This window comes from Lepidochelys kempii, chromosome 26 (assembly GCF_965140285.1).
Source record: "Lepidochelys kempii isolate rLepKem1 chromosome 26, rLepKem1.hap1, whole genome shotgun sequence".
Classification (NCBI taxonomy): Eukaryota; Metazoa; Chordata; order Testudines; family Cheloniidae; genus Lepidochelys; species Lepidochelys kempii.
Window position 1 is genome coordinate 11,243,995 of NC_136405.1, and position 240,946 is coordinate 11,484,940.

The 240,946-nt window shown below is 44.1% G+C and overlaps 4 protein-coding genes and 1 pseudogene across 8 annotated transcripts; 3 read left to right on the forward strand and 2 right to left on the reverse strand.

Annotated features, from left to right (window-relative positions):
• The first annotated feature begins 230 nt into the window (after positions 1 to 230).
• ANXA4 (annexin A4) lies at positions 231 to 25,462 on the forward strand. The gene is made up of 13 exons (XM_073324977.1): positions 231 to 307; positions 7,256 to 7,313; positions 9,249 to 9,336; positions 10,549 to 10,643; positions 14,262 to 14,375; positions 15,750 to 15,840; positions 18,319 to 18,398; positions 19,377 to 19,433; positions 19,759 to 19,852; positions 20,619 to 20,714; positions 21,598 to 21,656; positions 21,994 to 22,116; positions 23,245 to 25,462. Exons 2-13 carry the CDS (start codon positions 7,305 to 7,307, stop codon positions 23,302 to 23,304), a joined length of 966 nt encoding a protein of 321 aa, XP_073181078.1. The 5' UTR covers positions 231 to 307; positions 7,256 to 7,304; the 3' UTR covers positions 23,305 to 25,462.
• Positions 25,463 to 27,197: 1,735 nt separating this feature from the next.
• Positions 27,198 to 59,414, forward strand: GMCL1 (germ cell-less 1, spermatogenesis associated). 4 transcript variants are annotated; one of them, XM_073325218.2, is made up of 16 exons: positions 30,048 to 30,131; positions 32,788 to 32,911; positions 33,324 to 33,405; positions 34,406 to 34,556; positions 35,099 to 35,195; positions 36,311 to 36,408; positions 36,942 to 37,054; positions 37,863 to 37,928; positions 39,220 to 39,304; positions 41,307 to 41,397; positions 41,968 to 42,108; positions 48,224 to 48,293; positions 54,152 to 54,227; positions 55,793 to 55,938; positions 56,869 to 56,956; positions 57,923 to 59,414. In XM_073325218.2, exons 4-16 carry the CDS (start codon positions 34,533 to 34,535, stop codon positions 58,049 to 58,051), a joined length of 1,224 nt encoding a protein of 407 aa, XP_073181319.1. In that variant the 5' UTR covers positions 30,048 to 30,131; positions 32,788 to 32,911; positions 33,324 to 33,405; positions 34,406 to 34,532; the 3' UTR covers positions 58,052 to 59,414. The 4 variants fall into 4 exon arrangements, with proteins under 4 accessions (XP_073181317.1, XP_073181320.1, XP_073181319.1 ...); XM_073325219.2 differs by lacking the exon at positions 32,788 to 32,911 and having other exon boundaries at positions 30,043 to 30,131; XM_073325216.2 differs by lacking the exons at positions 32,788 to 32,911; positions 33,324 to 33,405; positions 34,406 to 34,556 and adding an exon at positions 27,198 to 27,503 and having other exon boundaries at positions 30,008 to 30,131.
• Positions 59,415 to 70,465: 11,051 nt separating this feature from the next.
• On the forward strand, positions 70,466 to 70,551 carry LOC140903727 (U5 spliceosomal RNA; annotated as a pseudogene).
• Positions 70,552 to 81,278: 10,727 nt separating this feature from the next.
• Positions 81,279 to 103,971, reverse strand: LOC140903504 (pyroglutamylated RF-amide peptide receptor). 2 transcript variants are annotated; one of them, XM_078850638.1, is made up of 6 exons: positions 103,781 to 103,971; positions 96,433 to 96,591; positions 92,608 to 92,669; positions 88,982 to 89,217; positions 87,362 to 87,459; positions 81,279 to 82,496 (listed from the first exon to the last, which is right to left on the reverse strand). In XM_078850638.1, exons 2-6 carry the CDS (start codon positions 96,572 to 96,574, stop codon positions 82,090 to 82,092), a joined length of 945 nt encoding a protein of 314 aa, XP_078706764.1. In that variant the 5' UTR covers positions 96,575 to 96,591; positions 103,781 to 103,971; the 3' UTR covers positions 81,279 to 82,089. The 2 variants fall into 2 exon arrangements, with proteins under 2 accessions (XP_078706764.1, XP_073180962.2); XM_073324861.2 differs by lacking the exon at positions 103,781 to 103,971 and having other exon boundaries at positions 96,433 to 96,895.
• A 37,015-nt stretch (positions 103,972 to 140,986) lies between these two features.
• LOC144929898 (pyroglutamylated RF-amide peptide receptor-like) lies at positions 140,987 to 167,947 on the reverse strand. The gene is made up of 2 exons (XM_078850639.1): positions 167,179 to 167,947; positions 140,987 to 141,070 (listed from the first exon to the last, which is right to left on the reverse strand). The coding sequence occupies exons 1-2, from the start codon at positions 167,519 to 167,521 to the stop codon at positions 141,051 to 141,053; spliced, it is 363 nt and encodes a 120-aa protein (XP_078706765.1). The 5' UTR covers positions 167,522 to 167,947; the 3' UTR covers positions 140,987 to 141,050.
• Between the last annotated feature and the right edge of the window lie 72,999 nt (positions 167,948 to 240,946).

Genomic DNA, 240,946 nt, shown 5'->3' on the forward strand with positions numbered 1-240,946 from the left:
GGGGCGTCCTTTAGTGCTCCCCTTGAGTGATACTGATAACCCAACCCCAGAGCTAGGGAAAGGAGAAATGGATCCCCCTGCCCTGCGCGGAAATGCCTGGCTCCAGAGAGCGGGAGGGGATGCCCTGGCCGCTCCCGCTCCCCCGAGTGAAAGCGGAGCTAGTGAGTTCTTTCCAGATCTGCATCCAATGAGCCCCACCCCTGAGTCAGGGCGTGTCCTGCCCTTGTGTGTCCAGCCCCGGAGCGCTCGTGATTAGTCTCCCCGCCACACTCGAGAGCAGCAAACGCCACGGCCTCTGGAGCAGCGGGTGAGTGGCCCGTTTTCCAGGCAGAGCCCCCCGCAGGCTCGCCGGGGGTTGGGACCCGCGTCTCCCGGTGCTGCGGCTGGCGGCGCCTGGGCTCCCCAGCGCGCCACGGGGAGCTCCGCTTTCCAAACGCCGCAGCGCAGCCAGGGCGGCTCCCCAGCCCCTCTCCTCGCAGCGTTGGGGGCTTGGGGGGGGGACCCCGATCCTGCATCACAGGGGGCTTGGGCGTGGCATCGCACCCAGGTCCCTTCCCCCTGCAATAAGCGCTTGGAGAGGCGCGCACAGCCTGGCCCAGGGGCGCAGGGCCCAGGGCGCACGGCCCGAAGCGCTCCGCCAGCCCAGAGCGGGCTCGGGACCTGGGTGTTCTCCCCCCTTCTCCGCAGGCCAGGCAGAGGCCAGGGCCCTAACGCGTGGGAAAGAGGAACCTGACTCAGAGACGCCCTCCACGCCTGTCCTGCTGGGGGGTGGTGAAAAGTTTGCTTCACCCCGCTGCTGCCGCGCCGCCCCGGGAATGGCCCAGCCCGCCTGGGCTGCGGGGTAGCAGCGCGCATTTGGCTAGGCCGGCGGTGTGGAGTGGAGGTGGATGGGGAGAAGGAAGGAGTCTCAGCCGCCAGGTAGGGCAGCAGCCGCGGTTTCTAGTGAGCTGAGTGGGTGGGGAGGGGCTGGAAGGTGTCAGCTCTGGGAAGGAAAGGGGAGCTTGGGGGCCAGATTCTGCTCTTGCTTACGCCAGTGTGACTCTGGCATCGTCCCATGGAAGGCAATGAAATCATCCCGGAATGACCCCATCCGAACTGAGAGGGGACTGGCCCATTGCATAGGAAGCAGTTAGGGGTGGCAGAGCCAATTTGGTGGGGTTTGGAGGGTCTGTCTGAGGCGGTGGATATGGCAGGCGGGAAGCAGTCAAGGAAATCCTGCACCTGCTCGTCCAGGTAGCTGATCCCTGAGACTTTCGGTGTTTCCATTACAAACCCTAGGCTAAGCCCTAACCATGCCATGGAAAGGGCACACCCGGTTCCTGCTCTCATTCATTGATTTACACGTTCAGCAAAAGCCAATTATAGGCGTAAAATGCAGGTTTCAGTGTGTACTTTTCCCCTTTAAAAGGGCTTGTCTATAGGGAGAAGTTATTCCGGAATCAGGCTGGGTGTGAATTTAAAGCACAATAGCTATTCCAGAATAACTGCCTGTGTGGAGACACTCTTATTCTGGAATGAGCAGCTGAAGGAGAGCTCTGTGTGGCTCCAGAGCTTGTCTCTTGCACCAACAGAAGTTGATCCAATAAAAGATATTACCTCACCCTCACCTTGCCTGGAATAGAACAGCCAGTCCCAGGGTAGCTATTCTGGTCAATTTCACTGTGCAGAGGAGCTGGTAAGTGTGTGTAGGCATAGGCCCCTGTGTGCTTCTGTATCAGTCAGAGATCTGAAACATGCACCCTACAGCCACTTCCCCTTCCAATTCTATATGCTAATCCTGCCGCTGGATCTGCTAGCGTGGACTCCTGCACGCACGTTAAGTGGGGCTGTGCTGGCAGGCATATAGGGATTGCTGCTAGTGGATCCGATTGCAGGTTCAGGGGTTCGGCTCACTAGGACCCCAATCCTGCAACCACCGAAGCCAATAGTCACTTTGACTTCAGTGGGACTGCTCATGCTAGTATAGCATTAAGCAGGGACAAAAGCATTTTACAGGATCAGGCTTAGGGCTCTCACTGAGCTGCAAAGGTTGCCTTTGGTGATGAAAAGATTATGGCATTCCTGATTATCTGTTGGGTGGGATAGTGAGGGTGGAATCTAAACATTCAGGCTGAACACCAAAACGTTGGTGTTTGGTGGGAGGAGCTATCACTCAAGCGTTCCGCTGGATTTTCTGCTTTATTTACCAGGCACTAAATCCTACTATTGTTTTTCAGACAAATTTTCCATTGGTGCTGGTTCTCCTCTCATCTCTATTCAAGCCATTAACTTTGTTCAAGACACTGATGTGAAATCAGGAGTGAAAGTGAGAGGAGAACTGGTTCCATTAAGTTCCATAGGACAGAAGTTCAGTGGGAACTTTGACTGAATACAGGGCCTGAATCACCAATGACCTACCCCTTGTGGTTTCAATTACACCAGTACAGAATGGATGGACTGTACTTCCATTCTGATTTGGTAGCATTTTACACCCACTTTTCATGGATGGAAATGGTGAAGCAGGTCCAAAATCAGCAAGATTTGCCCTCTAGTTTGTATTTGCTGCAGGCCTGATTCTGGATCATTTCAGATGGAATTAAAAATCATTCTGAAGGGACTCTAGCAACCTGTTACAGACCAAGTTAGATTCCAGGCAGTGTCTCTGAAGGTTCCAAAAGTGCATAAGTTTCAGTGGGAGCTGTCAGGAGCACTTGCCCTACATCTTGTGGGGATGTCTCTGCCTTGTGTTCTTTGTTTGTTTGGTTTTTTTTGTCACCTCATTTATTTTTAGGCTGTCTTCCCCCGTCTTTGTTTATCTAAGAAAAATTCTGCTTTTGTTATTTCCTCTAGTCAATTTGAACACAGACATCTGTGTTACTCCTGCTTCTGGATAGAAACAACCTGAGCAGTGTTTTCCAGTGCAGGCGGAAAACCTCTGTGGAACTTCGAAGTTGTGGGTTTTTTTAATTAATGTCTTGCTAAAAGGGATGAAAGCAACTCAAATCAGGCTCTTCATTTGGATTTTTAGTCTTGCAAAACCCCATACCAATTGAAAATTCCCCTCAATTTACTTTTAAAAATTCACAGAAATTTTCACTTAAAACAAAAATCAACGTTTCCTCCCTGAAACATTTGCAGCCCAGGGACACTTAGCCAAAGTGAAACTGACTCCATTGCATTCTCTCCACTTGCACAATGAAAAATAAATCAGTGTGGTCAGAACAGCGAGAAGGACATTATGGGCTTGACTCTCCACTGCTTCGCACTTTGTGTAGTCACATGCGCCAATTCAAAGGGGGTGTGAGTGTTACCAAATCAATGGTAGCGGTCTACACCTGCTTTGTACCAATATAAATTACTTGCACAAGGTACAAGTCAGTGAGGAATCAGTCTTCAGGTTACTAAGAGCACGTCTTCACTGGCAATGTTAAAGCGCTGCCGTGGCTTGTGCAGTTGCAGCACGAGGGGCATAGCTCCCAGCGCTGGTGCGCTGTCTACACTGGCATTTTACAGCACTGAAACTTGCCGCGCTCGGGGGGTGTTCTTTCACACCCCTGAGCGAGAAAGTTGCAGCGTTTCAAAGTGCCGGTGTAGACAAGCCCTCAGAATAGAAGGTGAAGTCCGTGGCACTTCTAACTTCTTGAGTGGGCGGTCTATGTGCATTTAATCAATAGGACTTGGAGATGGGCTTTTTTTAATTCTGGAGACTGTGGATAAATTAATTCTCTTCTGTCATGGGTTTCATTCATCCATTTTCCAACTCATTCAAAAATCTCTGAATGTTTTTGTCCTGCATGATCATCAGTCCAGCCCAGCTCCTCCTCTGCGATTGTCCATAGGCTCCCAAGTCCCATTTTCAAAAGTGACTTGGTCACTTAGGGTCCTGACTCCCAGGGTCTTTCAATGCAGTGAATGCATTACATTGAAACTTGATTGGACTCAGGCTCCTAAGTGTCCATGTCACTTTTGAAAATAGCACTTAAGAGCCTAAAATGGTTTTGTTCGCTACAAAAAAATAAAATCTCACAACAGCAAGTCTCAGAGCCTGGGTCAGCTGACTAAAATAACAGCATAGACGTCCCTGCTCAGGTGGGAGTCCAAGTCTGAAACCCTGCGAGGTATGTGGGTCTCTGAACCTGGGATCCAGACCGAGCGAGAACATCTCACCGTTGTTTTTAGCCCCATAGCAGGAGCCCGAGTCAGTTGACCCAGGCGCTGAGGCTCACTCCTGCGGGTTTTTATTTATTTATTTTTTTTGCAGTGCAGACGTATTCTAAGTCACTCCAGCGCTTTGGAAAATTGTTCTTAACGTACCTGAATGCAGCATGACCTTCCTTCTGTTACCTTTGTCCTGTCTCCTCCTAGGCTCTTCAGAGCTGTCTTTTTTTTGGGGGGGGGGGGGGGTAGGGAGGGGCCTAGCACTTTCCTAGATGCAGTATAAATGATTCATTTATCAATGCAGCCAAGTAAGAACATAAAACTCTTGCAGTAACGTCTCACGTTCATCTGGCAAGACATCTCTCCACAGAAGTGGGTCCAATAAAAGGTATCACCACACCCACCTTTCTCTCTTCCACGGTAACTTCACGTGTAGTTCGAATTGTGCCAGAAAACCCGTTACAAAGATGCCGTCGGCAACTCTGCCCCCACCGAAGTGAGATGTTGTCTGCCCAGCTTTGCTCAGCTAACTATCGTAGACTGAGTCTCCAGCTGGAACAAGGGTTTTGCAACAGGTAGTATGCTATGGCTGGCCTGCGTTTTCAAGTGTCTGCTCTTTTTTTTGGGGGGGGAGGGGGGGGTTCTGAGTGTCCAAATTAAGGCTCTATTTGGTGCCTAATTTTCAGAGCTGCTGAGCACCCTTGCCTCTCATTGAAATTAACTGGAGATATGGGTGTTCAGCACCTTTCAAATCAGGCCTTGAGAGAAGTTGTCTCAATTGGAGTACCCAGAAGCTGAGACCCCCAAAGTAAGTGGACACTCTGGGAAAACTGAGGCCAAAAATATTGATCTCTCAACTTGTCATTGTCCAGGGACACCTTTCTGGGTCTCTGGTCCATCTAGAAAAAGCCAAAAGGGGAGAATTTTTTAAATGATGTGGAATTAATTTTTTAACTTCCCCAGCTTTTGATAAACTGAGTGTCATGATCATACATGGGTGCAAGAATAGATAGCTTACACTAATAAATATGGGCATGTCAAGATTGTCTGGAACGGAAGTAAGGTCTAGAATGAGGGAAATGGAGAACGTCACAACATAGAATCCTAGAAGCGTAGGACTGGAAGGGACCTCAATAGGTCACCTAGTCCGATCCCCTGCACTCAAGGCAGGACTACATAATAACTAGACTATTCTGGACAAGTGTTTGTCTAACCTCTTCTTAAAAACCTCTAATAATGGAGATTTCACAACCTCCCTAGGCAATTTGTTGCAATGCTTCGCTTCCAATGCCACCCAGACAGTTAGACATTAGAAAAAACTTCCTAACCAAAATCTCCCTTGCTGCAATTTAAGCCCATTGCTTCTTGCTCTATCTTCAGAGGTGCAGGAGAACAATTTTTCACCCTCCTTCTTGTAACAATGTTTTACATACCTGAAAACTGTTATCATAAGTCCACCAAGTCTTCTCTTCTGCAGACTAAACAAACCCAGTTTTGTCAATCTTTCCTCATCGGTCATGTTTTCCTGACCTGTAATCAATTCTGTTGCCGTCCTTGGACTTTCTCCAGCTTGTCCACATCTTTCTCAAAATGTGGAGCCCAGAACTAGACGCAGTACTCCAGTTAAGGCCTTATCATCACGGTTAACTTTTCCTTTCAAGCTGCCGTGGTCAATATTGTATATGTCTGCAATAACTATGGAACCTAAGATGACAGAGAACATTCAGCTAGCGTTATATGGGCCAGATCCTCCACTGGGGTAAATCAGCCTGGCTGCATTGACTTTAACGGAGCTGCCACCAGCTGAGGTTCTGGGTTCTTGAGTCTCAACTTCTCGTCTTTCCTCCTTGTAATTCTTGTGTTTCTTAATCCGGCACGTGGGGCCTCCTTACTCCTCACAAACACCAACAGAAGTCGCAGCTGAATCAACATTGCTGAAACAGCATAATCCCACAGCACTGCTGGGTTTGTAACAGTCGCTTGAAATGGCTCCGGGGGATAATTCTGCTACCTCTGCAGTAGCTCCATTGAACTCCAAGGGCTATCCCCCGTCAGAGTAGTAGCTCTTGACATTGACAAGATGTGAGTTCTTGTTTCAGATGTGTGGGCCAAATTCTGACTTTTTGCCTTTTCCCCTCCCCTTAGCTGGAATAAGTGAGCTTGGGAAAGGCTCTTTCTAGCTTTTGATTATGTTCATTTATGGTTTTTAGGCTTCCTTAATTAAAACAGAAATAACTATGTGCATAAAAACTGGGCTCTGTGAAATAGCTAATAAACGGTCTATGGAATCTTCAGAGCTTTAAAGACAAGTTCCAGCTGTGGGTTTTCATGGAATTATATATTCTAACTGCAACTACTCAGACAAAGTGTGCAGAACACTGAGCCTTTTCAAGGAGATGCTAATTAAAACCAGAAGAGTAAATCCTATACCTAACTATCTGAATCCTAAATTAGAATTTCTTTCCCAGATCTCTGGGTAATTTAGTTAAAACTGAGCAAAACTTTTCAACTGAAACTCTTTTGGGCGAAAAATTTCAGCTTCGCTGACACCAAAACATTTTGCAAATTTGTGTAGATTCTGCTGAATTGTTGGGTTGCTCCCTCTGTCCCCTCCCCCCAATCAAACAGTTTGTTTTATCACTTTTGAAATGAACTTCAATCTTTTTGATTTGAAACTACTTTGTTTCTCAACTTTAATTTTATTTTATAAAAATTAAAAAATGTTTTCAAATGGTTGAAATTGAAATTGAATGGCTAAGCAGCAGTTCTGCAGAAAAGGACCTGGGGATTACAGTGGATGAGAAGCTGGATATGAGTCAGCAGTGTGCCCTTGTTGCCAAGAAGGCTAACGGCATATTAGTAGGAGCATTGCCAGCAGATGGAGGGAAGTGATAGTAGTTATCTCAAAGGTGAATGTAACCCATTGGAAGAAGAATGTTGGTGAACAGTTATTGACTTTTACCTTGAAGAATGAAGCAGTTATTTCTTTACAGTGTCAGGAAGAACCAGCCCCATTGATTTAAGTCCCCTTGGGATAGAGGCAGAGAGAGTGAATTCTGTCAATTATTTTCTAGGACACTTCCTTTTTATCAACACTCCCTCTTTTTTTTTATTGCAGATAACCATCTGTTTGGGGACCTTGACGTTTAAAATATTAACTGAATACTATGGCAAAGGTGAGTGTGTTTGCTTCCAGGTACCAGGCAGAGCTAGGTAGAGTCAGTCCCTGCATTGACTACATTTATCTGATCAGTGCAATTATATTTACTTAGCAAAATGATGTAGCAAGAAGAGGGCTCGCGCTGCCTGACACAGTGGGAAGGACTCATTGCTGCCTATTTCCTCATACTAGAATGTGGATTATCTTCAGTAATCTATATATTTACTAAGGGCCAGGTCTTGCACCAAAATCAATGAGCTTTGTTATCGGCTCATGGAAATTTAGAGCTGGAAGAGACGTCAAGAGGTCGCTTAGTCCTATGACAGTAAGCCCAACAAGTTCCTAAGAACTCTACAGTGCCCATCCAAGTGCCCAGCTATTCATGGAAAATACAAAGATCCTCCTGCCAAATAGCCCCTGTTTAGGCATTAAGGCCCACATCCTGAGAGGTATTTAGGCACCTCGCTCACACTGAAATATATGGGAATAGGTGCCTAAATACCTTTCAGGATGTGGGCCTAATGGCCTTATGCATTGAGCATTGAAGTGAATGGAAAGACTCTCATTGTTCAGTGGGAACAGAAGCAGGCAGTGTGAGTCAGTGGATCTGGCCCTGGATTGGGTGTCAAGATCCAGGTTCTAATCTCTCTGACATGATCAAGTCACTCCACCATCTCCCTGTGACTCCGTTTCCCCATCTGTAAAATGGAAATGATGGTATTTGCCCACCATTGTAAAAATGCCATGTAGGAGCCTTATAGGGAATTGATTCTTTCATGATGATACGGATAACGATTGATACTAAAGGGAGATGACACAATGGGGTTTAACAAAGGCGCCAGATTGGCAGGCCAGGAGAATGGAGTCCTTTATTGAATTGCAGAACAAGTACAGTGCAGGCAGCAGCCAGGGGTTTCCTATGCCAATGTGGCTTAATCCTCAATTGAAAGAGAAGCCCCCTGTCAGAGTGTGTCTCCTGCAGGGGGAGGTGACGGCTTAGGGCAGAATGGAAGCTTGTCTCTGCAGTCAAAAAAGCTAACAGAATGTTAGGACCCATGAGGAAAAGGATCGATAAGACCGAAAATATCATCGTGCCACTATATAAACCTATGGTACGCCCACAACTTGAAAACTGCATGCAGTACTTGTTGCCTCGTCTCAAAAAAGATACATTAGAATTGGAAAAAGTACAGAGAAGGGCAACAAATCATCATGGGGATGGAACAGCTTCCATATGAGGAGCGAGTAAAAAGACTAGGACAGTTGGGCTTGGAAAACAGATGACTGGGGGGAAGGGGGTAGAGTATGACAGAGGTCTACAAAATCATGAATGGTGTAGAGAAAGTGAATCGGGAAGTGTTATTTACTCCTTCACGTAACAGGGGTCACACAATGAAATTAATAGGCAGCAGGCTTAAAACAAAGATACGCGCGTGTTTCTTCACGCAACAGCCAGTCAACCTGTGGAACTCCTTGCTAAGGGATGTTGTGAAGGCCAAACATATAACTGGATTCAGAAAAGAATTAGGTAACTTCATTGAGGATAGGTCCATCCATGGGTGTTAGCCAAAGATGGTCAGGGATGCAACCCCACGCTCTGGGTGTCTCTAGCCTCTGTTCCCCAGAAAATGGGACTGGATGATAGGCAATGGATCACTCGATAATAGCTCTGTTCTGTTCATTCCTTCTGAAGCATGTGGCATTGGCCACTGTCACAAGACCGGTTAGTGGGCTAGATGGACCATTGTGACACTCCCAAAGTGTCACTCCCAGTCTGGCCATTCTTATGTAACCTGCTGTACGGCTAAATGGACTCTCACCTTATCGAAACACAAACCAACTCCTCTGTTTTGTAACTGGTCTCCCCTCCAGGAGAATCTGTATATAACTGGGATTTTTCATGTGTTCTTCTCTGCTTCTGTCTTTAACAATTGACATTCTGTATCTTTAGGCTGGAAACCGGGGTACAATCAAGGCGGCCTTGGGCTTCAGTGCTGAGGAAGATGCACAGAAACTAAGGAAAGCCATGAAGGGGCTTGGTGAGCTTATCTTTATTTTTAAGACTCTAACCCCCTCTCCTCAGAGTGCCAGCATCCTGCAGGTCATACAGCTCACTAGAGCAAAAGTTTGGTAACTTGTGTTTCTCTACTGACTCCTGCCCCCAAGCTCTCTACAAACCGGAGATGGGGGTCACCTCACCCAGTTATGAAATGCAGCCACTTCTGGGGTGGAACAGGGCAGCTGTTGTGCAGTATAGAACACTACAAGGCAGCTTTGGCACAAATAAAGAACATTATCCAAATGGAAGGAATTTCAATTTAACACTATCTATCTGAGCGGAGGGAATTTAACGGGGCAGAATGGGAAAGGACAGCACTGCCTCAAACCCTACAGGAAGGGGGTGGAGTTTGATCATGGAGAGCAGCAGAAGCCTACCTGTCTATCACTATAGCATCTCAGTGGCTCATTCACACATTGATAATAAATCTATCCCTACTACACTCCTGCAAAGTAAGATAGCATCATTATCTCCACTCTCCAGATGGGGGAACTGAGACACAGAGAGGGATGCAGGGATTCCATCCAAGGTCACCCAGGAAATTTGTGGCACAGCTGGGAATAAAACTCAGCTCTAAGCTCTGGCTTTAACCACAAGACTGTCTAATCAGCCTGTGATTTGTCTCTCCTGGAATCGGGTGATCCCAACACCCTGTTGAGGTACTATGTCAGGATTGCCTCTGTGGGAAGAGGGCTCTCTTGTAAACTGTCAGTGCCCACTTCTGTTTTCTTGGAGGTCTCCCATCCAACTGATGGCCAGGCTTATGAGGTCAGACTGACTCTCAGCCCAAGGTCATGATAAAATGCATTCCTAACAAGGGGATGCTAAAGAACTTCTGAAGTGTGTAACCCACTGACAAGCGAAAGTTATAGGGCACCCTCCGTGCCCAATTCCCAGAGGATGGGAGCCTCTTACAGCCCCACCTAGAGAACCCTGTCTCTTTAGAGAAAGCTATAGCACTGTATGCTCTTTACTTTGGAGGTTCCCTGTTCAATCCCTGATATGTTGGCCAAGATGGTAGCCAACACATGTGATCTAGTGCTAGTTCTCTAGTGCCATAGAAAAATCAGGTTTTAGAAGGAATAAAACCAGTTTGCGTCACACCTGACAAGTCAGCTGAGTTGCCTGCTTCAAAATTAATACTTATTTATAACAATAACAACCTGGCTGGCTTTCCTGTGTCTTCCCCCAGGTACAGATGAAGATGCCATCATCGATATCGTGGCCAAGAGGAGTATATACCAACGTCAGCAAATTCTAATCACCTATAAATCCACTATTGGCAGGGTAGGTAGCCTCTGAATTTGATGATTATGATCTAGACAATTCCTGGACTACATGATTTGTCTGGAAAATTACTGACTTCCCTCATTCAGTTGTGGAGAGGCAAGACAAAACTTTTGCTGGCCTTAGCATAAAGCTCACTGCAATCTCCGTTCACTTCAGTGCGTTTACTCGTCCAAAGAAAATTGTCAGGCATCTGTTAAGATTATCCACCAATATGTAGCAGAAATTTGGTCAAGCAATCTATCTACACGCTTGCCTTTATGTTATCTAGTGGATGATCCTTAATATTACATGGCCTTAAAGCCCAAATCATCAAGTCTCCACTAATTTTCAGGGTTTTGGGTTGTTGTTTTTTTGATATTTAAGTTCGATTTTTTTCAGAGGTGCTGAGTACTAACACCCCCAAAACTGAAGTCAAGGCGAGCTGCTGGTGTCTGGATGCCCAACAAGCTCTAGATCTCAAGCTGAGCACTCCAATTTAGTGAATCCTCTGGCCTATGCCCATGGTGAGAAGGGCTGCTGAATGTCTCGATCCCCTGGCACCAAGGGGTTAATGGCTGAATCAGTTAAATTTGCTTAACCTGACATTAAAGCATTGCCTTTTATCTTGTGTAAACATTCTGAGCACTGTGACAAAGCTCTGTCCTTGCCTCCGTGGGTCCCGGCGTTTCCTGGTGCATTCTGCTAGCCTCAGAGGCTCACTGTGACCCTCCAGTAACCCTTCTTTCTCTAGAGACAAGGGTCACAGTCTACTTAGCCATTTTCATCATAAGCCAGCAAGGGAGGTGAGGAGCAGTTATCCTTCCTTGCAGTCTCTGTTGTCTCCCAGTCTCAGTGATTGATCAGGGGGCAAAGGTGGGGGGGAGCCCGGGCCCACCCTCTACTCCGGGCTCCAGCTCAGGGACCCTAATAGTATCAGCTGTGGTAGCTGACCTTTTAGAAACATGACATGTACAATTCCCTGGGCTACTTCCCCTACAGCAGCCCTCACTTCCTCAAGCTCCACTTCACCCTTACCTCAGGGCTTCCTTCCTTGTGCCTGATATGGTGTGTACTACTCAGCCTCTCCAACAGCACAACTTCCTCCCACAGCTCCTAACACACCCACCCACCTGACTGACTGGGAGGCTTTTAACTAGTTTCAGCCAGCCCCTGATTGGCTTCAGGTGTCCCAATCAACCTAGCCTTCTCCCTGCCTTCTGGAAAGTTCTTAATTGACCTGGAGCAGCTTCCATTTCACTTAACCTGGTACCAGGGATTTGTTTAGCCTGGAGCTTATATATCTATCTCCCACTACTTTTCTATAGCCATCTGGCCTTGCCCCGTCACAGCACATGCTGGTTATTTGTTGAGCAGGCTCTTCTGTGCCTGTAAAGGAAGTGGTTCCAGGGAAACACATCTGTTCACTGGAGGCCACTGCTAATAAAACTAATGGCGGTGTGAACTACTGACCCATCTTAATAGTCACTTTTGCCCACCTGGTAATTCACCCCACTGTGCCCTACCCCTCATTACTCCATCCACGAACAAGCACGTAAATGCTGCTTTTCAAGGATTTAGTGCTAACTGCCATTTAGTCTACTTTACTAGTTTACTTTAAGGCTACCATACCTACAAGATTGTTCATAAGTACAGCAACAGTCTGATTCACAGGCTTCAAAGAGTGTGACAAGCATTAAGAAAACTAGCCCAGTTTCCAAATAAGGGTCACTTTGCAGTGATCTGCTTAAAGGTGTGTTTTTGTGTTGGTTGGTCTTTTTTTTCTTTTTTAATTCTTCCTGCTTTTTATGGTGCCTTTCATTAATGGGTTTTTAAAAGGCTTTCGGATCCTCAGATGAATCTGTCCTTGTCACACCCCGGTAAGGCTGGTGTATGTTACTGTGTTCCGTTTAGAACAGTGGTTCTTAACCTTTACTGCAGCCTGCACCCCTTTGGTTCTCAAAATACGTTCTCGCACCCCTTCTCAAAAATCGTTGAAGTAGGTCAGTTCTTTAAACCTAGATATATTTGTTTGTTTGTATATTACAGTAATGTTAATAAATACATAGGTTTGATGAAACAAAGTAGTTGTACTTACGTACCTGTGCTTAATTTGTGTGTTTGATGATTTACCTTCTAAAAAAATCTGGCATGTCTCGCACCCCCAGAAAGGGCATCTCGCACCCCCAGGGGGTGCGTGCAACCCAGGTTAAGAACCACTGGTTTAGATGGCTAAAAGGAGGCACCAAGAAGTGAAGCCTCTTGGGGAGGCTTCCAAAATGATGATCGGCCTTACAAAGCCGACCAAGATATTATTCTAAGGCCTGGTCCACACTAGAAGAGTTATACGGGTATACCTTCTGTCCTTTAGAAATGTATTGTTTGTTGAGAGTTATACCAGTGTATGCAGTAGTGCGGACTCAGTTATACCAGTACTATTATTAATTTGTATTATTGTAGTCTTCGGAGCCTCAGTCATGGACCATGATCCCATTGTGCTAGGTGCTGTACAAACACAATAAAAAGATGCCCCAAAGAGCTTACAGTATAAAGGTAACCTTTGCTTACTGAACCAGGAACAGCTATACCAGACTAAGCACCTTTATACTGGTCTAATTACGTCCCCACTGGGAGGTGGGGAAGGGTTGTACAAGCTATCCTGGCACAGATGAAGTGGTACATCTTTGCTGCCCACGTTCTCCCCTGCCTTACGCCCACAACAATTAAAAGCAAAACATGGAACAAAAATGGCTTTAGACAGAAACGTTAAACGCCCACATGAACAAGTGAATGGCGAAGCTGCTAATATCGGGCATGGATGATGTTGGGAGAAGACGTGAAAAATAGCCTCTCTGGTATCATCCTCATCCTTCCCAAACCAATCTCTCACGTCGTGTCGTTCATCAGTAGAAATCAAAGTGCTTCACAATCTTTCATGTGTTGATTCCCACAACACCCCTAGGAGGCAGGGCAGTGCTATGATCCCTGTTTTACAGCTGGGGAACTGAGCCCAGATAGACTGAGGCCTTGTCTACACTACAAATGCTAGGGCACTGCAGCTGTGCCCCTCTAGCCCTGTAGCGTAGGCACTTGCTGCAGCCACGGAAGGGGGTTTCCCACTGCTGTAGTTAATCTACCCCCTTGAGAGGCAGTAGCTTGGTCAAGGAAAAATTCTTCCGTTAGCCCTAGTGGAGACCCCACTAGGTTTAGGTTGGCTTCACTACATCTCTCAGAGGGTGTGAATTTTTCACACCCGTGAGCGACGTAGCTAGGTCAACCTATATTTTAGGTGTAGATCTAAGCCACTTGCCCAAGAGGATGCAATCTGTGGTGGAGCAAGGGATTGAACCTGGTCTCCCAAGTCATAAACTAGTGCCCTAACCACTGGACTATCTGAATGCAGAGCAGGAGTTAGATAGGATGCACTGGAATTACCAGACTTGGAGTTCAGCTAGGAGTTTTGTATAGAATAGCAGGGGTGCTGAAAGCCATTGAATCAAACTGTAAACCATGTATAGGATGGGAACCATTGCAAGCCGGGGATGTGGCAGGGTGCCAGCACTCCTGGTTCCAGCACCTATGTAGAGGAGTGGGGCTTTCTGTTCTCATGGCTATTTATCACCTTCCCTGGTTTTCTAGGATTTGATTGGCGATTTGAAGTCTGAGCTGAGTGGGAATTTTGAGAAGGTGATAATAGGATTGATGACTTCCATCACACTGTACGATGTGCAGGAACTGAAGAGGGCCATGAAGGTTGGTAAATATTCACTGATGTTACCAAAACACCAGTGAGTTCAATATGTGGCATGAATTAAACATTCCCCACGCAACTTCTCCCGAAGGAGGAAGAAAGAATGTGTGACAGGGTGCTAGTTTACGTCACTTAACACAATTCTGGAAGGTGCTCTCTGCTACTAAGCTAATGAGGGTTGTATAAGAACCTGAATAGAACGTGTGCATTAAATCTGCAAACGCTTTCTGGACTGTGTGTTCTTCCATTTTGTTCTACTGGTCAATAAGAAAATGAACACGGTGATGTGTTCGGTATAAGACAGCTAGATTGTTAAAAGTTGCAATATGAATTACTTTCACACTAAGGGCCGTGCATAGTCCTTTATCCTGCTACCCACTTGCAAAATCAGGCTTGACACTGAAAGAGGTACACGGTCTATGCACTAATAAGAACATAAGAATGGCCACACTGAGTCAGATCAGTGGTCCGTCTAGCCTAGTAACCTGTCTAGTGACAGCAGCTGATGCAAGATGCTTCAGAGGGAATGAACAGAACAGGGTAATTTCAAGTGATCCATCTCCTGTTGTTCAGGCCCAGCTTCCGGCAGCCAGCGGTGTAGGGATGCCCAGAGTATGGCCATCCTGACCATCTTGGCTAATAGCCATTGATGGACCTTTCCTCCAGGAATTTCTCGAATTCTTTTTTTAACCCAATTATACTTTTGGTCTTCAATAACCTAGCGTTTATATAGCACTCTGCATCTTCAAAGCACTGTGCAAACATCTAAAGCTGGTCAGGAGCTTTTTAACAACACCTTGTTGTTGTTGGAAAATGCAGACTTGTCCAAACCAAGTATTTTTGTGGGGATGGGTCTACTTGGATGAAAAGGTTTCTTGGGTCCAGAATGGAATGTCTGGTGAGAAAACTAGTCAATAACCTGGGATGTGAGAGACTCAGGTTGACGTTTCTGGTCTGAATCATACATAGCAGGGAGTTGAATGTGGGTCTCCCACTTCAAAGGTGAGTGCCTTAACCCCCTGGCTGTTCTGGGGAGAGCCTGTGCCTCTCTGCTTCTTTGTAAAAACTCTCAAAAGGTTTCCGTTTCCTCCTGTTGCGTAATGGGACTTTTTTTAAATCTCAGAATCTTTCATGAGCCACCCAACTCTACAAACAAATATCACTTCTTCGCATGAAGTCTGTAATGTATCCACATTGAACAAGTGGTGAAACAGAGGCAGAGAAATTAAGTGACTTACCCAGATGGGGGTGTGCCCATCGGATCCTGGACTATTACTCAAGAGAGTTGATTCTCCATCTTGTGTTGCTATCATGGTGCCTCTGTTTGCTGGTAGATTGAAAGCCGCTTTCATCCTGATTCTCTGTTCTGCGTTTAGGGTGCCGGGACAGATGAGGGCTGCCTGATCGAAATTCTGGCTTCTCGTTCCTGTGAAGAAATCCAGCGCATTAACGAGACCTACCATCGTCGTAAGTAGTATAAATTATGAGATCCTATGACGTTAGTGCATTGAGAGTAACCTGTACTGGGAGAGCAAGTGGAGAAGCTTGCAAGAGATCCCAACTATGGCCCAGATCCAGGAAAGCACTTTGCCATGTGCTTAAGTTCCCCTGATTGCCATATCTATTACACATGTGCTTAGTGTCCTGTAATATCTTTGGGAGATCTCACTGTATTAAGTTTATGTATCATTGTGGGCCAGGGATTGTATGCAATTCCATGGGGGATGATGACCACCGCCTTCCTGGAACTAACGGTGGGAGGTAAGTTCACTAGGGTTGTAACACCTCCAGAGAGGTACCACAACCTGGAGACGCTTGCATATCCTGCATCAAACTGGATTCTCCAGAGACCAACAGACAAAGAAAGGACTTTTGGTTTAAACTCACTCACGACCAGGGGCGTGCGCAGAAATTTAACTTTGACCCCTTTTGGGGCCAGGAGGAGCTTGCTCTCCATGCGACTCTGGCCCCGGGGCTGGAGGAGTTCTTTGCCCCTGACGATTATTGGGAGTGGGGGAGGGCTGTGTCCCTCCTTGCCCCCGCTTGTGCATGCCCCGGCTCACGACCTAGTTTCTGATCCAGCAAATGGACAGGACTTTCTAAGGGTGGCCCCAATCTTTCCTAGGAAGGATTGGAACTTGGAAGGAATTCGGCCTACTGAGGCCCCATAAGACTGATGGGTGACCTGGTAAGATTATGAGTGTGTGCAGAGGAACTCTTACTCTCTTTAATGCTTTCACCTTAAGAATAAATGTGCTTGCTTAGGAAAAACTGCATGGTAACTTACGAACTGTGGTAATTGCCCACAGTTCTAGCCTTTGGGGAGAAAGCAAAGTGCAGATGCAGGCCTGTTCAGGGAGTCTGGTTTACTGGGGAACTCACAGCGTAGGCAGGGAGCTGTGCAGCCTGGAAAAATCCCTGTCAGGAGGGAGAGATGCATCTCTGCACTAGAGAGGTGAAGACTGGGGAGCCTAGAGTTGGTGCCTTTGGTGGACATGGAGGGGGAACACAGGTGCAGTTGCCTTGCACTGTGACAACATACTTAAAGCTAAATATGTGTTTGGGGTCCTTTACTGAACTAAGGCTTAAATCACCATTTCCTAAGGCTGCCTCGTGATTTACTGGCAGAAGAAGCTAGAGAAATTCCTTCCACTTCTTGACCCCGTAAACATTTAAATTTCCCAGCCAGCAAATGTGTTTTCCCCAGTTTGTATCATTTTTGGTGAAATGGTTAAATACCAATAGAACTGTATGCACTACTTATGTCGATCTAGAGGTAGAAGATATTTTGTGAAATCTCTCTCTCTCTCAAACACACACACAGCTGTAAAGATTTTAAACACTGTATTCTTTGAATGGCATCTTACCCACACCCCATGATTTCTCCAATCGCTCTAGCTGCTAGCAGTTCAACCAAACAATAACTGAGCCATCAGCAAGACATCTTGTGAAACTAAGAAGCATCACAGTCGGAGCAAGAGACTGTTGCGATACCTTCTTTCTGTCTGTCTTTCACTTGATTGTGACCTACTGTGCCTGCATAATTATGCTCAGTGGACAGAGACTTAAGCCTTGTCTAAACACAGAGAGGGTGAAATCCTGGCAACACTGAAGTCAATGGCTAAACTCTCACGGACATCAAAAGAGTCAGGATTTCACTCAGAAGCTGTACTGGGATCCTGGTCTGTCACTAGGGCCCGTAGGTGCTGCAATAATACAAATAATAATTGTTAAAACTGTTTTTTAAAAATAGACTTAAACTGGTTCAAATCCCTGTATGGACAAAAGTTTTAAACTAGTTTGTCTCCTTTTTCAGCTTGTGTCTATATATTTATAGATGGTAGCTTGTAGTGGTCCCTCCATTTCAGGCTCGGAGGGAGGCTACTCTGCCTCACTACATAGCTAACCCAGGGTTCAAGTGATTTAAGTGTCTCCATACAGAGGTTTGCACCAGATTAACAAAACACCTTTAGTTAAATCAGTGCAACTTCGTGTGTGGAACAGACCTCAGATTTATTTTAGAGAGAATGATCCAGATTGGCTTCTCCTCCCTTACAACTGTGTAACTCTGATTAATTTCACATACACTGGCCTAAATCCAGAGCAACTCCACTGAAGTCAGTTACACTGATGCAAAGGGAGAGAAGAATAAGATCCAGGGTCAACGTGGCAATTCCTAGGCAGGAAGGTTCAGAAATTGAGGGACAGACACATAATCCGGACACCTAGGTCACAACCAGACATGTAGAAGACTTCTCTAAGATGAACAGTGTTTAGGTGTCAGAGTAACAGCCGTGTTAGTCTGTATTCGCAAAAAGAAAAGGAGTACTTGTGGCACCTTAGAGACTAACCAATTTATTAGAGCATAAGCTTTCGTGAGTGTTTAGGTGCTGAACTTTCTCTGTTAAAAGCAAGTATTCGTGTATGTCTGTGCTCTCTTGCTAGAATACGGAACTACCCTTGAGAAGGACATTATCTCAGATACATCTTCCACGTTCCGGCACGTGCTGGTGTCTCTCGCTACAGTAAGTGCAGTTTAAGAAAAACCGTCTGATTCTTGTTGCTGCTGAACAAATCCTCTAAGGGCAGGTCTACACAAGAAACTGACAGCTGTATAACCACATTGCTCATCTTGAAAAATCACACCCTTGAACGACGCCGTTGTACCAACCTAACCCCCGCAGCGTAGACAGTGTTATGTTGAACCGGGGAGCGAGGGGGCTTTACCCATCAACGTAGCTACTGCCTCTTGCGGAGCTGGATTAATTACGGCAATGGGAGAAGCTCTCTTGTCGGCGTAGTAGCGTCTTCCCTAAAGCAGCACAGCACCTTGTTTTTGTGACAAGGTCTCTCTATACTAAGTACCACGAATGCCTGATTCTCCTCTCTCTTACACTGACGTAGGTCAGGAGTAGCACAATGGAAGTCAGTGGAGTTACACCAGTGTAAAAGATCAGACCGATTTGTATTAAATACTAGTGCTAATCCTCCCTCTCATCTGGTTCCTTCTCCTGCTCTCTGCTTTGCAGCTTGCTCTTTTCATCCCCTTCCTAGACATCCTTCCCCTTCTCCTACTGCACAGCCTTCCCCTGCTGATCTCCTTCAGGACTGTCTCCATGCCACCTTGCATTTCAGCTGGTATCCTGTGTATCACATTGGTTTGACCTGAAGGGCAGGCTGCTCAGGGGGTGGGACAGGAATCGGGGTGTGTGTGTGTGTTAACACCATGTGCTTTCTTAGGCCCCATGGCTCCCGCTGACATCAGATGGAGTTGAGTCCTCAGCCTCTCTTAAAAATAAATAAAATCAGACCCTCAAATAATACTTCAGAGCTTTCTCCACCACCCCTCTTGCAACAATCTGTTGCACAATTGCAGCTGCCTTCTCAATCGATCCTCGTTATATATGCTCGGTAACTTGTTTCAAACAGCAAGCTTGCTCAATTCTGTTCCATGAGTCCCTCTGAAAGGCTGAATTTAACACAGCCCTCTTGTGTTTCTGCAGGGAAACAGGGACCAGGGAAGCTATGTGGATGAAGGCCTTGCTCAGCAAGATGCCCAGGTCTGTAGCTCTTCGTACTCTTTAAGAAACATCTGCCCCACCGCGGTGGGTGTTTGCTGATCCCCGGTCCTTCCACCCATTGTTTTTTAAAGGCCAGTAAAAGTCATCAACCATTTAGCTGGCATGTTTGTAGTGCACTGGACTCAGTCCCAGAAGATCTGGGTTTTAGTGTGGGCTCTGCTGCTGGATGACCTTGGACCAGTTTCTGCACCTCCAGTTTCCCCATGTGTAAAATGGGATAATGATCTTTTTGGAAGACCCAAGCTCTCTGGCTTGACTTGAGCTTTTGGGCTAACCCTTATTTCATGTGCTTGATTCCTTCTAGTGCTTGTATGAAGCCGGGGAGAAGAAATGGGGGACAAATGAGGGACAATTCCTGACTATCCTCTGTTCAAGAAACAGAAATCACTTATTAAAGGGTAAAAGTCTCAGCAATTTTCTACATACTTTTCTCTTTTTAAAAAAAAAAGAAGCCTTTTTTTTTAGGTACATCTCTTGGCAAACAGGAAGGGACCCTTCTCAAAGGCACACGCCTACTCTGGAGTCTGGTCTTATGTATCTACTTCAGAGTATTTTAATACAGGAACCTATTCTTGTGAGCCTAAAAGGAACCCTAGAGACACAAGAATAAACTTGTATGGATCACCTATGCTCCAGTCTTTATACCAGAAGTAGTAAACTGGGACTTTGGCGACAGTTACCAAGGATAGGAGTTCAGGAGCAAGCTTCTTGCTAACGTTCCCCCTACAGGAAGAAAGACAGGCGCCATTCTACTGGATCAGAGGTTCTCAAACCACAGTCTCTAGTGATCTTGTTAGTGGCTCTTGCAGAGCTGGCTGGTTGCAAATACTGATGGCGAAATGGCAAACCTTCCCTTGTGGCAGAATGTTGAACCAAATGGGAAGGCAAAGCTACTCAGCTGGACCCCATTAAGTAATAATTCATCACACTGTTACCAGCAGTTAACTGACCAATTAGAGAACTGATGATAGTTAAAATGAAGATAAACTGAATGGTTTCCAGGACAACTGCAATTGTCTACCACTTAAAAAAAGAGAGGCCAAATGTGCATACAAAGCACTCAGCTGCTTGACCTGGCAAACTGGTCCTTGATGGTTAAGCCTTTGTAGATGGCACGAACAAATCTTGCTTGATGACTTTTCACTAGTGTGTGTTCTTTTCCAGTCTTTGATGAATACAGAAGGATCACTAAGAAGGACATTACAGAAAGCATTAAATCTGAGATGTCAGGAGACCTTGAAGATGCCTTATTAGCTGTGGGTGAGTATTCCGGTTTTAAATTTAGGGTTGTTTAGTTACACAACACACTATCGGGGTGTAGAATGGAAAGGATCGCTTCTGTCAGCCTTGAGCACAGAAGCCATGGAGTCGAAGCTTGGTTAACTTTAAAATCCCTAGGTAGTCCCTGAAATAGAGGGGGATGGGAGGGTGGACGGGGATGAAACGCAAGGAGCCTGTGATGTGTGCAAAGTGCCTTGCTTTTCAAAGCAACAAAGTGTGTGACCCTGGAGTTAAAATCACTTTCTCCATTGAAGGAGACACGGGCATTTTATCTAAAGTATTAGGCTTGCTTCACCTTGGCATAGTGAGATCTCCATCTTTAGCCGCGCTGTGTCTCTTGCCCACTGTCTTAACAGAGCAACGTGCAGGGGACACGCTTTGTTGATGGCCAGTAACTGTCTCCATTCTTGGCACAGGTCACACTGTTTTACCCCTTGCAAATACAGCAAGTGCCTGTGAACAAGATGGCAAAAGTTTCATTGCTTCCACTGTCTCATTGTTTACCTTTGCCATCAGGTGCTGAGGGTGCTGACGCTTATCAAAGAGCATTGCAAACTTTAAACAAATGGCTGTACTGTAATGGACAGGACTTCAGGTTAATTTGAAGGGGCTCGTTCTTTTGCATTTACCCTTGCTGTATTTATCAGCTTGTCCAGTGGCCTCTAAGTCCATACCTTGGAGCTTCTTGGACTAATAGTCAGGGATGTGCACGTTTTGGCCCCGATTCTGCAAATGGATCTGCAGAAAGACCTCTGCATCCGCCACTGGCCTCCCATACAGATCTGATGAGAGCTTTAAGCAGTAACTGCAGCCTTGAGATGTAAAGATTTGGAAAATCTCCCTTGTTCTTTTCTCTTCACAGTAAAATGCATAAGGAATAAGCATGCATACTTTGCTGAAAGATTATACGGTTCCATGAAGGTAAATAGCTTTTCTGTGTATGTGGTTCCCCCCCACCCCCAATTAAATATAGAGGCATGCTAAAATAAATAGCAGCTGAATTTAATACAGTAGCGGGAGAGGAGAGAGGGCAGCAACCCAAGTGGTTCATAATCTTCATGAATCTCCTGTCCTCCTCTGCTAAGGGACAAAACTGGCATTGCCCCATTATATGCTGAAAATAGGGAACTCTGTCACACTCAATGCAAAATGCTTTGGGCTAATTTCCCACCCAGAAACGAAGGATGAAACCTTAACCATTAACAATGATTTACCCACAATGCACAATATTTGTACAAGGGTTGCTTTTTTTCTTTAGGGTTTAGGGACAGATGACGATACCCTCATTCGAGTGATGGTGTCGCGCTGTGAAATTGACATGTTGGATATCAGGCATGAATTCAAGAGGATGTACGGGAAATCTCTCTACTCCTTCATCCAGGTAAGCTTTCCTTACCTAGAAACCATGGTCTTGCTGCACACAGCACGAGCCACTTTGCCCTGTAGTCTGATTAGTGACTGGTCCACACTTTTCAAACAAGAAGCTATTATTCTTGAACAGCTTTTTGGGGGGCGGGGGCGGGGGGGTGTATGAAATTGTCCATTCTTGATATCTATATTTTTGTTTTTTCACTAGGCATTCAAAAAAATCCTTGTTTTTTTGTTGTGGATTTTTTTTTTTAAATGACAAGGGAAAAGGAAGGAGGAGAAAACGGAAAGAGGGAAATACACAATAAGGGAAAAATCAGAAAAGAAATTCAGAAAACTTCTGAAAAGATTGAAAAATTGCATGCATCTCAAACCCCACAAAATTCAAACTTTAAAACATTTTTGCTTTGTATTTTAAATTTTGACCCACCTCTCATCCTGACTTGCATTGCCCTTACAAATTTTGGTGTTAGGATTGTTTAACAGTTTTCCAGTAATGCCAGATTGACTGGTCCGGTAATGAATACTAAGATAACACCATCCAGCCCCTTTGTACTGGCTATCCAAGCAAGATTTCTGCCCTCACCCTCTGTGAGTTGGATATGAAGCACAGCTTAATGTCTTGTGGTCAGAGGACGCTTATTTGCCAACCTTTTATAACTATAAACTGTGCGTCTTAGAAACATTGGCTTGGATTCCTCAAAGGGTTAATGGGCAGGTGTGGGTTTTTTATTTTGTTTTGTTTTTTTAAATCTCCAAGAACTCCTGTAGTTGGATTTCATATTTTAATACTGTAGTGGTTTCTCATTTGATCCTTGTTGCTTGATTTTTTGTTAAAGTATTAACTTTGTCTTACAATGGTTGTGGGATGTTGTCGCACATGGTAATAGTTCCTGCATTCCACGTCGCTGCATTTTAGTGGTGGGTCGTGTGCCCTTATACATGATCAGTGTGTGTCAAGTACTCTGGGATGAAGGGTGCACCTTAAATGTGATCAAACTTTAAGTTGGCAAAGAAATTCAAAATCTCATGGGGACAACTCCTACAATCAGCTCAAACTAGTGTAAATGGTACTTTACGGTCTTTTTTCTGAGAACGCGTATTGCACATCTAATCACGTGTTTGTCTGTCTTTCTTTCAGGGAGACACTTCAGGAGACTATAGGAAAGTCCTACTCTTGCTCTGTGGTGGTGAAGACTAAACCATGTACAACTTGTTGTCAGGGGAAAGGAGAAATAGATCCCAAGATTTCCCCCCCCCCTTAAAATAGGTTTAGATAGTGCTATTAGAATTGACTTAGGCTAATCAATGCCAATTGCCTCTTATGATATGCTTTTATTGCTTAGAATATGCAATGGTGCACTAATTGTGTTACCAGAGCCAGTCATGCCTTTAACTAGCGTCCAGTGCAGAATCTCCTGGCTGAATTACTTCTCCCAGCAGGCTTTGGAAAGACATGTTTGGAGAAACAGGAGCACTAGATGATTTGTAGAGTCTCAGACTCCATTCTACAGTTGGATTATCTGCGCTAGAGAACGGCATCTTGCTGCAAAAAGGGAAGCAATAGCTAACATCCGTCTTAGACTCTGACCAAGGTTCTGTTAAGTGAGCCTGCAATGAGCTTCATATTACCAAGCTCACATCTGTGTTGCCATACAGTGCAATTGCAAGGGTGTAATAGAGGGCTGGATTCTGCCCACTCCTACAATCCATACAAAATAGGTGGAAATGAGGGGAGAGTTTAACTAAAGCCTTTACTGCTACTGTAACTTGATCTATCTGCATCTACTACATGAATAATTCTTGAAGACTTGTGACATCCTACTGCCATTGAACTTACCGACCAACTGAGGCGGGCTTAGGCACAGACTGTAGAAGACTCTTCACAGGAAAATATTAACACCGTCCATGTGGGAAAAGTACAGAAAACAAGCTTTATTTCTCTGACTATATTCCAGCACAAAGAAAACCATTAGTCTAAAATGCAAGGCGTGTCTATATCGAAACAGTCTATCAACATTCCACATCACTATGGCTATTTGTTTATGTATATCAGAAGATAGGAACAGGATATAATTCACAAGCAGCAAATTAGAAACTCCAGTAGCCTTAGGCTTAGTCTACACACACACATTTTGTATTACTATAACTGTTGGTTAAGGGTGTGACTTCACTAATATTGTTACACTCGCACATCCTCTACTGTGGATGCAGTTTATAATCGTAGAGAGGAGCTTGGTGCTGGAATACCTTATTCCCCTTTCCATACAGTAACTGCATCCACCAGTTATGCGCCTTTACCTTCACCATACAGTAAAAGCAGTACATCTTTTGTGCATAGACAAGGCCTTCCACTAAATGCCTTTTCTGCAGCGAGCTGGTTGAAAGAAGCCATTCTGTTCAGAAACCTAATCCACATTCTGTTTGGTCTGAGGTTATATCTTCACTGCAAAAAGTATGTGTGTTTTACAGCAGAATAACTAATGCACCTTAGCTTTCCCTGTCCTACGGTAAATTCCTCATGGAGATCAGGCACTGTGCTCTTAGGCCGTGTCTATATGCACAGCACGGCGGTACTCTGCAGCACATCTGGTGAAGACACTCTGCTGATGGGAGAGAGCTCTCCCATTGGCATAAAGAACCCACCTCTGTGAGTCGCAGAAGCTATGTTGGTGGGAAACGCTTATGTTGATGTAACTTATGTCACTCAGGGGTGGTTTATTCACACCCTTGAGCAACATGAGTTATGCCGACACAGCTGTAGTGTAGACCATAGCCTTAGTGGGAGTTAAATAAGGGGAGGCCACGCGTGGGCAGAGGTATAGTGCTAATCTCATCTACCTCATGGTCAAAAGTAGTGTCTACAGTTTTACAGTAGGAGAGGGCTAACTAATTAGCATTAGTTGTCCCATCGTTTGGATTTTTTTTTTTTTTAAAACAACCACCCAAACCACATTTTGTAGCGCAGTCATAGCCTGAGTGGTGCAGTAATTGTTTTTGGAAGGGAGCAGTGTAGGCTGAGCATGGAAATAGAAGGCAGGATCTACTGTGTTGTAAACCCAACTTTGCCACTCGCTTTGCTCCCATTGACTTGGCCAGGTGCAAAACTGGACCCTCTCTCTGGCCTCGGACAAGTCACTTTCCCACTTTGTTCTGCTGTCTTTATGCTCCCTTCTTCAGAGGAGGGTTGTTGGCAGTAAGTCTAAGCACTGCAACAATTTGCTGCTCAGTAAGAAGAAACCACTCAGCCTTATCACTACTGCAGGTTCACAAGTGCCCTCTGGCTTTACCATAAAAATGGCTTGCTGGCCAGTGCTCACTTTTTCAATGTAATAAACCAATCATTTCTTTACTTTCAATTCTAAAAGGTGTCTTTTCTGAATGAGATGAAATCGTATAGGTGCATCGCCATGTTTTAGTTAGGCTTGTGTTTTCTCGCCCGTCCCACAACTTCACATCAGCTGCCTCTCCAAAGTGCAGCCTGGACTGCCCCCGCCACAGTAAAACCCAGCCGAGGGTCCTTGGGAAGAGGAAGTCTCCAATGATCCTCTGGGACATTTCCTCACATTACCAGGAAAGGGGAGAAATGGGGTTAATCCTTCTTGCAAAATAAGGGTGGGAGGGAGACCTGCCTACAAGTCGCCTCAGATCAGCTAAAGTCAAGGCTCCCACAGGAAGATCCTGTGTTTCGGCAATAGTTTTGGCCCTTGCTCCCCCCATATGTGAAAATGGGATCCCCACTGTAGGGGAAGCAGCAGACCAGACAATCCAGCTCCAACGCATCGTTCCTTCTAAGCTACAGCAAGTTCAAGCTCTTTGTCCTTGTTTTTAAGACTTTGCCTGAATGGTAGTTTGCCAAAGGCTATGTCTCCACTTAAAATACTACAATACTATGGCTGCTGTGCACTTGTAGCGCTTCAGTGGAGACGCCCACTACAGCGACAGCAGGCGTTCTCCCATTGCTGGGAGCCTGAGAGGTGGGAGCTCGGCTGCTGGAAGAATTCTTCTGTCACCTTACTGCTGTCTACACCAGGGGTTAGTGCGGCATAGTTACATTTCTGAGCGGTGTGGATTTTTCACACCCCTGGCATATGTAGTTCTGCTGATGGAAGTTTTGAGTGTAGATCAGTCCTAAGACTGCTGCCTGCCGGTGATCCCACCGGCACAGCCCCCTTTTGTCGCATCCAACTATCTTCCCACTTTCTTCCATGCCACTCCTTACAACTATTTTTATTTTGTGTTATCACAGCACAGAGGAGCCTGCCACAGACCAGGACCCCGCTGTGCAAGGCACCGTACAAACACAGACCAAAAAGACAGTCCCTGCCTCCAAAGAGCTTACACTTTAAGTATAAAACAAGAACAACAGATAGGCATGAACAAATGGGGATGGGGTGTACAAGGATACTGAGACAATGCTGGTATGTTCTCAGCCTAGCTGTAGTCTATTATTTTGTAGGCCTCCTTACACCAAAGGATTTTATGGAGGACTTTGAAGGATGAGTTACTTTTGCAGATGTCTATGGGTAAATACCCACCTTTTCTGATCTGGTGCACAAACTCCCTGCTTTCATCACAGCCCAATCCTTCGGAAGACCTTTTTGAGAATGATACTCACAAGAAGTTAGCTAACGAATAGTTAAAAGTATGACTAGAAAGAGGGTTAGTCAAACTGTCTCAAGTGACCACTGGGCCACTTCACATTTATGTTCTCCTTCTATGAAAAGGCTGAAGGGTGGGGGGGAAGATGAGGGCTGGAAGAGACCTCAGGAGGTCATCTAGTCCAACCCCCTGCCTTCTGCAACAGGTGCAAAACTGCAAACCAGGAGCCACTGCGGTCAACGGGAGCAGCCCTGCGGCACGAGCCCCCTACTGCAGCCGCGCTCGCGCTCCTCCCCGCAAGGGGAGCACAGCGCGCATGCGCTAATTCCCTCCCCTTCCGGGGGCGTGTCGCAGGTGCATGCGACTTTCCCTGGCGCACGCTCCAATTCCCTCCTCTTCCCCCCTCCCGTAGTTTCGTAGGTGCATGCGCCGTAGGGTGACCTTCCTAGCGCATGCGCCGCCTGTCCCGTTCCGCGCATGCGCCGCGGCCTCGGCCTGTGTGGCGGCGACAATGGACGCGGCTGGGCGTCGCTAAGTCCCCGCCCCCCCCCAACCGCCCGTTTTGCTGGGCGCTCCGCGCCGGGCGGCCCCATGAGGAGGCGGCGGCCCAGCCGCCATGGGCTCGCTGAGCAGCCGGGTGCTGAGGCGGCGGGTGGCGCCCCCGCGCGGGGAGGGGGCGGACGGGGACCGGGGCAGCCGCGGCGGGAAGCGGAAGCGGGGCGGGCCCGAGGGCCCCGGCGAGAGCGACAGCGACGGGGACGGCGAGCGCGAGGAGCAGCTGCTCAACACCCCCCGCAGGTAGCGGAGTGGGGGGGCTTGGCTGGGGGGGTCCTGGCTAGCGGGGGGGGGCTTGGCTGAGGGGGTTTGGGGGGGTCCTGGCTAGCGGGGGGTGGGGCTTGGCTGAGGGGGACTTGGGGGGGTCCTGGCTAGCGGGGGGGGGCTTGGCTGAGGGGGTTTGGGGGGGTCCTGGCTAGCGGGGGGGGGCTTGGCTGAGGGGGTTTGGGGGGGTCCTGGCTAGCGGGGGGTGGGGCTTGGCTGAGGGGGACTTGGGGGAGTCCTGGCTAGCGGGGGGGGGCTTGGCTGAGGGGGGCTTGGGGGGGTCCTGGCTAGCGGGGGGTGGGGCTTGGCTGAGGGGGACTTGGGGGGGTCCTGGCTAGCGGGGGGGGGCTTGGCTGAGGGGGGCTTGGGGGAGTCCTGGCTAGCGGGGGGGGGCTTGGCTGAGGGGGGCTTGGGGGGGTCCTGGCTAGCGGGGGGTCGGGGGGGGGGCTTGGCTGAGGGGGGCTTGGGGGGTCCTGGCTAGCGGGGGGTCGGGGGGGGGGCTTGGCTGAGGGGGGCTTGGGGGGGTCCTGGCTAGCGGGGGGGGGGCTTGGCTGAGGGGGGCTTGGGGGGGTCCTGGCTAGCGGGGGGGGGCTTGGCTGAGGGGGGCTTGGGGGGGTCCTGGCTAGCGGGGGGGGGCTTGGCTGAGGGGGGCTTGGGGGAGTCCTGGCTAGCGGGGGGGGGCTTGGCTGAGGGGGGCTTGGGGGAGTCCTGGCTAGCGGGGGGGGGGCTTGGCTGAGGGGGTTTGGGGGGGTCCTGGCTAGCGGGGGGGGCTTGGCTGAGGGGGGCTTGGGGGGGTCCTGGCTAGCGGGGGGGGGGGCTTGGCTGAGGAGGGCTTGGGGGAGTCCTGGCTAGCGGGGGGGGCTTGGCTGAGGAGGGCTTGGGGGGGTCCTGGCTAGCGGGGGGGGGCTTGGCTGAGGGGGGCTTGGGGGGGTCCTGGCTAGCGGGGGGGGGGCTTGGCTGAGGGGGGCTTGGGGGGGTCCTGGCTAGCGGGGGGGGGGCTTGGCTGAGGGGGGCTTGGGGGGGTCCTGGCTAGCGGGGGGTCGGGGGGGGGGCTTGGCTGAGGGGGGCTTGGGGGAGTCCTGGCTAGCGGGGGGTCGGGGGGGGGGGGCTTGGCTGAGGGGGGCTTGGGGGGGTCCTGGCTAGCGGGGGGGGGGGGGGCTTGGCTGAGGGGGGCTTGGGGGGGTCCTAGCTAGCGGGGGGGGGGCTTGGCTGAGGGGGGCTTGGGGGGGTCCTGGCTAGCGGGGGGGGGCTTGGCTGAGGAGGGCTTGGGGGAGTCCTGGCTAGCGGGGGGGGGGGGGGGCTTGGCTGAGGAGGGCTTGGGGGAGTCCTGGCTAGCGGGGGGGGGCTTGGCTGAGGGGGGCTTGGGGGGGTCCTGGCTAGCGGGGGGGGGGGCTTGGCTGAGGGGGGCTTGGGGGGGTCCTGGCTAGCGGGGGGGGGGGGCTTGGCTGAGGAGGGCTTGGGGGAGTCCTGGCTAGCGGGGGGGGGCTTGGCTGAGGGGGGCTTGGGGGGGTCCTGGCTAGCGGGGGGGGGGCTTGGCTGAGGGGGGCTTGGGGGGGTCCTGCCTAGCGGGGGGGGGGGGGCTTGGCTGAGGGGGGCTTGGGGGGGTCCTGCCTAGCGGGGGGGGGGCTTGGCTGAGGGGGGCTTGGGGGAGTCCTGGCTAGCGGGGGGGGGGGGCTTGGCTGAGGGGGGCTTGGGGGAGTCCTGGCTAGCGGGGGGGGGGGCTTGTCTGAGGGGGGCTTGGGGGAGTCCTGGCTAGCGGGGGGGGGGGCTTGGCTGAGGGGGGCTTGGGGGAGTCCTGGCTAGCGGGGGGGGCTTGGCTGAGGGGGGGTCCTGGCTCATGGGGGGTTTCGGCTGCAGGGGTCCTGGCAGGCATGGGTGGAGGGATGTCAGGGAGGCATAGTTATGGGCCCGTAAGGGTGGAGGGAGGGATTTGGAGGATGATTGAGGAGGGCAGAAGGGAAGGGTTGGTGGCGATGAAATGTGTGGAGTTGGGGGAAGTCTGATGGGAATCCAGCTGGATGCGGTGGCCAAGAAGGATTGGGGATGTAGGGAGGGCTGAGTTCCCTCTGCTCTTTGGAGGCTTGTCACATAGAAAGCGTGGGGGGGGGGGAGAGAGAAAACTAATCCTAGAGAAAGGGATTCCAGACCCATGAAAATTGGCAGGGTATGTTTGTGTGCAGGGGCAGGTGTGGGCTTTGGGGCTTCTGTTAGCTCTCCTATTCACTCTGGGAATGTCCTGATAACTACTTAGCTGTAGTAAACAAAAAGAAAGTAAACTTATGTCAAATGACCTCTGTCCAGCAGCACATGGGGGGAAATGGTCTATAACTGTCTAATGACTAAGGGAAGAGAAGAAAATCTTGCTAGCCAACTTCTGATATGGTGCTGTAAACAATCAAGTGCTTGACAAATATTTTCATTTTCTTTGTGGCAGAATTCCACAGTTTGTGTATGTCTTTGAGTTGTTGTTTTTTTTTATCCAGGAAAAAACTAAAAAGTACATCCAAGTATATTTATCAGACTCTGTTTTTGAATGGTGAAAATAGTGATATTAAGATCTGTGCTCTGGGAGAGGAGTGGAACTTGCACAAGATATATTTGTGTCAGGTAGGTGGTTTTTCTTTTTTGCAGTAGAAACTCATTTTGGAAAAATAAACACTATTCTGTAAATTTCAAGTATAGATCTGTTTTTTCTTCATCTCTTTCCTTCCCTCACCCCCCCTCCCCCAGTTTCTAATTTTATTTTGTTTTTGTTTCTGTGCAAAAATGTAAAGCACCTTATGTTGTGCTTCAGATGCTCTTGACAACAGCTCAGTTACCAATCTCTGATCCAGCCCTCTCATCCTCGTGTAGACTTTCTAAAGATTTGTAGACTTGTATGGGAGGTGTCCAGATAACGAATGAAATATTGTAATATACCTGCTAATTCTTTCAGCTAGAAAGAACAGTTAATGGCCAGTCCTCTGCAGTGATAGTAAATTACTTGCATGCATAAAACTTAGAGCATTATGAGTGAAGGCAAAAGGTGAACATTTTTTTCCATCCCTCAACTTGGATGAACTTGCAGAGAGTCAGTAGTACGTTGTTTACAGCACTGTGTGAAAAATTCATATAGGAAAGCCTTTGCTACAAAGGAACAGGACTTGTGAAGAATGGTGGACTTCAAAAATTTATGTCTCTTTCCTTTCTGTACTAGTCTAAAGACATCTGGTTTCAAAAAGATGAATGTGAAAACTGTTAACTTCATTCACTATCTACTTACGCAAAGGATGCTGATGCTCTAGGTTTCTGATTCTAAAGTAGAGGTTATGCTTATCACCAGTGGTCCTTCTGCTTTGAGATTATGTTGGTTTTTAAGCTTTCCTTCTCAAGATCTCAAGCAAGCAAGGAAACTGCTCTAAACAAGCCAAAAAAATGTTGTTTATGAGTAAGGCTACGTTTTAGTCGTGGGTGTTTTTAATAAAGGTCGCGGGCAGTAAACAAAAATTCACAGCTCTTGACCTGTCCATGACTTTTACTAAATACTCTGGACTAAAACTTGGGGGGGCTGCCTGGGGATACCATGGATGCTAGGGGCGGGCAGCCCAGGGGCGGCACATGGCCTGAGACCCCCGTTGGTGCTGGGGCACGGGTTGTGGCAGGCTCCCTACCTGGCTCCGCACCTCCTCCTCCAGCAGCAGCAGAGTTTGGATGTGGGAGGGGTTGGGGCACAGGACAGGGTGAAGTGGGCTCTGAGTGGTGCTTACCTGGGGAGCTCCCCGCAAGTGGCTACATCCCACTCGCTCAGCTCCTAGGCAGAGGCATAGCCAGGCAGCTATGTGCACTGCCTCTGCCCAGACGGCTGGCTTTGCAGCTCCCATTGGCCGGGAACTGCTGCTGGCCCAGGGGCTGCCCAAGTGCTTGGGTAGTCCCAGAGCCAGCCACACTGGCCGCTGCAGAAGTCACGGAAATTCACAGAATCTGTGACTTCCATAACCTCTGTGACAGACGTGCAGCCTTATGTATGAGTAGTGGTTAGGCTGTGAAAGAGGTTCTTTCATGCTAATAGCACACTTTTTGCTTTTAAACAACAACTTTTTTTTACACAACTGCATAACACCAGCCCCAGGTATTTATAAAACAAGCATATTTAAAAGTAATAAATTAGGAAGTTCTGTGAATAAGAACTCTGTCTTCTGTGAGTCGCTTAATTGTAAATATAAGGTGTATGTCCAAAAGAGCTCACTAGTGAACTTGGATGCCAGTTTACTTAGAATGGAATTGTCTTTCAGTCCATGTGCATCAGCAACTAACCTGGTTCTCAGACAAATACTTAGGTGGCGAGTCTGGGTAGGATTTCTTTGGCTGACAGTAGCAGATGTCTTTTGTGCTCAAGCCCCATCTCCAACTTAATTTGAAGCTCAGACTTCAGTGAGCTGAAAGCAACTTCAGCCTCTGTACTGAGGTAACATTCAGCCTTGTGTTGCATTCAAACCCCCAGCTGCATCAGATGAAATCGGGCCAAACTTCAGCCCACTATTGCTTCATTCTGGAACCACCAATTACCAAATAACTCTCCCAGAGACTACTGTTGGGTTGACACTGTTATACCTGATGCTTTCCTCTGGTGCTTTTACAAAAGACAACACTGCAGGCTGTTGTTGACTGATAGATTTGTATAACAGGGTAACATCCAGATCTTTGCCAAACAGATCTTGATCACATGGAGTCCTGGATAGGGTTTGATGTAATCAGATGACTGCTTTTCGTGTGATGCACTGTTGGTGTGAGCTGTGACTATGTTCTGTTCCGGTTTCTTAGATTTAAAATTAAGGCTGTTGAGCATTTAAAACAAGAAAAAACACACACCCAGATCTACAGCAGCTCTGATTAAAAGCTACTGCCATTTCCATTATTTTGTTTTCAGATTAACTATGCATGACCCATAGTGTAAACCAGTGGCTCTCAAACTTGACAGACTACTGTACCGTTTTCAGGAGTCTGATTTGTCCTGCGTTTCCCCAAGTTTCACCTCCTCTAAAAACTACTTGCTTACAAAATCAGACACAAAAATACAGAAGTGTCACAGGACACTGTTACTGAAAAAATGCTTACTCTCTCATTTTTCCATATAATTAAAAAATAAATCAATTGGAATATACATATTGTATTTCTATTTCAGTGTATAGTATAGCGAGCAGTATAAACCAGTCCATCGTCCGTATGAAATTTTAGTTTGTCCTGATTTAATTTGTGCATTTTATGTAACTTCTTGTAAAACCAGGCAATTATCTAGATGAGTTGATGTACCCCCCGGAAGACATCTGTGTACCCCCCAGGGTACATGTACCTCTGGTTGAGAAACACTGGTGTAAATAATGAGGACATGAGAGGTTAAGGAGAATAAGGTACTGTACACTTCAATGGGAATTCTACTATCAAGGGATAGTATTCATACAAGTAGTGATTTGCATTGATAAGAACAACTTTTTGCCCTGAGGAAAAAATAGGAGAAACTATGGCTGCTTCATGGCAAAAACTGTGAAAGACAAAATTCTAGTTTGAAGTCATAATATGGAATATTTTAATTAGTATTAAAATGACAGTCCCTTGAAATCTAGTTAGCCTGTAAAGAATTGAAAGTAATTCCATATGCTACATCTGAAAATCCCCCTACCAATTTTCTGTGGTACTATTGTACAAAATCAGCAGACAAACTTTAATCAGAGGAACTGTAGTGCCTCAGTGGTTGAAATAAATTAGGACAAACATTAATTTAAGGTTCTTTTTCTTTATATCTGTGTGCTGTGATGTAAACAGGTCTATAGAAGTCAAATTTTGGATAAAATATATGGATAATAGGAAGCAGAAAGAATAAACTCACTGCAGTTCCCAGTAAGAGGTGAAAAATTTACCTAATCTTTTTCATGTACTTCCTAAAATAATCCCAAACAGAACAGTTTATTTTTCCCTGTAGTTCTGTTGTTTACTTTCTAGAAAGGAAGAATGGTTTTGTGGTTAAAGTATTGGCCAGAGTTAGACTTGTGTTCTCGTCTTGGCTCTGCCACAGACTTCCTGTGCTACGCTGGGCAAATCACTTTGTCTGTCTGTCCTTTTTCCAGTACAGCTTTGTCATTGTCTTGTAAAAGGTTCTAAAATTTCTCTTAAAATCTTGATGTGGCTTAATGTGAAAGCATTTAATGTTTAATTTAAAATATTCAATGCATGTTAAATTCCAAAGTTTTTTGAGAAGGTGGTGGATTTTGTACCATATTGACCTTGTCTCTTAAGTTAAGAGACATCATGTAAGGGGAAATTTTGTTGAATTGAATCTTAAAATTGGTTCTTGGAAGTGACTACCACCTTTAATTGGAACTAAATCAGTAGGGTTAAACTGTTCTCTCAATGTTATACCATATATCTGTAATCTTACTGTTGGTGAAGCTATCACTCCACCCTTACATATTGGACAGATTACTTCTGTGTCTTGATGACCATCTGTCAGCTTTAGCTCTCCTAGCTTGTGCATTAGTTCGTGACTTTTTCCCAGTAGATGGCACTGAGGTACTGAATGAGAGATGTACATTAAGCTTTTGGTGCTGCTTATTAAAACACACTATTCTCCATGAAATCTAGGCGTTAGCCCAGTATATTTGGATATAGCCCATGAGTGTACTAAGCTCTCCACCAGTAGGGAGCAAACGATCCGGGTTCTTGATTACAAAGCAATAAGCAACAGTGGTGTATTTCTTTGCTCATAAATAGAGTGTGTGGTGGGGGAATACGGTTTGATACTTTTGATTTTACACGTGCTGTAATTTGCTGCCACCAGTGGAAATATTGGGTAACAGTGCAGAAGGTATGCTATTGTACAAATAGACTTTATTTTTTTAATCTCTCAGGTAAACATCACTGAGTGATAGCATCTCATAATGGGCTCTCCTTCTGCTGAGATGGAAAATCATGAATCCTAGTAAAGCAGTATTTTTCACTTCATTTGGATGGAAATCTAGCAAATTCTAGTTTTATATGCCTTACACTTTGTTAAAAAAGGTATACTAATGTAAATGGTGTATGTGTATGTGTTTGTATGAATTTACCTACACATAATATTTAAAATGTATGTGTGTCCTTAGTCTGAGACCACAATCTTGTCAATTAATCTGCATGTCTTGCATACTTTTTTAATTGGCTTAAAAAAAAATCAATGTCTGCAGGATTTTTTGTCTACAAATAGCTATAAGGACTTAAATTTTGGACATGAGTACATGCTGTGGATACCATGATTTATCATGGATTTTTTTTTTTTTACAGTTTTTCTGCCTATTTAAAATTGAATTGATTGGGGAAAAATAACTTGAAAAACAAATGTCTCTACTTCTGTAAACAGAATTGAAATGTGGATCGATGTTTGTAAATATTTCCACATAATTGGAAGAAATATTGTTAGTTCTTCTTGATATGGAAATACGTCACAATTATTTCAGCTTACTTACCCTATAATTTACTTGATTTTATAGCTAAAGATGATTAACAATTTTGGCTTCAGGTTTTCATTATTTGAATGAAATGATTCCTTGTGTTTTTTTTAATAGTCTGGCTACTTTTCCAGTATGTTCAGTGGTTCTTGGAGGGAGTCTAGCATGGACATCATAGAACTGGAGATTCCGGACCAGAATATTGATATAGAAGGTAAGCAAGCACCTTTTTCCTGAATATTGTTAGTTCACTTAATTTCAACCTTTGAATTTTTTACTGTTACGCTAAATCGCTGACATCTCTGTTTGAAAAGAGGGTTTATTTTCAAATAAGTGAAAATGAGAACTGACAGATCAGTAAATAACCACAACTACCCCAAGAGAAAACATGAGTTGTTTATGGCTTAGTTTAGTCTTGGATCATGAGAGGAACTGTGGTGAAGGTCCAGGAACTGACTGAAGAACCACAGTCTAAAGCAGTGATTTGAACAACGTATAGCTCTTGTGGAGATCCAAGTGTTCGAATGAAGCACCTCTTTCTCTGTGTTGTTTTGGAAAGACAGCCAGTCAGAGGAGTGCTCTTCATGGTTCTCCACTTGGGACAGATTTGAGGATATGCATTGGAGCTATTGGCATCCTTTCCTGGCCTCCAAGCAGCCAGGAGTAAAGAAGAGCGAGAAGAGAGATTCTGTTAGAGGACTTGCAGAGAGAAAGACACAGTAATTCCAGTTTGATGTCCTGACGTGTTACAGTGATGGCATGGTGGGATTATAATTCATAGGCATCACCCTCTGCGGTGTTATGGTTCCCTGGAACTATTTGATGGTGTATGTGTTTTTTCAGCTGTTAGGATGAATACCAGTTGTTTAAACAGCAAAGTAAGTAATTGTACTGTTCAGGTATTACTTCTGCTTTTAAAAAATATGAACAGAAGGGAACTGTTTAGAAAGCTCTTAAATTCTTGTGAATCAAAATATGGAACTCTCTCTCTCTCTCCTGGGTGCAGATTCTGTGTGTAGTTAGAACTACAGTGCTTATAGAAGTGATACATTTGACACAAATATTTCCTAATGACCCAGTTGAAAATAATCACCACATTTGTGGGTATGGGTTATGTTTCAGTAGTTACAATGTTCTGTGATCAGTCCATTGGCTTTCTTTTGATTTAACTTTTTTCAATTTAGCTTTTTTCAAGATTAAAGAATTTAAAATTTTAGCAACAGCGTAAGTTGAAAGGAATCCCTAGTGTTTAAACATTGTGTACTTTAAATTACTAACTGTGAGATTATAGCTATTTTTCTTTAGATTTGACAATTTGTGTTTTTTTAGCTCTGCAGGTAGCATTTGGCTCACTATATAGAGATGATGTTTTAATAAAGCCCAGTCGTGTTGTTGCCCTTCTAGCAGCAGCCTGTATGCTGCAGCTGGTAAGTTCTATATAAAGTAATGGATGTATTTAGATAGTATAGTGGTCTTATCAGTTATTTAGATTAAAATAAAAACTCAGAGTGTAGTTAAAAGGCACACATTAGAACAAACATTAAATATGTTCACTCTTTCTCCTAATAGATTATAAAAATCATTTTCAGAACAATCATTGGAAAAAGAGTGGGCTGCTTAGTACTTATTTAGCACATATATCAGTGAAGCAGTTTTATATAAACATGCTAAGACTCACTTTTAGTTGAAATATAAAATTGTTTATTGAGGCTTACTCGAGGATGTAAGTAGGATTAAATTACCTGTTATAACAGCACTGTGCATGTTGCTGTTAAATATTTTTAGCTATATTAGCTTCCTTACTCTGGAAGAGTTTGGTCGTATTGTTCTGGCACATAACTTTGAAAACTTAATGTATTGATAAATGGTCTTCACTAAATTGTCAGTAATGTCCATAAAAATATAAGGTTATGCTTTTTAAAAAAACCCAAACTTTGAATGTTTGTGGATTTATTCACAGGATGGTTTAATACAGCAATGTGGCGAGACTATGAAGGAAACAATTAATGTGAAAACTGTGTGTGGCTATTATAATTCAGCAGGGACCTATGGATTAGACTCTGTGAAGAAAAAGTAAGAATGAACTTTTTTCTCCAGACTATTTTTCATGTTTAAAAGAAAATTTACATTTTAATTAAGATGGAACATTTTTCAAAATATAAATTTGACCAGTGACTGAGTTAGTCCACTGTAATTTTTTAAGTGTATAACATGGATCATATGTGTTTTAGTTCTCCTGTTTCTACTATTTCGAAAACAGTGGGCCGCCTTAAAAAACTGTAGCTTAGAGGATATAAGGAATTAATTGTAAATTTGAAAAGAAGACAGATTAACTTTGTAGAAGGAGAGTAAAATATTAATGTAACTGGCTGTTCTAATTTCGTTGGATATCGGTGCTCCTGGAATGTTCAACATGAAATAAATGTAAATTCTGAACAGTATAGGTCTTGGAAGAATTGGTGAGCAGGGTGCTCCAGCCAGATCCTTCTTCCCCAACAACAAATGGTCCCGCAACCCCTTCTGTGACACGTAGCTACTTTACTTCACCTTCTCAATTCAGACTTCCCACCTTCCCTTTGCTATTACAGAAGATAATGTTTGAAACGTTTTCTGTTAGTGTCATGCTTATCTAAGTAAACCTCATACTTTGAAAATGTTTTAAGTTTCTTTAATCCTTCCTAAAGTTTACGATCATTCAAATTAAAGTAGTATTAAATAATAAGATGTATCAGAGTTTTTAGATCCAGAGAGTTTTGTAATCAGATCAGACATTCTTCAATCCACTAGAATTGCGAAATCTATTTTAGTTTGATCAGTTGTTTAATAGTCCAACTTGGATATCTGAAAATCGTGAATAACCAACTGATTTTTTTAAATCTAGGTGCCTTGAATGGCTTTTGAATAACCTGATGACTCACCAGAGTGTTGAACTCTTCAAAGAACTCAGGTATTCAGATTTCAATTAACTTAGGTAATTGAGCGGTTAAAATAGTCTACGTATTTTGAGGTAACTAAAACATGTTGCAAGTGGCATATTAGAATATTGATGACCATTACAAGAAACTAGACGATAAACTTTTTTTTTAATGTTATGGGACACTTACAGGGTTGGCTGTGTGTATGTGTGTTACATAACTTAGCTTTAAAATTTTCTCAGTTGATGTTTGAAAAGTTTTTCTTCAGATATTCCTGGTTTTTACTTAACACTGTTGGTATTGCATCTATTTTCATAATTTAAAAAAAATAAGCTTTTTTCATATTTGACAGTGTATTGTTAGTGAGGATCCTTAGTCCCTCCATTGTTAAGGTTGAAATTAACTTCAAAATATAATTTATAGTTTTTGGCTGAGAAAGTGTTTTTTTCTGAATGCTTGCCTAGTGACTAGTCAATTCCTTTCTTCTTCAACTCCCACTTAAATATTTTCTTTTCTTTTCATATTACCAAGATCTTGTGCTCTGAATCAGAATATTGTGTGTACCCCGGTGAACTTAGACTGAATCCTTTAATCTTTCGCTTATCTATGGTCATAAGGAAGGAACCTTCTTCCCTCTTAAATTGTCTTCCTTTTCCACACTGGGTCAAAACTGAAACCTTTCAAAAAAATTTTGAAAAAAAAACAGAGAAATCCTCCCCAGAATAGCTGGTTAGGGCACTCACCTGGAATACGGGTGTGGGGAGGTAAAGATTCAAGTCCACACTAAGCTTGATTTGGAGCAGGGATTTGAACATGGGTCTCCCATATGCCACGTGAGTGCCCTTCTAGTCCACTCTCTCCCTGGCCCAATGAATATTTAGTTTATTTATGCAAAGGGGAGCAGTTTTAATAGGAGAGATTGTAGAGACCCATTCCAGATTTGCCAGTAGCCTGGTAATTAGTGAAACTCACCTCATCCAAATCAGGCAAAGCAGGGACTTCCGTATCCCAGGTGAGTGTCCTAACCACTGAGCTAATGGTAATTCTGTGCGCTCTCTGTAACCAGAAATTCCATCCGAGGCTGGAAAAGCCTTCCAGCTAGAGTTTCATCAAAAGCAGCCCTTTTAACAAGTTTCAGTTTTGACAGAGCTGCATTTTCCAGTGGAAAAATTGCTTTGTTTGAAAATAGCCAACTAGCTCTACCTTTCACTTAGCTGTGGCAAGAGTGAATTAACTTTCTTCACTCTTTCCTCTTTGATATTACTAATTACTTGATCGACTTACAGGTTTATACGTACCATCTCATAGTATTTTCTTTCCCAGCATAAACCTCATGAAACAGCTGATCAGCTCTTCTAACCTATTTGTAATGCAAGTGGAGATGGATGTGTATACTGCTCTCAAGAAGGTACTTGCAAAGGGCCCAGGTTGTCCATGGGATAAGACTATTGAAGCCATGAAGTTAGCCCAATTTGTTTAAAATGTTTGATACTTCAGTGTTGTAGTGTAAAGTAGTATTCAGATTCTGAAATGATTATATTATTTTGACTTTTTGGTTTTAACATTAAAATGTGTGTAGAGACAGAATTTTAAACTGTTTATGGATAATTGTACTGTGAAAATAATAGGGCAGTCGATCGCACTTAACTCATGCGATTAATTTTTTTTAGTTAATCACGATTAATCGCAGTTTTAATTGCACTGTTAATAGAATACCAAGTGAAATTTATTAAATATTTTTTGATGTTTTTTCTGTATTTTCAAATATATTGATTTCAATTACAACACAGAATACAAAGTGGACAGTGCTCACTTGATGTTATTTTTAGTACAAATATTTGCACTGTAAAAATGATGAAATAAATAGTATTTTTCAATTCACCTCATACAAGTACCATAGTGCAATCTCTTTATCATGAAAGTGCAACTTACAAATGTAGATTTTTGTTTGTTACATAACTGCACTCAAAAACAAAACAATGTAAAACTTTAGAGCCTACAAGTCCACTCTGTCCTACTTCTTGTTCAGCCAGTCGCTAAGACAAACACGTATTTTTGCATTTATGGGAGATAATGCTGCTCACGTCTTATTTACAATGTCACCTGAAAGAGAGAACAGGCATTCGCATGGCACTTTTGTAGCCGACATTGCAAGGTATTTACGTGCCAGATATGCTAAACATTCGTATGCCCTTCATGCTTCGACCACCACTCCAAAGGACATGCTTCCATGGTGATGGCGCTTATTTTAAAAAAAATGCATTAATTAAGTTTGTGTCTGAATTTCTTGGGGGAGAATTATATGTCTCCTGCTCTGTTTTACCCACTTTCTGCCATATATTTCATGTTATAGCAGTCTCGGATGATGACCCAGCACGTTTTTTCTTTTTAAGAACACTTTCACTGCAGATTTGACAAAATGCAAAGAAGATACCAATGTGAGATTTCTAAAAATAGCTGCAACACTTGACACAAGGTTTAAAAATCTGAAATGCCTTCCAAAATGTGAGAGGGACGAGGTGTGGAGCATGCTTCCAGAAGTCTTAAAAGAGCAACACTCCAATGTGGTAAATGCAGAACGTGAACCATCAAAAAAGAAAATCAACCTTCTGCTGGTGGCATCTGACTCAAATGATGAAAACGAACATGCATTGGTCCTCGCTGCTTTGGATCATTATCGAGCAGAATGTGTCATCGGCATGGACGCCCTCTGGAATGGTGGTTGAAGCATGAAGGGACATATCTATCTTTAGCTCATCTGGCACATAAATATCTTGTGACGCTGGCTACAACAGTGCCATAAGAAAGCCTGTTTTCACTTTCAGGTAATATTGTAAGCAAGAAGTGGGCAGCATTATCTCCTGCAAATGTAAACAGACTTGTTTGTCTGAGTGATTGGCCGAACAAGAAGTAAGATTGAGTGGACTTTGTTTTCTTTTTGAATGCAGTCATTTTTTGTACATAATTCTACATTTGTAAGTTCAACTTTCATTATAAAGAGATTGCACGACAGCACTTGTATTAGGTGAACTGAAAAATACTATTTCTTTTGTTTTTATGATGTAAATATTTGTAATAAAAAAAATAAAGTGAGCACTGTACACTTTTTGTATTCTGTGTTGTAATTGAAATCAATATATATGAAAATGGTATTCTGTTGTTTAACAATGCAATTAATTGCGCGATTAATTTTTTTAATCGCTTGACAGCCCTAGAAAATACCCTTTTAACCATAAATCTATTTAATTATACCAGTGTTACGATTAAAAATTAATAATTAGAAGAAGAATTAATTACTTGTTTTTATCAGGAGCTTCATAGTGGCTGTAACATTAAATATATTAGTCTTGGATGTTTACATAATATTTTATGAATCTTAAATAAGCTTACAAAAATTTGTTTTTCTTTAGTGGATGTTCCTTCAACTAGTGCCTTCTTGGAATGGACCACTAAAACAACTTTTAGCTGAAGCTGATGCCTGGTTTTCCAAGCGTAGAAAAGGTGAGCCTCTTTGTAGGGATGTAGTGTTTGTGAAAAAGGTGCTGGATTTAGAACTTCAGTGCTCAGTACATACAGCAGCAAGTACAGTGCAGTTGTCTTTCAGCTCCCTCCAAAAACACTGCCCCATGTATACCAAAGAGATGTATTCATTTACTTCACCTCACCTCTTATTCTCATTATACTGTTAAGGTCTTACCTTGAACTGTTTTGGCCATGCATGTTGAATCTAAATAATTTCAGGGTACACTGCTTTATTTTTGTGATTGACTTGTCTAGTGAAATCTTTGTTTGATCGTCTGAAAATTCTGGCCAAACTCTCTCTTATTTCAGTGGATAAAATAATTTGGTCTAATAGTTTTACCTTTACAATTATTTGAATGTTGTTAACTTCCTTGGATTTGAGAAATCTATTCTGTTCCACACTGGTAATTTTGCTTGCAAAATGTAATTTGCCTTTCTCTATTTGGAGAGCTTAGGACCTTCTGTTCAATTTGTATATATTTTAGAAGACGATCAAAATGAGCAAGTTCTAGGAAACCCATAATGGTGTGTGTCTTTTGTAATATGCAGATTTTGAGGATGACATTGCATTCTTAGAATCTGAACAAGGAAGAGCATTCTTGACAGTATTCAAACACTTGAGATTGCAATACATCATCAGCGATTTGGCATCAGCAAGCATTATTGAGCGAGATTCTCTAGTACCTTCAGGTAAGAAAATACTTTGATTGGACATTTTGTGTATTTTCTGATTAGTAGCTGAAACAAATTGTGAATGAAACTTTTGGGATTATGCCCTTGTTCCCATCCATCTGTTTTTTTATTCACTTACATACTTTTCTAAAATATTCATTGGGCTGTCAGTTATGTCAGCAAGGTCAGCAGAGCTGTAAAACTGCCTTGTATATCTGAATTATTAGAGTAATGTAAATATTGATAATGAAACATGTAATAGAATGTAAATATTGATTGATATACTTCATGAAAGTCATCTATTTCCTAGAAAGAGAATTGGCTAAAGCATTAAACTAAAAGTTAGTGATATAATAGGTAGGTTTTATATGTAGATCAGTGTTTGAAACTGAAGGAGTTGCAACAGCTTGTCCCTTTGTTCTCTAGCATCTCAGAAGACATCTGTTACTTTACTAATAGATAAAGTTTGGAAAGGAGAAAGCTCTTGTGTTGTCCTCAGCAAGGCCATTGGGTGGCTGGCTGTTCAGTTATTCTGTTTGCATTTTCCAGGGTGTAAAATGTGCCCAACTTCTTTTGATTTGGGGTGCACATGTGAATATTAAGAGAAAATAATCAATGTTGATGAAAGAAAATCAAGTTGAACCAAGAACTAAAATGTTAACATAAATTGCATTATAAATAGGCCCCATCCTCACTCTGTTGGCACAATCCTGAGTAAGCAAATGGTCTTTGCTCCTTGTTCTGAAGCTTAACAAACTTGGGCACTGCTAGATGAACAGAAATATATTAATTCTCAAAGTCGGGGGCCTAAACTGAAAATGCGCTGCCACCAGACATTCAGATCTTCCAGTAGGTGGAGCACTTGCCTTTCTAACTTCAGCTCCACTTTCCTCTTCCTTTCACTGCTCAATTAATTGGTCATGCCTGTTACAAAAGTTGCCTTGATTGCCTCTTCTCCAGCTCTGTATTGGATCCTCTTGGATCTGTTTTCCACCATCTTTACTCCACATAAACTGTTTTCACAAAGCTTTCTGATGATCTCAGGGTCTCTATTTTATCTTCATTGACCTCTGAGAATATGACAGGTTTCCGAGTAGCAGCCGTGTTAGTCTGTATCCACAAAAAGAAAAGGAGTACTTGTGGCACCTTATTTTCTTTGAGAATATGACAGTGTCTAAATCTTCTGAAATCTTATCCACCCTCGGTTTTTATGATACTGTCCTTTCTGGTTCTCATGCTACATCGTTGTCTGTCCTTTCCATGTCTCCTTTGGCATGGCGTCCTTTGTCTATGGGCTTGCATGTTGCTCTGTCCTTGAATCCCTCTTCTTTTTGTGTTACTCTCTTTGGGTGTCATCCTGTACTTTCACAGCTTCATTTACGGTGCCTGTGGTGATGCACAAATCCATCTGTCCAATCCTTATTCATCTCTGTCCACCCAATTCTGGATCTCAGCCTCTCTGACATCTTCTCCTGGATGTTACTGAAAAGTTAGACTTACGCAGTTCAGTTTCAGCTTTTTTTCATCTTTCCTCTTAAACCCTCTTCACTCTCTCCATCCTCTCCCTTTTGACATGACCTTCATCCCTCTTGTCACTCAGCCCTGTATACTAAGTGTCACCTTTGATTCATGCCTCCTCGTCGCCCATGCGTTCAAGCCATGTCCAAATCCTGCTAGGTCTTCCTCCAAAACATCTTGAGGAGCGAATGTTTTTTTCTATCCCTACAACTAACATGCTCTTTCAAGTCCTCACGTCCCATCTTGATTACTGTAATCTCACTAATATCCGTGCTCAGCCGCATCCACTGCATACAATATGAAGTTTCCAGCATCATTTTGACCAAGTAATTTGCTCCTTTTTTAATCCTTTCCTTCATCTCCTGCACTGCACCAGGTTGAAGCAATGAACTTGGCCCTACTTTCATGGCACTAACTGTGCCCCTTGTTTGTTCGTTCTTCTTATTGTGTTGCCCTGACCCTTTTACCTTGTTCGTGGTGTCAGCTTCTTCAGTCATCTCCTCGCCTTTGACTCCACACCCTGAACACAGAAAGGACACTTTGAGCAGGATCGTTCCTGAAAACTTGATTCTGCTGTGACACCTGCAAGAAACTAAAAGGTTAATTGTGGCTAGATTTTGGGTACTTAGGAGTAAAGTACCTCTCCAAAAAAAAATTATTATAAATACGGTCAGTTACCACCGTAACCACTTCACTTAAATCTTGTACTACTTTCCCTTACTGCTTGTTATAAAACCAGTCTCCAGTTTGTTCCATCTTCATCACGCCAGCACAACCCGAGAACTGAATGTTTATCTGAATGGTCAGAAGGTGAAGCATGAAGTAGAACCGGTCTATCTAGGTGTGACCTTAGACCGCACACTGAGTTACCATGCCCACCTGAAGAAGACAGCAGCTAAAGTTAAGACGCATAACAATCTTCTTAGCAAAGTGGAAGGTTCGTCGTGCTCCAACTTCGCGGAGGTCAGCTCTTGCCACCTTGTATTCGGTGGGTGGAGTACTGCACGCCAGTCTGGAGTCGATCGTCACACACCAAACTGGTGGATGTGCAGTTACATGTCACAATGAGTATCGTCTCCGGCACCCTGCTTCTGACTCCACTCCCCTGGCTTCCAGTTCTGAGCAATATTGTCCTTCCTCATATCAGATGAGAGATTGCGACTGGCAAGTTACTGGAGAAAGTACGTGCCAACCCAAGCCTGCCACTGCACAATGACCTTTTTAAGCCACCAGCTGCACGTTTGCTGTCACGTTGCCCCTTATGGTCTCATCCGCCATGCCAAGATGTTAGGGCGGAAACCCTCTGGCGAGAGGAATAGATATGTTAGAATCCCCAACCAGTCCCTCGTCACCGACCCCACAATTTGCCTGCCTGGTTTTGACCTGCCCTGTCGCCAAAGGTACCTGTTGAACAGGTTCCAGACTGGGCAAGGTCTCTGAGCAGCCAACCAGTATCACTGGGGCCTTCGTGACGGCTCTTTGTGCAGCTGCGGTGCAACACAGACGATGACACACATTGTTGATGAATGTCTGCTGACTTGGTTCAGCGGTGGCCTAGAAGGACTGCATCACGCCACTGAAGATGATATCGCTTGGCTAGACGACTGCACACGCTAAGTAAATAAATACTGCTTGTTTGTTTGTTTGAAATTTATTTGAAAGAACTTTCAGAACCCCTATCGCCTTAATGACCCTCCTCTTCCCTCCATTACTTTGTCAGGATTAGTGCAGAGGAAGTTGGAGAAATCCAGTTATGCTGTGGTCCTGTAAGTCGTCGTCTTTTCACAATACACCAAATTATAAATGTAGACTTCAAGGTATCTTGATTCCTGGATGTATAATATATGGCGAGGATCCTTTCACTTTATTTTATTTGGGAAAATTTAAAATTAACTTCATTTTAAAATCTTTTTATTTTAATGAGATCGATTTCAGATACTGTAACAGAATTCCAGCAACTGGATCTGAGTAAAATAAGTGTTATAAATACATGAACAAGATTTCAGCAAAACATAGTGGTGCTCAAGCATGGACCACACCAGTCCACATCAATATTTCTTACCTATCATGGAGTAAGATATGTGTACTAGAAAAACCTTTTCAGCATTTTCTTGTTCATTCTAGAAAAAGGGTGGTCTGAACACAGAACTAGAAGTCACTTCTGTGTATCTATTTGCTACAAGAAGGAAATCGGTTTCCTGAAGTCATTACAAGATATGCTGCTTGAGGGGTGGTTTTTTGACATATTGTGTGTGTTGATCTTCTCACTGAGAGCAAAATAGAAGGAAAACAGTTTGTGTAAGAAGATTATCCTGCTTTCCTTTATCAGTCTGGTAAGAAAGGTGATAGGCAAATGATTAATGCTGAGGTTTGGTTGTGCAGGATGTCAAATGGATGAGAACTTCTAGAATAAGCTGTTTATGATTTGACTAACGTGACTTGACTGAGCAGTTCCTAAACTGTGGCCAGCAATTGCTGAAGTTGATGTACGAATGTGTATATGACTGCAGATGGGAGGGGAATTAGTCTTTGAGAGAACTTCTTAGGATGTGGTCCACAGTGAGAATAAGTGTGAATCGTTTACTCTCTAGTTTCGTTACGTGAAGACAATTGTTTTATGTGAAGTCTGTTTCAAAAAACCAAATGAAAAAAGTTTTTTTTTTCTTAACCATGTTCCAAGTCTATAAATTTTATCTTAAATGCTGAATGAAGATACATTTGTGGACTTGAACATTTCTTACATTTGTAAGCCATTAATACTTTTTACTCAACAACTATCTGACTAGGTTGTTTTTCTTCTCATTTTGAGAAGAGGTTTGATAAATACATGTGATGTGTGTTTGAACAAGTTTGGTGATTGGATGTCATCACTAAATTTTGAAGTTATTGTGTGGTACCTGAGGAGTACTTCTCCGAGTTCAGAAAATATATTTTGTAATGTAAATCTTTTTAGATAGTGCCAGATTAAATTCTGGTTAATGTAAACAATCTTTTGTTGAGTGGTTGAAAGATATGCTACAAATTTTGTTTTGTGTACTGCAGGTGTCCGGGCACAATGAGAGAAAAAGGCAGTGATGCATTTGCCACTGAAGTTCTAGAATAAAATCTTTTCTTTGCTGTAATACAAATGCAAATCTGTTTTAAGCATTTTGCTATTGTAGTTCGTCTGGTAACTTTGCTCAAGAGTTCCAGAACAATATTTTTAACTTACAAAGTTCCCCTTGTTCACGCCTTTCATGTGCTAAGCAAGTCATTAAAATAAAGTGAAATATAAAAATGAATAAAATATTTAAAAGCAAATCCTCTTGTTTCCAAATTACCCTTGACACCAAATTGCCTTTTTTCCCTCCTCCTCTCTTTCTCCAGAACTCTTCCAGAGTTTTTCTTCATTTTGATTGTGGTTTTGCTGAAATCATTTTTATAGCTTTCAGTTTCCATTGATTATTTTTATTCTTTTTGGGTCCAGGCTTGCTTCCTTTTGAAGACTGAGTTTTGTCATTGAAGTTAGTAGAGTCGGTATCGGTCCCTTATCAGTCCTAAATCCTTTGTGTCTAAAATTTTGGGGATCCTGAGTGCTTTTTTCATTCTTCCCTTCCTTTTGCCACCTTTGTTGACTCCCTATTTAAATAATTGAATTGTCCCCCAACTCCCCTTAGACTTTCTTTACCTTACACCTGACTTCACCCACCTGCCTCTTTGCCCCTTCTCTCATCTCTTCACAGTGGAACTGGTTCCGCTCTACATTGAACTGGGTTCCTCTCTTCTAGGCCATTGAGCTTTTAACTGTCTCTTTAATGTTTGCCTTAGAACTGTCCTGTTTTTCTTGTAAAACTGATAGCTGTAAAACCTTCCTCTTGCTCTTACAACAAAATCCCACATATCAGTTTTCTCTAATTTTCCCCAATAGTTGCATCCTTGGTCCTGTGGTTAGGGCATTGGCTTAGGGTATGGGGAATTCCCTGCTCAGCCATGGACTTGTTGTGTTATCTTGGGCAAGTCACTTAGCCTCTCTGTGCCTCAGATCATCTGTAAAATGGGGATGATCATGCTTTCCTACCACACAGGGGTGTTATATAGATAAATACATTGAACATTGTGAAGGGCTGTGAGATGTACAGATGAAAAACTTTATATAAGAAATAGGCATTATTCTTCCATTTCCTTTTGAGTGTAGCTATATTTGACTCATTTGATGCATTGTGTGAAGAATGCTATATACCAGTAAGGTATAGTTTAACTGCATTTCAACCCCTTTGTAACCGTTCTTTTTCGCATAGGGGGCGAAAAAAATCTGTTCAGTCATATGGTTATTTCAGAGGGAATGGTGCTGATTTGATAACAAAAGATGCATTTAGTGTTACAAGTTACTTCGTCATTTTGAGCAGGGTTATTTTATTGGTATTTGCAACTTAAAATAGGTTAAGTCTTAAAGATGTGTATATCAGTGAAATAATCAATTGACTGACTGGATTTGAATTGGCTATTTAATTAATGAATACAAAACTTTTTCATCTCAGTGTAATTTTATTTCCTTATTTTAAATGTTCTATAAATACCCCCTTTCCCACCTCCAAAGAAATCTCCACATTTATTTATATATTTTTTTAAATTTTAGAATGGCTGTCCTCTGTTTACAAACAGCAGTGGTTTGCCATGCTCAGAGCAGAACAAGACAATGATATTGGGTAGGTATATTAAAGGTTTTCTTTTATTTCTTATTTTAAGTAGAATCTTTCTCTGGTATAGACTCCGATATGTATAAATGTTTAGCGTTTACATCAAAATGAGAAAATTAGACCTAAATCACATCCAATTCTTCGTGGAACAATCTATTTTGTTCACTTTCATCTGGTCAATTTTTTGTCATCTGCAAAATAAGACTGTAAGAACTTGTTTTCTCTAATATGCCTTTATAGGTGGACATTATTTTCCAAGTTTTTTTATACTGGTCAGTATTTGTCACCACTAGTATTGCATATGTGCTTTGAGGATGTGAAAGAGTGATATAGTAATCAATTTTGAACATGGATTAAGAAAAAATGAAAACTATGCAGAATCTAAATTTATCCTTCCTGTTTATTTTCCCCCTTCCATGTGGCTGGATGGACAAGGGAAGGTGTATAGGCTGAACAAGTTTGTAGAACTATCTTTAATTAGGTAAATAGTGGAGGGATAACTCTCACCCTTCAAATGTGTATAATGAGAAGCATTTTTTTCTGTCAACTGTTGTGACTACAGTCCTTCCTTTGTATTCTGTTCCAATTTTTCTTATTTTCAAAAATAAATCTTTAGATTCTTATTTAGAAAATAGTATGTTGCTTCTTTGCAAGTCACTAGTGGTAGCTGTTTTAGTTGGGAATCGTAAAGAACTTGCATAGCATCGAAGCCAGATATCTTTTTTTCTGAATTGGCTCCCAAGTTGTTTGTTTTGTGATAGTGTCGCCACATATTGGAGTTTTGAACTGTGTCCCTAGCCTTTTCCTGTGCAGTCGCTTTCCTAGCCATATTATAGTGCTGTTTGCAATGCTGGACTTCGTTTCCCTGTCCCCATTGGCATTACAGACCCAGTTTTATGTTGGCTCCCCAGGGATAATACATTTTATTCAGGTGCTTTCAGTTACATGGAGTTGATGGCCCTTCCACCTCAAAAATAAATTGGTTAATCCAGGATGTAATCTGAGTGATCGAAGTGTCCCTGTTCTGGCTAACCATCTAACAAAATGGTAATTACTTTACTTTTCCCTGTAGTTCAGAGTGGGAGAGTTCTTTGATATGGAGTACGTTTATCAGAATAACAGATATAAAATTGCTTGTTTAGCAAAACACTGATCATTAGAAGCTAAAAAGTGTTAATGCGCTGTCCCTTATAATGTTATAACTGCCATTGGAACAGTCATTTCAGTATCTGAGCATATTATATGGTAATGTTCACTGAGGTCTAGGGTGTGGAGTTATAGGGCTGGAGGCCAGGAGAACTGTGTTTTATTCCTTTTATTCACTGACTTGCTGTCTGACCTTGAACAGGTCATTTCATTTCTTTATAGATATGATAACTGAGGCAAAACAGGGGGAGAAGGGAGAGGATAATGTTGCTTTGTAGCCTCTTCAGTATTAGAGGGCTTTCTAAAACTGTTCTTATTTATAAAGGAAAGGAGTACTTGTGGCACCTTAGAGACTAACCAATTTATTTGAGCATAAGCTTTCGTGAGCTACAGCTCACTTCATCAGATGCATCTGCTGAAGTGAGCTGTAGCTCACGAAAGCTCATGCTCAAATAAATTGGTTAGCCTCTAAGGTGCCACAAGTCCTCCTTTTCTTTTTGCGAATACAGACTAACACGGCTGTTACTCTGAAACCTTATTTATAAAGGTAACTAACACTCTTAGTTTTGTGGCCTGCCGTTTGTCTCCCTTTTTACTTCGGTTTTCTTGCATCAGTTCTGCCAACCCAGCATCTGTCATTTTAGAAAATATGTGCATGTACTAGCTAGGCTAGGGAATGCTGCTTGTTGTTGTTGTTTTTTTAAACTTGCTTGTCAGATGCCTCTTCATGGCAACAGCATTATCTTAGAAGGGCAAATGAAGTATGCAGTTATGAGGTTTTTTTACTACTCTTTAATCTTACATTAAATAAAGTGTATTACGAGAACTGAACATTTTTCCAGGTAGAAAATGCCAGAGTTGTAGTGTATCTGGCATTTAGTAAAACATTGCACAGTGAGTGTTACAGCTGTGTTATTAGGCTTGAGACATCAAGAAAGAGGAGGAGCAGAGCCAGAGCTTAGTATGAAGTCAAATATTAGACAGTGAAAACGAGGCAGATAAAGCTAATCTCACTTAAGGGTATTTCAGTGCTGCTGTTGCTGTTGAAGAATTTACTTTATTAATATTAATGTCTATCTGATATGTACTGCTAAACAAAGGCTTTTTGATACCTTTCTTGATCACATCCAAAACTAAAGTGAAAAGAGAAGCTGTTAGCTTAACATTTTGAAACAATTAAGCAGTTTAATGTAACAGAAAAAATTGTGTTCAACAAGCCTTTAGTACTACTGTCTATGAATCCAGACGTCTCAGAACAAATGTAGATTTTAGTTTTTTCTGCTTCATTTATTCTGTTGATAGCTTTCTTATATTGTATTTGTTTAATGTTGGGTAGAGCTGGAGAGTGATTTGGCAAATATAATTTCTTCGCTTTATCAGTGAAAATTGTGTAGGTTTGTATAAGGAAATCAGATGTCTCAGGGATTTTTCAGTGATTCTCTAGCTAATTTTATTGAACAGCGTTTTGTCCAGGTTTTAGTAAAACTAGCTAATCTCTTCTTCCTATCCCTTTCTGCTCTGGGATTGTGTAGGAGGGAGATACTGCCCTCGGTGCTATGTTTTAGTACTTCCTCATTTCGGGATTTGGTCTGTGACATTACAAATCCCAGAGAGAACCAGATTTTGATTTGCAACTCGAGAGGCTCCACTGCTTGTCAGCAGAACACATCCACCTGGGACCCAGGACAGAGGCAGCTGGGGTCCTTAATTAACATTTCAAATAAGAAAAGAGATGCCAGGTATTGCTATGTAGGAAGGAAGGTATCTGGAAGTTAGAAGGCAAATGGGTGAGTAAAAGAATAACTTGATGATCAGAAATTTCCCCATATTTCATCCAGGCCAGTTGCCCTGCTCCCAGCTCAACTTTCTCTCTGTCTCTTTCTTTCTTTGATAGGTGCAGCTATAAGACACTATAGTATTTGACATTTCCTGAATAGTTAACCAAAACCACAAACCCAGTAATTGAACAATATGTGAAAACTGTTTGTCACCTACAGAGCTTCATGAAGTGATGTAGTTTTATTTTCATATCCCATCTGGTGCATGTATTAATGGGGCACATGCTATTTTGAGACTACAGAAATGAAAATGATTTTGTATTAAAAGTGTATTTTACTCTTCATACACATTACTGCCCTTGTGGGATGTTAGAGCAGTGCTGCATAATTCAACATTTTGCTATACTTGAGAGGCCAGAAGTAACAACCCTTCCCACTTCAGTAAAGTAGTTTGCAACTAAAGGGGTGTGAACTTTCTTCACTCTTCTTGAAACGTTTGAGCTGTTATCACATAGTACTGGATCCAGTCATCAAAACATGTCTTACCTACAGTAAACCTGAAGTAGGCTTACTTTTTATGTTAGCATTAATGTAGTTTTGTGTGCTGAAATAGATCTTTGTGCCTACAGTAGTTCAAGGGAAATGACAGAAGCTGCAGATTAGTCTACTTTAATTTTCCACTTTAGTTTTTTATCTGGGTAAATATTCAGAATTAAATTCTGTTATACTTTTTGGTACATAAGAACAGCCATACTGGGTCAGACTAGTGATCCTTCTTGCCTGGTATACTGTCTTCTGACAGTGGCCAATTGCAGGAGTTTCAGAGGGAATGAACAGGGCAGTTACTGAATGATCCATCCCCTGTTGTCCACTCCCAGATTCTGCCAGTCAAAGGCTAGGGACTCCCAGAGCATGGGGTTGCATCCCCAGTGATCTTGCCTAATAGTCAGTGGAGCTATCCTCCAGGAACTTATCTAATTCTTTTTTTGAATCCAGTTATTGTTTTGGCCTTCACAACATCCCCTGGCAATGAGTTCCACAGGTAGTGTGAAGAAGTGCTTCCTTTTGTTTGTTTTAAACCTGCTGCCTATTAATTTCACTGGGTGACCCCTGGTCCTTCAGTTATGTGAAGGAGTAAATAAGGAGTAATGCTGTCTAAGTGGTTAGTTTAAACTGTTGAATGGTTAAGCTTTTTGAATTTTTGTAGCTACTTGGAGGGACTAGTAAAAAGAGCTTAATGTATAACTAGAAACTTAATTTGTTAATGATTTTGAAAACTAACCACTATTCTGCCAGAAAGAATGAAATTCTGTATCCACAGTGCACGTCTTCATTGCCAGTAATTGGTAACATATTTGACCGACTATCACAGGGGTGGGCAAACTTTTTGGCCTGAGGGCCACATCTGGGTGTGGAAATTGTATGGCGGCCCATGACTGCTCACAAAGTTGGGAGTTGAGGAGCGGGTGAGGGCCCTAGCTGGGTGTGCAGGCTCTGGGGTGGGGCCAGAAATGAAGAATTCAGGGTACAGGAGGGTACTCCGGTCAGGGACTGAGGGGTTTGGAGGGCGGGAGGGGGATGAAGGCTGGGGCGGGGGGTTGGAACATAGGAGGGGGTCAGGGGTGCAGGCTTCAGGTGGCACTTAGCTCAAGCAGCGGAGATGCGGCCAGGCAGCTCTGCATGCTGCCCTGTCCACTGGCGCCGCCCCTGCAGCTCCCATTGGCTGCGGTTCCCAGCCAATGGGAGCTGCAGGGGCAGCGCTTGGGGTGGGGGCAGCGTGCGGAGCCCCCTGGCTGCCCCTGTGTGTAGGAACTGGAGGGGGCACATGTCGCTGCTTCTGGGAGCTCTGTGGAGTGGGGCAGGTCCCAGACCCCGGTCCCCTGCAGGAGCTCGAGGGCCAATTCTATGGCCAGTTTTGTAGACTTTTATTATGTTTATATCCCACTTAATTGTCCCAATTAACAATCTCTTTATAAAGTATTTAATCTTCTATGACTAGTGTTCTTTATAAAATCTAGAAAAAGGCCACAGATTACTTAGTTGATATTTTCAGTGCTGTAGCTACAAGCGTGTGTTTATAATGGCAAGAAATGCAGTAAGTGGCCTGTTACTATTTTGATTGCTGTTTCAGACTGCTTTTGAATTTTTAAGAGTAATTTAGCATGCTTAGGTGCTCTTGATTACACTGCTTTTCTGCGAAGTCCCATAGTCAGATGGCAACAGTAATTTATACGACCTGTTAGTTTGGAGGGTCCAATTATTATTCTGGTAGATGATCTGTCTGTATGTAGTCCTTCTGAATTGCAGGTAAATACTGTCAGAGTGTGTCTACATTACAAAAATAACAAAATCAGAGAACCCATTTGCATCCCATTTGTCCCACTTGTCCTCCTTACAGTACAGGTAAAAAGTCGTGTGAATAGATCATGTCATTTAGCCCCGTTAGGCAGCAACATGGTTAGACTCCCATCAATGCTATAAATTTCAGCTGAATTGTAACAGGGTTCCTTGATCTGAATGTGCCCTCAGGGCACTTACCTTGTTTTATGAATCTATGTATGTTACTAAAAACATTCAATATTTGAGGCAGAAGCTTTCAATGTCTTATTTTTCATTTGGCTGGAGAAATGCAAGAAACTGTTATTTTTTTAAATTGGGTGGTTTTCAGTCAGGTTTTGTCTCACTGACATGTATTGGCTCAATTCAGAAGCAAAACTGAGCTAGAAGCCAGAGCCAGACAAAAAACTGAACTGGAAGGCTTATATTTAGTAAAAGCATATCCGATAAAAATACAATAAGAATCTGACTTGTTTTCTGATTTAGGAGCTGACTTATGCTAAAATTCCACGGAGCATTTTCTTGCTGCTGCTGTGATCTTTTTCTTACAAGTGAACAATAAATTGTCAAATCATTCTCAAAATGGTGTACTTCATACATTCATAGGCCTCAAGAAATTAATAAAGAAGAACTTGAAGGAAACAGCATGAGGTGTGGTAGGAAGCTTGCAAAGGATGGTGATGTATGTATAAACTATATCTTAATTTGTACAAAACTAAGCTATCTCGAAAGTGTTACATATTTTCAGAAACTTTGTCTTCAGTGGCTTTTTTCAGAAACTGCACCAAAAAGGAAGATTTTAATGGAAATGATATTTTCACAAATAAACAAAGCTCCTTCTTCTTTAAATGCTTGTCAGCTTTTCTAGTTTCTAGCAAAATACTACTAAAGTCATCATGATAGTACTATAAAACAAAGTCTGAATGTGTAGCGTTTTTAGAGGGGGGGGAAATGAAGTTGTTGTTTGAAACTCCTGAGATGCTTAATTATGACTTTTGCAAAATAATAGAAATCATTAATTTTTTTAAAATACAATTTTAAATATAGTGTGCATAACATCATCTGTAAAATATTAGTTCTGCTCTGAAAAGTGACACTGTTCTGGAGAAGCAACGCACCTGCAAAGATGTATGTAATTTCTTCCTATACAGAATTGTTTGTTTAATTCTGATTATTTACACCTGAGCAAAGCTTTTGAAGAGATTGAGGCTGTCCAGGTGCGCCTGAGAGGATCGTTTGAAGATAATACAGTTGACTAGGTGTCTGGCCTAATTTGGCTTTAGAAAACTTCATTGGTGACGGGGCGTGACAAGGAAATAACTTTGCTTGCCTCTCAGGTTGCAGATTGACTTTTCAGGGCTGGCAATTGGACAAAGATATATTTACTTCCATAAACTGAGCATATTATGCAAATCACTGACATTAAACGTGGAACCCCACAGTGCCAATTTTGGTCACCTTCTGCAATAGAACTCATTAATGCTCAAGATTACATCACAATTTGGTAGTAAACATCTAAAGATTAGTTCTTAATACAGGAATATCGTGTTTATATCCTTATATAGCAGGCCTTATGGAAGAGCATTAGAAAGGTGAAGGACGTGTTTCCCAACTGCACGCTAAAATCATTTAACCGAAGGATCTGTTGTTTGAAGTAATCACTTCATGCATATATTTAACCCATGGTCCAGAGGGCTCTGGAGTTACGTTGCCTAGAGATCCTCTGGCAATTGGTGCATTATAAAATCTTTTACGGACAGATGGTTTTAAATTGAAACCTGATTGTGTATAATTCCATGGCTCTATGTAAGGGTTAGGTGGCTGCTAAAGCTTGTGGCCTAACCAAATTCCAATGTAGGCAATTGCGTAACTATCCTATCTAAACACCTCTTCTGTTTCCAGTTGGCAGTGCTCCTATGAGGTGTACAGAAACTGGTCTGTAAGTTTGTTATGTGAGGTAAGATAGGTGTGTCGCACCCCAGAAGTGGCTGCATTTCAGTGGCAGGTGAAGTAATCCCTGATTCTTCAATCACATCTGTCTGAGCGGACACTTGCGCCCATGCAGAGTTCACTGTTTCAGTAGGACTTCATGCAAATATTGGGATATGTGGATCAGATGCAGATTTTGGGCCTTTGTATGTAAGGCTATGAAGTGCTTTGGGATCCTTCAGAGTGAAATGTGCTATATTTTTACTCGTATAGCCCATTGAAATAAAATAGGTCTTACATGTTTTCTCTGTTCTTTAGTACTGCTGGCGATGGACTGGATTCAACTTTGGCTTTGATCTGCTTGTCACGTATACAAATCGCTACATCATTTTCAAAAGAAACACACTGAATCAGCCATGCAGTGGATCAGTCAGTCTGCAACCACGGAGAAACATTGCGTTCAGGTGAAAAATGGCTAACCATTCATTTCACTGAAAAATATGTTTAAAGTCAGTATTTCAACTGATTTCGTACTGGAATTGGTTCATTAACAGATGACAACTTCATTGGCACAAAATATGCTTTATGACAATGTGTGTGCTCCTGTCTCCCTGTGAGAAGCTTCTGCGGAAAAGGACCTAGGGGTGACAGTGGACGAGAAGCTGGATATGAGTCAGCAGTGTGCCCTTGTTGCCAAGAAGGCCAATGGCATTTTGGGATGTATAAGTAGGGGCATAGCGAGCAGATCGAGGGACGTGATCGTTCCCCTCTATTCGACATTGGTGAGGCCTCATCTGGAGTACTGTGTCCAGTTTTGGGCCCCACACTTCAAGAAGGATGTGGATAAATTGGAGAGAGTCCAGCGAAGGGCAACAAAAATGATTAGGGGACTGGAACACATGAGTTATGAGGAGAGGCTGGGGGAGCTGGGATTGTTTAGCCTGCAGAAGAGAAGAATGAGGGGGGATTTGATAGCTGCTTTCAACTACCTGAAAGGGGGTTCCAAAGAGGATGGCTCGAGACTGTTCTCAATGGTAGCAGATGACAGAACGAGGAGTAATGGTCTCAAGTTGCAGTGTGGGAGGTTTAGATTGGATATTAGGAAAAACTTTTTCACTAAGAGGGTGGTGAAACACTGGAATGCGTTACCTAGGGAGGTGGTAGAATCTCCTTCCTTAGAGGTTTTTAAGGTCAGGCTTGACAAAGCCCTGGCTGGGATGATTTAACTGGGAATTGGTCCTGCTTCGAGCAGGGGGTTGGACTAGATGACCTTCTGGGGTCCCTTCCAACCCTGATATTCTATGATTCTATGAAGCTGACTTCTTCCTTTAGCCTCAGAAAAAAAAAGTTACAGGAGGCTTAATCAAGTAATTTAACTTTCATTATACCCCTAGGCTACGTCTAGCCTCTTTTGATAACAATGGAAAACTTATTTGCAGTAGAACCACAGGATATCAGATCCTGACCCTTGAGAAAGATCAGGTATGTTTGTGTGTCTTTTTTTAAAATCTAGTAATAGTCTAAATCATCAAGAATATTGAGAAAATCATCAGTGACCTTTAAAAAATAATTCAATTACATTTTGTAGTTGCAGACATGAAATTTTAAAATGCTTCTGCCACACATAATGGAAGTTAATATTTCTAGTTTAAATGGGAGAACTAAATCAGAATATTTAGTTGGATTTCGTTCGTGGCTGTAATGAAATTCTCAGGGTGCTGCTGAAGATACACACCATTTATCTTAATGTCTTTAAGAATGATAGTTAACCAGAATTCTAACACTTGAGAAATTAACCAGGTTTGATTTAACAAGCTAGTGAGAGGGAACCTTTTCATAGCTAGCCAAAAATAACATTAGACTGTTAACAAAATTTGTAGATACAATTGGCGCAGTTTTTCCAATTTTAGTAGCAAGTAGCTTAATATTAAATATTAAAATCTATGCAGATCTTGTGTTTTATCCAGTCTGCTGAAACCTCTAAATGGTAGGCGATTGCCTGGGGAGACTCTCTGATGGTTTGGCCACCGCCTGCGCTGACTGATCCTTGTCGCTGATTTAAGGGGATTGAGAGAGTGAGATAGGGAGAGGCTTGGCAGGGGAGAGAATGTTTTGGCAAAGTTGAGGTATGATAAAACTATTCATTTTCGGGTGGCTAGTCATGTGTAGTGAAGGAGAGGGAATGAATTATATAACCTTGGATTCATTATTGGTTTTTTTTTTTCTTCATACCCAGTGCTATGAATTTATAAAATGTTTTAAGTTCTGTGATGTTTTCATCTTCTTTTTGGTGGTAACATACAATTAAATGGAATCTCCAGTCGTTTGCTGTTTCACTCAAATCTGTTCTAGCACTTCTAAATTATGTACCACGCTTTATTTTTGTTCAGCAGTATGAATTATTGTTCTAAACTTCTTTAAAAATGTTCCTTCATATTTGCTTTACAGGAACAAGTAGTAATGAACTTGGACAGCAGACTTCTGATCTTCCCTCTGTATATCTGCTGTAACTTCCTATATACATCACCAGAGAAGAGAACTGAGAGTGACGGGCTGCTAGATAGCCCAGAAAACTGAGAGACCTGTTTAGTGGAACACAATAGCACTTTTATAACTGTATGCCTGCTTTAAGTTAATGCCCTGCTTACACACAGAGCTATGAGAAATAAACAAAGGCCTTATACTGTAGCAGATAAATATATACAGCTACTTTTTTATCCTCAGTATATTCCTATGCATATCTGAAAAAAAGATCTGAAACCACATAGGCTAAAACTAGTTATACCATACATTTTTTCACGTGTATTTTCTGTTCTACATTAGCAGAGAACAGCCATTCCAAGTTTGTATGAAATCTGTTACAGATTTGTTTGTTTCTGTTTTTTTGTTGTTGTTGTTGGGGGGCGGTGGGGCAAAATCTGAGCCTAACTGATAAAAGTGAATCTGTGTGAATGAAATGTTACTAACCTCTTTGTAAAATTCCAGATTACTTGTTAGATTTGGGTAAAAAAAGCCTTTCCATTGCTAACCACTGGGTTGCGCTCTTTTTGTAACAGAACTGTAAATAGCAAGCTCCAAATTCCACTGACTCCAGTGGCCCTTATATCAGGACTACGTTTTTCTTTTATTTTCCTTATAGTTATTTAACTGTTGTACAGTTTTTCTGACCCATTTTAGTTTTTAAGCCTTCCACATGTCATATGTATATTTGTTTTTCTTGGTCTTAGGCCATTTTTTTAAACTTTGTGGAAAATATTTTTTATCTTCTGTTCCTCATTTTTTAGTAACAGTAAGAAAGACAAGTCTGAAATTTTTGGACAAGTTCATTCGGAAATGCATTTTTTGGATGTACCGAGAAGTCTACAAAGGTGTATTGTCCACCCCTTATGAGTCTTTCTGTTGACATAACCACAGTTTTCAGCAAGGGTTCAGTTGACTCCTAACATATTTGTGTATACCAAATATCAGGGTTTTTTTTAACTTTTTGGCTTTCTGTAACATCTTGTTTTAACTTTTCATTGGGAATCTGTATCCCACTTAAGCTCAGGAACTTGTGACCTTTGAGTGCCTTTTGAGTTATACATGCTAACACAAACTTCACATCGGTTAAGCCAGGTCACAGGATCCAGAATAGGAGCTGAGAGCAAGGGATTCATTTCCAAGTTGGTGTTTAACTGATCCAAATCAAGGACAAGATGCACACTGTTAGTTTTGTACGTATTGGTTTGTTTTTTATGTTTGTCTATTGATACCTTGAATTCCTACTTACAGATTTATGGAGGCAAAGCAAGAAACTTTGCCTCCTTAGGAACCCTATTTTTTTAATGTTAATATTGTCAGAAAAGGATTGAACCTTTGTACACGGTAACAAGGATACAAATACAAGTTTAGCAAAATGACAACAACAGTGACAACTTGTGAATAAATTGTTAAAAGTGGATTTAATAGTGCAGTGCTCGTTAATCTTTCTTTTCTGCCAGAAATATATTCTGAGTCACCCTGAAAATGTTGGATATTAGCTATATGACAATGTCAAAAGTATTTTTGGACAATACCAGAGAGGAAATCAGTCAGGACTTTATCCTGCTGGAGCCTGAAGAAAAAAAGTCAAGCTTGGTGCTTAGTTGGGAACCTAATTCCTGTTTAGGCACCTAAATAAGTGGCTAGATTTTTCAAATAGTTGAGAACCCTCAACTCCCATTAATTTCTGTGGGAAGTGGGAATGTTCAGTATCTTGGGGTGGGGGAATCGCATCACTTATTTGTGTCTGACTTTAAAAGACTTCTTTGTTTGAAAATCTAGGCCTGATTGATAGGTGTCCTTTCCAACATTGTGGCACCTTAGAGACTAACACATTTATTTGAGCATAAGCTTTCGTGGGCTACAGCCCACTTCATCAGATGCATAGAATGGAGCATATAGTAAGAAGATATATATACATACAGAGAACATGAAAAGGTGGAAGTTGCCATACCAACTCGAAGAGGCTAATTCATTAAGATCAGCTATTATCAGCAGGAGAAAAAAAAAAGCTCTTGTAGTGATGATCAAGATGGCCCATTTCAGACAGTTGACAAGGTGTGAGGATACTTTACACAAATTGAATCTATTTCCCCATGTTATGACCCAGCCACAAATTGAATCTCTTTCCCCATGTTAAGTATCCTCACATGTATATATCTTCTCACTATATGTTCCATTCTATCTGTTCTTTTTGCAGATACAGACTAACACGGCTGCTACTCTGAAACCTTTCCAACATTGATTTATGGTCCAACTGTTTATGTTGTACTTTGATTTTGTTCTTGAGCCTCTGTGGGCCTTTCAAACCACAGCAGCTACAATAATTTTTACATCCATCATTTTTTCTTACATGCCTTCTTGAGAGAGAGAAATTAGCTGTATTTATTGGAACTGTGTGTTCAAAGAAATTGTGTGTAGTCTGAAAAAGGGAACATGAATTAACCACTTAATGATATCTGGAAAATGTCTAATACCTTGTGGTTACTTCCTGAAACTAATAAATAGCAGGAGGAGGTAAAGAATAAGATGAATCTTCTGAACATTAAATGCTTTTACTTATAATTGCTTTTATAGTAAAAGCATAGTAAAGGTTTAGCTTCTATTAGCAATAATTGAAGAAATTCCTGTAAGAAACTCTTGGGAAGGGAAGGAGAAGACATGAAGTGCCAAAACCTATTATCTCTATTTTAATGTTTGGGAATTAGCGCTCATTTATAAGAGGGCACAGCAACATATACTTTGAATATTACCGCTGCAAGTAGGGAAAAGAAAATAAATTTGAGTCCAAACATAAAAGTGAAAGAAATCACGTTACATACTGCCCTAATTTTTTTTTTAAGTATTCTTGTTGTGAAAACTTGACAAAATGAGGGAACTGTAAGAAGAAAAGAGAAAACTAAGAACTGAAGCTTGAATTCCAGTCACAGGTAGTTATTTCGAATAGCCTACATTTTACTGAATGTGATGAAAATTAGTGTAAGGCCAACATTGCAAAACAGAACAAGAAAGTAAGGAGGGATGCTTGTATGCAAGAAGCAACAGCAATCCTTTTCCTGAAGCCTGAGGATTGGTGGTGCTATGCCGCTGGTATAACGTAGTTGTTATGCAGACACCTAATCTTTTTATGAACCTTACTAAATTATGATTGTATAATGCCATGCTGCAGTGATATTACTGAAGATATTCCCTGTATACCCTACATTTCTTACCAGTTTTAAATATATTGTCTTTCAACTCAGAGTTTCTCTTTGTTCTTGCTCAAATTGGGAAAAATTTCCTATTATTAATCTCTTTTCTCTCATTTAACCAAGAATTCAGTGGGATTGTAATAAGAAAAAGCTTCATAAAATACAAAAGTGATCTGCACCATGGATTTAAATTTCAAAGTCAGACCTTTAGCAATAATCCTATAAACGTTGCTTCTATGAATCTGACATTCCATAGACCTAATTACAACTAATTTTGGTATTCAAATGCAGTACCCAAAGTACTTGGCAGCATCTTCCAGTCCTAGCTAAATATTACACTTTTAAGGTGAATTATTCTTTCTGATTAGCTAATGTCTTGGGCTTTGACTTTTTATTAATGTCCACTACCTACAAAGTCTAACATGCAAAGAAAGTGACTCTCACCCAAGGCGTGGATTCATTTTTTGTTTTGTACTAAAATGGAGTGTTATCCTTCAATGCTAGGTAGAAGGCTGTCAGGAGCTGAAGTCTAATGAAAACAGAGAATATCTTCTGTAGGGATGCTGAGGATTAATATTTGTGAAGCACTTTGTAGGTAAATGCTGAGTATTACCAGATAATTACTTGTTTGCAGGAGTGAGCCTAATTCAGTTAAATGTAACCTCCAAGAAATGAAACTTCAAGTCTTTTATGAAAGGCAATAAAATATATTTTAAAAACTCAGTGTTTATTGTGGCGGTAGGTAACTATTCCCCCATTGAAAAAAGGAAAATCTGACACTATTAATCTTAATACATAAATATATTCCTGTAAATGAAAAGCAGATTTTTTTAGTGGTACAGCTAGTTCAACATCTCTAGCTTTACAAGTTACGAAGCAATTAATGTTCTCATTAGTTACAGTAATAAATATCTGTGGTGGAAAATATTCCTGAATATCGAATCAGGAATATTTAACAAAAGGACACAAAACTTGAGAGCATAAGAACCCTTAGGGCGCTTGTGTACTTGTTGCATAGCGCCTGTCTATGTGAAACAAAGGGGACTAAGTGTACTGTGAGGTATTACTTTATGTGGGGAAGGGGAGCACAGTCTGGCCCTTAGTTGATGGACAGCCTTTTAGTCTCAATTCCTGACCCTGTCCGTTTAAAGTATTTCTCAAATACTGATGTTCTGAATGGTCAATGCTTAAAGGCATGACAGAGTCAGGCTGGACGGCGGTAAGAGAGTGGCCCTGTTGGGTTCTGGGAAGTGGGCGGAGTAGCCTGAGGGGAGGAGCTACTGCCCCCCCCGGACTCATAAATATGGGGGATGACAGAAGAAAACACAAGTGCAGGTGTGAGGGTCAAAGGGTCAAAAGTAGGAAGGCAGGTATGTTAGCCCTAGAGTGATAAAGGTATTTTTTCCTACAAGCTGAGAAGGGGTTACCTCAGATCAATTAGGGACACCTGAGTCCAGTTAAGGGCTGCCCGAGACCTTTTAAAACTCCTTTTGTGTGTGTATGTGGGGGGGGGGGGAATTGAAGGAGAGAGACAAGCGGCTGCCAGGCTTCTCCCGGGTGAGAGGCTGCTCTTCGCTCCACACGGGAAACAACTGGAACTGAGTGCCTGCTTAGGGGACACCCGGGGCCAACAACAGGACGACGTCCCCTCAGCGAGGGGGCAGGGAAAGGTATCCCCCCCCCCGGTTTTGTGTTTGTAGATTTGTTTCTTTTGGTTGGTGGAGGAGCAACCCTCGGGCCTGCCCCAGGCCTACCTTGAAAATATGGATAAGTAAACACAGAGGAGGGGAAGACAAAGCAGTCCGGAGTGGGGCTGATTTACCTCAGGCCACCACCAGAGGGGGAAGTGCTAAGTCTGCAGAGGCAGAGGAGATGCCTTGCCACAGCGGGCACTAAACTCCTCTAGGCACGTTGAAGCGTTACTGAGGGCACCGTGTTTTCGACTGTGGGGGCAGGAATGGTTGTTTGCTGTACACTTGTATAGTGCCTAGCACAACAGCATCTCCACTTCTAGGTGCTATTCTGCAATATAAATGTTAAATCATCATAGGGGGTGAGGTTTTCAGTATTGAGCGAGACAGATTCCATGGATGCCGAATGTAATTGCTTAAGTTACACACTGATTATAGAATCATAGGACTGGAAGGGACCGTGAGAGGTGGTCTAGTCCAGCCCCCCTGCACTCATGGCAGGACTAAGTATGATCTAGACCACACCTGGCAGGCGTTTGTCTAAACTGCTCTTAAAAATCTCCAGTGATAGAGATTCCACAAAAAGAAAAGGATTACTTGTGGCATCCGATGAAGTGAGCTGTAGCTCACAAAAGCTGATGCTCAAATAGATTTGTTAGTCTCTAAGGTGCCACAAGTCCTCCTTTTCTTTTTGCGGATACAGACTAACACGGCTGCTACTCTGAAACCAGAGATTCCACAGCCTCCCTAGGCAATTTATTCCAGTGCTTAATCACCCTGACAGGAAATTTTTGCTAATGTCCAACCTAAACTTCCCTTGCTGCAATTTAAGCCCCTTGCTTCTAATGTCCTATCCTCAGAGGTGAAAGAGAACAATTTTTCTTCTTCCTCCTTGTAACAACCTTTTATGTACTTTTATTTGCTCCATTATCTTTCCAGGTACTGAAGTTAAGATGACTGGACTGTCCTTATTTCCCTTTTTATAGATGGACACTATATTTGCCCTTTCCAGTCCTCTGGAATCTCACCCGTCTTCCATGACTTTTCAAAGATAATCGCTAATGGCTCAGATATCTCCTCAGTGAGCTCCCTGAGTATTCTAGGATGCATTTCATCAGGCCCTGGTGACTTGAAAACATCTAACTTGTCTAAGTAATTTTTAATTTTTTCTTTCCCTATGTTAGCCTCTGATCCTATTTCATTTTCACTGGCATTCGTTAAGTTAGATGTCCAATTGCTACTGAACTTTTTGGTGAAAAGTGAAACAAAAAAGTCATTTAGCACTTCTGCCATTTCCACATTTTCTATTACTGTTTCCCCCATCTCATTGAGTAATGGGCCTACCCTGTCCTTGGTCTTCCCCTTGCTTCTACTGTATTTGTAGAATGTTTTCTTGTTACCCTTTATGTCTCTAGCTAATTTACTCTGGTTTTGTGCCTTGGCCTTTCTAATTTTTTCACCACATGCTTGTGGTGTTTGTGTATATTCATCCTTTGTAATTTGACCGAGTTTCCACTTTCTGTGGGACCCTTTTTTTGAGTTGCAGATCACTGAAGATCTTCCGATGATGCGTAGATTTGTTTCACACTAGTCTCTGTGTTCTGCGTGAGAAGCTTGTGTGCCAATTGATTTCACTGTTCTTCCATTATTTCCTTTATCGTGTCAGGCAATTACCAAAACTGCGTGTTGCTTCCTCAGACTGTGGGGTTCTCCCTATCAATGTAGCTATTGAGAGAGTCACTTTCCAAAAGGCTTTTCCATCCAGTTAAGCTCTTACAGTTGCAATTGTAGCATAACAATGTCGTCTGGGAGCTAATGTTATTTCACACGGTAGTCAGCTGGTGTTTTCAGGGAAATGATCATTTGAAGTAGGAGTTTGTAAACAGCAAAGACTAGAGCTGGTCAGAATTTTGGTGAACAACGGATTCTTAAAAACCAGCACAAAAAAACCCTTTAACCAGCTTCCCTGAGCCAGGCTAGTTTGGTCATTCCAAAATAAGCGCGATATGAGCATTTTTTTTACTAAACTTCACTGAAAAATGTGATCCCTACCTCCCACTCAGATGGCTCTTGGAGGAGAGCCAAGAAGATGACCACCTTTGTAAAATTAGTTGTAGGCTGCGCCTTCTGCTGCACCAGTCATTCCGCACAGCATCACAGTGATTCTCGCAACAAGTGTATTGATGTACGATGTGAAATAATACTTTACAGGTAACGGTTAAAGCTGATTATTCTGAAATTTGCTTGTTGACGTATATTGAGAGCGCAACTTTCAGTGATATTTATAAAGTACTGATAGGTCTTGCATAAGAACCACTTGATGCAAGTATTAAAGCTTGACCCTTCTGTGTCTAGTATTGAACTGGAAGGTTCATGGTTACCATAATTAGCGGTGAAAGGTTTGCTGTGTTAATAATACAAACATTAATTGGATGGTAGTGAGCGGTATACCAACAAGTTGAGCTCCTGGTTTATAATTACCTGTATGGGAAGAAGACTTGTGATCAGACTTGTGATTTAATTTAGCAGAAAAGGCATAATGAGATCCAGTAGCTGGAAGCATAGCTAGACAAATTCAGACTAAAGAGGAGATGCTAATTATGAGCAGTGAGGGTAATTAATAGTTGGAACAACTTATCTAGGGATGTGGTAGATTCTCAGCCACTTGGAGTCTTTAAATCAAGACTGGATGTCTTTTTTTGTCGCTGAACCAGAAGTTAATGCAGGAACAACTTGGTTAAATTCTATGGCCCATGCTTTGCAGGAGGTCAGACTAGATGTTCATAATGGTCCCTTCTGGCTTTAAAATCTGTGCCAAATTGATCCAACGCGTGTTAAATTGACAGGCTCACACTGCTTTTGGATCAGATTTGGCAATTAGTTTCCTATTTAAAGATTTTTATTTCAGTAAATAAAAAGCTTTGCATATAAGAATGTAAGCATTGCAGTAATATGTGGTGTACTTTGAAAAGACTGTCAGCTTAATGGAAACTAGAATCAGACCTACCGATGTGGAGTTTTTTTCTAGGAAATCTCGCTGATTCAAAGAAAACAGAAGATTTTCGTGACCTCCTCTACTTCTGAGGAAAGGTTTGCCTCAGCCTTCTTAAAAGGAATTCACCCAGGGATGATCATTATCAATAAAGGTTCCAGTATACTGATAAATAATGACTGACAGCCAAAGGGCATGAGTAAAAAAGATCTGAGAGAATTAAAGATCTTTATAATCTTAGAAGATCAGTTGAATGTGTTGAACATGTTTGTGAAGGAAGGAACTTAACTCAAGGGCACTAGAAGAAAAATCACATTGTAAGACAAGAAAGATAATAGATCTGCATTGCAGCAAGTACCAAGTTATAAGTTATGGAGCAAAACGTTTTTTAAAACCTTAAGCGAACTGCAGCTTTGAGATATTTTTAAATTTTCAATTAAGTAACTGGTTTTCTTGGCAAAAACTTAATTCCCAGCAATTTCCCCCCTTCTCCCTGTGATACAGTAATATGTAAAGAGTCTTTTAATCTTCAAACTACTTTGCAAATATAAAGTCATCTTCAAGACACCCCTGTGACGTACCATAGGTGAATATCCCAGTTTTGCAGATGGGATATAGAGGCAGAAAAATACAGTGAGTTGCCCAAGGCTGCAAAGCAATTTGTTCTTGGAAGCTGGATTAAAACCCAGGAGTTCCAGCTCCCAGCTGTCTGCTGTATGTTGCTAGTCTCAACTATATTTAGTAATAAAACATGAGTAAATAAATTTTAAAAAACCCCTTTCAAATTCTCAAACTTTGACAAAGGGTATAAATGGATAATGCCTAGATAAACCCTAGAGATTTAAGCTCTATTCATGAGTCTGCCACTGACTCACAGGTTTCTTAAGCGCCATGTGCCGCAGTTTCCCCATCTGTAAAATATAGAGAGAACTACATATCTTTGTGAAAAGCTCTGTAAAGGGAGAAGCAGTGTAGCCAGTGGAGAGGGCTCTGGACTTGGATTCTCCTCCCAGTACTGCCACTGAACTGCATGACCTTGGTCAAGACGCTTCACCTCACTGTGTCTCAGTTTCTCCATTAATAAAATGGGAATGAGGATTGCTCACTTGTAAAGTGCTTTGAGATTTATACATGGAAAATGCTATATAATAATTGACTGCATTGGCTATATGTGGATGGGCTAATGCTATATATCATTACTTGCGATCTACCTAATATAAATGCTGAGTAGTTGTAATATGGTTACCTTTGCAGTCAAATGTACTTGCAAGATTTTCCAAACAAGACAGTCCTCCTTTAAAAGATAAAATTAAGCTAATTTTATTACTAGTGGTTGGTGCTTTGTTCCAGGACTGACCATTTTAACTTGAGAGAGGAGGTGGGTGAGATAATATCTTTTATTGGATCAACCTCAGTTAGTGAGAGAGACAAGCTTTTGAGCTTCCACAGAGCTCGTCTTCAGGTTTTAACTTGAAGCACAGATGGGCGGTGGTGTCTGATCATATTGGTAAGAGAACAGCATGGGGTTTCCTTGTTCCTTAACTCCCAAACTATCTTGATGTAAAATCGGCTCAAAACTTCAGACAGACACTGCCCCTTTTACTTTTTTAAATAGAAAGCTGGTTAAAGAAAAATCTGAAGAGATAAGTATCGACAGTTGTGGAAATAGGTTGAGGAAACGCTACGAAAAAAGTCCATCACTGAAGCTTTCAGCAAAAATGATTCTGTAGCTAGGAACGGAATGCCACAGTGAACCTCAGTGAGTTTAGGTACCTATCAAAGGTACTTATCTTGCCCTCAACACACAGTATCTCTGCACTTCACAGTCTTGAATGTATTTATCCTCACAACACCCCTGTGAGTGGGGAGCGCTAGAGACACAGCAAGATAAGTGACTTGCCAAGAGTCAACAACTGAGATCAGTCACAGGTATTGTGCCTTTCACTCCATACACAGTAACCAGGCATAATGTGGAGTTAATTTGCTGATAGCCAATGGTAGGCATGACTGAGTATTGTACTGAGATGTATATTAGGTGCAATGCATGCCTTGCAATTGCAAAAGATTCAGTCAAAGATATGGAGTTGCTTGTTACGGGTAAATTAGATGGTTTGCATGTAATAAAAGATTTGAACTTGAACTGAAGCTTAAACCAAACCAGGAAACTTCATGCTCTGAAAAGCGGATGCATAATAAAATCTGGAACCTACTGGTTGGTGGGAGCATGTGACAGTGACCCTGTCTGTGCCAGATCTGCAGAGAAAATGAGTCTGTCACAGCCCCCCTCCCCCAGCTGGGGAATCTTGGCTCTTTAGCTCAAACTGTCGAGACTTTGGCCCTGTGTGCACCTAAAAATTAGATTGACCTAGCTACATTGCTCAAGGCTATGAAAAATTTCACATCCTCTGCGACGCAGTTAAATTGATCTAACCCCGCTGTAGGTGCAGCTAGAGCGACAGAATAATTCTTCTGTTGACCTAGCTGTCATCTCTCGGAGAGGTGGATTACCTACATGGATGGAAAAACCCCTTCCATTGATGTAGGAAGCATCAGCACTACAGTGGCATAGCTACTGCAGACCTCCAGAGTTGAAATCATACATAGCGTGTAGACATACTTATGCTTTAAGCTCTGCAGGTCTGCAGTTCAATCTCGACTGTACTAGTCAAGATGGCAGTCATCACACCTGCTTAATGAGACTGATTGAATAATGGTTTTTAACTAGAACGATGCAAAAAACTGATTTTTAGGTCTCTGCCCCAACCCCCACAAAAAAAAAAAAGGAAAAAAAAGAAAAAAAAAAGACGAAACAATCAATCCTTTCCAGGTGACCTGAAATGAAAAGTTTGTGTTTAACTGAAAAAGTAAAAGTTAAAAAAATATATATACACCTCTACCCCGATATAACGCGACCCGATATAACACGAATTCGGATATAACGTGGTAAAGCAGCACTCTGGGGGGCGGGCGGGGCTGCTCACTCGGGTGGATCAAAGCAAGTTCGATTTTACAGTTTCTCCTATAACGCGGTAAGATTTTTGGGCTCCCAAGGACAGCGTTATATTGGGGTAGAGGTGTATATGCGGGACGAAATGTTTTGTTTGACCAAACTGAAATATTTTGTTTTGTTTTTGAAGGTCTTTTACCTTTAAAAAAATAAAATTACAGTGAAATTCAAAATAAAAAGTTATTTTGAATCAAAACATTTTGTTTCGAAAACATCAGAACAAAATATTTTGGTGTTTGGGATTTTTTTGTTTTTGTTTTCAACTGAAACAATTAGGTGAATTTTACACAAATTCACAAAATGTTTCTGTCAACACACATCTGCCTTTTTTGGCAGAAAAAAAGTGGGGTCTGAAAATGTTGGCCCAGCTGAATTCTTAATTTAACCCTGACTTCTTCACTCTTTGCCTCATTGCTGAACAGCTATTCTGTATTAAAACTCATTCTACAGACAGCATTCTTTCCTTTTGCTATCACACATTCAAGGTTTACTTTGCAAGTAAAACTGGATGGGATTTTTCGGTCAAATAGTAAATTTGCTGAAAAATGCCGTGTCAGAGTGAAAGTCCTAGGTTCAAACCACGGCAACCTTTGGCGAGGATCAATACATTATGCTAGCGGAGCCGAGCCAATGCAGCTACTGAAGAGAGAGCTGGATTGCATTCTGGCTTGGGGGAACATAAGAACAGCCACACTGGGTCAGACTAATAGTCCATCTAGCCCAGTATTCTCGTGGCTGGTGTCAGATGCTTCAGAGGGAATGAATAGAACAGGGCAATTAGTGAGTGATCCATCCCCTGTCATCCAGGAGACTCAGAGCATGGGGTTGCGTCTATGACCATCTTGGCTAATGACCAAGCTAGGAATAGAACCCATGTTTCCTTAGTCCCAGTTCACTGCTCTTCCCACTAGCTCACTTTGCCTCCCACAAAAGATTTTTTCAAAAAATAAGCCGTGGGACCTATCCTCTGTTAATATAGCTAATTCCTTTTTGAACCCAGTGATACTTTTGGCCTTCACATCATCCCCTGGCAATGAGTTCCACAGGTTGGCTGTGCATTTTGTGAAGAGCTTCCTTATGTTTGTTTTAAACCTGCCGCCTATTAAAATAACTACAAAAAATAGCAGCTACGTTCTAATTGCAGGCTCTTTGTTACTGGCGATGATGCTGGAGATGGAAAGAACACAGGCTGATTTTCACAGCCCAAAAGGAGCATGCAGCACTATGAATTAAGGGGGAACCTTATTGTGCAAGTCAGGCAAGTTTGATTTGGATTCCACCAACAGAAAATTGAAAGAGAGAGGGACAAGTTAAAGTACACTTTTAAAAATTGTTTGGATGGGGGATGACTATACACCACTATACAAGGGCTTAGTTACTTTAAAACCAACTCCCCAAGCTTTCCATTAATGGTGCATTTTCAAATGACAGCAGTTGACATGTTTGAGCTATTCCCTGGTCTCTCTCTCTCTCTGCTTTTGCTGGATTTCAGTGGATAAACTGAATTCAGTTGGTAGGACGTCTTGCTGGGAGAGGTACTGTTTGTTCTCGTCATGCTGGGGGAGCAGATTACAAGCTTGAACGGTTTTCAGTCTCTGGTTTTTCTTCAGATTGCATAAATCTTTTGCCTTTTACTAAGGATTTCTGTGGAGAGGAACATTTATGAGTTTCCAGCTGGGGCCCTTAGGAGAATCAAAAAACCCTACAGCTACCTCTGTAATTTTAAGCTTCTCTAACTACTGACATCAAGAACAGAGGGATAAACTCCTCCATCTTTTCCTGATTCAGTTATCCTTACTTTCTCCTGCTGAGGTCAAAAATATCAGTTTAATACTGGTCAAATTTGTTTAACAATGTACAGTGGCTATTTCAGAGCTTCCAGGCCATTCGTATTTGCAAGAGAGGTTTCAAGGACCATACCTGGTCCTCAGTAAACAAGGAATATAGAAATACAGCAATTGCCAGACTGGATCATGTCTCTGACTGCCTGGGATAGCTTGGTAACTGTCACTGTTAATATATCCTACAAAAGAAGAAGAAACCTTACAGAAGGCATTTAAGGGAGAACGTGCCTGCAAAGACCTCCAACGCCCCCTTAGTTAGAGGTTGAATCTGAAGCCAAAGGGTTTATATACTTTCCAAGACACTAGTGATTTTTGTTTGTTTTGTTTTGAAATGTAACAAGATAAAATCAGTGTAGAGGGGAAATATAACACCAATAAAATTTAATGGTCTAGGGAAAATTCCATAGCTTACAGTGCTGTTTAGAGATGGTTTCTTCCAAATTCTCCCTTGCTGCAGACATCAGGGATTTTGGTAGATCTCCCAGACTTGTGGAGTCTTCTACTTGGCTTTTATTCTATGGGGGGTTGTCAAAAGGTGTTACAGTTCCCAAGACTCAAGTCTTCTGTTTATCCATGGGGTGGGTACGGACAGGCAAGTCTGGCAACTTTTCCCTCTGCAGCCCTACAGCTATGCCTCAAATCTGATGAGGAAGGATGACCTTAGGAGGGAAAAGTTGGCCTGATCACGTCTGCATTATATGCATATCTACACAGCATTGACAACCCTCCCAGTCTTTGTCCTCTTAAGGAAAAAGATATGTTCTTAATGTGAGTTAGCCAAAATCTTTGTGAAGATGAGGCATAAATGCATGATGATTATCCCTTCTCCGTTGTGAGGTAAGATTTTAAAACAAACCTTTAGCAACTTGTAGTTTATAAATTGCTAAAAGGTTGCCTGAAAACTTATGTGACATTAATTCACACCTTTCCCAGGATGCTGGAACAACACTTCTTAATGCACTAACCTCCTAGATAACGAGGAGTCTGGTGACACCTTAAAATAAATGGATAACAAATAACAGATTTATTTATGAAGAGCTCTCTTCATGTGCCAATATATATGTATGCCTGTTTCTGTAATTTTCACTCCATGCATATGAAGAAGTGGGTTTTTTACCCACAAAAGCTTATGCCCAAATAAATCTGTTAGTCTTTAAGGTGCCACCGGACTCCTCGTTTTTTTTGTGGATACAGACTAACACGGCTACCCCTCCGATACTTAATCTCCTAGATGCGGCAAAGGATTGAAAGCAGCAAGGGTCTTTGGCTCCATCATAAATGTTTAAAGAGATGAGGCATACAAACAGCATGCGTTATCATGGCAGGAAACCTTTGCGGAGAACTAATAGATGTCCACTTGCAATTGACTTCAGTGGAAAGACTCCATGATAAGCAAAAAGCAGCTCTGCCCCATTATGAACATGGAGTGAATTCTCCTTTGAAAACAGGAGGGGAGGATTCATTAGTGGATTTAGTATTTATGCAAATTAAACTCCTTCAAGGGCTCTGTGTGAGGCCATGTCAGTCAATTCCCTGCTTCCTCATTCCCTGTTACCTACCTGTTCTGCTTTTATAAGATTAGTTAACGTAAGATGAGGAAAAGTTTATAGAAAAATATCATTGTATTGCTTGCTCTGCTGCTAGTTCTATCTAGTTGAGTGAAAGAATCACCATTGATTCTATGCATAAAACTGCAGGTGTTAAGAAGTCAATATCTTCATTGCTATTTTATAAGAAGTCTTTGGAGTCCCATAATCCCTAAGTCCTGTTCCTAGGACTGGTCTCAAAAAGCATGAAGCAGAAGAGGAATGACTTCTAAATTACTCTAGGGCCAGATGTAGAATCCAGGCGGTGTCATTTTCAGAACTTTGGAATAACCAGAGAAGAAGGCCTGTTCCAGAGAACCCATCCTAAATCTTCCGTGAGAATTCATCAAGTTGAATTTTTGCTCACTACTTCCCAAGACTGAATTTGAGCCATCAACCTAGATGTGAAGGATTCTAGAGTCCCCTTACCTAGCTGCTGAGCCAGGTAGCCCCTCCTTAACAATTTGTTCCTCCCTTGTTTTCAGCACAAACAAATCAATATAGCCCCCCGCCACCTTACTGAGGTGTTAAATGCTACACCAAACCTGCACTTAACTGTTTCTAGGAACGTACACATGGCACATTTTCTGCATTGCCTGTAACTGGAAAATTACCCAGCCGATGGTAAAATAAAGAGAAACAGTGCAAGAGACATTCCTGTAGACACAGGAAATTAACCACTTTTTATTACCCTACTTGCAGATGCTCAATTGAAACCTCCCCATCTGAGGATTCAGGCTTTGGGGTAAACAAGGCTTTTGGTGAGCAAGAAAGTAAAAACCAAAAACAATTGGGAATAGATTCTATTAAATGGCAACATAAAATACGAAGTGCATCTTAGGTAATAAGATGCAAGGCGCTGTGATGAGAGCTAGCTAGGCAAATATACCAGGGACAATGGGTCGATCCACTGTTCCTCTGCACAGATCCATTTCAGCCTGGTTCTTTCTTGCACTTCACCTTGTGTGATCACTTATGCCACTGCAAAGTTGCGGGGGAAGATGCTACCATACTCATCAGGTGGCACTTCACCCATTTGGCACTGGTGTAAACAAATGCACTAGCTTCAGGGCGGTGGAGATTGATGCCCGCTGGTTCCCGTTCCCCTCTGCTTTGTGCCTGGGCTAGTCATTCACACTTGTGCAAAGGGGGTGTGCAACTCTCCCAAATCGCAATGAGAGGGCACCAATTGTGAGCTGTACCTGAACTGATCTTGGTGTCACTTGAGTGTGGGGGAGCAAATCTGGCTATATTTACCATCTTTGAGAAACCTAGACTCTGGAGCAGACCAGAGACCAGTCCAAGCCTCAGTGTAAGAAGAGTCCCAAAGGTAGGGCTAGGTATCTTCCCCACAACACATCCTTCCAGCCAAGCTTTCGGTAACATCCCCTCCTCTCCCACCTTTTCAAATGCTTACTTATTTTTTTTTCTTTTCTTAAAAGGTCAGCGCCAGCAGCCCAACATTCCTGAGCAACCCTACAATAACACACCTGGGAGCACAGCAGAAAGGAGAACACCCTGCTTGGTAAGGGCAGATTTTTGGTTCCCATCTATTCTGAAACGTACCTTTTCCCTCTGTCCCTGTCCATTGGAGGGTCAACTTCCTGGTCAAAGCCCAGGATGCCAGGTAGCGTAGAGGGAGTCCCTGGGTTTCCAGAGCCACCATGGGAGGCTGTTTTCCCCCCAGCGTCCATCAAGTTTGTGATCAGAACAGCAGCTCATTCCACGGGGCAGAGGTCCCACAGAACCATTTAAGGGACACTCTTGCACCATTCTCCTTCCCTCAGGCCCTTTCTGGTGGGTTCCCCCATGGGGAGGGACCAACCCGGACCACAGCGATGATACAGAATACAGCACTCAACGAGCCAGACCACGTGGGTAGGTCTACACTGCCACTTGGAGCGAGTCTGGCTATGTGGGCGGACAGACACAACTGAAGCCCTGCTTGCGTAGCGTTCTGAAAATAGCAGTGTGGCTGTTGCTGCTCGGGCGGAAACACGGGCTCTCAAGCGGAGGAGGTCAGGGGGGCTTGAGAGCCCGAGCTGCAGCATCCATGCTGTTATTTTTAGTGTGCTGGCTCGAGCAACACTCATTTCCAACCGCAGCGCCAATATAGACATACCCTGTGTCATGAAATGGCCCCTCGACACTGCTGTTGTAGTATAAAGGGGCTGAAAAAGAGAGCTCACATTCTCTATGCAGAATAGTCCCCCCAGTAGGGGCAGGTAGAGAGCCGTGCAACTTTCCCTGTCCCGGTCCCTGGCTGCAGGGCGTGACTGGGAATAGCAGGACGGGGTGTGGTCAGGGTGTGCTAGCTGAGAATTTTTCAATGTTTTCGATCAAAAAAAAAAAGCCAATTCGTCAAAAGGGATACTTTTCTTGGGAAAGGGTGGACGCTGATGAATTTTCCATTTTGGAAAATTGTTAGAAGCCATGGAAACATCGCATTTTGACGCTTTTGAAAGGAAACGTTCTGATTTGGGTTCAAAATGGCCTTTGGTTTAGAAACGGAAGTTTCTTTATAGTAAAAAGAAATGTAAAAGGTCCAAATCAAAATGAAGCCTTTCAAAATGACGGGAATGAAATATTTTGACAGATCTGAAAAAAAGACGACAGATTTTCACTTCACAGAATTTTGGTTTGAGGGGGTGGGGGAGAGTAGGAAACATTTTTGAAACCTTGAAAATGTTTCTGGGATGGGAAAACCATTTCCTGACTGGCTCTAGGGCTGTGCTCCCGAATTGTGCCTCTCAGGCAGTCACGCAAAACCCGTGTAGCTGAGAGCTGCTCTAGGGGCTGGGTACAGAAGTAGGGAGGCACAAAGGAGGCTTAAAAGGTACCAGTTTCCCACTCTTTCCCATGGCCCACATTGCATAAAAAGAATGCACCATCTGGCCTAGTGTCCTTAAAATGCAAAAAATCTCCTCGTAAGTAGGGTTACTAGATAGCAACTGTGAAAAAACGGGACAGGGAGTCGGGGGTAATAGGCACCTATATCAGCAAAAGTTCCAAAAAACAGGACTGTCCCTTTAAAAATGGGATGGATGGTTACCCTACTTGTAAGTCAAGCTGCTCCATTCCTGAATATTCATTTTATATACACAGAATGTGTTGTGGTGTCCTCAGAGCAGTGAAATAGACAAAAGCTACTGAAAAGGATCATAAGTCAGAGGTCCTAATGTGCTGTTGTGTTTTTAAGGCTGTCAAGATTCTGTGGCTTATTTTAGAGTCTCAAAAGGTCAATCTATTGTAGTAATGCTGGGAGAGGCTGCTATTGACAAAAAAGAATGGACGCGAAGCAGGTGGAAACTATTGACATAATGGAAGGAGAGAGTCCTTTCAGAAAGACTGGATCGCAGGGCATTCCACACGCCATTAAAACCATTAAATGAAAACAGCAGGGAGGGGAAAAAATTGTTGGAAATAATCATCCTGATTTTATCGTGTTATAGACAAACAGAAAAGTATCGTCATGCTGAATGATGGGTCTCACTTCACTCGGCCAATGATACCTCGGTTACTAGGATTAATATCTGGTGTTGAAGATGGCCAATCATCCTATCTGATGTCCATAAAAAGAGGGATTTTGAATGGAAAGGACAGTGGCTACTGAGGAAAGTTCTTCTGCTAATCTTTGTGGGGTCAGGATTGCTCCCTCTACCGATGCAAAGGATTAATGCACACATGGGAACAGACTTAATCCTGCATTGGCAGGGGGATAGAGATGATGACACCCTATGATAGCGGGGTGCTCTCTTTCCCATGTCTGTGGATGCAGAATTTAAAAATACATCACCTTTAGGTTCTTGTTTTCCATGTTGCAAAAAGTCCTAACGGAAAGCCTGTTAACTGAGATCAGTGTAGCTTTACCCAGAAAAGGAACAGGTAGATCAGTTTATACAAATGCAGTATGAAAGGGTTCCTTTCTGACGTGTTTCTGTAGTGCCTCTCACTGTGCTTTGGTAATTGTGACCTGCATCTCATAGGGGCACCTGTGATGAAATTCACACCTGTGCCAGTACAAAGCCAACGCACCACTTAGGCCCAATTTTGAGGGCTTAAGTGGAATTTCATGGGCCTTGTGCTGGCTCTTTGCACAGGAGTGAATTCAACCCGAAGAGATTCTACTGTAACACAATAGGCAGCAATCTAAGCAAGAAATGGCAGCTCTCTCACTTGTGATGAAACCTGGAAAATCAGTGAAGAGTGAAGGACTGGGTTGGCTCAGTGTAAAAATGAGCTGGCTTTTGCAGACTCTTTGCTGAATACGGAAAAGAATTCACTCTGTGAGGGGACTGGTTGGCAGTGGAGAGCTGCAGGAGCTTGCTCATACTTTGGGTTTGCAGCAGGCAAAAGCAGGCACGAGGATTTAGTAGTTCTCTTCATTCCCCGGGAGGTATAGAGGGCATTCATTACCTGTACAAGCTGGCAGGCTGCACAATGGAAAGCTGACACGACAGCTGGCAGGGGGTCAAACTCGTATTCCTTCCAGTTGTAGTTTTCCTTACACAGAGAGAGCTAACTGGAGGAGTTGTCTCGCATCTAAAATTTTAAAAGCCAGCCCTGGTTCTCCTCTCCGTTAGACGTGGGTAACTCCATTGACTTCAATGGAGTTACTACTGATTTACACAGGTGTAAGTGAGAGGAGAATCTGGCCCTGTGTTGACGCCTTAATGCCATTAGGATGTCCGTTCAGCACCCAGTTCTGAAGATCAGCAGCACCAGAACCAGGAGATGAAAATTCTATTTTGGTGTGTTCCATCCTGACAGTTAGGGAATGGACGCGAACACGGGAGCTTGAGAACGTGGGAAGGTAACCAAAAACACAATGCCATCCCCCCCCCCCCCAAAAGAAAACCCAACCAAAACAAACCACTCCACTGCACAAGCAATTCTGAGCAAAATGAGACAGAAAGAGAATGAACCTCACAGGACAGAGGTTAGTCGCGTCGCTTAACCACTACTGGAAAGTGCTCTGATATTCTGGTAGTGAGGGCAGTCCAATCACTGATGTAGAATAGCCTTAGTGGCAGGTAATAGTCCAGAACTCTGAACTTGTGGAACAAAGCCAATGGGCTTTCTTCTCCTGTAGATACTGGACCCTGGTGCTGTTTACCACACTCACTAACATCACCCCAATTCTAATTTGTGTTCGTGCTCCCAGACGACAAAACCTCCATGTGTAGCATGTTCTAAGTACAGGACTCAGATTGTGCGCGGCCTCTGCAGAGTTATAGAGCAGCAGAGGGATAAAGCAAGAACTTTCCATCCTTGCTTTAATGCCAGCTTCCCTCGCAGTGGGAACAAAACAAGCATTTTTATAGGCAAACCAAATGGAAGGTGGGGCTTGTGACTAGGTCTCCTGGTCCCAGTCCAGCACCTCAGGATTCAATTCCCAGCTCTGCAGCAGGCTTCCTTGGCCAAGTCACTGTCTCCCTGTGCCTTGGTTCCCACATCTGTACAATGGGGCTATTAATACTCCCTTTCTTACTTAACATTTAATGCCTAAAGGTCACAGCCACCATTGTAGTAGGTGCTATATGAAGAGATAGTAAATGACAATCCCTGCCCCCAGGAGTCGATACATCTTTGTCTGTCTTGCCTACACTGTAAACTGTTTGGGACAGGGACTCTCTCTCGCTACGGGTATGTCTACACTGAAATCACTTGATAAGAGCTCACTTGGGCACTGGTGGAACAGTGAAGCTGTGGCAGTGTGGGTGGGGCTAGCAACCCATATAATTACCCAGGGATGGAGGTAGGCTTGTACAGCTCGTGCTGAAGCCCAAGATGCTGTGGCTTCACTCCAGGTCAAAGCTAGCTCGGGTGTGTCTGTCCAACATCCTGTGATTGCAGCGTAGACATACCCCCATGTGTCTGTGCAATGCCTGGCACAATGGGGTTCCAAGCTCATTTGAGATCTATAATTGCTATCATAATACAGATATTATGGGTGTGCATATTGATATGGGCATCTATATGAGACAATAGGGCTTTGCGCTGAATCAGGAACAGTTAATATTTTCCGGTACAGTCGTGATTTGTAACCACTGAGGATAGCTGCTAGTGTTCTGTTTTGCTGGGGCATCTAGGGGCTACTTAATATAGATAAGAAACAGATGATTCTTCTCAAACTTTTTGTTGCTTGAAAATGGTATGAATTCAGTGCTGCAGAAGAGCGCTGGCTTGGGAGACCTGGGGACAATGTGTTTACACTGCAATAAAAGACATGTGGCTGGTCTGGATCAGCTGTCTGGGGCTTGGGCTGTGGGGCTATAAAACTGCAGTGTAGATGTTTGAGCTCAGACTGGGGTTGGTCCTGCTTTGAGCCGGGGGTTGGACTAGATGAACCTCCGGAGGTCTCTTCCAACCCCAATCTTCTATGATTCTGTGGTGTCTGGACTCTGAGACACCATGACGGGGAAGGGTCCCAGAGCCTGGGATCCAACCCAAAGTCACTGCAATTGTCTCGTCCTGCAGCTGGAGCCCTGCAAGCTAGAGTCAGCTGCCCCAGGCCAAACGCAGCGGTGTTGCAGATCTTTTTGAGCAGTGTAGATGTACCCCACGTCTTCTTTTTATCCAGACAACAGGTAGCAGAAGTGCAAACTGCTGATGTGCCTGTAACTGTAAGTAGCTAGATTTCTAAGGCTGCCAACACAAGGACCAATTCGTGACGCTCGCAGCAGTGTAGCTGTTGCTACTTGTCTGCTGGGAAGCAGCTTGAGAGAGACAGGGCCAGTTGCAGGGGTCCTGGGCAATGGATATTTTGGCATCTTCCTTGCAAAAGCATGAGGAAAAAGAAGGCTCAGCAGTGCATGCATAATAAACTCTGTCCTGCCAGCCTGAGTGTTAGATCTCTCGGGAGCACCAGTAAACAGAGTACAAATACATATGACTAACCTTAGAAGTAGTGAGTGCTCTCTTATTTTCTCTATTCCTTTCCCTCACCTTCTCCTCCCCGCCACTTCTCTCTGTTCTATTCTCTCTTCTTCTACTTTCTTTTTAACTCCCTCCTTATTTTGTTCTGTCTCTGTTCTTTTTTCCCCATCCACCTCCGTCTTCCTTTGGATCTGCTGTGTTCATGGCATACAAAACAGAGGAGATAGATTTAAAAAATACTTCTGTTGGAAGCTTGCAGTGTAACACTACTTTATTTCTTATAATTCAGAGTGATGTTTGCAGTGTTGTTGTAGCTGTGTCAGTCCCAGGATATGAGAGAGACGAGCTCTGTGGAGCTTGAAAGCTTGTCTCTTTCTCCAACAGAAACTAGTCCACTAAAAGATATCACCTCACCCATATTGTCTCAGTTCAGAACGATTACACACAACCACCCAAAACAGAGAGAAACGAAGCAGGCTGCTCCTTAAAACAGAGAGGCAAAACTTACCCCACCCTACTGTAGGCTGCCTGTCTTCTGAATGCATTCTGATCACAGGCTTCCCTCCAGAGCCTCTGCCTGCAAGCAGGACCAGGAAGAAACCTTGAGAATTGTTTTCCTTCTCTTGAGTCTGAGTCTAGGCCCACTGTGGCCATGCAGTGGGTTTTTTATTGCAGTGTAGATGTATCCTAAATGGGAGATGAGCTCGTGAAAGTCTGGCCCAAAGGAGACAGCAGGAAAAGCAGCTACCAATATGGTGTAAGAAGATGGGAGTTAAAGTAGGGCATTTCCTACTTCGACATCCACCTTCTTCTGGCCCCTTGTGGTAGCAGCTCCCCACCCTAAAGTGGCCTAATCCACCTCTCGTTTTACACCTTACCTCTGAATATATATTTACTTACTGTAAGTTCTTTGCGGGAGGGACCACCTTTTTATTCTGTGTTTGTACAGCGCCTCGCACAGTGGGGTCCTGGTCCATGACTGGGATTCCTAGCTACTACCACAATACATATAATATTTATATTCAGAATCCATACTGGATTTTTTCTCTGATTTTTTTTTTTTAATGATTCTTTCCTAAGTGAAAGTTCCTTGTGAAGGGGTGAGGTAGCAAAGACCGTTCCTTGACATCCATCATTTTAAATGTCCCGTACACTCTGTGTTTCACTTCCTCCTTCCATAACCCCCACCCACCACCGAAAAATTGGGGAAATTACACTGATGCACCTCTGTAAAGTGCTTTGAGATCTACCCATGAAATAGTCTACATGGCTGGTGCTGGTGTTCTCAGTCAACGGTTTATTCTCCAAACGTATAACTGACGTAGAACCCAGAGTAGCAATCGACCTAACAACAACAACAAAAGCTTCAAAGATGTGTAGACTTTTGCTTCAGGGGCCAATGCCATGTAGATTTCAAAAGCAAATTTTTCTTATTGGAAAGAAAAGGCTTTACAACATGCTAGTGAATTTTCACAGTAAGGAAAATATCTCAATACACTTAACCCACCTCAAACCAGTAATTACTATGTAGCATTGCTAGGCAGGCACACTATTGACTGTAGAGTATGCAGGCAAGTGCAACGGCAATATACACTAGAACAGTAGCTTCTGGTATAAAACAGACATCAGCCTTTCCTCCCTGCACATGATGAATGTCTGTGCTGATGCGGCAAGCTGGTCATTCCCCGTTGTTTCACAACAGCCTCACGGGCATTCAGAATTAGTCTGCTTTCATCCAGGTGGCAATGAGGAATAACTTCACTGAAGTCAATGGGGCAACATCTGTACAGCTGGTCAGGAATTTTCAGCCAAAACCTTCTTTTTGTTTGAAAATGCTGATTCGTCAAAACTGAAGCAGTGCACAGGAAAGGGTCGCTGCTGAGGAATCTCCCGTTTCAAAACATTTGTGAATTGTATTTCCCAAACGGTTGGAAAAGAGGTCAAAACAGGACTTGCCAGCCATTTTGGAAACACATTTTCTGTTCAAAAAGGCTTTTTTTTTTGTGCATGTAAAATTTTAGTTAGATTTGGTATTAATTAAATCATGAAGTATTATTCTTGTTAGTAAAAAAGATCAAGACAAAATATTTCAACAGTTCCTGAATTTTAGATTTTTTTGATTCATGAAAATTTTGGAGATTTTGACTTTTTGGGATGGGAAAAAATTTTTGAAATCTCCAAAAACACTCGTGGGCTGGAGAAACCTTTTCCTTCCCAGCTCCTCACACAGATCTGACACCAGTGTATGAGCAGCAGCAGCAGGCTCCGTGGGATGCAACATTGTTTTGTCAGCTCAGGCAGCTGATAGCAGCATGGACTCTTGAGCAAAGTCCGTGAAAGAGGCCCTGTGCACAGAGCATGCTGTCTTATCCCCATCCCCATGTCTGAGAGTCAGGCAAGAGCAGACGGTTCCTAAAACTAGGTTTCCATGGTTCATGCATTTCCAGCTTCTAATTTATGGGGGTGCGCGTCTCATCCTGTAAGGTGCAAAGCACCTTCAACACCTACTGAAGACAAGGAGACAAGGAGGCTGTTGGTTCAGCCCCAATTAACCTGATTTGTTTGGGGTTGGATGGAACCATCAGCTCAAGAGGGAAGATGAATAAAATAGCAATAATTAAAAAAGGAACATTCTACCACCCTCTCTCCCCATCCCTTTGGAAAACTGGCAGCCTTTTATCCTCTGAAACTCATCCATACCTGGTCCCATATTCCATAGATTACATTTGAGATGGAGACTTGGGCAGCTGGAAATTAGAGTGAAATATAGAAACCAATGACGAAAGAGAACACTGGAAATATTAAAGCACTCAGTGTGGCTTGTTTTCATTAAAGTGGATACTGCTCCCTAAAGCAAAGTTATTTTGATCCATGAAGCACAGTGTGTACTTGAAGTCAGCAGCAATCATGCTGACTGTCCATTGGGCAGTATCTCCTTATGGGTGGTCACCATGGGGTAGGTAATGACCGCCACTGAAAGCACTGACTCCAGCTTTGCGGATGGCACCTGCTCACAGAGTCTCAGTTCCAGGTTCTCTGCACTCAGGTGGCTGTGCAAGCTTCTGCCCTCCTTCCTGATGCCACAGTTCGAGGGTCCCATTTTGGCCCTTTCCAGCTGCTGGCTCTCCTGCTTGTCGGCTGGCTCAGGGCTCCGCAAACTGCAGAAGAGAATAGCCACGAAGCTCTTCTTGAAGTTCTCATTCATAAAAGTGTAGACCACAGGGTTATTGAAAGAGTTAAAGAACCCGACGGCCTGGACGATGGCAAAGATTATCTTTACGGTGACATCATCGTAGCTTTCCTCCAGGTTATCTGGGGAGCAAGGGAATAGATTAGAAAGAACCAACCAGAGGGTCTTACCTATTAGACCCACATCTTTCTGTTTGCTACACTATGTGCTCCCTTGCCTTACCATTCACCAGCCTCCTCTCCAGTCCTTCAACATGCTCCCACTGCAACTATGTTGAAGCTCACCCCTGAGCATGAGGCCTATGCCGCTCTTACAGACAGGACTTAAGTAGTTGCAAAGGCCTCTTCACTGGGGTGAATTTCACCTGAAGTGAGGCAACCTGCTCTGCAGCACCTGCAATCTGGAATAGCCATTCGAACTCTCTCTAGTTTGTCCCTTTTCAAATCTTACCCCCCTGTGACTACCTCTCTCCCCAATTCATAGAATCATAGCAGATTAGGGCAGGAATAGAACTCAGGAGGTCATCTAGTCCAACCCCCTGCTCAAGGCAGGACCAATCCCCAACTAAATCATCCCAGCCAGGGCTTTGTCAAGATGGGCCTTAAAAACCTCTAAGGATGGAGATTCCACCACCTCCCAAGGTAACGCATTCCAGTACTTCACCACCCTCCTAGTGAAAGAGTTTTTCCTAATATCCAACCTAGACCTCCCCCACTGCAACTTGAGAACACTGCTTCTTGTTCTGCCATCTGCCACCACTGAGAACAGCCGAGCTCCATCCTCTTTGGATCCCCTTTCAGGTAGTTGAAGGCTGCTATCAAATCCCCCCTCACTCTTCTCTTCTGCAGACTAAACAATCCCAGTTCCCTCAGCCTCTCCTCATAAGTCATGTGCCCCAGCTCCCTAATCATTTTCATTGCCCTATGCTTGACTCTTTCCAATTTGTCCACATCCCTTCTGTAGTGGGGGGGACCAAAACCGGACACAGTACTCCAGGTGTGGCCTTACCAGTGCCGAATAGAAGGGAATAATCACTTCCCTCCATCTGCTGGCAATGCTCCTACTAATGCAGCCCAATATGCTGTTAGCCTTCTAGGCAACAAGGGCACACTGCTGACTCATATCCAGCTTCTCATCCACTGTAATCCCCAGATCCTTCTCTGCAGAACTGCTGCTTAACCAGTCGGTCCCCAGCCCGTAGCGGTGCATGGGATTCTTCTGTCCCAAGTGCAGGACTCTGCACTTGTCCTTGTTGAACCTCATCCGATTTCTTTTGGCCCAATCCTCCAATTTGTCTAGTTCACTCTGGACCCTATCCTTATGCTCCAGCATATCTACCTCTCCCCTCAGCTTAGTGTCATCCATGAACTTGCTGAGGGTGCAATCCATCCCATCCTCCAGATCATTAATGAAGAAGTTGAACAAAAACAGCCCCAGGACCGACCCTTGGGGCACTCCGCTTGATACTGGCTGCCAACTAGACATCGAGCCGTTGATCAGTACCCGACGATCTAGCCAAATTTCTATCCACCTTATAGTCCATTCATCTAATCCATACTTCTTTAATTTGCTGGCAAGAATACTGTCACGAATCCTCTTCCTCTCCCACATTGCTGCTCTTATTTGTGCCTGCAGCTGTGCTATAATTTCAGCATTTTGATTTGAGCTAGTTGGTAAATATCTTCCCTGCACCAGTGGAATTTTTTTTAAATAGTTCTTTGTCAACATTTTTCACAGAAAATTGACAGGTTTTTTTTTTTTTGGTGACCAATTGAAAACTGAAATATTTCAGCTCCGAATTTGAAATGTCACTGTGGTGCCTCCTGGGAGTTGTAGTTCAGGTGGCTCATGATCCCCTTCTCCTCTAGAGGCTGGCCTACATCGCCCATGATGCACCATGGTCTCCTCTTGGTGAGGGGAGGTGGGGAACCATGGGAAATGAAATTGAGCGGGAGCGCATGGCTCACGGAGGAAAATGCGAGCAGGGGGCACTGGAGTTGGGCTTTGGGAGAGCATTCTGTTTTCTGACAAAAAGTTGCAATTGCCACGGCGGAGCAGACACTTTTCATGAAACAACTTTGTTTAGTCAGAAACCCACTTGTCTGCTGAAAACTAGGTTTGTTGCCAAACTTTTGGCCAGCCCTAACTTTCATGTAGTTTTTAGGTGAGGTGGTATACAAAACAAGGACTAGAGCCCTTACAAGTATATGTTGTCCCATTGACACGGTCTGAGCTTCTCATCTGAGTAAAGGTTTACAGGATCAGGCCCTATGTTTGTACTGTGCTGAGGTGAGGAATGCTGGTATTTGGAGAGAACTGGGAAACTGACCATAGGCCCAGCCGAATACATTGAGGGCTAAATTGGGGAAATGTTGCTGTTCCTCCCCCCCCCCCCCCTTGATCACACTACTTGCATCACCACTGGAGTTTCCAGGGAGTGTTTATGGCAGGGCTGTTAAGAGCCGGCCTATGCCCTACTGAAGTCCCACTGAATCCCTCAAAATAGGACTGTGCTGCCTGTCTGCATAGTGTTAATTTCACCCCAAATCATCTCCATAACACCCCACGTACAATGGGAAAATGGTATCACAATATTACGGCTGGAGAAAATGAGGCAGAGAAGTTGCAGAACTCAACTAGGGCTATGCAGTTAATCGGTGACAGAGCCAGTATTAGGCTGCAGGAGACTCCCTAGCTTCCATCTCTAAGTTCAGGCCACTTTTTCAAGTAACTTTAATAGCACAGCATGCATGGGTATTGTTACAAAACCACCCATCGCTGCCTTGCCACCACAGACTGACTAATGTGCCTGAATAAATTTTTTTACATATGGAGATAGGCTGCATTTATGAATTGGAATGGCTTTTGTGTAACAGAGGCTGTCAGTTGACATTCTGATCATTCATGTGTGGAGTGAGATCTTGTTGAGTTAGCAGGATTTTGAGGAGCTGTCTATGCTCACATTGCACTAATCAGTGAATTATATACTGTACTGAGGCAAGGATGCCTCTTTTGCCGGCTATTTGAGAATCTTCTCTTTTATAATCAACATCCCCAAGGGGATGGAAGGAGGACTCAGCTGGGCATGCAGGAAGACAAATTTTGCAAATACTAGGCCAGTTCCTCCTCTCATGGCATAGCTGCACTGTCTTCAATGAAGATACACTGATTTATACCATCTGGCTCATTGTCCTGTGATTTACTGCTTTCAATTACTTGTAAACCTGGGCTAGATTCAGATCTCATTCTTGTCAGCACAAAGCCAGAATAACGCCACTGATTGCAGGGGTGTGGGGGGAGGAAATTACTTTGGATTTAGGATGGTGGATCTGAGAGCAGAAATGGTCCATCATATTCATTCATCTGCTGCATTCATTTCTTATGTTGAATTCTGCTGAGAAGCTAGTGTGTGTGGGTGTAATTGGTGTATTTAGTCCTTAGCCATAGCGTTGTTGTTGTTGTTTTTTCAAGAGAGCAAAAAAGCCACTCTGGCTGGAGACCTCCCCTATAAAATAATTGGAGTTGGACCCAAGCTGTAAAATTTGGATCTGGTTTGATCTTGGCTTCAGTGTATGGGTCCTGCCCATTATAGAAACTGAAACATTTGCAAATGGATTTAGATTTCAGCCTGCCCAAAGAGTGTAAGAATATCTGGAATTAGGTTTTTGGTTCAAGCTCATGTCTAAATACAAGGAATAATGCAGGCAACTCCAAAACAGTGGGTGCTCTTGGCTGTCCTCAAGGTCATATGCCAGGCAAAAACAAATGGGTCAGGCATTCTACCCAATTTAGATAATAGTGTTTCCCCTCTGGCCCAAGCTGTTAGCTAAAGTTCAGGACTTTGAAGGATTGTTTCCATTAGGATGAGAAATTGCTACTGCAAGTCAGGTCTACTTTTGGTGTCATCTTGTTTATTTACAAAAAATGTACACAGTCTATCTCCCCGGACACATTAGAAACAAACAACAGTAGGCAGTTTTCTTGCTCAGAAATTCCCAAATCTGCCAACTTCATGAGCTCTCTGCCCAAGAAGCTCTGTCTCTCTGCTTCCTCTCAGAGCCACATTCACAACCCCATCCCCAGGCTTTCTACTCCAACACACAGAGTCTGCTGCCCATATCCTAGCCATGTGTTTGCAGCCAGGGAAACCCCACACTCTACACAACTTAGCACTAACCTGGCATGCAGCCTAGAGCCTTGGGCAGTAGCCTCCCAGCTGTCATTACTCAATAAAGGGACTTGATTGCTCCTTCTCTTGAGCCTAAAGGGATTTTATTCCAGAATAATTACTGCTCTTTGGAAATGCAGTAATTACACTGGAATAAAGTGAGTCTAGAACACAATGTCCTTATAGGGAGTTACTCAGGAATAGTTTTTGCAGAATAGTTTCCTTGTGTACATTAGCCTTTAGCTATCATCTCCAATGCTGCAATACTGCAGTCAGTTCTGGACAATGCGGTATCGGAAAGATATGGGCAAACGGACAAGAGTTCAGAGAAGACCATTAATGAAAAAAATCAAGGGGCTTAAGCAATGCAGTTTTGATGAATGAGTAGAAGAGCTAAGTATATATTGGTGCTAATAGACTATTCTGGAATTGCAGTGGAGCTACTGTCTCAAGGGAGGTTTCAGAGTAGCAGCCGTGTTAGTCCGTATTCACAAAAAGAAAAGGAGGACTTGTGGCACCTTAGAGACTGACCAATTTATTTGAGCATAAGCTTTCATGAGCTACGGCTCACTTCATCAGATGCATCTTTTTCCACTGAATGCATCTGAATGCACTGAATGTAGCTCACGAAAGCTTATGCTCAAATTAATTTGTTAGTCTCTAATGTGCCTCAAGTCTTCCTTTTCTTTTTTCTCTCAAGGGAATGTCTCTTGTTTTATTTTTATTGGTCATTTCAGGAATTTTAGGATCTCTCTCTCTCTCACACACACACACACACGCACACAGAGTCTTTTATCAGTTCAATTTATATCTACTCACTGTATTCAAACAACATGTGGACAACGTGAAAAGGTGCCCAGCACGCAGCGAAGAACAGCACTACAATAACCATCATCATCACGGCTCGTTTCTTCTTCCTGGCGGAAGCCATTTGAGACAGAGAGCGAGAGCTGACAAGGAGACATTTATAGCAGGAGGCAAGCAGAAATTCAGCACCTGATCATTTGTACTGAGAGAAATAGGCTAGTTGCGTTCAGATGGTAGGAGAGTGAAAAGCATTCACTGTAAAGCATTCACATTCCTGATAAAAGGACACAAGGATGGTCAATGAAATTGAAAGGTGGCAAATACCACCCCCTCACCCCGCCCCCACCAATCTGATTAAAGGAAGCACTTTTTTTCTACACAATGCAAAATTAACCAGTGGAACTCATTGCCAAAAGGCCTCTGAAGCAGCTAATACCGGCCCCTGTCAGAGTCAGAATTCTGAAGTAGATTGACCACTGGTCTACTCCTAGTATGGGAATTCTTCTGACTGCATCACAACCACTTTATGACTGTTATACCAGCTGGCTTAACATTTTTTCATTTGCCAGGAAATTGCTATATTTTCTAGAGGGGTTGGATAATGCCCGAAAGGTTTGCAGCTTTGCTTCCAGTTGGATAAGCACCCAGAAAGCTCAGGGGCCCAATTCTGCTCTCACTGACTCTGATGTAAATCTGGAGGTATCCACGGAAGTGAATGGAGTTACACTGATGCAAAACGGGTGTCGGAGGAGAATCGGGACAATGTGTTTATTTGGGCCGTAACAGGATTGCAGAATCCAAAGAGGCTTCCCAGGTTCTGGGTATTTCCTTCTTGGGACACTCCAAATTTCCTCCCTCCCTCTGACAGCTCTTTGCTTCTCCCTGTGTTTCTTCAGGGTTAGCTGAATAGGCCTCTATGGTGCATCAGTGCCCACTAGTACTGCCCACGACTATATGCTCTCCATTTGATTGTGCTGCTTTCATGCCTCTCCCTTTGAGCATCACTCTGTAGGTCTCCTGGGAAAAGGGTGGGAGTGGAAATCTGACCTCCTGAAAGAATTTCACAAGTGTGGTACAAACGGCAGCCAAAATTCTGGGGAACGTTCTTTGGGCTGAGCTTCCTAACAGCCATGGGAGTTAAGTGGCAGGCCTATGCAACGGAGAGAGAAACTGAACCATAAAGCACCCAGCACAACAGGGTCCTGGCCCAGGACTGGGGCTTCTACATACTACAGGAATGAAAGTTCTGATTCCGCACTTACTGGAGTCAATGGAAAAGTTCTCATTGACTTCAGTGTGTGTTGGAACAGCCCTATAGGACTTGCCTAAGGTTCTACAGTAAGTCAGTGGCAGAACAATTAATAGAACCCAGGAGTCCAGACGACCAGTCCTCTCTTCTAACCACCTGCCAACATTGCCTACTAGTTCTCGCACGCACGCCTAAACTGTGATGCTTCTCCTCTGGTCTAGGGCTGCCAAGTCTCCAGGATTGTCCTATAATCTCCAGGTTTTAAGGATTCATCTTTAATTAAAGATAATGCCATGTGATGAAACCTCCAAGAATTCATCCAACCGAAGGTGGCAACCCTATCTCTGTGCCATTTAAAGCCAGTCAAACAGGCGGCTACCCACCTTGTTATTTTAGCCATTTCATGGCGACTCAGGGTGTTCAATACTGAAGAGTCTCCAATCCGTTTCTTGATCCACAGCTCGTATCCTATCCGGGAGTAGAGCATCAGCATGGCCGTGAGTGGCACCAGAAACAAGGCCACCAGGATAAAGATTGCATAAGCACGGCGCAGCTCAATGCTATGCCAGGACTCCAGACAGCAGACATGATGAATATTATAGAGAAAGTCATATTTCACCTAAGGGTGGGGGGGAGGGGCGTGGAGTGGAGAAAGATACAAGGTCAGAGACTTACAAGAGATGATCAGTGCATCAGAGAGGGAGCGTCAGAGAAAATAATATCAGTATGAACAAGAATGACACAACACTGACAATAAATAAGAAAAGGGGAAACGAATCAAATCTAAAAGCAACAAAAAGCCAAGAAGGGAGGAGTGCCAGAGACTCTGCGTAGTCCACTAGGGACTTTGCTATTGCTAGTGATTTTACGTCGAAGATGTTCAGATACCATGGTGATGGGCAGCGGTATAAAACCCCAAGCTAGGTAGGTAGGTAGATAGACCAACACCTTGAAATTTGAACCCAAACCAGAAACACCAAGAGTTAAGATTTTTTTTTTTGCTTATATATAAATTGTCACTTTACATAAGAATTGACATACAGGGTCAGACCAATGGTCCACTTAGCCTAGTATCTTGTCTCTGGCAGTGAAACTTCAGGAGAAGTGTACAGAGCAGGGCAGTTTGGAGAGATCCATACTTGTTTTCCCCTTCTGCCTTGTGGCAATCAGAGGTTTATGGTCTCCCCAAGCATGAGGTTACATCCTTGACCATCTTGGCTCATAGCCATTGATGGACCTATCATTCGTGAACTTATCTAGGTTTTTTTTTAACCCAGTTATGCTTTTGGCCATCATAACATCCCCACAGGCAGTGAGTTCCACAGGTGTTAATTGTGTGTTGTGAAAAAGTACTTCCTATTGTTTGTATTAAAGGTGCTGCCTATTCATTTCATCGGGTGACCGTAGTTCTTGTGTTTATGTGAAGGGTTAAATAACATTTCTCTATTCACTTTCTCCATACCAGTCATAATTTTATTGACCTTTATAATCTTCTCCTCTCTTTTCTGAACTGAACAGCCCCAATCTTTTTAGTCTCTCCTCGTATGGAAGCCATTCCATACCCTTGAGCATCTTTGTTGCCCTTTTTTGAACCTTGTCCATTTGTTTCAATGGTTAATCCCATGCACTGTTAAAAATATGTGCCTTATTTCTAATTTGAATTGGTCTGCCTTTGCCTTTCAGACATTGATTCTTGTTCTATCTATGCCATTCTCCACTAGATTAAAGAGCCCTATAGTGTCGGTATTTATACTCTGTGATCAAGTCAACTCTTAAGCTTGTTCATAAACTGAACAGACGGAGCTCCTTAAGTCTTTTGCTGGAAAGTATATTTTTTCCAGCCCTTAAATCGTTTTCAGGGCCAAGTGATTTGCTCAAAGTAACAAGAAGAATCAGGAAATAGACCCAGGAACCTTGGCTTCCCTGTCTCCCCTGCTCTAGATGTCATATCCCTTGTCTCCCCTTGATGAATACAGCAATAGCTTAGTTCTGCCGGCTCCATACTTAATTTGACTACGTACTGCATCTTGGAAGCTTCTGTTACAGACTTGAGTAGCTGTTTTACAGTTCTATCTGCTGCAGAGTTATAGTGAGATAAAACTCAGACAGACCTGGCACTTGGCATATATTGATGACAATGTAAAGTGGAAAATGATTGACATGGTTTATCAGTGAGAATGCTGCTTTACAAATTGATGTTACTGCTGAAGAAGCCCCTAATTGCTAGGACACAATGCTTATAAAAAGGCAGAGGGAACAATGCAAAATGCAGCAGAGAAACTGGCTTTGCAGAGGGAATGGGAGTTAATCACTCACTTCATGCCCACCCTTGCTGTCTGTCAGCAAATAGAGTGTCTGGAAAATGTAAATACCTTCTTTTTTAAAGGCTTCTGGCAGGAAGGTATTTAAATAAGCACTCAGATCTGTAAAGTTAATTCTCCTAGCAGAGACGAGGTGGGCAAGATATTATCTTTTATTGGACCAACTTCTGTTGGTGAAAGAGACGTGCTTTCGAGCATACACAAAGCTCTTCTCCTAGCAGGACATTTAAATTGCTATGTAATTCATTTACATTTGTAGAGTGCTTTGAGGATGAAAAGTGTGATGTCAGTGCCAGGTAATATGAAAACACTCTGGGCCCGCTCATCAGCTGCTGTAAATTGGTATTGGTCCATTGGCATAAGTATGGAACGGAGCATGCCTTCTGTGAATCTGCACAGCTGAGATATAGTTCTCTGCGTCTGCAAATGGGATCTTTTTGCCATTATGTTTTATGCATGTAACTAATGTAACAGTGTCCATCTGACCCAAAGATCTGCTCACTGGTTCATCACCTCTATGAAAACTCTCTAGTTTGACACACTTGACGTTTGCAATAATGATTTAACTGCATTTGGACAGTTTCTGATTTCAGTTAGGCTGGGGTCAACCCGCTGGAGCTGCTCCTGATTCACACTAGAAGAACAGAGCTAAGGGACTGGTGGGAGTAGATTGGTGGAGCTCCATTTAAGACAACAAAGCTATACTGATATACGACTGCAGGGGACCTGGCCCGTCGTCTAAGCTGTGTTAAATGTGGCGCAGAACGAGATTTTAAGTGCCGATATCATAAAGCATGCTGCTTATCATATAGAACAGCAATGTGCAGTGCCACTGAGCATGGCTAATACCCACTTCTACAATGACGCACCGGGAAGGAGGGGAGTCCCCAGTTGTTTTTCATTCAGACACCCCAATTAACTGTGATTAAAGTCGCTGTCAGGGACAAACTGTGGGCACTGGTGGCTTGACTGACATCCAGTAGAAGCATCATTCTTTGAAACGACCTGCTGATTTCCCCCTGGAAAATTTTACTATTCATTCTGGGCCTGATTTGCCTCTCACACCAGTATAAATCGGGAGTAACTCCACCGAGGTCACTGGGATTACTCTGGTATAAAACTGGCAGGAGAGGAGAATCAGGCCTCTCTATCTGATAACAGTACTACATATACTGTCTGCCAATCCTATTGTCATAAGCTTCTTAGTGGCAAGATTTCAGGCAAAGAATTTTGTGTGTTAAGCCATCAGACTATTGCACAAGGATTCATAGGGCCTGTCTGCACTGCACTCAGAGGTGTGACTGCACAGACATATCTGAGCTGGCTTTGATCTAGCTAGCTCGAATAATATAGCAGTGGAACGAGGGCAGGACGGACTGCATAAGCTCACTAGGATGTGGTTTCGAGCAGCTAGCCCAGGCTGCTTTGGCTTTACTGCTATTGTTAAACCAGCTAGATCAAAGCTAGCTCGGTACGTCTACAGGTGCTGCAGTGTAGACATATCCAGCCCAAGCCTGAATGTCTACATTACAATTTCATAGCCCTACAGCCCGAGCCCCGCCAGCCCAAATCAGGTGACATAGGCCAGCCCTGGATGTTTTATTGCAGGTGGACATACCCTAACAATAACACTGAGTGGCAGTTTTCAGATAAGCATTCTCTTCTATGAATGGGTGACTGGCATTTACCTCCAGAGTCTGAACGTACAGCATGGGCGACCCAACAATGACTGCAATCGTCCATACGAATCCTGTTTAAAGAGAGAAGAAAGGAAGAAATTAATTCTTTCAATTATGACCGTTACTTTTCAACATTTATCTCAAGGCATTTGTCAGTGTTTACTTTTGCCAAGTGAATTGGCTAGAATGAAAGAGCTGAGGCTCTAGATTTCTAATAACTGAGAGTTTGCCAATCAAGAAGCATCTTGTTTTTTTCACTTTGTTAATTATGCATAACTGCAGGACTCGCTTGGCCTTTCTACCTCTCTCTGCAGAGAATTCTTTGCTCATTGTCAAGGTGAATCAGTTACAGATTAAGAATCTAATATCTAATCCTTTACACTTTTCCTGGTTTAAAATGAACAGTATTTCAGTCTCCAGATCCAGCCAACTCCAGATGTTGTTCACTTGAAATCAAATTTTCAGAGTAAGGAAATTGTTCCAAACGAATAATCACACTATACTTTCATTCTGCCTCCCTTGCTCATGCTTAGTAATATCGTGCTTTGCAAATAGTTCCATTGATTTAAATGGAGCTATTCTAAAGAAAACTACTACTCAGTGTGAGTCAAGGAGACTAATAAGTCCGCAGAATAAGACTGTAGGCTGAAATTCTACTGTGGGTTATGCACCATTTAAGTGCTCAAAGTATGGTTCAAATGGGATGTAGACCTTGGGTTAGCCCTCTGCACAGGGGCAAATTTCACGTGCAATGAATTTTGGTTATGGGGAAAGTCACTGTGTTTGTAAATATGAGTTTTTCCCTGATTTATACCATTGGAGCTACTATAGATCATGGCCCAGTTTGGCCCAATATATTGGATACCTTTTTAAAAAGGTGTCTCAGTGTGCTGTTTAACTTTGTATTGTTTCATCTGTGCAATATTCCATATGCTTATATTGGGAAATAACTGTCTGGGTGTGAGGAAATGTTCAATTCAGTCAACAAAAGCCTTTTCACTGGCCTCGTTGGGCATCGGCTCAAACCTTAGGTGTAACCACTGTGGGTGGTGAAGGGGCATTCTCTTGTTAATTGCACCCGCTGTACAACTGTTCAAGAAACGTCACCCCACTTGTAGGGTTTGACATAAGATGAATGGAGCCTGTGCAGTTCACCCAGGTCTCCCTGCAGCCTTTTGTGAGGGGGTGTGTTTCTGAGATCCAAAAGATGACTTTAGTGCCAGGAAACAGGATTATGTTTTCATTTCAGAGGGATTTAAGAGCTCACAAAGTTCCCCACCTCTTGATCTCTCTGTCTTATCCTGGGTCTAGTGCTAAATACTCTTCAATCTTTCAAAAAAAATTACCTGACGCCTGCACAAAGCCAGATGCGGGATGCAAACAAAGGAAGATACCCGGCTCCCTTTTATGTCCTCTGAAATCAATGGGGTCACACTAGCATGGTGTAACTCAGGCTGAAGGATTTTCTTTTCCTTTAACAAACACACAGGTAATGCAGATTCTTTTTCTCTTGGAAGATGAATTTTTCCTTGTGCAGAGAGCCAGCATGAGGACTATGTACCCTGAAGTCCCACTTAAGCCCAGTTTTGAGGATTGACGTAATGCTCAGAATTATGTACACTGGCCCTTTATGCAGGCAGGGGAAGGAAACGGAAAACCTCGTAAGCATGCAAGAAGTCCTGAACCTACAAGCTCTTCTTTACAGTGAGCCCGACCCTGCCCTGCTGAAGGGAGCTTTGTCATTGATTTCAGAGGAGGCAGGATCAAGCATTGTATAAGCCAAGCTGCCGAACACTGTAAAGCCAAAAATCACACTAGATAACTGCAGTGCTGCCGGGCTATCTTTTGCCTGCTGCTGAATGGTTGTTTGGGGACTGGGGAGCGGGCCAGGGAAGCCCTGCTCACACCTCCACAACACACACATTCACACACACACACACAATCTTTTTCACCTGGGCAGAAGGAACCATTGCATTCCCCCAGGAGAGCACCTGCCATCTTCCCCCAGCACAGACTCATCACTAGTACGAAGCATCCCAGAGCAGGATAGAGTGATGCTGAAGGAGTCCCCTATGAACGAATGGGGCAGTTGATGCTCCCAGTAGCCCCAGGGGTATTCTGCCGGACTCTTTCCTGCGTGAGGTCTCCTTCTGCAACATATCCCCTTTTAATGTGGCATTAGCTATGGATTCCTCTCGTCTAGTCCTACTACGTAGAGATCTGTAGGAAATGGAATTTGCATCCCACAAAAAAAAATTGAAGATTTGTTTTCATTCTCAATTGGAACAAAACCGAACATCTTTTTTTGGAAATTTTCTGCCCACCTGAATTTTTGAAAAATGTTCACTTGGGGTCAATCAAAACATCCTCTTACCAGAAAGTCGAAAAGTTTCGGTCTGATTTTGATTTTAAAAATAAATGAACATTTCAAAATGAAAAGTCATTTAGAAATGAGAAATCAAAATGGAACAATCTGAGAGTGTCAAAACGTTCCATTCTGACACCACCAAAATGCTGCGTTCCAATTCTTTTTCCTTGATGAAATTTCATCTACAGCGGATACCTTCCTGCAGAAAATGTCTGTTTCAGTGAAAGAGCATTTTCCAATGGAGAAATGCTCTGTTGGGAATGTTTTGACCAGTTCTAAAATCAAGTCATCTAGTCCATCCCATCCATGCAGGTTTATCCAGGGATTGTGTCATCCCAGTGCTTTTTGTGCAATCTGGTTTGAAATCACCCAAGGCACAGGGACCTGTTCTGCCCAGACATAAGTTATTACTAAATTTAGGACAAAGTGTCATTTATCATTGAACCTGGGATTCAAATGTGATTTAAATGTATCCAATTAAAACAAAAAACACACGTCACTGACCTGAGACTTTTTTTGAAACCGATGGTTTTTAATAGCAAAAGTAAACCAGATCCTACAGCACTGGTTTCAGTGAGGCCACTCATGTAACAAGGTGCTATTCAGGGTGAGTAAGAGGATCAGAATCAGTCCCACTGTCTTTATAGTTCTGTAGAGCTTGAAAGCAGCAATGTAAAACTTGATTCTTCCCACACTTCCATGATGGAGCAGGCGGGGGATCAGGAATAGTTCCATTGAAATCATGCTGATGTAAAGATGGTGTAAATGAGAGCAGAATCAGACTGTCACAGTGGACTCAAGAAAATAGTGAGGGATTAAATTGTGTAATGCACTGGTGTGTTTGTGTGAGAGAACTCACCTCTGTTACAGGCCTGCCCAGTGTTGTGCTTAGCCAGACACAAAAAGAAACCATGTGCTTTCAGTCTGAATGACTTGTCTTTTTCATGAAAGAGAAAAACCAGCCAACCTAGAATGGCTCAAAGCCAATGCTCATGGAAGTTCCCTTATTAGCTTCCATGGGGGTTTCCCTATGTTTGTCCAACATGGGTTGGATTTGAACGTGTCCCAGAGACAGCATTGCCAACTCTCACAATTTTGTCATGAGTCTCATGATGATGATTGTTTTCCTTAAAGCCCCAGCTCCTGGAGTCAAGTGGATATGGGATGATTTCAGCTTTCATTCTTAAAAAGAAAAAGTAAGTTTCTAGCCCTTGTGGCTATGGAGAAAGCTTCAAAAATGTGACCTCAGTGCACCCTATAGGCTCAAAAAGCCTTAAATAGAAGGCAAATTAAAAAAAAAAACTTTGAATCTATTATTTGTACATAATCTCATGATCTGAAAGCTGATCTCATGTTTTTTGGTGAGCCTGACTCATGATCTTTGAACATTTGGAGTTTGCAATACTGTAGAGGTGCAAAACTCCATGCCCCATTACCAGTTACCCTACATATATACTCAGCCATACCTAGCATTTTGTAGGTTCTCTTGTTTGTGTACTGTCTCTTCATCTTCAGTGGGTGAACTATTCCTTGGTACCTCTCTACAGCAATGCATGTCATGGTAAGGGTGCTGGCCACAACTGCCGTGGTCTGAATGAAGGGGACCATCTTGCACACAAAGGGGCCTAGAAAAGAAAGACACATTTTAGTGTGCTGGCTCTCATGGCAGAAATAAATCCTAACCCTAAGGCCTGGGAGCAAATTTCAGCTGGTGGAAGGGGGGGGGGGCTCAATTCTAACTCAGATTGTCCTCTATGCATGGACTTCTTTGTAATCTTGGGGTTGTCAAATAACCTGAGCCAGATTCCTTCCTGTACAGAGATCTACTTAGCCCAGGAGAGGAGGGGACCATCAAAGAACTGGTGATAACTAGAGTTAGGTGAAATTTTTCAGACAAAACTTATTTTTGGTGAAAAAATGGAGATTCAGCACCACGGAAACATTTCACGAATTCCTGCAGGCTTCGCCAAATTGTTTTGACCGGGGGAAAAAAATTGGAACACATCAAGTGGTTTGGATTTTTTTTTTAAAGAAAAAATGTTTAAAAACTGTCAAAATGATATTGTCAAAATAAAATATTTAGTTTGACCCAAAACTTTTTTTTCTGACTTTTGGATTTGCTAAAACATTTAAAAAAATGTCATTTTGCATTCAACCCCAAACAACACTGCCCCCTCCGCCCCTCAGGTGGTGGTGGTTGGTTGTTGGTTTTTTGTTTCTATTTGCCAGCAAAAAGAAAAATCCATTATTTGCACATCTCTAGCTGTAACTTCCTGATTCCTTCTAGCTGCCTTGGCCTGGCCCTGCTCTAAGTCAGAGCAGCCTAAAGGCTTCTCTAAAATACACTAGGTAGGGATGGTCCCCAAGAGACCAGGCATCAGCTAAGAACTGGCCAAGCTCAGGTGTGCTCTACCCCTCCGCCCCCTAGACATGCTCCTACACTAGATTGTGGGGTCAGTTGGAGTATGTAGGCATTCCTATGCTGGGAAAATCTCAGCGAGCCAGTTAGAGACTCTGGGCACCACCTGAGCATTGCAAAGTGGCAGGAAAACAGGGGAGAGAATCTAGCCACGTGTCCAGCAGGCTTCCGCTTAATTGCAGTATGAATTCAATGCTTTTCTTTCCTGCATGCCGGTGTAGGATAATGTGCAATTACGTTACTTTCGACCGCTGGATGCCTTTCAGAGCTAAAACAAACAAGCAGCGAGGGGCTGAGTGTGATGACTTCTCAACAATCCTTCCAGCCCCCTGTGAAAGAAGGGAAATTTTAGCCAGCATGTCACAAGAGCCCTTAGGATGGGGACTACAGAGCGATCCAGTGGAGTCCATGGCACAATGCAGGAAGGTGGAGTTTCTTGCAGAGCCGTGCAGCACCATGTACCATTGGATCTTGGTTTACGACTGGGGCTCATAGGTACTATGGTAACCCCCCAAACCCAATAATAATTAACAGTATCACCTTTAAAACCCGTCCCACACACGCACCGCCTTCGATTTAGACACTGCTATAGTAAGCCTCTTTCATTTCAGACCAATATTCGGAAGCAGCCAAGACCTCACCAGTGTAATGGTAATAGGGAAGTATCACTCAGACATTAAATGGACTGCACCAAGCCAGAGCATATCTTGAGCTCAAATCCAGCCCTGGGCTCTGCAGATATGGATGCCGCCAAGCTGTGGAGTCAGTATGGTTCCATGGGCAAACAGCAGCAGGATGCTGCTTGGGTGGTACACAGAGCTCAGCCCCATGGAAAAGCCCCACCAGAGCTGCCCAAAGAGGTCTGGGCAGGCATGGGTCATAGAATCATAGACTATCACGGTTGGAAGGGACCTCAGGAGGTCATCTAGTCCAACCCCCTGCTCAAAGCAGGGCCAATCCCCAACTAAATCATCCCAGCCAGGGCTTTGTCAAGCCTGACCTTAAAAACCTCTAAGGATGGAGATTCCACCACCTCCCTAGGTAACCCATTCCAGTGCTTCACCATCCTCCTAGTGAAAAAGTTTTTCCTAATATCCAACCTAGACCTCCCCCACTGTAACTTGAGACCATTGGTCCTTGTTCTGTCATCTGCCACCACTGAGAACAGCTGAGCTCCATCCTCTTTGGAACCCCCCTTCAGGTAGTTGAAGGCTGCTATCAAATCCTCCCTCACTCTTCTCTTCTGCAGACTAAATAACCACAGTCCCCTCAGCCTCTCCTCATAAGTCATGTGCTCCAGCCTCCTAATAATCCTCCTAATAATTTTTGTTGCCCTCCGCTGGACTCTTTCCAATTTTTCCACAACCTTCTTGTAGTGTGGGGCCCAAAACTGAACACAGTACTCCAGATGAGGCCTCACCAATGCCGAATAGAGGGGAATGATCACATCCCCTGACCCTATCTCCAGCCGTTGGGGTCCACAGACTGGGAAGAGCAAGGCCTGCCTTGTGCTCGGGCCAGGGGCTGGACTGATCATTTTAGCCTTATGGTCTGATTCTCATTTACACTAAACTTTCAGCTCACTGTGGCCTAGTGGATAGAACACTGAACTGGGACTCAGGAAATCTGAGCTCTGCTGCTGGGGTGACCTTGGGCAGGTCATGCTCCCTCTTTGTGCCTCAGTTTCTGTGGAATGGGGATGATGATACTGAGCACCTCTGTAAAGTGCTTTGAGATTTATGGGCAAAAAGTGCTATATAAGCAAGAGGTGGTGTGTTATTAAAGTCTCCTTCTGCATCTCTGGCAGCATGCTGTTTTCAGAAACAGTCTCCTGAAAATACCCCCTGTTGCAAATGCCTTCACAGGCACTGTAGAGCTGCCACCAGGTCTCTGTGCCCAACCTGCTCCCAAAGCGTGGTGTTGGGGCCAATCAGAACTGCTATAGGTCTTTTCTGCCTTTCAGGTCAGACAGGGGACCATGTGAAGCAGAGCATAAGGTAGAGTAGCCCCGAGGCTGCTTTTACTTGCAGCAGGGTGATAAGATATCAAAGGTGGCTTAAAAACCACCTTCCACCATGCCCCCTGACCCTTCCCAAAGGGAGGAACAGAGCAACTGGACATCAGGCACTTAGGGCGGATAATTTATGGAATATGCATCATTCATCAGGCCACTAAAGTCATCGTGCTGGGATGTTAAGCAAGCTACTCTGAAGGATTATAACACTGTTTTTAGGTTAGCGTTCCCCAGCTCCTGAATCTCGTTTTAGCGTGCCACTCCTTTGATTGAGGGCGAAGTTTTAGGATGATGATTTGGGGTCAAATTCTGCTCAGCTATGTTGGTATAAATCCAGAGTCACTCCACTTGACTTCAGATTTACATCAGTATAACAGAGCAGAATTCCCCAACACCAAAACCCTTCATTTCATAACAGTGGAATAAGAAGCTCTGAAGAGCATTAGTTCTGTCGGAGAAGAGGGGAAAGTTGGATGCTGAAGTCTGATTGTGCCAGTCAACGATGAATGGCCTTCTGAAGTTATCTGATCACATGGCCATTGTGTAAAGCAGACACAAGGATCAGTCATGCTGGCATCAGTAGATGGAGGTTTTATCTGGTTTTCTTTTGCATGAGAATCAGTTGAAATTGTGTTTTGTTCCAGATGCCAGATGCTGGGTACAATACTACCAAACTCCCAGTAGGATGCTAGAATATTGAGAGACATCTGCATCAAGTGACTACTAACTGACTCAACTTCCTGGAGGTCTTTGTGCCTTGAACATTGTTGACAAGAACGCTGTGGCTTGGCTTGCCTGGATTGCATATGCCAAATAATACAGTGAATGCCCCCCACCTCTTTGGAAAGGATGAGTTTCCATCTCAGCCCATTTGCTTTTTTAGAGCCAGGACTGGCAGCAGCGTCTGATGCTATCGCTGGGGATTTATCTGCATCTAAGACTTTCCCGGAGCACAATGAAATTGTTGGCGTTTGAACAATTTTCTGCTCATTTTACAGCCTTTTCCCCTGAGATGAAAGAGCTTCAAGGGAGCTCATCTAATCTGTTGCTCATCTGCTGGGCTCCCTAGCAACTGACGGGCACACATGAGGCTGCCTTTTCTGACCCTCGTGTCTGATTTATGTGGAAGTGTTAAGGAAATAGAGGTTTGAAGATTGTGGATGCAGATTTAAAGAACCCAACAGGTGACGTGAGGCTGAATATATGTTTTCTCAAGTAACAAACTCTCTGGAGCACAGTCCCAAAACGTGGAGGTGGAGAGATTGTTTTTAGCACAGACGCATCTGGGCTTTGAAACTGGAGTCCTTTCCTAGCCCTGGATCTGGAGATGAGTTATTCCTAAAGCTGCTGGCTAAGATAATCACAGTGAGGAGATTATCAAAGGCACCAATGGGAATTCGATATTCTTCTCTGGTTAATTGCCAAAGGGAATTGGGCACCTTTGAGAGTCTGCCCTCTAGTGGGTGTGCTAGGAGCTAATAGAGTCTACTACCTGCTGTGGCTGGAGCTGGGAAAGCCAGGGGGTTTCTATTCTATGCTGAAGAACCTTTGCATTGTGGAGGAGAGTTGACTTGACCTGGTACGTCTCCCAAGCTGCACTATAGGAGCTTATGCTCAAATAAATTGGTTAGTCTCTAAGGTGCCACAAGTCCTCCTTTTCTTTTTGCGAATACAGACTAACACGGCTGCTACTCTGAAACCTGTAGGAAGAGAGGCCATACAGTGCCCCTAAATGACCCTGGGGGAACAGAAAGGGGGCAGGCCACTGGGACATCTCTCAACACAAAAAATATAGTTCGGGCTGGAAGGAGATGGATGAAGTTCCACTGGGCTAGGACTCAGGAGAGGTGATTTTTGGTTCCCTGTTCTGCCATAGTACATGCTGTGTGAACGTGGACAAGCCACTTAGGGGCTGTCTTCCCTGCAGCATTAACGTGAGCTTTTACTTGGATGTCATCCCTAATACTCTTACCCACCTCATCCGCACACACACAAAACCCTCTGGCTCAAGTTTGGTGTTGCTTTAAAGCCAAGCTAGCTGGCCCAGCTGTGGGTAAAGGCTAGAGACCACCCTGCAGTGATTACGCAAATTAGCTCACTCCAGTCCTGCTTAGCTTGCCAGATCCAACTCCCAGACAATATGGCTGAGGCCACGATGCATTTGGGGATAGGCGGCTTGCCTTTGAGCTGTTCAGTATGGGGAGTATACACGAAGGGATAGTAACTGTTGGCCATGTGGGTGTAAGGCATTAAGTTAGCTGTTAAGTGAACAATACAGTTCTCCCCTTTCTAACACAAGAAAATTCTGCTGTCTAGAATCAAATTGATTTTTAATGAGCCTATGAAGGCTCCATTCCAAATAAATCCCTGGTGTCACTCCATCCACTTGTACAAGGTGTGCCAATGATTAATTTGCTCCAGCATTTCTAATGTAATTTAGCAATTAAAAGGCCAGGTCTTCAGCAGGTGTAAATGGACATCAGTGGAGTGATATCAGCTGAAATCTGGCCCATCATTTCTGTCTGGAATTGGGTTCCTGAGGCCCTCTTTGGCTTTTTTGTAAGTTCTGTCGGGAAGCTGAATCCCTGAGGTTCAAGAGTTGATTTGTGGTTTAAGCAATCACAGTTCCATTTCTGGCAAGGGTGGTCCCCGTCTTTCTTTGATCTAGTGCTATTCCCAGATTTTCATACCTTCCCCTTCCTGTACAAACCTGGTGTTTCCCCTTGTTCGGCAAGATTTGCCCTAATTTCAGTCATTGTTGACCAGCTACCAGCCTAGCTGCACCAGCCTGAACTGTAGCACAGAAAGCCCCTGTTTTCACCAGTGGAGACCACCCCTGCTTGACACAGAAGCCAGCTGCACCATTGCAAATTGCAGCTTGTAAGGGTTTATATTGTCTGCACCAGGGGTTGTCCCTAGTGTAGAAAAGGTCTAAGACACGATCTAGTGGTCGGAGCACAAGATCAAGAGCCCGAAACTCCTGAGTTACATTCCCAGATAATCACTGGGATATTCAGCAAGTTGCTTAACCACTCGCTTCGTGCCTCAGTTTCCCCATCTGTAAAATAGGGATAGCTACCTTACTGGGGTTTTGCAAGGGTTAACAGATGTACGTGACGACTTTTGGAAGAGAAAAATGTATTATTAAAGTTAATTGTGAAGAACCCAGATGTTTATGGATAACGCAGTCCAGTTCTTCTGCAGCGTTTCTTCTTTCTCTATTTTAATAGGATAATGCCACCCTTCCACTACTGTTATGAAGATTCGGAGGTGTGGGGGTTTGCTTTGAAGATGAAAAGGGCTATCCAAGCATTAGGCACGTGTATTGTCAGTGTAGTGATTCCCTTGACGGGGGGGGGGGGGGGGGGTTGTTAGCAAAGCCAGGGAATACAGTCTGCCCATCAGGAAACAGGGATGGGAGAGGATAAGGCAAGGGGAGAAGAGAATCAAAGGAGATGGGAAGAAAAGCAGATAAGCAGCTGAGCTCGACAAAGCCCAAAGGCTAGATCCTAGGCTGGTGTAAATTGGCGCAGCTCCTTTGACTTCTCTGGAACTACGCTGATTTACGCCAGCTGGGGATCTGGCCTCACGAGCAGTCCTGGTGCTAGCCCACTGGCAGCCCTAAGCAGGAATATATTCTCCTCCCCCCCACCCCCACCCCGATACAAAAACAGGCAAATTCTTATAATAAAAAAGGAGTAAGGGGCTGCCTTGAGCTGTTTGGGGCCCTAAGCAATTGCTTAATCTTCTTAGGCCTGGCCCCAGCTCTGCCCAGGAATTATATATAATGGGCCAAATCCTCAGTGCATGACTGCAGTGGAGCAACACTGATTTACGCCAGCCCAGTGAGCTGGGCCATTAACATCACTGGATTTACTCCTGATTTACTCTGGTTCAGAATCTGAACCAAAGGGTCCGATTCTCCTCTGCACTACACCGGGTGCTGTTTACACCAGCGCAGAGTGAGTGTAAAATGCTACCACATCACACTCACGTCCATCTACCTCCACTTTGCACTGGTGTAGGCGACTCCCCAAGGTGCAAGGCAGGTATCCAGTTAGAGTATTAAGCCATCTATTGATCTGAAACTATGGGCCAGATCCTCATCAGATGTCAACAGACCTAGCTCCTTTGACTTCAGTGGAGCTCCACTGATTTACATGAGCTGAGGGTCTGGCCCCAAACTGCAGCTGGGTACATCTTTTGCTCTTTTAAATTACAGTGATCTTCTGTTTCAATCGGTCTAAAGATAAAATCCTTTAAATTTTATTTTATAAAATGGACTCAGATATATGGTAGTTAATGATATTTGTTTTTAATTACTATATTTTTTTTGCTGTTGCTTTATTTCATCTCTTGATTTTGGACTGGAAATACTCACCAGTAATTATGAATAGCTTAATATTGTATCTAGTTGTTAGAGCACTGGACTGGGGCTCAGGAAACCCTGGGTTCTATTCCTGGCTTTGCCGCTGGCCTGCTGGGTCATGTTGGATCAGTCATTTCCCTTCTCCATGCCTCTGTTTCCCCATTTGTAATGGGAAAAATGATACTGACCTCCTCTGTAATGTGCTTTGAGATCTACAGATTAAAAACACTGTATAAGAGCTAGATAATAATAAAAATATCGTAACAAATCCATGCCCACCTAAGACATCACATTTCTTAATAACCCACATTGCAGTACCACACAGTAACGGCAGCAAAAATAGACTTCCAAAAGCACTAATGCCTAAAGGAAAATCTCCATTATCTGCTGGCTGTATAGGACCTATGACACCCAGTTCAGCGGTTCTGTTTTCATCCTGGAGAGGCCAGTCAGATGCACACAAGCAAGTTAATTGTAATGTATCATAAAAAAAGAATATATTGTATTCCGTGCCCTGCTGGTTTCATACGCTCTCATCTTGAGTTTCCTCTCTTCTGTCACACAGTCTGTCTTGGGCTACAGCTTAAAGGTTGCCATTCTTCTCCCTTAATATTATTCTAACATAAGGAAGCTTTCTGAGGAGGAGACAGTGTGATTCCCTGGCCAGAGCACTGGACTGGGAGTCATGAGACCTGGCTTCCATTCTCAGTTCTGCCACTGACCTGTTGGGTGACCTTGCACAAGTTGCTTCCCTGTATAGTGCCTCAGTTTCCCCATGAGCAAAATGGTCCTGACTTTTCTTTGTAACATGTTCTGTGATCTAAGGAAGGAACATGCCTATATATCATTCGGGGATCTGTCTGTACAAACAAGAGACAAGGTGGGGGAGATAATATCTTTTATTGGATCAACTTCTGTTGGTGAAAGAGACAAGCTTCCAAGCTACACAGAGCTCTTCTTCTCTATGTGTATTCCCTGTGTCTTACCAGTCTGAAAAGCATGTCTTCCTCAGGCTGAGGACAATGGGGAGATACTTAATATTAACCATGGTGCTTTGAATGAACAATAGAACAATAAACCATGGTGCTTTGAATGAACAATAGGTGTGCTCAAGCTGGGGAAAGATATTTCCTCCTCTGATCTGAACAGATTTCAGAGTAACAGCCGTGTTAGTCTGTATTCGCAAAAAGAAAAGGAGGACTTGTGGCACCTTAGAGACTAACCAATTTATTAGAGCATAAGCTTTCGTGAGCTACAGCTCACTTCATCAGATGCATATCGTGGAAACTGCAGCAGACTTTATATATACACAGAGAATATGAACCAATACCTCCTCCCACCCCACTGTCCTGCTGGTAATAGCTTATCTAAAGTGATCATCAGGTGGGCCATTTCCAGCACAAATCCAGGTTTTCTCACCCTCCACCCCCCCACACAAATTCACTCTCCTGCTGGTGATAGCCCATCCAAAGTGACAACTCTTTACACAATGTGCATGACAATCAAGTTGGGCTATCTAAAGTGATCATCAGGTGGGCCATTTCCAGCACAAATCCAGGTTTTCTCACCCTCCACCCCCCCCCCCCCACAAATTCACTCTCCTGCTGGTGATAGCAGGAGAGTGATCCATAAACCTGGAAATCCTGGGCGCCCCATCATCTCAGGCATTGGCACCCTGACAGCAGGATTGTCTGGCTATGTAGACTCCCTCCTCAGGCCCTACGCTACCAGCACTCCCAGCTACCTTCGAGACACCACTGACTTCCTGAGGAAACTTCAATCCATCGGTGATCTTCCTGATAACACCATCCTGGCCACTATGGATGTAGAAGCCCTCTACACCAACATTCCACACAAAGATGGACTACAAGCCGTCAAGAACACTATCCCCGATAATGTCATGGCTAACCTGGTGGCTGAACTTTGTGACTTTGTCCTTACCCATAACTACTTCACATTTGGGGACAATGTATACCTTCAGATCAGCGGCACTGCTATGGGTACCCGCATGGCCCCACAGTATGCCAACATTTTTATGGCTGATTTAGAACAACGCTTCCTCAGCTCTCGTCCCCTAAAGCCCCTACTCTACTTGCGCTATATTGATGACATCTTCATCATCTGGACCCATGGAAAAGAAGCCCTTGAGGAATTCCACCATGATTTCAACAATTTCCATCCCACCACCAACCTCAGCCTGGTCCAGTCCACACAAGAGATCCACTTCCTGGACACTACAGTGCTAATAAACAATGATCACATAAACACCACCCTATACCGGAAACCTACTGACCGCTATTCCTACCTCCATGCCTCCAGCTTTCACCCTGACTACACCACACGATCCATCATCTACAGCCAAGCTCTGCGATACAACCGCATTTGCTCCAACCCCTCAGACAGAGACAAACACCTACAAGATCTCTGTCAAGCTTTCTTACAACTACAATACCCACCTGCAGAAGTAAAGAAACAGATTGATAGAGCCAGAAGAGTTCCCAGAAGTTACCTACTACAGGACAGGCCTAACAAAGAAAATAACAGAACGCCACTAGCCGTCACCTTCAGCCCCCAACTAAAACCCCTCCAACGCATTATTAAGGATCTACAACCTATCCTAAAGGATGACCCAACACTCTCACAAATCTTGGGAGACAGGCCAGTCCTTGCCTACAGACAGCCCCGCAACCTGAAGCAAATACTCACCAACAACCACATACCACACAACAGAACCACTAACCCAGGAACTTATCCTTGCAACAAAGCCCGTTGCCAACTGTGCCCACATATCTATTCAGGGGACACCATCACAGGGCCTAATAACATCAGCCACACTATCAGAGGCTCGTTCACCTGCACATCCACCAATGTGATATATGCCATCATGTGCCAGCAATGCCCCTCTGCCATGTACATTGGTCAAACTGGACAGTCTCTACGTAAAAGAATAAATGGACACAAATCAGATGTCAAGAATTATAACATTCATAAACCAGTCGGAGAACACTTCAATCTCTCTGGTCACGCAATCACAGACATGAAGGTCGCTATCTTAAAACAAAAAAACTTCAAATCCAGACTCCAGCGAGAAACTGCTGAATTGGAATTCATTTGCAAATTGGATACTATTAATTTAGGCTTAAATAGAGACTTGGAGTGGCTAAGTCATTATGCAGGGTAGCCTGTTTCCTCTTGTTTTTTCCTTACCCCCCCCCCCCAGATGTTCTGGTTTAACTTGGATTTAAACTTGAAGAGTGGTCAGTTTGGATGAGCTATTACCAGCAGGAGAGTGAGTTTGTGTGTGTATGGGGGTGGGGGGGATGTGAGAAAACCTGGATTTGTGCAGGAAATAGCCCAACTTGATTGTCATGCACATTGTGTAAAGAGTTGTCACTTTGGATGGGCTATCACCAGCAGGAGAGTGAATTTGTGTGGGGGGGTGGAGGGTGAGAAAACCTGGATTTGTGCTGGAAATGGCCCACCTGATGATCACTTTAGATAAGCTATTACCAGCAGGACAGTGGGGTGGGAGGAGGTATTGGTTCATATTCTCTGTGTATATATAAAGTCTGCTGCAGTTTCCACGATATGCATCTGATGAAGTGAGCTGTAGCTCACGAAAGCTTATGCTCTAATAAATTGGTTAGTCTCTAAGGTGCCACAAGTACTCCTTTTCTTGATCTGAACAGAGTGTCACAGCAGTGCAGTGAAGAAAAGAAGTACTTGTGGCACCTTAGAGACTAACCAATTTATTAGAGCAGAAGCTTTCGTGAGCTACAGCTCACTTCATTGGATGCATACAGTGGAAAATATAGTGGGGAGATTTTATATACATAGAGAACATGAAACAATGGGTGTTACCATACAGACTGTAACAAGAGTGATCAGGAAAGGTGAGCTATTACGAGCAGGAGAGCGGGGCGGGGGTGGGGAGGACACACGGACCTTTTGTAGTGATAATCAAGGTGGGCCATTTCCAGCAGTTGACAAGAACAGTAGGGGGGGAAATAAACAAGGGGAAATAGTTTTACTTTGTGTAATGACCCATCCACTCCCAGTCTATATTCAAGCCTAAGTTAATTGTATCCAGTTTGCAAATTAATTCCAGTTCAGTAGTCTCTCGTTGGAGTCTGTTTTTGAAGGTTTTTTGTTGAGGAATTGCCACTTTTAGGTCTGTAATCGAGTGACCAAAGAGCGTGCAGTGGGTAACCAGAAGGGGGACTGGATCTATGACAGGAGCTAAGTATTATTAGTTTAAATAAAGTGGGGAACTGTTTGTGAAAGAGAAATGGACTTTTTACTCTCGTGGCTAATTTCTTAACTCAAAGGCAATGGGACATTTCTTGTCTCCTGCTCAACAAGAGATAGATACATCAAATGGATTTTTACGTATCCCATCTCAACCTTTTCCATTGCATTCTTTATTCAGACGCAGTGTCTTTCCACCCCCTCATAGGCTGGGTGGATCAAATGGAATGGAAAATGATGAGTTATTTAATAATCTCATTTCCTACCAACGCGCTGAACTTAACACTTGAAACTGACCTTGCATTTGTTAAAATGCAGGTGGAAATACAGTACAATGCCATGCCTAATTCACTTAAGGTGGTGAGTTCTGATTGACCCTTCAGGCATTGAATATTTGACAAGCATCTGTCAAATCTAAAATATTAGGAGGCAGGGGGAAAAAAAAACCCTCTTAACGTTCCTTGAACATAAAAGAACTGTGAGCAATAAGCAGAATTAATTTCTAAGGTACTAATCTTGCCAGACACGTGATGATTTTCTTGATGGATTTACAAAATTAATGGGAACAGAGGAAGCAGTGGACATAATATATTTGGGGTTTAATAAAACATTTGAACAACAACTGATGTATTTTATCTTGCAAAACTATAATTAAAATTTACTTTGATAAAATAACTGAGTTTAACAATTTGGCAGGTGCAAATTAGCATAAATTCAAAGGAGCTATGCTGAATTACATCAGATGAGGATTTGGCAAATTCCCTTTTGGACAGAAAACTGGCTGCAATCCATAATAATTAGCTCTTATATAGAAATTTCTTTTATAGATTGCGAAGCACTTTACAAGGGAGGGCAAGTATCATTATCCCCATTTGTACAGATGGGGAAACTGAGGCACAGAGCGGTTAAGTGACTTGCCCAGCCCATCAGTAGCAGAGCTGCAAATTGAACATAGGTCTCCTGAATTCTAGAGCCGTGCTGTCTCCACTGGATCACACTACCCTCTTAAACAAAAGCCAGTGTATGCATCTATCTAGTGGAGAACTGCAAAGGTTTGTGGTAGGTTTGATCTTATTTAACAACTGCATTGAAGTGCTGAATGGCAGATGAATTAACAGCTATTAATGGAGGTTACTTGGAATAGGGTCAGACCCAATCTGCTTTCATACCCTGCCCCTCCTCAGTTTCCTTTTCTTGGAGTTCTCAAAAACAGCACCCTCTTACTCTGGAGTCTGGTTGTAAGCGATAACATCCCAATTCAACAACTAACTCAAACCCGAACAAAACTTTGTCCCACTCTGCAGTTCCAACAATTTTTCCCCAGACCCAGCTCCTGCTGTCCAATGTTTCCTCAGTTCTTTCCCTCTTCAAGGCTTCTGCCCCTTCCATTCACGGCAGGTAGCTCCAGCCAGGCCTTTCTAGCCGCTTAGTGTGAAAAACTCCTGACACTGCACCTCCTGCCTGTCTGCTCCCTGAAGGTCTCATTATCCTTTCTTCTGCTCAGTGGAACCGACTCCCTTTTACCTGCATCAAATCCCACTATGGGGAGGCAGCTAATTAGTCAGAGGTGAGGCTAAATTAATCTCCTTTAAAGGGCCATTCTGCCTCGTAACTAACAATACAAAAATAGGAAAAGCTGCAAACTCCAGTGAGGATGTATCATATAAAAAGGCCTAGAGAGGCTGGACACATGGGTAGGAAATTAAGAGAAGTCCAAAGCTTGCAAATTGATAGGGATTAGATTGCTGAGATATTGCATTTATGCAGCATCCACCCCCGCCCCCAAATATACAAACAAGTTACAAAGGAGTGTATGTGGTGGAGACCAGGGTTCCTCTAGGGTGGAATATTGCAACTGTTCAATAACACATTGCAAAGGTGTATCACTTCTTTATGATTAAAGAAGTGCAGTACCCTGTTGAAACTGATGTGGTAATTCATAGGAGGAAGGTTGATTTGTACTGCATGTGTCCTGTGCATGGAATCTCGTGGTGCTAGGCAAATATAGATGTTATATGATAAACGATTGGTGCATTATACTTTAGATGGGCGTCCTTTTCCCATTTATGAAACCAATGGTCAAATATGCACTGATATATACCACATTACCCAATGTCTTTACGGTTGTCTTGGAGTACTGCACAGAGAACATGTTCTTCCAGTAATGCAGGCTATCTCAATAAGTTTCAGTGACGGGAATGGAGTCCTAAATACTCCTCATTTTGTTTTCAAATGGACGATGATTGTTGTTCTAGACCTACCGTGATGCAATGATGTACATCCATGCAATCTAGAGACATGCTTGTCCTCTGTAAAACAGATTTGGGATCAGATCATGAGCTGGTGCAAAATGGCATTTTTCCACAGACTTCAAAGGAGCAACAGTTTACAAGCTTACAATCTAAGTATAAGACAAGAGACAACAGATGGGTACTGACAGACAGACGGGGCAATGTAAGGAAACAATGAGATAATATTGGTCGGCATGATAGGCAGTGGTCTCAGCTAAAGGACTTAGGCCAAGCTCCTCAAAAGTAATTAAGTGCCTAACTCCCTTTGGTGTCAGGGGATCTTCTGAACTTCTCTTTATTTCCTACCCATGTGTCCAGCCTCTCTAGAGCTTTTTATATGATACATCATCACCGGAGGCTGCAGCAGGCCAAAGTCCCTTTTCTGGGAGTGGTAACAGACCTGCCTCCTCTATAGATCAGTGTGGGACATTTGTAGGTTTGGGCTCTTTGGATTCAGATGTAACTAGATGGCTGGGTTGTGCCAATGGGATCAGACTCAAAACCACAGTCCCAGACAAGAAAGGGAGATGACATCTAAGCCAACTCCCACCATTTAATCCACGTCACCACCCAAACTTCAGTGACAAAAGGTCCTATCTGAAGAATAACACTAACGATGTTCTGAGTCTGAATTTGTTTTTAATGTACATGTTTCAAGGAGTATAAATGGTGCCAACAATACAAAGCAGCTCAGGCATATGATGAAAAAGCTAGTAGGACATCAGACGTGATTCTAATCTCACGTACGCCCGTGTAATTCCTTTGACATTATTAGAATTATTCTTGATTTACGCTGCGGTAGGTGACGTTAAAACCAGGCCTCTTACTTCTAATTCTCATATTACTAATAATTAACCAGCCTCTCTGGAAAGCCACTTTGAGCTGTTACATTTTACAATATATAATCAGTGATTCATTATAATTAGTCCTGAGCTCATTTTATTTTGCTATTGGACTTCATAAAGACCCTTATCATTTTGTAGAGTGTAAGACTTCTTTGTTTTCATTAGATGGACTCAATTACCAGCTGACTCTAAAGTGAACTTCTGCCGCTAATAACACTCTTTCTAATGGAACCTAGTAACATTGCTCCTTTCTGTAACTAATGTGGCTCTTTTGCATTAGGTAGCACTGGATTAATACAGGAAACACTGAATGATTTAATTACAGTCCACAGTTTACAGATGCACCAAAATTCCAGAAGGGCAGGGTGACCTTGCTCAAAATTTTACTGAGTTGGGAAGAAGAAGAAAACATTAAAGTAAGTTAGGGAAGAGACCACAGAACCAAGATGTGTCCACTCTAGTGTAAATACAGAATAAATCCATTGATTTGAGTAGAATTACTCCAGATTTACATCAGCGTGAGAGCAGAATTTTGGCCAGTATATCCTAAAAGTCCTAACACCTAGTATATCCTAAAAGTCTTAACACCTAGACCAGAATTAGGGTCTGATTCTCTTTTCATTATCACTGATACAACTGACCTCAGTGGAGTTTTGAGTTACTCTTGATTTACATAATTGAAATCAGTGGAGCTACCCTGGCATCAAACCAGTTTGAGGGAGAAGAGAATTGGGCCCTACAATTTAAAACCCTATTGCTTATCTTTTAGCATAAACAATTGGGAAGTTTCCTTTGTCTGAAAGTTGGATTAAAGTTCTGTAGAAGTCTGAGCATTATTGATTTGTGTTTAAATATATATCTGTATAACTCTGAGACAAACTAGGGTTCTGATTCACTTCACACATTGGTTTTATATTGGTGTAACTTTACGGACTTTGCGGGAGTTATTTTTGATTTATGCCAGTGTACCTGACACAAAAATCAGGACCTGGGTTTGTTGGATAAGTGCTTAGCGCAGGGGTGGCCAACCTGTGGCTCTGGAGCCCCATGCGGCTTTTCCAAAGTTAATATGCGGCTCCTTATAGAGGCACAGACGCCAGGGCTGGAGCTACAGGCGCCAACTTTCCAGTGTGCTGGGGGGCGCCCACTGCTCCACCCCTGGCTCTGCCACAGGCCCTGCCCCCACTCCGCCCCTTCCCGCCCCCGCCCTTGAGCCTGCCATGCCCTCGCTGCTCCCCCTCCCCCCAGACCCTCCTGCACGCCACGAAACAGCTGATCGGGAAGTGTGGGGGGTGGGATGCAGGGGGTGGGAGGCGCTGATTGGTGGGGTTGCTGGTGGGTGGGAAGTGCTGGGAGTGGTGGGGGAGCTGATGGGGGAGCTGCTGACGTATTACTGTGGCTCTTTGGCAATGTACATTGGTAAAATTCTGGCTCCTTCTCAGGCTCAGGTCGGCCACCCCTGGCTTAGTGGGAGGCAACCTTTGCTGATCCCTACAGTGACTGTTAAAAGTAAAGGCCCTAGAGATCAGTGTCTCCACAGTCTTTGAACTTGAACATGTGCCTTTTCTTTTTGTTTGGGAATTGCAGCTCAAATCCTCAGTGGGGGTATGCTGGCATAGGTCCGTTGAATTCAGGGGAGCTCCATGACATCCGTGGAGCTGAGCACCTAGCCCCGCTTGTGTTTTCTCAAGTGTTTATGCTCTTGACTCTGGACCAGCCCTTTGCAGTTTGCTTCTCTTGGGATGCTTCCCTGCAGTTTTGCTTCTTCATCTATAAGGAAGAATTTCATTATCTTCCTCATTCCCCACCTTTGCTTCTTATCACATGAGTTTTTCTTCTGGGACAATAAAGTTTATTGCTGGCCATGACAGCTTCTCAGAATGAAAATGAAACATTTGCATAATGAATACGGATACAAAACCTAATGACATTTCCATTCAGTGTCTGTCCTTACTCAAGTTTTTGCCATAAGTTGCAGTAAAATATTGGATTTAGGAGAAATGATAGAGGACTGTATTTCAAATGTCAGCTGTATTTATTGCCTGGTGGTTAGCACTCTATGGGTATGTCTACACTACCCACTGGATCAGCGGGCAGCAATCGATCTAGCAGGTATCCATTTATCGTGTCTAGTCTAGACGCGATAAATTGACCCCTGAGTACTCTCCCATCGACTCCTGTACTCCACCGCCGCAAGAGGCGCAGGCGGAGTTGACGGGGGAGCAGCAGCCGTCGACTCACCATGGAGAAGACACCACGGTAAGTCGATCTAAGTACGTCGACTTCAGCTACATTATTCACGTAGCTGAAGTTGCATAACTTAGATTGATTCCCCCCTGCCCCCAGTGTAGACCAGGGCTATATGAATTAATCATTGTCTTGTGTTGTATCACCGGAGGGGCATTGTACACTCTCTTTCTCTATGGATTGTATTACTTTCTGAAAATCTCACAAAATGTTAACTTCTACAGAAGAGACAACCATTAACTTTTCACCTGTGCTGCATCTGCTAAAATGCCTAGTTATTTAAAATCCCCCAAGCCACACATGTTGCTGTGGTGAACAGTGTATAGCTGAAAAATAGTCAAATCCTTCCCTCCTGTCTGTCTGTCTACAACAGAACCCCTATTTCATAAACTCAATGGAAGTGGAAGTGTTCATAAAATTGAACATTTCAAAACTGCAGAGAAATAGCAGCTTGCCCAAGGAGTTTGTAGTTCGGCTGGGAGTCAAACCTAGCTCTCCTATAGGTCAGGCTAATGCCTTAACCACTAAACTATCCCCCCTCTTGAATACTAGCCCCTCTTAAAAGCAAAATACTCCTCTCTTCCTTGCCTGGTTGTTTTTAGGAGTCTGTATTAACACACAGTCAAAACTCTGAGGTCAAATTCTGGGCTGATCCATATTCCATGTGATTCCAGTGAAATAAATGGGTTTGCATTAGGTGTAGGTCACTGCAGCATTTTAGACCAGCCCTGACTTCTATGGGAGTTCTGACTGAAGGAGGACTACAAGGTCACCAAGAGACTCCACTGTGATTCATGATGTGCAGTGAAAGCCAAGGGAATAATCAAGGCTTCTTTTTAGGATGAGATGCACATGGCATCTGCTTCTGGCGTGGTTCAAGGATAATGCTCTTGAACTTGGGTGCCAACTTGACTTATTATGCAGCACTGCAGAGACTGGAGGCACCATATACGAGAAATTTAGAGAGGTGACCCCTATTGCAAGAGGCTTTGGAGTGCATTGTGTAGCAACCCGTTTGTGGGGGCTGGTTTATTCTGCATAGAAAACAGTCCTGAAAGAACCAGATGGTAGCAAAGTAAATATGGAGGTGGAGAAAAGAGATATGAAGCATCCAGCTAGCCTGAGTGAGAAAAGGGGATTTGGGTCTAAAACCTCATCACCTTACTCCTGATTTTCCCCACTTATAGCGTAGGTTAAGACAAGATGCAAAAAGTGTGTGCAGCAAATAGCTTGAAGGGCTTAGACGAGCAGTTTAGCAGAATGGAAGGGAAAAAGATCTGATCTTGGAAATGTGGCAAAGGAAAAAGTGACAAGACTTGGATACAGTTAGGATGTGCAGGCTAAAAGAGAGGGCTGACTCAAAGAGGAGACCTGGGTTCAGGTTCTTTGAGCCTCGTTCTCTTCTGCCCTGAAGCTTGCATCATCATTCACACGTGTGCAAAGAGAGTGCCAAGAACTACCACCAATTCTCATGATTTTCACCCAATATTTGGTGCTTTTCCTAAGATCCAGCTCCTGGAGCCCTGTTATTGGGTGAGACCATCGCTTTTATTTTAAAATAGAGTACGTTTCTAGCCCACACTTCTGTGGGGAGAAGCTTGAAAACGTGATCGCTAAAGACGATGACAGTCGAAGACAAATAAAAAGAACCCCAATGTTATGCTTTTAAAACATCTCATGATTTTGGGGGGATCCAACTCATGAATTTTGAACAACTGGGGTTGGTGATACTGCTACCATTCTGATCTGGGAACATTTTACATGTGGCATAAGTGAGAACGATTAGACAAGGTGCAGGGCAGTGGTGAACCAGGGCTGTAACTGGACGGCTTCATTCATTCTTGTCGATTCCAGCCCCATTCACCACCTATCATTGAATATCATTCAATTTTTGAAAATGCCTCATCTGTTCAGTTTCTTGCCATTTTATGTCAAGATGAGTTTTCTGGTAAAAAAAAAGGTTGTTTCTGACGTCTGTGATGTATAGCCGCATTCTCTGTTGGGACTGAGTTTCCTGGGTGTGTTTAATTTAAACCCAAGGGAAAGGAGGGGATCAGAACACTCCTCATCGTAGAGTTTTTGACTTTTTTTTTTAACCTAGGCCTGGTCTACACTACAAAGTTGTGCGACATAACTGCGTCAGCTAGGAATGTGAAAAAATCACACCCTATAGCCAACATCTACTTCCTCAAAAAAGAAGTAGATAAGTTCATGGAGGACAGATCCATCAGTGGCTATTAATCAGGATGGGCAGGGATGGTGTCCCTAGCCCCTGTTTGCCAGAAGCTGGGAATGGGTAACGAGATGGATCACTTGATGATTCCCTGTTCTGTTCATTTCCTCTGGGGCACCTGGCGTTGGCCACTGTCAGAAGACAGGATACAGGGCTAGATGGACCTTTGGTCTGACCCTTTGGCCATTTTTATGTTCCTATGTTCAACATAACAATGCCGACAAAACCCACAGCAACTATGTCGGTGTGGATAAAACGGCCGACGCACGAGTGCTTTTGTCGGCATAGCTAATATTATTCATGGAGGTGTTACTATGCCAGCAGAAGAACTCCGCTAAGCTCTGTGGTGTGGATGTGGCCTTAGGGATGCTGAATTCCCCTGGATAGCTCTCTCTTACCTTCATCATTATATCTTTTTTCATCAGTCCATCCTAATGCCTGCTGGGATGGGATAATACAGCATGTTCTGTGCACAGTGAAAGATGTAGCAGAGTGGGGTCTATGCATCAAACTACCTGAGCGGGCATTAGCAGAGAGAAAGCAACAGTTATTACACAAAGAAGATATTAAAAGCTGATTCCTATCAGTCTGGTCCCTGCCTGAAATTCCAGCATGCGCTTAAGTGTTGCTGAGCAACAGAAGCGGAACAGAGCCTTCCTGTGTCTTATCACTCATGTTACCGTCGGAGGAACACTTAGTTCTGAAGAAAGAAAAGGAGGACTTGTGGCACCTTAGAGACTAACCAATTTATTGGAGCATAAACTTTCATGAGCTACAGCTCACTTCATCGGATCACAGAATCATAGAATATCAGGGTTGGAAGGGACCTCAGGAGGTCATCTAGTCCAACCCCCTGCTCAAAGCAGGACTGATCCCCAATTAAATCATCCCAGCCAGGGCTTTGTCAAGCCTGACCTTAAAAACTTCTAAGGAAGGAGATTCCACCACCTCCCTAGGTAATGCATTCCAGTGTTTCACCACCCTCCTAGTAAAAAAGTTTTTCCTAATATCCAACCTAAATCTCCCCCACTGCAACTTGAGACCATTACTCCTTGTTCTGTCATCTGCTACCACTGAGAACAGTCTAGAGCCATACTCTTTGGAACCCCCTTTTAGGTAGTTGAAAGCAGCTATCAAATCCCCCCTCATTCTTCTCTTCCGTAGACTAAACATCCCCAGTTCCCTCAGCCTCTCCTCATAAGTCATGTGTTCCAGTCCCCTAATAATTTTTATTGCCCTTCACTGGACTCTTTCCAATTTTTCCACATCCTTCTTGTAGTGTGGGGCCCAAAACTGGACACAGTATTCCAGATGAGGCCTCACCAATGTCGAATAGAGGGGAACGATCACGTCCCTTGATCTGCTGGCAATGCCCCTACTTATATATCCCAAAATGCCATTGGTCTTCTTGGCAACAAGGGCACACTGTTGACTCATATCCAGCTTCTTGTCCACTGTAACCCTTAGGTCCTAGGTCCTAGGATGCATCTGTCATTATGCTTAGTTCTGAAGGGATGAGTTGACTTTTCTTCACACTTACTCTATATGCTTACAGAGAGCCAATTTCTGCCTCCTCCGTCCTCTGGGAAGGAAGGAGCCCTGCCACCTTCTTGCCCATCAAAGAGCTGCTCTCTGGGGCTGGAGGAATTTCATCCACGGTAATGTAGATGGAAGAGGGGGGTAGGCACATAGGCCCAGATCCTCAAAGATATCTAGGCTCCTAACTTCCATTGTTTGCTGGAGGATTGGGGCCCTAGATGTCTGTCACGGACCCACCAGAATGGTGCTGTGCCCCAGCTTATGAACAGCCTCTTGGAGGGACTCCGCTACAATGTGCCAGACCCCAATAGATCTCACTCTTCCTTCAGGGGAGGCCATGCAGCTGGGACTTCAGCATTCCTGCTTCTCTCTGTGCTCTTTGCTCACTGAGTCCAGATGAGACAGGTAGAGATGGCTGGAAGAAACTTGTCCACTCTTCAGGGACTAATGCCTGTCAGCAAGTATTTGCAGTGACACCAGGCAGCCTTTTCAAAACAGCAGGGTTTATTAGTCAACTGGAACACAGCATTGGAAGTCCTTAGGTTAGCGTAGAGAGAGAGACATATTCCCCACTGGGTGTGCCTGTTCTTCATTCTCCAGGCAGGGCCATGCTGAGTTCACAGCCCCCCTGGCTGGAGCTTCCCTCTGTTGCGTGTCAGTTCCTGAGTCATTGGAACTTGGGTTGCCTCTCTGGACCCCTTGTTAGTCTGAGTCAGTTTCAATCAGTTCCTTAACAACTCAATTCACCCCACCCAGACAGGGAGGTGACACCCACACAGCTATATCTCTTAGTCTGCCCTGAGAGCAAACTTAAACCTTTTCCCCTAACTGGGTGAGCAATGCAAATTATAGTGGGGAAACTGAGGCACATGTAGGACTCATCAAAATATTACAGAAAATTCCCACTTTGTCACAACATTCCTACTAGATATTCAGTAGCTTGGGTTCGCTGGGCATCTCCCCAGCACCAGCCATATTGGATACAGTAGTCTGTGAGCTAGGAACCCAAATGTGGCTCTGATTTCAATGGAGCTGCCTTGATCTACAGCAGGTTAATATCTGGCCCATTCTCATGGAAGATCCAAGTGAAAGTGGAAAAGATCCTCAGCTGGTGTAAACTGGCAATGGCACTTAAGAGCAGAATGCTGAGCTGGGACCAGAAAAGGATAACATTTTTCATCTCTTTTCTTTCCATTTCTTTTTTGCGGGGGGAGGGGGAGGAATGGCCTGTTTTCTAAATCACGGCACAAAAAACTATTTTTTCCCACATTTCCAGTTTTTTATTGAAGTCGAAACATTTCCAAATGTCAGAAGTATGACTTCTTTTTGTGTGAAAGTTTAGAAGACAGGCCATTTTTTGTCTCCCCCCAAAAGTAATGACAAATTGTATCCCATTCTGGTTTCAGTCCAATCATTCTGCTCTGAAGCTAAAGAAAGCAGCACAGACTATTCATGTAGACTTCATTATTGTTTTCCAATAGGGGAACAGAACGGCAGCCAAAAAATGCATTATTTTGCTGACCTATGGGAAGAAATATTTCCGGCATAATCATTTATAGCCGAACTACTCACTTGCTAGACTCCATGGCTTTCACAGGTCCTTCAGGCCTTCGCTATACTCCCACACATCTTGTTCTGATAACTTTGTTCTTCCTTAAAGGCTAGTGCTTCATTACTTCACAATTAGCAAAAACAGCCATAATCTTCCAGGGTTCTGGGAGCAAATCATCTAACTCTTTCTTTCTATGTAGGAATAACATTTTCCAAAAAAAATTCAACCTGAGGCAGACATCTGCAATGTAAAATTTCAACCCAAATACTGTCAGTTTGGTAAAGTTATGAGTGACTAAAACTAATGGCTTCAGGCAACCTTAATAATAGGGACCGTGCACCTTGTCACTTCTCATTTATGTGACATTAAAACACTTGCAGCTAGATTCAATTTGTCTAGCTTAACTATACAAAGGTTAAGGGATGACTTGATAACAGCTTATAATTGCCTACGTGGGGAACAAAATGTGATAATGGGCTCTTCAATTTAGCAGACAAAGATATAACAAGATCCAATGACAGGAAGTTGAAGCCAGACAAATTCATATTGGAAATAAGGCAGCCATTTTTTAAAGGGAGGGTAACTAATCACTGGAGCTACTGAGACACTTTGGGGTTCACCCAGGCAGTAAGGGACTCAGTCACCACCTGCTTTTGCAACTCTGAGTGCCTAGAATGGCATGACACTGTGGCTCGCAGCCCTGAATTCAACAGCCATGGCTCTCATCTGGGCTTCCCCTAGAGTGGCCAGGTGCCCAATTTTTGACCAGAAAGTCTGGTAGAAAAGGGGACCTGACTGTGTCCGGTCAGATCTACTGACTGGACACCCAAAGTCCGGTTACTGCGAGCAGGGAAGGTGGGGAGGCGCCGGGTCATCACCCACTCCAGCCCCTACTCAGCTGGGGCCACCTCCTACCTTCGTCGGGTGGCTGCAGCTCCCAGCCCCAGTTCTGCAGGCAAGTCATAGAATCATAGAATATCAGAGTTGGAAGGGACCTCAGGAGGTCATCTAGTCCAACCCCCTGCTCAAAGCAGGACCAATCCCCAACTAAATCATCCCAGCCAGGGCTTTGTCAAGCCTGACCTTAAAAATATCTAAGGGAGGAGATTCCACCACCTCCCTAGGTAACGCATTCCAGTGTTTCACCACCTTCCTAGTGAAAATTTTTTTTCCTAATATCCAACCTAAACGTCCCTCCTGACCTGGGTGGCAGAGGGTAGGAGGAGAAAAGCAGCGAGTGATGGGGGTAGGGGAGGGGAGAGGACTAGGGGAAGAGGTGGGGCAGGGGCGGGACTTTGGGGGAATAGGCCGGGCAGGAGTGGGGCCTTGGAGGGGAGGGGTGGGGAAGAGGAGGTTCCTGTCCTCCTGCTGGAGTGTCAGTTTTTAAATATTACCAAGTTGGCAACTCTAGCTTCCCTGCTCAGTTACTCTTTGCAACAGCCTCTTCCAGTGCTGAGTTCTCCTCCAGAAAACATCTTTCTGCAGGACACAGCCACTTTCACCTGTCGCATTCACCAAAGCGTATCAAGTTTGCTGTTTATTTAGGGGCAGTACATAGCAGCCTTTTAGATTAACTGGGGTTATCACACTGCCTTCCCTTCCATCACTGCATGGAGCTGGTTTATAGTGGAACAAGTTTATTCACAAAATGGCACATGTTTAAGTGATACCAGGTAGAAGTAATAGGGATAGAAATGGTTACAAGCAAACAATGAAGTGAAAATATGCTACTAAAACTAAAATCCAACTTAACAAACTAGAGATTTTTGTTCTAAGTTTTCTCCCCCTAGCCATTTTTCCTGCATTTCTAGCTAGGCCTTAGCCAAGATCCAATTCCAGAGCCCAAAATGCTTGGTTTTCTCTGTCTCCTCAGGTGAAAGATAACTTCAGGGTTCTGTCCTCCTCTCTTTATAGTCCAGGAAACCTTTGAAATGTATTCTTCTGACATGTCTCCCCAGATAAAGTTCCTTTCCCCTGCTGGCTGTAGACCCCATGTTATCGTGTAGACACTGTGCTGACTTATCCTCTACTTGTGATTTTTACAATGCAAATGATCTTCCTGCAATCTCCAGTACAACCAAATAGCCCACCATCCCTGGCCATGCCTGACTTCAGGTGTCGACACCTTTCCTTGGACTGGAAAAAACCTGTGTACCAACTCCCGCTGATGTGCCTGCTTGAAACACATTTTAGTCACATATTTCCAGCACATCTGTGTGATTATTTGTAGGTTAACTGTACGTACATCATGCAAGAGGATTAATGATTAATGAGTTATTATTTTCCAATTATATGTTATATGCCACCTTTTGGATAAATATCATGGCAACAGTGTGTGAGGTGCTCAGGCCAGCTGAGGCTCACTGCTACACGCCATTTGGCCTTGGGGGGCTCTCAGGAACACAACCACTCTTCAGTGGTATCTGTTTATTGTAGTGGTGAATTTGCCCCAAAGCATATAAAATGAGAGAGCAAAGGGTGGCCTTGTGATTAAGGCACAGGAGCTGGGATTCAGGAGTCTGGTTGCAATTCCTTCCTCTGCCTCAGATTTCCTGTGTGACCTTGAGAAAGTCACACTTAGCCTTTCTGTGCCTCAGGTCACCTGTTGTAAAATGGGTTCTGTGGATAAATTGACTAATGGATGTGAGGTGCTTAGATGTGATGGTTAGGGGAGCAGCTAAGTATTCAACGTAACATATACTGTAAATAGAATAACCATCTTGGTATTGGATATGTTGTTCCAGAAGCAATCTAACAGATAAAGCACTGGAGTGGGACTCGGAAGGCCTGGGTTCTAGTCCCAGCTTGACTACTGTCCTGCTAGGTGACCCTGCACAAGTCATTTCACCTCTATGTGCCTCAGTTTCATCATCTGTGAAATGTGGATAATGGTACTGCCCACCTCTGTAAAGCACTTTAAGCTTGACTGCTGAAAAACCCTGTATAAGAGCTAGGGAATATTAATAGACAAGCAGTGTTTGGGCCTGTTTCTCTTCTCACATGCACTGATGTAAAACAGGAGTAAATCCACTGAAGTCAATGGAACTACCTTGTTGGAGAAACAGGAGATTTGAGTCAAGCCCAGGGACCTTGTGGGAAGAATTAAACCAAATGTGGGCCCTACTGAGGGCCTGATCCTGCATCAATAAAGCCTGTGAGAGTTCTGCCATCAACTTCAATGAGAGCAGGGCCTAAGAGAATAAAAGAAATTTTATTTATGAATAGGAACACTTGCTTGGTTGCCATCCTAAGGCTAAATAGCAGCTCTCTGAGATCCATGTTTTAAGGCTGGCCTACACTGGGAACTTACATCAACATAGCTACATCTCTGAGGCCTGGTCTACACTACGGAGTTAGGTTTGACACAAGGCAGCTTATGTCGACCTAACGATGGGAGGATCTATACTTAAATTTGAATCCCACTGACTTAACTTCCCCCCTACACTGACTTAATAATTCTGCCTCCACGAGCAGTGTAGAGTCAAGGTCAACACACATAGGTCGACACAGCATCAATATAGACACTGTATTGCTTAGGTTGACTGTTACTGGCTTTCAGGAGCCATCCCACGATGCCCCACGCTGACAGGACAAGTGCTGGTGAGGATGCATATCGCCGACACAAGGGGCAAAGTGTAGACATGCACAGATGATGTGACTACTCCGGCGGCTGGATGCTGATGTAAGTTAGGTTGACTCAGTTTGGCAGTGGAAACATGGCCTGAGAAGCATGAAAAATACACACCCCAGAGAGATGTAGCTATGTCGAAATAACCCCAGTTGTAGACACCACTAAGTCATCAGAAGAATTCTGTGGACATAGTACTACCTCTTGGGGAGGTGGATTAACTATGTGGATGGGAGAACCCCACCCATATTTTTGTAGGTTGTGTCTACACTGAAGCACTTAAATGGTACAGCTGTGCCACTGTAGAGTTTTCAAGGGTTCACACGCTCTCAGACATGATTTATACCTAAAATGCTGCAACAGGGTGAGCCACTGGGCATGAACTGAGCTACATAACATTCTGTCAGCTCTGATGAACGTCTGCAAAGTTTTAACCCTGGGCAGAAGATGCTATGTTAGATGTTAGTAACCCTTTGCCCGGATGTTATGCATTAGCCCCTCAAGGAATTGCTGTGACCCAGGAGCAAGCCACGGAGTATATTCAACATTTTTGCCAGCATTTCATTTAATTTTCCACTCGGAAACAATGTTCCTCTTTGTTCTGAGTGCTATATGTCTGAGCATAATAGCGTCACATGTTTGACCGGAGACGTTAAATATGTGAGAGGGCTGCACTAAGCTGTATTTCGTAAGCTCCCATTGAAAAAGACTTTACAAGTCTTTAGAAGCAATTAACCCAGAGATCGTCCATACATGGAACGGCTCTTGCTTTGGATTGAAAATCATCATGACTAGGAGTCTGTGAAATGAGGTGGAATGTCGTTGTCATTACAAGTAGGGTGATCAGATGTCCCATTTTATAGGGACAGTCGTGATTTTTGGGTCTTTTTCTTATATAGGCTCCTATTACCTCCCACCCCCTGTCCCGATTTTTCACACTTGCTGTCAGCTCACCCTAATTACAAGTGATTGAGCTCAGTTATGCCGGAGGCAAGAATGACACTCTCCACAGCTAGAATCACGGGGTGAAACTCTCTGGTCTGTGTCATGCAGGAGGCTAGACTAGAAGATGACAGTGGTCCCTTCTGACTTTAAAATCAAGAGTGCTGGGTAATTTCATGAGTCGGGGCACCATCCTGATTTACTTACTCAGGGAAATCTCCTGCTGAAGTCTCAAGGGGAGTTCTGCCCAAAGTACAGAGAGCAGCTGCAGTTGTCAAAAGCACTCAAGCTGGAGCTGTCTGTGATGAAGTGGGAAGTTTTGTAATATTTTTTACGAAGCCTCTGTGTACCTCAGGTTTCACAGTCGCAGCCGTGTTAGTCTGTATTCGCAAAAAGAAAAGGAGGACTTGTGGCACCTTAGAGACTAACAAATTTATTTGAGCATAAGCTTTCGTGAGCTACAGCTCCTATTCTTTCTGTGTACCTCAGTTTCCCCTATGTTGCATGGCTACCCAGTCGGGGTGGGGGGAAAGGACTAAATTTGCTCTCAGGGCAGATTAAGAGACAAAGGTGGGTGGTCACCTCCCTGTCTGGGAGGAATGAAGAGTCGTCAAGGAGATTAAACCAACCCAGATCAATAAGGGGGCCAGAGAGACAATGCAAGCGCCAATGACTCATGGATTTCACTGCTTCTCAGCATGGAAGCAGAGCAGAGCCCCCAGCTTGAGAACAAGGGACCAGAATATGGAGGAAGCTTAGGAGCTCTTATCTAGGCACTGACTAAGGAGGTCAGAATGAGAGATAGACAGAGCCTGACCATGGAATTCACTAAGCTTGGCTGGGGCTCTGGGCTGACCAGAATGGACTGTGCTTTAATTTGTATTTCTCTGTGCTAACCTTAAGGACGGCCTATGCTTTGCTCCAGCTAACTAATAAACCCTGTTGTTTTGGAAAAGCTCCCTGGTGAGGTGCATTCATCCCTGAAGAGTGGACAAGTCTCTGCCAAGAGTGTTTCAGCTAGACTCACTGGGCAGAGCTCACAGTGTGAAGTAGGAGAATAGAAGTCCCAGAGTTTGTCTCAGGAGGTGCTGTGGCCACATGACCTACCCTGAAGATAAGTGAGACCCCTTGGGGTCTGGCACATTGAAGGGGTTCCTCCCAGAGACTGTTCCAAAGCTGAGGGCATAGCACCGTTACTGTGGATCTGTGACACCCTCTTGTTATAAAATCGAGGGGGCTGCTGGCAGGGTGTTTTCTATGAGTGATCCATAAATCTGGAGCTAGGTCCACTCCCATTTGGCCTTGATGACCTTCCAAACATGATGCAAAAGAGCCATTTCTTTGGCAGGAGTTTGAAGGCACACTGAGGGTGTGTTCCTGGAATGATGGAGGGAGGAATTATTTTGTAACTAGTGCGCTGGCTGAGTTATTTATTCCTATTTGCATGCTTGTTTTTTAAAGCTGCTTGGGTGTATTACATTCTAGATTTAAATTAGTGGCAGGGTGCTTAGAACTCTGGTATGAGCATCTTTCTTTCTTTCAAATCTAAAGAAATAAAAATATTTTTTTCCTCTGGTTATAATGCCCCTAAATCACTTCTCATCAAAGATTCTATCCCCAGCAATTTAGAACAAAATCTGTATCACAGAACAGCACATGATTAATTTCAGAGGGGGTGGGGATGACCTAATATTTAACCCCTCCCGTTGCATCCCAAACTGGTACTGTATCTTCTGGTGCATCACAGATTTGTGTCCAGTTGGAGGGTTGTGTGCCAAGCCTGTTTTCTCCCCCGCACTAGGCAGTTGCTTATTTTCCCCTAAATACTGATTTGCAGATCACAGTGCTTCTTATCTTTATCCTCCATTGGTTCTGTGCTTCCACAAAGCAGCACACCATCCGGTATATTCACTTGTAGGATTTATTCTGCCAAAGGGCCTTCTGAGCTCAAAGGTGTCAGTTGAAGAAGCAGCACCAAAAAATAAATATTTCCCTTGACATGTAGTAGCCGTCAGACCTTCCTGCAGGCCACATCTTTCTGCCATTGAAACCAGCAACAAAACTCCCCATTGCTTTCAGTGGAGCAGGATTAAGCCCCGCAGGTAGAACTGAGTGAAATTTTTCAATCACAACTTTAAAAAAACCCAAACCCCTAAAAATGCAGATTTGGGTCGACCAAAACAATTTGCCCAAACTGACATGAATTCACAAAATGTTTTGGTCCAAACCAGAAAGGGAAAAAAAAAATCTGAAATGTTGCAACAAATCATTCACCAGCAGTTTAGGCACTATTCACCCAGTACATCACCAGTTGAGGCACTCAGCTATGCTGGGGGAAACCCGAGTTTGAATCCCTGCTCTGGAATAGGCATTTGAAAACAGGTTTTTGTCTTTCTCCCCAACCACTATGCTATAAAGTCATTCTTCCTGCCTAGCTGGCCAGGGGCAATTGATGCATTTTATACAAAGCCAGGATTTTCTTAAAATCAGGCCCCTTTCCGGTGTCTCAAATTGGGTGCCCAAATCTGAGCATCCAAAATCGTTAATGACTTTTGAAACTCTTGGCCTTAATGTCTCTGTTCCCCTTCTGTAAAATGAGGATAATAGCTCTCTCCTACCTCCCACTGGGGTTTTGAAGATAAATGCACTGAACACTCTGTGGGGCTCAGTGGGGGGATGGGAGTTGTAGAAGTATCTGAGATACATAATCAGGGATGAATCCTCTAATTAGGTGCTCAGCACGTCAGGCCCTTGATATTTGCCTCAGTAATGTCAGCACACCCTGTGATGTAACCTATATACAACCACCCACCAGCACTGTGGCAACCTGCCTGGAACTTGGAGGTACATGAAACAAGCATGTGGGTGACATGTGTCAACACATCTATGGGCAAGACTAGATCCTCAAAGCTTACCACCGTATGAATCACTCTGAATTTCCACTGAATGCCTCCGATGAAGTGAGCTGTAGCTCACAAAAGCTTATGCTCAAATAAATTGGTTAGTCTCTAAGGTGCCACAAGTCCTCCTTTTCTTTTTGCGGACACAGACTAACACAGCTGCTACTCTGAAACCTGAATACAGTGTAAATCAGGGTAGCTCCATTGACTTCAAGAGAGCTCTGCTGATTTATAGCCGCTGAGCATCAGCCCCTGTGTATTTATGGAATGGCAGTTTGCGTTCTTTCCTATGTGCATCAGAAATAAAGCAGAAACTGAAAAGATCAGGGGTCTGAGTGAATTCTAACGTGCTCAGCTAATACTCATTAGCATGTAGACCTTCAGTAGGACAGATTGAAGAAAAGGCATGAATCTGTGCCAATCCCTCTATTAATTAGCAGCAACACATGTATTTTCCTGTTGCTGTTGCTGACCAAGGGAACTGGTGTTTCAGAGCCTGTCTCAGCCTGTGCTGTCTGAGGCAGGGGCAGCTGGCTTTGAAACCGAGAAGAGAAGGAAACGACAGTAGCTTCAAAAGAATGCAGGGTTCCGTCAGTCCTGCAAGCCAGTTCTTATGTGAGTACACGGGAGTGTTCTCAGCAATATTTTGAGTAAAGCCTTCTTGGATCAGTGAGAGCTTGCAGGATCAGGTCCCATAACTTTACTGGCTGGATTTTCAGCAGGCTGCTTTAATTACACCTGCAAAATGGGCAAGTTGATTTAGTTGGGGATTGGTCCTGCTCTGAGCAGGGGGTTGGACGAGAGGACTCCTGAGGTCCCTTCCAACCCTCATCTTCTATGAAGTGCAACATTGTTGCATGCAAAAAAAAAAAAAAGTGGGGGGGGGGGAGAAGGGCAGGGAATATACTTCCAAATATTGAAGGCATAGGTAAGGAGGTGTGCTGAAAATTTGCCCCTAATATAAAGTGACCTATAACAGTGCCTTATCCCAAGAAAATATCCCAAGTTAAAGTGAAGCCTTTAAGGCGTTGGTGGTGACTTCTGAGGACTGCCTAGCATCCATGTTTGTGGCTGAGCATGGGACGTCATTAGTCCTGCGAAAGGAAATCTCTCCCGGTTGTCCATGGTGTTTGGAATATGCCAGGTTAGGTCAGGGGTGCTTTTAGCTCACTCTGTTCAATCAACGGTACATGAAAGATGAACAGAGAGGTTTTGGTCCTGGCACTTCATGACCTGTTGGAAGGTGCTCAGATATTACAGCGATGAAGGTGGTATAATAACCTTTATTTGTATTCTAGTAACGCCTAGGAGCCCCATTCATGGACCAGGAGCCCATTGTGCCAGCCTCTGTATAAACTCAAAGATGGTCTCGCCCCAAAGAGCTTACAACTGAAGTATAAGAGAAGAGACAACAGGTAGATGCAGGCAGACAGGGGAGTATAAGGAAATAACGAGGCAATCTTGGTGAGCATGATATGCAGTCGCTTCAGCACAGCAGTGTTAACAGACTAGAATACAACAGGTGAGTGGTTTGGATGATAATTGTATTTTCAATTTGTGGGTGCAAAAGGGGAGATTAGCTTTTAAAAAATCTTGGGTGGGATTTTCAAAGCTGCCTCTGGGGAAGTTGGGCACTCATTACCCATTGAAAACTGGACGGCCACATCCCTTTGGAAGCTTTGATCAGTCTCAGCCTGGGCCGCCAATGTGTATTGCCAGTCAATGTCTGTATTCGCATTTATGTGTAGGATGCAGTTAGGAGCATTTGGGTTTGTTGGTGCAGCGCAATGCAAAATTAGGCTCAAGTTTCAGTTTTCTTTATACACCAGTGCTGCACAGAGGGACTGGGTGGCTCAGGGGATTGTTGGTAACACACAGTGCTGTTCGCCTCTAGGTTGCTGGGCTGAATCAACCTGAGATTATTAGTGACAGAGAGTTACCAATGGCTATTCAGTGTCCTGTGTGAAAGGAGTTGGCAGTTTCTGTCTAGATCATAATTGGTCCCCATCTTCCCATCATCCATGTTGGCAGCCTCAACAGAGGTGCTGAGAACTGAATGAGGAATCATAGAAACGTAGGGCTGGAAGAGCCCTCAAGAGATCATCAAGTCCAGCCCCCTGTGCTGAGGCAGAACCAGGTAAATCTAGACGATTCCTGGCAGGTGTTTGTCCAGCCTGTTCTTAAAACCTCTGATGATGGGGATTCCACCACCTCCCTTGAAGCCCGTTCCAGTGTCTAACTCTCCTTACAGTTAGATATTAGGAAAAAATTTCTAACCTCAGTCATCCTTGCTGCAGATGAAGCCCACTGCTTCTTGACTGACTTTCAGTGGACATGGAAAGCAATTGATCACTGTCCTCTTTATAACAGCGGTTGACATATTTGAAGACTTTTACAAGGTTCCTGCTCAGTCAGCTCCCCTCTTGGGCATCTTTTCTCAAGCTTTTTTAACCTTTCCTCACAGATCAGGTTTTCTAAAACTTTCTTCAGTTTTGTTGCTCTTCTCTGGACTCTCTCCAATTTGTCCACATCTTTCCTAAAGTGTGGTGCCCAGAAATTGGACCCAATACTATAGTTGAAACCTCACCAGTGCCAAGCAAAATGGGACAACTCCTTCCCATGTCTTACATACAACACTCCTGTTAATACGCCCCAGAATTAGGTTTTTCACAACTGCATCACACTGTTGACTCATTCAATTTGTGATCCACTATAACCACCAGATTCTTTTCAGAAGTACTGCCACCCCACCAGTTATTCCCCATTTTATACTTTTGCATTTGATTTTTCCTTCCAAAGTGAAGTACTCTGCACTCGCCTGTCTTGGATTTCATTTTGCTGAATTCAGATGAGTTCTCCAATTTGTCAAGGTCATTTTAAATTCTAATTCTAATGAAACTGAAATGCCCTTTGCTCCTTTGTAAATGGTCCATAATTTCAGGAGAGGCTTATGCAGCATCCACTCTGGGCATAAACAGAAGTCTTTGGTCAGCAGACCTATCAGTCTGGCACCTTTTGCAGGCATTCGCATGAATTAAATTCATCCCTGTACACCAGAGCCAGCATGAGATCTATGCACCCTAGAAGCCCTAGGGCATTACACTGGAGTGAATTTCAGCAAGTTTTTGTTTGTTTGTTTTTTGTAACTAGTACTGGAGCATGTCAGATTATGCAATTCAAAAAATGAGACAAATATTACAGTGAAACTGCAAAGCTATTAATTAACGGTTGGTTTCCCCCAACAGTTTGCTTCAGCACTCAGATGACAGTAATGTTCCCCATACAATATTAATACGTAGAGATGAGCTGGGACCACAATAATTAGCAATGCTTCTTATTCAAACCAAGTGAAGTGATGTTAACAGCAGCTCTGGTTCCTAATAGGCTCAAAACAATAATGCTGCTCAGAGACAGCATGGGGGCTGGGGGGTTTGTTGGAAGCCATTCCCTTTTTAATTTAATAATCACTCAGAAACAAAACTGCGGCTGTACCAGTGGCATGAGCTGTGAACTTCATACCAGGAAAAGAACAAAGCAAAGGAAGAGCCGGTCTGGCAGATTCAACTTCTGTTCCAATGCCTTTTTCAAGCAGCTTACGGACTTTGTTATATTTTATTAGGTGGGAAATATTTTAAACAATTAGGGCCTCATTCAGGTAGGCTTAAGTAGCACATAGACCTCGCATTGCCCTTTGCATATGGATGAATTGTACCCAAGCATAGGTGCTGGCTCCGTGGGTGCTCCGGGGCTGAAGCACCCACAGGGAAAAATTGGTAGGTGCTCTGCACCCACCGGCAGCTCCCCGCCCCCCCACCCCAGCTCGCCTCCACCTTCTCCCCTGAGTGCGCCACTACGTCCTGCTTCTCCCCCCTACCTCCCAGTACTTGCGCTGCAAAACAGCTGTTTTGCACAGCAAGCGCTGGGAGGGGGGAGGAGGAGGAGGAGGAATACGGCGTGCTCAGGGAAGAGGTGGGGCCAGGGCGGGAATTTGGGGTGGGGTCCAATAGGGGAAGGGAGGGGGTGGAGTCGGGGTGGGGCCGTGGGCAGCGAGGGCGCAAGCACCCACCGGCACCAACGAAAGCTGGCACCTGTGCATCCAAGCATTACTAAAAGTTGAACAGTCTAATTCCTGATGGTTAATATTATCATTTGAAAGAAGGTAAAATTGAGACAGGCAAGGTAGGGGAGGTAACATATTTTACTGGACCAACTTCTCTTGGTGGAAGGTCCACAGTTTCGGGCTACACAGAACTCTTCTTCAGGTCTGAGGGAGGAAGCAGAACGTAGGACTAAATACTAATTGGGGCAGATTGTTGAGTAGAACAGGGAGCACACATGGCAGGTGATCACTCTGAAATGAAGTGGACAAATGGGGGCTCAGATTGTTACATATCAAGGGGCTGAAATAGACAACTCAGGTAACAGGCAGAGGGTGTGTTACAAATAGGGTGACCAGATGTCCTGATTGTTATAGGGACAGTCCCGATTTTGGGGGCTTTTTCGTATATAGGCACCTATTACCCCCGACCCCTGTCCCGATTTTTCACACTTGCTCTCTGGTCACCCTAGTTACAAATGATTGTCATGAGCTGTAAAACCACTGTCCTGTTTCCATTCCATGACCATTTTGGAAATTTCAACTTTTTGTCCTGATCTGGGATGAAAACAAATATTGCAACATTGCAATGACCTGTGGGATGAAAATTTTGAATTTTTTTGCGCAGCTCCAGCAAACACATCTTGATGACACTGACTTTTAATTATTTTTGCTGGGGTGTTTCTACTGAAGATTTTCATTACTCTGTCTTTCACGAAAATCCATTTATTCTGCATCAGTGCTCCAAAAAAACAACTCTTCTTCCCCTCCCCCCCAAAAAAACTCCCCTGATACTTTTCTTATTTCTTTTCCCCAATGCGTCAATTGAAAAATAACCACTGAAAGAAATGATTCCTCCTCGCCCCCCCCCCCCGCTCTCACAAATCTTGTAATTCATGTTTATAGTCCTATATGCAGGGGTAATCAATAGGCAGCCCGCAGTTCAAATCCTGACTGTCAGAGGCTTTTCAGCAGACTGCGGGATGCTCCAGGATGTGGGGCTTCCTCCCCGTGGGAGGTGCATTAGGACTGAAGACAACCCCCTCCCCATCCCCCCGAGGTGGAAGCCCCACATTCTGGTGCAAGTCTCTGTGTGGCTGAAGCCCCGTGTCCCGTTACGGCTGAAGCCCCACGGGAGGCACACCCTCTGGGCTTCATCCCTTCCGGGACTTACAGCTTCAGCCCCATCTGAGGTGCACCGGGACTCACAGCTCTGTGTGTGTGTGTGTGTGTGTGTGTGTGTGTGGTGCGGTGTGTTCTTGTCTTCAGCCCCAGCTTGTCGCGGGACTGAAGCCCCAAGGCCGGGCACATCCTGCGGTCCGCTGAAGAGCCTCTGGCGGTCCAGATTTGGACTGCAGACCACCTATTGACTACCCCTTCCCAAACCTAACGCTTTGTCCTATAGGCCATCCCCTCCAATATGGTGCCACAGAACAGTGGTACAAATAATAAGTGTATGCCTGTGCTTTGAAAACAGTGGGCCAAAGGTCTTGTCTACACTCAAAAGTTGTACTGCTTTAACTATACCAGTATAGCTAAAACAGTATTCACCTACTTACAGGAAGTGGAATAAGCACCTTTAAACAGTGTAACTCTGTATACACTGGGGTTGTACTGTTGGAACTGTTTTGGTAAAAAAAAAAAAAATCACCCCCCTTATCACAATAGTTATGCCAGTATAAAATTTGCTTATAGACCAGGCCAAGGACCTTGGGCTAAATGGTGTAATTCAATAAAGATGCATGTGCTTATGTAACACCAACAGCCCCCCGGGATCGAACCTGGGATCTCTGGAGCTTAGTGCATGAGCCTCTACTGTGTGAGCTAAAAGCCAACTGCCTGTTAGCTAAGGCTGTCAAGCAGACTCATTTAACTCTCTCCAAGTGGTCTTGGTGCCACTAGATGGGACGGAACACCACACCCAGGAGGTGTGTGGGTTACACTTACACCAGGTTTGAATCTGCACCACTGAAGTTTAACATTGTTCTAATCCTTTGAAAAATGTTAGATCTCTCCCATGTTGTTGTTACAAGCAGTGTCTTTTTTAAAAACAGCCTTCCTGTTCCACAGGCCTTGTTAGGCGTATTTGACAGAGGAAATCAGTAATGTTGGGGAAACATTGGCAGCCTTCATATTAACCAGCGCTCATACATAAAGGGACAGCTGTTGTTAGGTGTCAAATGATAAGGTTTCTAGAGGGAACAAGAAAGCCCTTGTTCAAGCGCGACATAACCTTCAAATTACCATGCAGACCGGAGTGTACTTTGGAAAGATTAGAGCGCAGATGATGTACACATGGATAATTACATCTGGAAAGTACGGCAGTAATTTCTTGCTCTTCCTCAGAGCTTGTAAAAGATACCTGTGACAGATGTGGCAATTTCCTGCAATATTTTTGGGATATCTGAGTGCATTAAGCTTATGTATCATTGTGGGCCAGGGACTTGTATTCAAGAGCTAAAACCAGTGGGTGGTGATTAGACAAATTCACTCAGGTTGTAACCCCTTCAAAGAAGTACCACCACCCACAAAGGCTCCCATATACTGATTCAAACTGGATTCTCCAGAGACCAGCAGACAAAGAAAGGACTTTTGGATACATAGTTTGAGTTTAAACTGATTGCCGGCTTTCTTTCTGATCCAGCAAATGAACAGGACCTTCTGTCCAAAGGCATGGCCCCAATCCTAAGCGAAAGGTTGGAGGAACTGATGCCAACCACTGCCCGTGTGCAGATGGGAGTGGGGGTGGTGATCTCTAGTCAGTTTATTAGGATGTGGGTAGGTTCTTTTTTCTCTATAATTCCTTCACCTCCGCAGTTCATGTAGACATACCTGAGCTAGCTTTAATCTAGGCTTGCAGGCAGGCTAGTCACTCAAATAATTACCCAAGGTTCCAGGCAGGCTTGCACATCAGCATGGGCTCCAGCACAGCTGGACTGTGACTTCACTGCTTCAAGACCCATCCTTGCTTTGATCTAGCTAGCTCAGAGATGTTTACACAAGGTGCAGTCACATCTGTGACTGCAGTGTAGACGTTCCCTCAGCACAATTGGGAGTCAGTCCCTTCCACTGCAGAGCAGCTCATCTCCCTGTTACCTGTTTCAGAGGAAATGCAGAGCCCTGATCCCTGGTCTTTGCAGATTAAAAAAGCCTTTCAATTGCTCTTTACATGAAGTCTAAAGCAGACTACAGAAAAGACTCTCAAAATGCTGTTTGCCGTGTTGTTGTAGTCGTATTGGTCCCAGCAGCTGTTCCAATAAAGATATTAGCTCACCCACTTTGTCTCTCTCAAGAATGAAAATATTCTGAATGCTTGCTTTGACACCCTGCGATTTAGAATCAGATACTTCGGTGCTTTGATGAAATGTCTTTTCTCCCCTCATGTCTTTGCGGAGTTAAAACCAAATTAATTGAAAAATGGCATGGAGATGGGGATGGGGTGGACTGACATGGGAGAAAACAACCACAGACATTTACCAGGCAGGAAAACACGCTGCTCTCTGGCAAGCATCAAGGCTTTGTGAGAGAGGAAAACAAACCAGGGAGTTCTAACTTTCTGTCATCTCCTCCAGCTCAGATTATGAATCCTCCAAATTCTGCGAAACGTTAGCAACAACCACCGATTGGCAGTTGTGGAATTCTAATCATTATGCTATTTGGCAATAATCCCAGAGGAGGAGAGAGATGCCGGAGGGCACATGCATGCTTTTTGGATGTTGCAATTTGCCAACTCTCTGAAATCGTTCAGTAATGTACAGAGTAAAAATAAATAAATTAACACAGGGCAGATTACAGTGATTACAGTCCTCCCAACAGAGGGGACTATTTTACCCACCGAGGTACAATGATTTTGCAGTAGAACAAATTAAAGTCCATTTGTTTATAGTACCCCCCCCCCCCCCCGCACTGGCACACAATGCATTTCTAAAGATGGGGAACAGATTATTCCTACAGCAAAACCAAAACATACAATTTTGACCCTAAGGCTTTACTTTGCTTTCACTCCCTTGGATATCTCATTAAAGTGATTCTAGAAAAACATCAGATATTTGTTTTTCCCCTGTAAATATTTCCAAGCCTGTTTTATTGCTTATGAAAGGTGCCAGGCTTGAGCATGCAGGAGATTGAAGTCTGTACTGGGCCTAAACAGAAATGCAGGCATGATGGCAATAGCCACGTTTTTGCATATCAGCTGGAGTCCAGCAACTGCAAATCCATTCTTAGCAAAGACGATGGTTTAACAGCAACTAACGTTTAGTTTTCAGCAACTAAAGACATAACTGTGAAGTTTGCATCTGTGTTTGACTGGAATCATTGCACCTGAACATTTTGGGCCGGGATCGCTGGCAAATTTGGAAGCACTTTTGCTATCGAACGTGTGTCCTGTTATTACAATATAAATGACTCCCAGCTAATTAACATTGCTTTAAAGTCTACATGACACAGACAGCTCAGACTGTTCCTACTGCAAAGAAATAAAGAACTCACTCTTTCTCTGATTTTACATAGCACAGCAATGTAGAAATGACCAAAAGGTACATACTTGATTAATTCCATGCAGAATGCTTATTCCCTCAAGCGTGAAGTTACTAGTCATCTTTTAAGAGAACTAGCTGATAGCGCCTGGTCAGAAGAATTCTTCCATCAAACTAGCAGTGTCTATTCCGGGGATTAGACTGTGAACTGCAGCACACAGGGAGCGAAATTTTTCAGAGCTCTGAGTGACATAGCTAGATCAGTCTAATTTTTAAGTGTAGACCAGTCCTGAGTGCTTTTGTACAGCAGGGAACATTTGCAAATACAGTTCCCACAGTTACCTGGACAGTGTTTTCTTGGTGGGGTAGCCCTTTCTCAGGCCAGGTCTATGCGACAAAAGTTTTGTCAGTGTAGCATTTCAATCAGGGGTGTGAAAAACCCCCTCGGTCCCTAGCTGACAGCTATGCCAGCAAAACCTCCCGTGTAGACATAGCTATGCTGACAGTAGAATGCTTCTTTTGGCACAGCTAATGTAGGGGGTCTTATTCTGAGGACAGAAAACCTGTCTATCAGCAAGAGCTGCATCTACATTAGATAACTGCATTTGTAGTGTAGACAAGGCATCACTTATTCATCACCTGTGTGGGGGCAGAGATGGAGGGGGTTGAGGTGAAGGTGGCTTTAAGCCACCTTTGTGCTCTTGGTACTCTGTGACCATGCCCTGCCTGGATCCTGGTGCAAATTAGAGCAGCCTTATGGCTACTTTAAGTTATGCTTTGCTGCCTACCACCCCTGAGAAAGAGACTGACTGTACTGTAGTGCACTCTAGTCTCACCCCTTATGCTGGGGGCTGGGAGCAGAGCCAGTGGTAGAATCTTTACACCAGTTCTGCACAGAGTCTATTCTCGGGGGGCTATTTCTGACCACTTTCAGGTCCCCAATGCTGCTAAAGTCACTGGAGTCTAATGTTAAACTGTAGCATCCCAATAAAGAGTTAGCTGCCCAGCTTTGCACAAAACTCACTAGGGTTTGTACAGTTCAGTCACCATCACTACTACTCCCCATCTAATTGCAGTGATTTGACTGGCTCAGCATTACCAATGTCGTCAAGCCCATGGCACATTAACATAGAATTCATCCGAATGGAATCACCCAGGGGTTCATAAATAATTCCACTGCCCTGCTGCTGTATTTCCTTGGTACATTTTAGCCGTGCCATGGCTGTAATGATTGTCAGGGCAGCATGCTTTTGAGACCAACACTGCTCGGATGGATTATCTCAGTGCATTACTGCGGCAGTCGCCCTGGGATGTGGCCATACATTTATCACAGCAGCACTGCTCTGAGCATGTAATTGACCTTTTCTAAATGAACTGTATTATCCTGACTGACTCCAGTTTCGATGGCCGTTCCTGTGGTGTCATCTGTTCAATTTCCTTATTCTCTTGCCCACGAAGTACAGCTCCTGGGCTCAATCTTTTATGTAAAGTTGGACCAAAACTTTTGTAGCTGAAAATGCACACTTGAGTCGATCAAAATACTTAGTGAATTTGTATCAAATTTGTCTAATTGTTTCAGTCAGGGGGGAAAAAACCTTCAAAAAAATCTAAAAATGAACATTTTCAATTCAAGATGACTTTTTGTTTCGAAAATGTACTTCAATTTTATCTTTTTTTTAAAAAAACTAAAATGATAAAGCTTGAAAACGAAACAAAATATTTTGTTCTGGGTCAAACAAAATGTTTCATTCCACTTGAAATGCTTGGGGGTTTGGGGCCTTTTTTTTGGTAGTGCAAACAAACTAAGATATCAGCTATTTGCACGGCTGTACTTGTGTGATCACTTATGTTTGTTCAGAGTTCTGTGAAATGCACTATGAGACAGTCAGTTACTGCAGAGAATTCTTTCCCAGGTGTTTCCCCCACATGCTCAGGGTCTAACTCAGTGATACTCAGACTGAGGCTCACAAGCTGCAAGTGGCTCTAGAATGTGTCTCCTGGAGCTCTGTGCACCACATGATATTAAAACAGAGTGTCTTTTAATTGAGGTCTGAGAATGACTGGTGTAACTGCTTCCCATATTTGGGGTCAGGAAGGAATGTCCCCCCAGGTCAGATTGGCAGAGACCCTGGAGGGTTTTTGCCTTCCTCTGCAGCATGGGACATGGGTCGCTCACTGATTCCAACTAGAGTAAATGGTGGATAGTCTGTATCTTGGGGTCTTTAAATCAAGGCTTGAGAATTCCAGTGACTCAGCCAGAGGTGATGGGCCTATTACAGGCATGGGTGGGCGAGGTGCTATGATGTGCAGGAGTTCAGACATCATGATGGTCCCTTCTGGCCTCAGTGTCCATGACTGGTAGAACACTGTACCCACATTGTGCTCTCTTTAACTAGCGTATAAATGACTTCCCACGGCACAAAGCAGTGGCTGAATCAAGCCTTATGTGTGTGGTGCTCACTATTAAATGGCAACTTCTCCCTGTCATGGGTACTGTGGCATCCATCCACCCACTCACCCTCTCTAGCACGTTAACTTTGTTTTTTCTTGATTGAATGCTGTCTTTCTTTGAATCTGGCTCCGTGCATTTACTTAAAGCACTTTGCATATGCATTTTCTTCCTTCTAAACAGTGACATGAAGTGTGAGAGAAAAGAATATATCCGTTCAATGTCAGGGCTGCACAGAAGTAGGAATGGGGCAAAACTTAAACTTTCAGTCTATCCTTTTACCCACTTCCTGCTATTTGTTGGAACCCAGATCTAAAACACTGCATTCCCATCCCCGCCAATGCCAGTGCAAAGTTATAAGGCCACGTCCTAAATTGATGTGGCTCAATAGGAGCTCTGCTGATTTACACCAGCTGAGGATCTGGCCCCATAACTGGGTTAGGTTACACCTGGGCAGCCTAGTGGATAGAGCACAGGAACTAGGAGACCTGGGTTCTAGTTCAGGGTCTGGCACTGGGTAACTGCCAGGAAGTCACTTTCCTGCTCTGTGCCTCAGTTTCCCTATCTGTAAAATGGGAATAATGATACTGACCTCCTTTGTAAAGCACTCTGAGATCTTCAAATGAAAAGTGATATATAAGAGCTAGGTATTTTTCTTTGTATATACAGAAATATACACAATATTACCTATAAGAATGGCCATACTGCGTCAGACCAAAGGTCCATCTAGCCCAGTATCCTGTCTTCCAACAGTGTCCAACGCCCGGCGCCCCAGAGGGAATGCACAGAACAGGTAATCATTAAGTGATCCATCCCCTGTCGCCCATTCCCAGCTTCTGGCAAACAGAGGCTAGAGACACCATCCCTGCCCATCCTGGCTAATAGCCGTTGATGGAGCTATCCTCCATGAACCTATCTAGTTCTTTTTTGAACCCTGTTATGGTCTTGGCCTTCACAACATCCTCTGGCAAGGAGATCTACAGGTCAACTGTGCGTTGTGTGAAAAAATACTTCCTCTTGTTTGTTTTAAGCCTGATGTCTATTAATTTCATTTGGTGGCCCCAAGTTCTTGTGTTATGAGAAGGAGTAAATAACACTTCCTTATTTACTTTCTCCACACCAGTCATGAATTTATAGACCTCTATCATATCCCCTCTTAGTTGTCTTTTTTCCAAGTCCCAGTTTTATTAATCTCTCCTCATGCGGCAGCGGTTCCATACCCCTAATAATTTTTGTTGCCCTTTTCTGAACCTTTTCCAAGTCTTTTTTGAGATGGCCACATCTGCACACAGTATTCAAGATGTGGGTGTACCATGGATTTATATAGAGGCAATATGATATTTTCTGTCTTAGTATCTATTTCTTTCTTAATGATTCCGAACATTCTGTTTGCTTTTTTTGACTGCCGCTGCACACTGAGTGGATGTTTTCAGAGAACTATCCACAATGACTCCAAGACCTCTTTCTTGAGTGGTAACAGCTAATTTAGACCCCATCATTTTATATGTATAGCTGGGATTATGTTTTCCAGTGTGCATTACTTTGCATTTATCAACATTGAATTTCATCTGCCATTTTGTTGCCCAGTCACCCAGTTTTAAGAGATCCTTTTGTAGCTCTTTGCAGTCTGCCTGGGACTTAACTATCTTGAGTAATTTTGTATCATCTGCAAATTTTGCCACCTCACTGTTTACCGCCTTTTCCAGATCAGTTATGAATATGTTGAATAGGACTGGGCCCAGTACAGACCCCTGGGGGACATCACTATTTACCTCTCACCGTTCTGAAAACTGACCTTTTATCCCTACCCTTTGTTTCCTATCTTTTAAACAGTTACCAATCCATGAGAGAACCTTTCCTCTCATCCCATGACAGCTCACTTTGCTTAAGAGCCTTTGGTGAAGGACCTTGTCAAAGGCTTTCTGAAAATCTAAATATACCAAATACACTATATCCACTGGATTTTTATTTCATTTGATTCTTCGCTTTCTTTCACATATAGTGCCACTCCCACACTAGCATGACCTGTTTTGTCCTTCCAATATATTTTGTACCCTGGTATTACTGTGTTCCATTGATTACCCTCATTCCAAGTTTCTGTGATGCCTATTATATTAATATCCTCATTTAATACGAGGATCTCTAGTTCGCCCATCTTATTATTTAGACTTCTAGCATTTGTATATAGGCACTTTAAAAACGTATCACTTTTTAGCTCTCTGCCATTATGTGATGTAATTGAATGGGCCTTTTTTCTTTTGACTGTTTCTCATCAGATCTTACTGGTATTTTATCTTCTATCCTCTCCTTCTTACCAGGACATAGAGAATCTCCATTAATAGATCCTCCCCTAAGGGATGTCTCTGCCTGAACCACGTGCTTCTCCGCACCTGTTGGCTTTCCCCCAGCCCTTAGTTTAAAAACTGCTCTACAACCTTTTAAATGTTAAATGCCATGAATTTGGTTTCATTTTGGTTCATCCTTCCTGTATAGGCTCCCCTTTTCCCAAAGTTTCCCCAGTTCCTAATACATCTAAACCCCTCCTCCCTCCACTATCGTCTTATCCACGCATTGAGATCCTGCCGTTCTGCCTGTCTAACTGGCCCTGCGCATGGAACTGAAAGCATTTCAGAGAATGCTCCCATGGGGGCCCTGGACTTCAATCTCATACCTAGAAGCCTAAATTTAGCCTCCAGGACCTGTCTCCTATCCTTCCCTCTGTCATTGGTACCTACATGTACCACGACCAACAGCTCCTCCCCAGCACTACACAGAAGTATATCTCAATGTCTCGAGAGATCTGCAACCTTCGCACCAGGCAGGCAAGTCACCATGCGGTCCTCCCGGTCATCGCAAACCCGGCGATCTATGTTTCTAATGATCGAATCCCCCATTACTAATACATGTCTCTTCCTAATAACTGGATATTTTCTTACATCACACACATATATATATATATATATATTTACAAAGGAGGAGAATTCACAGTACACATCAGAAAGGTGCGACTCATCAGCATTCACAGGGCTGTGAGCTGGTAGCAGCCAGTATGAGTGGGGCATGCAGCCACAATCATGCCGACCCTACGGGCAGGAAGAGGTGATCAGAGATGACCTGACCCAAACCTGAGAGGTCTGGTTTGCTTTCAGACCAGACTGAAACCCGACACTTGTAGTTGGATCTTGTTGGGTTCAGGTCAGGTTGCAAGGCTTTAGAGTAGATCAGCCCTTTGACCGTACCTGTACTAGAAATCTGAGCCTATGCACTAAAATCCATTTAAAACTGATCTGGTTAAACAACCTGAAATGTTTAAACTAAACTGATTTTTAAATCAATTTATTGATGCTGGTGCAGTTTTCTGCTATAGACAAGGCCCTAAAAAATGCAAAGAGGTGGAAATATGTAAATGCTAGGCACTTTTGTAGCTCCTTCCCATGAAAGTTCTCCAAGCACTTTACAAGCATTTTTGAATTAAGCCACCAGTATCCCCTTCTGACTCGCCAGCCTCATTTAATACATGCCTCATGTTCTTGATTTGTACTTTAAAACTTTTCTTTACACTGGTAGCTATGTCGGCTGCATGCTGATGACTGATTTGTACTGAAGGCCCCGTAGAATGATTCTGCACAATTTGTTTTCGTATATGCAGCGATTCAGATTCTTAAACCGGCAAGGCTGCTGAATCTGCTTTGTGACTTTTTCCTGTCTCTAATAAAAATCTGTCAACTCTGATTTCTGTTTAGTATTTCAAACATCCTCCTTTATGGATCTTTGGTTTGCTTCTGCTAAAGAAAACACATCAGTGCTGATGAAGATAACTCAGTTTTCTTGTCTGGGTTATGAGCTGTCTGGTGTGGCTGAAAGATATGAAAAAGAACGGTACTTTATTGTGTTTTAGATACCAGGGAGAAAATTCATGCATCATTGAACTCCATTGACTGCAGTGGAGTTACTCTGGGTTTAGACTAGAGGAAATGTTGCCCCGTGTTGTCATTTGGAGTGCGTGCATTCTCTCTGTGCGCTGGCCCAGCTCTGTGCAGGTAGCTGGCTCAGCACACCTTGGAAAGACTACAGACAAGGTTCAGTGGTGAAGGCGCCCGGCTGGGTTTATTGTCAATGAAGCACGGTCCTAGTGCCCTATATGTGCTGCACACTGACATGTGTATGCCTGTGACAATGGACTCAGCTCAGTCAGCAGGACATTTCACTGCTCCCTCGGCTGGACAAAGGGTTAAGGCAAGGTATAAAATGGGACAAACAACTTATGTACCACCTTATGTGTTTCATGACATCTGCTTGTTACCTCTCCTTGTATCTTGCTCTAAATGTCTCAGGCAAAACTTCCCAATTCATCACTTCTGTAAACCCCTCTTATCTGTTGGTAGGTCAGGATATACCTGGGCTAATCTTTTGCTGTGTATTCACACACATACGCAGTGTCTGTTGCTTCTTAGGAGTGCCTGTGTTTTAGCAACACTAGCAGGACCTTCGCCAAGGTCATGTATCGGACAGTGAACTTGAAAGGATCTGCTTTGTGGCCTGACTTTGGTTCACAGCCTCTGGTTCAGGCTTCAGGCCTTGTACCAGACCCAATGCTCCAGGCTCCCTCTCTACTACACCCTGAGTTTCACATCAATAGCCCTGTGTTATGTGTCAGAGGAACTTCATCCTCTGTCTCTCTCTCTCTCTCTAAACTCTCCATAAGCCAAGAATGGTTCTTACAGCCCTCCACTCCCAATTATGCTTTCCAAGTCACACACTTGCAGGTAGAGAGAAGGCAACGCGCACATTAAATAGAGCAGGCACAATGTTCCATGCAAGTGGTTACTGTTACAAATAGCCATATCTACTGTTTGAAAGTAGTTAGAGATACTTTGGTATTACAATGTGTCATCAGTCTCACATTTACACCAGTGCAAATTTGCAGATGACACCAAGCTGGAAGGGGTTGCAAGGGCTTGGAGGACAGGATTAGAATTCAAAATGACCATGATGAATTGGAGAGTTGATATGAAATCAACAAGATGAAATTCCAATAAGGACAAGTGCAAAGTACTATGCTTAGGAAGGAAAAATCAAACACACAGCTACAAAATGCAGAATAACTGGCTAGGCGGAAGTACAGCTGAAAAGGATCCGGGGTAGATAGACTATGAGCCGGCAATGTGATGCAGCTGTGCAAAAGGCTAATCTCCTGGGATGTATTAACAGGAGTGTTGTATGTTGTGTTGTATGTTGCTGTCCCACTCTACTTAGTACTGGTGAGACCTCAGCTGGACTCTCTCCAATTTGTCCACCTTTCCTAAAGTGTGGAGCCCAGAATTGGATGCAGTACAACAGCTGAGGTGTCATCCGTGAATTTGCACTGTGTAAATGGGAGAATAATTGCATTCTGTAATACCAAGGGAGGTTGTGGAATTCCCATCAGTGGAGGTTTTTAAGAACAGGTTGGACAAACACCCATCAGAGATAGTCTCTGTTTACCTGGTCCTGCCTCAGCACAGGAGACTTGTTGAGGTCCCTTCCAGTCCTACATTACTGTGATTCTGGGAAATCAGGAGAACTGCCAATGAAGCCAGTAGTTGCACTCAGTACCTAGCTGCCTCAGTTTAGCAGTATTAAGTGCATTAAGCAAATGGAAAACAAGGCAATATTTATTTCAGCAACAGATGGGACAGATTCAGTTCATTCAACCGTGAGAGAGTAAGTGGAGAAGAGCAGTGCCAAGCCAGCTCTGAAAGGCTGCACATTATAGAGGTAGAGAACTGTCACGGGAAACCAAAATTTCATTACAAATTGAGGTTTAAAACTCAGGTCAGCGCCTGTCAGGCTGGAAGAGAGAATTGGAACTGCATGTAGGACAGATCACTGTGACAGCTTATTATCAAAGGAGTTGGGTGGCAAGGGTTTTAGTCGGATTACAGTTTGGAAATGTGATAAAAATAATGGTATGTATTTTTTTAAAATTTTTTAATTTTTGCCTCTAGGAGACTTGATCTTTAACTCGTTCGATGGAATGGAGACAGAAAGCATTTGCCAAGTGAGTTCTTCAGCACTTTTCTCTTACTAAGAAACCATTGGCAAGACAGGACAAGAGAAGCTTGTTAAAAATTTACAATCTGTGGTCCCACTTACTCAGGTCTAATTCCAATAGAGTCACTACACCAGAGCAGCTAGATCAGAATCAGGCCCCGTATTTGCAATTTAATGTTTGCATATCAGATTTTTAAAGTTCAACACGAAACACAAAATTATATGTGATGACAGTGCCTAGGCACCCACTGAGAACAGGTCATATTGCACTAGCTCCTGAACAAACAGAAAGAGATGCCGCAAAGAATTTATAGACCATCAGTGCCATGTGGATGCAGGGACCTTAATGGATGACTCCAGCCAGGGCAGATGTTCCCATTGCAGACCTGGGAGACAGTGTGGGGAGGCATTGTCTGTGGCTCATTTAGAATGATCTTGTCCACCTCTGTGACAACTTGAGGCTCAGAGTTGCTGATGTTACATTGCTTTGATGGCACCATGTCAGGATTTGAAGGCACGCTCTGGGAATGTTTGCCTTAATGTTAGATAGCTCAAGCTGACACCCGTTCTTGAAAGGACAGCTTGTTTCTCTTTTTGAAGATGAATTGAGTAGTGTGGGAAGGTATTTTCCCCCATTCTGTAATGGTAGGGCTCGGTAACCAGTAGTAGGAAGTAGTTGTGGTTTTCGTCACCTTTTGATGCATTTCCTGGTACCCTTTAGTAGCTCAGTGACATACTTTGCACACCTATAATGGCTTTCGTCCGAAGTCCTTGAATGAGTGACAAAAGTGGGGAAGCTCCATGGCCTGTCTTATCCAGGACTGGATGATCACAGTGCACCCTTCTGGCCCTGGAAATTGGGAATCATCCCCATTTGACAGAGAGAGAGAGAGACAGGTGCACATTGTCAGAAGTGGCTATCGATTCTGATGCCTGGTTTTTTTGGGTGTCCATCTTAAAGTCTGTGGCAGAGCCAGGAACATAAAAATGGTCATAGTGGATCAGACCAATGGTCCATCTAGCCCAGCATCCCATCCTTCAACAGTGGCCAGTGCCAGATGCTTCAGAGGGAATAAACAGAACAGTGGAATTATCAAGTGATTCATCCCACATTGTCCAGTCCCAGCTTCTGAGAGTCACATGTTTAGGGATGCTTGGAGCATGGGGTTGCATCCCTGACCATCTTCGCTTATCACCATTGATAGATCTAACCTTCATAAACTGAGCAAATTCTTTTTAAAACCCCTTTATACTTTTGACCTGGCAACGAGTTCCATAGGTTGACTGTGCATTGTGTGACCCCTGTTTTGTGTCTTTTGTGTGTTTTGTGGAGGGGTAAATGACACATCCCTATTCACTTTCTCCACACCATTCATGATGTTATAATCATTTCTGTTGACATTCACTGTGCTTTTTCCAATTCTAATGTATCTTTTTTGAGATGGGGCGACTGGAACTGCATGCGGTATTCAAGGTCTGGGTGTACCATGGGTTTGTATAGTCACATTATGATATTTTTTGTTGTATTATCTCTCTCTTTCCTAATGGTTTCTAACATTCTGTTTGCTTTTTTGACTGCTGCTGCACATTGAACAGATGTTTTCAGAGGGCTATCCAAGGTCTCTTTCTTGTATGGTAACAGCTAATTTAAACCACATCATTTTGTCTGTATTGTTAGGATTATGTTTTCTACTGTGCATGACTTTGCACCAATCGGCATGGAAATAAATAAGCAATTAAATCCATATTTCCTTAGTCCTAGTATAGTGCCTTAACTACAAGACCATCCTTCCAGTCAGCTCCCATTCCCACATCTTATGTATTTGACATAAGGCTGCTGGCTTTGATACAGTTTTCCTGAAACACAAGCAGTGGGAATCATTGCAAATACTGCAGTATGGGATCGCCTATGTTTCTACCACAGCAAAAGTATAATGCTTCTTTTTTTAATGGCAAGCAATGCACTAATGAGAAAAGGAAATGGCTGTAAACCATTTTTAAAGCCTGTGATGAAGGGGCAAGTGTATAGTATTAGAACAAGCACATTTAGAAACTGTACAGCCACTTTTTATTTTTCTCTTGGAGAGCTGCATTCTGTACATTTAAATTTAAATGAGACTGCAGCAAGGATGCCGAGAGTGGATCTGAACTCTGCTGGCTCTGAAGCCAAGCTTAATCTTCAGCCATGGGGAACTAGGTTGCCAAAGAAACAGAGAGTGACTTCTTTCTCTTTTTCTGGAAGTTATAGATTAAATGCATCCCAAACTTGCGAGACAATTCTTGCCCTGTTGTAACCTCAAGACTCACACTAAAGTCAATAGAACTATGCTGATTGACACCAGCTAAGGATCTAAACCGTGAGCAGCAGTATAGGTTCCCTGTGTAATCATACCAGTGGCAGTCACATTAGGATGTGCCAGAGAAATCTGACAGTATCAGATCAGAGTAGGTGGAGGTGGGAAAATTCTGTTAGATTTACTGAGTGCAATCCACGATCAAGAAAAGCTGTAGGGCCAGACTGACCAAGGTATTCAGGCACTTAACGATACAGAGAGATACTTAGGGGGATTTCACAAATGCCAAAGCAGGTTAGGTGCCTAGCCCCCATTGACTTGGGGGATATTTCTACTGGCCGCTTTTACGACAATGAGAGGTTGCCCCAAACCCTGGATCCAAATACCCCCAGACTTTGGAGAAAGGTCCACATTAAAATAAAACAGAGCCTTTGGAGATACAGCACCCGAGTCTCTTTGCTACCATCGTACCACTGAAGAGGATAGACTTACACTGTTGTGAGACTTATGTGAGAGAACCATCGGAACTGGGCTCGTCTAAAATTAATAACTTTGTACATTAAATTGCTAATCACTGGGCTAACAAACAGGGAGTGGGCATAGTCAGTCCTGTAGTGCCAAGCATCATCCGGCATTCCCAGGACACGCTGTCATGAATTAAGCAAGCTCTGTGCATTCTGGATCTGTAATTAGAAGTGTTTTGATACAGTCCTTTAATTGAGAGGCTTTGTTCAGTGAAAATTGTTTGGCTGCTTAACTGGTTACATGCGATTAAGTCAACATAGTTTCAGGCCACATTTGCTTTCTACTGTAAGTCAAACACTGTGTGTGTGAGTCATAGGAGCATAGCATAAAATGTGTCTAAATGGATTAATTATTTTACTTGCTACCAGAGGGCAGCAATAATTTGCTCTACAGCCTTTTATATACCTGGACCTTCCTGAGAGCTGTGGAGCTATTCAGCCAATTCACCGTGACGTCTAAACTCTTTGGAGACAGGGCTGCCTCTTATATGTTTATACAGTGCAAAGCACAATGGGACTCAGCCTGAGTGGGACCTGTAACGTAGCCACTTGCGCTCTGCTGATTCACCCTGGCAGTCAGAACAGGTATGTCCTATTAGATCCAACTTGAGTGCCTAAAACAGTTTCTCTTTCCAAAGCAGAAGGAGGAAGTGACCAGGATAGAGGAGGTCCTGCACGGGAAACTTTTGAGGAACAGTCAAGCGCTGATGAAAGCTTAGGTGTATCTTGATAGGTTAATGGAGTGTGTATGTGCTATGCTAGAAGAATGGGAACACATACTTGCTTTAGCTGTCCATGTGCTCTTTAAGCTGAGGCTTTTAAAGCTGGTGGAAGAATGTTCCAACACAAACTTTGCCAACTCCTCGACAAAATCTGGACCTGCAAAGAAATTCCACCTGACCTGAAGAAGGCCAACATTGTTATGATATTCAAGAAAGGGGACACATTTTTGTGCGGGAACTATAGAGGTATTGCTTTCCTCTCCATCGCAGGGAAGATTCTTGCCCGGATCCTAGTCAACTGCCTCCTCCCCCTTGCTGAGGAACTCTTCCCTAAATCACAATGTGGCTTCAGGCCATCTCATGGCACAACTGACATGATCTTCGTGGCACAACAGGTTCAGGAAAAGTCAGAGAGCAACACCAGGAACTGTTCATGGCATTCATTGATCTAACCAAGGCCTTTCACTCTCTATCGATCATGATGCCCTATGGAAGGTGCTGTGTAGTGTCTGTCCACAGAAATTCATTTCCATCACCAGACTACTCCATGATGGGATGACTGCCACCATTGGCTCAGAGACTGAATCACAGAATCATAGAATATCAGGGTTGGAAGGGACCTCGGGAGGTCATGTAGTCCAACGCCCTGCTCAGAGCAGGACCAATCCCCAACTAAATCATCCCACCCAGGGCTTTGTCAAGCCTGACCTTGAAAACCTCTAACGAAGGAGATTCCACCACCTCCCTAGGTAACGCACCACACCAGACACCAAGCCACAGCTCACTTTGAGGAGAACAGACATGCTCATGAGACAGAGACGCGACAAAGAAGGAAAGAAAGGGCACAACACTCCAGCCAACAACTATGTCTCCTCCAAGATTACACCTGTCACTTCTGTGGGAAAATCTGCAGGGTAAGAATTGGGCTTTTCAGCCACTTAAAAACTCACCGTGAACTCCCTTGGCAGACATCTTTGGCTTTCCCTCGATGCGAGGATGAAGCACCTTAAGGACCAACTTGTAACATTCATGAACAGCCCCTCCCTGTGGGTGGCATGAAGCTGTACTGCCCTAGGGTGATCTTCAGGAGGGATGATGCCACCAGCAAGCCGAACACCTCCTAGAGACACTTAGAGCTCTCGGAGAGCATGCCTGCTGTACCAGCTACACCTACACTATGAGCTAAGACTGGGATTCCCAGCTTGCAGAGGCAAACTCATACTAGCTCTCATGTATAATCATGTAGCTGGGGACACCAGGGGCCCAGTGTGCCCTGCTGTCTTGGCAAGTGTGTAGTGGAGGTGGGCATTGTGGTCCCACCCCTTTTTTCAGAGCAGTCCTTGTACTCAGGGGAGTTCAGAGATTGCAATAGGGCAGGTGCATGAAGGCTCCACCCCACTTTTCATGGAGGCTGGGTGCAATCTGTCCCGAGTTAAGGGTTCTTTTGGAAATGCCCCTCAATCATCTACTAGTAGGTAGAGCTGGTTGAAAATTTCCCATGGGAAAAAGCTGATTCGATGAATGTGGGAATGTGTCAATTCTACTGAAATTTCATTTAGGGGAAAAACCGTTAACATTTTCATTTTTTTCCATTTTGAAATGACTTTTTAGCATCGACTTTAATATTTATATGATCATTTATATCATTTTTATAATGCACTATAAAAAGTCTCCTTCGAAGCAAAATGTTTTGCTGATGTCGAAACAAAATGATTCAACTGACCCCAAAAGCAATCACTGGGATGACTTCACCTTGTGGGAGACACCGAATGTTGACATCTAATTCTTATTTGGAATGAAAGCAAAGGTTTAAAGTGTTGAGATTCTTGGCTTAGCACAGCTCTGCTCCTAGGACTGTTTGTTGGAGTTTAGCTGCAGCTGCTTGGGAGCTCCCTGGGGCCACGTGCACTGTACAGCTAACGTTAATAGCTGGGACAAGTACGTGGAACCGGGAGGAACAGAAGTATTACTCTGTGCATTGTTCTGAGCAGGGCAGTGGGCCAGGCACCCCAATGACACAGCCACCTACTCTTGCCCCCAAAATAACAATCAGTGTTACCAGCAGAGAATCTTGTTGGCCAAGTTGCAGCAGGTAGCAAATATCTATTGCCCCAAGCACTGTATAAATAGCATACTTTCAACCCAGTGTGTGATTCAGGGCTGGGAAGCAGCACAAGAGATAAGGTTATTAACCTCTGTGTTCTCCATAAAACTCAGAGCCCTCACTGTATACTTATGTACCTTACAGGTTCTTTTCTAAACGCAAGGGGATCATGTACAATTAGCCGAGGCTCTGAAGAAACAGGGCAAATGCTGCAGAAGCAGGGACTGGATCCTGAGCACAGTTATGCCTTTGTAAATCCAGAATCTTCCCACCGCCTCTGCAGTTGCACCCGCCCTTAATCCCTAGCCTCAAACACTTAATGAAACACCTGTTTTTCACTTTTAGTAGTAACAAGATAACCTGAGGGAGGAAGAAGAGGGGTGAATCACATATTGAATTTTCACTGAACTTCTGCAAAACACTTTAGAGCCAGATTCTCTGCTTGTGTAAATCAGTATAGCTCCAGTGAGCTCAGCTGACCTAAGCTGATTTGTACCTGCTGAGGGTCTTGCTTTTCCTGATCTCAAATAAACATCTTTATGGGAGCCACCTTCAAGTGTCGTTACACTCCACAGGTATTACCATTCCTATTAACTGTACCCTGTCTTCCCTGCCAAGTTCATGAAAAATTAACCCCAAGATCCTGGTTTTATCCTTTCCCTCCTTTCCCTTTTGTTATCCTTAGTCTCCTCTGTCCATTACATCCAGCTAAATTTGCTAAAGTGCATTCTTCGAGCAGGTTTATGAAAGGGTTTAGCATGGAAATATACATTGCAACAAAACCCACATGGCTGAGAAGCTGGATGACTTTCAACTCCTCAGTGTCAGTTTAAAACACACACTGAGAGAGTGACAGAGAGAGAGAGAGAGAATGAGACACAGAGGTGCTGTGTTGGGAGCTGCTAACACAAAGATTGTTCCAGCCAGAAAGCTGTTTAAAAAAAAAAAAAGGTTATCTGGTTTCAGACAGTTAGATCGTAAGCTCTTTGTGGCAGGGACTGTCTATGACTATGTTATCACAATGCCTAGCATCATAGGACCCAGTTTTTAGTTGGTCCCTGGGCATTATAGTAATATATTAATAATGGCTTAAAGTTGAGCACATGCAGAACGTTTGCTGGATCTGGGCCTGTATGAGTGTGTCTGCACTGCAGCTGGGCATGAACCTCCTAGCCCGGGTAAAGAGACTTGGGGTTGACAGGACTCAAGCATAGGATGGAGCATTTCCATGTCCTTGCTGCTTTCTGGGGAGTGGCAGCCAGCAGAGCGGCTAGGGGGCAAGTCAGCCCTGTTGACAGCCTGATGCTGGGCAGGGGGTATCTGGCGGGGAGTCGTTGGGGAGCAGGCCAGCCCCTATGGTTGCCTGTTGCACTCCACTCCGAATGCTGGGCCAGCGGCAGCAGGAGGCAGCTGGGGGCAGTGTGTGCAGTCTGGTGGGGATTGTGGCTTGGCTGCGAGATGAGGGAGACTGGCTGGAGCTGCAGGAGGAGGTGGCATGTTGGGGAAATAAGGGGGTTGGGTAGTGCCAGGCTGGGGGGGGGGATGCAGAGCATGCACGGGCATGGGTCTCCAAATGGCAGTGTTGAAAAAAGTTAGGGAATCTCTGCTTTAGAGCTGTCCTCGGTGTACCTCATTTGTTCTAACTGTGCACCGGAAATTTGAATTGTACTCTTGTCTTCCATCTCCTGTTCTCAGGCAGTTTTCCCTGTGTGCTGTTTATGGTTTTGCTTTTTTTGTTCCTTTTTGTATTTGAGGGGGAAAAAAATTAAAAGATGAAATAAAAACACATTGTCAGTGTACAAGGGAAAAAACCCTCTGACAGAGTGGAGAATTATGAATGCTGATAATATTGTAACTATAAATTCATAGTAACCTGTATTATAACCTGTAAATCATAATAACCTGTATTCATCATAACCTGTATGGGGCGGGAGGGATAGCTCAGTGGTTTGAGCTTTGGACTGCTAAACCCAGGGTTGTGAGTTGAATCCTTAAGGGGGCCATTTAGGGATATGGGGCAAAAATTGGGGATTGGTCCTGCGTTGAGCAGTAGGTTGGACTAGATGACCTCCTGAAGTCCCTTCCAACCCTGATATTCTATGTATATCTTTGGCACCTTTTGTTACCTATCTCTGAGAGTTTTGAAAACAATTAATGGTGTTATCATAGCATCTGGGGGCCTTAGTCATGGATCAGGACTCTGTTGCACTAGATATTGTACAAACAAAACAGAAGACCTTCCCTGATCCAAAGAGCTTACAACCTCAGTACAAGTCGAGAGACAACGGATGGGTGCAGACAAATGGGGGACCACAAGGAATCAAGACAATAGTGGCCAGCATGATAGGCAGTTAATTAAGTTTCACAACACCTCTGTGATGCAGAACTTTCCAGAGAGAGAAACTGAGGCACAGAACAATCCTTGGTCATATGGGGCCAGATTTCCAAAGATATTTAGATGCCTGAAGATGCAGAGAGGCACCTGAGCGTCAGAGCAAGTTAGGCACCTAACTCCCCATGGATGGTCCCAAGTGCTTTTGAAAATTCCACTAGGTGCCCTTCTACATCTTTAGGCACCTAAATACTTTTGAAAATCTGGCTCATGGACCCTTCCACTCTCCCCCACAATCCAGCAAAGCCTTGTAGTACATACTTAACTATAAGCATATGAGCAGAACCATTGACTTTACCGACACTACTCCTGTGCTTAATGTTATAATAATCCCTAGCTCTTAAATAGCACTTTTCATCGGTAGGGCTCCAAATGATTTATAAAGGATGTTAGTGTCATTATCCCCATTTGTCAGATGGGGAAACTGAGGTACAGAGCGGGGAAGTGACTTGACAAGGTCACTCAGCAGGCCAGTGGCCAAGCTGGGAATAGAATCCCAGGGATCTTGATGCTCACTGCTGGGTTTCAGAGACTGGACTTCCCCCCGGGCTGAAACATCTACACTGCTAATTTTAGCCCCGCAGCCCAAACCAGTTGACCCAGGCTCTGAGGCAGTGTGGGATTTTCTGTCCAGTGTAGACATATCCTTAGTGTAGGCAGGGATCCATTGCATTTAAAAATGTGTTGGCTGATTGTGGGTCTCTGGAGTTAACCACGCTGAAACGCAACTATCCTTGTTCTCACAAAAGGCAAAATCGTATTTAACCTCATTATTTCAAATGGTTTAGGTAATGCATTTTCCCACTCCAGGTAAGGCCATGTTTTAAATGGGAGCCTTGGAAACAAAAGTGGATTGATCCTTTGCCCCAAAGGTTGAGTTAAATATGCCACAGAATAGAGGGTTAGAGACCACTCGTGCTGTCTGTCCTTACTCCGATATAACAGATTACAGTCTAAGTCTCTAATACTTTCAAAGTCTTTCAAAGTCTCTAATACTCCCCCTAAATTGGATTTCATGGCCGGAAATACCTTGGCCAGCAAAGCAATTTGCTGACAATTTTTTTTTTCTTCAAATCGCAAAGCGAGTCTGGTTCAAAGAGGATCAAAACGCTGGATAAAAAAACGCTGCTCCCAGTCCAGTGTCAGTTTCCACTTTTAAAATGTCATTGAGATGCTCAGACATTTAAACCAATGTATAAAGGGCCAGATCCTACAATGTGTATCTCCCACTGACCTGAATTACAAGCAGGGGCAAGCTACCTAAAATAGACACAGGCTGTGTCCACACTACAGTGGCGCAGCTGCAGCTACACAGCCTAGACGCGTGCTTCAGCAATGCAACGTTTTCTTCCATCGCTGTAGTAAATCCACCCCCTCCAGAGGCGGTAGCTAAGCTGATGGAAGAATTCTTCCTGCAACCTAGCGCTGTCTACACTAGAGCCTAGGTCCCCTTAATTATGTCTCTTGGGGCTGAGAATTTTTTTACCCCCCTGAGCGACGTAGCTAGGTCGGTCTGAGTTTTAGGTGTATACAAGGTCACAGACTGCAAAAAGAAAAGGAGGACTTGTGGCACCTTAGAGACTAACCAATTTATTTGAGCATGAGCTTTCGTGAGCTACAGCTCACTTCATCGGATGCATACTGTGGAAACTGCAGTAGACATTATATACACACAGAGACCATGAAACAATACCCCTCCCACCCCACTGTCCTGCTGGTAATAGCTTATCTAAAGTGATCATCAAGTTGGGCCATTTCACCCTCCGCCCCCCCCCCCACACAAACTCACTCTCCTGCTGGTAATAGCCCATCCAAAGTGACCTTTGGATGGGCTATTACCAGCAGGAGAGTGAGTTTGTGTGGGGGGGGCGGAGGGTGAGAAAACCTGGATTTGTGCTGGAAATGGCCCAACTTGATGATCACTTTAGATAAGCTATTACCAGCAGGACAGTGGGGTGGGAGGAGGTATTGTTTTATGGTCTCTGTGTGTATATAATGTCTACTGCAGTTTCCACGGTATGCATCCGATGAAGTGAGCTGTAGCTCACAAAAGCTCATGCTCAAATAAATTGGTTAGTCTCTAAGGTGCCACAAGTCCTCCTTTTCTTTTTGCAAAGACAGACTAACATGGCTGTTACTCTGAAAGACTGCAAAACTACTCTCACTGTTGCATCCCTTACAATATCACCAGCCAGAGCAACACAAAGGCAAGGTGAACGCGCAAAGAGGAAATAAACTAATCCAACGTCAGCAGCAATACGTGTGACCTGATGGCCACCTAACCTGGAGCTTAGTGACCTACCCCGAAAGAGTGCATTCTGAAGGTTCAGGGCCCTCTTATGGGCAATCGTTGCAGCTCCTCTTGGTAAATTCAATTCCAGGCATTTGTGTGAAACAGATTGATTGTCAGGTGTGGGAGGTGGCTGGACGGGCTCAGGGCTCACCATTTACATGGCAGTGCTGGGCTCTGCGAATGCAAATCAGGGAAGACGCGGAGTCTGAGTTAGCTGGATGTAAAGTTGGGATAAAAGTTGGTGTTAACTTCTCCTAGCTTTGATGTGAAGAACAAAACACCCAGATTTCAGAGTAACAGCCGTGTTAGTCTGTATTCGCAAAAAGAAAAGGAGTACTTGTGGCACCTCAGAGACTAACCAATTTATTTGAGCATAAATATTTATGCTCAAATAATATTTGAAAATATTTATTTTCAAAAAATATTTATTTACTCAAATAAATTGGTTAGTCTCTAAGGTGCCACAAGTCCTCCTTTTCTTTTTGCAAAACACCCAGAGAATCTTCAGTAAAGTTGCTCGGAAAAGAGGAGGGAGGGGATTGTGATAATTTTCTCTGTTTCCCCCTTTTTATGACATTTTCCAAAATGTTGCCAGCTCATATTAAAAAAAAAAAAAAAAAAAAAAGGGTGGGGAAATCACAAAAATGTCATAGGTATTTTTTCCGATCGCAACCCCCTGCGCCACTAGTTTTGACATTGCAAAAATTTTCAAGCAGTTCTGATGTTAAGCGAGAGGATGGGGTATAAGTACTGTTAGCTCATGGAAGTACCAGGACAGGAGGGATCCTGTGAACCATGAAGCTGTGCTTTGTTGGGAATTTGTGAAGTTTTTAAGAACAGGTTAGACTGACCCTTGTCAGGGATGGTCAGTGATACCCAGACCTCAGTGGGTTCAGGAGCCAAATTAGCAATCAGCATTACCCAAAAGAACCACAGTTGTGTGAATTCATTGTTTCATTTACCTATATATATTCATTCTTGCAGCAAAATGACTGATCCAATATTTTATCAAGGACAATTGGTTAATAACATAGCAGAAGCCTCCTGATTGGTTAATAACTTTGGTTAATAATTCAATCACACAGTGTTTTAATACATGCTGCAAAGAACTGCAGGAGAGACATTAAAGAGCCACTTATGGCTCATAAGCCTCAGTCTGAGTATCACTGAGCTAGGTATACTTAATTTGGCCTCAGCATGGGGGAGGGATGGACTTGATGACTTCTTGAGGTCCTTCCAGCCCTACATGTCTATGATTCCCTCAGCCTAAGAGCTAGTCTACACTAGAAAAATTATTCCAGTATAACTATGTCAGTTAGGGGTATGATTTTTTTACAGATATAGCTAACCCAGTAAACACTCTAGTGTGGATGCATTTATGCCTGTATAAAAGTGCCTTATACCAGCATAGCTTATTCAGCTTATTCTCCTTCCTACGGAGGGATAGTTATACAGCTCTAAGGGCTTGTCTACATGGGGAGATAGCCCAAAATAGCTATTCTGCATTGCCTCTCCTTATGGACACACTATTCTGCACTGAGCGCCTTTGTTCGGTTTAGTTTAGTCCACTTTGGAATAGCTATTGTGTTTTAAATTCATACCCTAATTTATTCTGCACTACTTTCCCCATGGAGATAAGCCCTAAGACAGAGAAGAGAAATATGAAGACCCAGAAGAAAATATATCATAACTGAAAGCAGCATTGTTCCTGCATCATCATTTCCCCCCCAAAACATTTTTATAAAACATCCACTGCTGCTTTAAAAAGATATTTCCCCTTGCTCAGCTGAACCTAGACAGAATATTTCAGAGGCACTAGACATTTTAAACTAGTCTATTTGGCCAACCAACCAAAAATAGTGTGTACTTTTAATATAATACCTGGGATTTGTATAAAATTAATTTCAGAGCCTCTGGATCTCTGGCTCAGCCCAATAATTAAATAAGTCAAACTTGAACTAATATTTATTGTATTAGGGCTCTTGAGTGGCACTTAGTGCCAGAGCTGGGCTGGAGGGGATATATTGCTTGAGACACTAGCTGGAGCCAACCTGAAGAGGTCAGGAGAAATAACAATGCCTTCCAGGGATGCTGGACCAGCTGCCTTTGCTACTCTTCTGGGGCTAGATTGTTTCCCAAGGACACCTTCTCAATTCCCTCCTTGCTGAAGGGGAAATAGTAGTTTTGCAAGCAGACTTTACCAGCAACAGTTCTCTCTGTCTCTCTCACGCAGAGAAAACAAACTAATTGCACGAGTGAACCCGTGCCAAAGAAGATGGGGACAAAGTGGCTTTTTATGGGTTTTAGAAAAGATGTCACAAATTGTTCTCAGTGGGGACAAGATACGGTTTGGGAGAAGATTTACCAGTCGGGGAGAAATCAAAAGTAAGTTCTTTCATGAAAGAGTAGCTGCCATGCATGTGCTATAACTAAACGTATGGTGTTGGGGGCTGAGGCTCAAGGCACTGCAGGTGTGCATCTTCACTGGGTGCGTGATTGGGCAGGAGGGGGAAGCAGATAGGAAGGGCGGAGAGCGTATTCAGGCTGAAGAACTGATCGAGACGCTGAGCTTGGCATTCTGCGAAAGACAAGCTGAGCTACATCTCGCTGAGCTGCAGCCTTTCTTACAGCCACATCTCTTCCCTCTTTCAATGGCACTTGCCAGTGTAGTAGCCGAGTACCGTGCAAAGTTAAAGGTTCATCCTTTATTCTTAGAATATGGGACTCTCATCTTCGGTTTCTCCCAGTGAGAGAGCTGGCGATTCGTTCTTTCTCAATTGGGGCAGGGCTTTTTTCAGAATTCCTGACCGCTGGCAGCTCCCATCGAAGCCGACGTGCTTAGCAACCCTGACAAGCGAGGCCCTGGGTATTATTGCTTGGGGAAACTTTAGTTGCAACAGATGTCCCACGCCGCATATCTTCAAGGCAGTGAAAATTGGGTTTGGCCTCTTTTCCTGCCAACATTTCATGCTCTGGCTGTCACGATTGGTGTCCTTTGAACGCTGAGATCCCTTTTAAGACTCCCTTCTAATTACAACTATGCTAAGAGTTTTATAATAACTTGTATCATTGCAATAGGTATTGGAGAGAATCTAGATCAGTTAGAGAGTGGAATAGTTTCTCCAAGGGAATAATATTATTTTTGGTTTGCAGTGAGTGCTAGCACAGTGCAGGAGGGATTTGAGAGCACTTGGCAAACGTTAATTAATCTAGTCTCACAACACTGCTGTGAGAGACGGAGGTGGTATCCCATTTTACAGAGGGGAGAATTGAAGCACAAAGAGATGATGTGACTTGACCTCACAAGGGGTGTGTTTCACCCTTGCCCTGTGCCTTGTGCAGCTAAAATGCTGCCAGTCTGATTTGCTACTGTGTTACTCACTTTGCACTGGTGTGAATGACCCCCCAAAGTGCAGGGTAATAGTGGATTAGGCCCAGGAAATCTGTGGTTAGGCAAATAACAGAACTCCTAGTCCTGTGCCTTACCTACCCTTCTTCTTCTCAAGTGCTAGAAACGCCAACACTTGAGTCACTGAAAATCAGACTAGATAAATCATGGGATGGAACAGTTCTGCATGCCACAGTCTACAGCTGGGCTCCCCAGATGGCACCAGAATAAGAGTTTCTGATTGTGGGAAATATAACTGATCCTCAGTCATTCTTCTTAGTTATAAGGATCAGAGAGGATTTCCAGGACTTGCTCATTTAGAGCATTACTTGCGATGATTCAGATGAAACACCAGCTCCACAAGCACATTTACCACCCTAAAAATGCACCTGGTTGGCATGATGAAACAGGAGAGAGCTGTGTTTCCACCTATGAGCTGCATCACCTCAGGTAGTAATAAACAGAGAACAAATTGGCTAGAAGCTACTTTCTGATGATGCACTCAGAGCAATAGGGAGAAAAAACTCGAAATTTGAATCAAATTATAGAAGAGAACAAGTACAGCCTGTGGACTTTCCAGCCTCAAATTTGGGGAAGGAGAGGTCTCTGCAGCCCTAGAGCCCCCTCCATTGGAGGACAGGAGCAGAGACCCCGACGGCAGGAGAACCTCCAGCCCAGCACATGGCCATTAAAGGAGCTTTTCGAGGAGCAATCCCCCATATGCGTAGGGGGTGCCAAAACTCAGAGAATGGATTCCTAGTATCCTGCCCCAGTGGTTCAGTTGTGTTTGGGGCCTTTCTGGACTGGAGGATGAGCAGGCAGCATGTGGGATACAATGGATGTTTTAAGATGTTCTCCTGAGACATGGTTTTCTTTAGGTTGTCTCCATTTTTTCCCCACTCCTGAATTCATATGAAAAGTGTGCGTGTGTGTGTATATAATATATATAGATACAGAGATCAATAAAATGCCTAGCTACACATACACACCAGATGGTTCTCTGGGGTAAACTGGCATTATACTATTGATTTCATTGGAGTACACTGATTTACCCTACCTGGGGATCTCACCCATATACCTTTTGTAGAGAAGGCCACAAAGCCCTGATTAAAATATAAGGATTCTGTGATATTTCTATGTGCCTTAAGGGATGAAGGAACTGATAATGAAAACAAGAGAAACTGTTTTGCCAGTTGCTAAAGAACAGATCATAGCACCGAGCATTATTATAGTTGAAACTACTGCACCATTGATCAAAGATATTAAAAGCGAGAGAAAACAGCGGAGTCTTTCTTCTGCAGCAGGAAACCTCGGCAAAAAGCTTGGCGCAGGTCACTTCAGCTTAAGATCAACACAAAGAAAACGTTCAGCAGAGAACTAAGGGAAAGAGGAGAAACCATTTAAAGCTGATGGATGGGACTTCAGGAAACACCAGAGAATAAAAGCATTCTTGAGCTGGTACTGAGAATGTGGAATTCACGCCTGTGCAGAAGGCCAGCGTAAGGACTTAGGTGGTGCATAGATTTCTACGGGGCTTTGCTATAGCTTGGGTGAGAAAGTGAGGAGCTCAGTCAAGGTATTATGCCTACACTGCAGCCAGGGGTCTAAAATGGCAGCTCATGTAGAAGTCCCTGTGCTAGCTGTACTTGCTAAAAATAGAAGTGAGGCTGCAGAAGTGCGGGCAGCAGTGTGGGCTGCACAAGTGAGTACGTACCTGGAGACCCAGGTGGGCTTATACAGCCAGGGTGTGGCATCTTCACGTCTACTGTTAGTGAGTTAGCCAGAGTAGAGCTGGCCTGGGTACATCGACATGGGCTGCCATTCACACCCCCAACTGCAGTGTAGAGGTACCCTTCAAGTAGAGATGAGTGTACTGAGTTGGGCAGGCAAGTACACAGGATGGCCTAAGTGGAGTTCATAATTTTTGCAATATAGGGCAAATATAACCAGTGGACCATGTCATGGAGGTTAATCATTTTCCTTTTCGGAAAGGCAGCCATGGCAGAGAGCCACGTTAAACATGGAGCAAGGGCCTGGGGTTAGATGAGCATTTTGTTAAAGTGCGAGTGGACAGCTTCTGTCTGTCTTACTCACCCTGTGAACTGTGGGCTGAAGGACTTTTGGGGACGACTTCAATGGATGCTGCCCTAAACATTATGGCACAATTCAGCAAAACATTTCTGGGCTTAAGTCCACCCCTTTCAGCAAAGCACTAAAGCATGTGTCTTAAGTCCCACTGAAGTCAATTAAGCTAAAGGTTCAAAATGTGCTTATGCTCTTTGCTGAATGATGGACTGCTGAATTCAGGACTATGATAAGGACCCACATGTGAGAATTCCCTCTTCATGCTGATCAGCAGCCAAATTCTGTTGTCTCACCCATGTAAATAGTCCCATTAATTTAAATCCACACACCATCTTGGACTTTTCTTAATTATCTATCTTTAATCTGGTATTAAAAGAAAATATAAAAATAGAATATAGGCATATAGAAAAGTGGTACCAGTCTGTTACCATACCTACAATGCTGCAAAGCCCTGGTGGCTTATCCAAAGGAAATATTGAGGGGATATTATTTTCAGCAAAAAAACCCAGCAGTAACACCAAACAATTACATGGATCAGCAGGAAGCCTAGGGAGAAATCAAAAATCCTGACCATGTTGAAACAACTGCTAGAAATGGGGGAAGATTTGGCAAACAAGCAATGTAAATTAGTCATAGAGATCTATGCAACTCTAGGACAAGAATCTGAGACTAATTCTTGCTTGCCTTGTCATGGGTGTAAAATGTCGCCAGATCAGAATCATCCATTCATCACTCTGGTGAATGAATCAAACCCCAGAATAGAATAAAAAGATGTAGTGAGTTGCTCACATGGGCAGCAACTTAAAATGAAAGGTGAAAGTGAATGATGCGTAAACATAAAATGTGTCCTCACTTCCCATACTGCCTGGACAAAAGAAACGAATCCAGTTTTTCTCTCTGTGATACATCCCTGAAACAAAATGAGTGGAAAGATAACCAACACAGGCACTGTTTTGTGCCCAGTTCTCCCACATTTGCACTGGAGTAAATCAGAAATAGCTCAGTTATGATCAGTGGAGTTGCAGAAGTAAACTTGTGTACGTCAGGCTCTTTAAGGCAATTTACATTGTCACTATTAAGCAGAGATGAACAGGGAATGTTGTGTCAAGGCATTCCCCAGGGATGACTGGCATCTTGGCCCAAAAGTGGGGATGACCTGGGGACCATGGACATGAGTATCTACTGGAGTGGCTGGGATTTTTTTGACTGAGTGTTTTTTCCATTGGAAAATGCCAATTTGTCAAAACAAGAACATACCTCTTTCCATCAATGTTCATGATGAAGGTTTCTCACATCCGGGATGGAATTTCTGTGGGGAAGGAGAGGGACCCCAGAATAGCTAATAGCCTGGTGGTGAGGGTATTGATGCAGGTTGTGGGGAGACACAGATTCAAGTCCCTGCTCTGTCTGATTTGGAGTTGCTCTAGTCATACACATGATCTTTCTGATTTGGAGCAGGATCTTGAACCTGGGTCTCCTACATCTTGGGTGAATGCCCTAAACATCAGTCTTTAAGTCTGCCCCAATGAATAGTTCATTATTTATACAAAGTGGAACAGCTCCAATAGGAGAGACTGACTTTCTACCCCAGTGGTTAAAGCTCTCACTGGGGATGTCAAAATTCTGCTTCAAGTTCCTGCTTCAAATCAGGCAGAGCTAGGACATAAACCTGTTTCTTCCGCATCCTGGGTGAATGCCCTACCACCAGGCTATGGGCTATTCTGAGCTTGCTGGGGTCTCTTTCCCCCTCTCACATTTTTTCCCATAACTTTCAAAAGGTCTCAGTTTTGTTCTGAATCAGAATGAAAACAGATCTCAAAAGCTCAGCATTGTTCATGAAATGGAATTCTTGTTTGCCAGCCAGCCCTAGCCTCTACAGCTGTAGCCAAAGAGCCAGGCTCTGTAGCTCTGGGCTTGTAACAGCCCATATCGTCTGTGGATCAGATACAGAGGAGTACATGTATAACACACTCTGGCTAATGAGTTACAATTGCAGAAATGATAGATGACCATTTCTTAACTCAAAAAGTTGTGCAGCCAGCATGGGGGAACTCTTTATTAGATCTTGTCTTAACAGATAAAGAGAAACTGATTATAGAACTAAAAATCAACCGTAGTTTAGGTACAAATGATCATGACTTGATCACATTTATAACCTAGAGAATATGCTCTAGGAATTATTTTTAGGGAATTTCTATCCTTTGTGCTCTACAGGAGGTCAGACTCACAATGGAATATATGAGTATGTCTACACTACAAAATTAGGTCCATTTTGTTTAAGTCGACATTGAGCCTCCAATTTAAGCAAGTTGATTTTGCATGTCCCCACTATGTTCATGGTGTTGGCAGAGCACATCCTCACTAGCAGGGCTTGCATTGACTCACGGAGCGCTGCACTGTGGGTAGCTATCCCACAGTGCACGTAGCCAAATGGAACGTTGGGTTGGGCTTGCAATGCTTCATGGGACCAAAACATTTATTTGCACAGGTGGTTATGGGAACATGGCACTGGCCTCCCATGATGCACTTACTTCCCTTCCTCCCTGAACTCAGCGGCAAACAAACCAAGCCTTTTTCACGCCTTTTTTCCTCAGCCTGGGTCACCTGCGCAGATGCCATAGCATGGCATGCATGGACCCTGCTCAGCAGTACACTGTTGTTGTGAGCATTACAAACACCTCGCACCTTATCCTGCAGTATTTACTCAGCTGGAGCAGGAGCCGCTGCACAGAACAACGTGATGCCACACAAGCAGCCCTGCTGGAAGCCTGGGAGCGGAGCAATTTGCAGATGGTGGCAACAGTCGTGCATCACCTTGACATAGTGGAGTGCCGCTTCTGGGCCTGGGAAACAAGCACTGACTGGTGGGACCACCTAGTTATGCAGCTATGGAATGATGAGAAGTGGCTGCGGAACTTTCGAACGCGCAACGCCACTTTCATGGGACTGTGCGAAGAGCTTTCCCCAGCCCTGAAGTGCAGCAATACTAAAAGGCGAGCTGCTGTGACAGTTGAGAAGTGAGTGGCGATAGCTCTGTGGAAGCTTTCAATGCCGGACTGCTACCGGTCAGTGGGGAACCAATTCAGAGTGGGTAAATCTACCATGGTGTCTGCTGTGATCCAAGTTGCCAGGGCAATCAATAGACTTCTGCTAAGAAGGGTAGTGACTCTGGGCAACGTGCAGGACATAGTGAATGATTTTGCCGTGATGGGGTTCCCTAACTGTGGTGGGGCAATAGATGGAACATATATCCCTATCTTGGCACCAGAGCACCTTGCCAAAGAGTACATAAACCAAAGGGGTACTTCTCAATGGTGTTGCAAGCACTGGTGGATCACAGGGGCCACTTCACCAACATCAACGTGGGATGGTCGGAAAGGTGCATGACGCACGGATCTTTAGGAACTCCAGTCTGTTCAGAAAGTAGCAAGCAGGAACTTTCTTTCCAGACTACAGAATAACCATTGGTGATGTTGAAATGCCAATCGTGATCCTGGGAGACCCAGCCTACTCCTTGCTCCTATGGCTCATGAAGCCGTACACAGGCAGCCTGGACAGCAGCAAGGAGCGGTTCAACCATAGGCTGAGCAAGTGCAGAATGGTGGTGGAATGTGCCTTTGGATGTTTAAAAGCCCACTGGCATAGTTTGCTTATTAGGTTAGACCTCAGTGAAAGCAGTATCCCCATTCAGTGCCTTACTATCCCCACTGTTGTTGCTGCCTGCTGTGTGCTCCATAATATCTGTGAAACAAAGGGAGAAAAGTTTCCAGTGGGGTAGGGCATTAAGGTAGAGTAGCTGGCAGCCAGTTTTGAGCTGCAAGACAGCAGGGCAATAAGAAGAGCACATTGAGGTGTGCTGCATCTCTGTGAGACTTTGAAAACTAGTTTAATCAATGCCCCACAGTAATGTGACACTTATGTGTGTTGTTCCTTACCTAGCTGTTCCCTTCATTGCATTTAGTCCCCTGTAAACTACACCCCCACTAACCGTTGTGTGCTGAATTAATAAAGAGCCGTTTCTCCTCAATCCATTAATTTCTTTTATGCTCACAAACATAGAGAGATGTCAAAGAAAATTATGATAACCTAGGGCTAAGGGGCTGATAACACCGAGGTGGGAGTGGGGTAAAAGGGAGAAACAAGGACAACTTGCTTACAACTGCCCTGCAATAACAATCAAAAGTGTGGGAATGGGCGCCTTCTGGTCCTTGTACCCTCCCCTGGAGTAGAGTGCAAGGGACACTGGACTTTCCCCCCATTGCCCCCGCATCCTAGAATGTCTGGGAGGGAAGGATGTGGAACTTGGCGACAATGGCAGCAGGTTCAGCATAGGCTGCAGCAGGACGCTAGCGTCCAGCTGCCTTTCTTGAACCTCAGCCAGATGCCTCAACATGTCTGTTTGCTCCCTCATAATCTGCACCATTTCGTTCTGCGTGTCACACTCATGTTCCCTGCATGCTCTCCTGTCCTCGTGGTCGTTGTGCAGGCTGTCGGACAGTGCAGTCCTCCGTGCCTTGAGCTCCATCTTGTCACTCTCGGAGGCGCACATTAACTCCTTGAACATGTCCTCCTGAGTCTTCTTTTTCAGCCTTCTAATCAGGGAAAGTCTCTGTCCTGGTGTGGAGGATGCACCGACGGACAAGGTTTCAGCTGCAAAAAGTACAAAGCACAAGGGTAGCACTGACAGAGCATAAATTGTTTCTGGTGCAAGGCTAAATCTTTGTATAAAAAGTAACACCCCTCAATGCACTTTCCTGCAAGCCACAATGTAACCACAACCATGGGCTACTGCAACAGTCGGTTTGCTGCTCCAGCCATAGTGAGTAAGGCCATGAGGCGGGGGGAAGAGATCTTGTGCTGCAGCTTTTAATAAGACATCCTTGGGATCAGTGGTTCCAACCTCAGCACAGACCCCTTTCCCATAGCAACCAGGATGGTGCTTGAGGACAGGCACCAGCGTAAAGCCGCACAAATAGTTTCATTGTTACAAAAGCAGCCCTGGGTTGGGGTGGAAGGGAGACGAACAGGAAGTGTCACCCCCCGCCTTCTCTAAATGCTGGCTGCAATACGGGGTGATCCCTTCCAACCACAGCCAGGACAGATTCAGGAAAGCATGGTTGTGTGACCCAGAATTCACCAAACTTATCAAATTGTTTTCAGTTTAAGGGCTAGCATTTAAAACTTCCCCCTTTTCCCCTAGGTGACCATATGCAATATCACTCTCCTGAGGGTAACAGAGGCAGAAAGGGAGCCGATGCTGCAAGCATCTGGGTACAGACCTGGTCCTTATGCTGTAATGCTGTGTGCCACAATGATGCCAGAAGAGTTAATACTGGAGTGGCGCGGTAAAGTGTAGTACCGTGGTGGACGAAATAAGGCAGGCCTTCCCAGAAACCTTCTGCAAAGGATTGCAGAGTACCTCCACGAAAGCTTCCTAGAGAGCTCCATGGAGGATTCCAGGGCCATCCCCGGGCACATAAATAGTCTTTTTCGGAGCGTACCCTCGGCGTAGCTGGAGTGGCCACCGATAGCCACTATCCCATTTTTTTAAATCAGATTCAACATTAAAGATAATATGTAACCCCAACAGTTTGATTGGAAATGTGTACTCACCAGAGGTGCCTTTCCCGGCATCACACTCCACCGCCAACTGGTCCTGTGAGGGGGATGGCCTCCAGAGTTTAAAAAAAGTTCCTGGCTTTCGGGGATAATGGATCCTCCACTTGCCTGCTGAGCATTCTCCTCATCCTCCTCTTTCTCGTCAACAATGCCCTCCTTGTTGTAGCCCGAGGTCGCCCGGGGCTCCTGGGAGGTCTCCACACAGTGTTTCAGGGTAGTGGTGGGGTCGCTGCCTAGAAACACATGCAGCTCCTCATAGAAGCGTCATGTCTGTGGCTCAGAACCAGAGCAGCTGTTCACCTCCCTTGTCTTCTGGTACGCTTGCTGAAGCTCCTTTATTTTCACACGGCACTGATGTGTGTCCCTGGTGTAGCCCTTCTCCTCCATGCCCACCGCGATTTTGGCATAGATGTCAGCCTTTTTTCTGCTGGTTCGGAGCTCTGCCTGTACAGACTCTTCTCCCCACACAGCAATAAGATCCAGTGTCTCCTGTGTCCTCCATGCTGGAGTGCGTTTGCAGCCTTGAGCATCCGTGGTCAGCTGTGCTGACAAGCTCTCCATGTCGATCAAACAGGAAATGAAAATTCCAAAGTTCCCCGGGCTTCAATGGGTGGGGGTTGTTTCCTGTGTACCTGGCAGAAGTGCAGTGGAGTTGAAAGTGCTCTCTGGAGCGGTCACAGCAGAGCACTGTGGGATACCTCCTGGAGGCTAATTCCTTCGAATTACACAGCACAGTGTCTACACTATCCCCATGTTGATGCGTGGCTGTTGACTGAAGCACAATGCCTCTCACGGAAGTGGAGTACAGAAGTCAACTTTACAAGCCCTTTAGGTCGGGAGAAGGGACTCGGTAGTGTAGACACATACATTATTAACTCGACCTAACACGGCATATGTCGACCTAACTTTGTAGTGTAGAGCAGGCCTATGAATCTAAGGGGATGCACTGGAGTCTGGTTTTAGTGATGACATCCTGTAGTGATTATTCAGTTACATATCTATCTAATTTTATGACTACTATTTTGCCCCTCAGTCCAACCAGTGGGGCATTCAGATTTTAACAATCAGATTGGCCACATTTCCTCTGGTTTTCCCTCCTGCTTTCGGAGGGAAATACTTTTTGACAGTAAGCAGCAACTGAAAAGGTTATTGCTTGTGGGAATGCCACTTAGAGCCAATAGCAATGTGACTGAACTCACTCTGTTCTTGCCTAATAAAAACTTCACTTCTAGGGCCATTTGTGAAGATCCCAGTGTGATGTGTCTTGATGTATTGATTCAGTTATCATATTCTTGTCAAGGTCTAAGCGCATAGCTTGATTTCAGTGGGTATTAAACACCCTTTGACTAGTGTCCTGGTGATTTTTACTCCTCCTCTCTGAATGTCAGAGCATGCCACATTTTCTTTTGTATAACTCGGTACCACATAACACAATGGGGTTCTAATCTATAAATAGGGCTCACAGGCACACTGGTAATACAAATAAATAATAATATAACAACACCAGAGCCACATACATGCAAATTTAAATGATAAAATGTGGATATTAGCATTACCTTTCATACCCAGCATAAAGGGACACTCATAACTCATTTGTGAGCCAATAACATGTTTTCCCAGTCTAAGTGACAGGTTCTGACTTGTAACTACAAAGAGAGACTCAGAAAACAATGCAAGCTGACAAAGATAATAGAAAACGAAGAGGTGGAGATTGCAAATTGTTAGCAAAACACAAAACCATCTTGTGTGAGTGTATTGCATTTTTATTTTTTACAAGGTTATGAAGGTTCATTTTCTGCATGTGACCCTAATTTCTTTCAAAAACTGGAAATAGCCCCAATTTATTGAGCTGTTCGCAACATGACAGTGTTGTGATAGAGTTTGCAAAAGCAATTACTGGAGTACAACTCCCTCCCAAACCCAGAGGCTGATGGAATGATTTGTTAAGTGTGGAAGGATCTGAATTATTCCAACAGCTTTTAAAATGATTCCACTTACTCAGCTCAAGAGGAGGAACATCTGGTTTTGAAAGAACAAAGTATGGACATGGTCTATAACTTAGCCAGCTAGCTCGCTATAAGGCACGGGAGAGATGATTGGTTAATGGGCAGTAGCCAACCTGTAGCAGATCTCAAGCCTTGGGGAAAGAATCATAGGACTGGAAGGGACCTCAAGAGGTCATCTAGTCCAGTCCCTTGGACTCAAGGCAGGACTAAGTATTATCTAGACCATCCGTGACAAGTGTTTGTCTAACTTGCTCTTAAAAATCCCCAATGATGGAGAGTCCACAGCCTTCCTAGGCAATTTATTCCAGTGCTTAACACCCTGACAGTTTGGAAGTTTTTCCTAATGTCCAACCTAAACCTCCCTTGCTGCAATTTAAACCCATTGCTTCTTGTCCTATCCTCAGAGGTTAAGAACAATTTTTCTCCCTCCTCCTTGTAACAACCTTTTATGTACTTGAAAGAAGAAAGGGGAAGGGTGGGAGTGAGCCCACTTGGGCAGACTTACCACCTAGCCACTCTGAGGAGACGTTCTGCAGGAGAGTGAAAGGGATGCAGAAGAAAGTGACCAGCAGGTCACTGCACGCCAGGGAGCAGATGAAAATATTGGTGGCCGTTCTCATGGCTTTCCGCCGGATGATGATGTAGACCACCAGGCTGTTGCCCAGAAGAGCCAGCGCGAAGATGATGATGTAGAGCACCAGGAAGGTAACCTTGGCACTGGGAGGCAGCTCTGGGATGTAAACGAGGGGTTTGAGGCGGTAGGCGGCAATGAACTCTTCCCTGGTCATGTTGTGCTCCTCCAGGAGCCTGTTGAGCGCCTCCGGGCTCACGTTCAGCCTCCTCTCCATGGTGCTGGTCCCTGGTGGGCGCCCGGGGCATGGGGCGCTCACCCCGGAGCCTTGTCCTTGGTGCTGAACCCAGGCCCCCAGGCCCCCAGCGCGCTCTCCAGGGTGCTGGAGCCTCGGGTCGCTGCGCTCCGGCTGCGCTCCACGAGGTGTGACTCCGGGCTCTGCTCACCGCGGGGCCCGGTCTGCAGCCTGGACTCCTGGGCTGGGCTCAGCCGCCTGAGGCAGGGCCGGCGCGCTCTCCGCGGTGCTGACCTCTGGAGTGGCTCCGTGCCCCGGCCCTGGCAGCTCCGCTCGCTCGTCGCTCCCGGCTGCCGAACGGTGCGCTCCGCGCAGCCAGCGAGCCCAAGGGCAAGCGCCCTGCCTTCCGCTCCAGGGACGCAGCCTGCGCGCTGGGCTTGAAACAGCGCCTCCTGCCGCTGCCCCCTGGGGAAAAATAATGACAGGCGAAGACGAGTTCCCGAGCAGCCGCAGCTTGCTAGGGAGTTGTGCTGCCGGACCCGGCACTGTCTGGGTGCTCTGCAGCCCGCTTTGCTCTGTCTCTGTGTGTCTCCCTCTCCTTTAGTAGCCTGGCTGCTGAGATCTGAAGAGGTGAGTGATGGCTTATCACTCCGGTTCTGGCAGAGCAGTTTCTCTCTTCCTCCCAGGAGTAGGGAGACACAGGGGAAGCCGCATTCCCATCCCTAAACAGAAATTGCTGCATGACACATTCCCATGGTATTTCCATGCGCCCTGGGCTGATTGGTAAATTGGTGGCACCAGGGGTTTCCTCTGGGGCAGAGGAGATCACAGGCAAATGACAGAGTAGGCGGCTGTCAATCCTGGCTCGTTAAACTTGCAGACCGCTAGACTCTAATCAGAAAAAGAAAGCGGGGCTCGAATAATCTCTCCTTTCAATTAACCTCAAATGCAGCCACCGTGGCCGCGTGCAGCCATCAGGGGGCTTTTCTTGTGGCCACAGCTTCCTGGGCAGTGATTGGGGGGCGGGGAGATGAAGCATCAGCCCCTCCCCAGGGGTCACCAGCAGTGGTTGGGCCCCTCTGGAGACACACAAGCCAGAGGAGCAGGCAGTCAGTGAGTTCCGCACCTTGCCGGGGGCAGTGGGATTGGGCTTCAGCCCTGGGGTGGCCGGTGGCAGGCTCCAGCCACGGGGCTTTGGGCTCTGTCCCCTGGCTGTGTGGTGGTGGGCTCTAGCCTGAGCTCACCCCCCCCCCCATCACCATTGGGTCCAGCTGCCTCCCACAGTGCCCCATCGCCCTTGGAATGGGCTTGCCGGGGCTGAGTAAGTCTGCTGCAAAAAGTGATGTTAACAATCATACAAATCTCACTTTTCACAGCAGACTTACTTATAGCTAGAATATATATATATAAACAAAAAGAAAAAAGACAAGAACATTCAAAGCACCTTATTTGTGTTTCTATTCTGTTTAGGTCCAGTAAAGAATAGAGATAACTGTACATAATTTTTATTATTGAGTCTGCAAAAAACAACCCTACATAGATCAATTAGAATGATTTAGACATGTATAGGTACATATTTATTTGTTTTTCCTAAAGTTAATTAAGTATTTAGGGAAAATTGTCAGAGCGGCCATCGGCAAGAGTTGGTGGTTGCACTCTGAGGCCATCAAAAATTTTGTTGTGAGAACCCCTGGGGGAGTCCTCACTGTTCACTGAAACCTCTAGCCCAAGCCCAGAATTAACAAAAGCCTGCACAGCTTAGTTTTAGGGCATCAAATTAAAAGTCTTTAAAGCCTCTTTAAAGTCTCCAGCCTTGAACTTCCTTTAAGAAAAAGGCAATGGGGACAATATTTTCCAAGCTGCATCATGAATAATCCCTGCATGGTCATTGATTTTGTTTGTTTTGTTTTTATCTGAAAGATTTATTAATGACTTCCCCACTAAATAATTCAGGTAATTAGCTTGCATAAAGCCAAATGTTCAAATCCATCTTTCAGTCCTCTTTATCAGCTAGTGTCAGGTGTAGCCTAAAGACACTGAATGCAAAACAGTTTGCCCAGATGCCCCGAGCATCTGGGGGAGGGGTGTCATAAAAGGCTCTGCAGAAGAGAAACAGAGGCAGGGCACTGCAGGACCACCATTTCATTCCAGACTTACATTGATGTATCTCCACTGACTTCAGTAGAGTTATACCAGTGTAAAACTGGAGTAACGCTGTAGTGAATCAAGCCCCAAGTGTTGATTATTATTTTAAAGGTTTTACAAAATAAATATTGAAAATTATATTAAAATAATATTTCAATTATTTTTCTGATTTCAGAATAAAAGATTCTGTTCTATACAGGTTCTTATGCCACCCTGGTCATTGTAGCATTTGAGCTTCTTTCAGTCATGCATAAAGCAATGTGATTAATATCTGTAACGTGTGGTTCATTCTCTCCCCAGGGGAAGGGTAGTATATGCAGTAGAGTGGTTTGTTTTGGTAGGGTTCCTTGTTGTTTTGACTGACAGCCATAGCAGAACAGGAGGTAGGCCCTAAATTAACTTCATTTACAGCAGCTGAGATTTAGCTCACAATTTCTGGCCATTATGGATCAAATTCAGATCTGGTGTAAGCCAATGACATTCTACTGAATGGAATTGAATCCTCCTATCACAGGTGTGAATTTGATCATGTCAGCTCATTAAAATTATGGACACTTAAAGGGAACACAGGCACCTTGAGCATTTAAGAATCATATGACACCACGGCAGTTTGCTTTTAAATCTCCCTTAAGCACTCTGACCTATTGATCCGGTATAGTTCGCATGTAAAAGAATCCAAGTGGGAGGAGCTCTCCCAAGATGGGCAATGTATATGCTTCCTTCTTTCTCCAAACAGGGGAGATGCTGGCAGGAGAAGGAAGCTGGAGTCAGAAGGCTGACCTCCAGGTGAAAAGGGCTGGGAGTGCTGGCTCTGTGAAGAGCAGGCTGGGACAGGAGAATATCTCTGTGTCTGGGAGGTGCCCCGGAGTTGAGTTTGAATCTTTGTGTTATGATGATGGACATTATTTGTGGGACTTTGAGAATTATTTTTGAATTGCTGCACTTACTAAACTGGCCCCAGGCAGGGGTGGATGGCGCAGCTACAAGAGATTTTATGGGTGTGTGTGTGTGTGGGGGGGTCATAAAAGGCTCTGAGGAAGAGAAACAGAGGCAGGGAACTGCAGGATCACCTCTGCCCACGCTGAGATTCTCTGGAGGGGAGTGCCCTGTTAGAATATGAATTGTTGTTGATAAAAGGTTGACTTTTCCTTCGGGAAATAAGTTTTTGGGCCAGTTTCACTAGTGCTAGCACAGGAAGGCTTGTAAACTAAACTTCCCCATGCCAATCAGGTTCCTTCATCCTTGCAGGCTGGGGTCCACTCCAAAGAGGATAAACTGATACACATCTCCAGCTTCCTTCCCAGTTTCCTATCAAGGTTCATAGGCTGGCTAGAGTTCCATTGAAAGCTCAGTAGTGGAGGCTGTTCAAAAGAGTCACTGCAGTAACTCCAGTGGTTTCAAAGGCGTGATGCTATTCTTAACCTGGAGTCACACAATGGTGGGTCAGTCCCAAGAGTCACTGAATCAGCATGCTCTCTGTTGGCCTGAACCAACCCCCTTCTTTGGCCAGTGCCGCTTGTGGGTAGCGCGGCAAGGATGCGAAGTGTTGCTGTTCTTGGAGCTCCCATGTCAGCTGCACTAGCAGACAGTGAAGCTGGCTGATTCAGCAGACCTCGATGTTGTTCGTAAAGCCCACAGGCTTGGTTTGGTGGCATAGGCGCTTGGCCAGGTTTATTGCCAGTGAACCACAGTGGTGACAGTACACTCGTGTGTGTATGCTCGTGACAATGGTACCAGCTCAATCAGCACACCAGGGTGCTGTTCCCTCGTCAAGAATGGAGATATTCCTCCTGTGACTTCTCCTTGTACATGTTGATACAAACAAGTTATGTATTATGCTCCAGATGTTGTTAATTACCATCCCTATGCTAGTTGGAACAAAATATCCTCATCCGTTATCCTGTCCTTCCCTCCTTATCTTCGGAGGGGTTAGAATCATAGAATCATAGAATATCAGGGTTAGAAGGGACCTCAGGAGGTCATCTAGTCCAACCCCCTGCTCAAAAGCAGGACCGATCCCCAATGAAATCATCCCAGCCAGGGCTTTGTCAAGCCTGACCTTAAAAACTTCTAAGGAAGAAGATTCCACCACCTCCCTAGGCAACGCATTCCAGTGTTTCACCACCCTCCTAGTGAAAAAGTTTTTCCTAATATCCAACCTAAACCTCCCCCACTGCAACTTGAGACCATTACTCCTTGTCCTGTCCTCTTCCACCACTGAGAATAGTCTAGAACTATTCTCTCTGGAACCACCTCTCAGGTAGTTGAAAGCAGCTATCAAATCCCCCCTCATTCTTCTCTTCCGCAGACTAAACAATCCCAGTTCCCTCAGCCTCTCCTCATAAGTCATGTGTTCCAGACCCCTAATCATTTTTGTTGCCCTTTGCTGGACTCTTTCCAATTTATCCACATCCTTCTTGTAGTGTGGGGCCCAAAACTGGACACAGTACTCCAGATGAGGCCTCACCCATGTCGAATAGAGGGGGACGATCACGTTCCTCGATCTGCTGGCTATGCCCCTACTTATACATCCCAAAATGCCATTGGCCTTCTTGGCAACAAGGGCACACTGCTGACTCATATCCAGCTTCTCGTCCACTGTCACCCCTAGGTCCTTTTCCGCAGAAAAGGGTTGATTTGCTCTTGTACCATCTCTTAGGAATATGTTCACATGGCTCTTTCAAATAACTATTTTTTCTCCCATCCTCTCTGGTCAGGAATGTCCTTACTTGGTTAGCTGACACCTGGTGCTGTTTTGCCAAAGCCAGGCCTATTCTGGCTCACAGCCTTTGATTCATACTGTTACTTATGCTTACAGCTCCAAAAAGGCCTACCTTGCTCATATTCTGAGATGTGTTCTCTCTGGTTTCAACGTATTCCGGTTCTTATTGTAGTCGGTAAAAACTAAGAATTTCCATTTAGTGGGAAATTCTGACATTTCCTTTTCTCTCAGTTCTGAACAAAAAGTTGAAATTTTGAAAGGTCCCTCAGAACAAACATTCCCCAACTTCATTTCAGGAACACTGAAACAACCTTATTGAAATGTTTTATTTCAATACAATTGAAGCACTTCCTTTTGACATTATCATTTTGGCATCTACTGTCATTATAATCAAAAGGAGAGTGGGAAAGAATTGCTTTGCCTTATTTTGAAATGACAGGCTTCCACTTTATCGAAATAAAATTTCAATAATCTTTCATCCAAAATGTTGACAATCTATATGTTCCATTTTGATTTTGTCAAATTGGCAGTTTCTGATGGAAAAACTGTTTCATCAGAAAATTTTCACCCTGCTGTATGAGCCCAGTCCATCACCATGGTGTCTGAGTGTCAGGTTCCTCAGTGAGAGGGAATTTGCATCTGCATTTTACCTGTGCAGCCTTCAGTGTACCTCTGCAGTGGACCCTGCCATAAATATTGGGTGAACTTAGCCTTTCAACGGCATTGTTGGAAAAAAAATATTTTTCCTTTTTTCATTCTAGTCTAAATGATATAATTAAAAATTACAGGAAATTGTAGGGCTAAAATCAGACAAAGCCAATTATTTTCAAGGATGTCTGGAAGCACTTATACTGCCAAAGAGAAGTTAGAATCTGCTACAGTCTTGTTAAACCAGTATTAGTCTATGACTGTAATTTTTCTCCTTATTATGCCTTTATCAAATAAGTTTTAAAGAGAAGACGTCTTGGAGAAAAAGGCATCTGAGCATGGCATGACTAGAGGAAGAATCCAGAAATATAAAGAGCATTCTTGAATAGTAGGCTTGAATTTCCTCTATTTCCCCATGTGGGATTCATCAGATTGGTGAAATTATTTATCATCTATGCTGAGAATGTTTAGTCCCATTAAAAATTTGATTTTGTTTTCTTTGATTGTTTTCCTCTGTCCTTGGCTGACGTGGGGCACTCAAGGTAGCTGCTACTTGGCTACCTATTGAGAGCATCTTGCTCAAGCACCTGAGTTCTGATTTTCAGTTGTATCTATCTGAGTGAGTGGGCAGCCAAAAAGATAATGAAAATCTTATTCTTGTTGGTGTGATTTTGTTTGATTGATTATTCCTGGTATTGTATTCCATGCATGATGATGAGCAATTAAAACCACCTATTAATTAAATGTATGTATAATGGAAATATACAGGCCATGGATGCTTTGAGTCACATAACTCTTATGCACAGTTTCATGGTAAACTGAGATCTTTCTGATGACTTTACACACACAAATGTCCTTTTAAGAATTCAGGTGACTGGCAGCCTAGAAAATGTCAGAAGTTTAAGGGTTAACATTTATTGTACTTTTTTTTTCTGCAATAAGTGTTTACGTATGTTTAACTATGGTGCATTTTTGAATGATCTGATCTGATCTTCCATGCTTAATTATGTTGATATGTATATTACTATGCAAATAATCTCATTGAATTTATGGAGACACTGGATGGTGCAGTGATTATGGTGCTAGCCTGGCCTGAGTTCAATTCCTTGTTCTGTGGGGAAATCACCTAGGCCAGTGGCTCTCAACCTTTCCAGACAATGGTACCCCTTTCAGGAGTCTGATTTGGCTTGCGTACCCGCAAGTTTCACCTTGCTTAAAAACTTCTTGATTACAAAATCAGACATAAAAATAAAAAAAAGTGTCACAGCACACTATTACTGAAAAATTGATGTCTTTCTCATTTTTACCATATAATAAAATAAATCAATTGGAATATAAATTTGTACTTACATTTCAGTGTATAATCTATAAAGCAGTATAAACAAGGCATTGTTCTTATGAAATTTTAGTTTGTACTGATTTCACTAGTGCTTTTTATATAGCCTGTTATAAAACTAGGCAAACATCTAGATGAGTTGATGTACCCCTGAAAGACCTCTGCATACCCTCAGGGGTATGTTTACCCCGGTTGAGAACCACTGACCTAGGCCTAGATTCACAAAGGTACTGACTTCTAGGTGCTTAGAAAGCCACAGGAACGCATTGCAATTCCCAAAGTCCGAATTAGGTACCTAGGCTCCCAAAACAATGAATGGGGAGAGAGAAAAGGAGGACTTGTGGCACCTTAGAGACTAACAAATTTATTTGAGCATAAGCTTTCGTGAGCTACAGCTCACTTCATCGGATGCATGCAGTGGAAAATACAGTGGGGAGATTTATATACACAGAGAACATGAAACAACGGGTGTTACCGTACACACTGTAACGAGAGTGATCAGGTAAGGTGAGCTATTACCAGCAGGAGAGTGGGGATGGGGTGGGGAGGAACCTTTTGTAGTGATAATCAAGGTGGGCCATTTCCAGCAGTTGACAAGAATGTCTGAGGAGCAGCGGATGGGTGAGGAATAAACAAGGGGAAATAGTTTTACTTTGTGTATGACCCATCCACTCCCAGTCTTTATTCAAGCCTAAGTTAATTGAATCCAGTTTGCAAATTAATTCCAATTCAGCAGTCTCTCGTTGGAGTCTGTTTCTGAAGTTTTTTTGTTGAAGAATTGCCACTTTTAGGTCTGTAATCGAGTGACCAAAGAGATTGAAGTGTTCTCCGCCTGGTTTTTGAATGTTATAATTTTTTGACGACTGATTTGTGTCCATTTATTCTTTTATGTAGAGACTGTCCAGTTTGGCCAATGTACATGGCAGAGGGGCATTGCTGACACATGATGGCATATATCACATTGGTAGACGTGCAGGTGAACGAGCCTCTGATAGTGCTGATGTGATTAGGCCCTATAACCCTTCCTCAGCTCTTGTCCCCTAATGCCCCTACTCTACTTGCGCTACATTGATGACATCTTCATCATCTGGACCCATGGAAAAGAAGCCCTTGAGGAATTCCACCATGATTTCAACAATTTCCGTCGCATCATCAACCTCAGCCTGGACCAGTCCGCACACGAGATCCACTTCCTGGACACTACGTTGCTAATAAGCGATGGTCACATAAACACCACCCTATACCGGAAACCTACTGACCGCTATGCCTACCTACATGCCTCCAGTTTTCATCCAGACCACACCACATGATCCATTGTCTACAGCCAATCTCTACGATACAACCACATTTGCTCCAACCCCTCAGGCAGAGACAAACACCTACAAGATCTCTATCAAGCATTCTTACAACTACAATACCCACCTGCTGAAGTGAAGAAACAGATTGACAGACCCAGAAGAGTACCCAGAAATCACCTACTACAGGACAGGCCCAACAAAGAAAATAACAGAACGCCACTAGCCATCACCTTCAGCCCCCAACTAAAACCTCTCCAACGCATCATCAAGGATCTACAACCTATCCAGAAGGACGACCGATCACTCTCACAGATCTTGGGAGACAGGCCAGTCCTTGCTTACAGACAGCCCTCCAACCTGAAGCAAATACTCACCAGCAACCACACACCACACAACAGAACCGCTAACCCAGGAACCTATCCTTGCAACAAAGCCAATTGCCAACTGTGTCCACATATCTATTCAGGGACACCATCGTAGGGCCTTATCACATCAGCCACAATATCAGAGGCTCGTTCACGTGCACATCTACCAATGTGATATATGCCATCATGTGCCAGCAATGCCCCTCTGCTATGTACATTGGCCAAACTGGACAGTCTCTATGTAAAAGAATAAATGGACACAAATCAGACGTCAAGAATTATAACATTCAAAAACCAGGCGGAGAACACTTCAATCTCTTTGGTCACTCGATTACAGACCTAAAAGTTGCCATTCTTCAACAAAAGAACTTCAAAAACAGACTCCAATGAGAGACTGCTGAATTGGAATTAATTTGCAAACTGGATTCAATTAACTTAGGCTTCAATAAAGACTGGGAGTGGATGGGTCATTACACAAAGTAAAACTATTTCCCCATGTTTATCCACCTCCCCCTCCCCCGCCCCGCTCTTCCTCAGACATTCTTGTCAACTGCTGGAAATGGCCCTCCTTGATTATCACTACAAAAGGTTCCCCCCCCGCCTCCCCCCCCGCTCTCCTGCTGGTAATAGCTCATCTTAAGTGATCACTCTCATTACGGTGTGTATGGTAACACCTATTGTTTCATGTTCTCTGTGTATATAAATCTCCCCATTGTATTTTCCACTGCATGCATCCGATGAAGTGAGCAGTAGCTCACGAAAGCTTATGCACAAATATATTTGTTAGTCTCTAAGGTACCACAGGTACTCCTTTTCTTTCTGCGGATACAGACTAACACGGCTGCTACTCTGAAACCTGTCATTATGGGGAGAGAGAGGCACCTTTGATTGTGATTAACAATCACATGCTAGGCAACAAGCATGCTAGGCAGGAAGCTTCCTAAACTAGCCAGTGGGAAAACACAATGAGAAGGATGTGTGCTAAACCCTGCCCCTTTCATGGCAATAGGGGCCTATTTCTGCTAGTGATTCACAGCTGAGCATCCTTTTTGGAGTTAGGCACCAAAGGTGTTTTTTTGCAATAAGGAACTCCCCCATAACCTTTAGCCAGAGGTCAGGGTACTCCCATAGGGTGTTGGAGGCCCCCAGTTCCAATCCCCCTGCCACCTAATAAGGAGAAGGGACTTGAACAATGATCTGCCACCATAACCATTGGGCCGTTCTGATGTGGAGTTCCCTCACAGTCTCCTGATGTAGTGGTTCCAGTATGGATAAATAGTTAAAGAGTTATTGTTACAGAGGGGCTGGGTCCTGATAGAGTTTCAGGCCAGAAGGGGCCACCAGAGATCATCTAGTCTGATCTCTTCTGTCACCGGCCACCAACCCCATCCTGCACCCACACATAAACCCAGGGGTAGCCAAACTGCAGCTTGTGAGCTGCATGCAGCTCTTTTACAGTGAAAGTGTGGGCCACAGAGCCCCTCACATCCCTTCCCCGCATTCTCCACTTACCAGACTGTTGTGGGTGCTTGGGGCTTCTGCCTTGCAGTTGGGTGGTGGGGTTAGGAGCTTCTGCCCAGCAAGGAGGGGGGGTCACAGGGCTTCAGCCCCGCAGGAGGTGCCTACCAGGGCTCGGGGATTCAATGGGAGTGGGGCTGAAGCCCCGAACCTTGACAGACACTCACCAGCTCTCAAACTTCTGAAGATTGTCATATGCGGCTCGGCGGGTCAGTAAGTTTGGCCATCCCTGCATAAACCCAACATCCTGGGTGAGTCCTCTAACCACAGTCTATAGAGTCATTCTCTCTGGCCCACTCACTCGCTGGCCCACTCGATAGGAATGTAAAGGTGTCATTTTGGCTCCTGGAGAGTGTCCGTATAGTTCCATGAAGGGAAGGGAATTACAATGGAGATACAAAAATAAAAAAAAATATTTTAAATAAGGACGATAGTGTTTCTAAGAAAAGAGGTCCGGTTCGTGCCATAATCTCTCAGCACGCAAAATGTACTGAGAGCTAGACTTCACTAATATAGTGTGTGTGTATCTCTCTCTCTCTCTCTCTCTGTGTATGTGTGTGTATATATAAAGTGAGTTAATGCCAACACTTTCAATCTTAGGTGTTTAAAGTTAAGCACCTAAATTTGAAAGTTTTGCCCCTAGTAATTAACTGAAATTACAAGACACTATGTCACTATTGTATAACAGTTCTAACTAGTTATGGTAGGATTTTCAAAGTCCCTAAGGAAATTAGGTTCCCAAAGCCTATTGGCTTTGGGGTCCTGGGTCCCTAAAGTTCCTTTGAACATCTTAAGTTTTAGCCCTTTAGCAGAGCATAGGAACAATTTGAACTAATAACAAGGAGTTCTTAAATCCCCTCCAGAAATTATGCAGGCATTGTTATGTGCAGCTCAGTGAAACATCTGCTGAACATTCTTCTCTGGTCATAAAAGTAAACAAGTTAAACTGTATAAGGACAGAGAGAGAGAGACACTAAGGCTGAAATATTATTGTTCAGTTGTATCAGCTGGGGTTATGACATGAACTTAAATGCTGTGCTCTCTTTTGTTTATCACAGCTCAGAAAGGGTACCGTATAAATAGAAAAGGTCCAGAGAATGACACTGAAAATAATGAGAGGCATGAAAAGTCTCTGTTTTGAGGAGAGATTGCAGAGACTAGGACTGTTTTGATGAGAGAAGAGATGAATAAGAAAAAACATGATAAATGTATGTAATAGGATGTGGAGAATGACATTCACATGCTTCCATTTACCATTTTTATGGTAAAAGAATAGGGGGAATGCACAATCAGATTAAAACCCAACACATTTAAAATGTTTATTTGTAAACAATGAACCTGTGGAACTCAATGCCACAAGATATTACTGAAGCAGGCAGTTTAGCCAATGCCAATAAAAGATTAGACATTTCTATAAATACAAATATTCTCTGTGGTAATGCTAGCTAAGATTAATACTTATGACTGTTGACTCTCATGGTTCAGGGCATAACCCAATCACTAACTCTCTGTGGTTGGAAAAAAAACCTTCCCCCATGGGCATGTTATTTCACAAGTGAACGTTATTGGACTTTCACACTTTCTTCAGAAGCATCACATCCTTAATGATTTTTTTGGAGCCAGGGTACCAGGTAAAATGAAACATTGATCTGATCCATATGGCAACACTAAGATTCCCAGCACGGTTTTAGTGTTATTTTTAATGATTTCTATGACAGTAGTACCTAGGCACCCCAGGGACGGATGAGGACTCTGTTGTGCGAGGCACTGTACAAACAAAAGATGATCCTTTTTCTATTTACACTATTCTATTCTACTTAGATTCTTATATCACGCTCATCACCATAAGATCCTTGCCACTAAGAATTTGCAATCTAAGTATAAGAGAAGAGACAACAGGTGGAGATAGACAGATGGATGGAACAGAGGGTCAATATTGGTCAGCATGATAGGCTGTGGTCTCAGCACGCCAGCTGTCTAACCATTGTCAAGATTTTTATTTATTTTTTGTAGTTTTCACAGCAAAGACGAGTTTTAAGAAGGGATTTGAAGGAGAACAGCGAGGTAGCCTTGCGGGTGTTTAAGGGGAGTGCCTCCAACTGTCAGGGTTAGAATGGGAGAGTTTGGACTTTGCTTTGTTGTTTTTTCTTGGTGTGGTTTGATTTCTGGTGGAAGGCACCAGACGGCAAGCCTCTCTGCTCTTTATTCATGTCAGACAGAGCATGTAGGTAGCAGCAAGGCGAGCTTCCCTTGCACTGCCCTCCTAGTATAGCCCAAACTTGACCTGGGGTTAGAGGGAGAGTTTAGTCACCACGGCCTTTTCAGTCCTATTGACTAAGAATTGGTGCCAATTCTGCTGTTCGTTTTTTGTGCTGTGGCCACGTGTTCACTGGGAACCGGGCAGAGACCCACCAGACTCATTTCACATAGGCCACAGAACAGTCATCAAATTTCAGCCTCTCCCTACCTAGCCTGGATTTGAATTGGCAGCCTAGACCTCATTATTGCCAGTCCCCTTGGCCACCTAGCTGAAATCAATGAAGTAGTGTAACGGGAATAGCATTCTTCTTACTGCTTTTCTGAAGGCATCAAATGGCTTTTTTCCTCCCTCATTTCTCAGAACAATAGACTTTCTCAGCTGAGTGACCTTCTCCGCATCACTACATTTCTTTAATACCATATGGAGAGGGGAGATTAAGAATATAAATATATTTATCAGTCAGAAGCTGAACCTGAGAACCTCTTATGTTTGTCAGACATAAAGCACCAGCAGAACAGCAAGTGCCTGTGTGTGAGGTTTGACAAAAAGGCAGTAGAGTTAGTCTGGCATTAAAAAAACCTGAGATTGTCTGTGTCCTTACTGTGGCAAACTCAGGAGCCTTCCCCTTGTCTCCAGGATACTGCACATCCTCACTTCCACCTATCTCTGATTAGCTGTAATAGCGTCTAAAGGTGCCAATGGAGATAGGAGGGCTCATTGTGCTAGGCACTGTCCATACACATAATTAGAGACTGTCCCTGCCCCAAAGAACTTTCAGTCTGACTGAAGGTGGATGGGGAAATAGAGGAAGTGACTTGCCCAAGGCCACCCAGCAGGTCAATGTCAGAGGTAGGAATAGAACCCAGGTTTCCTGAGTCCCACTCCATTGGCCTGTATACTTGGCCATACTGCCTCTGCTTTTCAGGAGATGGGGGAGGCCTTTTAGATCCTGTCTGATGTTCATCTGTGCTCCATGACACTCCAGAAGCGGAGTGCCCAGTCTGCCTCTGTTTCCACCTTCCTTCTACACACACACACACACTGTCTATCTCTCTTTCTCTCTTCATCAGCTTGGTGCAGTGGCCTCAGCATCAGACTTGGAGTCAGGACTCCTTGGATCTTTTGCCAGCTCTGCCATTGTCTCACTAAAAGAAAAGGAGTACTTGTGGCACCTTAGAGACTAACCAATTTATTTGATCTATTTATTGAAGTGAGCTGTAGCTCATGAAAGCTTATGCTCAAATAAATTGGTTAGTATCTAAGGTGCCACAAGTCCTCCTTTTCTTTTTGCGAATACAGACTAACACGGCTGTTACTCTGAAATTGTCTCACTGTGGAACTTGGGGAGGCAGGTCACTTTATCTCTCCATGCCTCGGTTTCCTCAGCTGTAAAACAGGGATAACAATACTTCCTGTGTAAAGTGCTTTGAGATCCTCAGATAAAAATTTTACTGGTAATTGCTAAGAATTATTAATAATACTAATTAAATGCTTATTTTGGGAGCTGATTTTGATATTGACCATCAGCTTACTTAGCTATCTAATGTTTTTATTGCCCATCAACATAGTATCTGAGCACTTTCCATGTAAAATCAATAGCAGTAGTGAAGTCACTAGTACACTTCATGGAGTCCCTGGCACTGTTCCCCTGACAGGGTCAGAACTCTATCTGGGGTAGGTTTTTCTGTTTGGTTTTATTGGAGCTTGGGGGTGGGAATAAAAGGGATGTTCATATTGTGTCACTTATGGCAGAAAGGCTTTGCAACGTAGAATCATAGAACTGGAAAGGACCTCGAGAGGTCATCTAGACAAGTCCCCTGCACTCAAGGCAGGACTAAGTATTCTAGACCATCCCTGACAGGTGTTTGTCCAACCTGCCCTTAAAAATCCTCAATGATGGAAATTCCACAACCTCCCTAGGCAATTTATTCCAGTGCTTACCCACTCTGACAGTCAGAAAGTTTTTCCTAATGTCCAACCTAAATCTCCCTTGCTGCAATTTAAGCCCATTGTCTCATGTCCTATCCTCAGAAGTTAAGAAAAACAATTTTTCTCCCTCCTCCTTGTAACAACCTTTTATGTACTTGAAAACTGTTATCATGTCCCCTCTCAGTCTTCTCTTCTACAAACTAAACAAACCCAATTTTTTCAATCTTCCCTCATAGGTCATATTTTCTAGACCTTTCATCATTTTTGTTGCTCTTCTCTTGACTTTCTCCAATTTGTCCACATCTTTCCTGAAATGTGGCACCCAGAAGTGGACACAATACTCCAGCTGAGGCCTAATCAGCGTGGAGTAGAGAGGAAGAATTACTTCTCTTGTCTCACTTACAACACTCCTGCTAATACATCCCAGAATGATGCTTGTTTTTTTTGCAACAGCGTTACACTGTTGACTCATATTTAGCTTGTGATCCACTATGACCCCCAAATCCCTTTCCGCAGTACTCCTTCCTAGGCAGTCATTTCCCATTTTGTATGTGTGCAACTGATTGTTCCTTACTAAGTGGAGTACTTTGCATTTGTCCTTATTGAATTTCATCCTATTGACTTCAGACCATTTCTCCAGTTTGTACAGATCATTTTGAGTTTTAATCCTGTCCTCCAAAGCACTTGCAACCCCTCCTGGCTTGATATCGTCTGCAAACTTTATAAGTGTACTCTCTCTGCCATTATCTAAATCACTGATGATTTAGATAACATAGTCTAAAGATAGTCAGATACTAGATTTGCCTGGTCTCCTCTGGAAGACTGTTCTATATGCAGATCCCGGCCCCAAAGAAGGCTTTGTCCCCGGCTTTCACACGCTTCCTCCTGCACTCAGTGTTCTGCATTGCTGCCAGTGGAACACAGCTGTCTCAGCTGATCATAGATCAAATTTCCATCTTTGATGTAGCTGGGGGGTGGGGAGTTCATCCATTAATTGCTTTGAAAATTAGGACCGTGGCCTTAAACTGGCATGAGAAATTGCCTGGAAGCCAGTGGAAGAACTTGGGCCCAGGCCTGAAGTGGTCATGGTGGCCTGAGCAATGGAAAAGGTGAGCAGCCCCATTCTGGGCCAGCTGGATTCTGTCCTTCCTCTTTGCAATTAGCTCCAGCTAGAATGAGTTACATGAATCCAGCCTGGAAGTGACAAATGCAGGGATCCCTGTGGCCAGGCCTCTCTCCAGGAGGAAGGGAAGAAGTTTCCTAGCTATCTGGAGGTGACAGAAGGCAGTTTTGGAAACAGATGCTACCTGGTCATCCAAGTTTAATGAGTTTTAGCAGCACTTGGACAAATGGTGTCTGTGAGCCCTTGATAGAAGGGGGGAACGTAATGACTTGGCCAACACTTCAAAGTGTTTCCTTTTTCCAATTGGCATCCCGTTGATCTTTCCTAGGTTCAGCTTGAGCCACCTGCTTTTCATCCAAGAGCTGATTTCCTGCAAGTATTCTGATGGGTTAGTAGTGGTGGTGGTTGCATCAGTTGGGATTGTCATTGGCATACTGTTAGCAGCTAAGCCCCTGGTGTCTCGTGTTAACATTGAAAAGAAGAGAGGATGGTATGGATCCCTGCAGGGCGCAGAGCTTAGAGCCTTCAGAGACCAGTTACCCATCACTACTCTCCAAGTTCTGTTTGAGAGGAATGATTGGAGCCAGTTTAGTGCTGGGCCATCTACTCCTGCTATGGCATGTTGGGATTTTAGTAACCCCCAGTAGTCCATGTTACAGGTTACAGTAGCATCTTGAGACCCCAGTTGAGATCAGGGCCCCATTTTGCTGGGCAAGTCTTACACAAGGTCACCCAACAGGTTGGTGCCAGTGATGGGATTAGAACTCCAATCTCCCGAGTCCAAAATCCTGTGCACTCTCCAGTGGACAACAGAAAGGATGATACACCACTCAGCTTGACTGTCTTTCAGGCAAACTGTAATCCAAAACTCTTTACAAATGTAAAGCAAAACAGCAGGGCGGCATGCAGCATAATTAGAAGAAAATAATTCTTTTAAGAGACTGTGTGATGAATAAATAAGGCATTTAGCCATAATGAAGCCAATAACAGAAAGCAAGAGAAATTAAGACCAGGAGAGTGATGTCTTAGGTGAGAATTGAGAGGAGAGGCACATGTTGAACGGGTAGTAGGGTCAGGTTCTGCACAGTGCTGAGAGCCCTCAATTCACATCGATGCCAGTGGGACCTAAGCACCTTTCAGGACTAGACTCACAGGGAAATCCCTTTAGCATGGGACAGCACTTCCCCCAGTTTTTTTCCTCGGATGTTTCTAGGAGTTCTCTTGTGTGGGGAGTGAGGCCCAGAGATGATGTCACTCCCCATCTATTTTAGTCTCTCCGTATGGCAGGAACCCCTTTGTTTCAAGCCAAGTTCCCAGCCCAGTTTGTGGAAAAATACAGGTACCAAAATGGAGTACAGTATCATGTGGTCTGGTCACATGGCTTTGCATGCCTTGCTGAGTCCTAGCAGCCATTATCCATAGGCTTTCTGAAGTGTTCCCAGGAAGGCTTTCCAGGAGGGGGATAAGGATCTCCTAAGGCCTATTGTTTCCCTTAATGGCTCATTACCTTGAATCTGCCCTTCACAATCAGCTGTCTCACTGGAAGCATTTTGCCTAGTGGGTGTCACCCAGTTGCAACCACCTTTGACATACAGATACATAGTCAATATTTATAACTCCAGATACAAAAATGATACATGCACACAAAGAGGATAATCATATTTAGCAGATCATCACTTTTCCAATGACACTTTCCAGGGCACATTCTGTACAAGTTTCAGAGTAGCAGCCGTGTTAGTCTGTATCTGCAAAAAGAAAAGGAGGACTTGTGGCACCTTAGAGACTAACAAATTTATTTGAGCATAAGCTTTTGTGAGCTACAGCTCACTTCATCAGATGCATTCAGTGGAAAATACAGTGAGGAGATTTATATACACAGAGAACATGAAACAATGGGTGTTACCATATACACTGTAACAAGAATGATCAGGAAAGGTGAGCTATTACTAGCAGGAGAGCGGGGGGTGCGGGGGAACCTTTTGTAGTGATAATTAAGGTGGGCCATTTCCAGCAGTTGACAAGAACGTCTGAGGAACAGTGCGGGAGGGGGGAAATAAACAAGGGGAAATAGTTTTACTTTGTGTAATGACACATCCACTCCCAGTCTTTATTCAAGCCTAAGTTAAATGTATCCATTTTGCAAATTAATTCCAATTCAGCAGTCTCTCGTTGGAGTCTGTTTCTGAAGTCTTTTTGTTGAAGAATTGCCACTTCTGTAATCGAGTGAATGTACAAGGTGCATCACAGGTATGTCACAAGTACATTATAATCATGCCACTGTGATGAATATGGGGAGCAGAGTGTGTCACAACAGCTTTGAAACTTGACTGTGCGGAAGAAAAATGCTGCTTTTCACCATATTCATTTAAATGAGACAAGCACAGAAACAGTTTCCTTACACTGTCAACTCTTTTCTTTTAAACTTTCCCTTTTCGGGTTTTAGTAGTTTATGTTTAAAACTGTCCTGTCCTGTATTTTTTTTTTTTTTTTGCCTCTGCTGCTGCCTGATTGTTTATATCCGGTTCCCAATGAGGTGTGCGGTTGACTGGTCAGTTTATAACTCTGGTGTTTGTAACTCTGAGGTTCTACTGTAGTATATAACTCCATGCAGCTGAAGCATGCAGGGGGAAGGGATAGCTCAGCGGTTTGAGCATTGGCCTGCTAAACCCAGGGTTGTGCATTCAATCCTTGAGGGGGCCACTTAGGGATCTGGGGCAAAATTTGGGGATTGGTCCTGCTTTGAGCAGGGGGTTGGACTAGATGACCTCCTGAGGAGGAGTGGTAGATACGCTGGAGGGCAGGGATAGGATACAGAGGGACCTAGACAAATTGGAGGATTGGGCCAAAAGAAATCTGATGAGGTTCAATAAGGATAAGTGTAGGGTCCTGCACTTAGGACGGAAGAACCCAATGCACAGCTACAGACTAGGGACCGAATGGCTAGGCAGCAGTTCTGCGGAAAAGGACCTAGGGTTGACAGTGGACGAGAAGCTGGATATGAGTCAGCAGTGTGCCCTTGTTGCCAAGAAGGCCAATGGCATTTTGGGATGTATAAGTAGGGGCATAGCCAGCAGATCGAGGGACGTGATCGTCCCCCTCTATTCGACATTGGTGAGGCCTCATCTGGAGTACTGTGTCCAGTTTTGGGCCCCACACTACAAGAAGGATGTGGATAAATTGGAGAGAGTCCAGCGAAGGGCAACAAAAATGATTAGGGGTCTGGAACACATGACTTATGAGGAGAGGCTGAGGGAACTGGGATTGTTTAGTCTGCAGAAGAGAAGAACGAGGGGGGATTTGATAGCTGCTTTCAACTACCTGAGAGGTGGTTCCAGAGAGAATGGTTCTAGACTATTCCAAGTGGTAGAAGAGGACAGGACAAGGAGTAATGGTCTCAAGTTGCAGTGGGGGAGGTTTAGGTTGGATTTTAGGAAAAACTTTTTCACTAGGAGGGTGGTGAAACACTGGAATGCATTACCTAGGGACGTGGTAGAATCTCCTTCCTTAGAAGTTTTTAAGGTCAGGCTTGACAAAGCCCTGGCTGGGATGATTTAATTGGGGATTGGTCCTGCTTTGAGCAGGGGGTTGGACTAGATGACCTCCTGAGGTCTCTTCTGTCATAAATATAAAGGGAAGGGTAAACCCCTTTGAAATCCCTCCTGGCCAGGGGAAAGCTCCTCTCACCTGTAAAGGGTTAAGAAGCTAAAGGTAACCTCGCTGGCACCTGACCAAAATGACCAATGAGGAGACAAGATACTTTAAAAAGCTGGGAGGAGGGAGAGAAACAAAGGGTCTGTGTCTGTCTGTATGCTGGGTCTTTGCCGGGGATAGACCAGGAATGGAGTCTTAGAACTTTTAGTAAGTAATCTAGCTAGGTATGTGTTAGATTATGATTTCTTTAAATGGCTGAGAAAAGAATTGTGCTGAATAGAATAACTATTTCTGTCTGTGTATCTTTTTTGTAACTTAAGGTTTTGCCTAGAGGGGTTCTCTATGTTTTTGAATCTAATTACCCTGTAAGATATCTACCATCCTGATTTTACAGGGGGGATTTCTTTATTTCTATTTACTTCTATTTTTATTAAAAGTCTTCTTGTAAGAAAACTGAATGCTTTTTCATTGTTCTCAGATCCAAGGGTTTGGGTCTGTGGTCACCTATGCAAATTGGTGAGGCTTTTTATCCAACATTTCCCAGGAAATGGGGGGTGCAAGTGTTGGGAGGATTGTTCATTGTTCTTAAGATCCAAGGGTCTGGGTCTGTAGTCACCTAGGCAAATTGGTGAGGCTTTTTACCAAACCTTGTCCAGGAAGTGGGGTGCAAGGTTTTGGGAAGTATTTTTGGGGGAAAGACGCGTCCAAACAGCTCTTCCCCAGTAACCAGTATTAGTTTGGTGGTGGTAGCGGCCAATCCAAGGACGACGGGTGGAATATTTTGTACCTTGGGGAAGTTTTGACCTGGTAAAGATAAGCTTAGGAGGTTTTTCATGCAGGTCCCCACATCTGTACCCTAGCGTTCAGAGTGGGGGAGGAACCTTGACATCTTCCAACCCTGATATTCTATGATTCTATGAGGTCCCTTCCAACCCTGAGATTCTATGATTCTCAGTGGGTTTTTTACCCACGAAGGCTTATGCTCAGATAAATCTGTTTGTCTTTAAGGTGCCACCGGACTCCTCATTGTTTCTGTGGATACTGACTAACACAGCTACTCCTCTGCTACTTAACTACATGATAGTTATGTTCTAGAAAAATATTTGATAGTCACACTTGCTAGGTATTGAAGTAATCGTTACCATGGCCCATATTTCCCCTTCTATTGTCAAAACACACAGAAGGAAATACATTCATTCAGAATCCATGCAGGTTTTGAAGTGCAGCCGTTGGGAGACATGTTTCACTCTGGAATGGGCAGGGATGCAGACCAGCCTGGATTCATGGCTCTGAATAGCAGCTGGAGCTGGGAATCCCTGCAGCTAAGGCTGGGGTTTGGTGCAGATACCCATCCAGACATTACAGTGAATCTTTCCCTTTACACCCTTCCAAGGGTCCCTCTTGTAATGGCAACAAAACTGAGGACCTGTGGTGGCATTCTGATGACCCACCCCTCCTCCCTTCACCTTCTCAGGTGTCAATTAGAAAAGACTCCATTGAAACCCATGGAGTTATCCTGGTATGAGTGAGAGGAGAACCAGGTCTAAGGACCCCCTTGATGGCAGTGACTGGAACAGAGAGGCATTGTTTAATGCCACGTTATTTAGGGGTACGTTGTTTGGAAGAAGAAACTTGCCCTGACTTTCCTTTCTGGCCTTATGAGTCATGAGTCTTGCTAGCTGGGCAGATTTTTCGGCAGGCAGGGGGAGTGGGTAGAAAGCACCCGACTTAGCAGCCTTCCCAACACCCCACACAGCCCCATGATGGCTTTTCCTCACTGTGCAGTAGATGGGAACATTGACACCCCCAAACAAGATCATGTTTATTAGTTACACAGCATTGCTTGTGTGACTGGCTCTGCAGATATCTGGCTGCTTTCAGACATGGACACTGGAACCTTGCCAAAGATCCTATCCTCCTCTTGATAGGCAGAGCTGTGACCATGTAACTATTAATGTGGCTTGGACAGCTGGTTGCTTCTGCAGGAAGCTACTCATATCAAGCCCATTAATTTTACAGCACCCTTCCACAAGAAGCTCATCCAGTTTTTAATTTGATTTTGAGTCTCACATCTTCATGTTTATGTTTGGAAGACCTAGGGCATGCTGATCTCATGCTTTGTGTGTCTGAGGTGGGTGTGTGGGGTGGGGAGAGGCAAAGCTACCTTTACATCTCCTCTGATCTGGGGGCAGCCAGGGCTGAACTGGCTCCTGGAGCAAATTAGAGCAGCCACAGGGCTGTTGTAACCTATTCTGGCTAGAAGGGGGCCTCTAGACCAGTGCTACTCAAAGTAGTGGTCCGTGGACTGGTGCCGGTCCGCGAGCCATCAGCTGCTGGTCTGCGCGCACATTGGGGAAAAAAATTGCCGGTCCCCCACATCAGATAGCTTGAGAAGCACTGCGCTAGACAATGATCATTCCTTTGGCTGAGGAGAGCATGGTGCTTTAGCTCCACCCTCTCCTACTCCCAGCATTGCCTCCTCTTCCCCAGTAGTCCCCAATGCCCTCCTGCATCAGAGGGGCTACCATACAGATGACTATAACAAACTTTCCACATGCCAGAATTCACTTGTACCTGGGAAATCTTCAGGTGTCTCTTTTAGGACAGCTTTAAGGTCACTTTGTACTGCTCCCCAGCTGAGGAACAACAATCTGTACCTGTGCTGAGCCAGATTTTCCTCTCATTTACACCAGTTTCACACCAGTGTGTAACTGCATTAACCTCAGGGAGGTTTCTCTTGAATTACATCTGTGTAAGACAAGAATGAGGCCCATTGTACTACACAGCTATTACCATGGCTTCTCCTCTCATTTACACTAGTGAGAGTCACTTTACTGGAGTTTCACAAGGATAAAACTAGTGTAAATGAGAGGAGATTCAGGCAAGTGTTTTTATACCTCTGTTCCTTTCGTTACAGGCGGATCCATAGGCCCTGACATGCTGCATTGCTGTAATGTTATTTCTGACATACTTAGCAACACTAAAGAACTGAAAAAAGAAGGGATGGTGCCTCATTTAAGAAACAATGGGAAACGGAAGTTTGAATTAACATATGAAAAAACATTAACATCTGTCTTTCATTCAAAACACTTCCATGGAAGTTAAAAACAACAACCCCACGCTGTTCTTAAAGGCAAACAACCACACTCTGGTTTTCAGCCAAACCTCCTGTACTTTTGACAGAGCCATCTGCTTTCTCTCAATACTTCCAAAACACTTTTCGCAACTAGTTGGAAAGGGCGTGGCTTTGTCATGATGGCAGCTTTGGTATCTATAGAACAGCTAAATCAGCGTGCCCCTTTTCAATCAGACAATGGACCTGCTTGCAAGCCTGCTAGGCATGGCATGGGATCGTTGGTGTTTGCCAGACTGGGGCCTTTCTTTATGCTCCACATTCCAAAAAGGTTAATTCATCTAACTCTTTATACTGCTGACCCACGTCAAAAACCAAAAGAGGTTATTAAATTAGACACCCTCCTATAATTAATTACTATTATTTAGGACCGATCCTGTAAACACTTATTACCAGGCACCTAGGAGGGCAGCATGGGCTAGTGGGTAGAGCTCAGGACCAGTACTCTAGAAACCTGGTTTCTATTCCCAGTTCTGCCACTATGTATTCATTTGTGTGGCCATGAGCATGTCACTTCACCTCTCTGTGCCTCTGTTTTTCCCCCTTTGTTTCTCCTACCTATCTAACTTGTAAGTTCCTTGGGGCATAGATGGTTTTTCTCTGTCTGTATAGTGCATAGTCTCACTGAGATCTAGGCACTTCAAGTATTATATTATTATTTGTCTTATGGAACAGTCCACAGTCATGGTAGTAAGCTCTGCCACTGGTAGAAGTGTTTGCAGGACTGGGCCCTTATGGCCTAATCCAAAACCCATTGAAGCCAATGAAACAATACCCATTGAGCTCAATGGGCTTTCGAATCCAGCCTTTGGACTATGATCTCTTTGAGCTGTGGGCCCTGTGTCCTGTATACCTGTAAAGCAGACAGTATCATGCTGGGAGTAAGCAGATCACCAATAATAATTATCCTAGTCTAAACTGAAATGAACTGTGACCCTGATCCTGCAAACAGATTTGTGCTGAGGGACCACTGCACCCATGAGGAGCCCAATTCATTTCAACTGGCTATGGGTGGGAGTAAAGCATAGACACCAACTCCGTGGGGGGCTCCAGCTCTGGAGCCCCCATGGAAAAACAATTAGTAGGTGCTTAGTACCCACTGGCAGCCAAGCTCCCCTCCCACCTGCTGGCTGATTCAACTCCTCCCAGCACCTCCCATCCGCCATAGCTCAGCTGTTCCGTGGCATGCAGGAGGTGCTGGGAGGGAGTGGAAGGAGCGAGGATGGGGTGTGCTCAGGGGATGGGGTGGAAAGAGGTGGAGAAGAGGTAGGGCAGGGGTGGAGCAGGGGCAGGAAAAGGCGGGGTGGGTCCTTGGGGAAGGGGTGGAGGGGAGGTGGGGCCTGAGGCTGAGCAGGGGTTAAGTACCCCCAGGGAAAATTAAAAAGCTGGCATCTGTGGAATAAGGGAACTCCCTGCTAGCTCAGCTTGTGGGACTAGCACCTGCAACTTCAAGAGAACTCTAATTCTGAGATCCAAAATCTACAAAAGTTTAAAACCTACAAGATAAAGTTCCTAGGGTAGCCATTCCCCCATGTGCATATGCATTAAGATATACATCATTCAACAACTGATCACCAATTGCTAGCTGACGTGAAATACCATTTCACAAATATTTATTGTACACCCATGATGCAGAGAGAGAAACATTTCCTCTAGGAACAAAGATTGAGTCACAGTCAGTCCAGATCCAAAGCCCATGGAAGAAAATAGGTGACCTAAATGACTTGGCCAAGGGTCTCGGATAGATCTCTAATTGGTCCCAATCTAGTGCTTTGACCACAAGATGATTTTTCTTCCTTTTCCTTCTCATCACCATCAGCCCTACTAGAGACAGCATCACCTACTTGTTTCCATTTCCAGTTACAGACTTCCAGGCTCTTCTTTGAAGAATTGCTTGGAGACCTGTAGAAACAGCTCTCCACAGAGCACCAGCAACTGCTCCAAAGACCGTCACTGGTTCATGGATCACTGCCTGGGGAGCCACTGCTCTGAGATATTTGCATTTAGCCCTGAGACATTGTTACTGGCCACAGTTTTTTTGCACACACTGAACCAGATCCTCAGCTGGCACAGATCCACAAAGCTGTGCTGATTGACACCAGCTGAGGAACTGGTCCTTCAAATTGTAATTATACATCATCCCTGGTATTCCCAGTAAGACCCATCTCTGTAAAAGTCACCCTCATGATGGCCGATATTAAAGAACAGATGGAATTATGTAGTTGTAACAGATATGATGAACACAGGCCTATTTTGTCATTATTGTATTTTACACTTAAAGCATGAAGACTTTGAAGACCATTATGTTGAGATGGTATGAGCCCATGAAATATTCATATCCCTTTGTACCAATGCATGTTAATGTATTTGTGTGTCCCTAGCTCAGTGAGAGATTACCTGCAGAATCTGGAATCGTTAGGTGATGGTTAATGCAAAATCTCAAGGCTAGTTATAAAGCTTGACCTCCTGGGGAAAAAGGGACAATGACTGATTTTACCTGCTTTCAGGAAGCCGAGAGATAAAGCAAGATGGTTGGTATAAAAAGCTGAATTTTGAATGCGCTCCGGGTCTTCTTTTCTGATTCAGCCAACGGATGGCACCTTTTGTCTAAGGAGGTCCCAAACGGTGTGAATGGGTTGGAAGGATTTTGGCCTGCCAGACTCCCCCATGTGGATGTTGGGTGATTTCTGGTACATTTAGCGTGCCTTTAGTTCCTGGTTTTGTTCTCATAGATTCTAAGGCCAGGTAGCATCTTCACTGAAGCACTACGGCTGCACTGCTGCAGCATTTTAAGTGTAGACAAGCCCTAGGGGACATCGATGACTTCAGTGGAGTGACTCCTGAGTTATACTGGAGTCAGCGAGAAAGGAGACTCGAGCAGTGTTTCTATGATGGCAAAGCCTTAGAGCCCATTTCTCCTCTCTCACGTGCAGTGGTATAAATCGGAGGAACACACACTATAGGGGATGATGTGAACACAGAGTGAGAGGAAAATCAGGTCTTTGAAGTGAGAAGAGCAAGGGGCTGCAACTCTCCTTAGTGTCACTGAAGTCAATGAGCCCTGAAACTACGCTGACTTACATGGAGGATTTGACCAAGTGGAGTTACACTGGTGTAAAGCAAGTGTGACAGAAGAATCAGGCCCAAGCCTGGCCCTCTCTGATGTTAAAAATTTTCTACCCTCCATGAAGATGCTAATTTCACTTCAAGTTAAAAAAGGAGGTTTGGGAAAGAAACCTCACAATGTCAACACCTGCTCAGAGAAATAATTACTGGAATAATATTGCTATGGGGCCTACCTAAATACAACATTCCTGTTCAAATAATCGGCTGGTATGAAGATTGAATGGATTCTTGGAAGTGTCTGAGTCTTGTAACACAATAAACATAAAATAACACAAAAAACAAACATCATTCTGGGATGTATTGGCAGGAGTGTTGTAAGTGAGACAAGAGAAGTAATTCTTCTGCTCTACTCCGTGCTGATTAGGCATCAACTGGAGTATTGTGTCCAGTTCTGGGTGCCACATTGCAGGAAAGATGTGGACAAATTGGAGAAAGTCCAGAGAAGAGCAACAAAAATGATTGAAAACATGACCTATGAGGGAAGATTGAAAAAATTGGGTTTGTTTAGTCTGGAAAAGAGAAGACTGACAGGGGGCATGATAACAGTTTTCAAGTGTGTAAAAGGTTGTTACAAGAAGGAGGGAGAAAAATTGTTTTTCTTAACTTCTGAGGATAGGACATGAGGCAATGTGCTTAAATTGCAGCAAGGGAGGTTTAAGTTGGACATTAGGAAAAACTTCCTAACTGTCAGTGTGGTTAAGCACTGGAATAAATTGCCTATGGAGGTAGTGGAATCTCCATCGTTGGCGATTTTTAAGAGCAGGTTGGACAAACACCTGTCAGGGGTGGTCTAGATAATACTTAGTCCTGCCATGTGTGCAGGGGACTGGACTTGATGACCTCCCAAGGTCCCTTCCATGATTCTATGATTTACACAGAATTCATAAGCTGTTAGAAGGTGGGAACCTTTTCCAAAATTTGTAGAAAATATAGCCTTACAGAGAAGTGTGCACTTCCTATATAGAACAGAATCATAGAAATTAGAGAAGTATGGGTCGAACCCTCAGCTAGGGTAAATCAAACCACTGACTTCAGTAGAGTGGTGATGGTTTACATCAACTGAGCACTTCGTTCATTGACTTCAAAGGAGTTACACTAACTTACATCATCTGAAGATCTGGCCCACTGATGTCAATGGAGCAATGCCGCGTAACACAGGGTACCAATTTGGCTCCAATCAGTTTAAACCCACTGTATTAACACCCACTTCCCAAACGTATATGTTCTTTCTAAAAAATCTCTCTGACTGCAAAGTAACTTCCATTCATGCCCAGTTTTCTTGCCTGCCACTGAGTAAGGCAAAGATGTCTTGCTTGCGTGTTCAGGGTGAACTGGATAGAGCAATGCTCTAATTAGTCTGTTATGGGTAGTGATAGAGAGATTACTCAATCCTCTTGCTGCAAGGAAATCTTCTAAAATAACAAGACTTCCCATTAATTAATAGAGCAGGTGGACAGTCGTTACAAAGAAGCCTGGTTGCTAAGCGTCAATTCATGTGTTGCTACCGCTACAAGTTCCATCAGCAATAATTAAAATATAGATAGAGGCTTTCAAACAGCAATGAGCTCTGAAAATATTTCAGACAAAAATACACATCCGTTGTCTAGTGTGAGAGACAGCAGAGTCTGATTCTCTTCTTGCTTACACTGGTTTTGCACAAGTGTACCTCATTCTGTTCAACAAACCTTTGAAATGTAGTCTTTTGAAGGATAGCCCCAGATAAAGTTCTTCTCCCCTGCTGATTGCCATTTCCCGTTGACGTCTTATCCCCCTGGTGATGCGTATATAAATGTAACTTCCATTGTCTCTGGAATCACCTTGTTCAATTTACACTGGAGACATAAGCAAAACAATATTATTTGTCTAGACGAACTTGTTTATCAAGTCTGGCCACAGAATACATCTTAGGAACCTATTTTCAGTACACGCACAACTCTTTACACACCATCCATATGCACATCACACAATGATTTCATGATTAGCATGTCACCACTTTTTATGCTAACTCACTCAATTCACTTGTATAGTACAAGAATACTGTACACAATCAGTTGATTCAATTGCTTATTCTCTGGAGTTCAGACCCCCATTCTCCTGGAGTGTCTAGACGGGAAAACTGCCATAATAAATCAGACCAGGAGAGCATCTATCCTGTCTTGGACAGTGGCCAGCACCAGGTGTCTTAGCAGGTGTAAGAACACAGCAGAGGCAGATATGGGATACACAGCCCTCACATGGCATCTTGTCTTGGTTTCTATTAGTTGGAGACAGGCTAAAGTCCTGAAGCATGAGGTTTAAGATCTACAATATTTTACAATTTTTGTTGTTGTTAATTATAACATTTCTGGATAAACTTGATATCCATAATAATGAGATAGGGTAATGAGGTGTTAAGATATTGAACCAAAACCTCAGAGTAAATTGGTGTAATTCCATGAACTGCAATAGAACAATGCTCATGTACATCTCCTGAGGATCTGGTTCATGGTTAACGAGCATCCTGAGAAACAGGCAGCAGAAGATCTGTGCAGATTTTTGTCTCAGGCCAGAAAGAAGCAACACCACTTATCTAGTCAAGAGAGGTGCCGAGGGACCCAATTACAGAACTTGCTGACTTCAAGGGTCAAAGAAAGTGAAAGGTGAGTAGGTCCAGGAAAGCTCCCCATCCACTGTCAGGAGCTGTAGAGGCTGCCAAAAGTTAGATAGAGTGAGAGGCTTTGCGGTTTTGCTTTTGCTTTCAGACACAGAAGGGTCTCTACTCAATCTCCACACCTCACATATGAGCTCATCACGAAACTATAGCAGACTTCCCCAGGGCAAGGAGCAGTGGAACCAAGTCATAAAGCCCAGTAGACGGAACTATGTGGTGAATACATCCACAGGCTGATGGACAAAACCCAGAAAGGCTGAAATCTGGGAAAAGATGAGTAAATAAAGAGAAAGGATAAGCTGACTCTGCTGCAGGAGTAAGATAAAGAAGAACAAACAAACATGCTAACAAGACATAGAGTGAAGTATAACCATTCAAGCTGCACAAGTACCCACACGAGGCAGTGTGAATAGCAGTGACTCAAGGTCAGGTCAAAGTAATGGCCAGATCCTGAGGTCCTCACATAGTTCATTCAGGCAAATCTCCCATAGGAAGTAGCCTACTTTAACCTCGCACCTTCTTACAACCTCCTGCTATTTATTCTTCTTGCTACACTTTTCTCCCATTCCAGCCATTGGACTTACACCAGCTCAGACTCTCTTAGACTCAGGGGCCAGATAAATAGCTGATTTGTAACGGGATGGGAAATATACATTAATAGGGGACTGTAGGCTGTTCTCCTCTCACTTGCATCCTTTTTGTACTATTGGAGTTACTCCTGATTTACATCCATCCAGTGCAAGTGAGAGCAGAATCTGAACCTAGACTTTCAAGGCCAGATCCTCATCTAGGTGTAAATCAGCATAGTGCCATTTTCTCATGGCAGGTCTCCTATTGCCTATTTCTTGGGATACTTATTAGCAGTGGGCGAGGTCCTCATCTTGCACCACCATTGCCTAAAGCTGCTTCTGTGCTGATAAAGTTCTCCACTCTCCAGTTTCAACGTGGCACTTCTCGTAAGTGCAAATGGTTTGATCCAGTTCCCACTGAAATCAATAGAAAGACTCTCGTGAACTTCTGCAAGGGCTGGATCAGGCTCTGAACTCACTAGGAAAGTAGGCAGGGAAACCAGGAGTCAGGTGATGATGTTACGCTCAAACTGAGATTGTGGAAACTGACTTTTCCCCTAGACAAGGTAGGGCCAGAGTTAGAAAGGTATTTAGCTGCAGACAGGTGCCCACTGAGATTTTCCAAAAGCCCAAAGCAATTTAGAGCCTAACTTCCCATTGAAAGCCTATGGGAGTTAGAGACCTAACTCATGTCAGCGCCTAGTGAGAGATACAGAAGCAATTATGGGCATTTTTGGGTGCCTAAGTACCTTCACACATCTGGCCCTCAGAGTCTAGGACAGCAAAAATAACCTGAAGTGGCACAGTTTGTACCCTGAAGCCCATCAGCTGAATTAAAGGTAACATACTAGAGTTAGGAAACTGCAGCTCCAAATACTATCCAAACATTGCTTCATCTAATGCTCTTCATAGCTACATATTTCATACTCTGTGCCGCTGCAGAGAACAAGAGAGAGGCTCTCACTGGGCGAATTCGTTTTGCTGCAGAGACCAAGTTTCCAGTTATAGTTTTTGCAGGACTACCTGGCTGGGGACAGACTGCTACAGCAAGAGGAAAATAGGAGAATTCCTTGACAGTGTAGACTGCTGCCTGGTGAGAACAAAAAAGTTGCAAAAGGAATAATAAATGATCCTAGTGTGCAGAAAAAAAAAGTGGTAAAACTTTACTTACAGGTCCCAACATCCGGAGGCAAGAGGAAGGAGGGGTGTGTGGCTCTGACAGGGGATTGGGACTTAAGAGTTGTGGGTTCAATTCCTCTCTCTATCACAGACTGCCTGTGGGATTTTTGGGCAAGTCACCTAGGATGGGATTTTTCAAAGCACTTGGTGCTGAAATCAATGGGAGTAGAATCAGACCAACTTTCGTCGACACAAGATACATAGGTGTAAAGCTGCCACAGTTGGTCTACCACCAGGAGTGCATGTGTTGATGCTGAATGAAGTGCACCATGGGGGGGGGGGGGAAGCTTCCGGTCTCCATGACCCCCGCGCAGTGGAGTTCACAGTTGTGACCACAGCAGTTATTGTCAGGCATTGTGGGTCAGCTACTGGAGGACTGCTAGGGTCGACACAGGTCACGCGGTGTCTACACTTGAATTGTGTCAACATCAGAAGGTCAACCATGGCCCGGCGCTGTTCAGGCAGGTGGCGTTATTGCATCGCGGTAACAAGGGGCTTATATCAACTGGGGACAAATCTGAGGGTAGAAACATGGACAAACAGTCGACTCAAGGCAGCTTACGTCGGCCTAACTTCGTTGTGTAGACCAGGCCTTAGGCAATTACTGGACTCTTTTGAAAAATCCTACCCTCAATCTCTGGGCCTCAGATCCCATCTATAAATTGGGGGTAATGACCTTTCCTTTCCTTTCCTTTCCTTTCCTTTCCTTTCCTTTCCTCCAACCTTAGTCTTGGTCAACACTACCGTCTTATTTCGGCATAACTACATCACTGAGAGACATAGTTATACAGAGCTATCCCACAGTGTAGACAGCGCAATGTCAATGGTAGGGTTTTTCCTGTCTACACAGGTACCACTCCTCGGGGAGCCGACAGGAGGAGCTCTCCACTGCAGCTCTGTAAGTGTAGACAAGCCCTGAGTGTGTTTAGTCTGTAAACTCTCTGGGACTATCTTCTGCATGTACAGCTCTTAGCTCCACAGGGTCCCACTCTCAGCTGGGGCCTCTTGGATTGTAATGCAAATAATAATAAGTGTCAGCACTCCATCCAGTGGAAGTTTTGCCTTTGATGTTAGTGGGTGCTAGGTCAGACCCTACATGGGGAAGACCACTGCACGGCCTGAGAAACTCCTCTATCTGGGCAAGTACAGATAAAGCTTTCCTGATATAACAGGGTGTGCTAAGCCTCTGTCTCCTCCACAGCCATTTTGTCAGTGTACCCGTCTTAGTGAGAGCTCCTGGGCCTCCACCGTGCTTGAGGGGCAGCATGTGACTCTGTTACTCCGAGATTGGGCCCATAACTTCAGCACCTCTGTTTCTCACGGTACCGTTATGCTGTGTGCTCGTACAGGGTACAGCTGAGACTAAAGCTACCCAGTGTTCTCTGGTGACTGTGCCCGCTGCTGATAACTAGAACCTGCTGTGGGTAACCAGCTTGGAATGTACGCTCTCCGTTGATGTTGTGTCATGAAATACACTAGAAAAGAACCATTATCTCTCAGCATCAGGTTCTTGGGTCTGGTGCCTTTGTCCCCTGAAAGATTAGCAAGTTAAACTATACTGAGAGTCACCGTCATGGGCAAAGGTGTCTGTTGTTGGTATCAATAAAGGACTGGACTTGATGTGGAACCTGGCATATCAGCCTGAGATCTCCTAGCAATGGAAATTAATTAGGATCCTCTAGTAATTAGAAATGGAAAAGATCTTTGCTTGTTATACCCATCTAACTGCCAGGGCAGGATACAAGGCTCCCGACAAAAGGTACAGCAGGTTTTACACTGATACTGCATTTTGTCTGTACAAAACTCAGCCTCACGCTGATCAAAGAACGTTCACAGGCAGCCTACATAAATGCATAGCTGATCTGCCGGGGTGCGGGGGAGTTTTACATCTGTAAATACTGTTGAGGACTATGGATGAAGTTAAGTCCTGTGTAGAAGACCAACACAAGGGCTAGGTACCACTTAAATCCTAATTTGAAGGTTTGCCTGGGGTTTAAGTGGGTGTTTGTGGCTTGTGTTGTCCCCTCTGCACAGGAGTGAATTTCACCTTCTGTGATTGCTTACTATAAGACACCAGTCTTTTAGGGGATTTCTTGTCCTGTGTGGCCCATTCCATGGAATGACACTGAGTTTCCGTAATAAAGACACTGCCTTTTGACAGGGCAGGTGAGATTTTATGGCTCTAGCACATAGGAGAATAGGATCAATTGTTGACAGAAAACAAAATTTCTTTTTTTTTCTGCAGAAAATTGACTTTTCGGCAAAAATACTCCAACCCCTATGAGGCACTGTGGGGCCAATTTGAATCAAAATACTCCAGGTTTTGATCAAAGTATTTGGTTTTCAGTTTCTCGACATAAGATTGAAATTGCCCACAGGAAGCAGATGCTTTTTGCACGAAGTTTCATTTTTGCCTCCCCCCAAAAACCCACCCCAATTTTCCCATCAAAACCCAGTTTCAGTAGAAATTTTTCAACCAGCTTTACAGTTATTCCAGGTGGGCCCTATAATCTGTCACATCTTGAGAGGATAATTTCCCCCAGAAGTGGAAACACTACCCCATTGCATTAGTTGTCAGAATCATTTTATGTGTTTGATTAATCACTTTCAGGTGAACCTTTTTGTTCGGAGAATAAACAGCTGTTTCCATCCTGACTCATCCCTGGAAAGGATTCCACCAGAACTTATTAGAAAGAATAGCAATTTGTATTGCTGTGATAGGCTAATGAGCTCAGTCAACTTCCTAATGACAAGTTTGTTTTCAGAGTTGCACAAGTTTTTCAGATTTGCCTAGCAGCAAGAGAATGTTTACCTGACTAGTGTTCTTTGGCTGGCTGCATCACAGCTGGGCGCAGAGTCCAAAGAGTCTCAGAAGATTAGGTACTCTATTTAATAAATTCTGGGTTACAGCCTCTAGACTGCATGGTAAAATTTAATGTGTTAGAAAATGCTGCTGTTTGCTTTTCTCCTGTTGTCTTGGGATATATTTAATCAATATTTTTATATTTTATATATAATATATCAACCTTAGTGGGAAGGTTAGGAGCTTGCTTGTATGACTGGAGATCCTCTAATGAAAGGTACTAGGTACATAGAAAGCTGCTATTGCTTATTTACTTATTTTTTCTTCTGATAGAACCTAGATGCTCCATCTGAGATTAGGACTCCATTGTGCTAGGTGCTGTGCAAACACATAGTAAGGCACAGTCCCTGCTCCAAGCACCAAACAGCCTAAATAATCGAGACAAACAAGAGTAGGAGGGGGAAAGTGAGAGAGAAAGTGACTTGACAAAGATCAAGCAGCAGCTTAGTGGCAGAGCCCAGAATAGAATTGATCTCTCCTGAATCCCAGACCATTGGCCTACTCATTGGACGGTGTGAGTTGTATGGTAGACCACGGTGCCTCCTAGCATGTATGCATGCATAATTCTAACCATCAACGTGATGATTCACAGTACCTTACCCCATTGTGTGTTTATCGAGGTACCTTTCTATCCATCCATCAATGTAGGGACCTTCTAGCTATCCATCTAGGCTTCTAGACATTTATCCATCCATCTGCGTAACGAGCTAGACGTGTCTCCATCCATCTGTCCAGTAAAGTAGACTTCCATCTCTCATCTGTCCATCCATATATCTAGGCAGCAAGCTAGACTTCTATCTGCCTAGCTAGCCAGAGAGATAGCCTTCTGTCTACCTACCTAATTAGCCAGTCTGCCTTTTGTCCCCCTACCTAGTCTTGTCTATCTATTTAGAGCACTCATTACTGACCTAAGCTTTTTAAAGGATAAACAATTACAGCGGTTAATTATCAGCCCATTTTACTATTAACAGCTACATCGAGAATTTTAGAATGAAGCCTTTTAGCAGAGAATTCATGTCCATTCACTTGTATCTGTGTTTTGTGACAATCACTGACATTAATGAAAATTGCAAGAACCGTGTCTCCACAGGGACTAAAAGCCAGTTGTGCTGTGCTTGCCAGTAGTGGAGCGAGCCCGGAGTGCAACGCGTTTGTTTGTATGTCGCAGCAGGAACCTCACTCAGCGTCTTCATTATTTTGCATTGGCATCTTACAGAACATACCTGATATGCGACACTCGTCCCCCTGCAAAGACTTGGCGCATGCCCCATGCCAAAGCTGTACAGAGTGGGCACAGGCAAATCAGCTGCAGAGGGAGGCTTCTGTTCTCCTGATGCACTAGAGATAGTGGGGGGGGGGGGCTCTTCATTGGCTCTAAATATGCCAGCATGGTTGGAGGGTAAGCCAAAAGAAAGATCTCAGGAGCCGTGCTTACACATGGTCCAAAGTCAACATATAAAGGGTGCAGAAGGGCATAGGACATAACTCTAACCCATAGCTCAGAACCAGGTCTGCACTGAATTCCTACAGCCTGCTTGGGGGTGGTTAGGGAAAGATTCATTCATTGGGACTGCATGAGTATGAGAGCTGACTCTGCCTGTTTTCGATAGTATTCAAGGACTCTACACTTAATCCCATTTTCCAGTGGTGACAATATAGTTTCAGATGATCCTGAGCTTCAGCGAAAGCTGAGGCGTGCACAGTACAACTCAGGGGAAAGGGTTTGTGTCTATCTATAAAGGTGGCTTTGTACGTTGAAAGTTAATAGGAAAACAAAAGGTTTTTGTCCCTCCGTGTTGTATAAAGGGTAGAAAGAATTTGCTTTATTTAAAGTTTGTTTGCCTTTTTTGTTTACCTGAGAAATATCAGGACAAGTCTTCTCCTCCCTCTTTTAGCTGGAGGTCTCTTTGAATGACCCAGCGAAGGGGACTGGATGGTCTAGGGGTGGAATTGATGAATCATGGACACACACAGCTTTTCTTCCAGCTGCTTGTGAGGCATTCGAGTTAAAAACAAACAAGAAACAGTTTTAAACATTTTTTACTGAAAATTCTTTCTCCTCTGCATTAACTAGATTCTACCCCCTTGCTTACTGTTCCAGCAGAGCACATAAGCATGTGTTCAACTTTAAGTATGTAGTTAGTCCATTGGAGTCTTGTGATTAAACACACTTCAAGTACTTTGCTGGATCAGGGCCCGTGTTATTGAGGTTATAAACCTCCTAATTTTCCAGTCATCCACAGAGTCTTCCAGGAAAAACTGGACAGATGAGACATGAATTTATAATGTAAACAAACAAACAATTTATAAACTTTAAAACAAACCAACAAACTTTCAGGTCATCTTAATCACAAAACAGGAAAACAAAAAAAAAGGCAAAAACTTTTTTTTATTCGTCCCTAGGTCTTGATAACATTTATGAAATGTTAACGAAATTGGATGATGTTTCCACCTTTTAAAAATAAGAATTAACAAGAGGGCAAGCTTCCTATTCACTGTTTCTAACCCCAAAGGAAAACAAGCCTATTTTACTATTCATTTGCGTGGATGGTAAGTGGAAAATTTAATCTAAATTTTAAGCAGCTACAGGGAATTGGTAACCTTATGTGGCATTGTTAAAAGTGACATGGAAATGACAAATTAAATCAACGCTACTGGTGCTGAGAGGAGAGAAAAGCTTACAAATAAGAATTCCGAGGTACGAACAAAAATAGATAAGCATCCATCTGAAAAGGGAGTTTAAGGCATGCCAATGATTTCATTTCCTGTTGATTTCATTCGGAATCACCACTGGTTACTCCAGAGCTCACTTTGGACGACCATTCCAAAACAAGACAAAACCAAAAACACTTGAAAATTTCCTGTGAAATGAAATTCTGAATTTAAAAAAAAAAAAAAAAAGTTGTTTCAGGCCAATGTTTTGTTTCGACAAAACTGCAATGTTTCCTTCTGATCTGGACCTTCTAAAACTTTTTAAAGTGCTGTTTTATACGTAAAAACAATTTATTTCATTTCAAAAACGTGTATTTGAAATGAAAAATCACAGGGCTTCATTTAGTTTGCTTCTAAATGAAATTCCATCAAAACTGACGTGTTTTTCAAAGTGCGTCAATTTTGACAAGAACAGCATTTTCTATTTCAAAAAGTGTTTTGGTGGGAAAAGTTCCCATCAGCTCTTAAATGGAATCTTCCATATTTCTTCTCAGGCTCTATCTACACTGGTACCGCTGTAAGGTACACAGTATAGCCGCTCTGTGCCAGCAGGAGAGAGCTCTCCTGCCTGCAAAATAAAACCACCCGCAACGAGGGGCGGTAACTTTGGTGGCGTGAGTGCATCTCCCACTGACAAAGCACTGTCCACACTGGTACTTTTTGTTGTTAAAAGTTTTGTCGGTCAGGGGTGTGTTTTTTTTTTCACACCACTGACTGACAAAAGTTTTCATGACAAAAGTACAGTGTAGACAAAACCTAAGAAAATCTTCCAGCCAGACAAGGCTTGAAATTTGCATCCACTTACAGTCACATGATACTTATGTTTGGCTTTTAATGATCAAAGGTATTTGAGCTAGATTCTCATTGGAGCCGAAGATCTGTTTCTTTTGTGTTTAATAGCAGCTTCCTTTCTAATAATCTTCTGTTCCAATTCTATCCTGCTGTGATGCCAGACTTCTGGATTAGTGACACAACAGTCAGTTCTGTCATAAACAAAGGATTTTTGTCTTCCCTGCATGATCCATCAGCAGGTGAGGCTTAGTCGTGGAGAATGTTACTCTTCTGGCATATCTCCAGCAACAGAAAGAAAATATATATTGATCAAATGAGCTGTTTATATATAGATGTCTCTTGGTTCGAACTGTATCCTCAAAATGACAGTCATGCTTTGAAGCAAAGCATATTGTCCCTGCTTCTGATATCATCTGCACTGGTGTAAATCAGTAGTAACTCAGTTCAAACTAGTAGAGGGTTACGCCAGTGTAAAACTGATGTGAGTGAAAAGAGAATTAGGCTCCTGTATTTGGAATGAATTTGTTAGAGTTCTAAGGACCGGATCCTCCACTGGTGTAAATCAGTACAGCTTTAGTCATTTGGATTATTCACAGGCGCGCTTATTTCGTTATTTGTTCTGTGTCTTTCTGCATCCCTGCCTTATCTTTGAGACTGCAAGCTGTTTGTGACACAGACTTTGTTAAAAGAAAAGGAGGACTTGTGGCACCTTAGAGACTAACAAATTTATTTGAGTATAAGCTTTCGTGAGCTACAGCTCACTTCAGAGCCCCAACCTGGTTGGGTCCACTAAACATTAGTGGAACACAAACAATAATAAATCATATCAATGATCCACAGATTGTTGAACTCAAGTGTCTTTCTGCTGACTCCAATGGGCTTTGGATTATACCCTACAGGACTACTGGCTGCTCTGCCTTACTTACATTGTATTTGTAAGTGTATAGTGTATCTTTTATCTGCCTTTGCATACTACAGTTAGTTATACACTGCCATTTGACTATGCACATCAGCTAATTATATGAGCAATTAGCAATGTATGGGTTCAGCTGTTGCATATGCAAATGTCAGTCAACACTTTAATATTAGGGTAATAAGTACCTAGATTCAAATGAGGATTTTTGGGAGCCAGGATTTTTTGCTGGCACGATCTTTTTGGAAACTTTTGCTTCTAATTTTAAGAGTGCTTTGGGACGTATATAGTTGCTATATAATATAATAGAATATTATTAATACTATCTCCTCTTAAGTCCTCCACATCATATACTTTCCTGCTATAGCACCCTGACTAGAGATCTGTAAAGTAATCACACTGAGAAAGCTGCATAAGTGGGATTACTTCCATATTGTTCAAGTAATGGGCCTGACTCTCTTCTCACTTACAGCTGTGTGAATCAGGAGTAACTCCATGGATGCCCACCAGGAAATAGTGGTCTAAAACGGGTGTGAATGAGAGGCGAAGCAGGCCAAACAGAGTAGGTTCTGATCTGAGTCACAGCCATGTAAGACCTGGTTTACAGCCAAAGTTTGGGTCAATCTAGCTACATTGCTCAGGGCTGTGAAAAAACGTGTGCCCTATGAGATATAGTTAGGTTGATCTAAACCCCACTGTAGACGCAGCAAGTCTGACAGGAGATTTCTTCCTTTGACCTAGCTCCTGCCTTTCAGAGAGTTGGATTCCTGCCATCCATGGAAAACCCCTTCTGTCGATGTACTGCACTAGGGCACTGGAGTTGTGCCGCTGTGCTGTAGACGTGCTCTGTCACCCCAATGAAGCCCCTGAATCACTCTGGATTTACACCCATGCAATTAAGAAGCAGAGTCAGGACCCATCTCTGTTACCAGGCTGTGCAGACAACGCAAGAGATTTGGCCAGCTAGGGGGCTTCAGCTGAAATCAATGGCCAGCGCCAACTTATACCTATTGACAGTGGAAGGCTGAGAAAGGGTGTTACAGCGATTAACCTACTAGCCCGGGATGAGGGAGGCAGTAGTTCAGTTTCCTTCTTTGCCACTAATGCCCTGTGGGACCTTCAGCAAGTCTCCGAGCCTCTGTGCCTCAGTTTCCCATTTGCAGAATGGGGATAATCGTGCTGCCGTACCTCACAGGAATATTGTGAGGATAAAACCGTTATGACTGAAGAGAGAGGCACAAAGACTACATCCAGACCCAAAGTTCAGGGATGCAGGGTTTTGCTTATCTCTAATTATGCTGTGTCTGAGGGATAATGGGGTTGCTTGTCTTGATTTCTCTGAGGCTAGTGGCGTTTATATGGGTCCTCGCTGCACATGAAAATGTGTAGCATGCATCACACGGATTCCGTGTGCACTCTATGGAACACTTTTCGCTGGCTTAAGCCAATCAATAGCTGACTTGCCGAGCAAATAAAAGTTGAACATCTTCAGCAGTATTGAGGTCTTTCCGCTGGCAGCTTGTGAGAAAGAAACAAAATGAATGTTGGGCTGTGGCCATTTCACATAAGCCTTGAAAACATAAATGTGATACTGCTAGAGGACGAGATGGCTGAGGGCACCTGTGAATGAGATGGATCCTTTCACTTGTAGGTTACAGGTTCAACAGTGTCTGAAAGTCACCGCTGTCTGACAGCTGTTCAACAGCCCAGGGGAAAAGATTATTTGCTGGATGACAATCCAGGGCCTCTTGTACAGGTGGTCAGGTTATGGAAATCTTCTCCACAGCTGGCACGTGCAGCAAATACATCAAGGACAGGAACTGACCCTGAGACTTCTTGGCAAGACAGTGCCAGGATAGCTTGCACGGACTGCTCCTCTGCTGTAGCTGAGTTAGGGATTTAAAGGAAACGGAGTTCCTCCTGAGGGGTATAGCTGGCCAGATTTCTTTTACTAAGGGCACATCTAAACTGAAAATGCTGCAGAGGCGCAATATAGGCGCAAACACCGATGGGAGGGGTTCTCCCATTAGCATAGGTAATCCACCTCCCCCAGAGAGGTGGGAACTAGGTCTTGCGTCGACCTTGCATTCTCTACACTGTGGGTTAGGTCAGCATAGCTTCGTCTCTCAGGGGTGTGGGTTTTTCGCACCCCTGAGAGACACATAGACATTCCCAGTGTAGACCAGCCCCAAGAGTGCATGTGGCTAGAATTTGTTCTCACTTACACTAGGATGTGACTCCGCTGACATGAGCCAGAGTTAAACCTGACTGAGGAGAACTGTGTCAGGAAATCTGAGTTGAGAGAACAGTGTGAGGGGATTGCATGTATTTCATTAACGAGGCTCTCAGCCAAGGAGAATATTTCAGACCCCTAATTAAATAGCAATCCTTTTCCTCCCTAATTTTACAGTTTATTTTTATCCCCGCTGGTGACAGCTCATCTTTCTGAAGCACACAGAGCCACAGGTGTTCAGTCTTGCTAGGCAGTATCTTTGCAGGCACTTGGACTAGGGAGTGATTTGTTGCACTGCACAGTCTTGATGCATGTAATACTGTTGCACTGTTTTGATTAAAGCTAGCATGTAGTGGGGCAGTGTAACAGGGTGGCCTGCCCCTTTAGCGTATGTCTACACTGCAATTAAAAACCCACAGCTGGCACATGCCAGTTGACTTAGGCTTGTGGGGCTTGGGCCAGGCGTCTAAATTGCAGTGTAGATGTCCAGTCTTGAGATGGAGCTGGGGCTCTAGAACCCTGTGAAGTGGAACAGCCCCAGAGCTGGGGCTCTAGAACACTGTGAGGTGGGAGAGTCCTGGAGCTGGGGCTCTAGAACCCTGTGAAGTGGAACAGCCCCAGAGCTGGGGCTCTAGAACACTGCGAGGTGGGAGAGTCCTGGAGCTGGGGCTCTAGAACCCTGTGAAGTGGAACAGCCCCAGAGCTGGGGCTCTAGAACACTGCGAGGTGGGGGAGTCCTGGAGCTGTGGCTCTAGAACCCTGTGAAGTGGAACAGCCCCGGAGCTGGGGCTCTAGAACACTGCGAGGTGGGAGAGTCCTGGAGCTGGGGCTCTAGAACCCTGTGAAGTGGAACAGCCCCAGAGCTGGGGCTCTAGAACACTGCGAGGTGGGGGAGTCCTGGAGCTGGGGCTCTAGAACCCTGTGAAGTGGAACAGCCCCAGAGCTGGGGCTCTAGAACACTGCGAGGTGGGAGAGTCCTGGAGCTGGGGCTCTAGAACCCTGTGAAGTGGAACAGCCCCAGAGCTGGGGCTCTAGAACACTGCGAGGTGGGAGAGTCCTGGAGCTGGGGCTCTAGAACCCTGTGAAGTGGAACAGCCCCAGAGCTGGGGCTCTAGAACACTGCGAGGTGGGAGAGTCCTGGAGCTGGGGCTCTAGAACCCTGTGAAGTGGAACGGCCCCGGAGCTGGGGCTCTAGAACACTGTGAGGTGGGAGAGTCCTGGAGCTGGGGCTCTAGAACCCTGTGAAGTGGAACAGCCCCAGAGCTGGGGCTCTAGAACACTGCGAGGTGGGAGAGTCCTGGAGCTGGGGCTCTAGAACCCTGTGAAGTGGATCAGCCCCAGAGCTGGGGCTCTAGAACACTGTGAGGTGGGAGAGTCCTGGAGCTCGGCCTGCAGCCTGAGCCAGAACATCTACACTGCAATTAAACAGTCCTGCAGCCTTAGCCCTGCAAGCCTGAGTCAGCTGGCACAGGTCAGCTGCGAGTGCCTCATTGCGGTGTAGACATACCTAAGTGTCCAGTAAAAGTGTCCATACAAGGAACTAGTGTGGAGTAGCAAGTGCTCTGTTAATTCACACCCAAGTTTGCTGCACACTAATTTCCCCATGTAGACAAGCCATTATTCTATGCACAGAACTCCCTCTGGTGTCAGTTAAGAATCAGGGGCCAGATCCTCCATTGGTGTAACTCACTGACTTTAATTGACCTATGCTGGTTTACACCAGCTGAGGCCCTGGCTGTGTGTGACGGTCTGGCTTCGTTCTCCTTTTAGCTCCACTTGTTAAATTATCCACCCTACCTTTCCTTATTTGATATCGGCCCTCTGGGAATAACACCTGGCGATCAAACTCCATTAGACTTATCTGGCAAATAGAATATGGGGCTGGGTACGATTCTCCTCCCCCTTACATCAGTCACTCCACTGACTTCACAGGAGTCACTCCTGATTCACACCGGTGTCAGTAAGATCAGAATCAGGCACTGGGAGTCTAAAGTGAGTGCTCTTAGAAGAAGTGGCATGCAGGTACATTGGTGCTAAGCACAAGAGTTGCCACATGGAAGAATCTTCCCTTCTTTGGGGAGAAGATGATCTAGGCTCTTACAGATGGGATTTCATGACCTCTGACTCTGCTGTACCCACTTTTGCATGTCCTGGTGCGTAATGCACCCTGGGATCCCTCTGTTTAGAGGAAATCCAGAATGGGGAGCCAACAAAAGAACTCCAGGAGCCCATTCTGGCTTCTGAGGACCTGACCCAATGTCCACAGCTGTCGATCAGAGGTTTATCATTTGTTTTAATGGAAATTGGATCAGGAAATTGGAATATAGAAAGGAAATGCTTGTCACCATCCTTGATTGTTTAAAGATGAGCTTTTCCTCCTCCTTGGAGGGCTACTGACTGGAATCATCCATCCCCAGAGACTATAAATTGTAATCAGTACATTCCCATGTTAAACACATGCTTCTCTTTAGGCACATGAGCAATCCCACTGAAGTCAAGTGGGGAACTCACAACTTCAGCTTACCTTTCTCACTGCCACAATGAATCGGAGGAAGTCAGTGGGCTGGCTCACATGCTTAAAGTTAAGTATGTGCTTAAGGGAGTTGCTGGAACAGGGCCTTACAGATCTTGCTGAGTGTTTATTTCCTGTCTCCTCTTTCCAGGGAATCAGTTACATAAGACAGGCATTTATCACACAAATAAAAAAAAAAACTTGGGGAAAAATTATCAATCCCATAAATTTATACCAATAAAATAAAACCAATCAAGCTGATTTACTGCTGTCCAAGGAGAACAGCAGGCAGCCAGGATGAAATAAGCCTGAAAATGAGTCTGAATCAGAACTGCAGTAACGCTGATGATAGTTGAATCTTTATGCAAACAGCAAGGAATAAAAAACCAACCCACCCTGGCTAAGTCTCAATCCCACAGAAGAGTTTGGTTCTGTAGAGACTGGAACAAAGGACTGGATGCAAATGCCAGGTCACTATTTACGAAAGGTCAGGTTTGGCAACTTAATACACTGGTGAATTTTATTTAACTGTTCATTATTAGCCAAACACTTGGTATTTCATTTCCCATGTCTCAGTCTTAGACAAGGACCCAGAAAAATTCCCTAGCGATCCAATTAATGTGCTAACAAAGGCAGGGAGAGAGACCCCACCGGGACCAGCGGTGATCGGATTCCTCTTCTTTTCATTTACAATGCATCTCAGCAGCATGGCCCAGGCTATAGGGCCTGGTCTACACTAGGAAGTTGTGCCAGCATAGCTATGTAGGCTAGGATTGCGAAAATTCATACCCCCTCGGCTACATAGCTCTGCCAGCAGAACCCCCAGCCTAGATGCAAGTAAGGTGACAGAGTGCTTCTGTCGGCTGAGCTAATGTTACCCAGGGAGGTGGCGTTGCTATTACTGTGTGGGCAGAAGAACTCCTTCCACTGGCTGCCAGCGCGCCTATATGAAGGGGCTATGCTGACAGAGGGCCTGTAGTCTAGACATGGCTCTAGGACTCCCTTGCCGTGGATGTAGCCACAGATCTCACCAGGTTCAGAACAAAGTGAAGACCTCATGCCTTCAGCTTCGCTTTCCTAGCTTCACAACAAAGAGGCGGACGAGTGTCAGAGAGGAAGGATGGTCCAGTTGTTAAGACACCAGCTTAGGACTTGTGAGACCAGCGTTCAATTCCCTTTGGCAAATCATTTAGCCTCTCTGTGGCTCACTTTCCCATCTGTGAAATGGGAATAATAGCACTGCTCTACCTCCAAGGGGTGTTCAGATAAACATGTTAAGCTTTGTGAGGTGCTCAGGTACTCTGGTGATGGATGCCATGTAAATGGCTTAGATAGAAAGAATCCCCCAGCTGCTTCCTGGGGAGGAGAGAAGATCTGAGCCCATGTGTTACTTCTGTATTGGGATGAGGATTATTTTGTCACTACTGTGCTGAGTTCTCCATGGGCAGATAGATCAATGGGTTTATCTCCTGATCAGTAGGTTTCTGGATAGATTCTATTTAACAGAAACCCGCCTTTCTCTTTCAGTCCATTTGTTTTTTTTCTCCAGCAGAGTTGTCTCAGAACGCAGTCACAAAAAGTAACCATTTCATTTAGGCACTTCGTCTCAATGCATCTCTACCCACTTTGCAAAGCATGAAAACGAATCCTACCAACTTTCTGATCCTGTGGCTCCCACTGAAGACAATAAGGATTGTGCATATGGAAGATTTTCAGGATCAGGTCCTCTAAGTAATGGAGTCATTCCACCTGCCACTGAAATGCAGCCACCTCTGCGCCTTAGCTACAGCACTACTAGTATCTGGTCTCTCATCTCACAAAAGTTATCACTCCCACATGTACTAGCTCCTATGGAGCTTGAGTTACTCCGTACTCTTATGGTATAGCCTGTGCTTTCACTTCTTTTCAACAGCCATGGGTATATATTGTGCAAATCAGGATGTGTTATACAGAAACCAAATGCTAATTCACTCTAGTCTTTCTGTGGAGTCTGATTTCCCTTGGGCATGCTGTAAACAGACCTCAAATTGCCTGGTCAGTGGCCAGAAATTCTGCTGCACAATTAATTCCTAATTTATGAGCAATTCAGGACCCCAGTCCTGCCAGGTGGTGAATGCTCCCTGCAAGGCACAAAGCAGTCCAAGTAATCAACACCACCTGGGAATCATTCAGGCCTTTGGTGTGTGAAGCAGAAGTTTCCTGCAGGTCTCTGAAATAATCTTCCAAGACCACCAATTAAAGTACAACCGCCACTGAATAAATATTGAGAAGACTTGAAAGGATTCATGATTGGAAAGTTCGTTGTGAGGTTTCTCAGCCCCTCATTCATTTATGGAAGAGGATTCTGATGGATTCATTGCCGAATCCGCAAACAGGGAAGTTTGGTATTTGTAGTCTCACGGTTGAAATCCACCTGTAATAAGAAAGTCTATTAGCATAATCCTTACAAAGGAGTTAATTAGGACATGGCTCCAGATGGTCTCTGGTGGAATCCTCTTCTGGAGTCTTGGGACCAGATTCTCCAGTAACTTGGCTAGTCCATTTAGACTGGGACTTGAGAGACCCAGCTTCAGTTCCTAGCTGTCCTCAGTGACCTCGGGCAAGTCACTTACCTCTCTGTGCCTCAGTAGCCCGTCTGTCAAAAGGGGATCCCTTAAAGCCTGACGCATTTATAGCTCAGTGGTGGGGGGGCATATGAGTAACTTAGATTTTTATCTGGGCAACGGGGTTGGGAAGTGCTATCAGATCAGAATAGGTGGTTGTAGATGACTGTGCAAGGCAATGGACATTCAAGCCCGTGAAATCTATCTCGATCCTTGTTTCTTTATTTTTCAGACTCCACCTCAAAAGCTAGATGGACAAGATCCTCAACTGGTGTAAATCATCATAGTTCTATTGAATGCAACAGCGTTCCATCAATTTACTCCAGATGAGGATTTGAACCTTGGGTATTTGAGTGAATCTTGATGCTACTGAAGTCACAATGGCAAAACTCCCACTGACTTCAGTGGGGCCAGGATTTCACCCTCCACATTCAAGGGAGTTTGGTCAAGGTTCAGGAAAGCATGCAGACTTTTGGATCCTTATCTCATCTGAAGCCAAACTTTGAGCCCGTGCAGATTTATCCATCACTTGTAAAAAGCCATAAGCCCAGGTCCTCAGTGGGTGTATATCAGCATCGAAGTCAGTGGGAGCTGTACTGATGTACACCAGCTGAAGATCTACTCCAGAAAATGTTGCTAGGAAGTCAGTTTGAAAAGTGGCTAAGTGAAACCAGTGATGATGTGATACATATCCCCATCCACGATTCAATGCCCAGACGTTCAGAGGACTAGATCCTCAGATAGCAATTCCTGACTTCATTGGAGTTATTCCAGATTTACACCAGCCTAGCCGAGAGCAGAATTTGGCAGGTTTTTTCCAGTGCAGAAACTTGATTCACATCAGCTAAAGTAGGAGGAGAACGAGGCATGGGGTAAGTAGGAATTTAAGACATTTTTTGTGAAACACAAACACCTTGAGTGGCTTGATGCCTTAACAGAATTCAGTCAACACCATACAGTGAAATGTCTGATCTGGAACAAGTACCGAGACTGTTGCAAAGCAGGATCATTGCTGCTATTGGTTTTGTATCATTAGCGTTCAGCATTGCTATTGCTGTGTGTGAGAGAAGCAAATATTTTAAGGCAGTGGTTTTCAGACTTTTTAGACTGTGTACCCTTCCAAATAATGTACTCCACTGTAAACACCCATCTAAAATAGGGTCATAATATAGATTGCCAAGTCTTACTAAATAAAGTGAGTTGTCTGCCATTACAGGATTTTTCTCCTATACCCCCTGATGAGAGCTCGCGCACCCCAGTTTGAAAACCACTGGGAACTGGAAGACTAGGTGGTCTGAGATTTTTCCCTGGCTCTAATGAATACAAAAGGGTCAGGCCTGAAAATGAACGTAGATGAAATGAGCTTTACACAGAGAATGAACTTTAGTGAACTTTACACAGCATTGTCATGAAATGAAACAGGGAAGCTGATTCTGCAAGAAATTAAACAGGGAAGCTGATTCTGCAGCAGTAGGAGCTCTAGAGATAAAAAGGATTTAGACAGGTATTAACTTAATGGCACTTGGGCTGGACATAGCCAGAATGTATTATAATGGAATGGAATAGGTTAGTTTCTGCTCTAATATTATTATTAAACCTTTGTATTAAGGGAGGACCTAATATCTCTAGATGGGATTGAGGCCTCATGTAGCTTGCTGCTGTACAGACATTGTTCTACTTCTTTATATTCCAGTAGCACCTAGAGACCACAACTGAGATCAGGGCCCTGCTCATTGTAAGACACATTGTAAAAGAGAGTTCCTGCCCTGAATAGCTTACAGTCTAAGCAGCCAATGGGTAGGAGGGGAAGTGTCTTGTCCAAGGTCACACAATAAACCAGTAGCATAGATGGGAATAGAAATCAAGTCTGCCAACTCCCAGTCCAGTGCCCTAACTACTGGACCACACTACTTGCCAGCACAGAGATCATCCCTGCCCTAGTTCTCCAATTCATAAATTTCCAGTTCATAAAAAAATCAAGCTAAAAGAGGCAGAAAAGGGCTTGTTTCAGTTTCTGCTTGAACTGCGAGGGGACAAAGCTCATTTGTGTTGGTTCTTCTTTCATCTGACTTGGTTCACTGCCTTCATCAAACTGACTTCAGGGCCTTATTGCTCACCATATGGCCATCACTGCTGCCCTTCCATGGTACTGTTTCGATACTGGAATCCCCGATATAAGGCTTTGACCCCATTACTGTTCATTTAATGAGTCTCTAAACTCCATTAGCCCAGTGCTCTGGGCGCTCATGGGCGCCTTTCAGTTTCCTGCATTGCAGTCCTGCTCTTGCTTGGATGCCTTTTAATTCACCTCTTTCCCCAGTGCTGAATAGAAATGCTCACTTGCAAATATAGGGCCGGATTCTGGGGCATGCTGAAGTGCCCCCACTGACTTCAGTAGACTCTGAAGAGATACAGCACCCCTCAAGGGGCACCTGGCAGGACTGGGCCACAAAAGAGGAGACCTCATCTGGCATGGGGGATGGGGAGAGGATGTGCGGCCAGTCATGTTATTAGATTTTGTCTGCTACAACTCCCCATGATGTACTAGTAGTGTGTCTCTTTCCACTGGTCTCCCTGTCTAGAAGGATTCACTGTTATGAGCTTGCTTCTTCCCAGCTGACCTCCCACACAGGGGTGAGGAACAGTCCTGGCTTTCTGAAATTTGTGTTAATTTTTACTCAAAACCAGGGTAATTTTTTTAAAAGGTCAACATCTAAAGATATTTGTTTTGTTAATTTCAATATTAGGCTGCTGGCCCAGGACAGACTCTGTGCTTCCCTTTGGCTCTCTAGCTCCCAATCTATGCCGGCAAATGTCATCAACCAATGTCTCCCAAAGTCCTTTTCTGAACTGAGCCATCATGGAAAGGCTAGTTAACGGTGCTACCCAATTGTTAGTGACTCGTGACCATGATGTGCCAAGCTATTGCAAAGATGTCTCATGAGGAATGCAACGTAACACTCCTTCTTGTCTCTTGCATAAGCGTCAATGAATAGACCCTGAAAACTGCAGAAGTGAAACCTAACTATTTAGCATACCCAGTCCATGAATTTCCACATCTCCATTGCCTCATAATAAGGGTGCCTCTTTAAGGGCCAGATCCTCTGCTGGTGCAAATCAGTGTGGCTCCATGGAGGTCAAGGAAGTCACACTAGTTGTAGGGCTGGCCCTAAATGATCATGTTGCAGAAAGGAAATGATCTAGCCTCACTGAATTGTTCAGCCCGAGTGAAAACAAGAGGAGAGGGTCTAGCGTTGCAGCGTGTTGTGGTACTCCTTAAAATTAGTCACCTGAGGGCCTCCCGTTGGGAAGGTTCTCTTTCGTGATTCGAGCGCACGCAGGGTCTGCTCGGGCAGTGTCTGTTGGAGCCGTCTTGTCGTGTGGTGGTTTAAGCTTTATGTCCCTGGTCTCGCTCTGGGTTCCTGAAGTACAGAGCTTTCAGCATACTTACAAGGAAGATACTCTCAGCTGCCTGGCTGTGTTAGAAAGCATGACAACTGTAGCTACGTTTCGCCTCGCTGGTCCAGCAAGGGCTCCGTCTCTCAGGCTGCCAGCTCCCCAGAGGTTGCCTTTTTTGGGTGCAGACCTACATCTCACTCCCTTCACACTGGGGTGTCTCCAAGCTGCACCATTCCCTGCCTTGACTGTTTTATTCCCAGCAGAGACAGGCTGGCCAAGCACACCTGCTTGCTTTCTCTTCAGAGTCTGATAAGAGAGTGATTGTCAACACTTACAAGTTACCACAGAGCTCTTCCTATGCAAGCCTGTTTGATTCTTAAGGTAAAAGCATTACAGAGAAAACATATTAAAAACAATACAAGAACGTAGACGCCTGCTAATAAGCTTACCAGGGTTCACCCCAGCCCTACCATGGATTCTGGCAGTCCTTCAAATCGCCACCCAAGGGGATTCCTGGTGGTTTCAGGTTCAATTTCAGCTCAAAACAAGCACCCAGTTTTATGGGGCCTCAGCAGGCCCAACCACACCCTAACAACTGGGGCCCTCTGTGGACCAGGGGTCCTGTCCATTTGCTGGGTCGGGAAGAAGGCCATGAGCCTGTTTAAAACCAGGCCATTTATCCAAAAAACCCTTTATTTGGCTGTTGGTCCCAGTGCACCTCTCCCTGGTTGGGGTGGGGGTGGGGGGGAGGGAGGGGACTTAAAGAGCTGCTAACAGAGGAAGTATATTAGCATCCCCTTCCTACTAGAGAGATGCATATAATTCCCCAGTAACACATACACAATTGCATTTTTAATACAATGGACCCCCAAAGGTATTAGCCCTAATTCAATAAGGTTTACCTTAATGCAGTCGAGTTCTTTCAGGATATTGCAGGAAATTGTCAAGAGGCATGAGCCGTGCTCAGAGAGGAGAACTGGCTCTCAAAAACTAGCCAGAGCTCTAGACACATACTTAATCAATCTGGCAATTAGTTCTACCGTTCTCCAAGCGTGAACAGTTGACGTCTGGGTAATTAACATAAATTCAATTAAATCTGGCACTTAAAATGATTCTATTAAACAAAATGTCTACTGAACCATGAAGTATAGGAAAAGCCACTAGAGAAAGATAAACCCTGCCATTCCAACCTGAACCCAATTAGCTAAAGCAGGCTATTAGCATCTTCAGTATAAATGACAAGTTTCAGAGTAACAGCCGTGTTAGTCTGTATTCGCAAAAAGAAAAGGAGGACTTGTGGCACCTTAGAGACTAACCAATTTATTTGAGCATAAGCTTTCGTGAGCTTTTGCTTATGCATCGGAGCTTATGCATCCGATGAAGTGAGCTGTAGCTCACGAAAGCTTATGCTCAAACAAATTGGTTAGTCTCTAAGGTGCCACAAGTCCTCCTTTTCTTTCAGTATAAATGACACCATTAGCGGAGTTCTCTAATTTGGCATTTACAAAGGCTGTAATTTCTTTGGAAAACTTTTCTTATTATTTTATTATTTTAAACACCTGTGGCAGGTGCCAGCTCTGGAAACTGATGACCTCTCTTTATCCGAGAAAGAGAGAGAGAGAGAGAGAGAGAGTGTTCAGGATTGTCACAAACTGCCCAGTTATCTCAACCAAGATGTCCTGCCAGGACACCCCCACACATTGTCTTCACTAGGGAAAATGGTGTGTGTTTAATTCTCATTAGCTAATCTGTGATAAAACCCTGCCTACCTATAGCTGATTTGTATTAATGTGACTCATGTTAATAACCATAGTTCAAATGTTTCTGAAATGCTGTGTCCATACCAGCAGATTCTCTAAGTATTAGAGTAGGGGACTGGGAATTTGGAGCCCTGGGTTCTATTCCCAATTCTGTTACTGGTTTATTGTGTGGTCGTGGGTGGCTCATTTAACCTTTCTGTGCCTTATTTTACCCTTTGTCTTCTCATTGGCAATGCCAAGCCATAGTATGGGAAGATGTTTCCTGGAGCTACAGTTTCTCAGAGGTAACGGGCCAGTTTTCCCACTAACGGAACATAAAAACTGTCTGTTTTTATACTTTGCCCATAGAGGTATTTAAAGGCTAAAGACGCCAAGAATGGAGATGAATTGTTTTATGGCACAAAGGCATTTAACTAAGAAGAACGCACTTTGTAGTATAGCTACATTTATGAGTAGTTTATAAAGGGTGAATAAATGCTTAATAGATTTCAGAGTAGCAGCCGTGTTAGTCTGTATGCGCAAAAAGAAAAGGAGTACTTGTGGCACCTTAGAGACTAACCAATTTATTTGAGCATAAGCTTTGGATGCATCTGATGAAGTGAGCTGTAGCTCATGAAAGCTTATGCTCAAATAAATCTGTTGGTCTCTAAGGTGCCACAAGTACTCCTTTTCTTTTTGCTTAATAGATGTTACAAACATGCTACAGACATGGTGGTATGTGTTACTGATGGTTATCAGCATATCACTAGATGGTGTTAAATAGTTATCAACAACATATCAATATGGTAGACTTGATACCGTGTATTAACCATTTACCAAAACACCTATTAATCATTTTATTAACACTTAATAAACTGTATATAAAAATGTACCCTGAATCCAAAGTGTGACCACTAAGGGTAATAGGATATAGTTAGAGCATGGGTTCTCAAACTGTGGGTCGGGATCCCAAAGTGAGTCCGGACCCCATTTTAATGGGGTTATCGGGGCTGTCTTAGACTTGCTGGGGCCTGGAGCAGAAGCTGAAACCCGAGCCCCACCACCCAGGGCTAAAGCCCAAATCCCACTACCTGGGGCTGAAGCCTGAGGGCTTCAGCCCTGGGTGTCGGGGCTCAGGTTACAGGCTCCCTGCCTGGGCCTGAAGCCTTTGGGTTTTGGCTTTGCCCCCCTGCACACACACACACTTGGGGCAGTGGGACTCAGGTGGGCTCAGGCTTCGGTCCCCCCTGCTGGGGTCAGGTAGTAATTTTTATTGTCGGAATGGGGTCATGATGCAATGAAGTTTGAGAACTCCTGAATTAGAAAAAATTATGAGTTAAATATCAGGAAGCATTCCCTGATAACGTGGTCAATCTGTCTATTTATTTAGGCATCTAGCTAGCTACTGACCTATCCATCTTGCACTCATTGTTGTAGTATCTGAACCCCCCCTTGGAAAACGTTGGAAGTAGGGCTGGTCAAAAGTTTACTGTTAAAACTATTTTTCAGTGGAAACTTGGAATTTTGTGTAAATGATTTTTTTTCTCCAAAAAGTGTTTTCTTTTCTGCAGAAATTTTAACTTTTCATAGAAAAACTGAATGCCTGACAACCAAAAAATGTTCAGTTTTTGGCCAAAAACTACATATTTAAATTCTGAAATGCGGCCATGATGCCTCATGGGATTTGTAGTTCAGCTGCTTCACGCTTCCATTCTCATATTTGGGCCAGGCTCCTCTGCCAGACTACATCTCCCATGATGCACCATGGTCATGTGACTGCCATGTGGGACCATGTCCTTTCATGGAGAGTTTCAGTTTGGTGTAAAATATTTCTGGTTTTGGGGGGTGGGGGTTGTTTTGTTTTTCACCAAAAACTCAACATTTTCTGTGGAGACACTCACCCCTCATTCTCCAGCCAGTTCTAGTTGGAAGACCCATCACTAATGTTATCGGACCTATCACTTGAAGTCTATGAGAGCTCTCCTGCTTACACCAGGGTTGAATCTGATCTACTTAAAGCTGTATTGGAAAATATTACTGGGAAAAATCTTGCCCTGGGAAGAGGGGAGGGGAGGCAGTGGGGTGTGGAAGATAAAGCACTGGCCTGGGACCCATTCCACCCTATCCTGGTGACCTTAGGCAAGTTATTTCCCATTGTCTATGTCTCAGTTTCCTCATCTGTAAAATGGGGTGAATGATACTGTGAGATGTACTGATAAAAAGCAGTATATAAGAGCTAGGTATTATTTATTTGTTTGTTTGTTTGTTAAATGGGTTGCCACTGATGCTTCAAATCTCTGACTACTATGATTCACTTGAGTTTATGGCAAGTAGATCCCACCTATCTCTCTGCATACTGAGTAAAAGATGTGAAAATCTAGGCTAAAGAAAAAATCCAAAAAAAAGTACAATTGAAAATCAGTCGGTTGCTGTTGAATCATTCCTTGGTCATTTGCAACAGACCTCAGATGTTAAATTAAAAACCTGCTAATAAAGATTTTGGCAAACTTTGATTTATGATAGGAACTGAAACTTCTGGTTGCTCAACTGAATATGGATGACAAAATAAGGACAAAGAGCTAGATTCTTATCCCAGCGTAAACATGAAGTAACTCCACTGAAGTCAGTGGTGCTCGTCCAAGTTTAACAATGCTTTTTAATTTAGTTTATGTCAGGTATGCTCTCAGGATCTGCACAGTAACTTGCCTTGAAGTATAGCATGATGTATTCCAAATAGGAAAATGTGACTATATAAAGTAAGTGTTAATGTGTGATTATAGATTCATATCAACCCTTTAAGGTTATAGAACAAATTCAGAGCAAAGCAAAAATATACACCATATTATTCCTGTATCAAAATAATTCCCTGCACAGGCTGTGGTCTGTAATAGGCATAGCTTGGAGAACAGATGGCCTTGTGGTAAAGGCATTGTATTAGTACCCACATGATCTGGGTTCGATTTCCTTGCTTTGCTCCAGACTCCCTGTATATCCACGACAGGTCACTTGGGCTGAGATTGTCGAAGGGGGTTAGACACCCAAGTCCAATGGGCAGTTGGGTGCCTAACTCCCATAGGCACTTTCAAAAATCCCAGCTTCTATCTCCCTATACTTCAGTCCCAATATATAAAATGTAAAAACTCTAGGAAGAGTCTAACCAAGGAGTGTACAATGCCCCAGATCTGTGTGCATAGCGCTCATTGATACTTTTCAATAATATATTACACTCCTTTCATCCGAGGCTCTCAAAGTGTTTTATGGGCACTGAGTAAGCCTCACGACACTCCTAGAAAAGTATATATTGTGGGATAAAGCCCCAGAGGGAGGCACAAGTGCAGCATAGTACAATGGCAATGGGGCCATGGGACAAAATTGCAATCGTCCATACGCAATGTATAGGAACTCACTGAGTCAGATCTTGAAAGCCTTTCTCCAGAAGAACTCACACTGAATTATAGGGGAATGAGTTTACTATCGGGAGTTCCAGCAAATCTCCTAGGCCATGTCTACACTAGAGAAGTAAGCATCTTCCACTGCCCTCTGGGTGTGTATCCCACAATTCCCGGCACAGCTCCCAGAAGCAGTGGAACATTGTGGAACATTTTGAAAGGCCTTGTGGGTTACTTTGACTGAACTTCTTTTTAGTCACTATGATTGTGTATTCAGAGCCTGATTCTCAAAAGGGAGTAAATTACTGCTAGCACATTGTAAAGGTCCCTGAATGAGAATCAGGCCCTTAAACTTCTAGAAAGTCCATTAACCACATTGACTTTGAGGGGAAATGTTGTGCAACAAAATGGTTTCCAGCAATGTTACTTGCCGGGGAAATGGACATAACAAGCACCTCATTATGCTCCAGACACAAGGCAAAAATCAGTAAAGGGCCTTAATTTGCTAGGTAATCTTATGAAGAGGGAAAGGATACTGCATTATTTAGAAGATTGCTTGACATCATATTGATTCCCAAGAGTACAGGAGTATTTTAGTGACATTGTTTCACCACGCATTAGGAGGCCATGTCGTAATGTGTCCAAAGACAGACACATGTCCTCAGGGGACAGCCCTATGATTTGCCTGGCCTCGGGAATGGAGAAGATTTTGACAAGGTAAAGAAATGATTCCTTTTTTTCTTCATGGCTGTTGAATTTGGCTGATGGACTGCGGTATGAAAGCAGAATCTCTCGCAGAGTGAACAGAAGGATATTTTTAGGATTGGTTAAAAAATCTAGGCGGGCTGTTGTAGCGTCAATGTAGATTGTGTGTAGCATCAACGTAGTGTGCCTTAAATGTATTCATATTCTCAAGCAGGCTGCATTCAGCTGCGTGTCACTGAGCAACAGGTCTGCGTAGGCTGAACTTATCCAGGGATAGCCCAGGATGCCCCTTGACTAAACCTGGTTGGAAAATGCCAATTGTTTTTCATGGGAAACGTACAATTTTCTTTTCTAGTTTATTTATTTATTGATTTTGATTTTCATTAAAATGTCCCAGGAAGATGTTTGGTTTTCGTGGGAAAAACTGAAACAGAAAAATGTCTGGTTTCAGAATAGCAGCCGTGTTAGTCTGTATTCGCAAAAAGAAAAGGAGGCCTTGTGGCCTTAGAGACTAACAAATTTATCTGAGCATAAGCTTTCGTGAGCTACAGCTCACTTCATCGGATGTTTCCACTGAATGCATCCGATGAAGTGAGCTGTAGCTCACGAAAGCTTATGCTCAAATAAATTTGTTAGTCTCTAAGGTGCCACAAGTCCTCCTTTTCTTTTTGAGAAAAATGTCTGGTTTTCGAAAACCATTTTCAGTAAAATGTTGAGTGTTCGATTAAAATGTTTTTTGTTTTTGAAAACCAAATTCTTCTGTTATTTTACCCAAAACCGAAAAAATGCACAGAACATTTTGGCCTCTCCTGGTTTTTGTCAGACAAATGGAAAATGTCCTCGAAGGCAGGATCTTTCTGGGAAACTATTTCATTTTCAACACCTGGCATTTTTTGTCAAAATTACTCCACTCTGAAGTTTCAACCACCCCTTATTGTGAGTTCCCCCCCGTCCCCCAGATGTAGTGACTTGCTGCTGGCCTATTCCAGCAATACGTTATGATACCCAGACCAAAGCTGGCTCAGTTATGCTGACTAGCAAGTCAAGAGGTGGAGGCAAGACTCTGCCTATTTCCTGCCTCTCCCTGCCCCCTCCCCATCCACTTGCTCCACAGTGGGAGTAAGCGACCATATAGCATGGAGTTTTGCACCACAACTAAGGTCTGGGTAGCCCAGGCAGAGGCCCAAGGGGAGCTGTTACTTTCTTTTGCATATACATGGAGTCCAAGGGTATGTCTATACTGGACACTAAGCCGCGGCTCAGGCTCCAGTTTGAGCCCTTCCATCCACACACAGATCAGTCTGACTCTGGTTAGCAAGCACTCAGGACCCAGGTCTTCGGACCGTGATAGAAGAATGGGTCAGAGCTATGGCTTGGGTCCAAGCCCTGTCATTTGGCAGTGTTGACGTGGCTCAAGCCACAGACAGAGTCAGAAGGGTTACATAGTACAGTATGGACGCATTAGTACAACAAAGAGACCCAGGCCCAGCAATTGTAAACCCAGGTTTACCATGCAGTGTGGACACTCAAGCACAGCCTTGGAAACATTGAGTTGGCAAGCCCCGGGCTTAGTGTGTAGTGTAAACATACCCAAGTCACAATCTAGCCCTTAATCACTTGCATGACACATTTCATTATTGGGGTTTGTCAGAGTTAACGTTGTATAAATCAGATGCTGCCCGTCTTCAGTAAACAGCTCATTAAGAAGAGCTCTGGCGTATATGGGTGCGGTCACAGTGATGCATGGGGAGCCGAAGTATCGGCGTTCTCCAGATCCCCATCTGCCATCGGAGTCCAGACCGGAGATTCAATTGTATATGTACTTGCAGTGTTGCCAACCCTCGCCACTGGAAAATCACGAGTGAGACCCCCCAAAAAATAATGAGATTGGCTTATTTAATAACGAGGCTATTTTTTTATTAATGAAATGTGGGTTCTGTTTATTTCCCTTCTGGTTCCAGAGCCTTTCATGTGCTCTCGGGTCACATTTTCAATGTTTCATCTGCAACCAGGCAGGTTAGATGTTACTTTTCTAGTACAGCCAGCTGAAAAAAAAAATCCTGACATTTGAGAGTTCTATCACAAGATCATGAGCCAAGCTTCATTTTACTTTAAAATTGTGTCTCTTGCAATTAATTCATGAAAGTCTGTACTTGAGTTTTTGAAGTCTAGGGCCCTGGGGTAACTGACACGAGGATCTATCTCTTAGGTGTGTTTTTACTACTGTACTTAATTGTTATTATTTGTATTCCAGTGTCACCTAAGAGCCCCATTGTGCTAGGTGCTGTACAAATCCATAGTGAAAGACTATCCCCACTCCAGGATGCCTGCAATCTAAATATACATAACATGGTAAGACAAACAAAGGTGGGAAGTGACTTGCCCAAAGTGACACCCCAGGTCACTGGCAGAGCCAGGAAAAGAACTGAGGTCCAGAGTCCCAGTCTAGGGCCTGCTCCACTGGACAATACTGCCTCCCACTCACTGTCCAAAAAACTGTAGTGAATTCTCTGATCTCAGTGGTAGCCCCAGGTTTCTGAACACCTTTGAGAAGAAGGGCTTTATTTTAGGTGCCAAAATACAGAGTTAGAAACTGCATTTTAGGCACTCAGGTTGGACAAGTTTGGGTATTACCGATGGGACAAGACAGCGCGACCTAATGAGTTTCAACATTCCAAAGCAAGTAAATGTGCAGTATGCTTCATAACAGAGCTTCCTTCGGCAGTTCTCTGCTGCACTCTAGGGGCTCAATTGTCATATAAGGCCCCTGTAGCCCTTTCTGGCAGCTTAAAAGGACCTAAAAGTGGGTGTGAATTAAGCTGGTGATCTGAATGGACGGTCTGGGATGGATATTCTGTGTGGAAGGGGCAGGTAGCATAGGGAAAAGGAAAGAAGGCTACAAAATACACAAATACAGCCGTCTTTCACTGACAACAGAAACCCTGCCAGAAGAGTCCCATCTGTCAACCCAAGTGACTTTAAGGGCCAGACCTCGTCTGGTGTAAATCAGTGCGGGCCAGTTTAGACCATCTTGGGATCCGGCCCTAAATACTTGTGAGGCTGCAAGTAACGAGAGCCAGAATGTTTTCTATCAGCACCACTGTGAAGTGAAGGCGGTGTAACCTAACGAATAGAGCACTGACCTGGGTTCTATTCCCTGTTCTGCCCTAGCCTGCTGGGTGAACATGGGCAAGTCCCCTCCCTGTCCCTCAGTTTCCTATCAGTAAAATGAGTGCAATGATACAGATCCCGCCCCTTTGTAAAGCGCTGTGAGGTCCATGGATGGACTTTGTATAATTATTTTGGTTAGAGCTGTAATTATTTACTGAATGGTTATACCAGTGCAATCGCCAGTGTGCACCCAGTTATACCTGTAGAAATGGACTTTATACTCACATTGCTTATTCCCCATCCCGAACAAAAAATTTCAGTTTGGGTCAAACAGAATATTTCATTTAGACAAAAATTGAAACATTCCTTTAAAATATTTTTGATGATTTTTTAAAATAAAAAACAGGAAACTTGCAATGAAAAGTCCTTTTGAACTGAAAAATCTAAACATTGTGTTTTGAAAATGCCAAAACAAAACATTTCAATTTTTTTTCTGACCTAAAGAATTTGGAGAAACTGACATAAACTTGCAAAACATTTTGCCACAAAAACTTTTGGCTGAAAATTGTTTTCCCAGCTGTGGCTCGGTTTACTGATTTGTATAATAAATTGGGGTAAGGTGTTCCCCCTAAGGAAACTTGAACAAATCCATTATGAAAAACTAGGGGAGAAGTATTGTCTTAGTAATGTGTGCCATTCCCACTAATTAATAGGATTGTGTAATTAATCATATAATCATAGGCACATTCCTACGTGGTGACATTCATCCGTGTGCAGTGGGAATCAGCACAAAATTTCTACACTAAAAAGTTATGTTGCTATGTTGCTCAGGGGTGTGAAAAATCCACCCTCCTGCGTGACATAGTTAAGCTACCTAACCCCGGTGTAGACAGTATTTGTTTGAGATAAGAATTATTCCGGCGACCTGACTAATGTCTCTCCTGTCACTGTAGTGAGTGTATATGCTGAAAAACAAATAAAAGGAAGTATTTCTTCATACAGCACACAGTCAACCTGTGGAACTCCTTGCCAGAGGATATTTTGAAGGCCAAAACCATAACAAGGTTCAAAAAAGAACTAGATAAATTCATGGAGGATAGATCCATCAATGGGTATAAGCCAGGATGGGCAGGGATGGTGTCCCTAGCCTCTGTTTGCCAGAAGCTGGGAATGAGTGACAAGGGATGGATCACTTGATGATGACCTGTTCTGTTCATTCCCTCTGGGGCACCTGACACTGGCAACTGTCAGAAGACAGGATACTGGGCTAGGTGGACTCTTGGTCTGGCCCAGTGTGACCGTTCTTATGTTCAGCAAATTTAACGTGAGTTTGCAAAATATTTCAGTCAAACCAAATCTGCATTTGTCGTGTAATGCTGATAATACAGCATCTGAGGATTGGGCCCCATGCGCCCACATTGGGGATAGAATAAACGTGTGTGTGCAGGGTGAACTTCTATGGCCTATGTCATGCAGGAGGTCAGAGTCGATAATCATAACTGGTCCCTTTTGGTCTTAAAATCTGATTTCTGTAACAGAGCATGCCCTTGCTCACCAGCAGATGGCACTCTCCCCACACCGAGTTCACCTGTGCCGTTCAAACTCACTGGAGCATCCCGTCAGTGCCAGCCTTGAGCAATGTTACACTGGGTACATGGTTCTCATGTTCCCCTGGCAGGCATCTGTTACATGGAGACAGACAGGCATTAACACAATTCTTTGCTGCTTGTCTTAAGCTCCCAGAGAAGACTTGTTTCATTATCACCTCGTACCACTGAAAGCACTCAGATTTCCAGTGCTGGGAAACTGCCAGCCACTAAGGGCAAGTCTGCACTGCAGAATTAAGTTAACCTAAGTTACGTACAGCCACCACAGTACTTAAATCGCTTTGCATGTCCACACTACGCTCCTTGGGTCAGCGGTACACGCCGTCACCAGGAGCACTTGCCCCAATTTAACTGCCAGCGTGGGGCATTGGGGGACAGCTTCTGAAAGGCTCAACAGTCGATGGAAGCAACACAGGGTCTGCACTGACAGTGCGTCGACCTCACTACGTCGACTGAAGGGCTTGAGGGGGTGAGGTTATTAATTCAGGGGGTTTCGTGGGCGAGTTACATCGGCAGGAGCTACATTTCAGGACGACATAAGCTGCCTTAAGTTGACCTAACTCCATAGTGAAGACCAGGCCTAAAACTCCACCCCAGGGATGTAAATGGAGTTCTGCATAAACTCCCCTATTGATACTGCCCTCCTGAAAGGGGGATAATAAACCCAATATTTGACTTCACTGGCTCTAGCATTTCATGCCTGATTCCCCATATGTTCCTTCTTCCATGCGGTGGGAGCGCATACCAGGCAATGGGAGGGAAGTCTGCTGCAAGGTCGGATGGTCCCACCTGCGGAGATTACCCAGGCAGGGGACCAGCATCGTTGCCTTGGGAGGTGTGGGGTTCACTCCAGCTTTACAGGGATGTTGTGAGGATCTGGGGAGCCCTGCCAGGCACCAGAGTTCACTGCCATGCATTGAGGCCTAGGGGTGGTTGATCAGTATGGAACTGCCAGACATTTACCCCCTGAAGAGAGAAGGGCTCAGCTCCTCAAAGGTATTTGGGTGCCTAACTCCTGTTAGAGGGAGCTGAGGACCTGGGCCAAGGTTGAGATACCAGAAAGGAAGGCCAGGGATTTACGCATGGATGGCCTAGAGAGGTAGGATTCTTCATTCCCTCTCCCACTCCTGTGGAATTTCCCAGCACACAGTCCCATTGCTCAGGGTGGGTGCTGGGGACTGGCTTTGTGACCCCATGGCTTTGTGACCCGGTGGGTGGCTTGTTTCGTTATGGTTCGGGAGCCACCGAAATGGGAAGCACAACGGAGCCGAGTTCGGACCCAGAACTTGCAGTGCGGGTGGGAGGGGAAAATGCACCCCAGCTCCTCCCTTCCTTACCTTGGGCTCGCCCATTCTATCTCCTCAGGTGGAGAGCAGCAGCCCCTGTCCAAGGAAGCATTTAAGCACATGCACAACTTCCAGCATGTGCGTGGTCCCATTGATTTCAGAGTGTATATGCTTAAGTGCTCTTCTGGATCAGAGCTGAGGTGCCCATGGGACAATTGCTAGATGGTAGGGAGGGGAGAGTTATTTCTGCTTCGTGGAGAACGCCCTGCCAGCCAGCCCCCTCTTGATCCAACCCAGGAGAACTCAAACTCATGCCCATCCACCAATTGATATGTAGCACTTCTCATCCGACTACCTCCAGGCACTTTACAAAACTGGTGGGATCCCTGCTTTAGAACTAGGGCAACTGAGGTACAAAGAACAGAATTGCCTTGCCCAAGAACATCTGTGGAAAGGATGAAAATAGAAACTAGGAGTTCCCTTTCTCTAACCATTAGACTCCGCTGCCTGCCTCCCATAAGTAAGTGAATACAGTATCATGGTAAAAAATGCATGCAAAAAGCTTGTGAATATAATGGCTTAATCTGGGGGCTCTTTTGAGGTGTGTTTTTAACTGGATCTAATATCTTTTATTGCTATGTGCGGTTCCTGTGGAATAAAGCATGCAGCACTGAAAGCACTGAAAGCATCTCTGCTATTATCCATTTCATTCCTCTACTCATGGTCTGAGAAGCCTCTTGCCCCATTCCATATATCAAAACCTCCTACTCCTTCATGACTCTCTGGCCTGAATCTTATCAGCTCTGTTATTGCAATTACTAATTTGTGGATTAATGAAGCAATATGACCCAGGAATTCAGTTGTTATCTGCAGGGAACATCTGGCGAAGTAACAGCATCGGGTGATTAATGCCATAATGGACGGTCTGCTGAGATACCATGCTACAGCGGGCATGCTAATGCGAGGGAATACGTATTTTATTTTGGGAAGGCTGAGAGAAACAGTTCTCCACTTGGAACATCTGCAATAGCTAATGAAAGAAATAACATTAAAGAAGTAACAAACAAGAGAACCTCTGGAGCATCAAAGTATTTCTCATACACCTCTCCTGAATTTTAACTGCAGAGAATCATAGACCCTGTAAGGGAAAACCTGCTAGATGATTAGCTCCTCCAGTTCAAGATGCCTGTGGTTGAAATTTCAAAGCCACCTAGGGGATTTAATGGGAATTAGGCATCCAAAGCCCCATGGCACCTTTGCATATCTTAGCCTGCAATGATTGGCATGCTATAAATATGATACAGGGGAGATAGATCCCCCAGCCAGTGCAGGATTGTGAGCTCTGGTATAATCCCTTTATTGTATTCAGTGTTTCAAGCAAAGGGGATTCCACCACTTCCCCAGGGAACCTTGTCAACGCTCTGCATTGCCATTCCTCTGAGCCTGGATGCCCTTTGCTCCATTCAGCTGAGAATCCACCCCTCTTCTGTTTCATGTGTGAGCAGAATGAGTGCTTCTGGTTGCCCCTTCTTCTCAAGGAAAGCCTGGCTCTTCGAGCCTCTGCGAACATGCTCCAGGTGACTCTGACGAGCAAAAGCCCAGCCAAACCCTAATGATCTTTGCTGTCAACTATGATGTTGAGACTGGGGTTTTCAAAGGAGCCTATGGGAGTTAGGCACCCAGCTACCATTAACTGTCAAAGGGAATTAGGACTCTCCCGCAAATGCCTTATGCATCCTTTGAAAATCCCAGTTGCTGGTAACCAGCCCGTGGTGTTCTGCTTGGGAGCTACAATCCATTGGCTTTTGTCAGCTGCAGGAATGAGTGGTTGTCTGGCTCCTGCTAACTGCCCCCTGCTTTCCTAGTTACTCCACACGCACATGCTCTCTTGTCCAAAATGTAGGTGTTAACTGAGGAGGCAGGACTGGGAAAGCGAAACATGCCTAGCTTGGCTGGATGCAACATGAGTAAGTGGAAGGGGGATGTGATAACCATCCTGAGGTGCCTGACCGCTGTAAACCCCATGTTCCCTGGGGACGCTGTAAACCCCAGGCCTGAGGAACCATCTCCCAAAGGGAGGAGCAGAAGCGCCATCTTATTTGTTATTTAAAACTAGATTGGTCACTGACCTAGAAAATATACTGTCGGGATGCAGCAGGCTCCGGGCATTGCTCCGGCAGTCAGGAGTCCTAGGTTCTGCCATCGACCTGCTGTGTATCCCGTACAAACCCAGGGGAGGTCTTTGTGCCCTTCTAATAGCTGCACTACCTGAGCGTCTTACTACACCCATTAGCTAACTGGCCTTTTTCTTTAGCTCAACTGGCCTTTTTCTTTAGTCTTTAGTGGAGACGAAGCCTGCTGTTTGGCTCTGCAGGTACTAGGCTCAAACCCCACTGCCAGCCTTATGAGTGTGCCTGGTTTCCCGTCGTCAAGTCACATCACTGGTTTCCCCATCCGTGACATGGGAATCACGAGGCTTTGTAAAGCGCTTGGATGAAACCATGATGGAAGGGCTGCTGATTTCTGTGCTATTATTACCAATCCTAGTGGTCTTTTTCCCCCGTCACTGTTGTTCTGAGATTCTGTGGCAAATGAAATGAAAAAAGTTACTTTCGAGGGAGGACATTATAAACACAGGGGTGTGGAGAAAACTGCCCCCTCTTCTGTTCAGCATAGGAGCCTGGATGTCCCAGCAGGCCCTGATTCAGCAAGGTACTGAAGCACATGCTTAAAAGTTTTGAGGAGTTCTTTGGGAAAGATGGGCCTTTACTCCTTCCATGTGGCTGGCTGGCTAGATACTGACATGGCCCCCCATCACTGTAGTGTCTGACTACCTGTCCCTATGCATAATTACTCTCTATGGCCCCAATCCAGCAAAGAATCTATGCTTAATTTTAAGGATCTGGTAGTCCCATTGACATTAATGGAACTCATAGAATCATAGAACTGGAAGGGACCTTTAGAGAACATCTAGTCCAGTTTCCTGCACTCATGGCAGGACTAAGTATTATCTAGCTGTCCCTGACAGGTGTTTGTCCAACCTGCTCTTAAAAATCCCCAAGGATGGAGATTCCACAACCTCCCTAGGCAATTTATTCCAGTGCTTAACCACCCTGACAGTTAGGAAGTTTTTCCTAATGTCCAACGTAAATCTCCCTTGCTTCAATTTAAGCCCATTGCTTCTTGTCCTATCCTCAGACGTTAAGAAAAACAGTTTTTATCCATCCTCCTTGTAACAACCTTTTATGTACTTGAAAACTGTTATCATGTCTCTCAGTCTTCTCTTTTCCAGACTAAACAAACCCAATTTTTTCAATCTTCCCTCATAGGTCATGTTTTCTAGACCTTCAATCATTTTTGTTGCTCTTCTCTGGACTTTCTCCAGTGTGTCCACATCCTTCCTGATATGTGGCCCCCAGAACTGGACACAATACTCCAGTTGAGGCCTAATCAGCGTGGAGTAGAGCTGAAGAATTACTTCTCGTGTCTTGCTTACAACACTCCTACAACACTAATACATCCCACAATGATGTTTGCTTTTTTTGCAACAGTGTTAGACTGTTGATTCATATTTAGCTTGTGGTTCACTATGACTTCCATATCCCTTTCCACAGTACTCCTTCCTAGGCAGTCATTTCCATTTTGGTATGTGTGCAACTGATTGTTCCTTCCTAAGTGGACTACTTTGGAAGGAATAATCAGTTGCACACATACAAAATGCTCATGCTTAAACGCTTTCATAATTTGGTGTATCAGGGCCTATATATGTGCTGTACCATCTCTCTCTCTCTCTCTCTCTTATACACACACACATACACACGTGTATTACTCAGAATTAATGATCTTTTGGCCAGGAACTTATTATTATTTACATGTGCCTAGGAGCTCCAGTGATGGAGAAGGACTCTCTTGTGCTAGGCACTGTAAAAAACACACAACAGAAAAGCCAGTCCCTGACCCAAAGAGCTTACAATCCTTTTATGATCTTCTGCAAGTTAATTTTTAGAGAGCGAACCACATTCTTCACTGTTGCACTGAGGATGCTAAGAGAGGCCCTGATTCGGGAAAGCCCTTAGCCACATGCTGACCTTCACGCACACGCTGAAGTGCCAATGGCCTTAGTGCTTTCCGTCCACAGACTGTTCCTAGAGTGTGTATCTTGCTGCTGTGTGCACCTGTGAGCTGCATGTGAAACTGCCAAAGACTATTTAAAAAAAATTAAAAGTGGGGAGCGGTCAGTGTATCAGTCTGTTTCGGACCCAGACTTCCCCTTCCTAAGGTAAAGGAAGGACAGCCTCCTGCAGCATCCCAGGAGGTAGCCTCTTGACTTCCCCAACAGCTTTAGGATGTGTTTTGAGCTTTGCAATTGACCGTGCAGATAGATTTTCCGCTAGGCTTCAGCAGCTCCAGTCTTGCTGGCAGCCTGCTGAATAGTTTACATAGCTATTCAAAGGCTTTTCTTGTTCTGGTCTCTGGCTCCTGGAAACCCATGAAGAAGGGCTCCTTTCAGAACCATACATTTCCTAGACAGAAATTGTCATTTTTCAAACACAGCCTCCCTTCTCTTGGCCTGGAGCCTTTCACCTCCCAGCGTATTGATATCAGGCCTCCTTTTGTGACGCTCTGCAGAGTTTTGCGCTCTGGTTTCTTTGCAGTGGTTTTAAACGATTGCCTCTGAGGTAGCCAGACAGCGAGTTCGGAGGTGATTGCTATTGTCCACCCCCTCACCAGTTCGAAAAGGAGAGTGTTGAATTTGCATCTTCAGCCCAACAGAGCTGTCGGCTTGAGAAAATAATCACTTTTGTCAAAAGGACCTACTAGGTGCAGCGAAATTTGTGCCATGGTCTCTTGTTGTTTGATGTGATATACAGGGTTGGGCATATGAATTAACACTACCCTATGGAGGACGGAATGTCAGAGCTGTGCACAGGTGTGTCCTTGCCCCCATACTGCTACAGTTAAGGAGAATTCTCTTTTAACTATGACAGTGGCCTTTTTCTTTTAGACTAGAAACAGAAGCACCTGAATGCTATCCCTCCGTACCATGAAGTCTTGGGTAACCATAGGGTGCAGAATTGTGACAGCTGGGAAGTCCTAATTCGACGATTTACCCTTAATGATATAATAAGCAAAACATGTGGAATTGCCTTTTCAATTACATCTGATGATAATATTTTACATTTTTCATCTTCAAAGCCCGTTTTGAACCTTAATTACTAATCATAGAAATGTAGGTCTGGAAAGGACCTCAAGAGGTCATCTGGGTAATTTCTCTGTGCTAAGACAGGATGATACATACCTATACCCTCCCTAAGAGGTGTTTGTCTCACTTCTTCTTCAAAACCTCCAATGATGGGGATTCCACAACCTCCCTACGTAACCGGGACCCTTAACTATTTTAATAGTTAGAACATTTTTCCTGCTATCTAACCTAAATTTCCCTTGCTGCAAATTAACCTGGCTAAGCTTTGCAGCTCTTTGGGATGTGAGTGATGCTATCCTCATTTTACAGATGAAGAAACTAAGAGCTACGGTCACAGGGGGTGTCTCTGTCAAAGTCAGGATTGGAGGTGTGGAATTCCTGACACCTACTCCTGCCCTCAGGGCACTGGGTGATGTCTGTCTAGCAAAAAATAACCAGCATGGACAAGTACGCCAGAATGGTACTGGGGGCAAAAGGGTGCTGACCGGGCCATCATTCAGATGCAGACGCAAGGTGTAGCCATAAAAATAATTCCAAATATTAGCAGCAGTACCCTGTCCAAATTGTAGCTGAGTTTATTCCATTATACCTGCCCAAAATACCTCCTGTCACATCAACTGAAGTCAATATTCTTCTTCCCTTCCTGTCCTAAACTGCTGTATAGCATTGCTACAAATTTCAAATTGTACATTCCAGCTCAGAATGACTGTTTCAGTGGTGACTGCAATGTGACTTGTGTCTATAGACATCTATCTATCTATCCCCATATACCTCGTCTATCTATCTATCTATCTATCTATCTATCTATCTATCTATCTATCTATCTATCTATCTCCATCCACCCCTCTAGCTATCTATCCCCATAACCCCCTCACTCTATATATCTATCTATCTATCCCCATCCACCCCATCCACCCCATCTATCTATCTATCTATCTATCTATCTATCTATCTATCTATCTATCTATCTATCTATCTATCTATCTATCAAAATGCAGCATAATAATGTGCACAGAGCTTATATATAGTTTCCATTTTCATGTGCACCATTATCAGTTGCTCCTAACCTTGTCAAACTAATTCCTTTCAGACTGAAATTTTCCATGCTTGGTCACAGCCCAAGAGAGAATTTTGTTTTGAAACTCTGAGCAAAATCAACACAGTGTTTTTGAGTTATGTGAGCATGCAAACAAAACACAGCTTTCCCCGTCAGCTCCAACTGAAATGTTTGCACTCACATGTTGTTCCCAACTCCGCTCGCTGTTGTTCCATTTCTAAAAACACGGGCATGCGACACTGAGAGGGTCAGACCGTGATGCGCGTCTGCAAAACACCCTGTGCTATGAAAGTGCACTCACAGTCAACTTGGTACATATCATTAGCTTGGCTCCGGCTTTGAATAAGCTCTTCATTGATCTCAGGAAGACGTGCTTCATTCCATTGCAAACAAAAATGCTGCCGAAGCCCTTTGCTTTACAGTGCTAATAAAGAACTCTGTATCTGCTTCTGAAACCAAAGCATGCACGGCCTGATTCACTGCTACATCACTCCAGTCATGCTTTGGCATCAATGTGCTGACAGCAACTTAAACCAGAGGATCCCAGTGGTGAATCAGGCACACCTTTTTGTTCTATATACCAAGTACAGGCCATTCAGCTTCTACTCCAACCAGAGTCTTGGGTCTTCCCTTACTGGGTGATTATTTTCCCTCATATTGAAGCCTCAAGTGGTGCACAGGCCTGCTACTGGGCCCCTGCATTGCAGTGACTTTCACCCCTGAAAACTGTCTGCAAGTGGCCTTCAAAGGCACTCTGAATGAAAAGCCCCTGAGCAGCAGACAAAAGCTCCCTGAATCTTGTCTCCCGCCTAGCATCTCCGCATTGCCTTTTGGACTTTGCAAACAGATGCTTCAAAATCAACCAACAAGCAGGACCCACCAACCTTGACAATGTCCCGGGCAGTTTATTATTCTTCTGGCTTACATAAAATACAGTCGTGCCACCGGCCGCTGACCGGTTCTCAGAGCAGAGAAATTCATCACAAAGTGCAGAATAAGCTAAATATGGCAACGTAGCACAGGGTCTGATCTGGAGACGGACTGAGCGCCCTCCAATCCCAATGGATGCTCAGCGCCTGACAGGATCAGGCCCAAAGCAAATCACTGACATAGAAGAGGGAGGAGAAAAAATCGGCTGCCTGCCTGGAAAGCTAGTGACTGATTAGAGCCAGCGGAAGGAAGGCCAAAGGGATTCTAAAGGAGGCTACCCTGCTGTATCTTCTTCTGGCCCTGACAGCGTGTGAATGACACCAATTTAACTGGCCTGAGGGTACATCTATGGTGCCAAAGAAAGCCCCACAGTGACGAGTCTGAGAGCCCGGGTCAGCTGTCTCGGACTTGCGCTACAGGGCTAAAAATATCATTTCTATTCAGACTGGAGCCCAGGCTCTGAGATCCATCCCCTTCGCCGGATTTCAAAGCTTGGGCTCCAGCCCCAGTGGGAACGTCTATACGACCATTTTTAGCCCTGTAGCATGAGCCCTGCGAGCCGGAATTAGTCGACCCGGGCTCTAGGACTAGCTGTCACAGGGTTTGGGGTTTTTTTTTGTAGTGTAAACATACCTTTTAGTCTATGTCAAACCTTGTGGGCCAAACTCAGGGTATTTGTGCAGGTTACAAGTGTCTATGAGTCTACAGGTAGTGTCTATGAGTCCGAAGTAGTCCAAAGCTTTGTCTATGCTAAAGGTGCTTTTGTGGCCCCAATCTCACAGGGTCAGTGAGCTTCGGGCGACTTCTGCAGAAAAGCAAATACCTTCTGAATCTCCCAGTGGTTTGTTACTCTTTGAGAAAGCAAGTGCCGCACCCTAAAAGCTCCCAGAGGTTGCCTGAAATGCCCAGGGCTTTCAGATCTCTAGGGTTTCCCTACTCCCTACCCCAAAGCCGGATGAGTCAGTTCTCAGGGCACAGCGAGACATGTTGCGCAAGCCAAGGGCCGGGCTGGAAATGGTGCCCAGGTGTAGTTGGCAGAAGGAATTCCGACCATTCCAGTGTGTCTTAGTCACATCAGTTATCCTCCTGGCTTCTCCCTTTTCTGCTCCCAAGGTGGCTCTGGTCAGTGACTCATTCCTGCTGGAGCCAGGCCAGAAGGAGCATTTAACCCTTGGTTAACCCACTGCCCTGAGAGAGGAGGTGTATTTCCTTTCCCACATTCCTCAGCATTGTGCGGCTCAGTCCCTCCCCTTACATCAGCTGTGGTCATGTTTCCTTGGAAAGAGCTGATGCAGCTTGGAAGGTGGACAGGCGGTTCCACTGCAATATTGAGACATAGGAACCCGGGGCCCAATCCTGCAAGGGGCGAAGCACCCCCAGTTCCCACTGACGGAAGTGGGAGTTGAAGATACTTAGCACCCTGGAGGATGGGGTTCTCATTAACCGTACAGGAGGTCATCACATGGGGAGCGAACACTCAGGCAGTTAGCTGACCTGGCTCTCTCAGAGCTGTGCAAGCAGCCTTAGCCAGGAGCAGGGGAAGGAGGCAGGCACAGTGTGAGTGACCGATACACAAGCAGGACAAGGACAGATAAATAAAGCTCCAGCTTGCACCCAGCATTGTGACCTGCCGCCGTTCGTTTCCCTCGCGCTGGATTACCAGACCTGGAGACTGAAGGCCTCTGTGTAGCCACAGGGCCTGACTTTCATGTGCACAAAGCCCCCTTTACACCACGCTGGGGCCCTTAAAGTGGGTGCCAGAGCAGTGTAAAGGGGTGTTGGTGTAAGGCTCCGTGGTAGTGAGTGCCCCATTAACCTGTGTTGTGTGGGAGGACTCCAGCAGCATAAAGCCACTTCCCCCACCAATGTGCTACAAACCTGGCACTGCTAAGTGTGGAAGGGAGTTCAGTCCTCATGGCCCATTCAGACCTCGATCCCACTGTTGAGTCTGCCACGTCACCCGCACAGAAGTGGTTTCTGCGAAGATGTGACAAAACCCATAGTCTCCTAGTGGCTGCCTGGTTGCTCGCCGTGGCCACTCAGAACCTTATGGCAACTGAAAAGCTAGAGTTCGAATCCTCCTGCTCTGAAAGCCCAAGCCCCTACCCCTTGAGTAGACGGAGAATCTCAGTTAGCATATAGGAGCTATGAATCACAGCTGGGCAGTTCTGATTCCACCCAGCAGAGGGCAGGATATGCATATGCACCAACCAGTTCCTCTCACCGTTGACATTCATTCATTAGATACTGGACTGAAACCAATCCATTTAACATGAACAAGCAAAAACCTTTCAAGTGGTGATGAATGACTTTTGGTTTATACTGACACAGGGCACGATGTAAATTGTGGAATCTACAGATGAAAGGCTCTTTGGCCCAGATCCTCCAAGGGATATATCAATGGGAGTTAGGTGCCTAAATATCTCAGAGGCTTTGGGTGTTTGTTTATGGGGCCATATGCTAGCCTTCTGCACTGGTGTGAATTATGCCCAGCGGGAACAGATTCCAATCTGTTAACCACTGATTCTGAGATGGCTCAGGTGATTTTACCTCTGTATATGGCATTAGTGAGACTGACACTAGAGTATTGCGTCCGGTCGTGGTGTCCACGTTTTTAAAAAGGATGCTGTAAAATTGGAGAGGGTGCATAGAAGAGCCACAAAAATTATTGAAGGGCTCAGGAAATGCTGCTGTAGCTCACGAAAGCTCATGCTCAAATAAATTGGTTAGTCTCTAAGGTGCCACAAGTACTCCTTTTCTTTTTGCGAATACAGACTAACACGGCTGTTACTCTGAAACCTGTCAAACAATGCTGTCAGCATCTAGTTGGTCACACAGAAGATTGGGAGGTGACTTGATTACAGCGTCATAGTATCTTTATAGACACTTTAATCCAGTGTAGAAGCTAAACAAATTCAAACCAGGAATAAGGTACACATTTCTGATCATGAGGGTGATTAACCACTGGCCCTAACTACCAAGGGAAGTAATGGATTCTCTGTCTTTTGATGTCTTCAACTCAAGACTGGATGCCTTTCTGGTAGATATGCTTGAAGTCAAACACAAGCGAAACCAGGTGAAATTCTATAGCCTGTTTTACACAGGAGATTAGACTAGATCAGCTTTTCTCAAATACGGCCCCTGTGGCCACATGTGGCCACAAAGGGTTTTTCTTGCAGCCACAGCCTCCTGGGTGGTGATGAGGGGGTGGCCCCTCCCCTCCTGGGGCCACCAGCAAGCCCTGCCCCCCTCTGGAGAGACAAACACCAGAGGAGCAGGCAGCCACTGAGTTCCTGGAGGTGGTGGGGGTCAGACTTCAGCGCTGGGATGGCTGGCAGCAGGCTCAGGCTGTGGGCCTTTGGGCTGCGACCGCGCGGTGGCAGACTCCCGCCCCCAGGTGCAGGGCTTCGGGCTCAGGCCCCTGGGCTCTCGCCCCGGGGCTCATCCCCCTCCCATCGCCCCTGACCCCGCTACCTTCCTACTCACCTCCCGACCCAGGGTTTTATTTGTCCCTGGTCTTGCCGAGGCTGAGTAAATCTGCTGTGAAAAGTGATATCTGTATGTTTGTTAATATCCCTTTTCACAGCAGACTTAGTAGCTAGCTGGAAGGCTGCCGGAGGTGATATTAACATACAAGTATCACTAGCATGTTTTAGAAAAAAAACAACTCAAAAAGCAAAAGAAACAACAAAAAACACAAGAATGTGCAAAGCATCTTATTTGTGTTTCTATTCTGTTCAGGTCCAGTAAAGAGCAGAGACAACTGTACATTATTTTTATTATTGAGTCTTCAAAAAAACAAAACAAACCCCTATATAAATAAATTACAATGATTTGGACATGTGTATGTCCAAATTTATTTGTTTTTCCTAAAGTTAATTAAGTATTTTAGGGAAAACTGTCATAGCAGCCATCAGCAAGAGGTGGTGGCTGCACTTTGAGGCCACCAAAAAATGTGCTGGGGGAGCCCCTGGACTAGATGATGGTCCCGTCTGACCTTAAGATCTATGAATGGTCGAAAGTGCTTTGACATCCAGCAGGGAGCAGAGTCAATGTGGCAGACAATTCATTCATGGGAGAGCTACACTGCATGAAACTGGTTCAAAGACGAGTCTAGTCAGTACATTTTGAGGGCATTACTCAGTGCTTTAGCTTCATGAACCTCACTGGGTTTAACGAGGAGGACATGGCTCAAAACTCTGCACAGTCATTTGAGACGTTTATCTCAGAAGTTAAAAGGCCACTATACTGATAGGCCTAGGGGATGGAAATACATACCCATAAATAGACAATGCAGCAACACAGCCGGTGCCCTGACCTTTGGCATAATATTTATCTTATTTATCTAAAATAAATATATTATATCTATATTATATATTTATCTAAAATCACACATTAAAAAAATAAACAGGGGAACTTCTTAAGACTCCATTGGTTGCTCTAGACTGATGGATTTTTTTATTCACGGTGCAAGCCAAAAAAATCTAGCTGGCTTTTTTTCTGCAAGAGATTGGTTGGGGGGGGGAGGGGGTTAGAAAGAAAAACTCAGTGTTTTTGCTTTTCCTCATTTTCACATTTATAATCCAAAATAAACACACGGCTGGAGTCTTTTATGTTGGGCAAAAACACACAGCTTCCGTGTTAAGTGCTGCTTGGCTACAGGGTATAGACGGACTTTTTCTTTTCCTGCCACTTCAGCATATTTTAAACACAGATTACAGGGAGTTGTGTCTTGTGGAGGATAGGTCCATCAATGGCTATTAGCCAAGATGGTCAGAGGTGCAACCTATGCTGGGGGTGTCCCTAAGCCTCTGACTTCCGGAGTCTGGGACTGGACAACAGGGGATGGATCGCTAGATAATTGCCCTTTTCTGTTCATTCTCTCTGAAGCATCTGGCACTGGCCACTGTCGGAAGACAGAATATAGAGCTAGATGGACCATTGGTCTGACCTAGTATGGCCGTTCTTATGTCATGAATATTGAGCAGCTGATTTTCTTCGCGGGTTGGCTCTTCTAAAGGGTGACATTCACCCATGTGCTGAGAGCCAGCCCCGTGGCACTGAATCACGTCAATCATATGGCCTTAAGTGGAACTTAAGCAGTGCATAGGCCTTGTGGTGCATGAGAACACAAGAGAACAGTCAGAATAGGTGACATTTAGCTCATATCCTCAACCCCCCTGCCATTAATTTGATATCTTCTCACCTGTGCAAAGAAGCAGAATACTATCACTCCTACCTCCACATTGATAAATCCCATCTGATAAAGTTTAAATGATTAGGACATCTGTCCGTACAATTGAGCAGAGAGCAGTTTAGGCAAAATCTTGGCCTCTGCATTATTAATCTCTCTTCCATATGAAGAGAGATTAATAAAACTGGGACTTTTCAGCTTGGAAAAGAGATGGCTAAGGGGAGATATGATAGAGGTCTATAAAATCATGACTGGTATAGAGAAAGTAGATAAGGAAGTGTTGTTTACTACTTCTCATAACACAAGAACTAGGGATCACCAAATGAAATTAATACGCAGCAGGTTTAAAACAAATAAAAGGAAGTATTTCTTCACACAACGCACAGTCAACCTGTGGAACTCCTTGCCAGAGGATGTTGTGAAGGCCAAGACCATAACAGGGTTCAAAAAAGAACTAGATAAATTCATGGAGGATAGCTATTACCCAGGATGTGCAGGGATGGCGCCCTTAGCCTCTGTTTGCCAGAAGCTAGGAATGGGCGAGAGGGGATGGATCACTTGATGATAACCTGTTCTGTTAATTCCCTCTGGGGCATCTGGCATTGGCCACTGTCAGAAGACAGGATATTGGGCTAGATGGACCCTTGGTCTGACCCAGTAGGGCCATTCTTATGTTCTTATGACTGTAATTAGTATAAGACTGCAGAGAGGCCCCTTACTTTGGACATAGAGTAATTGTCACCCGATAGCGACTTTGTGGGGAATGTCTCCTTAAAACTCTCCAGAGCAAAGGAGCCACCGCCATTCATTTCAGTATCCAGTTCCCCATCTGTGAATTGGAGGTGATACTACTTCCTTTCCTCCACCTCTGGGCTATAAAGATTGTATGCCTTTCCAAGCAAGGAACTCCTCTTGCTTCGTATATGAACAGCACCTAGTGCAATGGGGTCCCAGACTCATTTGACGCCTTTAGGTGCTGCTACTGTGATACAAGTAACGAATCTCATCATTCTAAAATTGCTTTCTTTGTTTTTTAAACTCTCCGAGGAGAGTCATGGGCTCACTAGACAACAAGGTGGCAGTTACTTTTGGTCTCAAGTTTGTCAGCACTGAAATGGAACAAACCTTTGAGCTAAGTAAACTTTGCCCTTAGGTTTTCTCTTACCTGTTGAAAGTAGCTGCTTTCACCAAGAAACACGGAACAAACCATGAACAAAGGCATAAGTATTTGGGAAGAAAGCTGAGATTGCTTCTAGCCTTTCACTTAAGACTTGCCAAGAACTGGGGAAAACAAGTAAATAATTGTCTGCTGTTTCGTAATAGTAGGAAATTGTAAAAATCCAAAATAAATGTAAAAACTAAAAGGACTGCTCAGGTAATCATAGAATCATAGAATATCAGGGTTGGAAGGGACCTCAGGAGGTCATCTAGTCTGACCCCCTGGTCAAAGCAGGACCAATCCCCAATTAAATCATCCCAGCCAGGGCTTTGTCAAGCCGGGCCTTAAAAATCTCTAAGGATGGAGATTCCACCACCTCCCTAGGGAACCCATTCCAGTGCTTCACCA

What these genes read in the sequence shown, in the direction of transcription:
- ANXA4 (XM_073324977.1), top strand. An exon ending in AACTGAAGAGGGCCATGAAG is followed by an intron (nt 14,376 to 15,749) that starts GTTGGTAAATAT and finishes TTCTGCGTTTAG; the next exon opens with GGTGCCGGGACAGATGAGGG. An exon ending in TGCTGGTGTCTCTCGCTACA is followed by an intron (nt 18,399 to 19,376) that starts GTAAGTGCAGTT and finishes GTGTTTCTGCAG; the next exon opens with GGAAACAGGGACCAGGGAAG.
- LOC140903504 (XM_073324861.2), bottom strand. Translation starts at nt 96,610, where the DNA reads ATGTGTCTTTCTTTTCTAGGCCCCTTTGTGTGCAAGATGGTCCCCTTC. An exon ending in TGTACGTTCAGACTCTGGAG is followed by an intron (nt 89,218 to 92,607) that starts GTAAATGCCAGT and finishes CCCCACCCTTAG; the next exon opens with GTGAAATATGACTTTCTCTA. An exon ending in GAAATGGCTAAAATAACAAG is followed by an intron (nt 87,460 to 88,981) that starts GTGGGTAGCCGC and finishes GGCTTCCGCCAG; the next exon opens with GAAGAAGAAACGAGCCGTGA.
- LOC144929898 (XM_078850639.1), bottom strand. Translation starts at nt 167,521, where the DNA reads ATGGAGAGGAGGCTGAACGTGAGCCCGGAGGCGCTCAACAGGCTCCTG. An exon ending in CTCCTCAGAGTGGCTAGGTG is followed by an intron (nt 141,071 to 167,178) that starts GTAAGTCTGCCC and finishes CATATCTTTCAG; the next exon opens with CCACACCAGACAGCTCATAA.
- GMCL1 (XM_073325216.2), top strand. Translation starts at nt 27,322, where the DNA reads ATGGGCTCGCTGAGCAGCCGGGTGCTGAGGCGGCGGGTGGCGCCCCCG. An exon ending in ACAAGATATATTTGTGTCAG is followed by an intron (nt 30,132 to 35,098) that starts GTAGGTGGTTTT and finishes TTTTTTTAATAG; the next exon opens with TCTGGCTACTTTTCCAGTAT. An exon ending in GAACTCTTCAAAGAACTCAG is followed by an intron (nt 37,929 to 39,219) that starts GTATTCAGATTT and finishes TTTCTTTCCCAG; the next exon opens with CATAAACCTCATGAAACAGC.